General features: G+C 37.1%; 1 protein-coding gene, 1 long non-coding RNA gene and 1 pseudogene across 3 annotated transcripts; 1 reads left to right on the forward strand and 2 right to left on the reverse strand.

The window, feature by feature from the left end:
- Positions 1-23,452: 23,452 nt before the first annotated feature.
- On the reverse strand, positions 23,453-61,285 carry USP38 (ubiquitin specific peptidase 38). Of its 2 annotated transcripts, XM_021938823.2 has the most exons (10): positions 59,577-61,285; positions 57,750-57,885; positions 49,847-49,976; positions 47,753-47,854; positions 42,147-42,305; positions 39,485-39,678; positions 35,244-35,337; positions 32,492-32,598; positions 29,966-31,328; positions 23,453-24,672 (listed from the first exon to the last, which is right to left on the reverse strand). In XM_021938823.2, exons 1-10 carry the CDS (start codon positions 60,256-60,258, stop codon positions 24,511-24,513), a joined length of 3,129 nt encoding a protein of 1,042 aa, XP_021794515.1. In that variant the 5' UTR covers positions 60,259-61,285; the 3' UTR covers positions 23,453-24,510. The 2 variants fall into 2 exon arrangements, with proteins under 2 accessions (XP_021794515.1, XP_021794516.1); XM_021938824.2 differs by lacking the exon at positions 47,753-47,854.
- LOC116274141 lies at positions 61,101-133,004 on the forward strand. The gene is made up of 3 exons (XR_004182672.1): positions 61,101-61,169; positions 128,939-128,969; positions 131,084-133,004. It is a non-coding gene; the product is annotated as an uncharacterized LOC116274141 (long non-coding RNA).
- Positions 133,005-190,154: 57,150 nt separating this feature from the next.
- On the reverse strand, positions 190,155-213,547 carry LOC101011185 (annotated as a pseudogene).
- Between the last annotated feature and the right edge of the window lie 74,811 nt (positions 213,548-288,358).

The following is a 288,358-nucleotide window of genomic DNA, read 5'->3' on the forward strand; positions in this document are numbered from 1 at the left end:
CTTGATTCCTAAACCATGATTTCTAATATTATAGCTAATTTATTAGTCCTACAAAGGCAGCCTGGTCCCCAGGCAAGAAGAGGGCTTGTTGCAGGAAAGGGGTGTTATCATCTTTGTTTCAAAGTTAAACTATAAATTAAGTTCCTCCCAAAGTGAGTTTGGCCTACACCGAGGAATGAACAAGGACACCTTGGAGGTTAGAAACAGGATGGAGTTGGTTAGGTTAGATGTCTTTCAAGGTCATAATTTTCTCACTGTTAAAATTTCTGTAAAGGCAGTTTCAGTGGTAAAGCTAAAACTAAAAAATGCTAACAATTTTTTGGAGAAGAAGTAGCTAGTTAGTGAGCTAGATCCCTCCTTATTTACAAAGTAGGACCAATAGATACTTCAAAAGCTGACACATCAAGAAATAGAGTTGTAAGTATATTCTTTTGAATTGAAATCTCAAACAGTCATAAATAGGTGTTATTGAAGCCTCTGAAGAGAGCCAGTCCTCTTCCACATTCAGTTTCTGAACAAATCAAGGAATAAGGCAAGGAATAAGGTTGATGGAAGATTCAAATGTTTACTTTATTATTAATAAAATCTAAGTTCGAGAACATGACTTGCTGTGAGAGCTAAAAGGCATAATAAGTTCCTTTAGTAGAAGGAACTGTATCCAGGCAGTTATAAAAGTGCTGAACCAGGGCAGCCCTTCCCACATTTTGGGAAAAGTCTGCACCTGGAAAAGCAGCAAACATGTTCTCCCTCAGGATGCCAGCTCCCAGGTGAAAGAAAGGAAGGAACTGAGCCAGGAATGCACGGGTTTGGCTTTTTATTTTCCCTGAAGTTTGCTACTCAGATGAAGCCACATTTTAAAGTGAATTCCATTGTGGAATGGAGAAAGGCCAGGAATATCACATCTCCACGTGGAAGGAAACATTAAGACTAAGGAGTTTCCCCTTCCAACTTGCATGAGATGTGGGGTAGATAGGAGAATAATTTTACTTTTCATTTTATACCCCTTTGTCTCTTTATACCTGTGTGAAGCTTGTAATTATATTTTAAAAAAACTTGGGAAGAATATGAATAGAAGGTGGGAGGTGAATGAAGGTTTACTGTGTGCCTTACCTTTTCTTTGGCTTATTTTTGTTCTTATTCTACCTCACTTTCATTCCCCCTAGAAATTTAGTTTGAACCAAATAAGAAAGGGAGATTATGAAAAGAGTAAAGAAGAAAGGATTAAATGCCAGCCCAATACTGTAAGTCAGTTCTCCTAAATTTTATCTTCAAATGCGCATTGTCTCTAATGCAGCAGCCACATCTCAATCCACTCCTATAGCGTTATTTTTATTTTGCCCACCAAGATTTAGGCTTGAGATGACATCTCAGCCACCCTGTCCTGTTTTTCGGATTCTCAATACCTTTTTCTTTTCTTCTATGTGAATAAGTTCTAACAAGAGAGAGAATTTGGGAAGGATCTTAGGGCTCCCCAGACTCCTGCAAGTTACTCCAACAGCACTGATTTGATGCCCATGACTCCTCATTCCCTTTACTCTCCCTACTCCATTGCACTGGAGAAAAATTTCTCTAACTCACTCTAAATATCCCTTCTTCTTCCATTTGCCAGGTGATCAAGAACTTGGGATTCATGGTGTCTTGATCTGTGTGGTAGTTACACAGGTATATACATACGTGAAAATGTATTGAGTTGGATACTTAAGATGAGTGCCCTTTGTTCAATTTACTATATGTGTATTACCCATCAATTAAAAAAAAAAAGCTAACCTTTAATTTTTTGGCAGTTTCTACCTCTGCCTAAAACCTGCACAACAACAAGCAAGGCCTTTCCACTAACCTTTTATTCTGGCAACACCTTGAAAGTGGGGCTTTCAAACACTCCATAATCTACCAGTGTTTCTTGGTCTTTTAAATATTTCTTTTCCCCCAAACTTACTAAATATTTTCAGTGCACAATTAAATTTTATCTTCCCCAGACATTTCTAACTGTGACTGGAATCCAGATAATCTAGAATCCAGAAAAAAAGATTGTTACATTTTGCTGCATTACAAAACAACAACAACAACTTCTGCATGGCAAAAACACCATGGGTAAAATAGAAATATGCATGAAAGGTAAATAAAAATGGAGAAAAGTATTCACAATCCAAATCACAGGCAAAGGGTTCTGCCCCTAATATAGAATTCTAACCAGTTTATAAAGGAACAACAACCCAATAGAAAAATGGGCAAGGGATATGAATAAACAATCCCATGAAATATAGAGCCCCAAATACATAAACAGATGCTTATCCCCACTCACAAGAAGGTAAATGAAGGTGGAAACTACACTGAAATGTTATTTTTCAAGCTGTCGGACTGAATAAAATCCAAAGGTTACACACCACGTGGTGTTAGCAAGGCTGGAGGAAACAGACTCTACTATGCATTACTTGGGAAGGTACATTTTCTTGCTTTCATAGGGGACAGTTTAATAGTACCTATCAGTATTACAAATATGTATGCCTTTGACCCAGAAGTTCCATTCCTAGGAATTTAAGTGGCAAATACACTTTAGACAGGCAAAATTATGCTTATTCAAGGTAGCATCATTGTTTGTAATCGTAAAATATTATCAATTACTTAAATGTTTATGAAAGTGGTCTGGTTAAATAATGATACACATTAACAATAGAAAACTAGCTAGCTACAAAAAAAAGGGGAGGAAAGTTCTTTTTGTTTTAATATGAAAACCATCTAAGTTTTTGTTGAGTGAAAAAAAAAGATTAGTAGAACAATGTGCAAGGGTATGGTAATACTTGTGTAAAGAAAGAGGATAAAAGAGTATATGTGTATATCTATCTTAACCCATTTATGCCTGAGGTTGCAATTTTTTTGAATTTTTGCAATCAGACCTTGTCAATGACCTTGAGCAGTAGGATGTAAATAACTCCCACATGCTTAGTGTTCCAATAATGGAACACTAGGCATAAATGGGTTTTAATATGTGCATAAAATTACTCTGGAGGTATAATGAAGAAATGAAATAAAGGTATTACCCATGGGGGTATAAGGGAAAGACATTTCATTTAGTTTTTTAAAAAATATTTAAACCGTATGAATGTATTACCTATTCAAGACAAAAACAAAAACTATCTGGACACTTGTAACCCTCCTTTGTGGCCCATAATGGCTGAAATATGTGCACACTTATGTTAGGTTCTAATTGAAGTCTGAGAGGAGTTGGTAGGTGAGTGGCAGGTAGCTGGAAAAATGCTTGAGGAATCATAGACAATTTTGACAGGGCTTTACTCTCTCTCTGGGCACAAGTGAGCTATATGGACAGCATTAGCAGGGTAATTATACCTTTTACAGACAATAGTGACTCTGAGCCAACCACAAACCCACATGGGTGATCACCTAATGCACCTCACATGGCATGGTTACCTAGTGTGGGGGGTTGTGCGCCTGCACTCCAAACCCGCTGAGTCATGCTTTGCTGGAAAGCAGCCTTGGCCTACTCCTGACTAAAGCACAACTTAGTTTATCACCAGAAAGACCAGCCTGGCCAACATGCTGAAACACTGTCTCTACTAAAAATACAAAAATTATCTGGGTGTGGTGGCACATGCCTGTAATCCCAGTTACTTGGGAGGCAGAGGCAGGAAAATCACTTGAACCCAGGAGGCGGAGGTTGCAGTGAGCTGAGATTGCACTGCTGCACTCCAGCCTGGGTGTCAGAGTGAGACTCTGTCTCAAAAAAACCAAAAGCTAGTGCATCACAACAGACCATGCAATGCAAAAGCACTCAGCATGCCCGCTGTATTTATTATTGTTTGTTTTTGAACTGTGTAGTAGAAGGTGTGCTTTCCAATTTTCTCCTTGCAAATACTTATTCCTTGACTTAACCCACTACCACAATGACAGCTATCACTCACTGATTCACCAAAAATTGGGTAAATAATTATCTTCCTTTTAAAAGTAATGTTTCTTAAATGTATTTATAGCTCACATTGATTTCAATGTTTAATATTAGAAGTGTTTTGGATCTTTATTTAGAAGTTTGCTAGTTTTCCTTGGCAAGAAATATGCTGTAGGAACTTACCTCTTGTTTACATCAACTAACCTATGGCAAAATTGGTTTTATTATACATAATTTCCCTTAAAATTGCAGTTTCCGAGAACCTATCAAAAACATTAACTGAGAATTAACAGTACTACTGTGGAATGAGTTCCAGGGTATACGTTTAAAAAGGTAAAGTGGGTAAAATAATGTATAATGTGCTACCATGTATCTAAGGGAGGGCTATAATTACATATATACTTAAAACAAAAACAAAAACAAACCAAGAGAATTCCCTCTGGCCAAGAGAATCAACTACAAAATTAAACAAAATAGTTACTAATGGAGAAGGAATAGAAATTGGTTGTCTTTAAATATAACTTGTTTTGAAGTTTTTTACTTTGGATTCATGTATGTTTTATACAATTTTAAAATAAAAATTATATTAAAAAACAACTTCCGGCCGAGCACGGTGGCTCATGCCTGTAATCCTAGCACTCTGGGAGGCTGAATGTGCAGATCGCTTGAGCTCAGGAGTTTGAGACCAGCCTGGTCAATATGGCAAGACCTCATCTCTAGAAAAAATACAGAGATTAGCCAGGTATGGTGGTGCATGCCTGTAGTCCCAGCTACTCCGGAGGCCGAGATGGGAGGATTGCTTGAGTGCCGAGGTTGCAGTAAGCTGAGATTGCGCCACTGCACTCCAGCCTGGGTGACAAAGTGAGACCCTGTCTCAAACACACACACACACACACACACATATACATACACACACACACACACAGAACTCCTAAAAATAGAAATTAAGAAAAAAAAATGAATCTAACTCTGTATCAAATTAGAGGCATAACCATATATCAAGTAAGATTTTAAGTGTCTTACTAAGAGTCATCTGGTATAATCCCTACAGGATATATTCTACAGGAAACTGTAGAACAAGGAAACTGATTTCTTCAACAATTATGACAAAATTGTAAGAAAAATAAAACAGAGGCCGGGCACGGCAACTCAACGCCTGTAATACCAGCAGTTTGGGAGGCCAAGGAGGGTGGATCAGCTGATGTCAGGAGTTCAAGACCAGCCTGATCAATGTGGTGAAACTCCATGTCTACTAAAAATACAAAAATTAGTAGGGCGTGGTGGCAGGTGCCTGAAATTTCAGCTACTTGGAGGGCTGAGGCAGGAGAATCACTTGAACCCGGGAGGCAGAGGTTGCAGTGAGCCGAGATCACGCCATTGCACTCCAGCCTGGGCAACAAGAGTGAAACTCCATTTCAAAAAAAAAAAAAGAAGAAAGAAAGAGAGCAAGAGCCATAGACTTAAAGGGTCCAAGGAGGCATATCATTCTGTTGCAATATATGGACCATCCATATTTGGAGCCTGATACAAACAAACTCTATAACAATAAAACTGTCTAAAACAATTTTGGAAATCTGGATGTTAACTGAAAATTTGATGGTGTTAAGAAACTGCCATTAATTTTTTAGATGTGTTGATGTGCAAATGCATAACCTACTGAAAAGGACACAGTCCCTTGGAGATGTAAACTTCATTGGCATTTTGGAAAGTCTAAATTCTCTATGCTTTGAGATGTAAATTTGCTCTGCTCAGTAAGAGGTTTAACCATTTGAGGCAAATAAACTTAATTCATTCCATTTAAGAAGCACAATTTAATTCAACTGTCCTTTTAAAAGTGAGTTTTACTTGACTCTTGAATAAAATTTTAAAATCAAAGCTAGGAAATATTTATTTGTGTCTGTACATTTATGTGTACATGTCTGTGTTTGTATATTGTCTACATGGTATCAAATTGGCTTATAAACAAATGAGTGGTATAAATGAGTAAGCCCAACTATTTCCCAAGTTCGTATAACTTGAATAAATTTTTGCTAAATAAGACTAGTTCAATATTGTTGATTTAATAAAAACAACTACCTTCTGAGTTATCTGCAAAATAACATTATATTTAAGTTTCTTAAGTGAATACTTAATGTTCACAGATTATAAAAATGGCTAAAAGGAGTATATTTTGAAATGGTGACTAGCTTTGATAAATATCTCAGTTCCCATAAATAATCTAGGGAAACTGGTAAAAATTAATAGATTAGGTAAATGTAAATGAGATAAATGTCTGTAAATGGAGTTTTCCTGTAATTTAAAATCTTAAAGTTATGTTAAATAATAGATGCTCGTTAAATATCTGGGTCATTTCCAATTAAGACAAAAAATTATAAGAAAACATGTTTCTGAAAATTATAAAATGGTTCTTATTTATAAAATACTAAGATGTGACAGTTTAAAATTGCTTGCTAAAATGTAAGGTTACTAAGAGTTAAAAATTCTTTTTTTTTTGGTTCACTGCAACCTCCATCTCCTGGGTTCAAACAACTCTCCTGCCTCAGCCTCCCCAGTAGCTGGAATTATAGGCATGCACTACCACACTGGGCTAATTTTTGTAATTTTAGTGGAGACGGGTTTCATCGTGCGGCCTAAGCTGGTCTCAAGCTTTTGGCCTCAAGGGAGGTGCCTGCCTCAGCCTCCCAAAGTGTTGAGATTACAGGCATGAGCTACTGTTCGGCCTGAAAATTCTAATTTTTATATAATTTCATATGCAAAATGTGGCCAGAAAAGTAAGTTTTTTTTTTTTTGGAAAATAATTATAAGATGGCATTAAAATGTGGGCTTTATTGAGAAAAAAATAATTTTATGGAATTTGGAGGTTATTTAAAAGTTGCTTCAAAATATGGATTTAGGAAAGAAATAGAAACAAGATAGAAAGAAACCAGTAATAGGAAAGAGAGATGTAAAGAAATTTATGGATATGACACTATATGTTTGCTTAAAAAAGTGAAAAAGAGAGGAATAATTTTATAGGAAAATAAATCTTTTATGATAAATTTCTGTCTTAACTAAAATGAATGGCTACTGAAGAAAGAGGAAGCATAGCACAGAGCAGAAAGTCCAAGCATGTCATTGGTGCACTAAGTCATGATAAAGTTCATGGAAAAACTTTATGAAATAAATTTTGTGTGTGATCCAGTTGGCTTTAATTGAAAGGAAATTATTTATGTGTTCCTAAAGATTGAGTTTTGATATTAAAAGTACATTAATACGAGACTAGAAATTTTGGTCTCCTATGTTAGAACGGCAAGATTTTCTTAAATTATTGATTTGATCTTAAGAAAACTGCAAGAGGTTTTGATTTCTTTTCTTTCTTTTTTTTTTTTTGAGATGGAGTTTCACTCTTGTTGGCCAGGCTGGAATGCAGTGGTGTGATCTCGGCTCACTGCAACCTCCACTGTCCACCGGGTTCAAGTGATTCTCCTGCCTCAGCCTCCTGAGTAGCTGGGATTACAGATGCCCACCACCATGCCCTGCTAATTTTTGTAATGTTAGTAGAGACAGGGTTTCTCCATGTTGGTCAGCCTGGTCTCAAACTCCCGACCTCAGGTGATCCACCCACCTCAGCCTCCCAAAGTGTTGGGATTACAGACGTGAGCCCGGCCGATGTTTCAATTTCTAATTCTGAAATCTATTCCTTTCTGAAACTTGTTTTTATCAAGATAATTCCCACATTATCTGTGTTAGATTTTTGATTAGGAAAATGAAGCTTTAAAAGGATTGATTTTTACATCCATGCAACCTTTTGTATTGCTTCTGAAGTCTTCTGATTATCACTCTGATTAAATGAACAACTATTATTTAACAATAACTTGTGATTCTGTTATGGTCAACTGTTTTGAATCTTTTGACATCTTTGGCAGGTTTCCCCAGGATCAAAATCCTAAGTTAAGCCTTATTGGCTTAAACTTAATTTTAAGATTATCTAGTTGGGCCCCTGGAGAGTTTCAAAGAATATATCTCTCATCTTATAGAGAGAGCAAATGATTTGACTTATTTGGTAAATTGTATGGGAGGCATTGTCAAATGATAAATAATACCAAATTTTCTCAGTTACATTTATCAGTATGTTATTGATGTCAATGTTACAAAAGTATGCAGATTCATAGTAATATAATGTAATATTAGTAGTCATAATTGTGGTTTTGTTAAATCTTTTCTAAAGTTGTATGGCTATGTTATTAATGTGAATATTCAAGAGTATGTGAAACTTACTAAAATCTGATAGTCCTGATGTGATGTTACCAGTTATGATTCTGGTTATTATCTGAAAATGCCGTATGTAATAGAAATAACTGAATTTCCTTGTCAATTGGGAACTTTCACCAGATTTTAACCATGACTATTTTAGGTTTTTGTCACCCACAGTTATTGTTTTGAATTCTTATCTAAAAGCACTGGCGACCAACTACAGTCCAAAATTACTTTCGTGAAAAGACTGACAAGTGCTCTTGAATACAGGCTTCTGGTAACTTTGGAAATGATATCATTGAACTAGATAAAACCTTCCAGAACTCTAATAAAAAGAAAAATGACGTGTTCATGAAGATTGCTAACACGACACCAGGCAGAACAAGAAGTACACGGGACTGAACTGATGAGGGAATAAAGTGATTTTTATGACTTTTTCTTTGAAATATTGCTGATTCTTTTTATATTTTGTTTTTCAGAATCAAGAAAACTTGTCTTTTGACAATTTGTATCTTATAGTAATTGGTATTCTTTTGCAAGCAAAATTGAAAAATTTACCTTTCTCTCTCTACCTGAATTCTCCAGGATTTGGAAAGTATTCATAAGCATTCTTATTTTACTTCAATATAGTTACTTGAATAAGTTCAACAAGAAACTATTTTCTTTTGTTATAGGACACATTAGAAGCACTGGTTATTTTACCAAGGCTGTGACTGGAATATTATATTTCAAATATGGCAAGACTGCTTTGAAAGACTGAGATTGAAATTATAAAGGCAATATAAAGAGAAAGACTGGCCTGATACCTGTCTGCACAGTTCTCTTACAGGGTCCCTGACCTCATGGTAAGTAAAGAATGTCACTTTCTGGGTGGGCACAGTGGCTCACGCCTATAAGCCCAGTACTTTGGGAAGCTGAGGTAGGCGGATTATTTGAGCCCAGAGTTTGAGACCAATCTGGGCAACATGGTGAAACCCTATCTGTACCAAAAAAAGCTTAAAAATGAGCTGGGTATGGTGGTGCGTACTTGTAGACCCAGCTACCTAGGAGGCTGAGGTGGGAGGATCACCTGAGCATGGGAGGTTGAGGCTGCTGTGGGCTGTGACCACACCACTGCACTCCAGCCTGGGCAACAGAGTGAGACTCTGTCTTAAAAGAAAAAAATAAGGCCAACCACAGTGGCTCAAAGTGCTATAATCCCAGCACTTGGAGAGACTGACACTGGAGGATGGCTCGAGCCCAGGAGTTCAAGACCCGCTTGGGCAATGTGGTGAGACCATGTCTTTAAAAAAAAAAAAAAAATTAGCTGGGCGTGGTGGCATGCACCTGTAAGTCCCAGCTACTCTGGAGGCTAAGGTGGGAGGATAACTTGAGACTGGGAGGTCGAAGCTACTGTGAGCCATAATCATGCCCCTGCACTCCAGCCTGGGTAACAGAACAAGACCCTGTCTCACACACAAAAAAAGATGTCACTTTCTGGTAGGCCCAAGCATGTCAAGATATTTGGGGGACTTTAAAAAGGAAGGAATTCACCCCATTTGTACAGGTATTACATGCATATTCTCATGATGAATCCTTGATATGGCTTGCTAGCCTTGAGAGGCTTTTAAAAGTCTAATCCAAAATCCCTTATGAAAAAATTCCAGCAAAGCCAACTTAAAAAGGATCCTATGTGGGCAATGGCTATTCTTTTTATGCTTTATGCAAATAATCAGGCCAAGTATAATAAGACTAAAATGTATATTGAGAATAAATTGGTGTCGCTGTGATTTCTCTTTAATAGAAAGGGGGGACTGAAGAAAGAAAAATAATGTTTCAGCAGAAAACTATAGCACACCTGTTATTAGATTGTAGCCCTCACCATTGGTTTTGAGTTTTTTATTGCTTGCCTGCAATTTGAACTGAATACTAGATTATTTTTTGGCTATAAGAAATCTCGAAAGAGGAACCTGGATTTAGTTTTCTTCATGATGTTTTTAGTTGACTCCCTAGTGGAATCAGTTCTTTTTTTTTTTTTTTTTTTCATTTTGGCATACAAATTCTCTTTTTGATTATAATTCTTATGTGCAATATATTCCTACTATTCAAATTATTAATGCTGTGTATGTCTTGTTGTTTTACTTTCACAAGAAAACAAAAATCATGAAATTCCAAAGACTAAAGGTGATTCAACAAATGATAGCAGCTATAAATTGATGACTTGTTTAGTCATCCCTTGGGACTAAGTTCTATATTTTGTTCTGGTTTTCAAGTTCATATTATTAAAATCATAAACGTGGTTGTGATTTTTCTGGCTACTTCGTGTTATCTTTATGAGAAAGACCCCAGAAGGGTTTTCTCACTAGGTTATACTTAATAAACATAATGAACCCACCCTGAAAAATCATAGGCTTAACAGCCAACCAAACTAAACAGAGGTTACAAAAATGCATCATGCTAAGGCCAAAGAGTCCATGAAGTAAATAAATGCCAAAAGAAGTCCACAGGAATTTAAATATAACTAAAAGTGGCCAGGCACTGTGGCTCATGCATGTAATCCCAGCAGTTTGGGTGGGTGAGGTAGACTGATTGAGCCTAGGAGATTGAGGCCACTCTGGGCAACGTGGTGAAACCTGTCTCTATTTTTAAATAATAATAATAATAATATAATAATATAACTAAAATTGCTAAACAAAGGGAACCCTCCTCTATGGATTTTACCTCTGTACTGTAATTAGACTAAGGCACAGTTGAATCATATGTTTTCTCTAAAAAGCCTAGTGCCTATTCTTCCCAAATTGACATTTTTATACCTCGTTGTATTCTGCCATTTCCAAATGCTATAACCCTAAAAAATCCAATATATATATTTGAAATTATTTGCCACTTTGTAGGAATCATAGACTATTTGATCTGATAGAGATCTCTTTCCAGGGCTTTTATTTCAAAATTCAAGAAAATACATAAATTGTAATTTAAAAAATTACAGGGTTATCATTGGATTCTAAAAATGTCCCTGTCAAGAGCATACTCTGGACTCAAAAAATGTTTCCTGTCAAGAGCATACTCTGGGCTCAAAACATTTTTTTTTTTTTTCTGAAGGGAAGTATCCCAATATTTTGCTTTAGGACTCTGTCTTATTTGCACAAGTGCTGTATCTTGCTAAATTAATCTTTCTCCTGCCCATGCCCTCTATCATAAGGGTATATTAAGATGTCATAATAAGTCTGTTGTCTTTCTATTATGTGCAATTGTGTTTTGCAGCAATGGTATTGCCTGCAGCAGACTCTGAGGTGTCTCTAGGGCCAACATTTGGTGTTATAAGTTGATCTTGGATTTGTGTTTTCAGTGATTTCACATGGTAGGAAAGTTATCACTACGAATATATGATCTGAGAGAATCAATGCTTGGCATTTTGGTTAAGATGAAATTTCATTAAAACAAACTTTAGTGCTGGTTTACAAGGGAGAAGAAGACATAGAAGCGTATACCAGTTTTCTCTGTACTTAATCACATACCTGTGTCAATGGATATTGGTAGCTCTACCTACTCAACTTGGTGGAGGAAGGGATAGGTGGGAAAAGTGGGGTAAAGTGGTTTTCTAAGACAATTCCATGTATTTATATGATCCTTAGGTTTTTTTTTTTTTTCATTACCAGTTGTCACAGTTGCTGTTTCACTTTGGCCAATGTACTTTATTTCACCTAGCCTCAATTATGGTGTGTAAACTAGGAATAATGATACCTGTTAGAGTGATTGTATTGATAAAATTATAAATGTAAACCACCTAGCTGATTGGTTTAGTTGAAGTTATCTTAGTGCAAATATTAGAAACTCATTGAAATAACTTCAGAGGAAATAAAGGCTTATTAAGGAATACAAATATATGGGAACCAAGGAAGAATTAGACAACCAGGGAGGAGAGGAACTGGTTTGTCTCTAAGAATTAGCCCTTCTCTGTCTCTCTTTTCCTTTTTCTTTTTTTTTTTTTTTTTCTGCCCCTCTCTCCAGGTCTGCTTTTTGTCCTCCTTCTGTCAACCAGCTTCCTTATTTTACAAATTACTCCAATGGCTTAATCTCCAGCCTATATAGTCACCTGGAACTAGCACCCACCACTAACAGGTAATCCTCTATGTCTCTTTATTTTACTTGTAGAGATTCCTGATTGTCCAAATTCATCTTTTAGAGCAAAGAAAGAAGTCCTGGCTTGTTGATCATGCCCTGAATGGATTGTCTTTGAGGCCGGTATTTCCTGATTCAAAAGCAATGGAAGGGAGGTGCAGCGTCTGGTGGGATGCTTCCTATGGAATGGACTCTGGGTGGGGCAGACAGTGATAGATAACTGTATAGGGATGTTTATTTTTAGCACTCCATAAGTGTTGGCTCTCCTTATTGCCTTTCCTCTTCCCCATCTCCTGAGTCATTTTCTTCCTAACACCAAGGTCCTAAGGAGGGAATTATGGGCTCAGGATTACTGATGAAGGATGCCTGGGAGATAGGCCTCTGTGGAGTACATACTCCTCATTTTCTATGCCAGTGAAGGAGGCTCGTTGTGAAATGATAAGCAATACTCATGCACTTTTTGCTGCACTATAGCCAGAATGGATCTATCCTGTTGTAAGTAATTTTCTGCAATGTCATGGGCAGCAGGAGCTGTGATTAATAAATTGAAGAGAGACCATAAGTTCTATAATAGTTATCAAGTGACTATGACAAGATATCTCTTGAAATCTGGTGAAATATATAATGATTAGGCTTCTAGGACCCCTTTAGATATTTGCTCTTGCCATGTGTAAGCGTAGCACCTCATATTTCCCCTATGACTATAATTGCTGGTTTATTTCCCTTCCCTGCCAGACTCTGAGCTACAAAATAGAGGCTTGGGGCTGTGTCCACTTTGTTCAAGTTCAACTTCATAACCTTGCTACCCAGCATTGTACCTAGCACATAGTAGATGCTAAGAAATATGTTCTTAATGATAATAAACAAACTTACATGACAGACTTACAAATGCAGCTGGTTTCCCTGAGACAATCACTGAATCATTTATGTACTTACAAATTATGTTTTGCTCCATTAAAGCTAACAGTTATTATATTTACTTTCTTTAAACTTCAAGTAAACTCAGGTTGTCTCCTGAGCATCTTGTCTTTGAGAACTGCCCATTCAGGACAGTGGTTATACATTGTATAAGTTTTGCCCGAAAAAGGGCACCCAGATGATGGTGTTTGAAAAGGGGTTGAAATTCAGCCCTCAAGAAATAGTCTTGATTCGCATCAAGCCTCTTGGTATAGACTTCATTAGCTTAGAGCAAGAGATATTTATTTTTTTTCGATTGTCCAAATGGGGCTGGTGCCTTTTTCTAATTGTCATAGAGGCACTATATGCACTAGGACAGCCTGGCCTACTCCATCATGGTGAACTCTTGATAGCTGGATTGCCTGGAAAATGGAGATATGAATTGTTTAAGGCATTTATTCCGAGTCAACAGTAGATCTGGAAAGATAATTTATTTGCCAAATGGTAGCCAATTTATTATTTTGCCCCTAGTATTTAACACAAACTTAGCTCTTTATGTAAGTGCGTAACCGTGATGGCCTAATCATGATGTTTCAAAAAGGATAGTAGAATATGGAATAACTGTTCCAGACAATTGCTGGCCTGTTTATATTGGCAGCCTGAGTCCTTGCTGAAGATAGAATATTCTGGACAATCACTTTCCAAAGCCAGATTTTAAGGGTAGTTATAATGTTTTCTCTATGCTAAGGCAGTGAAGATTGAGAAGCAAGTTTTTATTATTATTATTCTTTTACTTTTAGTTTTGCGTTCATCTTAGCCATGAGTGAGGAAAGTAATAAACTTGTGTCTATTGGCTAATCTGCTTACGTAGTTGCTTCTGCTATTACTGAAAGCCAAGAAGGTGGAAATTACCCAATTCAAGAAATTATTCAGCAGAAACCTACAAAGGTGTATCATTGATTTGAACTGCAAATTATTTTTCCATGTTCTGAGCCTCAATTTCAGTATTTTCCTCATTAACACTAGACTATGGTTTGAGAACAAACTGCTCCATACAGAACCAAATTAAGGTCAAGCCTGTAATTCACATCTAAAAATGAAGTTCTCTGGAAATATAAACTGCTAAAAATACAGATAAGTAGTATTTATAAACATGTATCTTGGACTTAGCCAAGTATAGATCATCCTGGAGAAACTGAAAGTCAGCAGTGCTAGTGCTCTGTACTGAAATATTGTGATTTTGATATCAAGACCATAACAATCACAAGACAGGCATCCTGAAAAATATTCACCTCTATTATTGTGTGTTTCAAGAAACTAGGATCGGCCGAGCACAATGACTCATCATCCCTGTAATCCCAGTACTTTGGGAGGCCAGGTGGGTGGATCATGAGGGCAGGAGATCGAGAACATTCTGGCTAACACAGTGAAACCCCGTCTCTACTGAAAATACACAAAATTAGCTGGGCATGGTGGTCTGTCCCTGTAGTACCAGCTACTCAGGAGGCTGAGGCAGGAGGATTGCTTGAACCTGGGAGGTGGAGGTTGCCAGGAGCCGAGATCGTGCCACTGCACTCCAGTCTGGGTGACAGAGCAAAACTCTGTCGAAAAAAACCCCGAAAAACAAAAAACAAAAAATCCCAAAACCAAAAACAAAAAAACTAGGATCAGTGGTAGGAAGTGGAGGACTAAGTATAAACTAAGACCCAAGAAATAAACTTAAAAAGAGGACAAGATGTTCTAATAGGGTCTAGCAAGCAGACAGACTGGTTAATAAGTGGACAATAGCAGCAACTTAAAAAAATAAGTTTATTGGTCTGTTGTCTTAACAGTAGGGGAAACCATTAATAATATTGTAAGTTCTTCTTTCAGAAGTCACAGATGGTCTATTCTCTAAATGGAATTAAGCCTGAAGTTTCCAGGAAGATAGGTGCCCAGATTTTTTTCGTAGCATTTTCATTTATTTCAGTAATTAGATAACAAATGTGTTTAATTTTTAAAGGGTCCCCAAATAATGGACAGGATGGGAAGGAGGCATACAATGATCAAATGTAGTTTATCACCATTATGGCTTATCACTAGAGTTGTGCTGTTCATTATTGTGGCCATGAGCCTCATGGCTCATGAGCATGTAAAATGCGGCTAGTGCACCGGAGTAGCTGACATTTAAATTAAAAAATGGATACTCAATTTAGATATATACAAACAGTTCATGTCATCCTGTCCAATTTTCTGCAACTCTCTTGTTTTAGGCCCATCATCCATCACTGAGGCTCTTCCAACAGCTTAACTACTTTCCTTTTCTAATGAAACACTCTGGGAGGCTAGACTCAATAGAGCTGCCAGTTATAACTAAAAATTCATACTTTTTTTGAAGTAAAAAAGACATAGAGGAAAGCACAACATTATAAGTAGATAGTTCCACGTGTAATCACAAAATCAACACAACCTGGTAAACAAAGAACCAGGTAGAAAAAATGTAACATTAATCATACCACATAAGTCCCCTATTCATGATCTTTTCTGATTACTTCTCCCTCCCTTTCTCCAAAGGTAATATTATCTGTACTTCTAATACCACAAACTAGCTCTGCCTGTTTTATAGAATCATAAAAATGTGCATTCTTTTTTTTTAAAATTTTTTTTTGAGACGGAGTCTTGCTCTGTCTCCCAGGTTGGAGTGCAATGGCGCAGTCTAGGCTCACTACAACCTCCGCTTCTCAGGTTCAAGTGATTCTCCTGCCTCAGACTCCCAAGTAGCTGGGATTACAGGCACACACCACCACACCCGGCCATTTTTGTAGCTTTTGTAGAGACGGGGTTTCACCATGTTGGCCAGGCTGGTCTCAAACCCCTGACCTCATGATCCACCCACCTCGGTCTCCCAAAGTGCTGGGATTACAGGCTTGAGTCACCGCGCCTGGCTGCAACAGTGGGCATTCTTTTGCGTTTCCCTCAGTATTATGGTTGTGGAATTCAAATGTTGTGACGTGTATCTGGAGCTCATTCATCTTCCCTGCTGTGAAGGAATTTAATATATATGAATGTCCATCCATAATTTATATTTTTCTAAAAGCAGCAAGAAAAATGAATATCCACAGATTATCCATTCTGTTCTTGATGAATACTTTGGTTCTTTCAAGTTTTAGGCTACTGTGAATAATACGGCATTGAACATTTAAAACTGTTTCTGTGTACACATTTAAAATGTGCTTTATGCACACATTTTTGTAGTATCTCTCTTTAGCAGTGAAGTTACCAGATAATAATACGGTATGCACATGTTCAGTTTTAGAAGATAGTGCCAGTTTTCCAAAGTAGTTTTATCAATTTACACTCCTGTAAGTAGTATATGAGAATTAACTTTCTACATCCTCACCAATGTTTGATATTGCCAGTTTTTTTTAAGTTTATTCATTCTATGAGCATTAATGGTGTATTATTGAGGTTTGGTGATTAATGAAGTTCAGCAGGTTTCTGTATGTTTATTAGAAATTTCTTTTCTTTGGAAGTGCCTGCTAAAGTCTTTTGCTCATTTTTCTATGGGTTTTCTATGTTGATTTGCAGTTCTTTATACGTTCACTTATGATTTACACAGATGTACCACTTTGTAGCTTTGTATTTTGTTCTTATTTATTTTTAAATTAGAGACGATGTCTCACTAAATTGCCCGGGCTGGTCTTGAACTCCTGGGCTCGAGTGATCCTCCCATCTTGGCCTCCCAAAGTGTTGGGATTACAGGTGTGAGCCACCACACCTGGTCCATATTTTATTCTTAATGGAGTTTTTGATGAAAAGCTTTTCACCTTAATGTAATCCATTTTATCACTGTTTTCCTTCATGACTAAGGATTTTTTGGTCCTGTTTAAGAAATCTTAACCATACACCTAGATTTTGAAGATGTTCTAAGTAATCTCTTTGAAGTGTTATTTTCCCTTCCAGTTTACAGTTAAAATCCACTTGAAATGTGTTTTTTATATATAGTGTGCAGCAAGGGTTAAGATTCTTTTATTTTACATGATTACCCACTGTACCACTAAAATTTATGGAAAAGACCATCCTTTTCACATTGCTTTGAAGTGTCACCTTTGTCTAGGGGCCAAGTCATTGCAGTTTGCCTGGGACTTTCTTGGTTTTAGCTGAAATTTCTATGTCTTGGGAACAACCTCAGTCTCAAACAACCAGGATGGTCACATTATTTTTGTCATAAATCACATATACATGTAAGTATGGGCCTATTTCTGATAAGTCCCCTCATCTCAATTATTTTAGCCTTATAAGTTTTATCTTGTAAAGAAAGTCATTCTACCTTGTTCCTCATTTCCAAGAGTCTTGACAATTTTTGGAATTTTTCCCTTTACATTTCAGAATCAGCTCCTCAATACAAAATAGAATTCCCAGATTGGGATCACATTGATTCTATAGACTGGGAAAAGTTAACTATTTATTCTGAGGAAAAATTAAGTATTTATAAAATTGAGTCTTCCAAGCCATGATTTATTTAGGTCTTCTTTAATTTCCTAAATAATGTTTTGCGGTATTGTGTGGCAGTCTTATGCATCTTTTGTTTCTAAAAAACTGTTTCTAGATGTCTAAAAAATTGATTTTTTACATTATTGTCAATATTTTAAAATGTCTTATTCTAATACCTGTCACTGGTGTGTAAATATACCCTTGAACTTTGTATATTAACTCTGTAGTTAGGAGACTTGCTAAACTCAATTCTAGAAGTTTATGTGTAAGTTAAACATTCTTACTTTGGATTCGACATAAACAGGTGGCTGGGACAGAGGCTGTAGTTTGCCCACCTCTGTGTTAGTCCATGTTTATTCTTTTCCTAGGAGTCTTTGTCTGTACAGTGTGTGTTTGATGCACAGTGGATGCAGCAGGAGGTCCAAATTGCTGCTCATGGGCACAGTGTGTCTTGAGCTTCCCAAAACTGTCCCTGCTTTCTTCTTCTGTAAATTGAGTCAATGGTGCCCAATCCATTTCCAAATCTTCCTTCCTTTTTGTAGATCCCCATTTCCACCTGGTATGCTATCTTCAGCCTGAAGAACTTATCTTGTAGTGCAAATATTCGAGAAAAAATTCTCTCAGCTTTTGTCTAAAAATATCTACTTCACCTTCATGTTGAATGAATCTTCACTGGATATAGTGAGTATTCACTAAGTTGACTTTTTTTCCCTTCTGCACTTTTTAGATGCCATTCCACTATCCTTAGCTTTCATATTCGGATAAAATGACTGGTCTTTTGTTTCTCTATATCAAGGATCAGAATTTTTTTATGTACCATAGTAAATATTTTAGGCTCTGCAGGCTGTATGGTGATATGGTTACACCATATACAATCTCATCTTGGATTGTAATTTCCACGTGTTGAGGGAGGAACCTGATGGGAGGTGATTTGATCATGGGGGCGAGTTCCCTCATGCTGTTCTCAGGATAGTGAGTTCTTACGAGATGTGATGGTTTTGTAAGATAGTTTTCCCTGCTGTCTCTTGCCTGCCACCTTGTAATGCAAGCCTGCTTCACCTTCTGCCATGATTGTGTTTCCTGAAGCTTCCCAAGTCATGCAGAACTGCGAGTCAATTAATCCTCTTCTTTATAAATTACCCAGTCTCAGGCAGTTCTTTATAGCAGTATGAAAACAGACTAATATATATGGTCTCTGTCATAACTACTCAGCTCTACCATTGTAGTGTAAAAACAGCCATACACAATATGTCACAGGTATAGCAGTGCTTCAATAAAACTTTACTTATGAAAAAACAGGACGCAGGATAGACTTGACCTGTGGGCTGTGTATTGTTTCCTGACTTCATATTCTTTTCCTCTGGGTGCTTTTAATTTTCTCTTGGATAATGGACTCTTGGATCCTCCATTTTTCTCTTCACTGTGCTCATGATTTTCTACGTTCCTTTTAAGCTCCTACTTCGCAAATTCCTTTCTTTCCATAATTTCTGGATTTTTTTCCTTCTTTGAATGCCTCATACTTTTTGATCAGATGCTGGATATTGTGAATTTTACTTCACAATACCAATGCTGGGTATGTATACTGCATTTCCTTAAAGAGATTGCAATTTGTTCTGTATGCAGTTAAATTACTTAAAGAATTTAACCAGCATTAGAATTTGATCCTTTTAAGACCTACTTTTAATCTTTGTTGGGTGTAAACTTTACACTGTAAAGGATTAGCCTTTACTTCAGTGCTAATTTAGCCCCATTGCTAAGCCATGGCCTTCTCAAAGGGAAGCACAATACACACCTCAGGATAAAGGGGGAGACTAATCAGCTTGGGAGGTCAGTATGAGAAGATATGAACATATGGAGGTAGGAGGCAATTAATTAGTCCGCTGAAAGCTGGGAAGAGAAAGTAGCATAAGGTATGCTGTCCTGAGAACCTGAATGTGCAAAGGTCTCGAGATGGCAAGTATATGGTGCTGTGTGAAAAAACATGATGCAAGGTCCAATATGCATGAGAGAGGGCATAAAGGCAAGAATGGAAGAGATAAGCCTAGTAAAGCAAACAGAAACTAAGCAGGTATAACAAATGAGTTTAAGAACCACATTTCTCAACCCTTTAGATTATCACATATAGGTTTTAACAAAGTAGATCTTTTCTTTATTTTTTTTTCCTAAAGGAATCATGTTTGGAGTGCAAAAGGATACGGGAAACACTGATATTTCATTTTACAAAATTCATTGTTAAGCTTTTGTTAATATGTAATTTGCTTAAGTCCTGTGCTCCATTAGAATATTGACTTTGGAGCTCTGAAGACGGGTTAAAATCTCAGCTCTGATTTTTACTAGTTGCACGATGTTGAGCAAGTTCCTTAATCAGAGTCTTTATTTTCTTTGTCCATTAAGAGGTGAGGGAGGATATGGGTATGAGCCCACTTATAGGGCTGGTATAAATTAAAAAGACATAAATATCTGCCAGCACACGGTAGACTCTTGACATATGTTAATAATCCCCTTGAACGAAAGACCTATGGGGAAGAAATTCCTTTTATAGTCCAGTTCTCAACCCAGGTGGCACATTAAAATCACGTGAGGAACTTCAAAAAACATTGATGCCCAGTCTCCACATAATGTAATTGGTCTGGGATGAGGCTTGGGCATGGTATTATTTTTAAAAAGCTCTTCAAGTGATTTTAACATGAAATGCAAGGTTAAAAACTGATGATCTGGCCAGGAAAGGCTAAATTTTTCACCCTCTGAAATCAAGGGGTGTGTGTGTGTGTGTGTGTGCATGTGCGCGTGTCAACAACACAAGCAAAACATGAAAACATGAGCTCCATGAAGAGAAAAACAACTGCAGGTCGTAACAGACACTGACGAGAGCTGGCAATACACTTGGCTGACTTCTTAGATTCTATTTTTAATGTTAAGTCCACACTGGTTATGTAACAGTGGGGCTAATGGTTTTATATAATAAATTCTTTTGAATTTGTGAAACCTAGATTGCTGATTTTATGAAAATCTTGATTCTCATTTCTTTAAAAATTATTTCTATACAAATTTCTTCATATGGGAAAGCTTTTTTTTTTTTTAAAACAAGCTAGTTTTTATAAAGCAGTTTGTTTTTTTAATCCCCCATTCATTTTGTGGTTCGTTCACTTCTAAAAAAGGACTCTGTAAGAAAATTAACTTAGGCTAACACTGAAGATACGTAACAGTTTGATAAAACTTAAGAATATACATATGAAACAGCTTATATTTTAGAATTATTTGTTTTTTTGGGATAGCAACTTTTAATTCAAATTTCCTTACTGTTGAACTTTAACTTCTTAGTTACAGGTTTGCATTATCTAAGATTTAACCTTACTCCTCTGGGCGATGTTACTGAGTTGCTAACAACAACCAGTTAGCATTTCCTAGTATGTTTTCGTAAAATGTGAATTAACTTTTCTCTACCTCAGGAATATTTAGTTTCAGAAATCTAAACTCATTAGAAAAAATGTATGATGAAAGGATATATAAACTATCGAATTTGTATAAGAAAAAATACTATAAATGTACAGTATTTTTGAAATATTCATTTTAAAAGAGCTCTTTATATGGAATGTATCATGTGAAGTACACAATATAGGAAAAGACTGACTGAGAATTAAAGACCTGGAACAAAGTACAAAGCATCAAAATGAAGATTTCCAGTAACTGGAGAAACTATGCCAATTATTTTTTTCCTAAACTGTGCTGGGCACACAATAAGCATCCAATTCCACTTATTATAAGATGATAGCTTTAAAGAGGTAGTATGTGAAAAGAAGACAACTACTTTTGTAAATATTATCATACAAAGAACAGAACTGAAGAGAAAAAAATATAGATTTGAACTTAAGACTTAGCTTGAAAATTTTTATTCTTTCCAGATGTGCGTTATATGTAATAGGTTGTTTGAACCTTTCACATGGACCCCCCAATACCTCTAGACATCATGATGGATTTTTATCTCTACATCCAAAGGATCGATCAACAATTTAAGGTATGGAGATAAAAGTCAGGGATCTCCAGGCATATGCTGCCCTGCTTCTCTGATTATTTAGCTGGAAGAGAGGCAGTGGGAAGATGCTTGAATGGAGAATGAGCTAGAATCCTTCTTCCAATTTGAGACATGTTAATGCCATAAATCAGAGTTGCATAGGCACCTGCTTAGTGGATAGGTTATCAGAGCTTGTGTGACATCCTATATATTTCCTTCTTTGCATATCTCTAAACAAGTTTTTACTTTAATTGTGTCAATAAACATCTTTGAAAGAAACAGACTTAGATTTACAGTTTTTCATTTTTGCTAGCAGTGAAGCCTAATGCTTCTTAGCAGTAATAAGCAACTTCATTTAAACTGATTACTCTGGACTAAAGGAAAGACAAACAGCAATAGCACTCTACTCAGTCTTCAGAGTTAAATCTCACAAGAGTTGGAGCTAAGCACAAGGGTTAGGAATATGGGAGAAAGAAAAGACCTAATATGACAAATAAATCTGTAATTAAGTCACAGGGATCTGTCAGAATCAGAGCAGTCCTGAGTATTACCTTACTAAAAAAGTTCAGCTGCATAGGTTTTGAATGAAGTTTCTGATTATTCTGGTACCAAATATTTTGAATTCAACAAATCATGTAAAAGGTTACTATATTTTTAATGTTAAAAGGAAGTCTTCAAGTTTTTGGTACTGGTATGAAGTTATTTGAATACTCTCAGTGTTACTATATTCAGTCAGCTTTCCATATCCTCAGGCTCTGTATCCGTAGATTCAAACAACTTTGGATAGAAAATTTAAAAAACCAATAAATGTAATAAAAAATAGCACAAATGAAAAAACAATATAATATAACAAGTACATAGCACAATGTAAGTGCTATGCAATCATATCTCATCATGTAGAGATTAAAGTATATGGGAGGATGTGCATAGGTTATATGCAAATTCTGTGCTATTTTATATAAATAAGGGACTTGAGCATCTGTGGATTTTAATATTGGGGGATGGTGTTCTGGAACCAATCCACTGCAGATACTAAGGAAAGACTCTAACTAGAATTCATTTTATCATTTAAAAAAGTCAATACATATTATCTTGATACATAAAATCCTTGAGAGACCTGATTGATATTCATAGATAAAGCTGTGTAAGTCTAATTGCTTTTATGAAAGTTGCTAGAAGCATCTTAGCCCAATATCAATCTATCAAATATTAAATCACTTTACCAATTTCAATAAATGCCAAGACTGATATAATCTGATCATAAGTTGCTATCAAGTAAGTGGATAACTGAATACACAGGATAGCTCAGAAATTCACTATTGGGATAAGAAGACCACAGAAAAGCATGATAACTGGTTCACTCATTTATAAGGAGGAGAACCTTGATTAAATCTGCAAAGAATTTTCAGTTTTTAATCTAATCCGCCCTCCTAATCTTCCTGGTGACTGGAAACAGGTTAGGAATGGGAGGTAGTGGAATAAACATGAGGATTTCTGTTTTTTTAACCACTGCCATAAAAGCTTGGGAAAAAGATAAACCCCAAATCATCGAAGAACATTCTTTTCCTTAAAATGTTTTCAAAATAAATATGAGACCAATCTTGAGAACAATGAACAACTGTGGATAAGTTAAAACCTTTAGGAAGGGGGATAACTGGGATAACTCTTGAGTACTGTATAATCAAGAACCAGGAGAACTGACATGTTTCCAGTTTCCTGGCAAAAGAAAGTGTAGAAAGGTAGGGTTTGGCATTTTAACATTTTATCTAGAACTATGAAAATAGAAACAACGGTGCAAAACATATGACTGAAACAAACAAAAAACCCAAATGTACAACTCTAAAAATATGTGATCAATGTTTAATATTCTGAGGAATAAGTAACAAAATCAAGAAAGATTTTATACTTAGCTGGGTTCATTTCCTCTGAATTCTTCTAAGAGTTAAAAATGAACTATCACATTGATTTAGAACCATCAGATTTTACTTAAGGAAAATCTATTACCTTTCAAAAAGTTATAATTTTAATGTTAGCACAAAAATTACTTCCTAACATTTCATTTAAAAAAAAAAAAAAAACATTTCGCAGCCAAAGATTCCTATTTTTGAATTACAGTACTGCAAGGCACATACAGAACTCACCTCCTTGAAAACACACAGAAGATATACTCCCTGAAATAGAATTTTAAAATCCTTGAACAATTAGAAATACTACAAAGTTAGCATTTTTTAGGTAAAAATGTTGCTCCTACAGGATCATGCAACTTTCTTAAAATCAATTCAGCACATATGTATAAAGAATCCTTTTTAAAAACATTTGTACTTGAACTACAGATACAGTGATGCTGAAGACACTACACAAAAACTGAAAAGTACTATATCTTGATAAATTTTGTTATTGCCTTCCTTAGAGACTTTATCATCTCTAGTTGATTTTTAAAGACTTGAATTTAATAATGGGGTAATTACACAAGACATAAAGGATTTTTTAAAAACAAGTATTTTTTTTTTTTACCTCTAGCATCAATTCTTTTATAAAGAATGCTAAATAAATTACATTTTTTGTTCAGTAAAACTGAAGATAGACCATTTAAATGCTTCTACCAAATTTAATGCAGCTTAATTAGGGACCAGGTACATATTTTCTTCTGAACATTTTTGGTCAAGCATGTCTAACCATAAAAGCAAATGGAATTTTAAGAGGTAGATTTTTTTTCCATGATGCATTTTGTTAATAAATGTGTCAAGAAAATAAAAACAAGCACTGAATGTGTTCTCTTGAAGTATAAGGGTCTAATGAAAAATAAAAGATAGATATTTGTTATAGTCTGTGACATTTTAACAGTCATGGTATTAGATGTTTCGTGACCAGTGCATTTTGGACTCTCTCAGGATCAAAATACGAGTCTGCCAACTGTATTAAATCCTCCTCCACCCCCTCCACCAGTTGGTCCACAGCTTCCTGGTGGGTCATTGTCATCAAATCCATTGGGCCGAAATGAACATGAAGCAGATGCAGCTTGTAGGGCCCGGGCTCGAGCATTCAACTCTTGTTCCTAAAATTAAAAATAATTTTTATGAAATTAAAATGCTAAATACAATGGTTATATCATCTATAGAAATATTTTAAAACTACCTTAATCTGTATAAGCATTCTTCAAATCTCAATAACTTTGAAACTAAAGCACCTACGAAAAAAAAACTTCTCTAAGAAAATATTACAGTTCCTGCAACACTCTAAAACATATTGGAATAGATTCTTTCCTAATATATTTAACATAGAATTCAAAGATTATCACAATAGATTATCTATTCTCTAGCAATTGGGGCAATTTTGGAAGTGGGTGATTACAGTTAAACATATTAATAAAGGAAGAAGAATGAATTTTTTTTCTGCCCTTTCCATAGACTGTTTCTCAATAAATAATAAGACAGGTCTCAAAAAACACTGACAAGTAAAATGAAGCCTACCTCCTCACAGTAATATCTAAAACGTTTCCTTATCAGGAAAACTTTTATCAGAAATCAGTCATATTTATCTAGATGCCAGGCATATATTAGGTATTCAATAAATATTAATAATCTCAGATTAGAATTCTATTAGGTGGTTAGCTTCAAAGGGAGCAAATGTGAATAAATACTGGCAAATTCATTTGGCAAGGTATACAACTGGATCTAAAACTGGGACCCACAAACTCTTTGGAAAAATAGGCAAAATATTCTGGCATGTGCCTATTTTTCTGGAAGAGGATCTACAGATTTCAAATGGGGTTGGTAAAAATAAGGTCTAAAAGTTACTGGTCACAGCATACCTGAACTTGTTAGCATAATTATCCTGAAGGGCTTTCAAAATACAGTTAACATTAATAACAAAAACACTATTATTTCGATTTTTCATCTTAAGGCCTAGTGATTTTGCTCAATCTGGCAAGGTAATACTATTTTATAATTTCTAGCTAAAATGATTTAGTTTATTATTATTCCCTCTTCACAAAATGCTCAATTTTTCATTACGAAGAAAAGACCCAGGCATACCCTGACACCTATCTGTCACATTATGGATACTTTATTTTTCAGTAGCATACAGCATCTTCTGTTCAAGTCCCAGTACACAAAATGATCAAGAATCACCTATTTTTATGGCTGAAAGGGACCTTTGATAAATCCTTGTAACAAAATGGCTTAACTAACCAGTCTCTGATAGGGCTTTTAAAACTTAATTTGCAGGATATTTCTTAAAAACATTTTTGTGATTTACAGTGTCATTTACAACAATTGCTGGCTCTTTGGTATAATGTCTACCTACAGAGTATTTTTAAGGTGATATATATATTAATTTATCCTTGATCTATAAAATTAAAGTAGGAATTACAAATGTTTTACAGATTGAAATTAAGTGCCATAAGTAACATCAGAAACAGACACAAACCCACCCAGCCACAAATCCTCATTGTTCTAGCTCTATAACCTATTAAACTATCCAAACAAGCAATGAAACTATGACTCTGTATCTGAGAAACAATACACGGTTTCAGATACATAGATGATGTTCCCTAATGAATTAAAACTGAACAGACATGTAAGGTAGAGTTTAAGAAGTTCTTCTTGAACTTCTGCTACTAAAAGATATGGCAAATTTTGCATAGATGTTTTTGTACAGTGATTCCCTTAAAGAAACTATGTCGAATGACATAAAATATAAAATTAGTAACTCCATTGCATGTGTACCCATGAAACCTATATTGTATTTCAAGATATACAGCATCCCAAAAAAGTAATATTCTTTTTCTGCTTTATTATTTATAGAAATATATGGCTGACAGAAAAAAATGTGCGGTATTGTTTTCTGATGATAAGCTTAGACAATGGATAAAAATAGGAAAAACTGTCTTTCATTTTACTTAATATAGGTAAGAACATTTTGTACAATGTCAAAATTATGATTATCATAGAATGTGTAATTTATATCACAAATTTATATGAGTACTAAAGTTATTTCTAATTTCAGTAGTAGACTATAGATCTACTCACAGGAAAGTTACTGCTCCTTGAGACAAATAATTTGCAGTATATTTATATTTCTCATTCAAGTGAAACTGTTGACATTAATCCTTTTTTTTAAACTACACATACATATTGAATGTACTCTTCTGAATGTATGAAAAAGAAAAGAATTAAGAAGTTAAGAACTACTACCTCCTCCAAAGAAACAAAGGAAATAAACCAAGCAAGAAAAGATAGGAAGCGGGCTGTGGCTGATGCGGGACAGATGGGTGGGTAATCTTGACCATGCAAGGATGATGTATTACACAATCTCTCACTGTATCCTAACCAAAGGCTTAGTTTTTATATTCCAGACACTAAAACAATGGAGATGCTCCTAATGGAAGCTGGACTGAAGGGAAAGAAATATATGAAGAGAAAAGTCCTTTCAAAAATTTACTTCGAAATCCACAATTTGCATTGTTTTCCCAAATGTCAGGCTATGATACACAGAGTAGAAAATGGTTTGTCATAAAAGATTTTTTGCCTGGGTTTTTCAAAACCATGGATCTTGCCAATACTCAAAAGAGCAACATTTTCTAACACTTGTAAATCTGGTTGTGGCTAGATTTAAAATTGAAAAATGAAATCCTAAAATGTAAAAATGAAATCCTAAAAAAAGCTTCTTAAAATTATCACAAGGTGGGTTTCTAATGTGATTATGAAGTATTAAAATGAAAGCAGCTACCCTGATATGTACTAAAATGTTAAATTCATTAGCAATATTGTTCAAGAGCAGAGGAACTCAAAATGTTCACTTCACATCCTTCCTTTTACGATTTAAGTTTTTATAACTGTTTTATAAATAGGTATAATGCTATTTCTTAAAGCTATAGTCCAGACATAGTAATCTATTATAAAGCATGACATATAAGAATTATATCTGAAAAACGGATATAAAAACAAAATGATAGAATGAAAACACACATGTACATGCTCCAGGTGTTTAAAACTAAGAAGTGATAGCTGAAAACTGCTGTATACATAATCTCAACACTATAGTTTTCTATTGCCTGGTAATTGTAAGCATTCACATAACAGAATAAACAATGTAGTCTCTCAACATGTACTTAAAATACCAGAATGGTCTGATTAAATGGTATGAAAAATTTCACAATTTGAGCCTTTATCAATCACTGTATTTAAAAGTAAATAGGCTGGGCACAGTGGCTCATGCCTGTAAGCCTAGCACTTTGGGAGGCCAAGGTGGGCAGATCACTTGAGGCCAGGAGTTTGAGACCAGCCTGGCTAACATGACGAAACTTGTCTCTACTAAAAATACAAAAAAATTTACCAGGCATGGTGGCGAATGCCTGTAATCCCAGCTACTTGGGTATCTGAGACCTGAGATTTGCTTGAACCCAGGAGCGGAGGTTGCAGTGAGCTGAGATCAAGCCACTGCACTCCAGCCTGGGTGACAGAGTGAGACTCCGTGTCAATCAATCAATAAATAAATGTAAATAATCACAATCTAAATATAAGTTCCTAACTGAGTTGATTATTGGGCCACATGCAGTGGCCCAGCACTTTGGGAGGTCGAGGAGGGAGGACTGCTTGAGCCCTGGAGTTTGAGACTAGCCTGGGTAAAATGGCAAGACAATCTTTAAAAAAACTTTTTAAAAAAATTAGCCAGGCATGGTGACACATGCCTATAGTCCTTAGCTACTCAGGAAGCTGAGGCAGGAGGATCACTTGAGCCCAGGGGTTCAAGGCTTCAGTAAACCATGATCACGGCACTGAACTTCAGCCTGGGTGACAGAATGAGACAATCTCAAAAAAAAAAAAAAATTGAATACTTATTATTGTATTTTTGCTTTAAAAGGGTACTCTGATAATGAAACTCTGATTTACTACCTAGTCTTAATAAGGAAAATACCTTAATGTAAAATTTGGCGGTATCTTTTCTTGCATTAAACAACTTGTCAATATGAAACTTAAGACGGAATTTACAGCTGCATAAAACTGAAAAACTGAATTAACAAAATACAGAATGCTTTTTCTTTATATTAAAGTAACATACGAGTCTTAAAATAATAATGAAAAGAACAGTTCCTCACGCTCAAATATTGTATAATCAGAAAGTAATGGGGTAAATGGCAAGATAAACTGGAAAATCACTTGGAGCTAAGCTACAAACAAGTAGTTGCTATGGCTATACAAGCATTTGGGATTCTAATCACAGAAATGAGAGTAGTCTTTTATCTTTCAAAACCCGTATTTCTCCTTTGACTAATGTTTATATGATATCTAGTAAGAAGGACACAGTTGAATACAATCTATTTCTAGTATGTTGATTATAAGCCATCTGACTAGATGTTAGTCTTCAGTAGTTAATCAGTTCAAACAAATATTCTGATTTTCTATTTATTTCTGTAAAGTTCATTGTTTTTGTCACTCAAGAACATTGCTATATTTCTTTAAAAATGTATGAGTATTTTATAATGCAGTAAATTTGAAGGCTTTTGAGAAAATTTCCCTCTAAAAATCAGTACTATAGTGGTACATTTCTTATTCTATCTGTATCTTTCAGGAGTGACTTTCAAACACAAAATTTTTTAAATGTACTCATTCAAACTCAAAATCACTGAGACCACCCAATTAATATACCTAGAATTTCACCTGTAATTTACTGCTAGCCCTGTATGTTGAGAACAAACTGGCAAGTTTCAAAACAACAACAACAAAAAAATACTTTCAGCAAGAATGTTAACTTTTTATTAGCCTTTAAGTAATAAAATCACTAACTCCTTGAAAAAAGTATATTTATGAATAAATTTATCTCATATAAAACCATTCCTTGGCTTTGATTTACAATTGTTCTCTTATCTCCTTGGTTTTACTGCCCACATCCTCAAAGAAAATGAGTATCTTTTCTTTACGTAGTCTACCTTTTAGTGTTTTTTAATCTTATCCACCTAAGTATCAATAAATAGCCCTTAAAATATTTGCACAAAGGTCTGGCGGGCATAAACACCACATTTAGCAGTTGTTTCCTCTGGTGGGTGAGACTGAGGATATGTCCACTTTTGTAAACTTTCTGTATTTTGTATGGCATGATTTCATAATGAGCCATCTTTTGTAATGAACAAATAAAATCTTCCGCATTACACCTGATTGACACTTTTCATTTAAATTGTCACAATATTAGAAAGGCAATTTATACAGGTAGAGAATACTTCATATAAATCCAGACCTACATTTCAGAGTTTCATAAAAACTTGTAAGTTAGATTTCAAAATGAGGGTACTCACTTAACTATCTATCAATTGTTTAATATTTTCAACAAATAAAGTATTTCCAACTTACCTGTAAATATAGTTTATTGTCTTTTGTTATAGCATCCATAAGTTCTTTCTGCAGAGGTGGGTCTCCATTTATCCAGAGTCCACTGGTTGGGTTATTACCACTTAAACTATTAGTACTATGCTGTTTTTTATACAAAAGCACATAAGCTGTGTCCTTTGGAAACCTACTTGTAATTTTCTGGACTGACTGAAATGAAGTAAATGTCACTCTACTGTCATTAAATAAAAACCATTCTTTTGACATTTCCTTATTTTCCAAATCCTGTTCAAAAACTGCACTGGGACTCTCTCTCCCTAGTAAATGACGCTGGGAGGATGCTAATGCCAGAGCCTCAGACTGGTGGTATATCTGATATGAAGACTCTGTACCTGTGATATTTCTGGCATAAGAATAGTAATGCCCACTTTCAGAGGATATACCAGAGTGAACCACAACAGAACTTAATAGATAGGGCACCAATTTTGTGCAGGAAGCTTCATCAGTCCCTGAAGGCTTTAATTTTTTAGCAAGGTTCTCACTAAGATCAGTGAAGTCAACATCTACAGACCAACTTTCTGACAACGAAGAGAAAGAAGTAGTTCTTTTAACTGGCAACTCCAAAACCAGTGGCAGTGATACATTGTCTAAAATTTTCCTTCTCACATGATACTTCTGATCATACGAAAATCTCAGGAGAGTGAGAATAAGGTATTCAGGTTCCTCTGTGATTTGCATAGTTTTCTCAGCATTCTGCAGAGAGGCACAGTTTTCACAATAATATTGGTTATCACCAGTAAGAATCTCTGGAGCCAAAAAATAATTTAGTAAGTCAGTTACTGAAGGTGTGGTTTCACCTCCTGGTTTCTGAGGTACATCTTTATTAACAAGAATCCTGTTAGATTCGTTAGGGACAGAAGTGTTTTCAGAACAGTAAAACTCATTAGGAGGACTGCCTGTGGTTCTTTCATTCACAACTGAGTCACAGATGAAGGCAGCCGTTGTTGGATTATAAACTACTGGTTCTTCTGAAGGACTGGGTATAGTGGCTTGCATTAGACCACCATCTTGTGTACTGGGTGATGATGCTGGATCTTGGAAAGACATGTTTTCCAAAGAAGAGGAAGGACAAAAGGCAAGCGAAAGATCTGTAAAGGCTTCCACTTTTTGTGAGGTACTCCTGCAGTTCAAACAACATATGTGAGTTCGTAATTTTCCTCCAAACATTTTTTCTATTAAAGTCTTCTCACTGTCAGTTGTACGAGGGGTCTCTGTTAGTACTGCTGCTTTACTAGCTACTTCCTGTAAAGAAGTTTCACTGCATTCCAGAATTTCAGAAGGCTTGTGTGAGGACTGAACTTTCAAGATCTTTTCTTCTTCATGGAGCCTGCAGGAGAGGATATCATTATATAGCTACTTAAATTAACTTCAAATGTCATTTCTATTTAAAAATATTAGTGGCTTCTATAAACTATTTTAATCAAATTTAATGTTTAATGTAAACAAATCAAGTTTTCCTGTTTTAATTAAAAGAAAATTGAATAGCTTGAGAATGCAGGAAGAAAGCTGGGTGGCTATTACTACTCTATATTCTCATTACAGTTTCTTCATACTGCTACTTAAGAGCACGTATTACATTGCAGTTAATTATAAACGTCCCTTAACTGTCTTATATATCTCTGTCTTCCTGACATCTCATAGAAAGTCAGGCACAAATAAACTACTGAATAGATTCTTAGCTGAATGGAAGGAAGGCTGCACATACCGAGCCCAACTAACTTTACTAGTCATTCCACAGAGCAGAACAAAGACAGGGAGATACAGATGATAACAGGTTTTATTAATTAAGTGGTCAGGCGACAATAAAATATACCAAACCCATACAGTTATGAACTGGTCTAAAGGAGTGGCTCTCAAATTTTTTGGTGCCAGGACCCCTTTAACCTCTTAAAATAATTAAAAAACAAAGAGCTTTCCTTTATATGGGTTGTATCTATTGATATTTACTGTCAGAACTGAGAAAATAAAATATTAACATTTAACAAACAATAATAAACCCATTATTTAATATTAGTAACATTTTAAAAATGAAAAAGTTGTCTTTTCTAAAACCAAAAAAAAAAAAAAAGGAAGAATGGCAGTGTTTTACATTTTGCAAATACTTTAAGTATCTGGCTTAATAGAAGACAGCTGGAGCCTCATATCTTCTCTGCATTCTATTGTTATATGTTTTTTGGATGAAACATAGAAAGAAAATGTGGCCTCACACAGTTATGCTGTTGGGAAAGAGAAGACCTCACAGACTCCTGAAAGTGTTTTGGGAACCCGCAGGGGTCCCTGTATCACACTTTGAGAACAGCTGGTCTCAAGGAAGAAAATTCAAAAAAGGAAAACCAATTAAAAACAATATATAAAAAACATACAAGAAATGCAATAGTATTTTAAAAAGTAACATTCCAAATATGTTTTTAAAGGTAAAAGCAATATTAAGTAGAGTTAAACTGTTATGAAAGACAACACTCAAATCACAATTTTAAGAATACATTTTACCTGTCAAGGAGAAATCTGAGGTATTCAGAACAGTCTTGCTGTGATCTGGGAGTAAACCATGGAGGTCTGGAAGCCTCAAAGAATATCCGAGGTGCGTATGCTTCCCTCTTTTAATAGCAATTGAGAAAATATAAGGAAGTGATTCTTAGAGCATGAACCAAGTAACTGAAATCTTAATATACAGTGTTTAATAAAGATTATTTACAGTTAACATCGCATCAGCCAAAAGGGCCGGACATGGCAACTCAGGGACAAATAAAATTATTTAGAAATAAAGTTAGGTAATCTTTAGTCATAATTGCTCACTCTGCAGAGCAGAATTGAGAGCTAGAGACACATGTGACTTGTCCAGGGTCATACAGCTAAATGAGTGGCACAGGACATTAAGGTAGAACCCAAGTCTAACTCTCGATATAAAGCTCCTAGTATCATCCCTCTACGACAGTCACATGTTTGAGTCCACAATTTTTTGATAAAAATCAAATCTAAAAAAGATTAATGTATATTTTGTTAGTGTGTATTCTGAACAAAGTAATAAAGGAAATACTCTACAGTAGAGTCATGGATACCTACTTTAGGTGAAAATTTCCTTGAGTAGATACGTCAAAAAATGTGCAGATTGTGAGTACACTGATTAGAAACCCTTGCTAATTTTTTTTTTTTTTTAAGTATAGAAGCTGTTTAGTGATTAAATTGTGGACTCTAGAGCGATCCAGGTTCAAATCCTAGATTTTGCCATGACAAAAGAGAACTGAAAAGGCATCTCAAAGATGTGATTATAAGTTGAAACTTTGGAATTCTCTTGACATTGATTATTTGTGGCATAACTTCGTAACAATGAAGTTCTTAGTTAAGAAAAATTTTACCCAAATTAAGGGTTTACAGCATTCTGAAGGAAGTTTAGCCTATGTTAAACAGGGGCTTCAGAGCTGTTTGGTTCATATCTCAATCCTGCTGCTTGTTTGCATGACCCTGAACAGGTAATGTAAGCCTGTTTTCTTCATCTGTAAAATGGGGATATACCTTATTACATGATAGACTGTTTTTGATGATTAAGACATAAAAGATTTAGACCAGGGGCTAAAAAAATGTAAATGTTCAATAAGTTTGTTTTATTAATTATAAGATAAAAGGACTTTTCAATTATATGAGAAAATCTATCTGCCTAAAATAATCTGTCAGGCTGCTACCAGAGAGAGTCTCAACTGTGACAGAAATTTAATCAGGCTCTTTTTAATTTCTATTTTTCTTCTCTTGGGAGGAGCAGGGAAACCTCCCCTAAGATTTTAAGTTAATACAGTATATATCTGCCTACATATACATATAAACATATATATTTTATACATAATAAATACAGACTAGTGATAAAGAAAGCACAAAAATCAATTTATGAGGAAACAACAGGGAGTGAGGAAGGAGACAGTTTTCATTTCATTTCCCTTGGTCTTGATATGGTAAATTTAATTTGTGAACATACTTTCCCCAGATAAAGAATAATACAATTATCTGAGTATATAACTACTCATAGGCCATTACTATCATCTCATATTAATCCTGTCTAGATTCTTTCCATTTAAGAAGTTATATCTGTGATATTTCTCAGCTTGTAGAAAGAAAACAAAAGCATTCCCATCAACTGAATCCCACCAATTCTCAACCTATTGTTTCTTCTGGCCCTAACTACTACTCCTTTAGACCTCTGTGAGACAAAGGCAATGAAAGTAAAACCAGAAAAATAACATATATTATAAATAATGATATGTATATAATTCATGTGTATAGGCTCAAAATCTAAACTAAAAGTTCTTTGAACATAAAGACTCTTTTTTTTTTTCAGACAGGGGCTCGGTCTGTCAGCTAGGCTGGAGTGCAGTGGCATGATTTCGGTTCACTGCAAGCTCTGCCTCACGGGCTCAAGCAATTCTCCTATCTCAGCCTCCTGAGTAGCTGGGATTACAGGCATGTGCCACCATGCCCAGCTAAGTTTTGTATTTTTAGTAGAGATGGGGTTTCACCATGTTAGCCAGTCTGGTCTCAAACTCCTGACCTCAGGTAATCTGCCCGCCTCGGCCTCCAAGTGTTGAGATTACAGGTGTGAGCCACGGCGCCTGACCAAGACTCTTCCTTTAATGCTTACCATTGACTGCATATAGTGTCTCTTAATAAATGTGAATATTTACTATATATGACCACCTTGGTGCCATTAACATAAATTAATGACCCTGGATTAATGTGTGGACATAAAAGATCACCACAAAATTTTAAGCTCTAGAACTTAACAGATAAACAGAACTGCAGAGATCTTTAGTTATAATGAATGGGTATACATAAGAAAAGAGAAAAAAGCCCAGGCACCGCAATATTATTTTAGTTGCTCATTATTGTACAAATCTATTAATTTAGTATCAGGAAACAAAGATGCATTCAAAAATAATTCTTCATGAAGGAGCTTATTTATTGGATAGGAAATCATATTTTGTTTGTAAAAATTTCTAGATCAATGGGTCAGCATAATATTCAGCTACAATAATGGGAAGCAAGAGAAAAATATAAAAACTTAGGGCATATCCTGAAAATAGAAAAATATCTAGATATTTTAGGCAGTATCTCTTTAGCATTTCTAAGTGTATTTGTTGTACAGATGAGATATCTATTATATTATTTCATCAGTTAAAAAGGTTAGGTATAATGTAAAGTTTAATGAATATTACCACAGTTAACATAAACATACTATACACACAAACACACTCACCTGCGTATGAGCCAGAAAGGCAAAAAGATGTTGTAATTTTTTCATTAATGAATTGCACCCATTTAGATTTAAAGATAATACTTGTCTCCTGAAACTGAGAGAGAATATAATGATTTATGTATATGTGTGCACACACACACATGCATTTTTAAAAAGCTTTTTTAATTTTTTCTGAGACAGAGTCTCCTTTTGTTGTCCAGGCTGAAGGGCAGTGGTGCAGTCTCAGTTCACCGCAACCTCCACCTCCCAGGTTCAAGCGATTCTTGTGCCTCAGCCTCCTGAGTAGCTGGGACCACAGGTGCGTGCCAACGTGCCCAGCTAATTTTTGTATTTTTTGTAGAGACAGGGTTTCACTATGTTGGCCAGGCTGGTCTCGAACTCCTGGCCTCAAATGATCCGCCCACCTAGGCCTCCCAAAGTGCTGGAATTACAGCCATAAGCCACTGTGTCTGGCCATTTAAAAGCATTTCTTAAAAGCTAAAAGCAAGTTAGTTCAAGAATTTATTGTCCTAAGGCCGGGCGCGGTGGCTCAAGCCTGTAATCCCAGCACTTTGGGAGGCCGAGACGGGCGGATCATGAGGTCAGGAGATCGAGACCATCCTGCCTAACAGGGTGAAACCCCGTCTCTACTAAAAAATACAAAAAACTAGCCGGGCGACGTGGCGGGTGCCTGTAGTCCCAGCTACTCGGGAGGCTGAGGCCGGAGAATGGCATAAACCCAGGAGGCGGAGCTTGCAGTGAGCTGAGATCGGGCCACTGCACTCCAGCCTGGGCGGCAGAGCGAGACTCCGTCTCAAAAAAAAAAAAAAAGAATTTATTGTCTTTAAAGTAAAATTTCATTTACCTATGGCCCTTTTCCTGAGGAAGTTACCTATCTAACAGTAAAGAAGGAAGGGAAGAATGACAATAAATTAACACTTACTATAAAGTGTGCTAATGGACTATGTGCTATCATATGTTATTTCTATTTTCTGGATTAGCAAATAGAAATAGATTAAGCCATTAATTTATAACATAAGTAAACAACTTAAATTCTTTCAAATCGTCATGAAATAAAAAAATATGCTGTCATTAAAACACATAAAGTCATTCAGAGTACAGCAAGGGAAAATGATAAACTACTTAAAAAAAAAAAAAAGTAAAGGGACAACTGGGTATCCATCTGGTAAAAAATGAAGTTACATAAGATTATACACCATCACAGATACCACAGGACTAATGAGCTAGATATAAAATACAAAACTACTAAAGTACTTAAAATAAAGAAAGAAGAAATTTAGAGGATAAAGGCCTTCAAAAGTCCAGATGCTATAAATGAAAAGTAGAAGACTGGGACACATAAAACAAAAAAAGTATAAATAAAACACCCCACAAATTTGATTTGTGACTGGAAAAAAGCATGTAGCAAAGGATGATCATCCAGAGTATATATAAATCAACACGAAAACAAAAAAGACCCAACAAAAAGATGTACAAAGAAAAGAACAGGTTATTTGGAAGAGAAACACAAATGAATGAGGAAAAATAAGAGAGGGAAAAAACTCTGTAATTAGCAGCGATATGCAAGTTAAAAGAGGCATTTTTCTTCATATTGGCAAAAAATTAAAAAGGCTGATTTGCTGCTAAAGGTACATGGTCTAGGTACAATCTTATATTAGTATCATAGTTCAAAATGCTACAGCTTTTCTGGAGAGCAATTTGAAAGATATTCAAAGGATATTCAAAGATATGGAGGATATTCAAAGAAAAATCCTCTATATCTGTATAAGGGCAGACAGATGTTAATTATAAGCAAAACAACCTACTATTCATCAATAGGAGCATTATTAAAGGATTATTTATTAAATACCCATTTAATTTAATGAGTATTTAATAAATAAATGATGGCATACACATTTACTGGGAATGACACGGATCTGTATTGCCCCAACATGGGAGTATTTCAAATACAAATTATTAAATGATAAAAGCAAGTGGCTAGAATACATAAATAGGATTCTCTGCAAATTTTCTTTAAAAAAATGCATTTGTTTTCATATTAAATACAAACATGCAACTGTACCAAAAAAGGTCTGGAACAATGTAAACTGTTAACAAAATTACTTTTGGAAATGGGAATATCTGCTTTTTATTCTACATAAAATTTAATTATTTTTAAACTATGAAGAAGAATTCATATATTACTTAAGAAATAAAATGTGCTGTCTTCCTATTCAAAGATAATATTATTGGCCACTGTTCAGCAAAAGATAACCTTTTATTTGCTCTTGCTGTTGCAACTGCTTTGGTTTTCTGTTTTCTCTGTCATCTGTAAAAGGAGATGTCTGGACTAGATTACCTCTTATGGTAAGACGGGGATTCTTTTAGTCTTATGCCTAGTATCACTTGTGTCTAAAGATATATCTATTTTCTAAAAAAAAAAAAAAAAAAAAAAAAAATTCTCACAATTCCAAATATAAACAAACCAAAAAATTAAATGCTAAACGAAACCAAAAACACCTGAGTGCTGGTATTATAATCTGGGGCCCAACAATAAAATAAAGCGAATTCTACATTTCTTTCTTTCTTTTTTCGTGAGATGGAGTCTCGCTCTGTCACCCAGGCTGGAGGGCAGTGGCGCGATCTTGGCTCACTGCAACCTCTGCCTCCCGAGTTCAAGTGATTCTCCTGCCTCAGCTTCCTGAGTAGTTGGGATTACAGGCACACGCCACCATGCCCGGCTAATTTTTGTATTTTCAGTAGAGATGGGGTTTCACCATGTTGGTCAGGCCGGTCTCGAACTTCTGATCTCGTGATCCACCTGCCTCACTCTCCCAAAGTGCTGGGATTACAGGTGCAAGCCACCGCGCCTGGCCAAATTCGACATTTGATAGTTTAAGATTCCTCTGGGCAGGTGTAACAACTTGGAAAAGCTTAGAACTCAATTTGTAAACCTCTTTGGGCAAGTTCTGTGAATACTTTATTGGTATTCAGGAGAAAAATTCAGTCATGTTTTTGTCTTCAGGAAGAGTTTATCATTATTTTGTACCTTTGCAGATAGCATTCACATAACTAACAACTTCTGATTTCCTATTTGCTTAGGTGCAAAAGAAAACGGATTTGAAAGAAAATTCTTAAGAGGGGAAAGAAACATGTCTGTTTATACAGGTGTTCAGCAATTATTGCCCTAGGGTAGAGCAGAACTTAAACTTCTTAAACAGCAACAAAGTTGTTGATCTGACAACAAAATACCAACGGGCAGATAAAATTATATATGACTTCCCTCAAAACACATACAGATTAAAAAAATTTTAGTCTCACAGGATAATAAGAGTGAAGTACTCTAGCACACTTAAACTCTTTGGAATAGGTGCAATCAATCCTTCTTTTACACTGTTAAAAATCATCAGAGTAGCTGGGCGCGGTGGCTCATGCCTGTAATCCCAGCACTTTAGGAGGCCGAGGCAGGTGGATCACGAGGTCAGGAGATCCAGACCATCCTGGCTAACACGGTGAAACCCCGTCTCTACTAAAAATACAAAAAATTAGCTGGGCATGGTGGCGGGCACGTGTAGTCCCAGCTACTCAGGAGGCTGAGGCAGGAGAATGGGGTCAACCCGGAAGGTGGAGGTTGCAGTGGGCTGAGATCGCGCCACTGCACCCCACCCAGGGGAAAGGGTGAAAATTTATCCTAAAAAAAAAAAAAAAAAAAAAAAAAAAATCGTCAGAGTAATTTCTTTAACGTGACATTTAAATGCAATGAATAATAAGCAGAATTAATGTTACCTTTTCTTTTTTTGAGACTGAGTCTCAGTCTGTCACCCAGGCTGGAGTGCAATGGAACGATCTTGGCTCACTGCAACCTCTGCCTTCTGGGTTCAAGTAATTCTCCTGCCTCAGCCTCCCGAGTAGCCAGGATTACAGGCGCCCGCCATCACACCCAGCTAGTTTTTGTATTTTTAGTAGTGATGGGGTTTCGCCATGTCGGCCAGGCTGTTCTTGAACTCCTGACCTCAGGCGATCCACCGGCCTCGGCCTCCCAAAGTGCTGGGATTACAGGTGTGAACCACCACACCCAGCCTAATGTTAACATTTTCATAGTTTCTGAGCACTAATAGCAATTTCATTTCTGAATAAGGCAATAAAAGTTAACATTTATGCCATTTATATGGAATAATGTGTAGACAATTCTATCATCTTATATTTCATCAGCATGCATCAACCTCTACAGTTAAAATGAAAAGATTCAAATTTAAACTTACTCTGTGGCCATAAACAAGGCTTGTATAACACTGTTCATATAACATGTATTTCCTAGGTTAATAAGACCTGTTTTCCCAGTTTCAGATTTTCCAGAAAGTCTAGACAAGCAAGACGCCAAAGAATTGGATTGAGAAGTCCAGGCACTTTGATTGAGAATTAACTTAATCTTCTCTTCACTGGGTTTAGGAAAATCCTACAGGCCATACAGAAGAAAAACAGTTTAAAAGTAAAGTAAAAATTATTTTTGTTGTTTAATTAACAGCATTAAGATTCTTACACTGACATTTGAACTTTCTTTCCCCCCACTTAGTTTTGAAGTAACTGGTAGTACTTGGCTAGTCATCAAAATATCAAATTTAACTGTATGGCAAAAATAAATACTGTCTAATAACAGAGTTTATCAAGTTGAAAAATACTCAAAAGCTGTTAATTCAAGTCGCATTTGAACTATTTATGTTCTCTACATGCCAGCAAAATGTTTATAAAATAAAACTTTGGGGTCAGAGAATAAACTGCAGTGCTATTCAAAGGCAGTAGAATGAAGACTTAAATTTTAGCACACAGTTAAACATAAGCAAACAATTTGTTTTCAAATTTTGTAATAAAAATGTCTCCTTTTCATTAAATACTAATATTTACTCAGTATTAACCCTTAGAAATAAAATCGCAAAGTAATTAAGAAATGAGAAATGAAAGCATCTATGCACAATGACCTTTAACTTTAAGAAAAATAAAACTTAATCTCATGTTACCCATACAGAAAATTATTACAACATACGGGTTTTTCTTATCAACTTGGTGAAGTATGAGATAACATTTCAAGTGTAAATTATTTCAAGCATGAACAGAGCACTGGAGAGTTAAGAGAAGTTGGTAAAATCATTAGGGCTTATCCGGACTGCTATTAGCATCTGGCACTTAGACCTTAGCAAACAAATATTTTCTAAAGGAGTTTCAATCTTCTAATTTTTGTTGTTGTTGACAGCTAAGAGTGCTTTCTTTGGGCTTAGAGCGAGCCCCTTGTTTCTTCTGAGCCTATATGAGTTATGAGAATTTTCAACATGAAAAACTCTGATGAACTAAAGAATGGCAATCAATTAACAAGTGCAGCAACTATCATCTATGGATCCAGTGACAATGTAGAAAGAGATTAATATTACCATCAAATCCACTCCACAATGCTCCTGTACATAATTTACTTCTGAAGTGTCAAAGTGTCACACCAGCAATATACATTAATTGCTTAACAGTCTGTTTTCTGAGCTCAACCAAAATAAGTTTGATTTAGTTAATGATACAGTAAAAAGAACTGTTTTTAATCCATCTCAGATACAGAAGTAAAGATAAGACCTTTATATTGAAATTCAGATCTCAAAAAAAACAAAAAAACACCAATAGGATTGATTTCTAATAATTTCTGATTAAGTTTGGCTGAGTTCAGTTCTCTAATTCTTTTGCTATACACTGATTATGCAGTAAGTTTACTGAGAGGAAAGTATGTTTATTGTGATCCAGTCTTCAACACAAACAGAAGTGCTTTTTAGGCTAGGCACAGTGGCTCATGCCTGTAATCCCAGTACTTTGGGAGGACGAGGATCACTTGAGCCTAGGAATTCAAGACCAGCCTGAGCAACACAGTGAGGCCCCTTCTCTACAAAAAATAAAAAATTAGCCTGGCGTGGTGGTGTGCACCTGTAGTCCCAGCTACTTGGGAAGCTGAGGCAGGAGGGTCACTTGAGCTCAAGATGTAGAGGCTGCAGTGAGCCATGAGCATGCCATTGCACTTCAGCCTGGGCAACAAAGCACGACTGTCCAAAAAAAAAAAAGTGCTTTTTAGATCCATTTACATATAAAATTGAAACACAGTATAACTCCACAAATAATTCAAGTAAAGATTCTAAACATTGATGAACAGTCCACAGCAAAAATATAATTCAAAAAGAGGTCAGATGCAGTGGCTCACGCCTGTAATCCCAGCACTTTGGAAGGCCAAGGCAGGCGGATTACTTGAGGTCAGGAGTTTGAGACAAGCCTGGCCAACATGGTGAAACCCTGTCTCTACTAAAAATACAAAAATTAGCCAGGTGTAGTGGCAGGTGCCTGTAGTCCCAGCTACTCAGGAGGCTGAGGCAGAAGAATTGCTTGAATCCGGGAGGCAAAGGTTGAAGGGAGCAGAAATTGCACCACTGCACTCCAGCCTGGGTGACAGAGCGAGATTCGGTCTCAAAAAAAAAAAAAAAAAAAAGAATTAAAAAGGGGAAGAAATCAAAGTCAAATATTTTATTAAACTCCATTTCCTGTATTCTAAGACATACTCTACATATACTTTAACACTTCTAATATTGGGGTGCAAATCTGATGCACGCGTTAACGTAACATTCCTTTTTAAACAAATTTCCCAAAAAGCTATTATAAATTTAAAGATATGCCTTATAATTGATGACACTGCAGAAATGAAGAAATATGGTTATTAATTTAGAATGGTGACAGCAGCCAAGAAAGCAGTTACTCCCTAAACATAAATGAAACCTGATTCTAACTGCATTTTTCAAACAAAAAGCATATTACCATAAAATCGTAAATTGAGTAGCTGGTTATAAGAATGTTTCACCTTACTAATATAACACAACTCCACAAATACTGGTACAACTATCATCATACCTTTATTGCTTCCAGAATAGGTTCATAGAGATCTGGAAATCCAGAATAATGATACATCATACAGTGTATCAATTCTGTTAATTGTACTAAGAAGGCTGTACTGGAAGGCAGACCATCATTTTTGAAAGAATGAACCAAATTAACCACATGAGGAACAATCTGAAGAGAAAAAAAGGATAAACAGTGCTGACTTTATACAAATTGGTAACACATTCTCTAGCCTAGAAACAGAATACAAACAATATATGATCAGCAAATACTTTTCTGTATGTTCAGTCACAGAGTTTTTTTTTATTAAGTTAAACATTTCTAAAATATCAAATCTAGTTTTCGAAGTCACATATGACTGTAATCCCATATATGACCCCTCTCCTCATCCTTACACACCATCTAAAACATAAACTAAGGCATAAAATAGGAATCTTAGTCATTGCTGCCATTCTGAAAAACGCTGTAGGTTGAAATTGTTAGGGTTATTATATTTATCAGATCATTCAATGGGAATAAACGTTTAAAAAACAATCCTAGAATTAGCTAAAGAGCTCCATCTAGTGTGAATTTAAAATTTTTTACTTGAAAGAATTAAAAGTACACTGCACATTAAAGTCTACTTCAAGAAAATCTTTACATGTGTAACTAACATTGCAGCTCAGGTAATAAGATTACTTTTAGATAAGCACAGAGACCATGCCTTACGTTAGAGTGGCTATTCTTACTAACAAATCCCATTTTCCACCCTCCAAAAGATGAGATGGTTCTAAAAATAAAGGGCATCAGAAACTTCTGTTAGTTTTAAAGAACTGGGGCTAAAAATAAAAGTGAAATCTACAATGATCATTGCTCATAAACATATAGAATATTGTTAATATTGATCATCAGCACAACCATCTTCTTTCATTGTAAAATTAAACTAAAAAGTCAATCAATCCAGAGCCAATCATATCTTTAGGAGGTTATTAAAATGAAACAACTTCTATTTTACAGACATGGCTCTTTCCATTAGCCTGATACTATATTTTTTCAATTAATTTTTAATTATAATCTGATACTACATATGTACACTTCTTGTGGTAAAAGGTATTTTCTGTTCTATTTCTAGAACATTTTGGGGTTGCTAACTCATGGTAAAAAACAAAGTTATAACTCTATTAGGGTCATACCATCAAACAGAAATAACAGCAATTATAGTAATAATTCATCAATTCCCTTTCCTTCCCACAAAAAGAACAATCATAGTCTTACAACACAGTGCTATTTCCATTCTGCTCTGTCTTGCTTTACATTTGTGCTTAAATCACACTGTAGCTTTTGCACTACCTTCTTTTATCTTACCTCCATCACAGGCATTGATGTGACCATAAAACTACCAGTTCCTAGTGAGTTCATTCTATTGCTATCACCTTTACATTTCTAAGCAAATATGAATTACACTTCTGTCGCATAAAGCCACATTTCTCAGATATTCTCTTGCTAAAAGTCAGAAATCTAAATTATTTTGTTTTCTCAAAGGTGAAGGGAGACAGAAGAGGCAAAAATTTTAGAAGTGATTATTAAATTTATAATTTCAAATCTGTCAAATTAGATTAGGTCTTTGTAATCAGGTTATATGGTTGTCTATTAGCATATCCTAAATGGTCAACACTATCACGACATGGAAATAAGACTTGGTCTTTCACAGTTATACAAATAAACTTCCAAGCAGGCTATTATCTTCTAAATGTGTGAAAGTTGATTTTTTTGAATAAGTGAAACTAAATGTTTTTTGACATTATTATAATACTAAAGTTTTTGAGGAAATGTTTAAAACTTATTTAATTAGAAGCTTTGATTTTTTTTCTTTCTCCATTATTACTATCTGCCATAGTATCTGTTTAAAATAAATTTATTCCACTGGGTAAAATGCGTGAGAAAAGCAACCTGACCCATAACACCACATATTCTAACATCAACCTTGGTTTGCCCTAAGATATTCTCAATGTATAATGAACTATGATGCTGATTCCAGATTATTGCTCATACTTAGCAACTCCTAAGCCTAAGTTCTTTACTGAGTTATTTGGAGTTACAGGTGATCTAACTGCCACATTACCCACTACGAGATTAAGGAATGTCCTCAATGTGGGCAATAAACATTAGAATGAATGATAAAGTTATGTCAGAGAATCTCCTTCCTAGAAATTTGGAAAACATCTTGAGTTGATTTTTGTATATGGTGTAAGGAAGGGGTCCAGCTTCAATCTTCTTCATATGGCTAGCCAGTTGTCAAAGCACCATTTATTGAAGAGGAAGCCTTTTCCCCACTGCTTGTGTTGACAGCTTTTCAAGATCAGATGGTCATAGGTGTGCAGCCTTGTCTGTGAAGTCTCTCTTGTGTTCCATTAGTCTATGTGCCTGTTTTTGTACCAGTACCATGCTGTTTTAATATACTACTGTAGCCCTGTAGTATAATTTGAAGCTGGGTAATGTGATGGCTCCAGCTTTGTTCTTTTTGCTTAGGATTGCCGTGGCTACTCAGGTTCTTCTTTGGTTCTATATGATTTTAAAATAGTGTTTTTTTGGTTCTGTGAAGAATGTCGTTGGTAGTTTGATAGAAAGAGCACTGCATCTATAAATTGCTTTGGGCAGTACGGCCATTTTAATGATATTGGTTCTTCCTATCCATAAGCATGGGATGTTTTTCCATTTGTTTGTGTCTTCTTGATTTCTTTGAGCACTGTTTTGTATTTCTCATTGTAGAGATCTTTAACCTCCCTGCTTAGTTGTATTTCTAGGTATTTTATTCTTTTTGTGGCAGTTGTAAATGGGATTGCCTTCCTAATTTGGCTCTTAGCTTGGCTGCTGTTGGTGTATAGGAATGCTAGTGATTTTTGTACATTAACTTTGTATCCTGAGACTTTGCTGAAGTTGTTTATCAGCTGAAGGAGCTTTTGGGCTGAGACTTTGGGGTTTTCTAGATACAGAAACATATCATCTACAAATAGTTGCACTTCTTCTCTTCCTATATGGATGTCCCGTATTGCTTTCTCTTGCCTGACTGCTCTGGCTAGGACTTCCAGTACTATATTGATTAGGAGTGATGAGAGAGGGCATCCTTGTCTTGTGCTGGTTTTCAAGGGGAATGCTTCCAGCTTTTGCCCATTGAGTATAATGTTGGTTGTGGGTTTGTTACAGATGCCTCTTATTATTTTTAGACATGTTCCTCTAATACCTAGTTTATTGAGAGTATTTAACATGAAGGCAGGTTGAATTTATTGAAAGCTTTTTCTGCATCCATTGATATAACCATGTGGTTTTTGTCTTTATTTGTTTATGTGATTGATTTGTGTATGCTGAACCAACCTTGTATCCTAGAGATGAAGCCTACTTGATCATGATGGATTAGCTTTTTTGAAGTGCTGCTGGATTTGGTTTGCAAGTTGAGGATTTTTGTATCGATGTTCGTTACATCAAGGATAAGACTTAAATGTAAAACCCCAAACTATAAAAACCCTGGAAGACAACCTAGGCAAAACCATGCTGGACATAGGAATAGGCAAAGATTGCATGACAAAGACCCCAAAAGCAATTGCAACAAAAGCGAAAACTGACAAACGGGATCTAATTAAACTTAAGAGCTTCTGCACAGCAAAAGAAACTATCAACAGAGTGAACAGACAACCTATGGAATGGGAGAAAATACTTATAAACTATGCATCTGACAAGGTCTAATATCCAGCATCTATAAGGAACTTAAACAAATTTACAAGAGAAAAACCCAATTAAAAAGTGGGCAAAGGACATGAACAGATGCTTTTTAAAATAAGACATATATGCAGCCAACAAGCTTATGAAAAAAAGCTCAATATTACTGATCAGCAAAGAAATGCAAATCAAAACCACAATGAGCTACCATCTTCCTACCAGTCAGAATGGCTATCATTAAAAAGTCAAGGTTCAAAAAAAAGGGGAACACTTATACACTTGGTGGGAGTATAAATTCATTCAATCATTATGGAAAGTACTATGGTGATTCTTCAAAGAGCTAAAAGCAGAACTAGCATTTGACCCAGCATTCCTATTACGGGGTATATGCCGAGAGGAATATAAATCATTCTACCATAAAGATACATACACGTGAATTCACTGTAGCATTATTTACAATAGTAAAGACATGGAATCAATCTAAATGTCCACCAGTGACAGACTGGATAAAGAAAATGTGGTACATATACACCATGGAATGCTATGGAGCCGTAATAATGAGATCATGTCTTCTGCGGGAATATGGATGAAGGTGGAGGCTATTATCCTTAGCAAACTAACCCAGGAACAGAAAATCAAATACCCCATGTTTTCACTTGTAAGTGGGAGCAAAATGGTGAGAACTCATGAACACAAAAAAAGGGACAATAGACATTGAGGTCTACTTGAGCGGGGAGAGTGGGAGGAGATAGAGGAGCAGAAAAGATAACTATTGGGTACTTGGTTTAATAACTAGGTAATGCAATAATCTGTAAAACAAACCCATGTGACACGAGTTTACCTATGTAACAAACTTTCACGTTTCCTTGAATCTAAAAGTTAAAAAAAATGTGGAAAACAAAGCCTTTTCTCAAATGTCTTACACATGATTGTGCCTGAAGACAAGGACAAATAATTGATGTTTTTTTCTTGGAAGACTTTGCTAGTACACCCGCTATCTTAGTTCCAGTTTTGTTTTCTATTATACATATATATAAGGTTATTGCTTGATGATTAAACTCACCAAAATTAGGGCAATTAACTGCAGAAATCACTCATCCTAAGTGGTAATGTGTAATGTAATTACGTGCTAGTAAGGTTTACTTACTATAAAGCCTGTGGACTTTCCTTCAGTGGAAATGAGACATTGAGCAACCTATGTGAATATATTCTAGATAAATAAAAACAACTGGAATTCTGAACTTCATTAGTCTCCTCTGACGTTTGTTATGGTGAATCAGTATTCCTAAGATTTTTCCATTGTGGGTTTATTGACAATGACTTTCTAGTCCTATAAAACAGGATTAGACTTTGGAAGAATTAAGTAACCACACAAAGGCACTGTTTTCCTATGATGCCCTAGGGTGGTAAATGGACAGTTGACCAAAATTACAATTTGTCATTTCTCATCTGCAGTAACTGATAATCAAATAATTGAAATCAAATAAAAGCCAATGATTCAGCTGGCTTAAAATGGCAGGATTCTAGATGTATTTTAAAGGTCGGTCAACAGGATTTGTAGGATGTAGGCTGAGAGTGAATGAAAAGCTTGCAAAGACTGGTGTGTTTTCATACTTTCAAAATTCTAAAGCAGTGCTTTTCAATCATTTTAATCCTTCTATACTGTTCATTTGTGCAACAGACATCCATCAGTGACATCTTCCATGTGAACAGTTGTTGCAAGTGGAGTAGTTTGAATAAGACACGAAAATATATTCTTAGAGGGAAATCTCACAATCTCAGTTTTCTAGGAAATCATAAAGCTACATGAAAACAGATTTGGGACTAACTTGCAATATTTTTACTACATAAAAATGTGACTCAATATTAAACTACATTTTCAAAATGAGGCTTTTTCAAAGTAGAAAGCTTATGTCACAACTTACCAAATGGAACGCCTCTGGAGAATGCTGAAAGCTAAGCAGCATGTGAGAAAGAACTGCAAGAGCACCAGGTCTCACAAGAGGAAACCAAAGTCGATTAAAAACCTTCAAAATAAGACAAGACACCACCTTAAGAATTTGTAGGAAAATCATTAATCCAACAGTGGTTATTTTCTTAGAGCTACAAATTACTTATATGAATGTCCCCTTCCTGGAAAGTTCTAACAAAACTTACGTAATTAAACTTTGGGAGAAGGATGAAGTGAGGAAATAACAACATGACAGAGATCAAGGGTAATGTAATTGGCCTAACCCAATTGTTAAAACTCCCCAACGAAATAAAAATTTGTCAAATTATGTTTACAAGGCGATAGCTCCTGAGTCCACCATTCATTCAATTCACTCAACAAATATGTGTTAAGCACATACTATTACTTGTCCTAGTTCTAGGAACTAGTGCTACAACAGTGGATCGAAATAAAAAAAAAATCTCTATCATACAGGGTTTACCATCTAGAGGGTAGGTAGAAACAATAAAAAGTAACACATGGTGGTAAGTGTTATTAAGAAATTTAAAGCAGGATATGATGAATAGAGAACGTTGTGTAGCAAAAAAATCTGCTGTTTTACATAGTGTTCAATAAATGCCTCATGAAAGAAGTGATATCCAATTATAAAACTGAAGGAAGTGAATAAGCCTTGCAAATACCTGGGATAAGAGCATTATAGGCAGGGCAAACAGCATTGCGAAGGCCTTGAGGCCTTCAGGCTGGTGTGCTACAGATGAAGAAAAAAGGGCAGTGTAAGTGAAGCAAGAGACCGAGGCAATAACAGTGGGAGATGGGACTAGAGAAGAAGTGGGCCAGAATACATAGGACCTTGTGTGATAAGTACGGGGGGCCAAGAACAGGAGCACAAGGGCTGCTGCAATCTTGCAGCAAGGGATGATGATGTAGGATCAGGGTGGTAGGATTCTGTCTGGATATATACTAAAAGTGGTGTCAGTAGAATTTGTAGGATATGGGCTGAGAGAGAATAAAAAAAAAGATAAGAATAGCTTCAAGGTTTTTGGCTTGAGCAAGCGAAAGGACAGAGGAGCCTCTAGGTCTGGGAGGGAAAAATCTGGAGTAAAATTGTAGATAAAGTGAATCTGACATTCATGTAAAGACAGATGGATACATGAATATGGAGTTCAAGGAAGAAAAACGGACAAAAAATATAAATCTGGCAGTCATCAAATTAGAGATGTTATTTAAAGCCATAGAACACCTATGCTGTGAGTATGCACTGGGAAGAAAATGGACCAAAGACTGAACTGTAAGGCATTCTAAAAGTTAGAGTAAGTACAGGAGACTGATATGCCTGTGAAGGAGGACAAAAATCAGGAGAGTATAATGTCCTGGAAAAAACAGGGAGTGATTGACTGTGTCAAATATTGCTGACAGGTCAAATGAGAAGAGGCCTGAGAAATGACTTGTGAGTTTAGCAACACTGGAAAGCACTGGTGTCAAAGGTAATTTTGGTAGAGTAATGGTGGTAAAATCTTGATTAGGTGGACCCAAGAGATAATGGAAAGAATGTTTTTGTATTGGATATTTGAAAATGAAAAAATTATTTTAATTACTTATACTTTTTTTTTTTTTTTTTGAGACAGAGTCTTGCTCTGTCGTCCAGGTTGGAGTGCAGTGGTGCTATCTTGGCTCACTACAACCTCTGCCTCTCAGATTCAAGTGGTTCTTGTGCCTCAGCCTCCTGAGCAGCTAGGACTACAGGCATGAACCATCATGCCCAGCTAATTTTTATATTTTTACTAGAGACGGAGTTTTGCCATGTTGGCCAGGTTGGTCTTAAACTCCTGGCCTGAAGTGATCTGCCCGCCTTGTGCTGGGATTACAGGGGTCAGCAACCATGCCCAGCGTAATTACTTATATTTAAATGACATTTAAAACAATTTCTAAAGCCTATTCAAAACTGTTACTCCAAACAAACCAACAATAACATACTCAAAATTAGATGCTTTCAAGGATACCACCCAAAGATAAAAATATTGATTTTACGAGTCTATATATTCTAATAGATTTCCACACTCCCACTTACCAGTTCTATTTTCAGCAAAGTAACATCTATCAAAATAGTAAACTTCTGGACAGCTGCCAGTCCTTTCAGGAGTGCAATTACCCATGTATCCACATGCTGAGCCAATGGCCAGGATAGCCAGTCAATCATTCTGAAATTGAAGGAAAACGAAACAATCATTATTGAAAATATTTTCATTTAGTTAGAGATAACAAGAGTTACAGTAGATAACCACTCCCTTTGTTAATAAACATTTACTGAATTTGCGGGGGAAAAGCACTGACCAAGATGTAGAAGTGAATGTAACAGGTGCTTGTTCTCCTGGAGTTTCCAATCTTGTAAACTGATAGTTTCTCCTATTCAACATATTTCCATAAAAATAATTTCCGATAAATTGTTTTGCATAAATGCAAAACTTAAAATTTATGCTATATAGTGGCACAGGTTAGGTATTCCTTATCTGAAATGTTTGGAACCAGAAGTGCTTTGGATTTTCAATTATTTGCATTATATATTTACTTGTTGGGCATTTCAAATCCAAAAATTTGAAATCTGAAATGTCCCAATGAACATTTCCTTTGAGCATCATGTCAGCACTCAAAAAGTACTGGATTTTCAAACATTTCAAATTTGGGATGCTCAACCTGCATCAAGAATTTATTAGGCAAATTTACTCTAAAAAGAGCAGCCAAAATGTAATCTGAACTAAGATATATGAATATGAACCAAGATTCCTCCTTCCTGGTGAATATAGTCTAATACGAAATGTACTGTTTAAAAAGCCTATATTTTGAATTGTGAAAGAGGTATCTTTATCTTTTTCAAAATCCTACTATACAAAGACAACAAAAAGAAACTTCAAATATATAAAAGAGCACTAAGTCTGTAAATATTGTAAAGGCCTCATTTTGCACTAATGGGTGCTTTTCTTGAATACCAACCCAATTTAGTGGAAAAAAAAGAAAGTAATATGGGATCTAACAGAGACACTCCCCAAAGTTAGAGCTCTACCACAATGAAGATTGATACAACTCTTTCAGAAAGCAACTGAAGGATGGGCGCGGTGGCTCACGCCTGTAATCTCAGCACTCTGGGAGGCCAAGGTGGCTGGATCACCTGAGGTCAGAAGTTCAAGACCAGACTGGCCAACATGGTGAAATTCCATCTCTACTAAAAATACAAAATTTAGCCAGGCATGGCGGCACATGCCTATAATCCCAGCAACTCGGGAGGCTGAGGCAGGAGAATGGCTTGAACCCGGGAGGCGGAGGTTGCAGTGAGCTGAGATCATGCCATTGCACTCCAGCCTGGACAACAGAGCGAGATTCCGTCTCCAAAAAAAAAGAAAGAAACTGAAGCAAATGTTCATATAATTTGACCTAGTAGTCCTATTTTTGGGATTATATACTAAGAAAATAGAAGGGGGGAAAAATGAGTTTTTGAAGCCAAAGTGACTGGTTTAAAAATCTCAATTTGCCATTTATTAGCTAGGGGACCCTAAATACCTACATAGGTTATTTAACCTCTCTGTGTCTGTTTCCTCACCTGTAAATTATACATAAACATGTTTATTTTACAGCACTGTTGTGAAGATTAAATGAATTAATCTACAACACTGGAAATACTGTGAATGCCCCTTTTCCACCAAATGTTAATACACGTGGCAATAAATAAATACCTTGATTGTACAAAATGCAAATATAAATACTAAGGACATAAATACATTACTAAAATAACAACTACTATGTTAAAAAGACTAACATCTTTTTTCTTTTTGAGACACAGTCTCGCTCTGTTACCCAGACTGGAGTGCAGCAGCATTACTTCGGCTCACTGCAAAGTTCGTCTCCTAGGCTCAAGCGACCCTCTCTCCTCGGCCATCTGAGTAGCTAGGACTACACAGGTGTGCATCACCACAACTGGCTAATTTTTGTATTTTCTGAGCTGGGGTTTTGCCAAGGGGGTTGCCTGAGCTGGTCTTGAAATCCTAGCCTCAAGTGATTTGCCCACCTCAGCCTCCTAAAGTGTTAGGATTACAGGCGTGAGCCACTGTGCCTGGCCGAAGGACTGACATCTTCATTGATACGGTTATTTTCACAACAATTGTGTTATATAACTATCTACATTAACACTGGAATGTTATTTTTATTAAGGTTTTTGCTTTTAAGATTAAAATGTCCATTCGGATATTAAGAGTGGTCCCAGTCCAAATGCAGGTTAACTACAAGTTATGTGTATGTTCCCTCTATTCTCTACACAAATTCTATTTCTTTTCTTGTTTTTCTGGCCTTTCCAGCAATGACGGTTACAAGTCATTAACGTAGTCCTTGACAGCTATTCCATATCTTCCAATTATTGTTGGAGTGATTCTCATAAAATTTTGTGGCCATTCTACTTATACAGAGTAGCAAAGCAGAGACACACTTGCATTTGTGTAAAGAGGACATTCACTGTAGCACTGTTCATGGTATAGAAAAACTGCAAACAACCTAAATGATTGTCAATAAGGAAATGTTTAAAGATACTATGGTACTGATACTATGGAACACTATATAGAGCTTGAAATAATAAGATAGATGTACATGAATCTATCCATAAGGAATCTAAAATGGAAAGAGCTGAGAAATTGTTGAATTAAGATGGAAAAAACATACCAGTGCAGTTTTTTTAAAAAACAGTTTTAGTTTAAAAGAAAATCATGTGAATACATATACGTAAATATGGACATAAAAAAGATGAAATCTAGAGGCAGGGTATATGTGAGTACATCTTGGCTCTGTGGATTATTTGCATCATGAGAAGTCACACTGTCAGAGAAGAACCAGACAGGGCTCACCAGAATACAGGTCTCAAGGCCAGAACTCCCTTTGGCTCAGTCTAAAGAGAGTACTGAGAGAGGGTGAGAGCACAGAGAGTAGAAAATTCCACTTGGCCGTGGCTTTTCATTATCCTTCATTACTCAGCCAGCCTTTTTCTCATCCTTTCCATTTCTGCCTTTACATCTCAAAAGCTTCCATTCTTTACCTTCATGTATGCCAATCTCTGGACCACCTATAAATAAACTTCATATCAGATGTTATACAGATCAGAAGCTGCTGTGGTCTGAATGTTTGTGTCCCTCCAAAATTCATATGTTAAAATCTAATCCCCAATGTGTTGGTATTAAGAGGTGGGGCCTTTGTCAGGTGACTAGTGACTGGGATTAGAGGCTGAAGGGGGCACCCCTGCTCTTTCTGCCACGTGAGGACACACAGAAAGCTCCATCTAAAGGAAAAGGCCCTCACCACACACCAAATCTGCTTGACCAATTTAATGAAAAAAGAAAAAACAAAAAAGTAATATGGGATCTGATACAGACACTACCTAAAGTTAGAGCGCTACCACAATGAAGATTGGTACAACTTTCAGAAAGCAACTGAAGGCTGGGTGCCGTGGCTCACACATGTAATCTCAGCACTCTGGAAGGCCAAGGTGGCTGGATCACCTGAGGTCAGAAGTTCAAGACTAGCCTGGCCAACATGGTGAAACCCCATCTCTACTAAAAATACAAAAATTAGCCAGGCATGGTGACCTTGGATTTCCCAGCCTCCAGAACTGTGGGAAATAAATTTCTATTGTTCATAAATAACCCAATCTAAGGTATTTTTTTACAGTAGCCCAAACAGACTAAGTCAGAAAGCATTCATGAAATAAAGATTTGTGTATTATATAGCAGGTACTGTGTTTGGTGCTGAGAATATAACAATAAGGTATGGTTTCTGTCCTTAAAAAGGGAAGAAAAGTTAGGAAATTTGTCAACAAGCACACAATTATCAAATAATAGTACTGGCATTTAAACTAAGCTCTGCCAGGACAGAATGCCATGTTTTTTTTGCCACACTTTAATTATATTCCAGTTCTGTTTCAATTTGATTGGACTTGCACATGTCTGTTTCTTCTCTGGTACAGGCAGGCACTGCAGGATAAACTATTTTTATGGTTAACTACAGGAATCTTATCCACCATGTATCAGTGATTATCAATTTGAATTCTAAGGACACTTTCTTTTAACCCTGGTATACTGATTTAATATCTTACTATTTAAATAACATTTAACTATATACTTGTTATTTACGTACTCCACGACCTATCTCCTCCATTAGATTGTGAGCTTGACAGCAGTAATCTCTCATGTATCTTCGGATTCCCAGCACTTAATGCCTGGCACTGAGTAGGAACTCAAATTTATTAACTAAATGAAAGCATTTCTTTATATAGCTAAAGAAAAATACATGCAACTTTAAAATCGTAACAGTAAAACTGGCAAAATTATGAAAGACACCATAATTGTCTTGGTTTAATTGTAATTTATGGAGAATAACACCAATTTCCACTTTTACATGGCAGCTTGCGGGCTATAGGCAGCCTTCCCTTTTATTTGTCCCAATGTTTTAAACATTGGGAAATTTCACATAGAAAACTGGATTTCAGGCTTCTTTTGAAAAATCAAACAAGACTGGATTCCAATTTCCTTGTATCAACAGACAACTGGAGTTCATGATCAGTTTTCTCTTTTAGAAGGTACTTATGTATCCCATTTCCTATCATTTAACTTATACTTGGCCTATTTCATATTTTAATGTTACCTGTTTGGTCCTGGTATGGTATCTAGATTTACATTTGCATTTCTATGGATTATAGAAAATGACTGTAAACATGATCACTGCTATGTTTGGGAAAGTATAGTGCACGGGGAGGTATAAAGTGGGAGGAAGATGGTAAAAATAAATATCACTATCCCTTTCAGTTACATTTTCTATATAAGAGTAATTACTTCAGGTAGATTATGGGTAAATAGGATCACGCAGGCTATACTGGAAATGTAATATAAAAACTGGGTACAACTCCCCATAGAAACAAATAGGTAAAAATTAATTTCCAAATATATCTTGAAAAAAAATTCCTAAATTGGGTACTACAACTGTTTTTGAAGAGGCTTGAAAATTAAGAGGACTGAATGCCAAGAAGTAGAATATGAATTCATCTTAGTAGGTAGTGGAAGTCACTACAATGTCTTGATTGAAAGAGAAAAATCAGGAGTCCAGATGATTAAGATAAGAAAAGTAAGTCACTGCTAGCAAAAAGACGAACTAAAAAACTGTGCAACGAGGAAAGCCTGATTTCTTCAGGGCAGTGGGGATACAGTAAGCGTCATTTTAAGAAATGTCCTAAAGAAAAAATCCAATGGACTTATTCATTATGTTAATCAAAGGGAATGAAAGAAAGGATGGAGTTGAAAATTGCTTATAGGTTTGTGACCAGATATTTAGAATTAGTGTCAATTTAAGTAAAAAAAGAGAAAAAAATAAACACCAATATCAGGCCATGAAGATAAGTTCTGCCTCTAAGAGAGTGGCCCTACGTGAGAAACTTGACTACCCTGGTTTGTGTCTTCATGGGTGACTATCTCATAACCGGGAGCCAGATTTAAGTTCAAATACCGGATTCACTGTTTATTACCTGAATGAGCTTGGGTAAACAATTTAACCTCTCAGTTTCCTCAACTATGAGATGGGGCCAATAACAGTACCTATTTCAAAAGACTGTGGTGAGTATTAAATAGTTTATGTCATGTAAAGAAAATCTGCTACTATTACCCTATGCAATGAAAGTGATGGACCAACTAATTTCTAATTTCACTTCCAGCTGTAAAATCTATAATTCTCTGCATCTGTTTTACTAGGAGGAAATACAAGTTATAATACATTCATCACAAAGGGAAAGACACTTTAGTGCTGTTACAGTCACACTGACAAAAGTGTGCTGCTGCTAAATAGGGCACAGAAGGAGTTACATTATGAAGAGATGAATAAGGTAAGAGTTTCTTAAGAGTAAATGAACAACGAGAACTTTACATAAAGACTTGGAAGTCAGCCACATACAGATCAGAACTGATAGTGATGATAATAATGGGAAGGAAGAAAATAAAAAGAATAGATACAGAAAAAAATTCCTAACAGTATGGTGTCAGATAAGAATTTCAAGAACAATGAATACAAAGATATCAAGGAGATGAGAATAAAAATACAGATTATCAAACACAGCAAGGGGGATCATCATAAATTAAAAGCAATGGGGACAGAGGTCACACAACAGGAAAAACATTTACATAAGAGTTTTCTCATACATACAAAGCACTTTCACAAATTTCTGAAAGTCAAAGAGGAAATGAACACTATGAAACTGGAAGTAAAAGTTACAGATAAATTGATTCAATTATGTTTAAGAGCACAAGAAGAAAGGAGAAATGCTAGAAGAGGAAGACCTTTTTAAACAATGAAGTGAAAAGGGGGATAAGGTGGAGAAAATCAAAGTCCCTAGAGTTTGTGTTATAGAGAGTGAAGTTAGTACAAATGCAGCTGAGAACTCAATATGAATACCTCAGTTTATATGTTACCTTATAATAATAATTTTATAACAGAAGCACAGAAACCCTTTTGTCCAAATCCTTATATTGTATTTAAATGTGCTTAATATACATACACACACAGGAAAAGAATTAAAAAACAAAAAACAGTCAGGTATTAAATAAGAACAGGAAGACACAAAAAACTCAATTAGAAAAAAATAGTCATTGAAATAAAGAAACTCAGTAAGTAAGCTCTACAGATGAGCACCTTTGGAGAGAAAATTAGTGAACTATAAAACAGTATTGATATTCTTCCCCTCAGATATCCACAGGTTTGCTTCTTCACATCCTTCATGTCTTCACTTCATGGTTACCTTAGTGAAGACTTCTTAAGCCATCTTATTTAAAATTGCAAACCACTTCCCCACAATCTGTCCTCCTTCCTGTCTACTCCTATCCCTCTTTCTGTCTGCTTTTTTTCAAACATGTATCACTATCTAACGTACTAAATTATTTTACTTATTATATTTAATCAAAAACAAATTCAATTTTAAGATGCATAATTAGCTTATGTACCACCAAGGCAAGAAAAGTCATGCCAATTTAACTAGGACACGAATGACTGGGCATTTCTGCATTTAAACATCTTTGAAATTAGAAGACATGTTGGAATCAATGAAGTGTGTTATTAAATTACTGTCTGCCTCCCCAAGTAGAATGTAAGCCTATAAGGCAGATATTTTTATCAGTTTGTTTGAGGACATTTTGAACACTGCCTGGCATTCATGGTAAGTACTCAATAAGTGTGGTTTGAATAAATGAATGAATGACTGAATAAAAGTGCCAAAGTGCTGAGAAGGGCAAATAATATTAAGATTATACCTAGAAATGTAAGAATAAAATTATAGAACATTAAGGATAAAGAGAACATAAAAGTTTCCAGAAAAGCTGACTACTCACAAAGGAATGAGTCAGATTGACAGGTGACTTCCCACCGGCAACAATAGATGCCCAAAGGTAATACAGTATTATTTTTAAAATGCTAAGAGAAAACAGCTATCAAATTAGAATTCTGTATCTTGCCAAATCTGAGAAACTGATTTAAAACTGAGAAAGAAAAAAAATACAAACAGGCGAAGGCAAACAGTGTATTACACATTGAGCCTGGTTAAGAGAGAAAGTAAAGTATATACTTACTAAAGAAGAAAAAAAAAAACGAAGAAGAAAAATAGGTTGCAGGAAACAATGATAAGCAACGAAATTAGTGAAATACTGTATACTGATAATCCAATCAGCATCTGCATATATGTGTGTATATTTTGGGAATTAAAGTTGAATTGAAAATAGATTTGTGAATTATTGGGATGCCTGTCAACGCTGTAAGGTAAACAATTCCAATCTATTTGGAGAATATTTACATATGTCATTCCATGATTTTAGTTTTAAACATTCGTAAGTTTTTCATTACTCACAAAATACAAAGTATTTCCTCTTCCCCAATCTACAATTACCATTAATAGTGTCATGAAGAAGTACCTGCAAAGGGCTTGGGTCATACTTGCATCTTTTACATTTGGATCTGTAGTAAGGCTCCTGATGAGAACTGTAATCATCTGAAGAGGAATATGCTGCACAAGGCTTGCCAATGCTACAGAAGGTTCAAATGATGCATCTGTTTTTTTAATTAAAAAGAAAAGGAAACATGGCAAGTACGTTCAAGTATTTAAAAAGAACAACACTTTACAAAAAAAACAAAAATAATTGCAGCAAAGGTGTTAATTAGGAAGGATTATTATGCTACACCCTCATGCGTAGACTCTAATTTACAAGGAATGTTAAATTACAGGAATGAAAGATTAAGAGTGAACAGCAATGATCACTCATACTATAGACAGAATACTAAAATATATTGCTATGGTTAGTCCATAAGTTACTTTAATTTTTCATAATCTATCGACTTATTGTTGCACTGAAATATTAACCTGTAAATCACTAATCAGAAAGGAAATATAAAGAAACATAAAGTATCATTTCAACTTCTACTTCAGACCCTCCAAAATAACTTAAAACTTATTGATCATTACATCTTTCTAAGGAAGATTTTTAAAAAATCTCTTAAAGTAAAAATTAAGGTGACTTTTGGGGGCACTTAAGTATCATTTCAACTCCCGCTTCAGACCCTCCAGAGTAACTTAAAACTATTCATCATTACATTGCTCTAAGGAAGATTTTTAAAAATCTCTTAAAGTAGAAATTAAGGTGACTTTTGGGGAGACTTTGCTTAAACTGGATACAAATTAAGCAAATCCAAGACAAGCACCTTTATTGCTACGGTTGAAAAAATTTGGTAGGAACCTAACAGTTATGACAACACAGGCAATAGAAGTAAAATTACAAAAAGAAAAGAAAAACCAACTCAGATACTGCAAATACATCGTTTGTAATTCTTTCAAAAATATATTAAATTCATCAGAACATAGAACGCTTGATAAAACTCCACCTTTACTTCTGGTTCTTAAGATAAAAAGAGGACACGTCCCTCACAACTTCAATCTGAACAGCCAGACAGTCCCCGCTGGTGGTATAAATGAAGGAGAATGCTTGTACCAAGTAGAGCGGAAATGAACATGGTTTTGAATCTATTCAAACCTGAAAGGTCCAAGACAGAACAAGGAAGGTAGAGGTACTGGTAAAATTCCTGGGCGAGAAAGCATTTTCTAGGCAAGTATCATGTGACCCTTCTCTGCTTTCTGAGAATGCAGTTCATGGGCACTAAAACAAATATTTAAATCCTCGTACTCTTCTTCCTTCCCTCATTCTATCTGTATCCCTCCTTTGTCTACTAGATACTGTAGACAAAAAATGTCAGTATTTAAAAACTTCATAGTTAACTGGGATAATCCAGTAATAAATTGCACAATCCATTAATTCAAAAATGAGGAAATACAAAAATGGGGGAAAAACTCATTACAAAAGGAGAGAGACACGAACAACAAATACTATGGTAAACATCATGCTACCATTAGTCACTAATGAATGGAAGCTTTCTGCAGTAGCTGTCATCCTCAAAGCATTCCAAATAACTTGAGCAGAGGCTGGGTAATTAAGCAACTTGTTTAGTGCCAAAGGTCTTAGACCTGGACGTTCTCAACCTTTAAAATGGGAACGCTGCCTGTTTTTAAAGTACGAGGTGACGTCCTGAATAAGGTAGTGAATGTGAATAAATCTGGGATAAGGGTATTAGGATTTGCTCTCCCTTAAGAATGTTTTCAGGGCAGTAGGAAAACATAGTGTGAATGTGTGTGTTCAAGAGAGACATATACTGAATTTTTATGAGATGTTCTGAAAGATAATGACCCTTACCTGTGGAAGAGATGCTTGCAAAAACTTCCTGCAGAGAAGGCAACAGTGTGGTAGGCTCGGCCTTCCAGATGTTCTGCAGCAAGTTACTCACTTTTGTCACCTGGGAGACATATTCCCGCAACTCTCTCTCCTGAGTGGACACGCACTGGAAGTGGCCTATCGTTCGAACCAGCTGTTGACAGAACGTGATGGACAATTTCCCTTTGGGGATGCATTGCACGAAGTCGGTCAGAAGGTCGCTCAGTCGGGCACAGAGCTGCGGCTCCGGTCTCTCACACACCATCCGTAACACCTCTACCTGCAGGAGGCTGAAGAGATCCAGCACCGACGGACAGCTCATAATCAGCTTCAGGCCGTTGTGAATGTAGTCCAGGATGGCTACATCCTTCCTGTCCAGAGAGTGGTAGCCCTGATGAAGGAGGCCCAACACAAAGGTCTTGTTGAAGAAGGACTCGAACTCTGGCCGGTGGTATCGTGCGTAGGCCTCCAGCACCTGGTGCCCCACCTGCCGCTGGAAAGGGTCCTGGCCCTCCAGGATGAGCCGGGTCGTCAGGTCAAACATGGCCTCGCACTGCGCCTCGTCTAGCCAGTGCTCCGCCGATTCCACCACCTTCCGCACAATCACCCGCTTGAGGGGCAGGGGATGCGAAGAACTCACAAGGCCCTCCAGGATCTTGTCCATTGTCGCCACGCAGCAAGGCCAGGGCCAGAGGATAAGGAGCGGGTGGCGGCAGCCCCGAGGTGGGGCAGGAGAGCCCCGGGGCGGAGGTGAACTTGGAGCACCGCAGCAGCAGCGTGACGGGCCACCGCCACCGCCGCCTCAGCAGCCACATTTATGGGGCAGGGAGACCCATCCAAGCTGGGGCGAGAGCTGGCGAGCCTGGAGAGCGTAAGAACCGACACCTGCGGCTGGCCTAAGACGCCAGAGGCCCGTACTCCGCCGCCGCCCCGGGCCCTCGATCCCTCTCAGCATCAGCGCGGAGAGGCCTGTCGGGACCCCCGGCGGCGTCGGCGGGCGCTCAGGGTCCGGGGCTGCTAGCCGGTGGGTGGAGGAAGCGCGCCTCCGAGTTCCGGGTCAGGTGTGGGCGTCCAGGCTTCAGCAGATCGTGAGAAGAAGCCGGCTGTCGGCTGAGTCAGGAGGCGCTGTCACGGAGGGTGCTGGGATCAGCCGGGTAAAAGAGACCGAAGCGACACCCTTTGACCCGGATTTTGAAGTGCCGGCAAACAGGAAGTGAAGGACCTAGGACCCTCCGGCAAGGACCGCCCCTCCGCCCGTCTCTTCCTCTCTTCTTCCCTCTCTCCCTCCCTGCTTCCCCAGCTTCCGCCCGGAGTAGTAGACTCCCTTCCCCCGGCACTCGAGCCTACTTCCCGCCCCGCAGCGCAGGTGCGGCGACTACCGCGTCACTGGAGAGTGTGTCGAGTCACAGGCGGTCTTCCGCACGGAGCGTCCCCGGCTGACGCTGCGCAGCTGGCTGCGACCGTAGGATTCTCGCCGGCTAGTCTCCGTCGGTTCCGCCTGCGTCAGGTTACTCGTGAAAACTCGAGAAAGTGCTATTGATGTGAAATCCGAGGAAAAGAGCATTTGGGGGAAAAGTAAGGAAAACTCAAAACTCGGATTGAGAAGATTTTGCCTTGGCTCATTAATCAAGAGTTGCGCTTGCGCGCCTAAATGCCACTGCCTTTATCGTGCGATGTCGGTATTGAAGTAAGAGCAATACCGGCGGCATACCTAGCATTTAGCGGCCATCAGTATCAGTAGCAGGCCTGTAGCAAAAAACCAGTTAGTGAGCCTTTGTACCATATCGAAAATTATAAGCCGTCCAAAAAAGTGTGAGGAGAGTAAGGGAAAACGGCATATTAGAATTCAAGTATTTTTATTCCTGTGTCATACAAAAGAGTACTGTGAAAATAGAAAACCAGGTGGAAATACCACAAAACTCATTGTGTATGTTGACACTGAAGATGGTTTAAAGTAGGGAAGAACAGATGCAATCATGTTTGTTCTCTTTCATGCCAAATTCCAAAGATTCACAATAAGAGTTTGAACTTCAATCAGAGCTCTTTATATTGGAAAATATTGCCTAACTATATAGCGCCCTTCAGGCTTAGTTAATATAGTTGTGAAACTAGACATTAAGGCCCTGTAATACAGACAAAACTTTAAAGAAATAGGTCATTTAAAATGTCCCGTAGAAAAATGAACAAAATTCTGTTACTTCAGTTTGCTAAAGAGTGTTTTTTTTTGTTTTTTTTTTAACCAAGTTACAAACACGATTATACTAACATATTTAACACGTTGATTATGGTAGTCTTACGAAGAGTGGTTTAGAGGAGACAGGGGCTGGGTAAAAGGGAACTTAAGACCAAGTTGAGTTGTAGGAAGATACCGAAGATAAAAGAGAATTGAGGTAATTGATCTATCCATCATGCTAGAGACAGGAATGATTTTGGAACTTTCCTTTTTCCAATAGGCAGGAGGTGAAGGTACAGAGATATTTGTCTTTACTGGGAATAATGCCACAGTGGAAGACAAAAATAATATAGAAAATAAACTATTAAGAAGGAAGTATTAGGAAGGAGCGTGGATTTGAGGTGGAGTGGAGGAAATTTGGAATTAGTCTTTGTGCTCAGAAACTAACAGGATGAATATTGCTGAATGGTACCAGTGAAGTGATTATTCCAAAGTAGACAAGAAAAAAATATTGGTAAATTTAAAACTTGACAGATTACTTTGAATTGTCTATAACATTTTCTTCTTTCTGTTAATACTAGGTCTTGAAAAATTAAATATTACAAAATAAGATGTCTGAGAGAACATAATGCTATTAATTCATATAAATTACATAACGTCATAATATTAGACTTCCAAAAGCACCATGACTGTATTTTAAAAATACCTGTTGAATGATAGATGCATGAAATGAAATATTAGGTTTTTATACCAAGATATTCAAAACTTATTTCCTTCTTTTGCCATTAGTTAAAAAAATGTGTATAATACTCTCTTCTATAAGATTTCAATTGAAAGTGGCCAACTTTAAATTTATTTTATAGCATAACTAAAAATTCTGTAATAATACCATGGTCCTTTTTAACATTTTAAAATATTTTCAGAAGTCTGTGGAAGATTTTTTTTTGCAGTGAGTCATGCCACTAATCATTGAATCCAATGGGTGCTATCGTATGGGGCATTAAAATTTTGTATAAAGTTTTAGTCTAAGGCCTCAATTGCTAATTACAGGTTTTACAAATATGTTAGATCTGAGAATGGGAGCTGAGTGATGGGGATGAAAGAAGAAAAAGCACAGGATAGGGAGTGATTATTGAGCAACCTCTGTGTTCCTGGAACTCAATATATTATACTTTACCCTTGGTTCTCAAAACAGGGTTTTGGAAGTAGATGTTAATAGCTGCATTTTATAGATAAGATACTGAAACCAAAGGAGGTTAAAAAAATAATCACGTCTGACTCTAGAGTCTCTATTAATTTCCATCATACTATTAGATGAAAAGTGTGTGTGTTTATATTTGTGATAAGCAAAGAGAAAAGGCAGTTCCAAAAGCAGTAGTTAGAGTTGGCCAACTGCAATAACGTTATTGTGAGGTTAGTTTTCTCCTAGGAAATTTATATTATACCATCTTATAGAATCAAAAGCAAACTGATTTTATAGAGAGGACTGTGATAAATAAACCATCATATGAAATAATTACAAATAATCCCTGACTTTATGAAATTTATGTTCATATACGTTTTTTAAGTTGTAAAGAAAATAAGACAGGAAAGAAACACACCAACCACTTTGATATGGTTTTTGTTTTAATGATTTAAAATGGACACCAAGCTAATCTCATGACCCTATTTCATTTAATTTTTTAATTTTTAATTAATTCATTTAATTTTTTTCACAGTGCAAAGTGAAAGCAAGTTTATTAAGGAAGTAAATGAATAAAAGAAAATTAAAAATTAAAAATATACCATTGGCTACTTCATAGGCAGAGCAGCCTCACTACCCTATTTTAAATCTTCCAGTGCTTATCATCTTAAAATTCAAATGGCTACTGTTGACTTTAAGGCCCTCCATAAAGTTGCTCTTGTGTCTTTTCCTACCGTTCTCCTCATTTATTATATGTTTACAGCCTGATTCTGTCCTCTAGAATCTAAGCTTCATGAGGTCAAAAAACAAACCCCTTAATTTTCTTAGTTACCTCTATATCTAGCAGTTAGAACCTAAACAATCTAACAAGTGTGTGTGTATGTGTGTGTGTGTGTGTGTGTGTGTGTGTGAGAGATGGAGTCTCACTCTGTTGCCCAGGCTGGAGTACAGTGGTATGATCTCAGCTCACTGCAACCTCCTGGGTTCAAGTGATTCTCCTGTCTCAGCCTCCTGAGTAGCTAGGATTATAGGCACCCACCGCCACACCTGGCTAATTTTTGTATTTTTAGTAGAGATGGGGTTTCACCATGTTGGCCAGGCTGGTCTTGAACTCCTGACCACAAATGGTCTTCCCACCTCAGCATCCCAAAGTGCTGGGATTACAGGCGTGAGCCACCGTGCTCAGCTCAGTCTAACAATTTTTTGAGTGAATGAAGTTTTAAAAAATGAAATGAAAAACATGGTTAAGGCCGGGCGCGGTGGCTCAAGCCTGTAATCCCAGCACTTTGGGAGGCCGAGACAGGCGGATCACGAGGTCAGGAGATCGAGACCATCCTGGCTGACACGGTGAAACCCCGTCTCTACTAAAAAATACAAAAAACTAGCCGGGCGACGTGGCGGGCGCCTGTAGTCCCAGCTACTCGGGAGGCTGAGGCAGGAGAATGGCGTGAACCCGGGAGGCGGAGCTTGCAGTGAGGTGAGATCCGGCCACTGCACTCCAGCCTGGGCCACAGAGCGAGACTCTGTCTCAAAAAAAAAAAAAAAAAAAAAAAAAACGGTTAAAAAAAAGTCCTAAGGAATCTACACAATAATTTCTAGAACTAAAAAACTCAGCAGGGTTTCAGAACATAAGAGAATAGACAAAAATCAATTGTACTTTTATGTACTAGCAATGAACACATGGAAACCAAAATTAAAAATATAGCATTGATAATTGCTCAAAATAAAAACTATGTAGGTGTAAATCTGACAGTGCATGTACAGGACTCATGCTGAAAACAACAAAACACTGATGAAAGAAATCAAAGATCTAAATAAATGACCATGTACAAGGATTAGAAGACTCACCGTAGTGTAGATGTTAATGATCCCTAAATCGATATGCAGGTTTAATACAATTCCTATTAAAACTCCAGCAAGGTTTTTTTTTTCTTCTTCCTGTACAGGCAAGATTATTCTAAAATGTATTTGGAAAAACAAATCAGAGTAGCTACAACAATTCTGAAAAGGAGGAATTAAGTGAGAGGGACCATTTTACCTGTGTTACTTTGTTCTTATGCTGCTAATAAAGATGTATCTGAGACTAGGTAATTTATAAAGGAAAAGTTTAATTGACTCATAGTTCAGCATGGCTGGCAGGCCTCAGGAAACTTACACTTATGGTGGAAGGGGAAGCAAACATGTCCTTCACGTGGCAGCAGGAAGGAGAAGAATGAGAGCTAAGCTAAAGGGGGAAGCCTGTTATAAAATCAGATCTCGTGAGAACTTATATCATGAGAACAGGATGGGCGAACCTGCTCCCATGATTCAATTATTTCCACCTGTTTCTTCCCTCAACACATGGGGGTTATGGGCAGTACAATTCAAGATGAGATTTGGGTGGGGACACAGCCAAACCATAGCACTAATCAAATATAATACTCATTATATGCCAGGGTAATTAAGACAGTATGGTAATGGCAGAGAGATGGACACATAGTCAGTGAAATGGACAACAATAACCTAGACCTACACAAATATACCCAAGTGATTTTTGACAGAGATTCAAAAGCCATTCAGTGGAGGAAGGATAGTGTTTTCAACAAATGGTGCTGGAGTAATTGGATGTTCATAGGCAAAAAAGAAATGAGAAAACAACAGTACCACTGGACTGTTCTGCTACAAGGTTTCACAGAAGCCCCAAACTTATTTTGTCAAATCTTAGTCCTGGAGGAATTCAAACTTTCCAGGACCCAGTTGTTAGAATATGTGGATGAACTTTTAATTTCTGGCAAAAGGAAGGCCGAGGTATCAGAAACCACCATAATCTTGCCGTATTTTCTTTGAGAAAGGGGATTGTGAGTCTCTAAGAACAGATTGCAGTTTGTAGAAAAAGAAGTTAAATATTTAGGACACCTGATTAATGAAGGGAAGTGGATAATAAACCCAGAGAGAATATGGGGAATAGTGGGTTTGCCTTTGCCTAAGACAAAGAGAAAACTCCAAAAATTTTTAGGTTTAACTGGCTATTTAGGTTATGGATTGACTCATATGCTTAAAAGACAAAATTCTGTATCTCAAGTTACTAGAAGAGGAGCCCGATCCCTTGTAATGGCCCCCAGAGGAAATTCAGGCAGTGAAAGAGCTAAAGCAGGCCCTCACTACAGCCCTGGTCCTGGCCCTCCCATCTTTAGAGAAACCATTCCATCTGTTTGTAACAGTAGACCGGGGCGTGGCCCTTGGGGTGCTTACTCAAACCTGGGGAGGGAAGAGGCAACCTGTTGCTTTTGTCTCCAAGCTTCTCGATCCTGTCTCTCAGGGGTGATCTGAATGTGTGCAAGCAGTAGCTGTGACAGCCCAGATGGTAGAGGAGAGTTGAAAGCTACCCTTTGGTGGGGCCCTAATAGTAAACACCCCACACCAGGTCAGGAATATATTAAATCAAAAAGCTGGGAGATGGTTGTTGGATTCTCAGATTCTAAAATATGAAGTCATATTACTAGAAAAAGATTGTTTGGTTGTAACACCAGATACTTACCTGAATCCAGCCAGTTTCCTATGGAAAGGAGACAAGAACAAAGAGACATCAGACTGTAACTGCTTAGATATCATAGAATACCAAGCCAAAGTTAGACCAGACCTTAGGGAAGCTCCACTACGTGATGGGATTAGACTGTTTGAGGATGGGTCATCCGGAGTGATAGATGGCAAGAGACATAATGGTTATGCTGTCTTTGATGGAAATAAGCACTCATTATGTGAGAAAGGTAGATTACCTAATGGCTGGTCAGCCCAAACCTATGAATTACATGCTCTTGACCCCTAAAGCTCCTTGAAGGCCAAGAAGGGACTATATATACTGATTCTAAATGTGCCTATGGGGTGGTACACACTTTTGGAAAAATCTGGACAGAGCAGGGCCTAATAAATAGTAGGAGAAAATAATTGGTACATGGGGAACTGGTCAGACAGGTTTTAGAAAGTCTCCTGCTTCCAGCAGAGGTAGCCATAGTTCATGTAAATGATCATCAGAAAGAGAACACTATAGAAGCTATAGGAAACAGGTTTGCAGATGAAGCTGCTAGGCAAGCGTCCCTGGGAGAAGAAATTATAGACTATTTAGCCTGATACCAGACTTCCCTAAGGTAGTATTAAGGTCTCAGTTTACCAGAGAGGAGAAGGAAGAATTAGACAGGATGGGGGTCACTCAAAGTGAAGATGGGAAATGGGTACTTCCTGATGGGAGAGAAATGGTAAGTAAACCCCTGATGAGAGAACTGATGTCTGTATTACTCCCCAAAGGGAGTCATTGGGGACCCCAGAGTCTGCATGATGCAATACTTAAGAATTATGGGTGTATAGGGATTTATACCCTCGTTAAACAAGTATGTGGAAGTTGTGTAACTTGTCAAAGGATAAACAAAGAGGTGATTAGAAAACAGTTCACAGGAGGAAGACCTCCTGGACTAAGACCACTTCAGAGCATTCAAGTAGATTTCACATAAATACCCAAAGTAGGAAGACTGAAGTATTTATTTACTGGTGATCATGGATCACCTTTCCAGCTGGGTGGAAGCCTTTCCCCTTCCAACAGCCACCTCCAGGAACGTGGTCAAAATAATATTATAACAGACTTTACCTAGATTTGGCCTGGTGAAAAACATTGATTCAGACAATGGCAGCCACTTCACCTCCAGGGTGTCAAGGGGAATTATGGAAGGTTTACAAATTAGATGGGATTATTACACCCCTTGGCATCCCCCTTCCTCTGAAAAGGTAGAATGAATCAAACTCTCAAAAAGCACTTCACCAAACTAATAAACTAAAATGCCTTGGACCAAATGTCTCCCAATGGCACTCCTTAGGATTAGGACAGTCCCAAGAAAAGACTTGAGATTGTCCCCCTACAAGTTATTATATGGACTCCTGTATTCAGGCAGAGCTATGGATATTCCTACTATGGAAACCAAGGATCAATTCTTAAGAAATTATATACAGGCATTATCATCCACCCTGTAATCCCTTAGGTTAAAAGGACTTCTGACTCAAACTCTGCCTCTTGAGTTAGCAGTTCACTGCTTCCAGCCTGGCAACTAGGTGCTGATTAAGACTTGGAAAGAAGACAAGCTCCATCCAAGCTGAGAAGGTCCCTATCAAGTGCTGCTGACCCCTGAGATGGCCATGTGTACAGCTGAATGGGGGTGGACTCACTATACTTGTCAAGGGACTGGTAAAAGAGACCCTGGAAGGATGGGAAAAAGATCAGTGGAAAGTACATGGGTCACTTGAGGAACCCTTAAAGTTAACTCTGAGATGAATCTAAAAAGAAAACATGGGCTGGTCCCTTTTCTGGAAGCCAATATGGCTGGGATGGGCTACTATACGAAGAGAAGAAGGTCAAAGTAGAAACTGACAGGAGACTCCTGTCTACCCATTCAGGTTGGTAATTAATGTAACCAAGATGGTGGCACCCAAGACTATAAGATTTGATGACTGCCAGGTTTTACCTTGTGAGAATTTGGAAAATCAGAGACAACGCTTACATGTGGATAAATATCCACTTCATATGATCTGCTTGGAATAGTCAAATTAGAGGTTTCTAGGGCCTAGAGAGAAAATAAATGGGAAGTTATTGTTTAATAGGTACAGAGTTTCTGTTTCAAAGGATGAAAAGTTCTGTAAATGGATAGTGGTGATGATTGCACAACAGTGTGAATGTACTTAATGCCACTGAACTGTACACTTCAGAATGGTAAATTTTGGGTTATATTTTACCACAATAAAAAATTAAAATCAACAGTAAAAAAGTCAATCCAATTAAAAATGGGCAAAAGACTTCAAGATACGTTTCAATGAAGAGGATATACAGATGGCAAACAAATGAAAAATTGTTTAACATTACTAGCTAATAGGGAAATGCAAATTAAGACCCTGAGATATTATTACACACTTATTAGAGAACTGCTAAAATAAAAAATGGTGACAACATTAATGCTGGCAGAGATGCAGACAGACTGATATCTCATACATTGCAAGTGGAAATGCAAAATGGTTTAATCACTCTGGAGAATTGTTTGACAGTTTCTTAAAAATTAAACATGCAGCTATCATATGATCAAACTGTTGAACTACTGGGTATTTATTCCAGAGAAATGAAAATCTATGTTCACACAAATACATATAGGCAAATATCCAAAGCAGTGTTATTTGCAATAGCCAACAACCAAAAACATTCAAAATGGTCATCAGTAGGTGAATGGCTAAACAAACTGTGGTCATCAGTAGGTTGAATGGCTAAACAAACTGGTACGTTCTTACTGTGGAATATTACTTAGCAATAAAAAGAAACTATTGATGGATACAACTTGGATGGATTTCAAGGGCATTCTGCCAAGTGAAAAAAACTGATCTCAAAAGTCACATACTATGTGATTCCATTTGTATGACATTCTCAACATGAGGAAATTTTAGAGATGAAGAACAGATCAGTGGTTGCCAAGGGCTAGGTATAGATAGGAGAGGCAAAGGGATGAGTAGAACTTTTAATAAAGGGGTAGCATGAGGGTAATCCTTGTGGTGATAGAATAGTTGTGTACCTTGATTGTGACTGTTGCATGACTCCACACATGTAGTAAAATGGCATGGAACTATACATACTTTGTATCGATATCAATTTCCTGATTTTGATATTATGCTATAGTTATATAAGAGGTAACATTGAGGTGTAACTGAGTGAGGAGTACAGAGGATTTCTCTGTGTTATCTTTGCAACTTCCTGTGAATCTATAATGATTTCAAAATTAAAAAGTTTAAAACAAAACACCCCTTAAAAAACCAACCCTGGCCATGAGTGGCCTGTACTTTCACTTAGGTGACTTTAGTCTGCCCTGTTTGATCTTCCCCACCAAAACAAACCCCAAACTCCATAATATTTAGAAACTAAGAGATTAAAACTTCCAGGATCATATTATTTATTTATTTATTTATTTATTTATTTATTTATTTATTTTTGAGACAGCGTCTCACTCTGTCGCCCAGGCTGGAATGAAGTGGCATGATCTCGGTTCACTGCAACCTCCACCTCTTGGTGTCAATAAATTCTCCTCCCTCAGCCTCCCAAGTAGCTGGGATTACAGGCATGCACCACCATGCCTGGCTAATTTTTGTATTTTTAGTGGAGACAGGGTTTCAACAGGCTAGTCTTGAAGCTGGCCAGGTTGGCCTTGGAACTTCTGGCCTCAGGTGGTCCACCTGCATCAGCCTCCCAAAGTGTTGGGATTACAGGTGTGAGCCACTGTGCCCAGCCAGGATTATGTTTTAAGAGGCAAATGGATTCATGACTATGCATAGACAGTGGCCTGTGCAGCCTGTGAGGCCTACTACACGTTAATTCTTGCTCTTAATTAACTAGATGTAAATGGGAAACAAGTTACTAATAAATCATGGTTGCTAGAAATAAAGGTTTTAGTTCTAGTATTTATTAAATAAGATTAAAAAGTAAGGATTATTTATATATCTATTTGAATTCTGTGTAATAAAAATTCCAACATGGGCCCTCTATCAGCTGGAATTGCTATGACAGATTCTTTATGAAAAATAATCTAGAGAGTAATTATCTCAGTCTGCTCGGGCTGCCATAACAGCATACTGTAGACTGTGTGGCTTAAACAGCAGAAATTTACCTTCTAACTGTTCTGGAGGCTGGAAGTCCAAGATCAGGATGCCAGTAGTGTTGGTTTCTGGTGAGTGCTCTCTTCCTAAATTGCAGATGGCTGTCTTCTTGCTATGTTTTCACATGGCCTCTTCTCTGCATGAGAGAAGTGAGAAGGATCTCAGGTTTTTCTTTTTATAAGAACAGTGATTCTGATTTAACCTCAGTTACCTCCTTAAAGGTTCTATCTTCAAATGCCCATTGAGGCTTAGGGCTTCATTTTTTTGGTGGGGGGAGGGAGGAAAAAATTCAGTCCATAACAGAAACCAATTTTTTTTTTCCCTGTGGATTGCATTCTTGCTATTATCTAATAGACTTTAAGCTAGTTTTTCTCAATGAAACTCCTAAAATTGAGGTGACTTTTTTGAGTTGTTATCAGATCTATTAATTAAAATTTTAATTGGGGTAGGGCACAGAAATCTGTGTTGTTAGTAGACCCCAGTTGATTCTTCTGCATTACCACGTTTGAGTGTGTTAAGCAAACCCTCTCCCCACATTAAATTACGGGTGAGAAACTAGGTGGAGAAAAGTTAGACACACTGAATTTCTCAGTGTATAGTTTATTTCACTAAAGACTTTGGAGGGATGGTATGAAAAGAAACTTGCTTTGAGAGACTTAAATATTGAAGGCATCTTAGACTGCTGGCAAAAGCCAGAACTGAAGAAGCAAGGAGACTAGGATTTACATTCAAGCATTGTGAACCTCCGTGAGCCTCCATCTCTCTGATGCTAAATATTTCATCTTAACTAGATTAGTAACCTGAGACTTGATATTATAAGGAAGGGCATTTTAGGTAGTGATAATACTTACAAGATCTGCTTCAGATAGAGTTGTTCTAAACAAAGTTTGTTAGAATACTAAATTGTTTTTTAAATTAAAAAAATACAATTGTTGGTTGGCAATTTAATTCTCTGTGGGGACATGGAATTTACATTCAATATGATCCAAAGATGCATGATGAGTAAAACATATAGTGTGCTAGTTGGTATAAAGTGCTATGAGGAAAAGTAATTCAGGGAAGGGAGTGATAGTAATTACAGTTTTAAGTAGTATGATCAAGAAATGCTTGTTAAGAGTGGTGACATTTAAGCAAAGCTCCAAAGGACCCTGCAAACATTTGGGGGAAAGAGTAGTCCCACAGAAGAACCAGCCTGGAGTGATTTCAAGGGAAGGCTATTAGGAACGGAAGTCAAATAGCATAGGGTATTGCAAACACCTTGGCTTGTACTTCAAGTGAGGTAGAGAGACATTGGAGGGTTTTAAGCAGAGAGATGGCATGATTTGACTTGATGTTTTAAAATTATCAGTCTGCAATATTATAAAAGTCAATTATTTCATAAGTTATTAATTTTTTTTTTTGGAAATTTAATACAATCACAACTACAGTGCCACCAGGTAATTTTTTCATGAAGTTAAACCTATGTTCAATATATAATTTAATTGGAAAAATTAAATGTGTTTAAGTTAATTTAAATTTAAATTAAATAAAACCGTACAAGTACTAGAAAACCTAGGTGAATTAATTTTAATGTAGAAGTGAGGAAACCTTGCTATTACTTAAAATCCAGATAAAATAAGGAAAAAAATGGAGAAGTTTTATTATATAAAAATAATTGGTATGGGAGGAAAGAAGAAAAATAGAAGATAAATTACAAGTTAGGAAAAAACATTTGCAGGTTAGTCATAGGAAAGAAAGGAGTTCGATATGCCTGCTGTATAAAGAGCTCCTGAAAATAGATTGACAAAAGGCCAGCAACTCCATAGAAAAATGGGCTAGAACAGTTTACAAAGAGATGGCCACACACCATCTGAAGAGATACACATCACTTTTAATAAAATAAATGTAAATTAAAATTATGCTTAAATGTATTTCTCATGTATCAGACAAAAATTTCAAAGTTTGACCACATGCTTTGTTGCTGAGGCTGTGGAGAAACAGGCATTCTCATACAATTGCTGATGGGAATGTAAAATGATATAACTCATATAGAGGTGAATCTGGCAATAATAAAATTACATACATTTACCATGTGATCCAGCAATCTTACCTGAGGGAATCTATCCTTAAAATATACTGATAAAAATATGAAAACACATATACTATATGTGTGTAAGTCTTCTTATGATAGCAGTCTTTGTAGTAACCAAAGACTACTGTAAGTAAACAAAGTTTCCATGAGTAGGGGAATGGCCGATAAAGTAAATCTACACAATTGTGTCCCTTAAAAAAAAAAAAAAAGAGAGCGATCTTCAGAATATACTATTAATTTTAAAAAGTATGGTAGGAAAAGAAGCTCTATTGATGTTTATAAGAAACTATCTTTTATCTCCAAAGGCATGGGGGTGGAAATACACACACACACACACACACACACACACGTGTTTGCTTATTTTTTTAAATGAAAGAATGAGCCCTAAAAAGGATACACATAAGGGAAGAAAAACATATGACTTTCTTTGAAAATTTCTTGTTTTGCGTGTTTGATTTTAGGACCATGTAAATATTTTACGTAATTATAGAACACAATAAAGGAAAAAGAAGAAATCTCTAAAATATGAAATGAAATGAAACAAACTTACTTATGTAATATAGTACTTTGGTTCATACCACACAAAAAGGAAATATTCCTAGTGATTTTTTGTTTTGAGACAGTCTCACTCTCTTGCCTAGACTGAAGTGCGCTGGCATGGATCACTTGGCTCAGGGGAATTTCTGCCTCCTGGGTTCAAGCAATTCTCCTGCCTCAGCCTCCCAAGTAGCTGGGATTCCAGGTGCATGTCACCATGCCTGGCTAACTTTTGTATTTTAATAGAGATGAGGTTTTACCATGTTGACCAGGCTGGTCTCAAACTCCTGGCCTCAAGTGAGGTGGGAATATTGCTTGAGCCCAGCAGTTTGAGACTAGCCGGGGCAAGAGTGGAGCTCCATTTCCATTTAAAAAAATTTAAAAAGTAGCCAGGTGTGGTGGTACACACCTGTTGTCTCAGCTACAAGGGATGCTGACGCAGGAGTATCCTTTGAGCCAGGAGGTTGAGGCTGCAGTGAGCCATGTTCACACCAGTATTCTGTAGCCTGAGTGATAGAGTGAGTCTCAAAAACATAAAAAATCTAAACCAATCAAAATGTATAGACCTTATTTGAATCTCAATTTAAAACCACACAAAAATTAACATAAGACACTTGAGGAAAAGTGAACCCTGGATGGATATTTGATAATATAAAGGAATTTTTAAAAGTTTAATAATGGCATTGTGATTATGTTTTAAAAGAGTCCTTATCTTCTGGAGATACATACTGAAATATTCACAGATATTATATATTTGCTCCAGAATGATGTAGGAGTAGGGTTGTGGGTTTCACTGAGAAACAATTGCCCATGATAATTGTTGAAAATAAGTGATAGGTATAAAAAGTTAAAAAAAACCCACAAAGAATATTCTAGATATCTTTCTGAGAGGAGACTTAAGGAAGGCATGGAGGATTACAGTAGAAGCAGGGAGATTAGTTAAATCACTATTGGAGTAATCTAGGAGATATAGTCGGTTGTGGCTTGGACCAGGGCTATTAACAGTGGAGGTGGAGAGAAGTGTTATGATTCTGAATACAGTTTAAAGATAGCACTCTTAATATTTGTTAGACTGAATAAGGAGGGTGAGAGAAAAGAGAGGTCAAGAATGACTCCAAGGTTTTTCATCTGAGCATTTTGGAAGATGGAGTGACCAATAAGCAAGATGGTGAAGACTGCCAAAGAAGCAGGTTTAAGAAAGATGAACTTCATTTGGCTTATATTATATTTGAGATGTCTACTAAACCACTAAGTGAAGATGTTAATTAGTTGAATATATGAATCCTGAGTTTAGGGAAAGTTCTAAAGCTAGAGATAAAATTCAAGTTACACATGGTGGTATTTCAGGCATGATGTAATTGAGATCACTAAAGAAATTAGATAGCAGAAGAGAACTAGCTCTAAGTTAAGAACTCCAGCATTAAGATATTTGAAAGAAAAGGGGTGTCATAGTTCATCTGAGCTGCTATAACAAAATACCTTAGACTGAGTAATTTATAAACAATATAAATTTATTTCTCATTGTTCTGGAGGTGGGCAAATCCAAGATCAAGGCGTCAGCAGATTCGAAGTCTGGTGACAGCTCTCTTCTTTAATGTCAGTGCCTTATTGTGGAGTCCTCACATGGTGACATAGAAAGAGCTAGGGGCTCCCTTGAGCTGCTTTTATAGGAGCACTAATCCCATTCATGAGGACAGTGTTCTCATTACCTAGTCACCTCCCAAAGACCCCACCTTTTAATACCATCTTCTTGGAGTTAGGTTTCAACTGTAAATTTTCAGGAAGACACATACATTCAGACCATAGCAAGGAGGGAACAAAGGAAGCTTTGAAGGAGTAACCAGTGAGGTTGGAGGAAAACCAAGAGAGTGTGGTATCCTGGAAGCCATGTAAGGAAGATAATTAGCTGTGTCACCTATTGCTAAATAGTCTAATAAGGTGATTAGCTGTGTCACCTATTGCTAAATAGTCTAATGAGGATTGAGAATAGATCACTGAGTTTAACAACATAAAGGTTAACAGTTGGATGGAGTGGTGAGGGTTAAAGCCTAATGATAAGCTCAGGAGAAAATGGGAAAGTAGTGACAGCAAATGTAAACAATCATTTCAAGGAGACTTGCCAAAGGAAAGGAAAAAATGGGAGTGGTAGCTATAGAGTGAAGTAGGATCAAGCAAAAGTTTTATTTTAAGAATAGAGAAGAGGTATGTATGTTGGGCTAATGGATAAAAAACTTGGAAGAAAAATTACTGATACTAGAGAAAGAAAGAAAAGTTGCTGAGACAATGCCCTTGAGTAGGCAAGAAAGAATCTAGCATGCAAATGAAGTGGTTTTCCTTTGCTAGGAGGATTAACAAAACTCACTCACTGTAGGTGAGTGAATGTGCCAGTGGTGAGTGCTTCTATTTTCTCAGTATAATGAAAAGCAAGATCATAAGTTGAGAATGAGACTGACAGAGGAAGAGACGGAGATTTTAAGAGAGAGGTGAAGTGATAGTTGTTTAGGACACTGGAAATAAGTCCTAATAGTCGTTTGGGACACTGGAAATAAGTATAATTCCTAGCCAGCATTAAGGGCCCATTTGAAGTTAATGAGACCAGTCAATTTGTTCATTTTGTTTTCCTCCAGCCACATTCACATGTACAGGTGTAAGCATGGAATAGGTAGAGAGTTGGACAGAACCAGGGTTGTGTTTTAGCCAAGTACAAAGAAGCAAGACAAGGGCAGGAAAGTTAGGCTGTATGCAAGGGAGGGATTATGATGGACCATGGAATTTAAGCTGAATAAAAATGAAGTGAGTAAATAATATAAGGTGTGAGGGACAATAAAAAGATGTTAGGATCAATGAATTATAGGTTCTGGTAGGTCAGAGTGTTGTTGAAATTCTCTAAATTCCAACTAGAGGTAGTGAGCTGGAAAGATAGGAGTTGGTGCTCAGAAGACTGAATGCTTTAAATTGAAATGATAGAGAGGCTATAGTTATTGGGAATGACATTTAGTTATGACCATGAGAGTAAGTGGCTGGATGGAATAGGGTGGAGGGCAAAATCATTAAAGGAGATCAAGTCAAAGAACTGAGTGACAACATACTGGAAAGGTAATTTATGTGGACATTGAAGTGAACTGAGAATTATGACAGGAATAGGGTTTGAGATAGTATCAGTGAGTCAGGAGCTACAATCCTGAAGGGATGAGGTAGAGGGAGAGTGGCATGGGGATTGTTTGAGCACTGCAACAGGGAAAGGTTTTTAGTGCTATAGTTTGATGTAATAAAATCTAAATGGATATCTCTAGGGAGGAGAGAGACGGAATAGTCTGGAAGGAGTAACAAGTAGCAAGAATGTCACCTTCTTAATCTCTAGACCCAATAGCAGTAGAATTTGAGGGAAAGAACATCTACCTTTTGAGTAAGCTGCAGACAAGAGGGCTACAGGGTTGATCAAGTAAAAATTAAGTGAATGTTGAGGTGATTTTGCTGATGACTGTCTGAGTCTCAGCATAGTGGAAAGATTTCAGGAGTTGGGCAGAGATAAGAAATGGAGTTAAATAAGGGCACGTTCAGAGCCGTTTGGGAATTAGAGTCGCGAGGATGAGTTGATTTTGACTTTTCGTGGCAACTAAAATCAAAAGGCATAAAGGGCATAATAAAGTTAATCTTAATGAAAGTCTTTGATAAAAGCTTTAAATTCATAATTGAAGCTATAATGAAACAAACGTGCAACCTCAATGCAGATTCAAGGACAAGCTTGGGTTTAAATTAGTCATGAGTGAAATGCCTTTTGGCAAAATGTCTGCCATGTGAAGGCCACAAAGTAGTGTGTGAGGTTATGAAGACCTTGAAGATAATCAAGGCTTATCATTCATTATCTTAATTGACATCATGCAGCAATTATTGCTGCTATTTCAGAGATTTTCATGATCCTCTTACGGAACAAAATCTAGGCAAAAAGTTTCTAGCCTCTTGTCTGACAAGAGTTTGAAGCATCTTTTTGTTTTATACATATTTTACCTATTGTTTGTTACATTCAAATAAAATTTGAATTTTGAATTTTGAGTTTGAAAAATTTCGAAACACCAAAGCAGTCGTAACTTGCTGAACATGAATTCAGAATAAAGAAATGGTGGTCTGACTCCAAACCTAAAAAATGACATAAATGTTTATAGGCATGTAAAAACTGTAATGGTTCCCCCTATGCTGCCTAAAATTATCGATATGTGATACAGGAGAAAACAGTAGGTGAGAATATTACTTTTTGTTTCATTCTTGTTTTGATCAATCCACTTATCTCCTACCTGTAAGCCTGGACTTGTGTGTCTCCTGTTCACTTATTTATAACAGGAACTCAGAATTATCATATCTATTGCTGAATGTTGAGAGGCGAACAATTTTCTGGTTGGAGAAAATCAAGGCATTGACTGGCTGGGAGAGGAGAGTGTTACTTCAGTAATGTGGGTATAGAGCAAGAAAAGAGGTCACTATGGCATGGTTACAGTTTTAATTTTCATGTGATTAAGGTGTTTGCACAGTCTGAAAATTCATGTTTGCTAAAACAAAAGTAAGGGGCTGGAATGGATAATAGTGTAATGCTTATGTAGAGGTTTTGAAGATTTAAAGGGCAGGCAAGACAGAGAGTTTATATAATGTTTAGCTTATTTTCTTAAGTCTGCTGTGACAATTGGTGCACAAGACACTTTTTAGCACAGCAGATTATAGAGAGAATAAAACTAGGGTCTGTAAATAGCTACTTCCTTGAGTTGTTGTAAGAATAAATTACAGAAAAAACACAAGGTGCATAGCTCAATGCTTGGCTTACATTGCCTTTTCCTTCCTCAAAGTTTTTTTTGAGAAATTATCCTATTAGTTTTTGGAATGTCTTATAGAAATAAAGGAATCGCTTCTGGCTGCAATGAACCTCTCTAGCTATTTAGATAAATTCTTTAATGTTGTGCTAGCTACATGCATCTTTTTTTTTTCTTGCTTTAAAAATCACACTAGATATTTCCTGTCACAGTCCCTTTCTGGTAGCCTCACTAACACATGCTTTCAGGTCTCAGCTCAAATATCCCATCTTCAGGAGAAGCTTTACCTAACTTCACAAAATAGATCTTATTCTGCAAGTTATCCTTATACTATCCTTAATTTCTCTCTAGCACTTATCATAATTATATTTTTTCTGTAATTCTTAAATATCTTTATTCTGCACTAGGATATAAGTTCTTTGAGGACAGGGATAATGTGTATCATGCCTCCTGCTCCTCACCTAGAATCCAGTATGATATCTTATAGTACTTATAACTCAATAATTATGAAAAGTTTTAGAGATATATGTTCATTTGACATATATCTATATTTTAAGGAGAGATTTGACAGGCGGTAAGTTTTTTGTGTGTCATAAAGCCTTAGGAATTACACATTTTAACTTCCTTTATCATAATTGGATGCACACACATATATAGATATACACACATATACACATATGTTGAAGAGTTTTATTAAATTGATGTGAACATTGCCAACCAAATATTTCAAATAATATTTTGCTGCCTTGTTTCTGAGGCTTTGTACATATTCTTTCTCAAAGATGTATAACCAGGGATATTTATTTTTTAGATAAAACAGGATGTGTTTTACTTCCAATTACGTGGTCAATTTTAGAATAAGTGTGCTGTGGTGCTGAGAAGAATGTATATTCTGTTGATTTAGGGTGGAGAGTTCTGTAGATGTCTGTTAGGTCTGCTTGGTCAAGAGCTGTTAATTTTCTGTCTCATTGATCTGTGTCATATTGACAGTGGGGTGTTAAAGTCTCCCACTATTATTGTGTGGGGGTCTAAGTTATTTTGTTGTTCTCTAAGAACTTGCTTTACGAATCCGGGTGCTTCTGTATTAAATGCATATATATTTAGGATAGTTAGCTCTTCTTGTTGCATTGACCCCTTTACCATTGTGATGTGCCCTTCTTTGTCTTTTTTGATTTTTGTTGGTTTAAAGTCTGTTATATCAGAGACTAGGATTGCAACCCCTGCTTTTTTTTTGCTTTCCATTTGCTTGGTAAATATTCCTCCATCCCTTTATTTTGAGCCTATGTGTGTCTCTGCACATGAGATGGGTCTTCTGAATACAGCACATGGATAAGTCTTGACTCTTCATCCAATTTGCCAGTCTGTGTTTTTTAATTGGGGCATTTAGCCCATTTATATTTAAGGTTAATATTGTTATGTGTGAATTTGATCCTGTCATTATGATACTAGCTGGTTATTTTGCTCGTTAATGGGTCCATTTTCTTCATGGTGTTGATAGTCTTTACAATTTGGTAGGATTTTGCAGTGGCTGCTATCAGGTTTTCACTTCCATTTTAGTCCTTGTTTCAGGAGCTCTTGTAAGACCGGCCTGGTTGTGACAAAATCTCTCAGCATTTTCTTCTCTGTAAAGGATTTTATTTCTCCTTCTCTTATGAAGCTTAGTTTGGTGGGATATGAAATTCTCAGTTGAAAATTCTTTTCTTTAAGAATGTTGAATTGGTCCCCACTTTCTTTTGGCTTGTAGGGTTTCTGCAGAGAGATCTGCGGTTAGTGTAATGGGCTTCCCTTTGTGGGTAACCAACTTTCCTCTCTGGCTGCCCTTAACATTTTTTTTTTTTCATTTCAACCTTAGTGAATCTGATGATTATGTGTCTTGGGGTTGCTCTCCTTGAGGAATGTCTTTGTGGTGTTCTTTGTATTTCCTGAATTTGAATGTTGGCCTGTCTTGCTAAGTTGGTTAAATTCTCCTGGATAATATCCTGAAGAGTGTTTTCCAACTTGGTTCCATTCTCCCTGTCACTTTCAGGTATACTAGTCAAACATAGGTTTTGTCTTTTCACCTAGTTTCATATTTCTTGGAGACTTTGTTTGTTGCTTTTCATTCTTTTTTCTCTAATCTTCATGCATTATTTTATTAAGTTGATCTTTAATCTCTGATATCCTTCCTTCTGCTTGATCGATTTGGCTGTTGATACGTGTGTATGCTTCCTGAAGTTCTCGTGCTGTGTTTTTCAGCTCCATCAGGTCATTTATGTTCTACACTAAACTTGTTATTCTAGTTAGCAATTCCTCTAGCCTTTTATCAAGGTTCTTAGCTTCCTTGCATTGGGTTAGAACATGCTCCTTTAGCTTGGAGGAGTTTGTTATTACCCACCTTCTGAAGCCTACTTCTGTCAATTTGTCATACCCATTCTCCGTCCAGTTTTATTCCCTTGCTGGTGAGGAGTTGTAATCCTTTGGAGTAGAAGAAGCATTCTGGTTTTTGGAATTTTCAGCCTTTTTGTCCTGTTTTTTCCCCATCTTCTTGGATTTGTCTATCTTTGGTCTCTGATGGTGGTGACCTTTGGATGGGGTTTTTGTGTGGATGTCCTTTCTGTTGATGTTGATGCTATTCCTTTCTGTTTGTTAGTTTTCCTTTTAACAGGCCCCTCTACTGCATGTCTGCTGCAGTTTGGTGGAGGTCCACTTCAGACTCTGTTTGCCTGGATATCACCAGTGGAGGCTTGTTGCTTGTTCCTTCCTCTGGAAGCTTAGTCCCAGAGGGGCACCCGCCAGATGCCAGCCGGAGCTCTCCTGTATGAGATGTCTGTCGACCCCTTCTGAGAGGTTTCTCTCAGTCAGGAGGCATGGAAATCAGGACTTACTTGAGGAGGCAGGCTGTTCCTTAGCAGAGCTTGAGCACGTGCTGGGAGAACCACTGCTCTCTTCAGAGTCGGCAGGCCGGAACATGTAAGTTTGCTGAAACTGCGCCCACAGCCACCCCTTCTCCCAGGTGCTTTTTCTGAGGGAGTTGGGAGTTTTATCTATAAGCCCCTGACTGGGGCTGCTGCCTTTTTTTCAGAGGTGACCTGCCCAGAGAAGAGGAATCTAGAGAGGCGGTCTGCCTTTGTGATGCTGTGGTGGGGTCTGCGCAGTTCAAACTTTCTGATGACTTGTTTACACTGTGAGGGGAAAACCGCCTACTCAAGCCTCAGTAATGGCGGAACCCCCTCCCCCCACCAAGCTTGAGCATCCCAGGTTGACTTCAGACTGCTGTGCTGGCAGCAAGAATTTCAAGTCAGTGGATCTTAGCTTGCTGGGCTCCATGGGGATGTGATCTGCTGAACTAGACCACTTGGCTCTGGCTTAAGCCCCCTTTCCAAGGGAATGAATGGTCCTGTCTCACTGGCATTTCATGTACCACTGGGGTATGAAAAACAACTCCTGCAGCTAACTCGGTGTCTGCTCAAATGGCCACCTAGTTTTTTGCTTGAAACCCAGGGCCCTGGTGGTGTAGGTACCCGAGGGAATCTCCTGGTCTGTGGGTTGGGAAGAATGTGGGAAAAGCTTAGTGTCTGGGCTGGAATGCAGTTTTTCACAGCACAGTCCCTCACGGCTTCCCTTGGCTAGAGGAGGGAGTTCCCTGACCCCTAGCACTTCCCAGGTTAGGCGATGCCCCATCCTGCTTCAGCTTGCCCTCCATGGGCTACACCCACTGTCTAACCAGTCCCAATGAGATGAGCCAGGTACCTCAGTTGGAAGTGCAGAAATCAACTGCCTTCTGCACTGATCTCACTGGGAGCTGTGGACCGGAGATGTTTCTATTCAGCCACCTTGCCATCCACCTGAAGTATTCTTTTTAGCTCCAAAATGTAGGCGGTGGTGGTGGCAAACAAAGAACCCAAGAACTGGGAACAAAGCAGGCCAATTATCTTTCCGTTTTTGTACATGTTGTGTACTCTTTCATTTTTAGTTGCAGATTAGTAATCACCTTGATTTTTGATACAAACCAAACTGGACTGACTCTGCTTTCTCTTTTATCTGTGGTTCTGGGTCAGTTACATGGACCTCAGTCTACTCATCTGCAAAACAATGACAGTACTACCTTCTTTTTTTTTTTTTTTTGAGACGGAGTCTCGCTCTGCCGCCCAGGCTGGAGTGCAGTGGCCGGATCTCAGCTCACTGCAAGCTCCACCTCCCGGGTTTACGCCATTCTCCTGCCTCAGCCTCCCGAGTAGCTGGGACTACAGGCGCCCGCCACGTCGCCCGGCTAGTTTTTTGTATTTTTTAGTAGAGACGGGGTTTCACCGTGTTAGCCAGAATGGTCTGGATCTCCTGACCTCGTGATCCGCCCGTCTCGGCCTCCCAAAGTGCTGGGATTACAGGCTTGAGCCACCGCGCCCGGCCCTCAGAGATTTCTTTAGAGTAAAAACTCTAGTGTACATAATGTATATGATGCATAATGGGCACACAGCAATAATGTCTTTTTCATCTTTAATTAGTTGGTGGTTTTGCAAAGAAAAATGAGCAATGTAGGATTTTATTGAACCATATCCTTTGATACTTCAAACCCCTCTCTCCCTTCTTACCTTCTTTTTTCTTCCTTTGTGAAATGGTAAAGTTTGAAGTTTGGATTGTCATTTGTAATTACGAGGAAGTTCATCTGGGCATAAGGAGAATGGATGTTTAACTATCCATGTTTGCATCTTAGACTCGTTTAGAAAGCTCAGAAAACTTGTGATAAACACTAGGAACTGCTTTTCACATGAAAGTGCTTTATAGCTGAAGCTGACTTGAGCAGCATTTTTCTAAACTACTATTTTCCTTTACATTGGTGCTTTTAACAGACTATCACATCTGTTGTAAGAAACTTGTGGAGAGTTTCTTGGAAATAAAATTTCTAATGAACGCATTGAAGATACTAAAGCATTATTAAATTGAAGGTACTTATTGTTCTTGACTGAATAATGAAATTATAAGTGCTAATTACAGAATTTCTCTATTACAAAGGGGCCCAAGAGAAGAGAGTGGTGGGATTTGTGGAAAAGCTAAAAATTGGATTCTGTTTGTTTATTGGATTGTTTGAGAGAAAAAGATAATGAGACTTTTTTTAAAGGCTTGTGATGGAAACTTCAAATATAATCTACAAGTACATTGTTGCAAAGCTAAAGAAAGTCTGTCCTCTTTTAGTGGAACTTACAGGCAATGTCCGTACTATTTTTTTTGTCTAGTCAAAAAATTCTTCTGTCTTAATATATCTCATAATTAGGTTTCATATTGTGCTATTGATAAAGTCATCTGGAAGTGATAGATCTCAAGGATAAATTACTTTATTAATCTTAGCTTACTGAAGATGCATATTTTAGTTATTTAAATGACTGATTTGTTCTACTTCAAGTTTTTTTGATACTTACCAATGATATGTCTCACAGTAGCTTTAACTTCGTATAGATTATTATAAGATTAATAAAAGACCTTCTTAGACAAATAACAGAATTTCAACTAATTAGTAGTTAAAGGCCACAGACATTATCTAATTTGGTTAGATTTTTATAGTTCGATGACAGGTCAACCCTACATTTCAACTCTCCTACTTCGGTTCCCAGACTCTTCAAATTTTGTTAAGAATAAGTCTAAACAAGACTAAGTGGTTACACTGTTAATTCATGCTATCCAAACTCAGCTGTGCCCTCACTGCTATTAACAAAGTTTTATATTTATTTCTAAATATTTCATATTTCCCCAATGCCTAAGCATGCCACACCTGCCTCTATTTCTTTATAACAGCCTTCATTCTTACTTCATTGAAAAGATTGAGGATTGTAATAACAACTCTCTTAATTTGTCTCCTCTCCAATAGAAAAAAAAGGTTTTGTATAATGTTTTTCATCCTTTCCTTAATACTGATGCTTTTTTTTTTTTTACCTTCCATCCCTCCCCACCTTCTGTGATATCTTGATTCATCAATCATATCTTTGTATCAACAATCTCTCTCTACCATCCTGGCTTTCCCTCAACAGACAGACATCTTCCTTTCCTCAAACTTGTTATCATCTTATCTATTTGCCCTTTAGGAGTTCACAGTATTTTAAGAACAATTTATGTAGTGATACGTACCTTATACCACCTAAATAGCATGAAAAATAATGTTTACTTGCCTCTGATAGTTCAGGAGTCATGCCTTAGTGAGCCTCAGTGAAATTTTTAAATGCAATTTGTATTATTGTTGGAGACTTTTTTTTTGAAACAAATCAGTAAAAATTATTAAATGCTAGAAACAGATCATGTGAAATATGCTCTTTACCTCATGCTGTTTATTGTGGGTCGTGGGATCTTTATTATAGAGTCAGGCAGGGTTTGTCTGTTCTGGGATTTGATTTTACCATGCCCATAAGCTAAAATGTTAGCCTGTTACTGTTTCATCCATGCAGATGGAAGATATGTGTTTCCTGGGTCAGAGAGGAAGTACATTATTACTTACTATAGTAAGAAGCAGGAGCATCAGTATGTTTGCATTGGTTCGCCTTGTTTCTCATTCTCATACGGGCGACACAGAGGACCAGCTGGAAGCCATGTGGTGAGTCGTGTTACAAGACAGCAACACCGAACTTGGGGTTCCACAGCTCTTATAGCGAATAATAAGCAAGACTGCTCTTTTTCTGGGGTGGAGGCATTACTTTATCACTCAAGGTTGCTTACTACAATCTCATCCTTGAGAAATGGTCTGGGCCAGAAGTGGTCAGGGCCTTGCATTCTTGGTACACCCTATAAGAATGTGCAAAATGCTAAGGGCCAATGGCAGATGGCCCCTCTGAATAGATCCTTTCAGTTCTGGGATCTCTTTCTAACACTACTTAGGGAAAGAAATTCTTCACATCAGGATTTTTAAAAACAACAAACAAACATGTATTTTCATGTACAGTTATGTATAGATATATAAAATTAAATATAAGTTCTTCACAAATGAGATAATGATGTCAATTTCCATTTCTTCTTTAGCAAGTATTTATCTTCGTTCTGGTCCAATTTAGATTTCTTTTCTACCATGTCCTCCTAATATTCTACTGGAGGGTTCTTATCACTTCCAAATCTGCCATGGAATGGTGGTGTTTTATATCAAAGACCTTATTATTTCCAGAAATGTCATTACCTCTGCACACCTGTAGCCTTAGAACTGAAGTGTAGTATTTTTCTAATATGGCTGCTGTGCACTTGTTTTCTGCAATGGCAGAGGCTATCTACTCCCTTTGGCAGGAAAAATTGTTCATGATTGATATCTAGACTAAGAGCAATTATAATAGGCAGAAACATGGCCACTATAGTGCTTTCTGAGTAACATTATTAGATGATCTTCTTCCATTTGCCTGCATTACCTTCAGGGATATTGTTTAATATATAAGAGTCTCCCTCTGTTGCCCAGCCTGGAGTGCAGTGGTGTAAATCTCAGCTCATTGCAACCTCCACCTCCCTGGCTCAAGTGATTCTCCTGCCTCAGCCTCCTGAGTAGTTGGGATTTCAGACATGGGCCACCATGCCTGGCTAATTTTTGTATTTTTTGTAGAGATGGGGTTTCACCATGTTGGCCAGGCTGGTCTCGAACTCCTGACCTCAGGTGATCCACCTGCCTTGGCCTCCCAAAGTGCTGGGATTACAGGTATGAGTCACTGCACCCAGCCTGTTTAATCACTTTATTCTCAATATTATGTAGGTTGTAAAAATTCATGGGAATATTATTTAATATACAATCTATAGGTTTTTAAAATGATTTTTTAAATGAATAGAATAAGACTAATTTGAGTACCTATAACTTATAATGCTCATTTGTGTAATATGGGGGTGGGATGCCTATGTCACTCCTAAATATAATTTCAAATCAAATCAATCCTCTTTTACATTCCAAAATAATATTTTGGTCATATATGTTCATCTAATTAGTGCTGTTGGCAAAGTTTATACAGTTGCCTTGTACTTCTTTTCTCTTTGTTTATCCTTATTGTTATTTATAAGAAAACAAGGAGATTAAATAGCTTGCATAATCTGGGAGCCCAGAGAAAAAAGGAAACTCACCAAGCCTATTGATATTTTTCTGGAAACTTTAGTTTGATTTATTTAATTGTTTTATAACATAACAGTTTATATCCCTTTTTGGGGGAGCCTAGGGGGTTATGCTTAGTGGAGTATCAAAGGGTCATAACAGTCTGAGAAACAGAATAAAAATAATAGGTAGTTTTCTTTATTTCTCATTTCTCCTGACATTAGTAACTCTCTCGGTGGAAGTCCCATATATTTAGAAATTGCATTAACATATTAAGGTCATTGTGGTGCTAGTCAATAAATTATAGTTTCATCGTACTAAAATAGTACCTGAATGGCCATTCCAATGCACTTTCAGAGACAGGAGAGTATAGCATGGCAGTTTTACTTGGAATTAGGGAAAAGAGCTCTACTGGGGAGTTAGATTACCTGGGTTTAAAAGTTGATGCCAAAATCTACTATATGACCTTGGGAAAATTAAATATTCTATAGCTTCAGGCTTCTCATATATAAAATGGTAATAAAAATACAACATAGGGATTTTTGGATTATTAATGAGACAATCCATGGAAGCACTTAGCATAAATGCCTGTCACATGATATTCACTTTATAAGCTATAGCTCTTATTGTTCCTTAGCCAATGAGTTTGGCACTGTTTTAGGCTCTTTCCCAAATATTAAATAATTTAATCCCCATACAACCTTCTGAAGCAGTGATCTTAACATAATAAACCGTATTCTCAAATCAGACACGCAGAAGTTAAAAACTTTACCCTGCATCATTCTTCACTAATATTTATTACAAGGAATTACAAGATATACACTTAGCATTAAGAGTCCCAGGACCACTAACACTGCTCTTCATGTCATTTCTTGATGAATCAGGATTCACTCTAGCATAGATGAACGTATGAGGTCCTTAAAGACAATGCAGGTGGCTACATTACTTACACAAAAGGCAGTTATTTATAAAGCTGAATGTCACTTTTCCGTTTTATACTCAGATAGTTACTAGTTTACATGACACTTCCCAGGACGATGAAACATAAATCCCTATATTCCAGGTGTACTTATGGTAACCAATCAATACATACCAAGTAAATCCTGCTAATGGCATTCCACAGATGAGGACTATCTAGCCAATAAAATTAATGTACTTTCCAGGATGTTTGTCTTCAAGATGTTCATAAGAAGATTTAACTACGTCGCCTTTTTTCTTTCCTAAAGCACTCCCTCTAGTAAAGAGAGAGGATAGATTGCAGGCATATTCCTAAGTAGTTCTTCCTAGGCAGGTACTAACACAATTTCCATTTTAAGGTTGAAAACATTGGAGCACAGCACAGGAAGGTTAAGTTAGTTGCATAAAGAAAACTAAGTAGTAAATGATGGAGCAATATAAAAAATATTATAATTGCATATACATATATACAAGGCAGTAAATTGTGTAAAATATTCTCCAACTCATATTAATATCTCAATAACTTAAAATTTGAAAGAAGACATAAATACCTCAATATATTGAGAGATAATATTACACAATTATTCTTGTGTTCTGTTTTTCAGGAATAGCACCACTGTTTAGTTATGCAAACCAGAAATATAGGAGTTAGCCTAACACTTTGCTCTTCTTCACCCACATATCCAATACCTCCATAACAAATATTGTTGTTTCTACTTCCTAAATAACTCTGTAAGTGACTTATTTTGCTTCACTTTTCCCTTATCCCTTCATCTAAGTACTATATTATCTCTCCTGAGCTACTGAAATAATATATTTCCAGTTGAGAAAATACCCTAAATTAGCACACACTTAAAATTCAGTCTCCACAACACTCACAAAATCTTTTCAAAATGCCAGTTTGGGTCCTGGGCAAAGTAAGATGGTGGAATAGAAGGCTCCGCTGATTGTCGCCTCCATGAAGACACCAATTTAACAACTAAACACAAAAATCATCCTCATAAGAACCAAAAATCAGGTGAACACTCACAGTACCTGGTTTTAACTTCATATGGCTGAAATGGGTAAGAAGATGTGGGAACAAGTCTTGAATCAGCAATACCACCCTTTTCCATCTCCTGGCAGTGGTGATGTGGTGTGGAGAGCACTGCTGTGTGCTGTGAAGAGGGAGTCTGGGCAATTTTGGGTCATTGAACTGAGTGCTGCCCTATTATAGCAGAAAACAAAACTGGAAAAAACTCAGCTTATGCCCACCCAAGGAGGGGGTATTTAAACCAACCCTAGTCAGAAGGGAGTTTCCAAAGCCAGCAGTCTGAACTTGAGTTCCTGCAAGCCTCACCACCACTGGATAAAGTGCTCTGGGGCTCCAAATACACTTGAAGAGCAGTCTAGGCCACAAGGACTGCAACTCCTAGGGAAGTCCTAATGCTGAACTGGACCCAAAGACAGGGGAATGGAGGGACATGTGACCTACTGAAACACCAGGTTGGGTGACTAAAGGAGTGCTGGCATCATCTCTCCACTAACTCCAGGCTGCACAGCTCATAGCTCAAAAAGAGATCCCTTATCTCTACTTGAGGAGAGGAGAGGAAAGAACAGGGAGGACTTTTTCTTGCGTCTTGGATACTAGGTCAGCCATAGTAGGATAGGGCACTGTCAGAGTCTTGAGGTCCCCTTTCTAGGTTCTAGCTCATGGATGACATTTCTAGACATACCCAGGGTCAGAAGGGAATCCATTGCCTTGAAGGGAAGAATCCAGTTCTGGCAGAATTAATTACCTGCTAACTGAAGAGCCCTTGGGCCCTGAATAACCAGCAGTGATACCCAAGTACTACGTTACGGGCCTTGGGTGACACTCTGCGATGTGCTGGCTTCAGGTGAGACTCAGCACATTCCCAGCTGTGGTGGTTATGGGTCGAAACTCCTATTTGAGAAAATCAGAGGAAAAGTAAAGGAGACTTTGTCTTGCATCTTAGGTACCAGCACAGTCACGAGAGGGTGGAGCATCAAGTAGGCTTTTGGGGTCAACAATTCCAGGACTTGGTCCTTAGGTGGCATTCCTTAGGTGGCATGACTACTGCCCTGAAGGGGGAGTCCGAGGCCTGGTGGCATTCACTGCAAGCTGACTAGCCCTTGGGCCTTAAGAAAACATTGGTGGCAATGTGGAAGTACACCTCATGGGCTTGTGGTGGTGTTGGGCACAGGGTGAAGCTTATCTGCCTTTAGAAAGGGGAGGGACTACATCTTGTTGTTTGAGGGGCAGCCCAATTGCAATACAATAGAACACCAGATAGACATCTAAGATTTTTGACTGTAGTCCCTGGCTCCTGTATGGCACCTCTGGACATGCCCAGGGCCTGGGGGAACTCACCACCCGAAAAGGAAAGACAAGGGCCTGTCTGGCTTTGCCACCTGCTGATTGTAGAGCCCCAGGGCCTTGAGTGAACATAAGCCATAGTCAGGGAGTTGTTACTGCAAGACTTTGCCAAGACTCACTGCTGTGCTGGCTTTAGGGAAGAGAACAAAAGTCTGCCTGGTAATCCAGAGAATTTCCCTGGATTTTATCCAAGATCATTAAGGTGCTACTCCTATGAGTCTGCAAGAACCAGTGTTACTGGACTTGAAGTGCCCTCTAAAGCAGATACAGTTTAGATCACAACATCCAAGTTCTTTCAGCTATCTGAAAGTGTTCCCAAGAAGAATGAGTACAAACAAGCTCAGACTGAGAAGACTACAATAAATACCTAAGTCTTCAGTGCCCAGACACAGAAGAAAATCTACTTGCATCAACACCATCTAGGAAAACATAGCCTCACCAAATGAACAAAATAAGGCACCAGGAATCAATCCTGGAGAAACAGAGATATGTGCCCTTTCAGACAGATAATTCAAAATAGCCGTTTTGGGGAAACTAAAATTCAAGATAATACAGAAGAGGAATTCATAATTTTATCAGATAAATTTAACAAAGAGATTGAAATAATTAAAACGTCAAGCAGAAATTCTGGAGCTGAAAAATGCAACTGGCATGCTGAAGAATGCACTAGAGTCTTTTGATAGAATTGATCAAGCAGAAGAAGGAATGAGTGAGCTTGAAGACAGGGTATTTGAAAACACAGTCAGAGGAGACAAAAGAAAGAGAATAGGCCGGGCGCGGTGGCTCACACCTGTAATCCCAGCACTTTGGGAGGCCGAGGTGGGCAGATCATGAGGTCAGGAGATTGAGACCTTCCTGGCTAACACGGTGAACCCCGTCTCTACTAAGAAAAAATCCCCCCAAAAAATTAGCCAGGCGTGATGGCAGGTGCTTGTAGTCCCAGCTACTCGGGAGGCTGAGGCAGGAGAATGGCATGAACCCAGGAGGTGGAGCTTGCGGTGAGCCAAGTTTGGGCCACTGCACTCCAGCCTGGGTGACAGAGCAAGACTCCATCTCAAAAATAAAATATAAAAAAATCAAAAAATCAAAAAACATTTGAGCATGCCTATAGGATCTACAAAATAGCCTCAAAAGGGCAAAAATAAGAATTATTGGCTTTAAAGAGGAGGTAGAAAAAGAGAAAGGGATGTTAAGTTTATTCAGAGGAATAATAACAGAGGACTTCTCAAACCTAGAGAAAGAGATCAACATGCAAGTACAAGAAAGTTACAGAACGCTAAGGAGATTTAACCCAAAGAAGACTCCCTCAAGGCATTTAATAATCAAACTACCAAAAGTCAAGGATAAAGAAAGGATCCTAAACAGAGCAAGAGAAAAGAAACAATATACAATGGAGCTCCAATATGTCTGGCAGCAGACTTTTCAGTGGAAACCTTACAGGCCAGGAGAGAGTGGTGTGACATATTTAAAGTGCTGAAGAAAATAAACTTTTACTGTGAAATAATATGTCTAGTGAAAATGTCCTTCAAACTTGGAGAAAAAAATACTTTCCCAGACAAAGAAAAGCTGATGGATTTCATCAACACCAAACCTGTCTTACAAAAAAGGCTAAAGGAAGCATTTCAATCAGAAAGAAAAGGATGCTAATGAGCAATAAGAAATCATCTGAAGGTAAAAAGCAATAGTAAGGTAAATTAAAAGGTAATAGTAATTACACAGAAACACACTGAATAGTCTAACACTGTAACTGTGGTGTATAAACTATTTTTATTTTAAGTAGAAAGACTAAATTATGAACCAATAAAAAATAATAATGACAACTTTTCAAGATCTAGTGCAAAAAGATATAAGTAGAAACCACAAAAAGTTAAAAAGCAGGAAGATAAAGTTAAGGCATGGAGTCTTTATTAGTTGTCTTTTTGCTCATTTGTTTGTTTATGCAATCAGTGTTAAGTTGTTGTCAGCTTAAAGCAATGGGTTATAAGATAGTATTTGCAAGGCTCATGGTAACCTCAAACCAAAAACATATAATGGATACAAAAAAACTAAAAAGCAAGAAACTAAATTTATCACCAGAGAAAATCTCCTTCACTAAAAAGAAGATAGGAGGAGTATTAGTCTATTTTCTGATAAAGACATACCCCAGACTGGAAAGAAAAAGAGGATTGATAGACTTACAGTTCCACATGACTGGGAAGACCTCACAATCATGGCAGAGGGCAAGGAGGAGCAAATCATGTCTTACATGGATGATGACAGGCAAAGAGTGAGTTTGTGCAGGGGAACTCCTCTTTTTAAAACCATCAGATCTTGTGACACTTATTCACTATTGAGAGAACAGCACGAGAAAGATCTGCCCCCATGATTCAGTTACCTCCCACTGGGTCCCTCCCACAACATGTGGGAATTGTGGCAGTTACAATTCAAGATGAGATTTGGGTGGGGACATAGTCAAACCATGCCTGGAGGGAAAGAAGGAAGAGAAGACCACAAAACAACCAGAGAACAAATAACCAAATGGCAAGAATAAGTCCTTACTTATCAATAATAACATTGAATGTAAATGGACAAAACTCTTTAATCAAAAGACATAGAGAGGCTAAAAAAGAATAAGAAACCACGACTCAATGATCTATTGCCTACGAGAAACACACTTCACCTTTGAAGACACACAGACTGAAGATAAAGGGAAACACACTTCACCTTTGAAGACACACAGACTGAAAATAAGGGAATGAAAAAAGATACTCCATGCCAATGGAAACCCCCCCAAAAAAGAGCAGGAGTAGCTATGTTTATATCAGACAAAATAGATTTCAAGATGCAAACTGTAAGAAGAGACAAAGTCATGACATAAAGAGGATCTAATAATTTAAAATGTATATGCACCCAATACTCCAGCACCCAGATATATAAATCAAATATTATTAGAGTTAAAGAGAGAGATAGGCCCCAATACAAAAATAGCTGGAGACATCAACACCCTACTGTCAGCATTGGACAGATCTTTCAGACAGAAAATCAACATAGAAACATTGGACTTACTCTGCACTGTAGACCAAATTGACCTAATAGGTATTTACAGAACATTTAATCTAATGGCTTCAGAATATAGATTCCTCTTCTCAGCACATGGATCATTTTCAAGGGAATACTCTATGTTAGGTCCCAAAGCAAGTCTTAAAACTTTCAGAAAAATTGAAATCACATCAAGCATCTTCTCTGATCACAAATGAAGAAAAATAGAAATCAGTAACAGGAAGAATTTAAGAAACTGTATATATACATGGAAATTGAACAATATGCTCCTGAATGATCAGTGGGTCAATGAAGAAATTAAGAAGGAAATTGAAACATTTGTGGAAAAAAATGATAATGAAAACACAACATACCAAAACCTATGGGATACAGCACAAGTAATACTAACAGGGAAGGCTTATTGCTATAAATGCCTATAATGAAAAAGAAGAAAAACTTCAAGTAAACACCCTAATGATGCATCTTAAAGAACTAGAAAAACAAGAGCAAACCAAACTCAAAATTAGTAAAAAAATAAATAATAAAGATCAGAACAGATAAATAACATTGAAATGAAGAAAAGAACACAAAAGATCAATAAAAAAGTTGTTTTTTGAAAATTTAACCAAATTCACAAAGTTTTAGTCAGATTAACTAAAAAGTAAGAGAGAAGACCCAAATAAATCGGAGATGAAAAAGGACACATTACAACTGATACTGCAGAAATTCAAAGGATTATTAATAACTACTATGAGTAGTTAAATATTGTTAAAATCAGTGTTGTTAAAATGTGCATACTACCAAAATTATTTGAATAACTGTTTGCCAATAAATTGCCAAATCCAGAAGAAATGGTCAAATTCCTAGACACATACAACCTACAAATATAGAGCCATTAAAAAAAATCCCAAACCTGAACAGATCAATAACAATTAAGGAGATTGAAGCCATAATCAAAAATCTTCCAGTAAAGCAAAGCCGAGGTCAGATGGCTCCATTGCTGAATTCTACTAAATATTTAAAGAAGAGCTAATACCAATCCTACTCAAACTATTCCAAATAATAGAGAAGAAAATACATCCCCTCCCCCAAAAAAGCGAGAACTGCAGGCTAATATTGCTGATGTATATTGATGTAGAAATTCTCAATAAAATACTAGCTGACTGAATTCAACAATACATTAAAAAGATCATTCATCACGACCAAGTGGGATTTATCCCAGAGATGCAAGGATGGTTCAACATATGTAAATCAATCAGTGCAGTATATCAACAGAATGAAAGACAAAAGAGTATGATCATTTCAGTTGATGCTGAGAGGGCATTTGATAAAATTTAACATCTCTTCATGATAAAACCCCTCAAAAACTGGGTATAGAAGAAACATACCTCACCATAATAAAATAAGTATGTCATAATAAAAGCCATATATAACATATGTACAGCTAGTATTATACTGAATAGGCAAAATCTGAAAGCCTTTCCTCCAAGATCTGGAATATGGCAAGGATGCCCACTTTCATCACTGTTAATAAACATATTACTGGAAGTCCTAGCTACAGCAGTTAGACAAGAGAAAGAAAGGGCATCCAAATTGGAAAAGAAGAAGTCAAATTATCCTTGTTTGCAGATGACATGATTTTATATTTGGAAAAACCTAAAAACCACCAAAAATCGATTATAACTGATAAATTCAGTAAAGTTGCGGGATACAAAAATCAACATACATAAATCGTAGCATTTCTGTATGCCAACAATGAACAATCTGAAAAAGAAATTTAAAAAAATCTCATTTACAATAGCCACAAATAGAATAAAATACCTGGGAATTCACCAAAGAAGTGAAAGATCTCTACAATGAAAACCACAAAACTATGATGAAAGAAATTGAAGGGGACACCAAAAAATGAAAATATCCAAGTTCATGAATTGGAAGAATCACTATTGTTAAAATGTGCATACTACCAAAAGAAATCTACAGATTCAATGCAATCTTATCAAAATACAAATGACATTCTTCACAGGAATAGGAAAAACAGCTCTAAAATTTATATGGAAATAAAAAGGACCTAGAAGAACCAAAACCTTCCTAAGGAAAAAAACAAAACTGGAAGAATTACATTACCTTACTTCAAATCATACTACAGAGCTATAGTAACCAAAAGAGCATGGTACTGTCATAAAAATAGACATGTAGATCAATAAAGTGGAATAGAGAACACAGAAACAAATCTACACATCTACAGTGAACTCATTTTGACAAAGGTGCCAAGTACATACACTGGGGAAAAGCCAGTCTTTGCAACAAATAATGCTGGGAAAACTGGATATCCATATGTAGAAGAATGAAACTAGACCCCATCTCTCACCATCCAAAAAAATAAAATCAAAATGTATTAAATACTTAAATGTAATACCTGAAACTATCAAACTACTACAAGAAGACATTGAAGAAACTCTCCAGGACACTGGTCTGGGCAAAGATCTCTTCAGTAATACCTGATTAGCAAAGGCAACCAAAGCAAAAATGGACAAATGGAATCACATCCAGTTAAAAAGCTTCTGCACAGCAAAGGAAAAAATCAACAGAGTGAAGAGACAACCCACAGAATAGGAGAAAATATTTGCAAACTACCCATTTGACAAAGAATTAATAACCAGAATATATAAGGAGCTCAGACAGCTCTACAGGAAAAAAGCTAATAATCTGATTTTAAAAATGGGCAAAAACATTTCTCAAAAGAGGACATACAAATGACAAGCAGGCATATGAAAAAGTGCTCAATATCATTGAGCATCAGAGAAATACAAATCAAAACCATAATGAAATATCCTTTTACCCCATTTAAAATGGCTTTTATACAAAGACAGGCAATAACATACTGGTGATTATGTGGAGGAAAGGGAACCCTCATATACTGTTGGTGGGAATGTAAATTAGTGCAACCACTATAGAGAACAGTATAGAGGCTCCTCAAAAACCTAACAATAGAGCTACCATATGATCCAGCAATCCCACTGCTGGGTACATACCCAAAAGAAAAGAAATCAGTATATCAAAGAGATATCTGTACTCTCATGTTTGTTGCAACACTATTTACAATAGCCAAAAATTGGAAGCAACCTAAGGGTCTGTGAACAGATGAGTGGAGAAAGAAAATGTGGTACTTATACACAATGGAGTACTATTTAGTCATATTAAAGAATGACAATCTGTCATTTCCAGCAGCATGTATGGAACTGGAGGTCATTATGCTAAGTGAAATAAACCAGGTACAGAAAGATAAACATGACATGTTCTCACTTGTTTGTGGGATCTAAAAATCAGAAGAATTGAACTCATAAGATAGAAAGTAGAAGGATGGTTACCAGAGGCTGGAAAGGATAGTGGAAGGGTTGGGGGAAGGTGGGGATAGTTAATGGATAATAAATAAATAAATAAATAAGACCTAGTATTTGATAGCACAACAAAGTGACTATGGTCAATAATAATTTAATCATAGACTTAAAAATAACTAAAATAGTATAATTGGGTTGTTTGTAACACAAACGATGAATGCTTGACGGGGAGGGATACCCTGTTTTACATGATGACTGTGATGCATTGCATGCCCATATTGAAACACCTCATGTACCCTATAAATATATACACCTATTATGTACCCACAAAAATTAAAAAAAGACAAAATGCAAGTCTAATTATTTTATATCTTACTTGAAATATATTAAGAATTTCAATTCTTAAAATGAGAACAGCAGTCTTTATTATGGTCTATAAGGCACAGTATGGTCTAGCCCCTAACTTTATTTCTAGCCTCAATTCACACTATTCTCTGCCTTGTTCTCTGTACTTCAGCCATACTGGCCTTTTTGCAACCCCAGTAATGCCACTGCTTCCTCTCCAAGTGGCCTTTGCATATTTTCTTCTCTTTGCTTAGACGTTATTTCCTTTCTCTTTTGCCTGGTTTATTTATCCTTCTGACCTTAGTTCAGTTATTTTTTTTCCTCAGTGACGCCTTCTTTTATCTGTTTGACAAGGCCAAATACCCCAGTTGTAGGCTCTGAACACATTGGCTCTAGGTAATTTCACTGAGAAACAGTTAAGTGAAAGTTAATTCCGTAAATGACCAATTTGCTGAAAGAAAATTTGGCAGTAGACAATTTGTAGAAAATCCATTCATCATCCTAGTCTAGGATGGTTCTTTGCAACTGTCTTTCTGGCAGTGACAGGGATAAGCAGAAGCCTAATTCTGAAGACAGTAACTGTGAGAAGCCCACCATTTGCTTACATTGGAGTACTGGATCGCTGAGCATTAGCAAAGGGATTGGCATTTGAAATGTGAGAACATGGAATTGACATTCAGCCCAGACAGACAGTCAAATTCAGGGTTAAAGAGCTATTATGAAAAGATGCATTAAAACTTCTATGAAATTAAGACTTCAAAAAATCCTCAGTAATTCAGTGAATTGCTCATTTGGTGAAATGATGATTTGGCAGACTACTCTTTATCAAATTGATTTTCTGGAAATTGGCTTTTGGCAAACTAACTTTCAGTGAATTTTCCGTTAGGAATTCAGTGAATCAGTCATTTGGAAAACTGACTTTTGGCAAGTTGGCTTTCTGAAAATTGACTTTTGGTAAGTTGGTTTTCTTATAGTATCATGTGCCTCACCTTGTAGCATTTAGCATTTTTTATAGTTAATGTTTTCTGTTTATGATTATTGGATTTGTGGTCCTCTCTCCCACTGTATGCAAGCATTGCAAAAGGTTGGGTAATATTTGTTTTTGTTCACCGTTATATTCTCAACTCCTAGCACAATATCTGGCACATAGTAAGTAGTCAGTAAATATTTATAGAATGAATGATAAAATAACACTATACAACTGATCCAAATTGAGTAACAATGGATTTGGGGAACACCTAAATGGGACTTAATTACCAAATATCTAGAGGACTCGATGGTGAGGCAGTTGCTTATAGGAAAGTAGCCTGTGTAAATGCTGCATATGTATAAGATGATACCATTTAAACTTCAGCTATAGTAGGAAACCTTTGTATATCACTTAGTTTAGGCCAGTTATTAACTCATTTAATTTTTACACTAATACTTGGAGGTAGATTACTACTCTTATCCTCATTTTGTAACTGAAGAAGCAGAGCCACAAATGGGATAAAAGGAATTTGCCCAATGTCATGCAACTGCCTGAACACAGGCAGTCTGGCTCCAGCATTAACCAATATATGTGGCTCTCTTGATTAAAGAAAATTGCATTTTGGTCAAAATTAGTTGGTGGGGAATGAACAGTTTATAACTTGTAATTTCTCTTAGGGTAAACATTATGGAGGAAGAAATAGGTTATGAGGAAAGAAGGGTATCAATATAGATATTAACATAGTCTAAGAATGCAGTGTCACGGAGGATAATGATCAATGGCCTAAAAGATGGCTGGAGGTGATGGGAGAAGGGGGTTTTTAAGGTCCTTTATATCTTCATCAGCCTCCTGAAGAGCTATTTCCAAACAATACAATATATGTAAAAAAGGGGTATTTGCTTTGCAAGCACAGCATCAACACAAAAGTTCCTGTATTTATGAAGCAGGATATTTCTCTGACCCCTTCGTGTGTGGGAACTGAAGTGCGCGGGTGCTGGAACTAGCTGACTGCTTTGGTGCCAGCAGGGGTGGACTCTAATCCCTTGGTCCCGCTGCATTCCACCCCTCGCAGGAGCCGGAGCACAGGTGAGCAAGTGCAGGAGCTGGGGTGAGTGCTTTTGGGCTCTGGCAGGAGCAAAATTCCCTGTGGGCCTTGTGGAAGTGTCTGGGGCGGTGCGGGGGTGGGGGTGGGGGGCGGTGTCTGTGATCCCTGAAGTCACAAAAGCAGTGTTACGGTGGCCTTTTAGTTTTGCAATCCCTGGATGACTTAAGTGTTAACAGCTCAGTGGAGGATCAATGTGACAACCTTTTACCTCTGCAGTCATGGCACCCAAGTTCTTGTCCAGTGTCCGGGAGTAATGAGGTCACATGAATGAATTGGACATAGTAAGTGCAGGAGAATTTTATTATTATTATTATTTTTTTTAAGGCAGTCTCACTCTGTCGCCCAGGCTGGAGTGCAGTGGCCGGATCTCAGCTCACTGCAAGCTCCGCCTCCTGGGTTCACGCCATTCTCCTGCCTCAGCCTCCCGAGTAGCTGGGACTACAGGCGTCCGCCACCTCGCCCGGCTAGTTTTTTTTGTATTTTTAGTAGAGACGGGGTTTCACCGTGTTAGCCAGGATGGTCTCGATCTGCTGACCTTGTGATCTGCCTGTCTTGGCCTCCCAAAGTGCTGGGATTACAGGCTTGAGCCACCGCGCCCGGCCAGGAGATTTTTATTGTTGATGGAAGTGGCTCTCAGCAGGAAGGAAGGGGATCTGAAAAAGAGATGGAGCAGGAAGGTAATCTTCCTCTGGAGTCTGGCTGTCCCTGGCCAAACTCCTCTCTGAAGCCATGCCATCAAGCTGTCCCTCTGAAGTCAAGCCACTTCTCTCTGACATCCAACTGTAGTCTCTGACATCCAGTTTCTTCTTCTCTCTCCAGTCTGAGTTTTGGGGATTTTAAAGGCACAGGATGGGGGCAGGACAGGCCACTGATAATTTTGGAAAAGGCAATATTTGAGTGGGAAAACCAGGATGTATTTTCTCACTTGGGGCTGCAGTTCCAGGCTTTTCAGCTTGAGGTTGGGAACCCCCTCTCCTCTGCCCAGAATTTCCTTGCCTTCTGTCCCTATCATCTACAATAGAACTAAAAACAGCATCTCTGCTTTGCAAATTCAGCTTTACAATTCTTTCTTTCTTTCTTTCTTTCTTTTTTTCTTTCTTTCTTTTTTCTTTTCCTTTCTTTCTTTTCTGCCCCACTTTCTTTCTTTTCTTTCTTCTTTCTTTCCTTCCTTCCCTTCCCTTCAGCCTTCCTTTTACCTTCCTTCCTTCCTTCCCCTTCCTTCCTTCCTTCCTTCCTTCCTTCCTCCTTCCTTCCTTCCTTCCTTCCTTCCTTCCTTCCTTTCTTCCTTCCTTCCTTCCTTCCTTCCTTCCTTCCTTCCCTTCCCTCTTTCTTTCTCTCTCTCTTTTTTTAATTATACTTTAAGTTCTGGGATACACGTGCAGAACATGCAGGTTTGTTACATAGGTATGCATATGCTATGGTGGTTGGCTGCATCCATCAACCAATCATCTACATTAGGTATTTCTCCTAATGCTATCCCTCCCCTAGGCCTCCACCCCCTGACAGATCCCGGTGTGTGATGTTCCCCTCTCTTGTCCATGTGTTCTCATTGTTCAACTCCCACTTATGAGTGAGAACATGTGGTGTTTGGTTTTCTGTTCTTGTGTTAGTTTGCTGAGAATGAAGGATTCCAGCTTCCTCCATGTGCCTGCAGAGGGCATGAACCCATCCTTTTTTGTGGCTGTATAGTATTCCATGCTGTATATGTGCCACATTTTCTTAATCCAGTCTATCATTGATGGGCATTTGGGTTGGTTCCAAGTCTTTGCTATTGTGAACAGTGCTGCAGTAAACATATGTGTTTATATGTCTTTATAATAGAATGATTTGTAGTCCTTTGGGTATATACCCAGTAATGGGATTGCTGGGTCAAATGGTATTTCTGGTTCTAGATCCTTGAGAATCACCACACTGTCTTCCACAATGGTTGAACTAATTTATACTCCCACCAACAGTGTAAAAGCGTTCCTATTTCTCCAAATCCTCTCCAGCATCTGTTGTTTCCTGACTTTTTAATGACCACCTTTCTAACTGGCATGAGATGGTATCTCATTGTGGTTTTGATTTGCATTTCTCTAATGAGCAGTGATGATGACCTTTTTTTCATATGTTTGTTGGCCACATAAATGTCTTCTTTTGAGAAGTGCCTGTTCATATCTTTTGCCCACTTTTTGATTTTTTCTTGTAAATTTGTTTAAGTTCATTGTAGATTCTGGATATTAGCCCTTTGTCAGATGGATAGATTGCAAAACTTTTCTCCCATTATGTAGGTTATCTGTTCACTCTGATGACAGTTTCTTTTGCTGTGCAGAAGCTTTTTAGTTTAATTAGACCCCATTTGTTAATTTTGGCTTTTGTTGCCATTGCTTTTGGTGTTTTTGTCATGAAGTCTTTGCCCATGCGTATGTCCTGAATGGTATTGCCTAGGTTATCTTCTAGGGTTTTTATGGTTTTAGGTCTTACATTTAAGTTTTTAATCCATCTTGAGATCATTTTTGTATAAGGTGTAAGAAGGGGTCCAGTTTCAGTTTTCTGCATGTGGCTAGCCAGTTTTCCTAACACCCTATGTTAAATAGGGAATCCTTTCCCCATTGCTTGTTTTTGTCAGATTTGTCAATGATCATATGGTTTTAGATGTGTGGCATTATTTCTGAGGCCTCTGTTCTATTCCTTTGGTTTATATATCTATTTTGGTACCAGTATCATGCTGTTTTGGTTACTGTAGCCTTGTAGTATAGTTTGAAGGCAGGTAGTGTGATGCCTCCAGCTTTGTTCTTTTTGCTTAGGATTGTCTTGGCTCTAAGTGCTCCTTTTTGGTTCTATATGAAATTCAAACTAGTTTTTTTCTAATTCTGTGAAGAAAGTCAATGGTAGCTTGATGGGGATAGCACTGAATCTATAAATTATTTTGGGCAGTATGGCCATTTTCATGATATTGATTCTTCCTATCCATGAGCATGGAATGTTTTTCTATTTGTTTGTGTCCTCTCATTTCCTTGAGCAGTGGTTTGTAGTTCTCCTTGAAGAAGTCCTTCACATCCCTTGTAAGTTGTATTCCTAGGTATTTTATTCTCTTTGTAGCAATTGTGAATGGGGGTTCACTCATGATTTGGCTCTCTGTTTGTCTATTATTTATGTATAGGAATGCTTGTGATTTTTGCACATTGATTTTGTATCCTGAGCCTCTGCTGAAGTTGCTTATCAGCTTAAGGAGATTTTGGGCTGAGACGATGGGGTTCTCTAAATATGCAGTCATGTCATCTGCAAACAGAGACAATTTGACTTCCTCTCTTCCTATTTGAATACCCTTTATTTCATTCTCTTGCCTGATTGCCTCGGCCAGAACTTCCAATACTATGTTGAATGGGAGTGGCGTGAGAGGGCATCCTTGTCTTATGCTGGTTTTCAAAGGGAATGCTTCCAGGTTTTGCCCGTTTGGTATGATATTGACTGTGGGTTTGTCATAAATAGCTTTTATTATTTTGAGACATGTTCCATCGACACCTAGTTTATGGAGAGTTTTTAGCATGAAGTGGTGTTGAATGTTATCAGAGGCCTTTTTTTTGCATCTATTGAGATCATCATTTGTTTTTTGTCATTGGTTCTGCTTACGTGATGGATTACGTTTATTGATTTGCATATGTTGAATGAGTATTGCATCCCAGGGATGAAGCCGAGTTGATCATGGTGGATAAGCGTTTTTATGTGCTACTGGATTTGGTTTGCCAGTATTTTATTGAGGATTTTAATCTTCTAACAGTCAGGCCCCTCTGCTGTAGGTCTGCTGGAGTTTGCTGGAGGTCCACTTCAGACGCTATTTGCCTGGGTGTCACCAGCGGAGGCTGCAGAACAGCAAAGATTGCTGCCTGTTCCTTCCTCTGAAACTTAATCCCAGAGGGGTACCCACCAGATGCCAGCCGGAGTGCTCCTGTGTGTCTCTCGACCCCTGTTGGGAAGTGTCTCCCCATCAGGAGGCATGGGGGTCAGGAACCCAGTTGAGGAGATAGTCTGTCCCTTAGCAGAGCTCGAGTGCTGTGCTGGAAGATCCACTGCTGTCTTCAGAGCCAGCAGGCAGGAATGTTTCAGTTGCTGAAGCTGCATTCCCAGCCACCCCTTCTCCCAGGTGCTCTGTTCAAGGGAGATGGGAGTTTTATCTATAAGCCCCTGGTTGGGGCTGCTGTCTTTCTTTCAGAGATGCCTTTCCCAGAGAGAAGGAATCTAGAGAGGCAGTCTGGCTACAGTGGCTTTGCTGAGCTGCAGTGGGCTCTGCCTAGTTCAAACTTCCCCGTGGCTTTGTTTACACTGTGAGGGGAAAAACACCTATTCAAACCTCAGTAATGGTGGACGCCCCTCCCCCACAAAGCTCCAGTGTCTCAGATTGACTTCAGACTGCTGTGCTGGCAGTGAGAATTTTAAGCCAGTGGATCTTAGCTTGCTGGGCTCTGTAGGGTGGGATCCACTGAGCTAGACAACTTGGCTCCCTTGCTTCAGCCTCCTTTTCAGGGGAGTGAACGGTTCTGTCTTGTTGGTGTTCCAGGTGCCACAGGGGTATGAAAAACAACTCCTGCAGCTAGCTCAGTGTCTGCCCAAACAGCCACCCAGTTTTGTGCTTGAAACCCAGGGCTTTGATGGTGTAGGCACCCAAAGGAATCTCCTGGTCTGTGATTTGCAAAGACCATGGGAAAAACGTAGTATCTGGGCCGGAGTGCACCGTGTTTCACAGCACAGTCCCTCAGGGCTTCCCTGGGCTCAGGGAGGCAGTTCCCTGACCCCTTGCATTTCCCGGGTAACGCAGTGCCCCACTGCTTTGGCTTGCCCTCCATGGGCTGCACCCAGTGTCTAACCAGTCCCAATGAGATGAGCCAGGTGCATCAGTTGGAAATGCAGAAATCACCCAGCATCTCTGTTGATCTTGCTGGGAGCTGCAGAGGGGAGCTATTTGTATTCACCCATCTTGCCAGCCACCTACAGAAATATTTTTACTTAATTAAAAAAATTTGAGGTAAATGTTATGAAAAACAATATGGATGTAGTAGAAAAAAACTTAAACTAGTCTGGAAACATAAGGAAGGTTTCCCTGAGAATGCATCATTTAAGCTAAAGACAGAAGGTTGAGCAGGGTTAGGAAATTTAAGATTTCCAGGGAGCAGTCAAACAGCTTGTGCAAAGGTCCTAGATCAGGAAGGAGCATTCAAGGATCTGAATGAAAGAAAGCTCATGAACAGGTACAAAATGAGCAAGAAGGCAGGGGCTCAAAATTAGCAAGGTAAAGAAGCAAGACGTTGCTAATGCATCCAGCTTTACAATTTTCTGAATGTCTCCTCACCAGATTGTTGCTTCAAGTTAATTCTATACAGAAATTCTGTGCTGACACCAGTTCTCATAGGATCACCAGAAAGAGAATGAAAGCAAGAGAGTCAGGAAAAATATCAGCAATCACTATATTGAGTGGAGTATGAGATTAAATAGCTCATGGAGGACATGTTGGTATTATTAAAATAGTAATACAAAGCATGATTTTACTGTGTAGAAAGATAGCGCTCAGAGAGTGAAAATGAGAAGTTACTGCTTTATTGTAAGCCTTCGTATTTATCATTGGGTGGAGAGGAGGTACTTTCTGTGTGTACTACATCAATCTTCACAACAAATTTGCAAATTAGGTATTATTTTTCCTACTTTACAGGCAATGAAATGGACTCAGGGTGTGTAATTTCCCTAAGGTCATTTATATAGTAAGTTATTTTGTGTTTCTAACCAAGATTTGTCTTATTGCAAAGCCCATGTAACTTTTACTGCACTATACTGCTCTTGTTGGATATTTTAAGTGGTAGGGACAATAATGATAGTGTTGAAAACTGGATGTTTGATCTCAAGCACATATTGCACGGAATGTGAAGAGAAGCAAAGTTTGTGCTAAGAAATGAATGTTGGTGAATGATGCAAAAGGAAATAGTTACATGCCTCTGCTGAATAGAACCTGCTTAACTAGATGGAGTAATATGTTACCACAGTCATCTGCCAAAACATAACAGCAATATATTGGCAACAACAGGCATCTTTGGTTTGAAAGTAGGACTGACTGAGAGGCTGCCCTTGGGAATATCCCACTGAATTTTCCTCCAAAGATTCAACATATACTTGAAAGGGATTTAATATATCAAATGAAAGATAAACTACTGCTTCTTGCAAAGTTTCTTTCCTCGATAAGATGAAATGTTGATTATTGCTAAAAATTTTTCTAAAGAATGTAATAGATATAGACCAAATCTAAAAGATTTAAAAGGATTCAGGCAGTCTTTCAGAAAACTTCATCAGCAGTTCTTAATTGACCTTGTAGAGAATTTTTCTCTCTCTCTGTCTCTGTCTTGATAGATGTTTAAAAATAAAATTATAATGAGTTCACATTTATATTTCCAATCCAAATTCAGGACTACATAGTTACTTAATCTCATTGATCAGGAATCTGCTTGTCTCCTTTCAAAGATCCTAAAAATCTCTGTGATCAACAATATAAGCATAATTTCTTGTTTTACTTATCCTACAATACACATCAAATAATCCACCCATAAAATCTACTGAGATTTGGGCTCCAGGTATTGTACAGTGAATCCAATTATGTATGAACAAATTATTTTTGAAATAAGATTTTATTTTAGCAGGAGACAGAATTTTGAAAATTACCTTTCTTTTTAGAGTTGGCTCTAATCTTTCACCCTTAAAAAAATCTGAACAAGTTCCATTATGAACCTTTCAAATGCCTTCACACAATGACATAAATTTGTGACTAGAATTTATTGTATGATGATATGGAAACTGCCTTTTGGCCTACATCATTTTTTGGGGTGTGATAGCAGTAAAAGTTGTATATTTCCTTCTCTTTCTGTATGAATAATGATGCTTCATTGATTTTGTGGTTTCATCTGTGAAAAAACTAATCTTGATCTTCCAATGTCTATCTTCTATAGCTTTTTAATAACATAGTCCAAGATGAGATTATATGACAGATGACATTACTTCCAAAGAAAGCAGCAGTGAAGATATTAGTTATTCCATAATGTGTGTTGTACTGCAGATTCATTTCAGTGCAGATCTGATTCAACTATGAAAAATAAGGTGTTCTGACTATTTCCTCTAGTTCTTTTGCATTGATAATCAATAAAGTTATATTGCTTGTTTGTTTTTAAGGAATGAACAATATTAATTTTAGTGTGTATTTTTGACTAAAAGTGTGATTCAATTAATGACAGGGAAAATGCTGCTTTATGCAATTGTGTTTTTTTTTTTTTCCAGAACATGGTTAAATTGTTAACAGAAAATTTCCCAGCTCTTTGCACATTTTCAGGTTAATTCTTTTACTTGGTCAAACTAAGCCATACTTTTCTTGGGTAGTATTTTTCCAGTCTGAGTGATTTAGAGAGAGGCAGGTTGATCAAATTTCAATCAAGACAAGAAAAACTGTTACTGGCAGTAGAAAATCAAAAGGTAGGCTAATATCTAATAGATCAGTGTTTATGTAGATAAGTAAAATTGGTTTGTTCCAGACTATCTGGTTTAGAAGTATTCTTTCTCAACTCATGCTGCAAGTTTTCTTCCACTTTAGAATAGGAACATAAGATTCAGTGGTATAACTTTTCTTTTCAACAAGTTTTCCATAATATATCAAATGATAACTATTAATCAATATGGTTTAACCTTACTCAAACTTTTTATGCTTGAATTATTATGTTAAATTAATAAATTATCAACTAAATCTTTTCATGCTGCATTCCTTTCAGGACTCAAAGTTCTCCAGGTTGTTGACAATTCAGAATTTTAAATACACCTGTCAAAAATTAAGTAATTTCAGTAACACCTCTTCCCACCCCCTTATGAATAATCATGTAAGACTCCCACAAAAATTCGGTAATTTTTGATTACTGAAAGGAATAATACTGACTTCAGTAATAGACTTCCTTCAGTATTGAAGATAGTTATAAACATTAATTCTCCTTTATGTTGTGCATGATCAAAAAAGAATCAAGAACTGGCATCTTGTAATAAACGATCTTAACCACTTGCTTGCTTTGGTTAAGCCAAGCTGAATAGATATGAATAGCATTTGCTTGCCAATAGGTGGGAAATATGATTTTTGTCTGAAAGTTGATTCCAAGTCTTTGTTTTTACTATTAACCTGATACTAATTTTCGGATGGATCCAGCTTGTGGATAGTTTTCCCTCTATGTGTGATAAATTAAGAGTCTATACTGTTCACTTCAAGTTTGTTGCATTTCTATTTTATGGTAATGAGTTTCAGATCAGATTTTTGGGCAATAGTATGACTAATGGGCTCATGAAGATCAAGACTGAACACAAGCACACCAGTTAGAATGATAACTAAGAAAGAACAGAGGCTTGAACTAATATAATGTCAGTAGGGAAGATGTAAATGAAATAATCTGTATTTATTCAGTACTTACTATGTGTTAGACACAGTGATATTGAGGCAGAACAGGTAGTCAAGGAAGTAACCATGTTCTTGCAATGCAGCAACTACAGTGACCGTACAGTCACCACAATACGCCTCAGCATTTGCACTGTAATTGAGCTCAGTCAAACAAAGATATCTACAGCGGGGAATTTCCCCTCTACAGAGCACGGACGTTTGGATTTTACCTGTTCTTAGACTGACCCTTTGTTCATTATAGTAGTAAAAAAACACACCCATGGGTGGAGATTTAAGATGCTAATGAGACATGCAATGTATGAACAAGTATGTACAGCTACTGTGCGTGTGCACCCAGAAGACCACCCAGAACACGCTTACTAGTAATACCTCTTCCCACCCCCTTATGAATAATCATGTAAGACTCTCATAAACGGAGTATCCCTAGTTCCAGTCCTTGCCCTCTCACCCTTAAAAGCAGCCCACCCCGAATTCTCACAATCTCATGGCGTGCTGTCTGTTCTGCACCTAACTTTCAAAATATGCTTTTTCTTTTGCAATAAATTACTCTATGCTCCATCTTCTTTGCTATGTATCTCTTGTTTAAATTCTTTTAAACTAAGAAGAACCAAGGTATCACAACAGCCATCAACACTATGTTTATATGTGAATTGTTCCATTTAATACTCATCACATCCTGTAAACTGGGTTCATCCCTCATTTTACATAGGAGAACAATGAAGTCCAGAGAAGTTAAACAGCTTATGTTTAGTGTTATGTAGTCAGCAAGAAGTATAGCTGGATTTGGCTCCAAAGTCTGGCTACTCAACCATTACACAACAGGCAAAAATATTGAAGAGGTAGAATTTAGCACTTACCTAGAAGCAGGGATGTGAATGATGAAGAGCTCAGACATGACTCCTAGGATTCTGGATTGGGCACCCTGGTGCATGATAATGCTTGTCTCTGGGTCAGAGAATACAGAAGGAGGAACATGTTTGGAGGATGAGGGAGTGATAAATTTAGTTCTGGATATCTTAAATTTGAGGTACCTTTGAGGCACATGGATAGAGAAGTCAAATAGATTATGTGGATCTGGAGCTCCAGCAGGAGCCTGGGCCAGAGTGCTTGGCATGATGCCTGGCACAGAATAACTCAATGAATATTTGTTAGATAAAATAATAGATTGAGAGAAAGAAAGAAAGAGAAAGAGGACAGAATTGGTAATTGGGGTTAAGGGAGTAGATAAAATTTTCAGGGGCAATGTGCTAAATGAAAAAGAATGAGAACCAAGAATAATTCTCGGGTGCATTAAAATTCTCGGGGTCAGATAAAGGAAGAGGAACTTGAAGAGGCAATAGAGAAGTACAAGAAACCTTAAGATAATAATATCACAGAAGCCAAGGGAATTGAGGATTTCAAGGGAGACATTCTTAACAATATTAAATGTCATAGGAAGAGATCTAATAAAATGATAACATATAGCTAACACATATAGTACTTGACATATTTCAGGCAATGCTTTAAGTACTTTATATGTGTTAATTCTTCAAGATGAGTCTGTGATACGCGGTATTTTTATCACCGTGCTTTAGGGATAAGAAAACAGAGCTAAAATAATTTGTCTAAGGTAAGTGTCAGAGCGAGGATTGTGAACTCTGAGAGTGACTGCAAAGTTCATGCTCTTAAGTGACTATGGTATGCTTGCTCACAAAAACAAAGGCCAAATGTATTTATTACATGTGGCAGTGAAGAGGTTGTTTATGGCCCCGAGAGTGCAATTTCAGTGGGGTAGTGCAAGCTGAAGCAAAGCCCTGCAGCAGATGAGGAAGTCAAGAGTGTAGTAGGCTTCTCTTCCTAGAAGCTTGTTCATAAAGGACAGAAGAAAGGGTTTGCCAAAGGGATACCAGGGTGGAAGGAATGATTTGTAGCATGGGAAAGATTTTGGCATGTTTATATGTGATATAAGAAGTTCTTAGAGAGAGGTGGAAATTACTGGAGACTTGGTAAATGAAGAGATTGGCACATGTGAGGTCTAAGATGCATTAGGAGATACTCAGTCTGGACAGGAGAGGTGAGCACCTATTTTACAAAAGGAGAAGGGCTAATGGGTGGGTAGACATACATATGAGTTTTTTCATTGAATGAGTATTATGTTGATGGAGTTTATGCTTAATTTTCCTCTTTTCTCTGTAAAGATTACAGTCACTTAACAATGGGGATACATTTGAGAAATGCATTGTTAGGCAATTTCATCAGTGTGTGTGAACATTATAGAATGTACCTACACAAACCGAGATAGTATAGCCTATTACACACCTAAGCTATATGGCCTATTGTTCCTAAGCTACAAACCTATACAGCATGTCACTGGGCTGATTACTGTAGGTAGTTGTAACACAATGGTAAATATTTGTGTTTACCTAAACATATATAAACATAGAAAAGGTATAGTAAATTATGTAAAATCCAGAATCCAGAATCCTAGGAGTCATACCTGAGCTCTTCGTCATCCTCACCCCTGCTTCTAGTTAAGTGCTAAATTCTACCTCTTCAATTTTTTTTGCCTTTTGTGTAATGGTTGAGTGTCCAGACTCTGGAGCCAAATCTCAGCTATACCACTTGTTGACTACATAACATTAAACCTAAATTGTTTAATCTCTCTCTGGATCTAATTTTTCATGTATGTGAAATGAGAAGGGAACCCACAGATAGTAAAAATATGGTTTAAAAGATAAAAAAAAAAAAAAGGTACACCTGTATAGGGCACTTACCATCAATGGAGCTTTCAGTACTGGAAGTTTCTGTGGGTGAGTCAGTGAGTGAGTGTGAAGGCCTAGCACATTACTGTACACAACTGTAGACTTTATAAACACCCTACACGTAGGCTACACTAAATTTATAAAAAATATTTTTCTTTAATAATAAACCATTGCTTCCTGTACATTTTTACTTTATAAACCTTTAAATATTTTTAGCTTTTTAAAAACTCTTTTGCTAAGTAACACTTAGTTTAAAACACAAACACATTGTATAATCATACAAAAATATTTTCTTTATATCCTTATTCTATAAACTTTGTTCTATTTTAAAAATTATTTTTAGTTTTATCTTTCAAACTTTTGCTAAAAACTAAGACACAGACACCCACATTAGAAGAGGTCTACACAGGGTCAGGACCATCTATATTATTTCCTTTCATCTCCACATCTTGTCCCACTGGAAGCTGTTCAGGAGAAATAGAGTGCATGGAGCTATCATTATCTTCTTCTGAAGTACCTTCCTAAAAGATCTGCGAGAGGTTGTTTTACAGTTAAATTTTTTTTCCTATAAGTAGAAGGAATATACTCTAAAATAACAGTAAAAAGTATTATATAGTAAATACTAGGTGATAGGAATTTTTTAGCTTCATTATAATCTCCTTGGACTACTATTATATAAGTAGTTTGTCATTGACAAACATCATTATGTGGTACAAAACTGTACTTGTGTTTTTGTTTGTTTGTTTGTTTGTTTTTATCTGAGCAACTATCCTTTTGTTGGAGCTATTCCCACTGTACTTCACTCTTATATGAATTTTGAGGTTTTCTCTAATAATTAGATTTTGTTCCCTGTCCTCCATGTGACCAAAATGAATCCAACCAGTTCTTAGTATTTTAAACTTGTGTAGACACTTAGAGGCAAGAGGTGATTGGAGCTGAATCATTTGGTGGTAATGATGTTTTGAACTCATTGGGCTTTCACTCTTGCTAAGATTCTTCGTGTTCAGATTTTCCTTTAGTCCTATGAGTTCTAGTAAATCTTTTTCATTTCAATAATCTCTTTTGCTTAAATTGCTTGCAGCAACTGTTCTATCTGAAATAGTCTTTTGAGGGAACATGAGGAATGTGGCATGGAGTAAAGAGTTTAGAACTCTGAGTTACCCCTGATGGAAAAACAAAAACAAGACCCAAATAGAGACAGAGAAAATGATTGCCCACCAATATGGAGGCCCTACTGACCAGGAAATCATTGCCTTCGTTTGTAATTGCTTTTTCCCTCCTGTTGTTTCTATTATTCCCAGCTACTATACAACATGGAATGTAGGGAGTAAGGAGACAACTCTTCAAAAATAGTTATACAAACTTTTTTGAATTCTTTTTTTTTTTTGAAGCTGGGTCTGGCTGTGTTACTCAGGCTGGAGTGCAGTGGTGCAATCCTGGCTCACTGCAATCTCTACCTCCTGGGCTCAAGTGATTCTTCCACTTCAGCCTTCGAGTAACTGGGACTACAGGTGCTGTGCCACCATGCCTGGCTAATTTTTGTATTTTTAGTAGATACGGGATTTTGTCATGTTGGCCAGGCTGGTCTTGAACTCCTGGACTCGAGATCCACCCAACTCGGCCTCCCAAAATGCTGGGATTACAGGCATGAGCCACCATGTTGCTCTTTAGTTAGGTGGGAAAAGTAGTTTTTGAGGCAAGTTTCGTTGTATTTTTTTTATCGATCGATCGATCGACAGAGTCTTCCTCTGTCTGGAGTGTAGTGGTGGGATCTCAGCTCACTGCAACATCCGCCTCCTGGATTCAAGTTATTTTCCTGCCTCAGCCTCCCAAGTAGCTGGGATTACAGATGTGCACCACTACTTCCGGCCAATGTTTGTATTTTTAGTAGAGATGGGTTTCGCTGTGTTGGGCAGACTGGTCTCCAACTCCTGACCTCAAGCGATCTGGCCACCTCGCCCTCCCAAAGTGCTGGTATTACAGGCATGAGCCACCGCGCCTGACCCATTGTATTTATTTATTTTTTTAAAAAAGCCTTGTAAGAATTTTTAAGTTAAAGATTGTCAGAAGGCAAAATTAATGTTTGATTTATTTGGAGTTATTTAAATGCTAAATGAAGTCTTAATTCTCAGCTAGATTCTTCATCATAGATTGCTCACATTGCTCACATTATTAAGGACATTTCCCCAAGTAAATTTGTGAGTGCTAATGTGAGTGCTAAGAATTGTCCATAATTTCAGACTTAAATGATTAGCTTATCAAAAATAGAATCTGACCCCAGGACATGTTCTATTCAGATCAGATCATCAGTATGCAATTATCATTTGTTGTCTGACATGTCCCATAAATAATTTTTCATGATCTTGTATAGTTTTACAGCTCATGCATCCTTTTGTTGCTGCTAACTTTTCTTATATTGTGAGTTTGTAGTAAATCTTATGGTTGACAATAAATTATAGCACAGTTATAAATAAAAATGTGTCCATGGAATGAATACCAAAGAAAAATATGCTACTAAGAGATAGTTTAATGAGTAACTTTTGAAATTTCATTTTGGACAGGATTAAATTTCAGAAAAAGAAATTTATATTACACATTCAAACAAAAATTTTGACTCCTGGAATTGTATTTTTCATACTCAAGAAAAATTGAGTGTGTTCTTTGGTACTGTGTGGGAATAGAAACCACATGCATATCTTTGTACTGGCAGTGTGCTCTTGAGTAAGTTGTTTAACATTGTTTTCTAATCTGTAACATGGGAAAATGATACCTTATAGTGTTAACATAAATGTAATTCAAGTGACCCCCAATAAAACATTCATATAAAATCATTTAAGCTTTGTTATCAACAATGAGTGATCCAGTACTGTGTCCAGTATTCTAAGAAATTCCCACTGAGCTTTAAATTGTTTTCAAATACTTTTCCTGGACTCTTCAGAGGTGTTTCAGGGGTTCTGTGAACATGCAATTTGAATATTATTTTAAAGTTCAGTTCTTATTTATCACACACAAATGCACATGTACTACTGTAAGGCTTATAACACAAGCAGCAGTTCTGTCCTTCATCCTTCCTACCCCCAACCCTCTCCCAATCACTTTCAATTCTTTTTAGCTTGTTTCTTCTGTTATTTCTACTCTATTTCTATGTACTACCCTTTCTTGCTTTTTAAATTTTAGACTTCCTGTTGACTTCCTAATATGGAGGATGAGGCTACAGCTCTCTTGTCTCCACAGAAATACACATGGCCTTTCCCTCTATGCTTTCCATACACCTGAATCATAATTTTTGGTTCAATGAATAGTAATTGTATACATAGTTTTAAATATGTAAATATTGTTCATAGTTAAGCCATGTTTATATTTCCTTTTGTGTACAATTTTTGTTTTTCATGGAGTTAACAATTGCTTCATTTTAAAATTTGCTTTGTTTTCTATATTGATTTTATTAATTCATCCACCACCAAGTTTTCTACAGAAGCCGGAAATTCTTCTCAGGGTAGTCAATACATTGATAGTTTGTCAGTTTTAATGAAGACATCCCTCTCAGAGCCTGTGCTCTTCCCCAGTTGGGACTGATGCATCTCTAGGTCTGCAGGGACTCCCCGTCACCATCATATGGGAATCCTCTGTGACTCTACCCTGTGTGGATTCTTCTGTGCCCTGCTTTTCGTGACTTCCTCTTTCTTGGTTTATTCCCTTAATTTTGTGCAGCACGTTCTCCAGTAGCTACTTAAAAATGGTGAATTGGAGGTCAATTGTTGAGACCTTGCATGTCATAAAATACCTTTTCTACCCTCATTCTTTCATAATAGAGAGGTTAGTTTCAGCGTTTATGTAGAAAAAAAATTTTCCCTTAGTGTTTTGAAGGAATTACTTTTTGTCTTTTCAGTTCAATATGTATAATTTCCCTCCACAATTTTTTTTTTCTGAATTAATAATGAACCTAGATTTAGCCACATGCTTTCAAGGAGCTTCGAGTCTATAGGGGTAGACTTAGAAATAAAAAATTAGTATTTGATGTTTAACTTATGTCAGGCAATAGTACAATATATTACTGATTTAATTTTTCATGACATTTAATTTTATAGTAAAGCAACTGGGGCTCAGAAAAGTTAGGTAATTTGCTTATGATCACTTAGATAAGTAGAAATTTAGATACAAGCATAGTTGACACTAAAGCTCATATTTCTCCTGTTCTGTAAGGTTGCCTTGAAACTGTTTGGTTTAGTCATGCTTTGGGGCATGAATTTTTGTTTTATATCTGCCTCTTTCTGGCAAATTATGAATTAATATGTGTGAAGTGCTTAGAGAAGTATAGTAGGTGCTGTATAATGTTTGCTGTGTAATTATTAAAATTGATTTGGCTAGTCCTTTCTTTTGGGTTCTGCTCTTCCTCTTTCCCACCTTGTTTGCCTAGTTAACATCTCAGTTGTGAAGTTATCAGGTCCACTTTCACTCCTCCAGTAAAGCCGTTCCAACTAGACAAAACCTCATCCTGCCCTGAACTAGGTAAGTTTCTATCCACATCTCACACTGTAGATGCACGGGACTCAGTACTTTTTTTTCATATCACAGTTGGTACTTACATGTTTTTGTATTTGTTTCAAGTTTGTTTTCCCCACTAAAGTCTAATCTCCATGTTTGTTTTCTTCGCCTTTATACCCACAGAACCTAGCAAAGACTTGGAATATAGGTATTATGTAAATAATTGTTGAAATTTTGTTGAATAAATGAACATTGAGCACAGGAAAATCTAAATATATGTTTTCTTACTGCAGTAGAATATTTTAATAGAAAATTAATTAAAAAGCAAACAGCTGCTATCATCTTTTCAGCGTTTCTTATGTACTGCAGCTCGGAGAAAAGCCATTCTCCCTATATGCTTGCCTCAGAGAAGGTGCAGGTTGCAATTCATTAGTGGGTTATGAAGTCAATTTAGTGAATTTTGATCAGCTTTAAAAGTGGTATAAAACGGAAGAGAAAATGTCACAGTGCATCACATATAGTAAGAGGTATTATTTTATGAAACATTTGCTTCAGATTACATTATATAAAATATATATGATTATGTGAAGAGGGTCACATTACAAAGACTATTTTTTATTGTGGATATGGTCATAAAGTTTTGCCAAGCCAATATCTCTAGAGCAGGGGTTGGCAAATCTTTTCTGTAAAGAGCAACATAGTAAATATATTCCATTTTGCAGGCCATATGGTCTTTGTCACAACTGTTCAGCTCTGCCATTATAGCATGAAAGCAGCCACAGACAATAAGTAAACAAACGCACATGGCTATTTTCCCATACAACCATACAAAAACAGAAGGTTGGGAAGATTTGACCCAAAGGCTGTGTTTGCAGACCCCTTCCCTAGGGGAACAGGTTGGCAGGGAAGCTTTTATCCCTCTCCCTATTCTGTTTGTTGGAGAAGATAATGTAATTAATTTGGGATAATTTGATAATTCTGATTAATCTGACAGTTCTTGCTTAGTGGATGAGAAAATAGGGAAATAGGCCACTCCCTAAGTGAGGGTACTTTGGACTTTTATTCTTATCGTTTTTAGCACATTCTGTGGGTTAAAGGAAGTCAGAAGGCCAGCTCAGATTTAAGGGGTTGAGAAATAGACTTTACCTCTTGATGGGAGGAGCCAAAATAAATTAGTAGCCACATTTCATCTACTATAGTTCACTCCCTGGCCACAATTACAGTTGACCCATGAACAACATAGGCTTGAACTGCACGGGTCCACTTCTATGAGAATTTTCTTCCACCTCTGCTACCTCTGAGACAGCAAGACCAACCCTCCCCTTCCTCCTCTTCTTCCTTCTACTCAACGGGAAGATGATAAGGTTGAAGACCTTTATGATGATCCACTTCCACTTAATGAATAGTAAATATATTTTCTCCTAATTATGACTTTCTTAATAGCATTTTCTTTCTCTAGTTTACCTTAATCATGTATATAATTATATAATGCACACAAAATATGTGTTACTCAGCAGTTTATATTATTGGTAAGGCTTCCAGTCAACAGTAGGCTATTAATTGTTAAGTTTTGGGGAAGTAAAAATTATACATTTTTTTTGGCTCTGTACAGAGGGGAATTTTGCATCCCTAACCTCTGTGTTACCCATAGATCAACTGTAAGTGTATTTCTCCTACATGTAAATTATGTTTATCACTTCCCAAAACCCCCAAAGTCTTATTCAATTTTCATATCAAGTTTGACATATGAGTTTATGGTCTTCATCAAGCCTGAAAACAGATGTGGCTTCTTGAAGTAATTTTCTGGTTTCAGAGAAGAGTGAATTAAAAGTTGCAATTGTTACCGGTACATGAAATTGTGGAATCAAGCTAAGCACATGTTGTCAGGGTCTGTACTCAGATGTAGGAAATGTTGCTTGATTAGGGCCTAGTTTTGTCCATGGCAGTGGTTCCCTAAGCCATTTTTTTCTATGATTTTTGCCTCTACCCCCTGGGCTCTTGCTATAATCTAAGGGGTTCTTCCTTGTCTGTTATATAATAATGTATTTGACTAGCCTTTGTGCCTGGTGTCTTGGAAGGAGAATCTAAACTCTTGGAATTTCCCAAAGGATAGACATGTCTTTGTTGTTCATGAGCCCCTTGGATAATACCTGAATTTATGCTAATTAAGTGGCTCATGGGGGCCCCTAGATAACTTCAAGATGTGGACTACTCACTAGAAAGACCAATTACATGATCAGAGGGTTAGAACTTTGAGGCAGCCTAAACTCCAGGGAGTGGAGTGGGCTGGAGATTGAGTTTACCTACATGGCCATAATAGGGTAGGCCATTACCTACCCTATTAATCATGTCTGTGTAATGACACCCTATATAAAAACTCTGGACACTGAAGCTCAATGGAGTTTCCTGGTTGGTGATACACAGATGTACTAAGAATGTGACACAATCTGATTTCACAAGGAGAGGGCATGAACTCTGTGTGTCCAGAGCCATTCCAGACCTTGACCTATCTGTGTCTCCACTGGCTGTTTCTAAGTTGTATTCTTTATCATGAAACATAATTTTAAGTATAGTGCTTTCCTGAGTTGTGTGAATTGTTCCAGTGGATTATTGAACCTGAGGGGGATGTGGAAACCCCTAAATTTATAGCCAGTAAGTCAGAGGGATATGTTACCTGGGGACTTCCTGGACTTGTGGCTGGCATTTAAAGTGAGGACAATCTTGTGGAGGACTGAATCCTTAACTGTGGGATCTGTACTAACTCTGGGTGGTTAGAGCTAGATTTGAGTTGCAGTGTATGTAGTTTGAGTTGAAATGAAATAGTGGGCCTGGTGCAGTGGCTCATGCCTGTAATCCCAACACTTTGGAAGGCGGAGGAAGAAGGATCCCTCAAGCCCAGGAGTTTGAGACCAGCCTGAGCAACAGAGGGAGAAAGACCAGTTATGTGATCAGAGGGTTAGGACTTTGAGGTAGCCTAATCTCTAGGGAGGGGAGTGGGCTGGAGATAGAGTTTACTCACGTGGCTGATTACTCAATCAATGTCCTAATCCAGACCCCATCTCTCCAAAAAGTTTTTAAAAAATTAGCCAGGTGTGGTGGTGCATGCCTGTAGTTCCAGCTACTCAGGAGGCAGAAGTGGGAAGAGCTCTTGAGCCCAGGAGGTCGAGGCTACAGTGAGCCATGATAATCCGGCTGCACTCTAGCCTGAGTGACAGAATGAGACACTGTCTCAAAAACAAAAGACAAACCAAAAAAGAAATGGAATACTGTCCATAATATAGAACCTGTGCTTGCAGATAAATAGCTTTCTCAACCTAGAGGCTGATTCCTGTCTGCCTCTAGGTTGGCTTTCATAGGCAATGGACTCCTTGATGGAGATTATTGTGTAGGATGTTTATTAGGGAGTGCTCACGGGACCAACACTTGTTGAAGGGAAGGGAAGAGAGTAGGACTGGGTAGGGGAGAAATTGAGCTGTGATGCAGTCTTAATAGAAGACTCCACTGTCCCTACAGAGTATTCTAAAGATGAGATGACTCCTCAAAACTGTTTAAGATGGGGCAAGAGGCCTGAACCTTTAAACCATAGTGTTTTTTTTTTTTTTTTTGAGATGGAGTCTCGCTCTGTCGCCCAGACTGGAGTGCAGTGGCCGGATCTCAGCTCACTGCAAGCTCCGCCTCCCGGGTTTACGCCATTCTCCCGCCTCAGCCTCCCGAGTAGCTGGGACTACAGGCGCCCGCCACCTCGCCCGGCTAGTTTTTTGTATTTTTAGTAGAGACGGGGTTTCACCGTATTAGCCAGGATGGTCTCGATCTCCTGACCTCGTGATCCACCCGTCTCGGCCTCCCAAAGTGCTGGGATTACAGGCTTGAGCCACCGCGCCCGGCCAAACCATAGTGTTGATCAATCATTGTGTGTAGGCCACTCTAGGAAGGGGTATGCCTTTGGATGAGTTGGTTCTCTTCAGATGTAGCAATCTAAGGAGGTTGAGAGCTGAAGACTGTCTATCAGCAGCACTCTCAGAGGCTAGAATAATAAATTATTTATTCCTGGAGGGGAATCTGGGTGGTGAATCACAGGATCCACCATAGTCCACTCCTTACATTGCTCATATCTACTTCTCCCTAAAAGTTTTGGAAATAACTTCACCAGCATTCTGGTGGGTCGAACTTAGAAGATAAAGATTATTGGAATGAACTACAACCCCTATTACTACAACTGGTCTTGCAATTGATTCTCATTCTCTACCTCTTTTATTATTCATTTTATATTGCTTTGACCCTCAGTTAGAACCTGTGGTCTCAGTCTCAGTGGCTTAGTTGGTAGCATGGTCCAACAAGACTCTCATTCCTGAGGGGTTTGAGCCCCTGACCACCATGCCCTTCTTGGGTCAGAGTCACTGCACTTATCTATTTACCATCAAAATTGAGCAAAGGAGTGTAACAATATACCCAAGTGTATCACCTGTTATCACATATGTTATTCCTGTCCCTATTGTGTAATAGCACTCCTACCTCTCCCTATTAATCAGGAACAATTATCTTTGCCAAAATTATGACTTGTTGCTTACTGGTCCTTTAATACAGTTGACTGAAATACCCAGACACTCATATTTTATAGTTCAATGGGACTTTTGCTGTAAACTCTAGTATAAGCTTTCTCCCTTGGGAAACAGTACCTCTAAATCCACAAAGCCTAGACTTGAAGGTATGAGAAGTATACATTCCTGAGATGGATCACTGGGAAGAATAGGAAGCAAGAGCACCTTGGTTTCCCAAGAAAAATATTCTTTCTACTAGGGACCTGGCACCAGAAAAAAACTTTCTGATTTGAAGTGTGCACTGTGTCCTGGAGCTCTACATTCAAAAAGAATCTCATTCAAACATGCTTCAGCTATGCCTTCAGCAGGCTATCCCATTGCTTTATTAAACTAGTCGCTTCAGGATGGTGTAATATGTGATATGACCAGTGGATCTCATTGTCATATACCTGTACTCACACCTTGTTTGCTGGAAAGTGTGTCCTTTAGTCTGATGCAATATTATATGTAATCACATGCTGGTAGATCATTCAGTCAACGCTTTGGGAGAGATGCAGATTAAGGTGCTGAAGGCAGAAAAGAAAAACCAATATCGAGAATTTGTTTTCATTCTCATCTAAAAGGTAACAGTGGTCCACTGGGTAAAAGTGGTCTAATGCTGTCAACTTGCCAGCTTAAGGCAGGTTGGCCTCTTCAAGAGATGGTACTATGTGGAAGAGTCAGCACTGGTTTTTATTATTGGCAGGTTGGACATTCAGAAGTGGTAGTAGCTAGATAAGCCTTGGTAAATGGGAGTTTATGCTACTGCACTCATGTATGTCCTTCATCCCTGACACCAAAGCTACTCTGTTCAGGTGTCCATTGTACCAGCACTAGATGGCGGATGACAGAATAGTTGCCATCACGTTAGCGAATCACTTTGTTTACCTGATTGCTTATTGACTCTTCTGTGATGCTTGCTTTGCAGTAGGCAATTGACATGTAAAACAAAGACTTTCTCATTTCATGACTACTTTTATATATGTACATTCACATACCTCTACTTTCGTTTTCCCCACTCTTGGTACCAAATTTTGCAGGTTGGGTTCTCCAGAAAGTAGAATCTTAGGTGGAAATTAGTGTGTGGGAGGCTTGTTAGGAATGCTTGTTGGATCAATGCCTGTGGAGAGGTAGGGATTAAAAGAAAAGCCAGATTGGGCAGAAGGAAATGATAAGCTGCTATAATGAAGTCTGAATGGAGAACTCAGCTACCTGTATGGGTAGTTATAATGCTGGATTGAGTTGGGGAGAAAGGGCTGGGCCTTTATACACACAAAATTGTCAGTTATTGGATATAGGACTCTTAAGAGAGGCGTGACTTTGGTCAAAGTACTCTCTTTAGTTATGGCAATTCCCAAAGGGGGCTGTAGCAAAGGACTGTCTGCCAGAGACATTTCAAATATTAAATGATAAATCCTTTATTCCTGAAGTGGGATCTGGATGATGCAATACAGTGTCCATCACTGTAGAAAATTGAAGTCCTTTTTTCAATTTGAATAATCTTAGTTACTTTTAGTTCAAATCCATGATTTGGTTTGAAACAGAGCTCTATCAGAATGAAGCAACAGATAGTGGAGAAAAACAGCCTTACAATTCTTGGTAAGCATTTCTAATTGAGAGAGCCTACTAGGCAGAATCTTAAATCTTTCTGAGGTCTTAGCTAACACCCTTGAGTCTTACAGACACACTCTTGAGATAATCTTTACTCTAAGGAAGGTCATTTCTTGCTTTAAGAATTTTTTTGCTGAAGAGGGTTGGCATAGGGAGCAATTTTATATGCTAAGTCATTAAGTTCTGGGCCCTCTAAGTTTTCTATATATTCTATTTTCAAACTGAAAAACTCATTCTTTATATAATCTCTTATGTCTCATACCTTATTATGGATAGCCCAAAGAAGAGAATTGACAGTTTCAATATTCTGTATAACAACCCATTAGCTGGATCCCACAATTCATTAGGTACATGATGCAGCTTTCAAGTTATTTCAGGTAGCAGTTTCACCAATTATACCCTCACTACATACCATGAGTTTCATTTGTCTAGACTCCAATAAAAAAAAAATCACTGCCTCACAGAACCTCTACTAACAGTTTGTTCACCACTTCTCCAGTCATTCTTGCTGCGTTTTTGGCCACCGCTCACAACTTGGTACAAAATCCAATGATGCCTATTTTATATTTTGTTAAGTCAGCATCCCAATTCTGTGTACAAATTTCTGTATCAATTATTTTGCTGCATAACAAAGCACCCCCAGACATGGCTTAAAACAACAACCCATTTACTTATGATTATGCAGTTTGGTTGGGTTCATCTGTGTTCTTCTACTGATTTTTCTTGGGGTCACTTATGTGGCTGCAATAATCTGGCTACTCCACTGGTTGTTAACTGGGGCTGTTGACTGGATACTTTTGCTTATCTACAGGTCATCTCTTGCAGGATAATTTGGGTTTCTTTTGCTGTATTAGTTCATTTTGACAGTGCTATAAGAAATACCTGAGACCGGGTAATTTATTTTATTTTATTTTTTATTTTTTATTTTTTTATTTTTATTTTTATTTTTTTTTAAGACGGAGTCTCGCTGTGTCTCCCAGGCTGGAGTGCAGTGGCCGGATCTCAGCTCACTGCAAGCTCCGCCTCGAGACCGGGTAATTTATAAAGAAAGGAGATTTAATTGACTCACAGGTCTGCATGTCTAGAGAGGCCTCAGGAAACTTACAATCATGGCAGGAAGTGAAGGGGAAGCAAGCACCTTCTTCACAAGGTGGTAGGAGAAAGAAGAACAAAGGAGGAATTTCCAAACACTTATGAAACCATCAGATCTTGTGAGAGCTCACTCACTATCGAGAGAATAGCATGGAGGAAACCGCCCTCGTGATCCAATCACCTCCCTCCCTTGACACGTGGGGGTGACAATTTGAGATGAGATTTGGGTGGGGACATAGTGACAAACCATATCATATGCAGTGGTGGCAGGAGTTCAAGGATGAGAATAGAATTCTAAAGGTTGAGACCAACACTTATAAATCACTTAGCATTAATTTGGCAAATTCTGTTGGTCAAAGTAAGTCACAATCCAGCCCCCTGACTCAAGTGGTTGGAAAATAGACTTTACTTCTTGATGAGAGATTTAAAATAATCTGTGGCCAAATTTAACCTTTGCATTTAAAAATACGAAATACAAGTTCTCTTTTGGTTAACTCTCTTTTGATATCTTCTCTAGACAATGTCTCTCATATTCATCCATTCTTTTTCTCTTTCTTTCTTTCTTTCTTTCTTTCTTTCTTTCTTTCTTTCTTTCTTTCTTTCCTTCTTTCCTTCTTTCCTTCTTTCCTTCTTTCCTTCTTTCCTTCCTTCCTTCCTTCCTTCCTTCCTTCCTTCCTTCCTTCCTTCCTTCCTTTCTGTCTTTCTTGTCTTTCTTTCTTTTCTTTCTTTAGACAGAGTCTTGCTCTGTTGCCCAGGCTGGAGTGCAGTGGCATGATCTCAACTCACTGCAACCCCTGCCTCCCAGGTTCAAGAGGTTCTCCTGTCTCAGCCTCCTGAGTAGCAGGGATTACAGGTTCATGCCGCCATGCCTGGCTGATTTTTGTATTTTTAGTGGAGACAGGGTTTCACCATGTTGGCCAGGCTGGTCTCGAACTCCTGACCTCAGGTGATCCACCCACCTTGGCCTCCCAAAGTGCTGAGATTACAGGCTTGAACTACTGCACCTGGCCTCCTTCATTCATTTCTTTACTTATTCAATTAAATTCAACAAATATTTATGGGGTACCTAATATGCGTCAGGCATTGTGACAACCTTTGGAGATGCAAAGATCCATACTTTGGAAATTGATAACATTATAAAGTTATTCTAAAATTACAAAATTCTGAGCGCTCCATAGGGTTTTTACTTTCTTGAGTTTAAAAAGCTTTATCATTGTGAAAAGCTTATAACTTATGATTCAATCAAGCGAATAAAACTGAATGAAATGTCAAGATGAACAATGCTTTCCTGTGAATGAATTTTTCTAACTTCATTTTTAGAATTGCTTGGTTTCAGATCATATGTATTAATAAAGAGAAAACAAAGATTTTTCTCAAAACAAAAAAGGGCTTTGGGTTTGTTTGCTTTGTTTCAGGGGGTGAGATTAAAAAAAAAATGTTGTATCAATCAAAAGGGCTCCAGGTTCATCTCAAACGTAATTTCCTTCAAAGGATTCCCTGACCATCCCCTCCCCTTTGTCAAGAGTTAGTTGCTCTCTCTTTGTGGACCACAACTGGCATAGAGCTCTGATATGGCATGGACAGCATGTTGGGAAGTATTTGTTTGGAAAATATAACTTCATTCAACTATGGTCTTCTAAAGAGCAGGGGCCTATCTTTCCATTCTCTGGATCTAACACAGTGCCTCACACATAGTAGACATTTAATATTTTTGTTAATTACATGAATAAATGATGTGATAGTGTGGCATACATGAATTATGATAAAGTTAGAAATTATTCCAATTGTTTTGTAAACTGCTGAAATGTCAGACCTACTTATTAAAGTCATAGAAATTAAAAGTTAGAGGAGACCATTGAGTTAATCATATCAATTTTTTTTTTTTTTTTCTGTTTTAAATAGTTGAGCGAACAGGCTCAGGGGGCTTAAGGGACTGTCGAAGGTGACACAGTTTATAGGTTTGTTTTCATTATGACTGAACTTTGTCTTTTCACCCACACTGGTCATAATGGGAGCCTTTTTTCAGTCTTTTCTCAGAGTTGTGTCCAGGTCAGAAAAGAAGAATGAGAAAAGCAAAGAATATGTATATGTTTGAGGAATGGGGAATGTGTTTGGGGCTACAGAAGCTCATGGAGAAAGACCAAAAATTTTGAATATGTGAGTTAGATACTTTTTCTTATTCCCTTTTTTCTTTTATTTTTTCCTTATTAGGGGTCAAGAGACATAGAGAGAGGAAGGGCTTTTAATGGATTATAGTGAGCATTCCTGTTTCCTGACCCATTGGACTCAACACCCCAGGAAATAGAATGTGTGTTTCTTTGTGATCACATGCCTGTGCATAGGTTTTAATCTTGAATAAATCATTCCATGGAGAGTATGAAAGGAGAGGCTGACTTTCTCTGCTCTCACATCTTCCCTTTTTTCTATCCTCTATTATAGGCCTGGAGCTGCCCTTCAAATGCCCTGTGTTTTGAGCCACCTTTTTGCTTCCCAAGTGCATAATTCATGAAAATAACATATAAAAGATATATTTAAGATTTTTCACTTATTTAAAAAATAGGAATTACTGGTTTTAAGCAGATTCTTCAGTTGGCGAAGGGCTTTACCATTAGATTACGATAACCATAAAGTCTACTGTAAGCATAAAGTCTCACAGTGTACTTAAAATATAATATTAAAACTTCTATTTTTACTCTGAATTTTCAAAAGATGACATAGAATACATAAGGGTTGGCAACTGATTCTCTCAGTGGCATGTCACCAGCTGGAATCATCTCTCAGTAGTTCTAATCACATTCAGTTTTGCTGGTCCAAAAACTGAATTTGATTTATTTACCTGGAGGTGATAAGTCTCACACTGACCCAGCTTACAAGAGATTTATTTCTCCACTACATCACTGAAACTGCTTTTACTGATGTCAACCACTACCTCCCTTTTGCCAAATCTAATGTTAATTTTCTCTTCTTATGTTATTCACATTCTCAGCAATATCTGACTCAGCTGATTGCCCACTTCTTGAAACTTACCGTACTTGGCTTTCGGGGCACTACATTCCCCTGGTTTTCTTCAGAGCTCCCTGGTTTCTCTTCAGGCTGCTTCACTTACATGCATTCTTTGCTCGATCTATATATTTTGGGGTGTTAGGGGTTCATTCCCCAGCCTGGTTTTCTTCTCTGTTTATGCTCTGCTTAGGCAATCTAATCCAGTCCCATCACTTTCAATGTTATCTATATGTTAACAACTTCCAAATTTTTACCTACATTGCTGCCCTCTCCATGAACTACAGACTTGTGTATCCAACTGCCTGCTTGTTGCCTCAGATTGGATGTCAAATGAGCATCTCAAATTTAACAAGTCCAGAACTGAATACTTAATTTCCAGCATCTACCACCCCTTGCCAACTGGCTCTTCCCATCCTCTTCCCCATCTCAACGAATTCTTGATTCTTTTCTTCTCCTCATCTCCCAAATCTAGTCCATCAGCAAGTCTCATCAGCTCTACCTTCAAAATATGTCCTAAATTCAAGTGGTTCTTTGTTCCTAACAGCTTGGCTACCACCTATATCTGAGGATGTTAGGTACATTGACATTTATGATAAATGTATCTTTTATCACTCTTTTTTCAGCATATTATATCCTTCTTTCCTTATTATGTAGGTGTATATTCATACTGGGTATATGTAGGCATATATATAATACACACATGTATTATATATGTACATACATATACATCAATATATTTGTATATACATATACATCAATATATTCATATATACGTATGTTTTGCCTAAATTATATTTGTCACTAAAGGCAAAATACATGTTTCTGTACTAACAGTACTTGTGACACCAAATGTGTGGGATTTTCACACACTGCAATTTTCTAGTTCTCTGTGGACACCAACTGAGTGTTCTACAATTTAACTTTAATTAATTCTGACACTAACTTCCTAGAGTTAGTGCAGACCCCATAGGTTAAAGGATCAGTCTTACCAGACTGCCTTCCACTTCAGATGCCAACTGCAAGTAGTGGATCCCTAGCTTCCCACACTTCTGTTCAACTTGACTACAAATCAGAGGTTTCCATAACCCTTACACCTGTTCAAGACATGCTGTTCAGTTTCTCCACGGATGTCTCCTGTGGCTTTTGTAATTGCTGTTAATACCTAAAACCTGTGTTTCCCGCTTGCTTTTACAGTTTCTCCAGGGTTGATTTGAGGTGAGAGAGCCAGCAGCCCATGCTAATTTGTCATATTGAAAAGTGTAATTTAAATTTAATGGGGTCAAAACCCACTTACTCTTATACAAATCTTGAATAACCAGTCATTCTTTTTTTTTTTAAGTGAGCTTTTATAATGCTTCTGTCTTTGACCTAGGAAATAGTTATCTATGAGACATAAAGACCCAGTGAAGTTTAAGGTTTAGAAAAAAAAAATTGTTCACCCACCTGTGAAACACTACATCCTCTCTGTTTCTTAGCTCTTATGAGGACAAATGTAGGGCTTTTAAAAATCATTACAACTCTATATAGTGGATAGGTAATTAGAAAACCAGGTTTAATGTCTAATGCTGTGAATTTCTAGCTGTTTAAATTTGAACAGCTCTCATACATTTCTAGAAGATCTTATTTATGAATTGGAAGAGTTGGGGTCCATGGTCCATTAAGTTCCTTTCTGCTCTGTAATTTTACAACTATAATTGTCTGGTATTTGCAATAATTTATTTTACCTGCATTTAAAAAAAATCTCACTGTGTGAAATCATTGCTTATCATTAATGAAAAGTCTTATAAAATCTCTAAATAGTATGTAGTGTTAATAAAAGCAAACTGCTATCCTGTCAGATTAGCTCTTGGCATACAAATTCATGCAATCTACTACAAAATCACTGCTATCTGGCAGGATAGTAGTTTTAGCAAATAGCATTCAATTTTATGTGTACATGGGAATCATAGGGAGTCTGAAAAAAAGTGAATTTGAAAAATATATTGCTGCCTCGGCCCCATTTAAAATAATTAAAGCAGAATCTCTAGGCATAGGGACTAGGCATAGATATTTTTCGAAAGCTCCACTGGTTTTTCTAATTTGCAAGAAAGTTTGAAAGTAATTAAAGGCTAACAAGCTAAAAATAATTGAAGTGGCAAAAGTCAAAGGATTCAGTTCAAACAAGTTCAAAATATAAACACAATTTGGAAGCAAATATATAACAAATTTAATAATCCAACTGAATTCTAGAAATACATAATTTAATTTTTCAAAAAGAAAATTACTGCTAAAACACATATTAAAGCACCCTTTCCAGTTAAAGTGTTGACGTATTAAAGGTATTGGATATAATCCACATAATGATTTTTGTTTCTCTTCGGATTTGTTGGGTAATAAAATTAAACATCCTATTAGGTCTTGGGCATTTTGTCATTTGATCTCTGAGATGATTTTATTTCTAAATATAAGTAAATGCACTCAAGTAGAGCTTCAGAAGGCAAAATGATTATTTGACTGAAGTATATGTAACAGGGCCTCATCATCTAAGGACTAGTAATGATTAATAACAGGTGCATTAGATTCCTAGGACTACTCTAACAGATTACCACAAACCTGGCGGCTTAAAACAACATAAATGTGTTCTCTCACTGTTCTGAAGGGTAGCTGTTAGCAGGGTCATTCTCCCCCCAGAATCTGTAGGGGAGAATCCTTCCTTACCTCTTCCAGTTTCTGACAGCTCCTGGCATTCCTTGGTTTGTGGCTGCATCACTTCAATCTCTGTCTCTGTCTTAATACGGCTTTCTTTCCTGTACCTCTGGATGTCCTTTTCTGTCTTTTATAAGGACACTTTTATTGGCTTTAGAGCCCACCCTAATCCAGTATGATCTCATCTCCATCCTTTTAATTACATCAGCAAATATCCTATTTCCAAATAAGGTCACACACATTCTGAGGTTCTGGGTGGACATGAATTTTAGGGGGCACTATTCAATCCATTAAACCAGGTAAACACCATGTATGATGAGTCTGTTAAATGTGGGGAGTACATTTTTATGGTAAAGAATATATATTTGTGTGGGAGAAGGAGACATTTATGGAGCATTTTCCTGAGAAGTGAAATGAAAAATAATCCTATGCGATATGGGTTATAATGACAAATTATAGTGTATAATTGCTAATTCATAGTGTTAGATAATAAGATATAACATCTTTTGCCTTATGTTTTAGTTCTTCAGAAAAATCACAAGGAACCTCATATTTACAAAAATACTCACTGGTAGACTTCATTTATTTTACATAAGTCCTCTTTTTAGAATTTTATTTCAGTAGTTTTTGGGGAACAGGTAGTTTTTGGTTACACCAAATGTGTAACCAAATCTGTGTGGATAGGTTTTATTTTATTTTTCTTTAAGTTCCAGGATACAGGTGCATAACGTACAGGTTTGTTACATAGGTACACATGTGCCATTGTGGTTTGCTCCACCTATCAACCCGTCATCTAGGCTGTAAGCCCTGTGTTCATTAGGTATTTGTCCTAATGCCCTCCCTCCACTTGTCCCCCACCCCCCAACAGGCCCTGGTGTGTGATGTTCCCCTCCCTGTGTCCATGTGCTCTCACTGTTCAGCTTCCGCTTATGAGTGAGAACATGTGGTGTTTGGTTTTCTGTTCTGGTGTTAGTTTGCTGAGAATGATGATTTCCAGCTTCATCCATGTCCCTGCAAAGGACATGAACTCATTCTTTTTTATGGCTGCATAGTATTCCCTGGTGTATTTGTTCCACATTTTCTTTATCTAGTCTATCATTGATGGGCATTTGGGTTTGTTCCAAGTCTTTGCTATTGTAAATAGTGCTGCAGTAAACCTAAGTGTGCACGTGTCTCTGACTTCATTTTTAATAATTGGTAATCATGAAAACAAGTCCTGGAAATCCTGACTGAGTCGACTTGTAGCTGTCTAAGCAACATCAACCCAGAAACTTGTACTTAAAAGAGTCAATTCTTTGAAGTGTCAGTAGTTTAAAGTACCTGTTAGAGTCTTTTCATGAGCCTCTGAGACTCGTCTTTTTTGTCAAAGAAGACCTGTAGCTTTTTTTTCTTGTTGTTGTTGTTGTTTCCTTTCCTCTTAAATAATCAGAGACACAATAAAGCCAAAATAAAGCACAGAAAATTATTCTGGTAGGAGAAGTCTAGCACATTTAAAATATGCAAAGTTCAGTTTCCTTATTTTCTCAGGATATTAGAAATATTTGATTTATCTAAGTGCTTATTTATCTCTATAAGCTAATCAAAGCAGAGATCCTTTACGAGACTTTAAAATCTGATTTCTTTATACTCTCCGGAGATACAATCACTGAATGAGGAGTAAAATCCTTTGACCCAAGTAAAGTCTCATGCCTTTCAACTTAACAATCACAAATCTAAAATCAATTGTACACTTTTTATTAGAATCACAAAGCCAATGTTACATTCTCCAATGCACTAATTTCATTTAAACATTAATTTCAGAACTTTATTCATTATATCCAAAGTATTAATGCTATGATTTCATTTGCTTCATTATTTCTTTCTTCTAAAACCATTTTGGGGTATAAAAGTCACTTCCCACTAAGAGAACAATTTTGTCATCTCAAACAGGTTTAGGTTACATCATCAATTCATGTTCATGCTATTGTGACTATTTTAGGCCAGACATTTGAGGGTGGAACATGAAATCTGCTTTTGCAGATGTACGTGTGTCTCCCTTAGCAACAGCTACATTATCTTGTATGAAAACAGGGCCGTCTGAGTCCACACATTTTAGATGTCACAAACTATTATTCCTGCGCCAAAGTTATACCCTTATTCAATTCTTTTTTTTTTTTTTTTATTTGAAAAGGGAGAAGTCAGCACACCTACCAAGGATGCAGGTAACTTCTTTTATATCTTGATGGGATTGTGCATTTCTTGAACTATCATATATGATTTTAATGTATTAAATTATTTTAATGTGTTAAATTGTTTTATGATACTTTGAGTGTAATTACCTCAGATACTTTTGACTGAGATGATTCTGTCGTCATCCAATGATATCTCAATCTAGCATAATCTAACATCTTAGTGCTTACAAAAACAAAAGCAAACAGCAAAACCAAACCAAACCAACCCTACCAACCAACCAACCCACCGACCAACCGAACGACCAACCAACTGACCAACCAACCGAACAACAACAACAACAACAAACTGATTACAACCATTTATTCTTAAATGAACACGTCCTTTGTGGGTCTCATCTCTCTCTCCAATCTGCTTTTCACAATATCTATATAAGACTTGTTGAACCAGCTATGAAGAGAATATAATTTTATGTATTTCGTTACATGGAGAAGAATTTTATTGCTTCTACATATTACTAAAATTACCAAGTAATTCTACTGAAAATGATACTCATTCCAAGCATAAACTTTTAAATGAGAAAACTCAGAATAAAAACACATTATCTATAGCTGAAATCTGTACCTTCATCATTCTTATTTTCCACATTCTCCACTCTAATCAGAAAATAACCCTGCTTCTCTGCATTGACCCATTTTCTTTGTGTTTCTCGAACATACAAAGTCTATTCAAATTCCATTTCTACCTCCACTCATTTTCTCAGGAACATTTTCCTTGCCCAGAATTTCCTATAGTCCCTCGTCAGGTTTTCTAGCTATCCTTTCAGGCTCAGCTTGAGTCCTTGTATAAGACTTTTTGGATTATTCCATCCATCACTGACCTCTCTGTCTCTCTCTTTGAAATCTTATGTCATGAACAGTCTGTTTCAGCAGAGTTATCAGTAGTATGAAGAATATTTATTTCCATTTCCCCATCAACAGTCAAATTTCTTTAGGTAAAGAACCTGGCATATCACTAGTACAGATTACCAGCAGGGCTTAGTATAGAGCTGAGGACATAAAAGGATATTAAAGGAGCCAAATTAGAGTCAAAGCTTCTTTGGGGCAGGGACTGCATCTTTTATCATTTTATTCCCCACCTCTAGTACCTGGCTTTACACTCATTAAGCATTAGTTGAACAAAACAAATGGTTCTCAGTAAATACTTCCTAATCTAAAGATTGTTCTAGCCAGTTCTTAAGTAAAAATATAAAGTGCTGTTGAAATAGTTTGTTTTTCATATTGTGAGTGGATAGGATTGGAAAAACAGTTATCTTAATTACTAGGGATTACCAAGAATTAATGTTACTGCAAGCTGTTGAACAAACATGAAATTACTGTGCATTTGCCAGCTACTGTTTTTACTCTAATACCTTTCTATAAAAATACACCTGGCTTGCTATGGCAACAAAATATTTTGTTTTGTTTTACCTACACCCCATAATTTTATTTTGGTTACAATCTGATCACCTAATTTATTCAAACTTGAAATACTGTGTTCAGTAAAGCTAAACATGAACTAGGCTTTAAAGTAAACTTCCTGTAAAAAGTAAAATCCCAAGAATTTATCTTGGGATTTTAAATTTTATATAGGTAACATTCACTTTTTGCATGTTTCCTTCCATCGTAGTAAGTAGCAAAACTCAATCACCCTTTCAGGCAAGTCTTCGGTGTAATACAAAATGCTTTCTTACAGATATTGAGTATGCAAGCTATATATAGATAGGCAATCATAAGTTCATAATATATGTTTGGCTAGCAGGTATTAAGTGTGACTAGTCACGCATGCATAAATCTTACAATACCTACTGAAAAAAATAACATCAGTGATATTTAGGTATTAGTACACATTCAGTGAAAAACAGGAATACTTCTCTGTATTCGTTATCTATTGTTGTATAACAAATTACCTCAAACTTAGCAGTTTAAAAGAACACCCATTTATCTCACAATTTCTTGGGCCAAGAATCTGGGCAGGGCTTAGCAGGCTTCTTTTGTTAGGCTCTCAGAGGGCTATAATCCAGTAGTCTCTCTTTTAAATCAAAGGTTCAAGTGCATAATTATATTTTTTAATTTTAATTTAACAATTTTTATTTTTTATTTTTTAGGGTCTTACTATGTTTCCCAGGCTGGACTCAAACTCCTGGGCTCAAGTGGTCATCCCACCTCAGCCTCCTGAGTAGCTGGGACTATAGATGCATGCCGCCATGCCCTGCCAAAATCATATTTTTGAAGGTCAGTTACTGAAATATTAACTCAGTCTTTCTCTTTCCATTCTTTCTACAATAAATTCTTATATACTCCAGGAAATCAGATAGCTAGCTGGAGTAAATATTGTGAGCTCTGGAAAACGTTTAAAATATGCCATGATTGCGACCCATTCAGTTAGCTATTATAGAAATATTATTATTATCTTGTTCATTTGTGTATTCCCAGTGCTGGGAATATGGCGCATAGTAGGCTCTGTTAATAAATGTAAGGTGAATAAATAGATGAGTGTACTTATGTGTGAATGAATGGGTGAGGTAGTGAAAGTCTTCTCAGGAAACTTGTTTTGCATCATTACACTCTGAACACTTCTTCCTGTCTTTTACTCTCCAAGCTCCTGTTTGTTCAGATCCCTGAGAAATCTTTATTATTTCCCAGGTTTTCTTTTAGCTTGTATTCACTCTCTATTATCTTCTGAAAGCTTTATGCCTCTTTTAGTTAAGCTACAATCCTCAAAGTACATCTCAACTTTTACTGAATTGAAAACTCTTTTTTTGATGAAACTGAGTCTTATTTCTTACGAGAAAATTAGAATTTAATCTGACATGTGAGTCTTTAAGAACTACTTGCTTTTTTGTAGAGAAAGTAGAGATTATCTGTTCAACCTATCATTTTGGTTTCATGGTATTAAGTGAGGTAGAATGAGGAAAATAAATAATAATAACTTCAATTTAAATAATAATAGCTAACACTTACAAAATGTTTATTTTGGGCTTGATGCTGTGTTAAACTCCCTTTACTCACATAACCGTATTTAAGTTTCATAACAACCCAGGGATACATACTAGAATTTCTCTCATTCATTGGTGAGAAAATTGAGCCTCAGGCTACAGGTTAAATGACAATCACTTGCTGAAGACCTACAGCTAGAGATTAGTGAAGCTGGAGTGAACTGATGTCTGAGAGATTCCAGAGTCTGTATTCTTTATATTCTGATGTATTTCCCTAGAACCATAACCATCATATTTTTCTAAGAAAATCTTGAAAATAACTCAAAAACAATTTAAAGAAAATTTAAATGAAATGCTGAACACGGAAAACTTGAGAACAACATGGTTTAATTTAAACAAACAAATATGTAAATATAAGCATGTGAGTTAAGATTTTCATGGAATAACATTAAGAAAAAAACTGTTGTCGAGGGGAACAATGGAATGCTTCAGAATTATTTAACACAAAAAAGCAGAGGTTATTTTATATCATACTAACAGAGCCAAGTATGGTTAAGAAAACATCTGGTGACTGAGAGGTACACAGCCAACAAAGTCACTCAGAGAACTTGAATTAGAAAGTAGAATTGATTTCCAGAAATTTTAAGTGGAGGCTAAAACAAGGTCATGGCACCATAAAAGTCTGGAAGAAACTTTTGAAATCACCAAGAGGCCAAGTTTCTTGTCCAAGACAACATAGCTCATCAGCAGCTCAGCCAGGAGGAAAAACAGAATAATACAACAACAGGGTAACAATCTGTTATGCTCTTTATTCTATATCTTATTTACTCAGAACTGGAAGTAGATGCTTAGAAAGCATTTATATATTTGCGTTCTCAAACCACACACATATTACGCATGCATTTACAAGGACCAGAGTTGAATGTGAGGGGCAGACATTTGGGAATCTGGCAATTATTTGCCAGCCAAATAAGAATGTTCTTAAAATATGTTACTCAGGGCCGGTGGCTCACGCCTGTAATCCCAGCACTTTGCAAGGCCGAGGCAGGCAGATTACCTGAGGTCAGGAGTTTGAGACCAATCTGGCCAATAGGATGAAACCCCATCTCATCTAAAAATACAAAAAAATTAGCCGGGTGTGGTGGCGTGCACCTGAAATCCCAGCTATTCAGGAGACTGAGGCAGGGGAATTGCTTAAACCAGGGAGGCTGCAGTGAGCCGAGATTGAGCCACTGCACTCCAGCCTGAGCGACAGAGCAAGACTCTGTCTCAAAAAAAAAAAAAAAAAAAAAAAAAAAGAAAAAAGAAAAAATTACTCAGACTTCTATCAGCTTGGAATTATGTCTTACTTTATAAGGTTATCCTATGAATATTTCAACTTGTTTTTCTTAGACTATCCCAAGTGAAAAGGTAATACCAAAACCCAAACAAAACAATCTCTCTCTCACACACACACACATACACACACACACACACACCCCCATCACACATCCAGTATCCACACTATTAGAGTTCTAAATTTCTAAATTATTATATTCAATTAAATGTAATAATTGACAATATTTTAATACTCCCTGTTCATCTTCCACTTTTAGTCCTTCATTTCCCCAATCATCCTTTAAATCAATCTTTGTGCAAATCTCTAGATATTTCATAATGACAAATTTCTAAAACCTAGTATATTAGGCATTGATTTATTCTATCTCTGTGGAAACTACCAGGAAACCAAGTAACACTGAAATTGGCCAAAATTAATCTTCATTTCTCAATTATATTTCTTCCCTAAATTAGGTTCTGATTAAGCCTTCCTATATTGGGAGACAGTAATTCTCTTGGCTTTTATCTTAAAGAAGTCTGACCATAAAATTGACTCTATCACTTCATGCATTTAACAACTTTAATAAAGATCAGAGACTTAAGCTCTGATAATAAAGATGTACGTGTGTGTGTGTGTGTGTGTGTGTGTGTATTGATGTTTGGTAGGGCAAGAAAGAGGAAGGAGGTGGAATGCATAGAAGCAGAGACAGATATGTGGTGAAGCTAATTGAGAGTAGAATAGGAAATATATAATTAGTTTATCTTTAGTGCATAATATTTATGTGGTTTGTAGTCATTTCTGTATGGTTATTATTAGCTATTAGCTATCCTAGTGTAGCAACGGGTTCTAGGAATAGCTCTGTCACCTGCTGTGTCAGTTAACCCATTGTTATGATATGAAGGTACAGGACCAGAGGTCTTTTTGGAATATAAATGTGTCTCATGGGACCAGGAATAGAAGTAAGTGATTAGTGGATGAGAAGCAGGGATTAAAATGTCTGGAGTCAGAGGCTAGTCTGTGGGAAAATTTCCCAAATCTTTCCTTTAAAATGAAAGAAACTTGATGATAAAGATTTAAAAAATTTGACAAAAATTGTAAAAACTTACAAGGCATTTCTTATAATGAGTTGTAGAGATAAAAGACACTTTCCTAAACTAACAATAGTTAAAAAACCAAATTCCTTTTAATCATGCTAGAGGAAATAATAATTATTTTTTATTCTATCTATAGAAAATATTGTAAAATTTTTGCCATATGAAAAGATGATCAAAGAGAATGCAACCAAAAAATACAGAAAAAATATAAATGAGTGCTAGGCAGTTAATAAACATATTATTATTCTGGTCTTTGTCAACCTTTTAAGATTTATGACTTGTGATTTTTCTCATTCAAAATAATACCCATTAATAAGACTTGCTTTTAATATGCAATTTTGGATTCTTTTTCTAGAAGTGAGCACCTCAAATTGTACAAGCTTCAGGTCTCTGCAAAACCTTGTTATACCTTTGGATAGGAGTTCATACTATTTAGAATGGTCACATGTCCAGCTTTGTCAAATATCATTATAAGAGAATCCTATAGTTGCACAAGTCCTTACCTCCATCGCTCCACTGTAGAGGAAATGTGTTTCTTTCCCTTCAGAGTAGTCTCTACATCACCACTGCATCCATTCTCTCAAATCTCGCCAGATTCTTGGTCTGTTGCTTATATCAGTGTGTGCATTTATAATGTCTATTTAGAACTTACAGAATAAATAACCTTCTAGGTTTAAATTAGATCAGTTTTGAGGGATGTACTCAATGTCACTAAGCCATGTTGGCAGTATGAAGCATGGATTTGTTTATTTATGCATTCAGTAAATAATTAGCATGTATGCATTGATTTTCTATTGCTGTGTAATAAACTATCCCAAAATTTGGCTTAAAATAAAAACAATGATTTATTATGCTCATGAATCTATATTTTGGAAGGGCTCAATGGGGATAGTTCATCTTTGCGCCACATAATTTTAGCTGGGGTGGCTTCACTGGGAGCTGGAGAATCCACTTTAAAGATAATTCACCCACATGGCTGGTAAGCTGGTGTTGACTGGGAGTTCAGTCAAGGCTCTGGGCCAGGTACTTTGGTACCTCTCCACACAGACTGCTCAATTGACTGCTTGGGCTTCCACACAACATGTGAATAGATATCAAGAGCCAAGATCCCAATAGAACAATGCAAAAGTGGATGACATGTTTATGACCTAGCTTCAGAAGTCATATGACATCATTTCCTTTGTAGTGGTTGAGACAATAATAAACATTCACTCAGGTTCAAGGGGAGAAGATCCTCCTGCTTGATGGACTGAGTGCCAAGGTCACATTTGAAGTAGAACATGTGGGATGCTATATTAGTTTCCTAGGACTGTTGTAACAAAGTACCACACAATGGGTAACTTAAAACAATGGAAAGTTTTATTCTCACAGTTCTAGAGGCTGGAAGTCTGAAATCAAGGTGTTGCAGGGCCATGCCCTTTGAATAGCTCAAGAAACTGTTTGACACCTTTCTCTTAGCTTCTGCTGTTGACAGCAATCCTTGGCTTGTAGCTGCATAACTTCAATCTCTGCCTCCATTGTCACATGACATCCTCTTGCTGTCTGTCTCTTTCTCCTTTTCTTCTGAGGACACCAGTCACATTGCATTAAAGGCCCATCCTAATCCAGTGTGGCCTCTTCTGAACTAATCACATCTGTAATGACCCTATTTCCAAGTTTGGTAACGTTCTGAGGTACTGGAAATTAGGAATTCATTATGTCTTTTGCTGGGTCACAATTCAACTCCTAACATGGGAAATGTTATGCCTTATTTGGGAAATACAATCAGCCACACTGTACTAAGTAGTAGTCTCTAGTTACATATAAGTAATTAATTAGTGACCTTTGGAATGTAGGCTCTATGAAAACAAAATTTTATCTAGTGTGTGGAACACTGCTGATATAGTATAAGCACACTCTTGAAGTCATTATACAAAAAGATTCCTGCACATGCATGTTTGTAGCAGCACAATTTGCAATTGCAAAAATATGGAACCAGTCCAAATGCCCACCAATCAATGAGTAAAGAGATATATATATCTGTATATACATAGTTGAATATAAATATATAATGGAATACAAGTCAATCATAAAAAGGAATGAATTAATGGCATTCACAGCAATCTGGATGGAATTGGAGACTATTATTCTAAGTGAAGTAACTCAAGAATGAAAAACCAAACATCTTATGTTCTCACTCATAAGTGGGAGCTAAGCTATGAGGATGCAAAGGCATAAGAATGACACAATGGACTTTGGGGACTTGAGGGGAAAGGGTGGGAAGGGGGTGAGGGATAAAGGGCTACAAATTGCATTCAGTGTATACTGCTTGGGTGATGGGTGCACCAAAACCTCACAAATGACCACTGATCATGTAACCGAATACCACCTAGCCCCCAAAACCTATGGAAAGTGTATATATATGCATTCTTTCTATATAAATAAAGGGATAAAAACAGATAAAGACTCTGAGTTAGAGTTACAGTTTTGACTAAAACAGACTTCAATTAAATTATCACACAATAATATAAGTACAAACTAAATACATGCTATGCATTCAAATTTAGCAAACAGTTACTAAGCACTAATTGCCTGCTAGGCATTGCTCTAAGTGGGGACATAGAGCAGTGAACTAAACAGTTTTAATCCTTGTGCAATGTCAGAGAACAGATAAACCAATATACAGATACTAAGTTAAACATTCATAAGTACTATAGAGAAAAATCAAGAAAGAGAAAGGAGATAGGGAGCGATACTGCTGATGATATTTTACGTAGAATGCTCCTTAAGTCAGTATCACAGAGAAGTTAACATTTCTGCAGAGATCTGAAAGAAATAAAAGAATGAGTCATACATATATCGGGCAATGTGCTCCAGGAAGAGGGAAGGTCAAGAGCAAAGGCCTTGATAAGAAAAAAGGTTTGGCACGTTTGAGAACTGCAAGGAAGCTCGAGTGGAACACGCAAAGGGGAAAGAGGGAGGAGTGGAGGTCAGGGCCTTCTAAGCAAGCAAGTGTAAAGACTTTGATTTTTGCTCCAAGTGAAATGGCGCCCATGGAGGGTTGTGAGGAGGGACTGGTGTGATTGGACATATGCAGGATCTCAGCTCCCATGTGACTTCTGCTTTTGGCTCCTCTGTCATTCCCAAAATAAAAGGTTTAGATGATTATGAGAATATGTAGCAGGGGGATGTAATCTAGTGTGTATGTTGGGATTTGAAAGGATATCCTGGAGGTGTTTCTTATGGGACTAAAAGAGTGCCTGGCTCTTAGCTGATTATCTCCTGAATCTGGAGATGATAATTATTGAATTGTATTTCAACTTGATTTTCAACAGATACAAAAGTTCCATTCTATAGCTTTCTCATATTGCATGTCAAAATATCTCTAGTATTTCAAATACCTATATGAAAAGAAAAAAACATTTAGTGATGATTTTATTCAAATGGAATTTTTACTTAGGAGTGATAAGGATAATCCACATCAGCACAAGGGAAACCGAAGCTCTCTGTATTATCCTGTCATGTAGAAAATAATGCTCAGCGTGAATGATCGGAGCTAAAATATGTCACTTGTTAAAGGTGAGAGAATAAAAATTTAGTTTTATATATTATGAACATGCCGTAATTATAAAGTCAATGTAACAGTTTTTAATAACACAATGATCTAAAATTACTTCTTTACCATATACTACCTTAAAATGAAGAAACGATTTTTAAAATTCCAAAGTGAAAGTTGTGAACTCAGCAAATCTGAGACAGGTCTCAGTTAATTCAGAAAGTTTATTTTGCCAAAGTTGAAGATGCACCTGTGTCACAGTTTTAGGAGGTCCTGATGACATGTGCCCAAGGTGGTCAGGGCACATCTTGGTTTTATACATTTAGGGAGACATGAGACATCAACCAATATATGTCAGATGTACATTGGTTCAGTCTGGAAAGGCAGGACAACTTGAGGCAAAGGCAGAAAGACTGGGAGTGGGGAGGGAGCTTCCAGGTCACAGATAGATGATACAGAAATGGTTACATTCTTTTGAGTTTCTGGTTAGCCTTTCCAAAGGAAGCAAATAAGATGTGCCTCTATCTCAATGAGCAGAGGAGTGACTTTGAATAGAATGGGAGGCAGGTTTGCCCTAAGCAGTTTCCAGCTTGAGTTTTCCTTAGTGATTTTGGGGGCCCAAGATATTTTCCTTTCACATTTCCCCCCTTTTCTTTTTTCAAATATTTTGCAGACAGCATTTTACAAGAAAATGAGTCTCTGGCCTCAGGTTTCATCTGCTGTCTCATGGCTAGGACAGTTTATTCCTAGATGGGTAGGTCCAAAAAGCCCATTTTTAGCAGGTCATGAAGTCTCAGTCCTATGAAGAGAAAATAGAGGAGAGGAAGGGAGAAAAAACAACAACAAAATAACAACCCTGGAAAAATTGATATAGGCCTCATTACTCTGAAGTCCATACATTAGTAGGCAGGTATGAAAGTGGCTTATGTACATAAATAGGTGAAGTTTAGGTTGTCTGACTTCAGTTCTCAGGGTTTTAAGAAATCACCACTTAGTTTTCAGTGACTCCAAAGTAGGAAAAATAAAAAAGAGAAGGAAAAAAATTGAAAACATTATTTTGAAGACTTGTAGCCACGAAAAATAAGAATTCAGTCCAAATTGAAGAAAATATTAACAATTGGAAAAAAAAAATTGGTCACGACTGGAATCTAACAACAGGTTGTTCACTGAAAGACTCAAACTCTAAAATATTTGAAGAGATTTATTCTGAGCCAAATATGAGTGACCATGGCCCATGACACAGCCCACAGGAGGTCCTAAAAACATGCACCCAAGGTGGATGGGGTACAGCGTGATTTTATGTATTTTAGGGAGGCATGAGATATCCATCAAATACATTTAAGAAATACATTGTTTGCCTGTAATCCCAGCACTTTGGGAGGCTGAGATGGGCGGATCACGAGGTCAGGAGATCGAGACCATCCTGGCTAACACAGTGAAACCCCGTCTCTACTTAAAAAAATACAAAAAACTAGCCGGGTGAGGTGGCGGGCGCCTGTAGTCCCAGCTACTCGGGAGGCTGAGGCAGGAGAATGGCGTGAACCCAGGAGGCGGAGCTTGCAGTGAGCTGAGATCCGGCCACTGCACTCCAGCCTGGGCGATAGAGCGAGACTCCGTCTCAAAAAAAAAAAAAAAAAAAAAAAAAAAGGAATACATTGTTTTGGTTCAGAAAAGTAGGACAGCTCAAAGGGGGGCTTCCAGGCTATGGGTAGATTTAAACATTTTCTGGTTGACAGTTGGTGGTTTTTCTGAAGACCTGGGATCAATGGAAAGGAATGTTCAGGTTAAGATAAAGAATTGTGGGCTGGGCGTGGTGGTTCAGGCCTGTAATCTCAGCACTTTGGGAGGCCGAGGCGGGCGGATCATGAGGTCAGGAGATCAAGACCACGGCAAAACCCCGTCTCTACTAAAAATACAAAAAAATTAGCCAGGCGCAGTGGCAGGCACCTGTAGTCCCAGCTACTCGGGAGGCTAAGGCAGGAGAATGGCGGGAACCTGGGAGGCGGAGCTTGCAGTGAGCTGAGATAGCACCACTGCACTCCAGCTTGGGTGACAAAGTGGTAGAATTGCAGGCCTAAAAAAAAAAAAAAAAAAAAAAAAAGATAAAGAATTGTGGAGACCAAGTTTTATTGTGCAGAGAAATCTCTCAGATAGCAGACTTCAGAGAGAGAGCAGGGTGTAAAATATTTCTTATGGGACTAAAAGAGTGCCTGGCTCTTAGCTGATTATCTCCTGAATCTGGAAAGAAAGGAAGAAAAACAAAGGGGAGGGGTATTCTCTACAGGATGTTGATTTTTCCCACAAAAGACTTTGAAGGGCAATTTCAAGGTATGGCAAGTAAATATATTTTGGGGTTAAGTAATTTTTCCTTGTCTCATAATGTTATGCCAGAGTCATATTGAAAAGTAAGTCATGATATATAGGGTCAAAGAAAACCCATATGATGAGAATTTATGGTTTGTAGGGCATGACTCCCTAGACCCCTTAGGTAGGAATTTGGGCAAGATAAAAAATCAAAGCCTAGTCCTCAAGGTGTACTACCATTTTGAAACATAATTTTTTTTTCTCTCTCCAGTTTTCCATTTTACTAAAGACAAATCATGGTAGGATGGGTTTGCTTATTATGCTTGGCCTAAATATTTGTATACAGTGCAGTAAGAATAATTATTTTTTACACAGGCTTTTAAATTGGCTTTGATGAAACTTTGTTCCATAAGAGGAATCTCAGATAAGACTTTTTAAAGCCCAGCCCAGTCACAGATTGTGCCATCAAATACCCATGAGTTGGGTGAAATTTCCTCTCCTCTTGAGGTTCCAGATAAGCCTGGGGCTTCTGTGCCTGTCAGAAAGTGATATTCTTTTTTTTTACCACAGGTCAGAAACGCTGTACAGGGACTGTGTACACAAAATATGAGGCCAGTTTTGCCAAGGGCTTTATTGGCTCCATAAGTCAAGTTTGATTCCTTAAAGGAAAGCTCACCATTCTAGACAAAGCCTTGGTAGAATAACCAGTTTCTCCAACTGTGTCCTGTTATAAGTGAAAGCAGATTATTATTGCACTTATGCAAATAACTGTATTGCTGTAAGTTAATACTCACAAGTAGTTTCCAATTCTGGTGAAATCAGGTAGAGAGAAGCAAATATGCTCCAAATTTTGTTCATAGGAGTATACTAAATTGTTAAAAGCTGTCAGTAGCTCAAAGAAAACTTTTAAGACTCTGAAAAACAAACAAACAAAAAGGATCAGCAAACATATTAAGCAAAAAGTCAAAAAGATTGGTTCAGTCCATGCAGTTAATTCCTGTTCTGCTTGATACTCATGGTCATTTTAGCTGTCCATGAGTCCTGAAAGTTTTTCCTCTATTCTCATGTCACAGCCTCCAAAGTTATTGGAAATCTGCATTCAAGAACACCTGTTGGAGATTTGTAGCTGATTATAAAACCATCTTTTAAAGAGGACTGCAAAAGACAACAATTGTCCATGGATGATAATAAGTTTTAAGGCAGCCATAGTTAAAAGGCACAATTGACAAGGAAATTTGTTACATCTGTGCTACACAATAACTTTAGCATAGCAATTATGATTATTACTGATAATGTACACTAAGTTATATCAGAATTGCAGGAGTTTCCCATAATTTTGGAACACATACCAATAATGTATTTATACAAATACAGCCCAAAGAAACCCAAACACCATTTCATATTTGACAATGCTTCCTGTATAATTTTTTATACCAAATAGGCCAAATTACACCAGTTTTGAACTTTAGAGAATCTAATGTCTTAAAGGATAAATTAGGTTAGAGAAAGACATAATTCATAATTTGATTTCAGAAAGTCTGTCAAATATAAAAAGTTTAAGACACTTGATATTACAAAATAGGATTACAAGTCATTGTAAAGTAATTTGTTTAACAAAAGTGATCATTCAAGGATTCCAAAAAAAGCAATAATCCTCATTGAGAGAGGAGACTTAATTTTCTAAACAAGAAGCCCTAATAAAAACAGCATGAAATCAATTACATTTGTTTTTCAAAATTTTGTAAATGATCTATAAAATAATCTTGATTATAAAATATAACTTCCATAAGCCTTTTATAACCTTTAGTAAGGAGTTGGTTAATGCTTCAAGAAAACCTTGTTAATATTTTTTTAAGTGAAGACATTTCTGACTCAGGGTTCCATATATTGGTTTTGCATCAGCATGCTTTTGATGTTAATAATTAATTTATAGAAAAACTGAACTTATTTTATCTTTCAAAGTCAGCCCTTACAATCTTACACTCCCATTTTTTCTGCAATAGTTCCTGGGCCTTGAGGAGATGAATAGCTTTAATTTCTTGCCCTGTGTTTCAGGAAAGCAGTTTATTTTGATTGGCATCTTCTATGAGGCCTGAAGATGAGGCTTTAATTGCTCTCAGTGTTTAAAATTTAGCAGGATTTAGTGTCCTTTTTAGTCCCAGGTAAAGCCCTGTAACACAATGTACAAGGACTTCTAAAGCACATATAGGAAAATACATGGATGTAATAACCTTAATTTAAAATTTTCTCAGCTTTTTTTTCCTAACCAACCAAAACTTCACAATAATATGACAACCTGATTACATTAAAGTTTTTGGTTTTATATTTTAATATATATAAATCCTCTTATTGTGACTTACACGGACCATTCATGACTTTCTGGTTTGTTGTGAACATCCCTCCTTTTTAAATAACCTCAAAAAAACTTCTTTAATTTTATAACTTCCTTTACATATTGTTTTATTTCCTGGTTCCTTTTGCCTTATTTTATACATAACCTTTAAATAAGCTTTGAATTAGACAAACATTTTTCACCTTTTTTTTTTTTGAAAAAAAGACACACTTCAATATTTTTCTTTTCTTTCTTTTTTTTAGAAGAATGTTTTCCTACAATATGTATTTATTGGAAAATACCCAAATAATGAAATATCTATTATTTAATTTAACTTTATATTCTAAATTATGACCAATTTGCCTACAAGTGTTTATCCCGTTACATTTACCTAATTATTTTATTTTAATTGTTTACCTAGATTATTTATGAAAGCTGTGATAGTCATGATTTAAAGTTCTGAAACCACCATTGCAAAATTATAGCTGAGACAGTGCATAAAAGAGTTGACCTAACTGACCCCATCTTGCTTATAACCTCCAAGCCGTCCTTGTTCATTCCTGGGCATAGACTGAACTAACTTTGGGAGAAATTTAGTTTTATAGTTTAATTTTGAAGCAAAGGTGATAACAGTCCTTTCCCCAAAGAAACCTCCTTATTGTCTGTGGACTAGACTGCCTAAAGCCGCAGGATTAGAAGTTATGATAATCTTACTAAATTCAAGATGCAGCTATTTTCATTAAACCCATATCAATGTCTTATTTACGTGAGCAAAGATCATTCTGATTTGGGATGGGTTTATAGTTTTGTAACCCCTATGGCAAATTTTGACACCTTATAGTATTTGGCAGGGATAAGTATGAAATTGCTTGATTAACATATTCAAACTAAAATGTATGCTGGGCAATTCTTAAGACATTTCTAATATTACTTTACCAATAATTTTTTTTTTTTTTTTTTTTTTTTTTGAGACAGAGTCTTGCTCTGTCGCCCAGGCTGGAGTGCAGTGGTACAATCTCAGCTCACTGCAAGCTCCACCTCCTGGGTTCACACCATTCTCCTGCCTCAGCCTCCTGAGTCGCTGGGATTACAGGCACCCACCATCACGCCTGGCTAATTTTTTTGTATTTTTAGTAGAGATGGGGTTTCACTGTGTTAGCCAGGATGGTCTTGATCTTCTGACCTCGTGATCCTCCCGCCTTGGCCTCCCAAAGTGCTAGGATTACAGGCATGAGCCACTGCGGCTGGCCACTTTACTAATAATTTTAAAGTTAACTTGTTTATTAGAAATTTTACTTAAGTTATATAAACTTGAAAAAGCATTTGACTAGTCTTTTCTTTTTTAGTATCTAATTTAAGCACTTTTATTTTTTTAAGCCAATTAATTAGAGCTCTTTTATGTATTTTTAGTAGTAAAACATTCTGTATGCAACACATAAATACATATAAAATTGTATTAGGCATGCCGTGGAAGTACATTTTATAGACTTATAAAGACACTCCTCCCCCTGTTTTTTTCTATCTTAGACTTTCAGATTCTTAATAATCTGTTTCACAACCCTAAGCAGTTGTCGGCTAAATAGCCTTAAATTTTCACATTAAAGGAAACAGCTGAGGTGAAAATCGAATAGCAAAGTTTACATCATAAGGTACAGAACAAAAGTCTGGTGATGCTAGAGGGAGATGCTTTTAAAGTGCACTTAAAATTTTTTTTTAGGCAAAGACATTTCTGAGTGTCTAAACTATGTTCTTCCTTAAAAACCCAAGAGTAGCCTCTGTTGCAATACTATTTTAGTCAAAAAAATCCGGTGAAAACAGAATTCAGTCAACTGAGGAGAAAAAAAGAACTTTTGCTCAAAAAAAAAAAAAAAAAAAAAAAAGGCAAGGTCTTAGGAGAGAAAAACAAAAAAACCCCCAAAACATGAAGGCCTTTAAAATACACACATGCATACATACATGCACACATCTTGGATGTTAGCCTTTAAATTAAGCTGACTTTTAACTATTGAGCTCCTTTAACAACAACAAAACATCTTTTTAAATTGCATTACCATATTTTAGCTAAGACAAAATGCTACTAAATTAACAATGATCACATAAATTATACAATTTCTGAGAGTTCTAAGTGTAAGCAGAAATTAACACCAGCTGGTTGTTAATGCTAACTTTAGTTGTTTAAAAAGAATTTGGAAGACAGAATCCCAAACCATTTTTTTACCTTGTGATGGGCCTCAGGCTGTAGATTGCTCTCTACCATCCTAGAGGTAGGAAAAAAAACTCAACTTCCCTCTTGTAAGCGAGCTCAAACTCCATAAAGGAGTTATCTGCCTTCTATCATCATGGAAGCAGGAAAACTTGCCTTCCTGTTGGAAGCAAGTAAAACTCCAAAAATAGGGAAGTTGTACAGCAAAATAAACTTTAGATCTCGCCCAAATTTTTGGAGCTCAGGGATTCTCTGGAGGGGCTGCTCTCATACCTCAGCAAATTGTCCTATTGGTTTGAGCCATAAAGTTAGCTCATGCTGGTACCAAGCACTGTTAGGAGATTTGTCAAAAGCCAGGGGTATCTTCACTTAGAATCCCTTCATGATTACCAAAATATGAACCCAGAAAATCTGAGACAAGTCTCAGTTAATTTAGAAAGTTTACTTTGCCAAGGTTGAGGATGTGCCTGTGATACAGCCTCAGGAAATCCTGACCACATGTGCCCAAGGTGGTCAGGGCACAGCTTGGTTTTATACATTTAGGGAGACATTGTAGCAGGACCAGCTGCAGACAAAACTCCTCAGACACCGAGTGAAAGAAGGAAGGAGCTCTATTCAGCCGGGAGCTTTGGCAGACTTGCGACTCAAAAAGCTGAGCTCCCCAGGTGAGCAATTCTGTTGTTTTTAAGGGCTTACAATGCTAAGGGGGTCTGCATGAGAAGGTCATGATCAATTGAGCAAGCAGGGGGTACATGACTGGGGGCTGCATGCTCCAGTAATCAGAATGCAACAGAGCAGAACAGGGATTTTCACAATGCTTTTCCATACAATGTCTGTAATCTATAGATAACATAATCGGTTAGGTCAGGGGTCGATCTTTAACAACCAGGCCGAGTATGGTGCTGGGCTGTCTACCTGTGGATTTCATTTCTGCTTTTTAGTTTTTTCTTCTTCTTTCTTTGGAGGCAGAAATTGGGCATAAGACAATACGAGGGGTGGTCTCCTCCCTTAACATGAGGCATCAATCAATATATGTAAGTACATTGGTTCAGTCTGGAAAGGCTGGACAACTTGAAGCAAAGGCAGGAAGACTGGAAGTAGGGAGGGAGCTTCCAGGTCACAGATAGGTGATACAGAAATGGTTACATTCTTTTGAGTTTCTGGTTAGCCTTTCCAAAGGAGGCAAATAAGATATGCCTCTATCTCAGTGAGCAGAGGAGTGACTTTGAATAGAATGGGAGGCAGATTTGCCCTAATCTGTTTCCAGCTTGAGTTTTCCTTAGTGATTTTGTAGGCCCAAGATATTTTCCCTTCACAAAGTATATCCAGGGGTATGGAAACGTTACACAGTGTTGGGATGTGCTGGGAAACATAACTCTAGGTCAGAGTTTGGCAAAGTTGAACCTGTGGGCCAAATCCTGCCCATTGTCTATTTTTATAAATAAAGTTTGATTGGAACAGAGCCACACCCATTTATTTAAATTTTTTTTACAGCTGCTTTTTGCCACAGTGGCTGAATTGTGTAGTGGTGACAAAGACTGTATGATATTCGAAGTCAAAAATATTTATTATCTGGCCCTTTACAGAAAAAGTTTTTTGCCTCTGCTGAAGTGAGATGAAAGGGTAGGTGCAGAGACAGTAGTCCCTAACTCTCTCCAAATCTTGGAAAGGTAAAGTGATTATTATTAGTAAGGAGGAATTTGTAAAAATGACCTTTTTCACAATCAAAGTATTTACTGATGAATAAATAAACCTAGAGCCATTATGTATAACTGTTATAAATGCATTTAGAAATTGCTCACAAAACTGTTTCTATACCTCTTTTTCATATTGGTCAATGTCATCACCCAATTTCTAAGCCAGAAATCTAGCTAATGTCCTAAACTCTTCTTTCTCTTTCCCTACTTCATCACCAACTCACGTACCTCTCTCCATTCTTACTATCATAACCCTGGGCCAGGCCCCCTGGAATTCCAGACTTGCTTGATATTCAACCAACATTTCCTAACAGCCTTTCCCACCTCCACACATTCTTCTGTATTCAATTTCTATCCTACAGTGTGACCTTTTAAAAGGTCCAAATCCCCTATTTATATCCTTCAATGGTTTTTTATTGCCTTTAGAAAAAAATCCAAACTCTGGAGCATAATTTATAGAGAGTCCTTCACAAATGGCCTTTATTTGACTAACTTCTCTTTACCCTTCAGGTCCCAGTTTATCTATTAATTCCTCCAGGGATCCTTCTCTGGCGCTCAAGTCTGGGTTGTCACCCTCAAATGTTCTCCTAAGGTGCTTTGCAGTTTCTTGTTTTAGAACAAAACACATTGCATTGTAATTGTTTGTTTAATTGTCTGTCTAAGCAGTCTAACACTGCCAGGGCAAGGACCATGTCTTCATTAACTGGGAACACACTGGGAGGGAAACAGACATAGTCCCTATTGTAGACACTTGTAGCATGGTGAGAGAAACTGATATTTTCCAAGTAATTACTCAAATTTAAGCAGAAGAATCCTTTTTGTTGATTTTTAAACTGAGGTTCTCTATTCCTCTTTACTGAAATCATTCTTGTCATCTTAGGGTTCTTCTCTCATTCATTGATTTAGGAAGAAGGCAAAGACTGGCTAGAATAATGAGATCACTGATAAGTTTTGAATGTAATTGTTCATAGTAAGACAGTATTCTTGAAGGCCAAGTTTCAGTTGCAAGAGCTAGTCACCCCAAGGAGAGAAGGAATTCTTGAATTCTAAAAGCTTCCCTTTAACTCATTTCCCATTTAGAAAAAAAAGGTGCAGCTCACTGCCAGGGCTCACTTAATTTTACATAAACATGCTCTTTGAGGCCGAAGAAAATCTGACTGATTTTCTATGTGAAAATTAAATATAAAAACTGTTCATGGTGTTATTTCTAAACAGAATGTGTCTCTAATCCTAATGTAACAGAAATGTATATGATGTTACATTAGGATTAGAGATAAGCACTCTCAGGGCAAACAGGAAATGGGTTAATAATCAATACTCAAAGCTTGTGGGACTAAGGTAGAATTTTACTCAAACCTCTAGGGTAGGGAGGGTGAAGAATAAGTTACACAGGGAGAAGACAAAAGCCCTCTTTGGTACAAATAGAGGATCCTGAAACATGAGGGAGAGAACAGCAAAAGAGTTTTCCTTCCTTGCTTTCCTTTCCATAACTCAGGGAAGCCTCTTAAGGAAACCGTGAGTTCATCATGATGCTGGAGAAACATGGTACCTTGGAGGTTGACAGCAATGGTGGAGGCTGGTAATTAGGTGAATGGGCTTGATACAAGCATAGACATCTAGAATTCCAGAGTCTTTTAGAGAGAGAGGATCGGTGGGAAAAAAACATGCTGTAGGAACTGACAAAAAGTCTTATTTATAATTGTATCTCAAGCATCTACTACAGTTTACTGGCACATAGTAGCAATTAATACATATTTAGTGAATAAATTGAATGAGGAGTAGAAGAACAGGAAAGAAATTGAGTTTTTATTTATTTAAAAGGAATTTGTAAAGAAAATTGTCATGTTGACCCCTGACATACAGTCTCTTAACCGAGGAATTGATAATAATTCTTTAATTTCAGGAGAGCAACCTTATGATTGAGTGATCTGAAGGAACTAACAAAATCCTTATGCTCTTCTTATGTTCTTGGTTAATCTATGTGGCTCCAGAATGTGACAGATTACTTGATCTAAACCTTCTGCAATGTATTTCATTTCTTATATTAATTTCTGGTATAACTGTTCCTGTCTAGTGCCTAGCACAGTGTGTTGTACCTAGTCAACACTCAACACATATTTGTTGACTCGATTACTAAAGAATTCATTTAGGCTAGGCAAGGTGGCTCACCCCTGTAATCCCAGAACTTTGGGAGGCCAAGAGGGGTGGATCACTTAAGTCCAGGAGTTCGAGATCAGCCTGGGCAACATGGCGAAACCCTGTCTGTATTGAAAGTCCGAAAACTAACTGGGCGTGGTGGTGGCGTGTGCCTGTAGTCCCAGTTACTCAGTGGGTTGAGGCAGGAGGATCACCTTAACCTTGAGAGGTTGAGGCTGCAGTGAGCCATGATCTTGTCACTTCACTCCAGCCCTGGGAAACAGAATGAGACCATGTGTCAAAAAAAAAAAAAAAAATCATCTAATCTCCAGATCTGAATCCCTTCTCTCTTAAATCATATTTGTGTGAATTATCTGCTAAGCATCTGGTCTAAAGTAGGTTCTCCAAAATATCTGTTGAAGAAATTAAATGAATAAGGAGGGAAAGAAGGGGAAGAAAAAGTTTGGCTCACCTTGCATACTTCTGCCACAGAGATCTTTCTAAATAACTTATGTCAAGCTTAAAATCTGTTCTCTCTCCATTACCTTCAATATTACTTTAAAATTTGCTTTTGCCATGAGACCCTATTTTCAATCTCATGATCATATAAACATTATTAAAGGATATATTTTTAAAAGAATTAGCTTTTTTCCTTCTTTTATGCATTTTAAGAAGAATGGATTCCTTTCTTTTGCTGAATGAGCTATGTGAGGCATGAGTTGTAAAAGCAAGTGAAGGTGGTAGTCTATACATAAGAGATAGAGAAATGTAGGCATCGGGATATATGGTTGTAAACTACATGGCCTCCTTAGGTGTAGATTGTCTACTGTCTACTGAAGGATGTTTGATCTGTTCTAATTCTTGCTTTCTACTAGGGTTCACTGCAGACTTCTCTGCCGGGTAAACTTATGCATTCCTCTTTCTCAGCTTGGACAAGATGTGATTCAGATTTCCCCTTCCTGATAACTTGGCCTCTCTTTAGCCCTTGATAGTTCTGAGACACTTTTGAGTCTTTTTCACACCCTCCATTTGCCCTTGGCCAAGAAAGTTCGCCCTGCAACGGAAGCAATAGCTTTGCCTCTGCTATGGCAGATCCCACAATTGGCCCATGGGTTCTCATCCCAGCATCTCTGTTACACAGGAATAGAGGGGCAGCCCTCTATCTCTGTGGTTGACCATGCCTCTCCACTGTCTCCCCTGTACTACATGTGGTCACTTGTTGGTCAGAGGCCACTCTGCAGAATGATGTCCTCTAATAGCTTCAAATAGGGAATGCTCTTCCCAACTTGTTACAACCTCCTTATCTCACGAAGCCTTGAAGCCAGCAGGTTGGGGCACAGATCTGATTGCTAATATTCCTGACTTCTATCCCTGTTTTCTCCCCCAAACCATCAGGTTGGAAAGAATGGGCTTTCTCTTTCTTTTCCTACATGATGAAAATTTCTATTTTATATCCTTCGCTTCCTCAAGATATTTTTGCCTTTCTATTTTCTTAAAGCTATGATTTGAGTGGGCCTAGGGAAATAGAAAACCTGTTTACCAATAGGGAACACACATAAGAAGCTATTGAAAATATTTTTGTCCTTGATGTGCTCTGAGAATTAGAGATTTAGATGAGAACTAGGTGTACTCAGGTTTCTGTGGGTTCAGTAGGTTAATAAAATTTGTAACACTTTCTTATAAAGTGGCAGACTGGAAATTAATATTTAACCCAGGCTCTAAGGAGGCAGGATTTCTTTAGTGATCAGAGTTATTCCTGGAAGTGGGGATATAGCAGTTTCATCTGAGTTCTGGGAACACTTAACTCTTGTGTAGTAACTAAAGTTTATACCCTTGTACAATTGCACTTAACTATTATTCTACTGTAATATCTCTGCTCAAAAGTCTGTCACCTTTAGATTTATATGATTTTACAGCAGGGACCTTATCTTTTTTTTTTTCTTTTTCCTTTCCTATCATTGTATCTCCAGCAGTCAGCAGCATAATATCTGGCATGCAGTAAGTGCTCAAAAGTTATTTGTTGAATAAAAGGCACCATTTAAACCTATGGTTAACAAGTAGTATTTCACTTTAAAAGTGGCAATATTATAAAAGGCCACAAGATGGGCTCATTACACTGTGAAAGTTTGTGAAATATTCCTGAATTATGATGTTAACCTTTATTAGGAAAAAAATGAGGGAGACTTTATATATGTTTCTGAACCTTAAGGAGGAATTAAAATACTTTTGGTGACAAATCCTAGCAACCTTTAGCCATTTCCTTATGTATCTAAAAATTGCATTAAAAGAAAAATCACGGTGTTATTTAATTATCATTTCCTCCTGCAGCTTTGAAAAACAACAAGGTTTTATCTTTATTGCTCTTACCATATTTTCCTCATAAGGAAACTGAAACATGTGTCTTGCTATTTATGGGATAATAAATTATATTTCTTGTTCTTAGTCTTCAAAATGTTGTTTGTCACTTTTTTCCATTCAAAAGAGTAAACTTCACCAAAGTGAATAGCCCTTTTTCCTAAACCAATGTGTTTTGAAAATTGACCCTATATTAGGAGATTCTAAATTGTTATCTCATTTGATATTTATTAACCAGATGAGGAAACTGAGGCTCAGAGAGTATAAACTTTGCCCAAGTCATCTATTATATAGCAAAGATATATAAGCTCAGTTTAAGCTCAGTTTTGTTGACTATAGGTCTCAACAATTTCATTCCTTCAACCAGACATTTAATGGGTGCCCTGCTGGTGACCGTCACATGCCAGGGGTTTGAGACATGGAACTGAATAAAGCATTGTTTCTTTCCTGGAGGGCCTCTAGGTCTGTGGCAAAACTCTTCAGCATTCCAGAGAATGCCAGATGGTGTGTGTTGCTCCAGAAAGGGACGACAGAGTGCAGGTAGGGGTTGTGGGGAGGAAAGGAGAAAGGACTAACTAATTTGTCTCCTGTCCTCTGTTTGTCTACTGGATCTGCAGTCCCAAGCCTTGCTCAGGTATTTTAACATTGTCTATCGAATGGGTCCCATGAACTTATCTTTGACATGTTTTATTCATTTATTCAACAGTATTTATTAAGCATATACTGTGAACATATACTGTGTTCTAGCAGCCGGGTATATAGAGGTGAAGAAGGAGGAAAAGAGCTAAATTTTAGTGGGAAGACAGATAATAAACAAAAATAAAAACAAAAGCAAAAGCAAAATCCAAACCAAAGAAACAAGGGAATATAAGCTGGTGATAAAACGAGGTGAGATGATAAAGAGTAACTGAGGAGCAACTCCAGATGGGATAGCCTCTTTCAGTAGGTGGCATTCCAGCTAAGCCAAGAATGGTAAGGAGGAGCCAGGTTGGCAAATTCTAGGGGAGGGCATTCCAAGCAGAGAGAACAGCTGGTACAAAGGCCTGAGGGGGAAAAAGGTTATTACTCTTTCAGTTTTGGAAGAAGGAGACAGAGCTGTGTGGCACTAAAAGATTCATCCAGTATCACTAGCTTGTTATTTAAGCAGCTGACATTAGACATCTAATGTCCGGGCTTCCCCTGGAGATAGGCAGCTATTGGTGTGTGTCTTTATAACAGCTGCAGGAGTTGCTGCTCATTTTAAGTGACTGGCATGCACTGTCAGGCAAAAGGAAGAACTGCTCTGGAATTGGCTGTTCTTCAGCTGAGGAAATTTAGGATTGTGTCCTCTTAGGATGGTTCCAAGCCAAACAGGACATCCTGGTATCTGAAGTCACAATGCAACTGGAATGCTTTTCATATATTCAGTATGCTCATATTAACTATCCACTGCCAGACACTGAGTCTAAAGTCGGGAACAAATAAAGGCTGTGCCTTCAAGGAGCTTGTATCTGACGACATTAAGGCCAGGTGTTGCAGAATGGCTCATGTAATTTACACATGGTTTGCTTAGGTTGTCTTTAGTTTATACGTTATTTGACTACATTTAGAACTCTTGTATTTGTTGGGCATTTGAACAAAGAGGGAAGTGACACCAATTTTCAGGATTTCAATTCTCCCACCACAATACCAGCTGAGTTCTTTTTATAGTGGGAATTCTTCTCTTGAAGATACATGTGGTTTCAATTATTCTTGCCTATAAAGATCTTGAGCATTACCGCTGGCATCATTGAAATCTGCCAGACAGAATGTCTTATTTCTACAGTTCTGTTCTATAATGTAGATTCAGACTCACCTAGTGCATTCTCACCCCTACTTAGCTTCTGTCTCTCAGGTCAGGGTCATTTCTACGTGGTTCCTGGCCCCATAGTTTGTTATATGAGAAACAGAAACATATCACTCAATGGTCCAAATCTCCTAAAGCCAATTGAAATCTTTCCATAATTTAGGCTAGCTAGAAGAAAAAGTCAGGGGAGAAAAAACCCAAACTACATTTTACACTAACCTTTTGACACAAGGGGTGACATCACCTGTGTGAATATATAATTCACAGGGTATAATTTCTGCCCTCACATCTTACTAACTCATTGGAAAATCCTCCTAATAGAACTTGAAACCCCCATAGAACAGCTACTTTACAATTTTTTTCTTGTCTTCAGAAGCAAATATTAACAGGCTCTGCGTATGGTCTATTGTTCTTAATCAAAGTTTTGTAAACAGTTTCCTATAGCCTTTTGTTAGTTGTCTGTTGCTGCAATAGCAAATTACCACCAAAGAACTGTTATAAAGCAACACACATATATTATCTTAAAGCTCTGTAGGCCAGAAGTCTGACAACTGGTCTCACTGGGCTAAAGTTAAGGTATCAACAGGTTCAGTTACTTTCTGAAGGCTCTAGGGAAGAATTTGCTTCCTTGCCTTTCCTGCTTCTAGAGGTCATCTGTACTATTTGACTCCTGGTCCTCTTCCTCCATCTTCAAAGTCAGCAACATTGCATCTCCATGACTTTTTTTAACCCTCACCAAGTCTCTCTTTAACCAAAGCCAGGAGAGGATCTCCATTGTTAATTATTCATGTGATTGGATTGGGCCTACTTGGATAATACAGGCAATCTTTTCTTCTCAGTGTCTGCAACCTTTATCACATTTTCAAAGTCCCCTTTGCTTTGCAATGTAAGGCAACATATTCATGTGTTCTGAGGATGAGAATGTAGACATGTTTAGGGCCATCGTTTTGCCCATCATACCTTTCTCTAAAAAAAAAAATAATAATAAAATGCACTGAAAACTGGATTCACGTAACTCTTATAAATACCCTGTATAGAAATCCCCATTTCCAGTGTCTATATATATGTATGTTTCTCTAAATAAAGGGAGGAAAAAGTCTTCACTTTCTATCACAAATAAAGTGAGGAAAAGTTTTGATTAAGTCATTTTGACTTTAAAACTCCCCTCCCTTCCCCTCTCGTCCCCTCCCTTTCTCTTCCTTTCCCTCCTGAATGTCGGTGGAAGAAAAGTGAGAGGAATATCTGTGCTTTTGGCTACTCAGCTTCTCTTGTCTTCTTGTAACAAAAATGCCCTCTTAGCCTTTGTTGGGGGAAGTGGGGGTTCTATTTTTTAATTCATATCGTGATATTCAGGTAGAGTTTCCAATCATAATACTCCTCTAGCTCCTTGTCTCAGGGCTGTGCATATGATCCAATTCTGTCCAATTAGATTATCATATTCCCCTGGATATTGTGATTGGCTCAGTAGCAGACATTTAACTTAAGCTGAGCCAACCAGAATACTTCCCTGAGATTTGTTTCCTAAGTACTTCTCTGGGGGAAATTTTCTCTTTCTTTATTGCAAGAAACCTGAAGGTGTACGATTTAGAGTTGCTGGTTCTATGTCTCCCACACTTGGGGAAACAAGTCTGATGAGAGATGATCCTGGGGAGTTACTCCTTGAGGTCTTCAAAGCTTCTTTGCTTCCTCTTTGAGTCTATGATTAAACAAGTGTGTTACTAATTAATCTCCTTTTTGTTTAACCTTGTTTGTGTTGAGAGTTGTTTCTTGCGAGTAAAAAATGTCCCAATCAGTAGAGGTGGTTTTCCCTCTCCTAATGCCTATTTTCTTTGACTTTGCTACTTATCCTGCTAATTCATTGGGTTTCAGAGCCAAATCTAAAGTTGAGGATGTCTCTTATGGGAAAAAAGATTAAGAAATAATCAGAGGAGATTCTGAAATGAGTCCAGATGATATTGCTTATGCTAATTCTTAGGTTACATTCTGGAAAACTTCACCCCCTATTTTATAATCCATTTTAGACTGTATAACTCAGCTAATTAGAGAGAATTATGTACAGATGCCAGTAATCCTATTAATACAATTCAGTAATATGAAAGTTTGAAATCTGAACACTTTCTGTTTCCTTTCTGTTTCAATTAGCAAGGTTCCACAGTGAAATTAAAATCCTTAAAAATAAAATCTCCCCTCTCATTTCTTTTTATTTTGCTTCTGGAACTAATATATTCCCAATAAAAACTTCAAAGGCAAATTATTCCGAACTCAGATCTCTCATGCATCCCATTTTCCGAAGTTCAGTAAGTTATATAAGAACATTTTTATTGCAACCCCATATCTAGAACATTCTGACCCAAATATAGGAAGTGCCAATTTTCCTATGTAACTTTGATTTTCCCAAGAGCATAATTCTGAGACTCAAAAATGGTTGTCCCTTGGTGTATGTTCTCAACATACAAGCAGAGGTCCAGCATGTACTTTTTAATGCATTGCAAAATGCAATTCCAGAACGAATTGGTAGTTAGAAGAATGGCCCAACAACGATATGAAGTCAAGCTACTCACTTCACATTAAATCACAGAATGACCTCTAAGTGGAGGTACTTAATTACATTTACTGAATAGGACATCTCTTCTATATTCTTTTGAAGTATGGAAATAATTCCTCATCTCTAACCTGGGAGATCACCATCACAAAACAAATTTAGCTTTGTGCTCAAAATGATGTAGTAGTACTTGTACTAGCTACTGAATTGAGGGTTTGTCTCAGTTCCCCAGGACAAGAGACACATTTCATGCAGTGAATCAGAACCAGAACTGCCTAGTCCTCTTGGTGAATGGAAATAGTTCATTTCGGCACAGGTACTTTAATTAATTTATTTATGTAGTTGCTCACCATGTATTTTCTGAACATAAGTTAGGCACTTGATATATAAGGTGGATAAAACAGACCTGATTTCTGCTCTCATTGAGCTCCTAGCCTAATTGGAAATGCAGACACCAAACAAATAACAAGTAAAAGTATAATTAAACATTTTCCTGTGTATTACAAGAAAAAGGTCAGAATTCGGTGAGAGAGAATAGTGGTAGGGGCACACTTTAAGTTGGGTAGCTAGGAAGACTTCTAGAAGAAGATGGTATTTCATCTGAGATCTGAATTTGAAGGATGAAAAACAACTAGTCAAGGGAGGACTATAAGGAAGAGGGTCCTAGGCGTAGAAGGAGCATTCAATGGAAAATTAATAGCAATTTTAGAGGGTTATGGTTAAGCAAATAAATTGCAGTTCTTAAAGAACCTTATGTGCACTGTGATCTAGAGCTGGTGAGTGATAGAGTAGTAAGAGTATACAGAATATACGTTCTGTGTTTGAAGGATGGGTTGGGAAGGCAGACAATTATATAATGCTTAGTTCATCTTAAATCAGGTTAAGAGTTGTAAGTTTTTTTCCATGAATGTGAAGTTATTGAAATATTTTGAAAATAAGAGAGTCATTATCTCATTTACATTTCAGAGGAATCATTTGTGCTCCTGTTTGGAGAATGGACTGCAGGGCAATCTTAGTCAAAGCAGGGAGACTTCTTAGGAGATGATTATACTACACTATACAGGAGATAAAGTGACTTCGACTAGAGTAAGGCCAACGAAGATGGGAACAATCAAATGTATTTGAGATATATATTTGAAGAGAGCATCAACAGATTTTAGTGATGGGTTGGATATGGGGAATGATGTCAATAAATCTACTTTGAGTGGCTGGATGGGTAGTGGTGGAATTTAGTGATCTGGAAAAGACTTGAAAGAAGAGATTTTGAAGCTAGGGCAAGAGTTCAGTTTTAGAAATGTTAAGCTTTTAAGCTTGAAAATGCCTATGGTATATCTCAGTGGAGATATCAATTAGGCAGCTGTGTATACTAGTTCAGAAGTGAGTTTTGGGCTAGAGATTTGCGATCAAAGGCACATAAATTCTGTTTTTTATCTTTTATTTTGAAATAATTTTAGACACACAAAATTGAAAAATAGTATAAAAATCCTGTATGTATCCAGATTCCCCAAATGTTAACATCTTACATTACCATAGTATAATGATAAAACCAGGACATTACCATCAATACAGTGCTATCTAACCTATGAACTTTATTCAAATTTTACCAATTATTCTTTTTGTCATCTGGAATCTAAATTTAGGATATTCTTATGTCCTTTTTGTCATCTAGAATCTAAATGTAGGATCACACATTGCTTTCAGTTGTAATGTCTCCTCAGTCTGCTTTAATCTGGAATAATTCCTTCGTCTTTCATGACCATGACATTTTTGAAGAGTATTGGCCAGATATATTGCTGATGTTCCTCAGTTTGGGCTTGTCTGAATGAATCTATATGCCTAAGTTCAAAGCATACATTTTTGATAAGCAAAATGTTTCAGAAGCAAAGAGAAGAGTGAACTGCTTGTGCTACTGAAAGAGTGGGAAGATGTGATGTGCAACTAACATCACTTGCTTAAAAGAAAACTGGTTTCCTTGGATGTACTCCATTTCCTCCTCCTCTTCCCTGTGAGTTGGAATGCAGGCAAGGTGATGACCACTTGGAGCATAAAAAATGAGGACAAAACTCTTGAGGTGAGGAGCAATTAGAAGAAACCTGGGTCTTGGAATAACCTCATGGAACCAAGCTGTCTCATTAGCCTAGATCACTTGTCTATCTCTGTGAGGGACAATAAACTTTTGTTTTGTCATTGTATTTTAAGTATTCTTTTTCATAGCACCACAGACTGCATCTTAACTAATATAATAAATAAAAGACTAATCTTTGAGCACCATTACTAGCAGAGGAAGGCCTTCCTGCATCTTACCATTATTTTTGGCTACCAAGCTAGTGGGGAGGGGCAGAAGTGACAGGGTTAGGAATAAAGAGGAAACTCACCACATGTCACTTTTGTCTTTTCTTCCCTTTTCTTTTTTCTTTCTTTTTTTTTTTTTAGATGAGGTCTCACTCTGTCACCCAGGTGGGAGCGCAATAGCATAATCATAGCTCACTGCAACCTCTAACTCCTGAGTTCAAGAGATTCTCTCACTTTCAGTCTCACTCAGTCTCCAGAGTAGCTGGAACTACAGACATGTACCCCCCATGCCTGGCTCCCATACCTCTCTTTTGCACAGCAGAATTCTTTTCTGAAGCACCTCAACTGGGAATGAGTATAATCTTTGACTTTTAATGAATTTCAGAGTTTTGACTATTACATAAGTCCCACCATTTTAATTACTGAAATCAGATTAGTCTTGAGACAGAAACCAGAAGATGCTTATTATTTGAGATGGTGGAAAAAGTTATCAGTCCAGTGGTAGAATGTCCTCAAAGGACAAGAAAGAACAAACCTAATAAAATTTCAACAGGCAACAGTGGGGAGGTGCAATTATTTTGTTTGTACTTCATTTGGTTTCTTCTTTAAACATAATAGTTCCATACAAATTTGAAGACAAAAAGATTGAAAAATAATAAGCTAAGTATTCAACTAAATATTAAAAATAACAATAATAGAGTAAACCCAAACAATATAAAAGAAAGAAAATAATAATGATAAGAACATAAGTTAAGAAAATGAAAATCAAACAATATAAAATTAAATAAACCAAAAACTAATTATTGGAAATGATTACAAAATAGATTAACTTGGTCCAACATTGAACAAGATAAGCTAAGAGAAGTCATAAATAAACAATAGTAGTAATTAAATAGTAGGCATAATTTTGGGTGAAGTAAAAGTAAAACGGTGAAAAAAATAGAAGATTACTATAAACAGATTTATGTTACTGGATTAAAAAAGAGCTGGGACAAACACTTTTCTGGAAAAATGTAAATCATTAAAATTTATTAAAAAATAATTACAAAACCTAAAAAGACTTATAAGCACTAAAAATTTGAACAAACATTTAAATATCGACACACAACAGTGATACTGATCTCTGAACCTTTTAAGGATGAGTTTTGTGAAGGTTTTAAGGAAAAAAATCTCAATCTTATAAAATACGTCTATACAATAGTAAAAGAGGATATATTCTTAATTTCCTTTCATAAGTCCAAAAACCTTGATACCCCAAACAGATAAGATACTATGAGGAAGAAAAATTAAAGGTCAGTCTCATTTATGAAGATAGTTATTATAATACTGAAGAAAATATTTTCAAATTATATTTACTACTGAATAATAAAAATAAGACATCTTAACCAAGCAAGGGTCACGTCAAGAATATAAGGATGGTTTATTTGTGCTACTGAAAGAGTGAGAAGATGTGATGTGCAACTTCCATCATGTAGAACTAAAATTCTATAAAGCAATTTATTATAATCACAGACTAAAGATGGTCAAAACATAATACAATAGCCCGTTTATCCTGTATTGCTGCTGTAAAGAAATCACCACACATTTATGAGCTGAAAACAACACAAATATATTATCTTAAAGTCTGCAGGTCAGAAGTCCAAAATCAGTCTCAGTGTGCTAAAATCAAGGTGTTGGCAGAGCTGCATTCCTTCTGGAGGCTTAAGGGGAAACCTTGTTTCCTTTTTCTAGCTTCTAAAAGCAGTCCACATTCCTTAGCTATGGACCTATCCTATACCTTCAAAACCAGCAGCGTTGTATGGTCCAGTCTTGTTCTCTCTGACTCTGACTCTCCTGACTTCTTCTTACAAGGATCCATGATTACACTTAACTTATAGACAATTCAGGATATTCCTCCTATCACAAAATTATTAAATACATTTGCAAAGATCTTTTGCCATATAAGACAACATATTCACAGGCTGTTGGGATTAGGACTCAGACTTCTATGAGAGCTGTTATTTTGCCTACTACATCTTAGAAAAAGAAACCGATAAACTATAACATGTATTCAAAATTTAAAAATAAACAGCAACAAGAAAACTTAGCATTAGGAATAGAAAGGTATTTCTGTAGTCCAGTGAATGATATCTTTAGGAACATTTTATTTTAAAGTCAGGAGCTACACAAGAATTCTTATTGTCACTGCTTCCATGCAACGTTGTGCTGGAGCTCTTATCCAATGTAATAGATGAATAGAGATGAAATGATAAAGCACCAGACAGGAAGAAAAATAAATTTAGGCAGTGATTTTTCACATAGAAAATCAAAGAAAATCTACAAACAAATATTAGAACTAATACGAAAGATCAGCAAGGCTACTAAACACAAGATAAATTTATTGACATTGATGTTGTTCCCATATACCAGCCACAAACAAATAGAAAAGGCAAAATGTAATTTTTACTTTTATTCAATCCCTACCTTATGCCATACACAAACATCAATTCCATGTAGATTAAGGACTTAAATGTTTAAACCAAAACTATGAAAATTTTAGAATTTTTATACTTTGAAGGCAATGTAAGAAGTTAACTTTATAACATGAAGTAGGAAAGAAGTTCCTAAATGTTATTTTAAAAATGAGACCCATACAGAAAAGACTAAATTTGGCCACTTTAAAATAATGAACATCTCTCTCAAGAAACACATAAAGAGAGTGAAAAGACATCACAATGGGAAGATATTTTACAACAAATGTAATTGAAATAGGATTAATATTCAAAATACATAATGATCTACAAATAAACAAAAGAGAGACTCAATAGAGAAATGGAGAAAAAGTTTGAATATGCACTTTACAAAAGAGGAGATTAAACTGACTAGTAGAAATACAAAAATGTACTCAAATCATTAAAATTAGAAAAATAGAAATTAAAACCACAATGAGATACCACTCTATACCCAACATATGGGACAAAATGCAAAAGCATTTTATTTTTGGGATGCAAGGATGTTTCAACATAAATAAATCCAGAAATGTGATACACCACATTAACATAATGAAGGACAAAAGCTATATGGTTATCTCAAAAGATGTAGAAAAACATTTGACAAAATTCAACATACTTTCATGATAAAAACTCTCAACAAATTAGGTGTAGAAAAAATGTATCTCAACACAATAAAGGTCATATATGACAAGCCCATAGCTAACACCATATTAAATGGTGAAAAGTTCAATGGGGTAAAGCTTTTTCTCTAAGATTAGGAATAATACAAGAACACTCACTTTTGCCACTTTAACCAACATAATACTGGACATACTAGGCAAAGCAATTGAAAGAAATAAAAGGCATTCAAATTGGAAAGGAAGAAGTAAAATTGTCTCTGTTTGAAGACAACATAATCATATACATAGACTCCACAAAAAAACTGTTAGAGCGAATAAATGAATTCAGTAAAGCTTCAAGATAAAAAATCAACATCTAAAACTTAGTAGCATTTGTATATACTAACAACAAACTATTTGAAAAAATTTAAGAAAAAGAATCCCCTTTATAATGGCTACCAAAAAAATCGGAATGAATTTAACCAAGGAGGTGAAATATCTGTATAATGAAAACTGTAAAATGCTAATGAAAGAAATTGAACAAGACACAAATAAATAGAAAAATATCCCATGTTATAGATTGGAATAATTAATATTGTTGAATAAAATGCAAAGTGATCTACAGATTCAATGCAATTCTTATCAAAATTTAAATGAGATTTTTTACAGAACTAGGAAAAGCAATTTTAACATTTGTCTGGGACCAGACTAGAACCTGGATAGCCAAAGCAATTTTAAGCCAAAAGAACAAAGCTGGAGACATCACACTACTTGATTTGAAAATATGCTATAAAGCCATAGTAATCAAAACAATATGGAACTGGCAAAAAAACAGACACATAATCAATGGAGCAGATTAGAGAGCCCAGAAATAAGTCTATACATTTATGGTCAATGGATTTTGACAAAGATGTCAATAACACACAGTGGGTAAAGGACAGTTTCTTCAAGAATTGGTGCTGGGAAAACTAGATATCCATATGAAGAACAATAAAATTAGACCCTCATCTCTTATTATATACAAACATCAACTCAAAATGGATTCAATACTTAAATATAAGTCCTGAAACTATAATACTACTACAAGAAAACATAGAGGAAAAGCTCTATGACAGTGGTTTTGGCAATGATTTTTTTGGATGCAACCCCAAAAGTACAGGCAATGAAAGCAAAATAGACAAATAGGATTACATCAAACTAAAAAGCTTCTTCACAGCAAAGGAAACATTAAACCTAGTGAAGAAACAGCCTACAGAATGGAAGAAAATATTTGCAAACCACACATCTAATAAGTGATTAATATCTGAAATATATAAGAAACTCAAACAACTGAGTATTAAGAAAACAGATTTTTTAAATGGGCAAAGGACCCGAATAGACATTTCTCAATAGAAGACATACAAATGGTAATCATCAGGGAGATGCAAATCAAAACCACTAGAGACTGATATCGTTTGGCTCTGTGTCCCCACCCAAATCTCATCTTGTAGCTCCCATAATTCCCATGTGTTGTGGGAGGGACAAGTGGGAGATGATTGAATCATGGGGGTGGGTCTTTCTGTGCTGTTCTCATGATGTGAATGAGTTTCACAAGATTTGATGGTTTTAAAAATGGGAGTTGCCCTGCATAAACTCTCTTTTTGCCTGTAAGAAGTGACTTGCTCCTCTTTTCCTTCCACCATGATTGTGAGGCCTCCCCAGCCATGTGGAACCATAAATTCAATAAACCTCTTTCTTTTGTAAATTACCCAGTCTTGGATATGTGTTTATCAGCAGTGTGGAAACAGACTAATACAGAGATATAATGTCACACTCATTCGGATGGGTATTATAAAAAGATGAAACATAAGAAATGTTGTCTAGGATGTGGAGAAAATGGAACTCTGCTAGAGAGTGAGAATATAAGTTATTATAGCCATTACAGAAATCTGTATGGAGGCACCTCAAAAAATTAAAAACAGAACAATAATATGATCTGATAATCCTAATATTGGGTGCATATCCAAACAATATTAAAACAGTATGTCAAAGAGATTTGCACTCTTGTGTTTACTGCAGCATTATTCACAATAGCAAAGATATAATATAAGCAAGGTGTTTGGAAACAGAAGAATGGATAAAGAAAATGTAGTGCATATATACACAATGGAATACTGTTCATCCTAAAAAAGGAAGAAAATCCTGTCATTTGTCACAACATGGATGAACCTGTAGGATATTATGCTAAATGGAATAAATCAGGCACAGAAAGACAAATACTGCATGATGTTACTTACATGTGAAATCTAAAAATATAGAACTCATAGAAGCAGAGAATAGAATGTTGGTTTCCAGAGGCTGGGGGTTGAGGGGACTGGGGAGATGTCAGTCAAAGACACAAAATTTTAATTTGGCAGAAGGAATAATTTCAAGATGTCTATTGTCTAAGTCTGTTATGGTGACTACAATTAATCATTATATTTCATATTTGAAAATTGCTAAGACAGGAGATTTTAGATGTTCTCACTACATGCACAAAATAGGTGTTAACCACACAATGGGTGGGTTCGATCACTTGGTGGATGACAGTCCAATGACCACAACCAAGGATAATTTAACACAGGGATTTTATTACATGCAACAAGTAAAGAGGACACCTGGGATATTTCCCAAAGCAGTGCCTCTCCAAATAAAGGTGAAAACATCTTGTATTGGACTGGTTAACTTTATGGATGTAGAGATGGAGTAAAGGCAGTGCAAGCACAATCACTGATCATGCTTCTATATATGTCACATGTATAGAAAATGGTGAAAAAGCTCCTCCGTAGGCGGGATCTTAGAATAGTAATGAGGAGAGTTTGCCAAAGTTCATCTCCAACTCAGGCCTTTCTGAATCTAACGGTTTTTGTTTTTCTGGGGCTGAACTTCTTCCTGGAAGTGTTTTGAAACAATAATAACTCAAGGTACAAGTTACAAGTGGGTATTTTTTCACAGTACATACCCCCAAGCCCAGGGACTCTGGGTTACATAAGCATGTGATGTTATGCATGTGTTAAAGAACTTGATTTAGCCATTCCACAATGTATACATATTTCAAAAAATCATACTGTATACTCTAAATATGTACAACTTTTACTTTTAATTTAAAAAATAAAACTTTGTGGATATATAGAATTCACCATCAACTCAAACAACTCAACAACAACAACAACAACAACAACAAAAAACAAATAACCAAAAGCGGGCAGAAGAAGATGGAAAGAGCAGATTTGCTGAGTCTTCTGGCCTTCATCTTTCTCTTGTGCAGGATGCTTACTGCCCTTGAACATTGGACTCATGTTCTCCAGCTTTTGGACTGTCAGACTTACACCAGTGGTTTGCCAAGGCTCTCAGCCCTTCAGCCACAGACTGAAAACTGCACTGTCAGCTTCCCTACTTTTGAGATTTTGGGACTCAGACCGGCTTTCTTGTACCTCAGCTTGCAGATGGCCTATTGTGGGACTTCATCTTGTGATCATCTTTACTTTTTCTCTGGATTGACTAAAAAGGGAAGGCCAAGACCAGACCAGAAACAGCTGTGGTAGAGGCTCCCACTGAGAACAAAAACAGCAAGTGAATCCTGTACCAGCAACTGAGATATCCAGGTTCTCTCACTGGGACTGACTAGGCAGTTGACACAACCCTTGGAGAGTGAGGAAAAGCAGGGTGCAGCAATGGCCTACTGGGAAGTACACAGGGCAAAGGGATCCCCCACCCCCAGCCATGGGATGCAGTGAGTGATTGTGCTACCCTACCCAGGAAACCATGCTTTTTCCATGGATCTGTGCAACCTGTGGATCAGGATATTGCCTTATGAGCCTGTGTCACCAGGTCCTTAGGTTCTTAACTGCTCAGCTGGAGACTGCCTAAGGCTACTGAATTCCTGGAGGGAAAGCCGGCTACCATCACTGCAGCTGCCTGCTGCCTAAGATGACTGAGTTTCTTGGCGAAGGGATGGCAGCCATTACTGCAACTTTGGTCGTCCATTTTCCCCTGCGGGTGCTGGGGAGACTAGGCAGTTTGGACCCAGGAGGAATTTCCCACAGCACAGCACAGCACAGCAGCTGTGACAGATCATGGTATGACTGTCTCTTTAGGCCGGACCCGGGCCCATCCCTCCTCACCGGGTGGGGCATCCCTGTGGGAATTTTAGCAACTTCAGTCAGAAGTTTACAAACAGAACTCTGATCTCCATGTGATGGAGTCCCTGTGGGGAGGGGTGCATGCAGCCTCCATAGATGAGTGGACTTAGTCTTTTTCCCTGCAGGCTCTGCAGGGAAATCCAGGCAGTCTAGAGGAGTGAGATTCCCCTCAGCACACCACAATCCCTCCACCAAGAGGCAGCAAGAGTACTTTGTTAAAAGGGTCCGTGATCCCATGCCTCCTGACTCGGTAAGACCGCCCTAACAGGGGTTGCTAGAGACCTTATACAGGAACGTTCTCGCTGGCATCAGGTCGGTGCCCCTCTGGAACAGAGCTCCCAGGGGAAGGAGAAGGCAGCCATCTTTGCTGTTCTGCATCCTCTGCTCATGACACTTCCAGGTGTGGGAAGGACCCAGGCAAATAGGGTCTGGAGTGGATCCCCAGTAAACCACGGCAGCCCTGCAGAAGACAGGCCTGACTGTTAAAAGAAAGACAAAGTAACAGAAAGCAACAGCAATAAAAGCATCTTCAAAAATGTCCTCACAAAAACTCCATCCAAAGGTCAGTAGCCTCAAAGATCAAAGCTAGATAAACTCATGAAGATGAAGAAAAAAAAATCAATAAAAAAATGCTGAAAACTAAAGAAAGCCAGAATGCACCCTCTCCTCCAAATGATTGCACCATCTCTCCAGCAAGGGCACAGAACTGGGCTGAGGCTGAGACGAATGAACTGATAGAAGCAGGCTTCAGCAGGTGGGTAATAACGAACTTCACCGAGCTAAAGGAGCATCTTCTAACCCAAATCAAAGAGGCTAAGAACCATGACAAAACATTATAGGAGCTGTTAACCAGAATAACCAGTTTAGAGGGGAACATAAATGACCTGATGGAGCTGAAAAACACAACATGAGAACTTCATAATGCAACCTCAAGTTTTAACAGCTAAATAGACCAAGTGGAGGACAGAATATCAGAGCCTGAAGACTATCTTGCTGAAATAAAACAGGTAGACCAGATTAGAGAATAAAGAATAAAAAGGAATGAACAAAATCTCCCAGAACTATGGCAATGTGTAAAAAGATTGAACCTATGACTGATTGGGGTACTTTAAAGAGACGGGGAGACAGACCTAGTTTGAAAACATACTTCAGGATATCATCCAGGAGAACCTCCCCAACTTAGCTAGACAGGCAAACATTCAAATTCAGGAAATCTGTAAAACCCTAGTAAGATATTCCATGAGAAGATCAACCCCAAGACACATAATCTTCAGATTCTCCAGGGTCAAAATGAAGGAAAAAATGTTAAGGGAAGCCAGAGAGAAAGGTCAGGTCACCTACAAAGGGAAGCCCATCAGACTAACAGTGGATCTCTCAGCAGAAATCCTACAAGCAGGAATAGATTGTGGGCCAATATTTAATATTTGTAAAGAAAAGAATTTCCAACCTAGAATTTCCTATCTAGCCTAACTAAGCTTCATAAGCAAAGGAGAAATACAACCTTTTCAGACAAGCAAATGCTGAGAGAATTCAGCACCACCAGGCCTGCCTTGCAAGAGCTCCTGAAGGAAGCACTAAATATGGAAAGGAAAAACCATTGCCAGTCACTAGAAAAACACACTGAAGTACAAAGACCAATGACATTATGAAGCAACTACATCAAGAAGTCTGCAAAATAACCAGCTAGCATCAAGATGACAGGATCAAATTCACACATAACAAGATTAACCTTAAATGAAAATGGCTAAATGCTCCAATTAAAAGACACAAAATGACAAGCTGGATAAAGAATAAAGACCAATTGGTGTGGTGTGTTCAAGAGACCTGTCTCATGTGCAAAGACACACATAGGCTCAAAATAAAGAAATGGAGAAAAATTTACCAAGCAAATGGAAAACAGAGGAAAAGTAGGGGTTGCAATCATAGTTTCTGACAAAACAGACTTTAATTCAACAAAGATCAAAAAAGACAAAGAACAGCTTTACACAGCAGTAAAGGGTTCAATTCAAGAAGATGAGCTAACTCTCCTAAATATATATACACCCAATACAGGAACACCCAGATTTATAAAACAAGTTCTTTTATTTATTTATTTATTTATTTATTTATTTATTTATTATTATACTTTAAGTTGTAGGGTACATGTGCATAACGTGCAGGTTTGTTACATATGTATACTTGTGCCATGTTGGTGTGCTGCACCCATCAACTCGTCATTTACATCAGGTATAACTCCCAATGCAATCCCTCCCCCCTCCCCCCTCCCCATGATAGGCCCCGGTGTGTGATGTTCCCCTTCCTGAGTCCAAGTGATCTCATTGAAAACAAGTTCTTAGAGAACTACAAAGAGACTTAGATCTCAAACAATAATAGTGGGAGACTTTAACACCCCACTGTCAATATTAGACAGATCATTGAGACAGAAAATTAGCAAAGGTATTCAGGACTTCAACAACCCAACTCTGGATCATGTGGACCTGATATATATCTACAGAACTCTCCACCCCAAAACAACAGAATATACATTTTTCTCAGTGCCTCATGGCACTTACTCTGAAATCGATCACATAACTGGAAGTAAAGCACTCCTCAGCATATGCAAAAGAACTGAAATCATAACAGTCTCTCACTTTACAGTGCAATCAAACTAGAACTCAAGATTAAAAACTAAAAACCACACAACTACATGGAAATTGAACAACCTACTCCTGAATGACTCCTGGGTAATTAATGAAATTAAGACAGAAATCAAGAAGTTTCTTTGAAACCAATGAGAACAAAGAGACAGCGTACCAGAATCTCTGGGATGCAGCTAAAGCAGTGTTAAGAGGGAAGCTTACAGCATTAAATGACCATATCAAAAAGCTAGAAAGATTTCAAATCAACACCCTAACCAACATCACACTAAAAGAACTACAGAACCAGGAGCAAACAAACCCCAAAGAAGACAAGAAATAACAAAGATCAGAGCAGAAATGAAGAAGATAGAGACATAAAAAACCCTTCAAAAATTGAACAAAATCAGGAGCTGGTTTTTGGAAAAAACTAATAAAATAGACAGACCTCTAATTAGACTAATAAAGAAGAAAAGAAAGAAGGATCAAATAGACACAATAAAAAATGATGAAGAGGATATTACCACTGACCTCACAGAAATACAACCCTCAGAGAATACTATAAACATCTCTATGCAAGTTAACTAGAAAATCTTGAAGAAAAGGATAAATTCCTGAGCAATACACCCTTCCAAGACTGAACCAGGAAGAAATTGAATCTCTAAATAAACCAATAACAAGTTCTGAAATTGAGGTAGTAATAAATAGCCTACCAACCAAAAAAAGTCCAGGACCAGATGGATTTATAGCTGAACTCCACCAGAGGTATAAAGAGAAGCTGGTACCATTTCTTCCGAAACTATTGCAAACAATTAAAAAGGAGGGACTTCTCCCTAACTTATTTTATGAGACCAGCATCATCCTGATACCAGAACCTGGCAGAGATACAAGAACAACAACAGAAAACTTCAGACCAATATCCCTGATGAACATCGATGCAGAAATCCTCAATAAAATACTGGCAAACTGAATCCAGCAGCACATCAAAAAACTCATCCACCACAATCAAGTTGGCCTCATCCCTGGGATGCAAGGCTGGTTCAACATACAAAAATTAATAAACAATTAATCACATAAACAGAACTAAAAACAAGCACCACATGATTATCTCAATAGACACAGAAAAGACCTTCAATAAAATTTAATATTCCTTCATGTTAAAAACTCTCAATAAACTAGCTATTGATGGAACATATCTCAAAATAATAAGAGCCTTTTATGATAAACCCACAACCAATATCACACTGAATGGGCAAAAGCAAAAAATATCACACTGAATGGGCAAAAACCAGTATCACACTGAATGGGCAAAAAAAAAAAAAAAAAAAAAAAATCACACTAAAAGGGAAGCATTCACCTTGAAAATCAGCACAAGACAAGGATGCCCTCTCTCACCTCTCCTATTCAACACAGTGTTGGAAGTTCTTGCGAGGGCAATCAGGCAAGAGAAAGAAAGAAAGGAATTCAAGTAGGAAGAGAGGGAGTCAAATTGTCTCTGTAGATGACATGATTCTGTATATAGAAAACTCCATTGTCTCAGCCAAAAAACTTCTTAAGCTGATAAGCAACTTCAGCAAATTCTCGGGATACAAAATCAATGTGCAAAAATCACAAGGATTCCTATACACCAAAAATAGACAAGCAGAGAGTCAAATCATGAATGAACTCCCATTCACACTTGCTGCAAAGAGAATAATATACCTAGGAATACAGCTAACAAGGGAAGTGAAGAACTTCTTCAAGGAGAACTACAAACCACTGCTCAAGGAAATCAGAGTGGACATAAACAAATGGAAGAATATTCCATCCTCATGGATAGGAAGAATCAATATTGTGAAAATGGCTATACTGCTCAAAGTAATTTATAGATTCAATGCTATTTCCATTAAAGTACCATGGACATTCTTCACATAATTAGAACAAATGACTTCAAGATTCATACGAAACCAAAGAGCCCAAATAGCCAAGACAATCCTAAGCAAAAGGAACGAAGTTGGAGGCATTATGCTACCTGACTTCAAACTATACTACAAGGATACAGTAACCAAAACAGCATGGTACTAGTACAAAAACAGACACATACACCAATGGAACAGAATAGAGAACTCAGAAATAAGACCGCACATCTACAACCATCTGATCTTTGACAAACCTGACAAAAACAAGCAATGGGAAAAGGATTCCCTATTTAATAAATGGTGTTGAAAGAACTGGGTAGCCATTTGCAGATAATTGAAACCAGACCCCTTTTACAAAAATTAACTCAATATGGATTAAAGAATTAAATGTAAAACTCAAAATTATAAAAACCCTAGAAGAAAATCTAGGCAATACCATTGAGGACATAGGCATGAGCAAAGATTTCATGACAAACACTTAAAAAGCAATTGCAACAAAAGCAAAAATTGACAAATAGAATCTAATTAAACTAAAGAGCTTCTGAATAGCAAAAGTAATGATCATCAGAGTGAACAGACAGCCTACAGAATGGGAGAAAATTTTTGCAGTCAATCCATCTAACTAATATCCAGAATTTACAAGGAACTTGTAACAAATTTACAAGAAAAAAATCATTTTAAAGTGGGAAAAGGACATGGACAGACACTTCTCAAAAGAAGACATTTATGCAGCCAACAAACACATATAAAAAGGCTAACCATCACCAATCATCAGAAAAATGCAAATCAAAACCACAATGAGATGCCATGTCATGCCAGTCGGAATGGCTATTATTAAAAAGTCAAGAAACAACAGATGCTGGTGAGGCTGTGGAGAAATAGGAACACTTTACACTGTTGGTGGGAATACAAATTAGTTCAACCACTGTGGAAGACAGTGTGGAGATTCCTCAAAGACGTAAAAACAGAAATACCATTTGACCCAGCAATCTCAATACTAGGTATATACCCAAAGGAATATAAATCATTTTATTACAAAGATACATGCACTCATATCTTCATTGCAGCACTATTCACAATAGCAAAGACATGGAATCAACCCAAATGCCCATCACTGATGGATTGGATAAAGAAAATGTGGTACATATACACCATAGAATACTATGCAGCCATAAAAAGGAATGAGATCATGTCCTTTGCAGGGATACAGATGGAGCTGGAAGCCATTATCCGCAGCAAACGAACGCAGAAACAGAAAACCAAACACTAGATGTTCTCAGTTATAAGTGGGAACTGAAAGATGAGAACACATGGACACAGGGAGGGGAATAACGCACCCTGGGGCCTGTTGGCGGGTACAACAGGAGAGACAGCATCAGGAAAAATAGCTAATGCATGCTCGGCTTAATATCTAGGTGATGGGTTGATAGGTGCAGCAAACCACCATGGCACGCATTTTTCCATGTAACAAACCTGCACATCCTGCACATATATCCTGGAATTTAAAATAAAAATAAAAAAGCAAAACAAAACAAATAACCACATCAAAAAGTGGACAAAGGACATGAATAGACATTTTTCAAAAGAAGACATAAAAATGGCCAATAAGCATATGAAAAAAATGCTCAACATCACTAATCATCAGATAAATGGAAATTAAAACTACAAAAATGTATACTTTAACCGTATCAGAATGCTATTATTAAAAAAACAAAAAATAACAAATGCTGGTGAGGGTGCAGAGAGAAGGGAAGGCTTACACACTGCTGGAGGGAATATAAATTAGTACAACCTCTATGGAAAAAAGTATGGAGATTTCTCAAAGGACTAAAAGTAGAACTACCATTTGATCCAGCAATCCCACTACTGAGTATCTACCCAAAGAAAAATAAATAATTACACTAAAAAGATACTTGCAGTTGTATGCTTATCATAGCACTATTCACAGTAGCAAAGACATGGAATCACCGAAAGTGTCCATCGGTAGATGAGTGGATAGAGAAGTTGTGGTATATGTATACAACGGAATAATATTCAACCATAAGAAATAAAGAAATTATGTCTTTTGCAGCAACATGGAAGAAACTTGAAACCATTATCTTAAGTGAAATGACTCAGAAACAGAAAGTCAAACACTGTATGCTTTCACTTATAAATGGGAGCTAGGTGAAATATACACTTGGAAAAAAAAGCTTGTGAATATAAAACACAATTAGCCTTATACCAACTTTTTCATAATATGGAGCAACAGAAACTCTCAGACAGTGTTGGAGTGTAATTTGGTGTATCACTTTGAAAAACAACCTTAAATTTGAACATAAGCAGACACTATGATTCAGCATTTTCACTCACAGCCATAGACCTTTGAAAAACTGGTACATTCGCCGGAAGATACTGCCTAGCATTGTTCATAGGAGCATTACTTGTTTTAGTCCTGAAATGAAAATAACCCAAATAGTTATCTACAGTAGAACAGATAAAATTTGGCATGTTCATACTATGAAATGTACCACCCAGTGAAAATGATAGAATAACCATCACATGCATTAATGTGGCTGAATTGCAAAAACGTGATTTTATTTATAGAGTTGAAAACCATCAAAACCTAATCAGTGCTTTGTTTGTGGGGACACACGTAGGTAAAAATACTGTAAGGAGACGTACTGGAATGTTTAACACAAAATTTATGATAGCGGTTATAAGTGTGGAGGAGGGAGGCTAATAAGATCAGAGAGGAACACATAAGGTTCTGTTAAGTCCTGTTTCTTGTGGGGAAGGAAGCAGACGGGTGTTTTATATTGCTGTTTTTAAAATCATGATGTTTCATATATCTTCTCTTTGTATAATGTATTTCTTCCTCTGTTTCATTCACACTCACACCCACACTCATGAAATTCCATTCAGGTTAGCAATAAAAACTAAAAGTTACTTAAGAATCAATCTATAAAAACCACACATAACTTTTATGAAGAAAAATTCTGAAAGTTTCTTGAAGGGCATAGAGTGAGAAAATTATGTACAACCATTGCCCTGGGACTCAATATGGGTGAGTGAACTCAATATTGGAAAAGTGACAATTCTCCTCAAATTGTCCTTATAATTTAGTGCAATTTTTTTTTTTATGGATCTTGATAAGCTGACCATACATTCTGTGGAAAGGTAAGGGTCAAATTTAGCCAAGATGAATTCGAGGTAAAAGAATAAAGAAGGAAAGATCATCCAACACGTATCAAGACATTTTATTTCCTTAAAAAACAAAAAAGACTTTGGGAAATGAAGAAATAGACATAACGTTTGTAGGCAACTCTTTCAAGAAGTTTGGCTGTGCAGAGGAGCAAGAACACAATTTGTAAATTTTTTTTCTGATACACAGAAACATTTCACCTTATAGATCAGCTGCTTCCTGTGAAATTGAGATGTAGCTCAGGACGCAGATAATGTAGCTCATGAAACAGATATATCTAGCTTAGGTTTTCCCTAACTTCCTAAGAATTGCCCAGGGTACCTGTCACAGCAGATTCTTTTGTCACATCCTAGACCAATTGCATCAGATTATCCAAGGGTGGGGCCTGGGGATCTTTATTTCCAATAAGCTGTCAGATGTTTCTTATGTTTTGACAAGGTCATGTAGCACTGACCGCCACTGCCCCCGACACACACTTTTTAAACCTTAAGTTCTGTGATACATGTGCTGAATGTGCAGGTTTGTTACATAGGCATAAATGTGCCATGGTGGTTTGCTGCACCTGTCAACCCGTCATCTAGGTTTTAAGCTCTGCATGCATTAGGTATTTGTCCCAATGCTCTCCCTCCCTTTTTCCCTCACCACCCCCCACAGGCCCTGGTGTGTGATGTTCCCCTCCCTGTGTCCACGTGTTCTCATTGTTCCTCTCCCACTTATGAGTGTGAACATGCAGTGTTTTGTTTTCTGTTCCTGTGTTAGTTTGCTGAGGATGATGGTTTCCATCTTCATCCATGTCACTGCAAAGGACGTGAACTCATTCTTTTTTATGGCTGCATAGTATTCCATGGTCTATATGTGCACATTTTCTTTATCCAGTCTATCATTCATGGGCATTTGAGTTGGTTCCAGGTCCTTGCTATTGTAAACAGTGTTGCAGTAAATATATGTGTGCATGTGTCTTTATAATAGAATGATTTAGAATCTTTTGGGTATATACACAGTAATGCGATTGCTGAGCCAAATAGTATTTCTGGTTCTATATCCTTGAGGAATCACCACACTGTCTTCCACAGTGGTTGAACTAATTTACACTCCCACCATTAGTGTAAAAAGAATAATTGTTGTTAGAAATAAATGGTTGATAAAACATGTCTTGTGAAAGTTTAAATATAACTTTAAAATAAAAATGATCATTTAGAAAAATATATATTTTCCATGGATGGAAATTATTTCCACAGAATTTGGAGTCTGCTTTAGTTACCAAGGGACTCTTCAGTAAAATTCATTATAAACGTGTCTAACTTGCCAAATTAAAAAGGAAACTTAAATTTATTTATAAGAGTTATAAATATTTGTTAATTGGTGTAGACATGCTTTTCTTTTCTATATATTTTTATAGAAGAGGGAGATATAGTACAAATATTAGTTTGTGGTTTTATCCAACAAGATTTGTGATTCATGTGTTTGTATTTGTTACATTCAAGAGAGAAGCAGGTTTAGGATGTGGCAGAATAATTATAAAGTTTTCTGTCTCTTCTGAATTCTTACAGCCCTCAATTTGTATTTTTTGTTAAAGAGTGCTTTGATGGTATTTTTTCAATTACACAAATAATGTATGAATAGATTCTCATTGTAACTGATTAAAACAATTCCAAACATTAATAATGACTAACAGATGAGTTCTATGTGCCTACTTGGAGTATTTTGTCGTGGATTACCTAATTTAATTCTCAGAATTCTCAGAATTTTGTGAACTGTGCCCCATAATTATTTTACAAAAGGAGAATTCCAGGTTTCTGCATCTGGAAAATAGTAGAACTAGATTTTGAACCCACATAATTTGACTCCAAAGACCATATATATTCTGAATCTCTTTCTAACGTGATCACCAACCATACATGGAAAGAAGCTTCAAAAACTCCCTTCATCCCCACTTTCTCTCCCCGTCACAGAGATTAGCAGTCTCAGCAACTTTGCTGTGACCCCTTCTCGTTCCCCTTGTATGCATTTATGTATATAGCTATACCTATGCATGTGTGCCTTTTATTAAACGTAAGTGGGATTTATACCACAGATTGTTTCATGATTTTATTTTCTGCAAAATAACTCGTAGAGTTTTAAATTTCATTACATATAATCTACTACGTTTTTTAAAGGTGGCTAAATATTCCATAGTACGTATGTAGCAAACCTTTTTAAATGGTTGCCATGGGAATAGACAGACCCTTTCCAATTTTTCCCAATTATAAATGATGCTCTAATGACCATCCTTGTGCAAGGTATGAATATCTGTAGGATAGACTCAATCAAACAGAATTGCTCATAAAAAATCATATGAATAATTAAAATTCCAATATATACTGTCAATCTGGACTTCAAAAGGCTGTGCAAATTTACACTCCCTGTCATCAGTAGGTTCATTTTCCCACATCCCCCCAGCACTTGATATTATCAATCTCTAAATTTTTGCCAATCTAATGAGCAAATTAGATTTGCTACTTTATTTCTTAATTTCCTTTTTGTATCTTCTGTTTAATGCTGTATGTGTGCACCTGCTAAGGCAGTGCCTGACGCATAGTAACACTCAATAAATAATTGTTGAATGAATCGAAGAATAAATATATTGGTCATTCGTATTTTTTTGGTAATTCATCAGCTCGTATATTTTTTCCCATTTTTATTTTGAGCTATGTCTTTTTCTCATGCTTCATAAGAAACTTATACATTCTTGATGAGTGGTCATTGTCTGTTACATACGCTGCAAATATTTTTTTTCTACTCTATTGCTTGATTTAACTTTATGAAACATTTTTATTCAGAGGGTTTTAAAAAAATCATTATTATTATTGTTTTGAGATGGAGTCTTACTGTGTCGCCCAGACTGGAGTGCAGTGGCACAATCTCGGCTCACTGCAAGCTCCACCTCCCGGGTTCACACCATTCTCCTCAGCCTCCTGAGTGGCTAGGACTACAGGTGCCAGTCACCATGCCTGGCTAATTTTTTTATTTTTAGTAGAGACAGGGTTTCACCATGTTAGCCAGGATGGTCTTGATCTCCTGACCTCGTGATTTGCCTGCCTCGGCCTCCCAAGAGGGTTTTATTTTTTAAACATTAAATTTGAGTATATTTCTCTTTTTGCATAGAAAGGCGTTTCCTAGAACCAAAGGTTATAAAAATATTCTAGTAGAATTTATTCTAATACTTGTGTAAATTTGTTTATAGTTCTTAGATTTATCTGATGTGTGTATGTCTGTGTGTGTTCAAATTAAGTGTAGTTTTATATTTTCCTAAATAATGCCAATAGCATTAAATTCTTCTACATTCATGGTATTGTTTCTTCATTTGTTCCTTGGTTGGTTAAGGGATGAAGTATCTGTTAAATTAGAGAGAGGTCTACTGGTTGATTAGAAAAGCCTTAAAAAGCTTGCCATGTGCCTGAACTTCTGTCCCCTATGCTAGGGTACTATTTTCAGAAGACCCTGTTCAATCTATATTTGTTATTTGGCAAATACAATGTGTCACCATCTTTTTGGGAAAAGCAGACTCTACCATTTCTGTCACCACAGGAACATCTAAAGCTACTTTGTGATTAAGAGTTTGAGTCTCTATCCTTACTTTCTTTCTCAGCAGGCACACATTATTTAGTAAATCTGGTAAACTTGGGCCAAATTTTGCAGTAGACTTCTCCCTTGGATACTACCACTATGGGATTTGAATACTTCATGGGTCACTAGCCATAAAAGGTCAGCCCTGCTTTTACTCCCTGTATGGTTCCTTTACTGCAGAATATCCCCAGCATGACTATCTGAAAGCAATCTTTCAGAAACTCAGCCAAAAAGACCTTGCCACAGATGGTGAAGACACAAAAGGAAGGAAAGCATACATTCAGAATAGAGTCAGAGAACCTCTAATATGACTTTTTAAAAATTTCATTTTTTCCATTTGTCGATTTTTACTTTTGTTACAATTGCTATTGGTGTCTTCGTCATGAAATCTTTGCCCATGCCTATTTCCTGAATAGTATTGCCTAGGTTTTCTTCCATGGTTTTTATAATTTTGGATTTTATGTTTAAGTTTTTAATCCATTGAGCTAATTTTTGTATAAGGTGTGAGGAAGGGGTCCAGTTTAAACTAAAGAGCTTCTGAACAGCAAAAGAAACTATTAACAGAGTAAACAGACAACCTACAGAATGGGAGAAAATTTTTGCCAACTATGCATCTGACAATGGTCTAATATCTATAAGGAACTTAAACACATTTACAAAAACAAAAACAAAAACAAAAAACAACTCTATAGAAAAGTGGGCAAAGGACATGAATAGACACTTCTCAAAAGGAGACATTTATGTGACCAAAGATCATATGAAAACAAGCTCAGCATCACTGACCTTTAGAGAAATGCAAGTCAAAACCAAAATGAGATACCATCTTACACCAGTCAGAATGGCAAATATTAAAAAGTCAAAAAATAACAGATGCTGGCAAAGTTATGAAGAGGAAGGAATGGTTATACACTGTTGGTGGGAGCATAAATTAGTTCAACCGTTGTGGAAGAAAGTGTGGAAGACAGAGATTCCTCAAAGACCTAAAGACAGAAATACCCTTCAACCCAGCAATCCCATGACTAGGTATATACCCAAAAGAATATAAATCATTGTATTATAAAGACACATACACATGTATGTTCATTGCAGGACTATTTATAATAGCAAAAACATGGAATAAACCTAAATGCCCATCAATGACCGATAGGATAAAGAAAATGTGGTACATATACACCGTGGAATACTATGCAGCCATAAAAAAGAATGAGATCATGTCCTTTGCAGGGACATGGATGGAGCTGGAGGCCATTATCCATAGTAAACTAACACAGGAATAGAAAACCAGTAAGTCTCACTTATACGTGGGAGCTAAGTGATGAGAACATGTGGACACAGGAAAGGGAACAACACACACTGGTGCCTATAAGAGGATAGAGATTGGGAGGAGGGAGAGAATCAGGAAAAATAACTAATGGGTACTATGGTAGTACCCATTTAAGTTTACCTATGTAACAAACTTGCACATGTACACATGAACTTAAAAGAAAAGTTAAAATTTCATTCGTTTTTCTATCTGTGTGAATACTTTTGCCTAGGTCCTTCGAAATTTACATTTTTTAAACTGCTCCCCATTGTGTCTTCTCTTAGAAGTGAAAAAGCTGAAGTTTTGCTAGTGAAGTCTGTGTCCTGAGTTGCAAACTGCTTTTCTTCATCTCATCTCAATCTGAGCTTCCCTTTTCCCCAGTTAAAGGAGAATCTGTCCTCCCTGACTTCTAGCTTTTATTGAATCAAATTTTTTCCTCTTTTTTTTTTGGCCTGGGTTTTCCTTTAATTACACCTTACACCATGGCCTCTCAAACTGGAGCCTATTTTCTTCCTTGGGAGAAGCAGAGGAGTATGAAGTTTATCAATCCTACTTATGATTTCATCCTTCTGTTATAGCTTCTCAGGTTGTGAGTTGTGATTTCATCCTTGTGCTACAACTTCTCAGGTTGTGAGTTGTGATTTCATTCATGTGTTACAGCTTTTCAGGTGGTGAGCGTGTGCCAAAGTTTTATTTCAAACTTAAAATAGGGAAGAGGCTTCTAAGAAAGCCAGTTCAAAGATCTCCTCTTAGTAGAGGTATCTTATGGGGAAATGCATGGTTATGTAATCATTATTAGATTATATATTTTTAAAAAGCATTTATAGTTTAAGATCATTAAGCCTATTACAAGATGACTACAAGCTGGTGTTGTTACTCTAATTTCTCAAAAGGAGTTTTTTTTTTTTTTTTTTTTTTATGACAAGATCTCACTCTGTTGCCCAAGCTGGAATGCAGTGGTGTAATCATAGCTCGCTGCAGCCTTGATCTCAGGGGCTCAAGTGATCCCCCTACCTCAGCCTCCCTAGTTGCTGGGACTACAGGCATGTACCACCATGCCCAGCTAATTTTGTTTTGTTTATAAAAAAATTCCAGAACAGACAATGTCTTTCTATGTTCCTCAGGCTGGCCTCAAACTCCTGAGCTTAAGTGATCCTCTCGCCTCGACCTCCCAAAGTGCTGAAATTAGAGGCATGAACCCCTGAGCCTGGACTCAAAAGGAGTTTGAATCTTGTGAGAGTTTATTAGAAAATTGCTTCAGCATTTTATTACGAATAATAGATATTTTCCATAAGGTCCTGCTAATTATATAACTCAGAGTTCTACCTCAGCTCAGATATGGGCAATTATCTCTCTCTGTCTCTCCTTTTTGTTTTTTTGATGGAGTAATTTTTTAAAGAACCATCTTGATCAAGAAAAAATTAGTCTTATTGCATTCTATCCTAAGTGTATTAATGGAGTTTGATGCTTAGTCACTTTTTACATCTTTCACAAGTGGTGGAAATTAGACATAGATTTAATTTGCACCATTACAATTGGCAGCAATATTTTTATCCACATTGCTAGTAGGCCATTAAGCTATTTTCTAGTTAAAATTTTTAAAATCAATATATGTCTTACAACTGAATATATATACACTCCCATGCATACACCCACAGCCACCCTCCCCACTACACCCAGTAGAGCCATTGTTGTATTGAAGGTAGGTTTTAAATAAACTTAAAAAGTACATATAGCATTATACAAAGTGGCCCATGTTGCTTTTCATTGTTAGTTTCCTGAAAGTAGGCTGCTTTTTGGGTTTCTTCATTGTTTAATCTCTTTCTTGTGCCTCAACTCTCAGCAGGGCAAGATAATATAGTCTAGTCTCCATCTAGTGAGAAGCTCTCACTATTCGTTGATTGGAGTGAGAAAGGGGAAGGGAGGATTTTTTTCCTCCTTGGGTGGAGAAACAGGAGTGGCTGCGGCGCTGTACTCCAGATGGTATCCCTTCCTCTCAAACTGGTGATTCCTGGTTGCTTGGGAGCCTCTTCTCATGATGGAGATTCCCCCCATCCCTGTCTTAGGTTTGCAGTAGTTAATAACTCTATTCTCTCTTTCTTTGAGCGAGGCTACCTGAGTGTGTTTTTAATCCATGAGTGTGGAGGAAGGGAAATTGCCTTCATTAGTTCAGCCTTGTGGTAAAAACAAAACATAACAAAACAAGACCCTCCCCCCAGCCTCCCCCTAATCCTCTCCCCCACAAAAAAACTATAGAAAAAAATCAAGTTTTACCCTGCCAAGGTGATTGGTTCTTTTGTTCTGTTAAAGGTGTCTTTATCTCTTTTTTCTATCTGAATTATATTATAAAAAGTCTCCTTCTGGCTGGGGGTGGTGGCGCACACCTGTAATCCTAGAACTTTGGGAGGCTGAGGCAGGTGGATCATGAGGTCAAGAAATGGAGACCATCCTGGCCAACATGGTGAAACCCCATCTCTACTAAGAATACAAAAATTAGCCTGGCGTGGTGGTGCATGCCTGTAGTCCCAGCTAGTCGGGAGGCTGAGGCAGGAGAATTGCTTGAACCCCGGAAGGTGGAGGTTACAGTGAGCCGAAATCACACCACTGCACTCCAGCCTGGTGAGAGAGGTCCCCTTCTGCAATCCCTCAATGACAGACCAGGCTCCTGAAGGAAAGTCATGAAGGCTGACTAAAACCCCTGGAGTGCTGCATATTGTATGCCTCATGGGATTGGGTGTGGTGCTTGGCTCACACTTAGCAATGGCATCACATTTCGCTAGTGGTGGGTGCGTGTGGCAAGGACTGGTGGCAGACAGGGCTTCTTATCAATATCACCACTGCGAGGAACTACTATTCCTCAATCTTGCTATTCTAGAAATGAGATTTTCTCAGTATAGGGGATAATTTGCTGCTCCATTGATGACTCATACTGACAAAATTCCCATGATTTTGATAGATATACATGAATGCTAATTAATTTATAATGGAGCACACCTGTTTGTAGTAACAAGAATACTCATAATCCTCTCTCCAAGACACCCTTCTTTCTAGTTATCCAGAAATCTGAAAAACTGAACTATTAATTGTAGAGTAGCATGTATGCCAGGCATCGGAACAAAAGTATAGAGTCAATATTTGGGGAAAATATTTTATCTAAGCTTTAGGAAATAAAAATGAAATCTCACTAGCCTATTTCTTTAGCAAAAGTTGTTTTACTGATTGCAGTTGATTAAGATAATTAGTGCCCAAGAGAAAACTGGAATTAGGAAGCAGATAAAAAGGGGAGGGAGCTTACTACTGCAAGAAAAATCATGACATGACCATCTTATTGGTGATTAAAATCCAGACACCCAAGGATTTTCCAAGAGCCCCAAACTAAATAATTGTCAGCTAGAAATAGACAAAACAATCTTGCCTGGGCCTCAGATTTAAAATACAAAATAATCCTCAAGGAAGTAACTGTGAATAGAAGTAAAACATTACAAGAAACTACCTGAATATTAGAAATGTAATGAATTTTAAAAAGTGGTATAACTGAAAAAAATGACAAAACCCATTTTTTCTTTTCTTTTTCTTTCTTTCTTTTATTTTTTTTTCTTTTTTACAGAAAGAGAGACTATTTTGAATAGTCTGTGCCAAGTTTGTTTAAAATGCCTACTTAAACAAGTGGGGATGTCAGAGTGTCTGTAATTACTATTTCTGAATTTCCTGTGAAGCCTATTTTGCAATACTGTGTTTAGGAGTCTTTTACCCCAGTTTGTGAGGAGATGAGGAATCAAAGGAAATAAGCAGGCATGAAAAAAGAAAAGAATTAAAAATATAAGAATAAGAGATCTGAGCTGTACAAACATCTGAGATTATTAACATATATAACAGATCTGTGTCATAAGAAAGTAATGTCTGAGTAGATAAATAATGCAATTCATTTGATTTTTTTGGTCTGAGAATTAAATAATCAGTGAATTTAATGAAAGGTAGACATTTAGACAAATTGTTTGGATGAAAAAGGAGGGAGGAAAAGCAAGGCTTTAAAGGAAAAAAGAAATCCAACTAGGCATCATAATCTTGGGAAAGAGAAATTATATAAACATTAACAAATTTGGATCTGCTATTGCATTTTATCTTTTACATGTTAGTTATTTTGAAAGAAATGTCAAGTTATCTTTTGTTCCTTGCCTATAAAAATGGGAAAAAATATACTCTTGGAATGGAGATTGTGTCATGCTTCATGCTGTATCCTCAGCACCTAGAACAGCATGTAGCCTCAAGCAGGGCATCCAGGAATAATTTTTAACTAAATGAATAAAACAAGCAGTGAGTCCCACCTGACATCTTCAGGAGGATGTCAGGATCATCATGCTACATATGGTCAGAATGATGTACAATCATCAAAATTGTGTGAAGGAACTTCAAATCTGTAAACAACAGGTAAATGAGGATCTCTGTTAGAGATGAAGCCACAGCTCAGTGGGAAGGGAAGTTGTCAATGCAGGTTGAGACTGGGCAGATCAGGACCTGACTGTGTAAAAAATGGTCACCTTCAATAATCGTTGGAGAAATGTAAATCCAAACCACAATGAGATGCCGTCTCACACCAGTCAGAATGGCTATTACTAAAATAATAATAATAAAAAAAATACTAGCAAGGTTGCAGAGAAAAGAGAATGCTTATACACTGCTGGTGGGAGTATAAATTAGTTCAAGCATTATGGAAAGCAGTGTGGTTATTACTCAAATACCTAAAGACAAAAATACCATTAAACCTAGCAATCCCATTACTGGGTATATATCCAAAGGAGTATAAATCATTCTACTATAAAGACACATACACTTGTATGTTTATTGCAGCACTATTCACAATAACAAAGACATGGAATCAACCTAAATGCCCATCAATGACAGACTGGATAAAGAAAATATGGTACATACAAAACCCCATCTCTACTAAAAATACAAAAAATTAGCCTGGCATGGTGGCAGGTGCCTGTAGTCCCAGCTACTCGGGAAGCTGAGGCAGGAGAATGGTGTGAACCCAGGAGGCAGAGCTTGCAGTGAGCCAAGATCATTCAACTGCACTCCAGCCTGGGTGACAGAGTGAGACTCCATCTCAAAAAAAAAAAAAAAAAAAGAAAAGAAAAGTAAAAGAAAACCTGGTACATATATACCATGGAATACTATGCAGCCATAAAAAGAACAAGATTATGTCCTTTGCAGCAACATGAATGGAGCTAGAGGCCATTATCCTTAGAAAACTAATGCAGGAACAGAAAACCAAATACTGCATGTTCTCACAAGTAGGAGTTAAATAACAAGAACATATGGACACATAGAGAGAAACAACACACACTGGGGTTGGCTGGATGGTGGAGGGTGTGAGGAGGGAGAGGATCATAAAAAAATACCTACCGGGTACCAAGCTTATTGCCTGAATAATGAAATAATCTGTACACTAAACCCTGTGACATGAGTTTACCAATATAACAACCTGTACGTGTACTCCTGAACCTAACAAAAATTGGAAGAAAAAATGTCTAGGCAGACGAGTCATTGGAAAGCTCTTCATAAACAAGTTTTAGGAGAACTAAATTTATGTTTATACTGATTATAAGAACATGAAAATGATTTTTGTTTTTCTAGGAACAGAAACAAACAATCACTATTTAAAAAAGCAAACAAACACCACCTCTGGATTGATGGTTGTCAAAGAGAAACCTGCATATATTAAAATACTTGTGTTATTTTCACTGCTATCATACTGACAGACCTCACCACTTGTACTGACTTTGAAATAGCAATGAAGCAAGAGCAAAATGGTTTTATTTATTCATTTTTGGATGGGTGCTAAGGATATTTTTATCCATAGTCAAGAACTAATTTAAAAGCATATTATTTGGTATGGAGGTGGCATGAAATAAAAAGAATACTAAAAGTTTCTATTTGTTCAGTTAAAAATTGGGAACAGGCAAAGTAAATAACATATGTACCACAGTTACAGGTTATGGAAATTTAAGGAGAAAATAAATACCTAGGGAAAAGAAAGGAATCAACTCCATGAGAGAAAAAAGAAAAGGGATAAGAATGCTTGTAGGGGAGCAAACTTTCATCCTGAATGGGCCTGGCAGATGGTATCGGTGCTAACTGGCTGGATAGAGACTGAGGGGATGGAGACTTGTTCTGTCTGGAAGTACAGAAGTGACTCAGTGCTAGCTCTTTGCTCCTATGGGACTAGGACCTTGTGTTGCCAGATCTTGTGTGTTTTTAAGAGGCATCTGAAATATGGAATGTTTTCAACATTCATATTTTATTTAAGTGTTGACACCAATTATAGAGTTTGAGAAACAGGGAGGACTCCATACAAAAGTATATATTTGAGGGTTAGATTCTTTAAGGCAAAGAGAGAATGATGGAAAAAGGCATAGGAATTTTGAGGCAAGAGGGAAAAGTGGAAGGCAGCCAGGCAAGGAAAAGCAGAAGTGAGAAAGAGAGAGAGTAATTGAAATATAAAGGCCTTTATCTCTTGCTCACCCTACCTCGTCTCCATCTCCACACACCTGCTCATAAAGACAGGAAACACCCTTTCCAAAGCCTCAGCTCCTTAAATCAGCTCAAGCGTCTGCTCATTTGAGGCAGCATCATTTTCCTCTTCCTCACCAAGTTCTTGGGTGAAAATGTACACGATAACCTTTAAGTGGCGCCACCAGTTCCACAGGGAGCATCCACAAATTCTACTGATGGTTTTGGACATTCTTTCAAAAGCTCCATACATTAGCCAGGACTGGTAGCATGGGACTGTAGACCCAGCCACTAAGGAGGCTGAGACAGGAGGATCCCTTGAGCCAGAGGTTGAAGGCTGCAGTGAGCCTTGATTGTGCCACTGCACTCTAGACTGGGTGACAGAGTGAGAACCTATCTAAAAAAAAAAAAAAAATTTAAAATGTCCCTCAAAATTCTTTTTTAACTGGCCTAATAAAATTTGGTTGGTATATGACCTGGCATTCTTTCTGGGCTTTCCAGTTCTTTCTAGTTGAGCTAGCTTTCTAGTCTTCGAAAGGTTCTTTCCTCTTATTTATCTCTCTCTTTATTTTCCCAATTTTTCCCCTCACTCCTTTCCTCCTTTCCTTTCTCCCTCCCTCCCTCCCCACTTTCCCTTCCCTTCCCTTCCTTCTCTCCTTTCTCCCTTTTTCCCTTCTCTACTTTAAAAAAATTCTTTCTCAAATAGCTCTCTTAAATGGAAAAATCTGCTTTCACATTCCCTTAGCCTTGCTGCATACGCAGACACACAGGCTTGGCATTTAAAATCTGACATACATTTATCTTGGGTTTACAATGAACTCTTCACAAATGTTTTTCAGCTTCCTGTGGGTTATTGAATTTTTAAATGCTATTATGCAATTTTTCCCCTGACTAATCTTTACAGATTTTTCATGTTCTTCTTCTATAATTAAATAACTAGGATGGACATTTTTTTCAGTTTGCTTTCTCTCTTTCACTGGTTTGCTCAATTTAGGTGGCATCATCACGAATATGTATCTAGGCCTCACACCATAATGCACTGTGTAAGGTGATGGTGATCTAGGGAACACTATGATACTGTTCTTGTTCTCAAGTTGTCTGTAATCAATTTGGGATTCATCAAGATGGGGAGACAAGATACACATGAAAAGATAAATGATGATAGAGACTATTATATGCCAGAGTGCTAAATTTAAAAAATTAATAAATAAAAAATTATTTTGCCTGGGATAATCAGAGGAGGAAGGATAGAAGCAAACACTCATTGAGCGTTTACTATGTGCTAGGCATTTCCCATGTGCCATTTTTCTTTTCTGTGGTGTTTTTTTTTTTTTTTCTTCGACAGTTTCACCCTTGTTGCCCATGCTGGAGTGCAGTGGCATGGTCTCTGCTCATTGCAACCTCCACCTCCCAGGTTCAAGCAATTCTCCTGCCTCATTCTCCCAGGTAGCTGGGATTACCAGGTGCCTGCCACCATGCCCGGCTAATTTTTTTTATTTTTAGTAGAGATGGGGTGTTACCATGGTGGCCAGGCTGGCCATTTTTCATTACTTAACTTTTTCAAAAAACTGGTGTAGTTTATAATGTTTTTCAAAATGATGAATCTAAGACTCAGAGAGATCAAAGTGACTTTTCCAAGAACACAGAGTTAGTAAATTGAAGATCCAGGATCTGAAAGAGTCATGACATGTTTGGGAGTCTGAGAGAGGAAGAGGATCCTTATGGGGTCTAGGAGAGAGAAAAGTTTCAGTGATAAAAAGTGGATTGTACAATGCTTGGAATGCCAACTTCTTAGTGTATACTTAGTGTGCACTAGAAGATGGTTCTATTCTGGTGAAATGCTGTGCTACTTTACACAGGTAACATATCTACTACAATATTCCTATTTCAAATAGGAGTTTAGAAAATACATTCTACACATCTTTTTGTCTATCAGTTACTGGTCTAGATATCTATCCTGCAGAAATACTGGCATAGTGCACATATAAGGGGTTTATTATAGCATTGCTTATAATAGTGAAAAAAGCAGAATTAACCTATGTGGCAGAGACTGGCTAGATGCATCTAAAGCCTGTTTCCACTTCCTGGCACGAACTCAACCACATTTCTCAGCCCTTTTGGTGGTCTGTATGACTATGACCAGATCTTGCCAAAAGAACTTGAGTAGGAGAGATAAATCACTTCCAGTCCAAGCAAGGCACGGAAGAGTGGGTGTGGCTTCACCTTTTCTCTTTCTTCCTGTCTGCTGGGTAAGGAAGGAGCCTGAGGCTTGAAGGGCCATGGTAAAAAGAACATGCCCTGTGACACTTGGGATGGTGATGTGAGTTCCACCATAAACTTTACTACTCAAAATTTCAGCATTGTTTGTTTTAGGTGTTAGCCTATCATAATTAATAAAAGCTGATATACATCTAGAGGAATGACTTAATAACTTACGCTTACTTCCATATTATGGACGACTATGTGGCAGGTTGCAAGCACTGGGCAGATTTTTGATCCTGTCATAGAAATATCTCCAAGATATGTTGGTAAGCATTAAAAGCATTTCACAAAATAGTATGTATAGAATCCCACTTACAAACACCTGCCTTCTCAAACTGTGTGTATGTGTATGAGAACGCATACATAGAAAAATAGTTAAAAGAATACTGGACTTGAACAAAGGGGACCTTCACATTTTGCTTTATCTACTGTATTATTGGAATTTTTAACAATAAAAATGTATGTATTATTTTTTAAATATAAAAGACAAAAAATTGTCCAGACATTTTTACAGCCTTGTTGTAAGGCTCAATTAATATAATAATTATAAAAATTATTAGGAGAAGTGCTAAATATATACCAGATATTTTTATTATGACAAACCTTTTCAAATATCTCTTGCTAAGATGTCTACTTAGATTTCTAACCAAGCTATAATTTTTTGTACCATAGGAACATTTTTCAAAGTTTCAGGTTGCTAGGCTATCTCAGCTGCTTATTAAAGAATCACTGTGGTTACAATTTGAGATGCCTCCTATCCTCTCATGCTTTTTGCCTCACTCATTTTCCTCTCCCACTCAGTTCTTCTAGAGAGCAAATATTATTAGGGGTAGGGAAAGAGTTCTCGTTCCTCTGAGAGTGGCATAGAAACTTTTTCCCAATTAAATAAAAAAGATGCATAAATGGGGTTAAGAGGTGCTCACGTGACAGGAGTTTTCAATTGTCTGCTTTGGAGAGAGAGGTGGTAAATAATGAGGATGTAACAATGTCAGAAGGAACAGCAGATAATTCTAATTGATTGGGAGACTTGAAGGCAAATGGAAGTTATTCCTCTAATTAGTTTAAATAGCAGTTAATTCAAAGGCAATTGGTAAGTAGACCAGAGCATAGGTGTAAATGAAAGTCCCCAATAAGAAGAAACTAGAGGAAGCAGCATGGACATGCATCTGAACTGGCCTGGGTTTGAATCTTGATTTAGTTAACTACATCATGTGCAATTTGGCAGGATAAAATGTTTTTCAAATACTTAAGACTGTGTTTGATACCCATGAGGCACTCCATCAGTGTTTTTAAAAATGGGTTTTTAATAACTGATTTTAATGAGTATTACACTTAAAAATTATTGTTTATGTCACTATTCTGCTAAACAACTTTCTGTTTGTGAGGGTCATTCTCTTTATATGCATCTAGCCAGTCTCTGCCACATAGGTTAATTCCGCTCAAATTCCCAGACTCAGGAGATCTCCTCACCTCAGCCTCCCGAGTATCTGGAACTACAGGGATGTGCCACCACACCCAGCTAATTTTTTTTGGTAGAGACAGGGTTTTGCCATGTTGCCCAGGCAGGTCTCAAACTCCTAAGTTGAAGGCATCTGCCTGCTTCCACATCCCAAAGTGGTGGGATTACAGGTGTGAGCCACCACACCCAGCCTCGCCAATTTTAGTTAGTAGGAAATCTTAGGACCTGAGAGGAGGAGAAGGAGGAAGGGAGATTGAGAAGAACAATGAAAGGATGAGGAGGAGTTGAAGGAAAGAAGAGGATAAAATGGAGAAGGGTATTAGGAGGAAGAATGGGAGAGGAAGGGGACAGAATAAAGTGAAGGAGAAGGAGGAGAAATAAATGTCATTAAAGTCACTTTTATTTGTGTGTCTAGATCACAAAACTGTTTTTTGTTCAATAGATAATAGGATAAAATTATTTCTCTTTTTAATGTAAAGTTTTTATGACAACTTTTACTTTTACATTGTCTGATTAGTTGGCAACTTACTCCCAGAAGTAATCTATCAGTGGTATTATTATTTGTACTGCTACCTATTTTATTAAAATTTAAATTTTCTTTGACTGTCCTGGCATTAATTTGCTAATCACATAAAAATATCTATGTATCAATATTTTCTGCTAGAAAGTTTAGAAAAGGTATGGTTCAAATGTATTGACATATTGATAAAAAGAAAAATTATTAAAAGATTACATTTATAGTTTTTTTATTTTTTCATAGAAGAAATTATTTCATTCCACTTGAGGAAAGTAAAGGATACATTCATTCTTTGCCTGGAAAAAGTGATTTTTCCCATGGGACTCCAGGCCCTGCCTGGCGAAGTTCTGGTGGCAGATGTTAGAGGAAGCTGTGGCCCTTAATGGCCCAGAGATCACAGATATTTGGCTGGAAAAGCACTTACATGATTAACACATTTCCTGTAGCAAAAGTTCAGAAGTTCTTTTTATCCTGAAGATCATTCTGGTGTCTAAGAAAACATTTATCATTGAAGATAATTTGAATTTGCTAATTGAGCCCTAGGCCAATTGTTTTTTTTCACACAACTGAGATGAGAGAAATTGGAAGCCAATCTCAAGTACTCCTTGGCCACACTCCCATCCTCGTACATGGTGAGATCTTTTAAAATTCTCTCCAGGCCTGATGTGTCAAAGGCCATAACTATCCCTAAGCCCAGCATTTGTGCAGTGGTTTTTCCTCCTGTCCATATCCCTAGGAGGCTGGGCCACCAGCCACCTCCACCCCTCCCCGTCCCTCTGTGCTACAGGCCGCTGACTCCAAGGCAGCAGCAGGCTCTCACCTCCAGCCCATCCACAGCACTGCTGTTGCCTTGGCAGGGAGGAGGACCAGGTAAACTGCAGGCTTCTTCCCTCAGGTATCAGGCCCCATGTTTTGATGGCCTTTCAATGGCAAGGGTCACCTCTAGCCCCTCCATGAAGCATTTGGTCCTTAACATTACGAGCTACAGTGTATATAGAGTGTTATTTTAGGGACACACTCTCGTGCTGTGACACTACAGTTCCTAAGAACTGAGTTAAGGAAGCAGCAGGGAACACCCTGTGCCAAATAGTACAGGAGCTGCTACTCTCAGCAGCGCTGGCCTGGCGACTGAGCAGCTTCAGATAGATATTCATGCTGGTGCCTCAGCAACAGGCACCCATCCTCCTCTGCAGATGCTGGCCAGCAAGCGCTCCTTCCAAGGAGGCCACCTGGGAGAATCTAGGGAGCCTCTGCGGAACTGGGCAACGGCTCTGTGTGCGTATGCTTGGCTTGAGACGTGCCTGCGTGTCAGACTAAACAGCTCTAAAAGGACAGGGGCAGAACTGCCCTTTATTCAACAGTGCACAGTTTGGACTTGGGGCTTTTTCAATTCTAGAAGTGGGATTGCCTCAAAAAAACTAACTGATGAGGCAAATATGAAGTAGGGCTTGTTGCAATTGTAATTTGTCATTCTCTAAAACAGGGATCACATGCCAAGACTGTTCCACAGCACCTTTGCCAGGGAGACAGAGAAAAACCCTTCTCAGAGCCAGTCCCTGCTCCCCAGCGAGTAGGGAAACTGCAACAACCAGGCGACCCACACCAATAACAGGGGCTCCCACACTACAGGTCCCTTGGTCGAGGCCATTCCTTTCTCTCCAAGCATATCCACCTTGGGGACCCACACAGTGCTGCTGTGAAGACATGGCCAGTCCGCTAAATGTCTACAAGAAATAACCATCTGTCACATGTAAATGCCTTGCTGCTGATCCTCTCTGGATAGAAGAGGCTAAGGGTGCTGGTGTTTTTGATCCTGGAGGCTTGGGTTGGGTGAGGCCATTCCTCAGGGTCACTGCAATTGAGAACACTGTGGTGACTTCTGAAATGTGTCCATCCTTTCCATGACATAAAATGCAGCACCTCTAGGATGTGGCCAGTGACAGCTGATGCACTTCAAGAGCCAATTGCAAAAGCTGGGCCGGTTCTTTAAAAACAAAGCTTAGTTCCCTGGCTGGGTGGTCTGACTGAACTGGCTGTCTGAAGAGGTTGTGGTTGTCTCTGGAATCACTCACCTGGGGATTTGCCCTGGCATTGTACTCATTGCCACGGAACCACTGGGGACAGAAGCTGTGTTCATGCTATTAGGTGTCTTGCCAGTAGCCTGTATTTTAAAATAGACCAAATGAAAGATGGGTAAAACAATCCCAGCTAGAAGCATGATAAAAAAGACATTCCATCACTGAATTCCACAGTCTGCACCATTTGTTGGCATCTTTGGAGGAGCTGGGAGCAATTGCTGATAGGAGAGTCTCTATGCAGTAACTTTCCCATAAAAAGATTTGTGACTGCAATGCACGCTCAATATTCTGGTCAATCTCCTTAAAGAAATCCATCAGTTGACTGGCCTGGGCATCAGTGTCTGTGGCTGCTGTCTGGATTTGGCAGTTCTATGGTCACTTCGGTCTCTGCAAATGGGCTCAGAAGGGGTTTTAGTTATTTGTGGGTCTCTGTTAGGATCCCGTTGTTTTTCACTGGAATCGTAATGGTGTGTAAGTCTGAAAGGTCAACAACTCTCATGAAGTTGTTGACCTTGATATCTGCGACTTTGCAGCTGTACTGCAAAGCCAGCTTGTTGAGGCTGTCCTCCTGGGCCAGCCCCTGTTGCAGTAGCACTAGCACCTGCTCCTGGCTGGTGGGGCTGGTAGATACTGCTCTTCCGGGCTCCTTGTCCAGGGCCGCAGAACTACAGGGTGTGAGGGTGAGTCTTCCTCAGAGGAGGCCCCATTGGCATTCTTTTTTTGTTTTGTTTTTTGAGATGGAGTCTCGCTCTGTTGCCCAGGTTGGAATGCAGTAGCATGATGTTGGCTCACTGCAACCTCTGCCTTCTGAGTTCAAGCGATTCTCCTGCCTTAGCCTCCCCAGTAGCTGAGACTACAGGCATGTGCCACCACACTTGGCTAATTTTTGTATTTTTAATAGAGACAGGGTTTCACCATATTGGTCAGGCTGGCCCCTTCTGTGAAAGGAGGGGATTCCTAAATGGAAGCTCACACAAAAACGCATGTGGAGCAGTCAACCCCAAGGCTTGTAAGGGTGGGGCCCCAACATTCCACAAAGGCAGGACCTCAGCCACGGGGGGCCAGCCCTGGACAGTCAGGGTCACCACCCATCCAGCTGCAGAAGGGTCACCCAGGAGCCCGGGGAATGGCGGCCTGGCCCCAAACCAAGGAGTGAGGCAGGCTGGGAGACTGAGACCACACAGACCCCCAGCCAGGACTGTGGACCTCTCCTCCAGGCCCGGTACCTCAGCCAAATTTAAATTTATATTGTTGGAACTGTTAGTGACAGAATATACAGGTCTCATATAGGTTGGTGCAAAAGTAATTGCGGTTTTTGCCATTACTTTTAATAGAACTCCTTGAGATGCCATGGTTTGTGATTCATTGGTCGCATTGATTATTTCTCTTGTTTTCTCAATTCCCCATGCCACACAAGAACTATTTTATATGTGTTTGTATCTTAATATTAACTGTACCGTTTACCATTGCTACTTTATGTGTTTAGGTTTGTTGATTAAATGTTCAAAAAATTTCTGTATGCTGCCCAACTTGATCTTGCAAGTGATTACTGGTAGGTAGTGAAAGTCTGACTGTATAACTTTTCAGTCCTTTTCACATTTGTAAGAGAAGTTTACACAATTATTTCTCATTAATATAAAGTTAGAAATATTAAGAATTCTCATATTTGAAGATAACATAAATAAAGTACAATTTGAAGAACTAAACTTGTAAGTTCACTTGGGTACTACTATTAGTGACCTTCACTATCACACCATTTGATGTGGAAGTTAAATTGCTACCTTAGAGTCAAAAAATTTCCTTGATTAGAATGCATCTGCTGGAATACAACTCAGCGTCTTTGGGCCAACAGCACATTGTAGAATGAATAAAGTAAAGGCAAATGTAAATTAAGGGTAACAATATCAGCCATATGAGCACAAAATGTTATGGTGAAACTCAAGTAAGAAAATAGGCCGGGCGTGGTGGCTCATGCCTATAATCCGAGCACTTTGGGAGGCCGAGGCGGGAGGAGCACTGTCTCTACAAAAACTACAAAAACTACAAAAATTAGCTGGCTGTGGAGGTGTGTACCTGAAATTCCAGCTGCTCTGGAGGCTGAGGCATGAGAATGACTTGAACCCAGGAGGTGGAGAGGTTGCAGTGAGCCGAGATCTCGCCACTGCACTCCAGCCTGGGTGATGGAGTGAGACTCTGTCCCCCCCCCCCCAAAAAAAAAAAGTGTGTGAAAGTATTTTGCAAATACAACGCATGTAAGTCTTGATAAACAGGGGTGATGGAAGATATTTCTGATGGCCTATAGGCAACTCAGAGGCATTTTCTTTCTTCTAGAATCTTTCCTGTTTAGTGGAAATTGGATGCCTGGAAACAAAATTTTCAGAATCCTGGCCAGCAGAATTCTGGGTTAGATTCTATCATTGAGAAGCGTCTGTATGTTATTTGAAAGACTAAAGACTGCTTCAGCAGCAGTGGATAGATTCATGAGGAGCAATCTGAGACAGGCCTTTTTGTAGAGGTCTCTGGGCATTTACTTGAATATCACCTACCATGGGGCAAGAGCACCTATGTTCATTGCCAGCTATATCTTGCAATGCTTGTAACCTTTGAAGTTTCTGAAAGCCACTGGTGACCCCGAGAGTTAGTGCTGGCTTTTTCTGACCTTCATTCCACCAGTCCTTCCACTGATTTTGTAATCATCGAAATTACTGGATGTAACATCCTGTTGCTTGAAACAGGTAAAATGAATTTTGCTTTTCTGAATGAATCCTGGCTGATTTGGGAAATAAGTTTTACAATCAAATACATGACTATTTATTTTCTTTTTATTGATGTATTTATTTATAATATATTTAAGGCATACAAGTGCAGATTTCTTACATGCATATATTGCATAGTGGTGAAGTCTGGGCTTTTAGTGTACCCATCAACCAAATAGTGAACATCGTACCCAATAGGTAATTTTTAAGCCCTCACCTCCTTCCCATCCTTCCACATTTTGTAGTCTCCAGTGTCTGTAATTCCACTTTGTATGTCCATGTGTACCCATTGTTTAGCTCCTACTTGTAAGTAAGAACATGCAGTGTAGCTTATTTCCCTTAAGACAATGGCCTTCAGTTCGATCTGTGTTGCTGCAAAAGACATAATTTCATTCTTTTTATGGTTGAGTAGTATTTCATAGTGTGTGTGTGTATAAATAAAACATTTTCTTTGTCTAAAATATAAAAACATTTTCTTTATTCAGTCCCCTTTTAATAGATACTTTGGTTGATTCCATATCTTTGATATTGTGAATAGTGCTGCGATAAACATATGGGTGCAGGTATCTTTTTTTTTTTTTTTTTTTGGTGACAGAGTTTCACTCTTGTTGCCCAGGCTGGAGTGCAGTGGTGCAATTTTGGCTCACCACAACCTCCGCCTCCCAGGTTCAAGTGATTCTCCTGCCTCAGCCTCCCTAGTAGCTGGGATTACAGGCATGCGCGACCATGCCTGGCTAATTTTGTATTTTTAGTAGAGATGGGGTTTCTCCATGTTGGTCAGGCTGGTCTTGAACTCCTGACCTCAGGTTATCTGCCTGCCTTGGCCTCCCAGAATGTTGGGATTATAGGCGTGAGTCACCATGCCCCGTCTCAGGTATCTTTTTGATATAATGACTTCTTTTCCTTTGGGCATATACCCAATAGTGGAAATGCTGGATTGAATGGTAGTTCTCATTTTAGCTCTTTGAGAACTCTCCATACTGTTTCCATAAATGTTGTACTAATTTACATCCCACTGACAGTGTATAAGCATTTCCTTTTCTCCACATCCTCACCAATACCTGGTTTATTTTTGACCTTTTAATAATGGCCATTCTGATTGGTGTAAGATAATATCTTATTGTGGTTTTAATTTGCATTTCCCTGATGATTAGTGATGCTGATTTTTTCATATGCTTGTTCACCATTTGTATATCTTCTTTGAAAAATGTTCATTTCCTTTGCCCATTTTTTAAATGGGGTTATTTGTTTTATTTTCTTATTGATTTGTGTGAGTTGCCTGTAGATCCTGGATATTAGCCCTTTGTCAGATACATAGTTTGCAAATATTTTTTCTCATTCTGTAGGTTTTCTGTTTACTCTATTGATTGTTTCTTTTGCTGTGCAGAAGCCTTTTAGTTTAAGTCCCATTTGTCTATTTTTGTTTTTGTTGCATTTGCTTTTGAGGACTTAGTCATAACAACTTTGCATGGCCATTGTTCAGAAGAGTTTTTCCTAGGTTTTCTTTGAGGGATTTTTATAGTTTCAGGTATTATGTTTAAGTCTTTAATTTTACCCTAAGTTAATTTTTGTGTGTGGTGAAAGGTGTAGGTCCAGTTTCATTTTTCTGCATATGATTACCCAATTTTGCCAACACCATTTATTGAATAGAGTGTCCTTCCCTATGCATATTTTTGTGGACTTTGTAGAAGATCAGTTGATCATATGAATGTGGCTTTATTTCTGGGTCCTTTATTCTGTTCCATTGAGATCTGATTGTTTATTTTATTTTATTTTTACCAGCATGGCTATAGTAACCATACTGTTTTGGTTACCATAGCCTTGCCGTATAATTTGAAGTCAGGTAGCATGATGCCTCCAGCTGTGTTCTTTTCGCTTATGATTGCTTTGGCTATTCAGGTTCTTTTTTGGTTCCATATAAATTTTAGAATTGTTTTTTCTAATTCAGTAAGAAATGACATTGGTAATTTGATAGGGATTGCATTACATCTGTAGATTGCTTTGGGCAGTTTAGTCATTTTAACAATAATGATTCTTCTAATCCATGAGCATGGGATGTTTTTTCCATTTGTTTGTATAACCTATGATTTCTTTCATCAGGGTTTTGTAGTTCTTGTAGAGATTTTTCGCCTTCCTGGTTAAATATACTCCTAGTTATTTTATTTTTTATTTGTAGCTACTGTAAGATTGCATTTTTGACTTGTTCCTCAGCTACATCATTATTGGTGTACAGAATCCTACTGATTTTTGCATGCTGATTTTTTTATCCTGAAGCTTTACTGAATTCATTTGTCAATCTAAGTTTTTTGGTGGAGTCTTTAGGGTTTCCTAGATATAAGATCATACCATCAGTAAACAGGAAGAGTTTGACTTCCTCTTTTCATTTTGGGTGACTTTTATTTTTTTTCTCTTGCCTGATTACTCTGGCGAGGACTTCAAGTACTATGTTGAATAATAGTGGTGAAATTGGGCATCATTTCCTTATTTCTACTCCTTAGAGGGAATGCTTTCAACTTTTTCCTGTTAAATATGTTATCTGTGGGTTTGTTGCATGTTGCCTTTATTATGTTGAGGTATGTTCCTTCTATGCCTAGTTTGTTGAGGATTTTTATCATAAAGGGATGCTAAATTTTATTGAATGCTTTTCCTGCATCTATGAGATCATCATATGATTATTGTCCTTAACTCCGTTTATGTGATATATCACATTGATTTGCAAATGTTGAACAGTCCTTGTGTCCCTGGGATAAATTCCACCTGATCTTGGTGTATTATCCTTTTGATGTCTATCAGATTGATTTGTTAGTATTTTTTGATGATTTTTGCATCTATGTTCATCAGTGATATTGGTCTGTAGTTTTCTTTTTTTGTTGTGACCTTGTCTGGTTTTGGTATCAGGGTGATATTGGCCTTGAATAATTAATTGGGGAGAATTTCTTTCTCCTGGATTTTTTGAAATACTTTCAGAAGGATTGGCATAAGTTCTTTTTTATAGGTTTGGTAGAATTTGGCTGTGAACTCATCTGGTCCTGGGCTTTTCTTTTGATAGGAGATTTTAAAATACTGATTCAGTCTTGCTACTCATTATTGGTCTGTTCAGGAGTTTTATTTCTTCCTGGTTCAATCTCCGGAGGTTGTATGTTCCAAAGAATGTATCCAATAAAAAGCCATTTAATCACATTCTCTTAGGCTCTGTTTCAAATTATAATGCCCACAAACACCTATCTATCTTCTATCTTCCAACATCACCATATCAGCATAAGGCAGGCAAAATGAAGTTGACCCACAGTCAGGCTTTATTAATATGATCTAGTTACTGTTTCTTCCTTTCCAAAGGTAACTGTCTTCCCCTTTGTACCTGGGGTGATTGACAGTGAAGACATCAAATTATAACATTTTCTTTTATATTTGGGAAATTGGGAGAGTATTTGGGATATTTTACATTTGTCTACTTGAGAATAGACAAAGTGGCTAGCACTCAAAAATTCTCATGATGTTGTGAAAGTATCATCAATTTAAATTTTCTCCTGTTAATTTTAACATGTTTATTATATCTAGGACTATTTCTATTGATTTCTTTTTTCTCCTGGTTATGAGCCAAATTACATCTAGTAATTTTTTACTGTATGCTACACGTTATAAAAATCATGTTGAGAGTCTAAGTTATGTTGTTTTTCTTTACAAAGAGTCAATTTTTATTTTGGCAGAAAGTTGATTTATAGATTTGGTGATTCTTTTGAGTGATTGTTTTCAGCTTTGTTTGTGTGAGTCTACAGAGGCCCTGCATTATGACTAAGATATGCCCTATTCCTAAGTTATGGCTTTTCTGATGTCACATAAAAAATAGGTTTAAAAGATATTGATGCTTAGAAAGCTGTATGAAGTCTATGAGTGGTCAGAATCTCAGCATTGTATGTTCTCTGGAATCTTTATTCAGCTTAAAGACTTCCAGTAGTTGATCCCCATCAAGCCTTGCAGAATTTCACCCTGTGCATACACAACTAAGGATCTGACCAAAGACTCAAGATAATTTCTAATATATTTATGTATTTCCTTCTTTGCATAATCTCTTCCTCTCTGGCACCCTGTTTAGCCAATTCTTACTGTTTCAGCAATCCTTAACTCTAATGTTAATATTATACATTCAGCAAGACTGATTCAGGTTATACCTCTATCTGAGGCAGTTTGAAAATGTGCATAGGCCGGGCGCGGTGGCTCACGCCTGTAATCCCAGCACTTTGGGAGGCCGAAGCGGGCGGATCACAAGGTCAGGAGATCGAGACCACAGTGAAACCCCGTCTCTACTAAAAATACAAAAAATTAGCCAGGCGCGGTGGTGGGCGCCTGTAGTCCCAGCTACTCAGGAGGCTGAGGCAGGAGAATGGCGTGAACCCGGGAGGCGGAGCTTGCAGTGAGCCGAGATCGCGCCACTGCACTCCAGCCTGGGCCACAGCGCGAGACTCCATCTCAAAAAAAAAAAAAAAAAAAAAAAGAAAGTGTGCATAGAACAAAAAAAGGAGTAAAAGTAGAACTTGTGTTATGTGTTTTTCTTCTCCCAAAGATCACTGTCCCATACTTTCTTTTGTCTAATGCTTGAAAACATCCACCTCATATATTTGCTCTGCTTTGTTGCTATTTACTGCAGGAGGGTAAACCTGATACCTATTAACCTATTATGGCTGAATTTCCAGATAACTTCTAGAAGTAAATCATAACTTTACCTTGTGCCATTCTCATGTGTAAATGTGATACAAGGAAGTTCTGTATCTTGTTAATAGCATGGAGATGAATCTAAAATCTGAAAGAGATCAAGACCAAAATAAATTGAGCCCAAAATACTAGATCAAGCCAACCTTGATGAACACCCTGTTTCTGAATTTCTAGTTATAGGGCAATATAAATGTTTCCATTGTTAAATTCAATTTGAATTACATTTTCTGTTACTTGTAGGCAAATAATTTTAATTCATATAAGCCCACACATACATTTTTCAAATTATAAGTTAAATCATATTCTAATGAACTGTGAAAAATATTCAGATTTTTTTTATACTGAGTTTTTAATGTGTCAAACATTATATGAAATAAATGCTCCATTGGTTGGGGCTGAATACAATAGAGACTTTTCATAAAGTCACATTTATGCTAATTAAATCCTCAATGCTCAACATTACACAAATATTTACATAACACTCTGCTAAACAATGACAAAAAAACAAAAGCATGAGTTTATGTCTGTGAGCACTTACACATATATATATGTCTAGAGAAAGTTCTATAAAGACTAAAAGAAAATGCCAAAAGAAGTTGCTATGGGTGGTAGGATTACAGGCTCTTTTTACTTTTTTAAAGTAAAAGTAAAATTTACCTTTAAAATTTATTAGTAAAAGTCAAATTTACTAATAATTTACTATACCGTTTGAATTTTTTAAAAAATCTTATGCTTATAATATGATACTATGTTTCCAGCACTGTGATAAATGACACATATTAATTTTCTCTTTAATTTTCACAACAAAAGATAGGATTATATTATTCTCAATTTACTGATGAAGAAATTGAAGCTTTTATTTTAAGTAAATTATTCAAGATGAAACAATGGAGGAGGTATTACATTTGTAATTAAACATAGCAAGAAAGTTAATTCTTAAAAAATATAATGAGGCTGGGCACGGTGGCTCATGCCTGTAATCCCCAGCACTTTGGGAGGCCAAGGTGGACAGATCACAAGGTCAGGAGACCAAGACCATCCTGGCTAACACGGTGAAACCCTGTCTCTACTAAAAAATACAAAAAATTGGCCGGGCGTGGTGGTGTGTGCCTGTAGCCTCAGCTACTTGGGAGGCTGGGGCAGGAGAATGGCGTGAACCTGGGAGGCGGAGCTTGCAGTGAGCCGAGATCATGCCATTGAACTCCAGCCTGGGCGACAGAGTGAGACTCTGTCTCAAAAATAAATAAATAAATAAATAAATAAATAAATAAAATAATAATAATAATAATACAGGGATACATTTAATGAATGGAAAGATGCTTCTGATATGTTAAGTGACAAAAAGCCAGTTGAAATGCAACTGTCTCAGAAGACCCTCATACCATCCTGGTTATAGACTGGCGAGGTTTTTAACATAGAACATGTGACAATCTTTCTTCTCCTGGAGGAAAAATGGGACCAATGAATTAACATTAGCTTTCCTAATACGCTCAGTACCATAACGGTTTAAGAGAAGATAGAGGGTCTAAAAGATCTGTATTACATACAGCCCTATCTTCTAGAGTTTTGGTTTATAGTTCTTTTAATGATTTTATTAGGGAACAAAAAAATTGTTCTTCAGTGCTTCAATGAAGCCAAGAAAAAGAAGGTACAATTAGATGGGAATATTATTCTGCTTTGAAGAAATTTACAGATTGTACCCACAAAGTTTGACTATAAAGCCCCCCTTTTTGTCCTAATATTTTTCCTGGAAAAGGTCTAGATGACTTGCATGTTTGAAAGAGAGTCTCACTAGCAGATGGTTGAGAAGCAGTTTAGGTAATATCTGACCCAAACATCTGACCCGTCCTTAGGTCATGACCCAAGTCATGACCTTGGGTACAAAATAGACAAACAAATCTGACTGAGCTCTCTCAGTATTCTGAAACCTCTGTTTCATTGTTTTGAAAATAAATCGTCAAAGAAGATAACCTTGGTTTTGGCAAGAATCACATGTTGCTTCTGCTAATCTGTGTTTATACTTTGTTCTCTAATGAATGCATATTATTTATGTAATAAGGCAATGTATTATTTAAGAGTTTTAGGATTGTAGTGAGTCTTAGCTATTATCTAGTTCAAATTCATTTTCCTCCTTTACAGTAGAGTAGCCTGAGGTCTATTGAGAGCAAATATCTGTCTCACATGGAATTAGTAGTGCTACTGCTTAGTAGTGCTTTGCTAAAGATTTTGACTGACACACTCTCTAAAATTTATTTATTTGTTACATAATACATTTTTTTGCACCCTTATCTGAGAGCTTCTTCAGATTTTTTTTAAATAAAGGAGAAATCTGAACAATTGTCATGTGAGTTTGAAATCTGTAGGCTCTATTAAAGCATTTTCTTTTTTTTTTTTTTCTAATTGTATGGAGATTTCAGTGTCAGATATTTAGCGTGAATATTTTGTATCATTTTCTTCTTGCCGTTTAAAAACATTTCTGCTCTAATCTCTAGCCCATCCAAAGACATATTTTGCGTCTTTTTCATTCTTAGAGGTTGCACTGAAGTGATATTTTTGTTTTCTTTCGTGAATGAGATCTTCCAATATAAGGACTGTTTCTTTTGAATGGGGATTTATCTCAGTGGTTTACAAACTCTTAAAAACTTTGCAGATTCTGGCTTTTGAAGGTCAAGTACTCTTTGTACAAATAGCATTTCACTGAATGAGATCTTTGTTAACTTTATTTAGTATTTTTTCACCTTTAACTTCTCTTGGCAGCTTTATTATGATACATGACAGTTATTTTCTTAGAGGGACCTAAATCACAGCATTCACATACAGTTTTTTTTTTTCTTCATGAAGATTTTCTAAATTTAAAAAGTTTTTGTTTCACTGTCCACTTTTGCATCTTTTATATATGTACTATTCAGGATTTTGTTTGATTGCAAGAGACAAAAATCCTGGTCAAGAGTTGCTTAAAGTATGGGGGTTTCTTTTTGTTACACAGAAGAAATACAATGTGTATAAGTTAAGTTACTCAAGCATGTCATCAAATACTATGGCTTTTCCTATATTTCCACTTGACCAACATTTATTGGTTGCTTTTTCCTCATGGTTACAGAATAATTGCTGAATAAATTCTATCTAAAACTGAGTGAAGTTTTTCGATTTTGGGTTTGTTTCTCCTTTAAGGAAAGAATGAACATTCAGTAAAGTGGGGGATAGATTTCAGAGGAGGTGTCTTGAAAAGGTGTTTGAGAGGGTGTAGAGATTGGTGAGAACTGTCTTCTTTTTTCCATCCACCTTTTAACTTTTTCTTTCAATCCAAGCCTGACCTTTGGTACCCAGCTCCCTATCAGAAACAGGAAGCTAATCTCTGGAATATTGATGTCTACTGAAAAGTTGGAAACGCAAGGTTGGATCTTAATCAATCATTAAATAGGGACCTTTTGGGTCCAGACTAGGTAATCATGAATGATAAATGTGTCTCACAAAATCCTGTAATATTGATGTTATCTAGAGCCCCATACCATTTGAAGATCTGGTTCAACATGTCCTGAACCACCAGTTTACAGCTTGTGAGAATCTTCTCCTGATTTCTGTGAATTCCTGTGAATTCTTAATCTTACTTCTTGTTTCCTCTTTGCCTTTTTGCACTTGAGTTTATACTTCTGCACTTTTTCTTTTAAACCTCAAATTTAAAGATGAAGCCAAATCTCCACGGTTTTTCAGAAAACTCCAATTCAATGTTTTATGAGCTCAATGTTGATATAGCTTGGATATTTGTCCCCACCAAATCTTATGTTGAAATTTATCCTCAGTGTTGGAGGTGGGGTCTGGTGGGATGTGTTTGGGTCATGGAGGTGGATCCCTCGTGAGTGGGCTGGTGCCGTCCCAGTGGTAATAAGTGAGTTCTTGCTCTATTAGCTGACATGAGAGCTGATTCTTTAAAAGAGCATGACACCCCTCCCCTCTTTCTTGTTCCTGCTATCGTCATGTGACATGTTGACTCCTACTCCCCTTCCATCGTAATTTGAAGCTTCCTGAGATCCTCACAAGAAGCAAATGCTGGTGTCATGCTTCTTGTATAGCCCTGGTGAACTATGAGCCAAATAAACCTCTTTTCCTTATAAGTTATGAAATATCAGCCTCAGATATTTCTTTATAGCAACACAAAAACAGACTGACTATTTACTATAGGTCTTAGGGACTTTAATATCTATGATTTAGCCTTATATCATTTTCTGGCCTCATGCCTGATACTGCACGGTCCTCTACAAGTCCTCAATCAAACTGGGAGAGTAATTCAGGCTCCTACCTCAGCTGCTTTTGTGGGGAACAGTCTCACCAGGCAAGCCCTTTTCCCAGATTTCCACAAATTTTTGAAAATAAATCATTCTGTAAATTGATAAATCTATTAGCTAGAGATATTTTTGTTGATTTTGATAGAAGCCAAACTCAAAGTAATTAGGGAAAAATGGGACTTTATTAACTCATAACACTGAAATATCTAGATACAACATTGCCTTAGTCAGAGTTTGAGACAAATCAGAAAAAAAAAATATATTCTTGATACGGCCATGAGAGTTCCTTTTCCTAGTATTGCTTCACTCGCAGATAGGCTATATTTTTGTTTGTTTTTTGTTTGTTTCATATGGTTTTATTTTAAAATTATATTTCTTGAAATTGTTTACATTTGTTGGATTTTATGATAGTTGGGAATCTTACAAGTTTTCTACCACAGATCATTTAGCCCCAGGACCTGCTATTGACCAACTGTGTGGTCTGGATCAAGTCACTTAACCATATCTGTTAAATGGGAATAATATTACTGGTCTCAGAGGATTTTTAAAAGATTAAATGAGTTGATTCATGTCCTAGTTTTCTTAAAGTTTTTAATTTTAATTTTTTAATGGATATACAGTAGGTATATATGTATTTATGGGGTACCTGAGATATTTTGATATAGGCAAACAATGTGTAATAATCACATCAAGGTAGATATGGTATCCATCACCTCAAGCATTTATCATTTCTTCATGTTATAAATATCCCAATTATACTCTGTTATTTTAAAATGTAGAATAGATTACTGTTGACTGTGGTGACCCTGTTGTGCTCTTAAATATTAGACCTTATTCATTCTATCTAACTATATTGTTTGTGCCCATTAACCATCCCCACTTCCTCCCCATCTATCTATCCTTCCCAATCTCTGGTAGCTATCATTCTACTGTCTATCTCCATGAGTTCAACTGTTTTAATTTTTAGCTCTCATGTATAAATGAGAACATGCAAAGTTTGTCTTTCTGTACCTGGCTTATTTCACTTAATATGAAGACTTTCAGTTCCATGCCTGTTGTTGCAAATAACAAGATCTCATTTTTTTAAATGACTGAATAGTACTCTATTGTGTATATGTACCACAAATTTCTTTAACCATTTGTTTGTTGATGGATACTTAGGTTGCTTCCAAATCTTGGCTATTGTGAATAGTGCTGCAATAGACATGGGGATGCAGATATCTTTGTTATACTTATTTCCTTTCTTTTGGGTATATACCTAGCAGTGGGATTGCTAGATCATATGATAGTTCTTATTTTAGATTTTTGAGGAACCTCTATACTGTTCTCCAGTGACTGTACTACTAGGTTACATTCCCACCAACAGTGTGTGAGGCTTTCCCTTTCTCCATATCCTCACTAATATTTGTTATTGCCTGTCTTTTGGATCAAAGCCATTTTAACTGGAGGGAGCTGATATCTCATCGTAGTTGTGATTTGCATTTCTCAGATGCTCAATGATGTTGAGCACTTTTTGAAAATACCTGTTGCCATTTGTATGTCTTCTTTTGTGAAATCAAATTTTAAAATCAGATTATTAGATATTTTTTCCTATGGAGTTGCTTGAGCTCCTTATATATTCTGGTAATTAATCCCTTGTCAGATGGACAATTTGCAAATACGTTTTTCCACTCTGTGGGTTGCTGTTGATTGTTTCCTTTGCTTTACAGAAGCTTTTTAACTTGATGTGATCCCATTTGTCCATTTTTACTTTGATTTCCTCTGCTTATGGGGTATAACTCAAGAAATCTTTGCTTTAACCAATGTCCTTGAGAGTTTCCCTAATGTTTCTTTTAGTAGTTTCATAGCTTAAGGTCTTAGATTTAAGTATTTAGTCTATTTTGATTTTGTTTTCGTATATGGTGAGATATAAGGGTCTAGTTTCATTCTTCTGTGTATGGCTATCCAGTTTTTCCAGCACCATTTATTGAAGAGGCCACCATTTCCCTAAGGTCCTTGGCATCTTTGTTAAAAATAAGTTCACTATAACTATATGGATTTATTTCTGGTTTCTCTAGTCTCTTCCATTTGTCAGTGTGCCTGTTTTTATGCAAGTATCATGTGGTTTTGGTTACCATAATTCTGTAGCATAATTTGAAGTCAGGGAATGTGATTCCTCCAGTTTTGTTCTTTTTGCTGAGGATGGCTTTGGCTATACTGGGTCTTTCGTGGTTCCATACAAATTTTAAGATTATTTTTTCTATTCCTGTGAAGAATGCCATTAGTATTTTGATAGGAATTGCATCAAATATGCATATTGTTTTGGGTAGTATGGACATTTGAACAATATTAATTCTTCCAACCCATGAATATGAGATATGTTTCCATTTTTTTGTGTCCGCTTCAATTTCTTTCATCAGTGTTTTATAGTTTCTATTATACAGATTTTTCACTTCTTTGAATAAGTTTATTGCTAGGTATTTTAATCTTATTTTTAGCTATTGTGAATTAAATTACTTTATTCATTTCATATTCAGATGATTCACTGTTGGCACATAAAAATGCTACTGATTTTTGTGTGTTGATTTTGTATCCTTCAACTTTACTGAATTTGTTTAACAATTTTAACAGTTTTTCTTTTTTCTGGTGGAGTCTTTAGGATTTTCCAAATATGAGATCATCTCATCTGCAAACAAAGGTAATTTGATGTCTTCCTTTCCAATTTGGGTACCCTTTATTTCTTTCTCTTTTCTGATCACCCTAGCCAGGACTTCCAGTACTACGTTCAATTATAGTGGTGAAAGTGGGCATCCTTCTCTTGTTCCAAATGTTAGAGGAAAGGCTTTCAGTTTTTCTTCATTCAGTATAATACTAGCTGTAGGCATATTGTATACGGCTTTTATTATGTTGAGGTATGTTCCTTCTATACCCAGTTTTTGAGGGATTTTTAGTATGAAGGGATGTTAAATTTTATCAAATGCCCTTTCAACATTAATTGAAATGATCATGTGGTTTTTGTCCTTCATTCTGTTGATATGATGTATCACATCGATTGATTTGCATACGTTGAACTATCCTTGCATCCCTGGAGTAAATCCCTCTTGGTCATGATCGATGATCTTCATAATGAGTTCTTGAATTCAGTTTGCTAGTATTTTGTTGAGGATTTTTACATAAATGCTCATCAGGGATATTGGCCTGTAGTTTCTTTTTCTGATGTGTCATTATCATGTTTTGGTATCAGGGTAATACTGGCCTCATAGAATGAGTTTTGAAGTATTCCCTTTTCCTCTAGTTTTTGAAATAACTTGAGTAGGAGTGGTATTAGTTCTTATTTAAATGTTTATTAAAATTCAGCAGTGAAGCTATTGAGTTCTGGGCTTTTCTTTGTTGGGAGACTTTTTATTATGACTTTGATTTCATTACTTGTTATTGGTCTATTCAGGTTTTAGACTTCCTCATGATTCAATCTTGGTAGGTGGTATGTGTCTAAGAATTTATCCATTTCTTCTAGGTTTCTCAGTCCTCCAGGGGAATGATTCCAGCTTTTGTTCATTCAGTATGACGTTGGCTGTGGGTTTGTTATAGACGGCTCAATATTCAAGTATAAGAAGGTTATGTAAGCAGAGTCATCCCAAAGACATTTAATAAGCAAACTTATTAAATCTCAAGACATTTAATAAGCAAACTCCCAAAGATCAAGGATAAAGAAAGGATAATAAAATCTGTAGGAAAAAGAAACAAATAACATAGAAAGGAACTCTAATATGTCTGGCAGCAGACTTCTCAGTGGAAATCTTACAAGCCAAGAGAGAGTGACATGACATATTTAAAGTGCTGAAAAAAAAGAAGTTTTATCATAGAAAAATATATCCAGTAAAATTATTCTTCAAACATGAAGGAGATGTTGGATTTTTATCAAAGGCTTTTTCTGTATCTACTGAGATGATCATAGGGTTTTTGTTTTTAATTATTTTAATGTGGTGAGTCATATTGATTTATGTGGAATCAACCTTGCATCCCAGAGTTAAAGCCTGCTTGATTGTGGTGGATTGACTTTTTGATGTTTTGTTGGATCCAGTTCCCTAGCACTTTGTTGAGGATTTTTGTGTCCATGTTGAGGAATTCAGCCATTTCCTCTAGATTTTCTAAAATGTGTGCATAGAGGTGTTCATAATAGTCTCTGGGGATCTTTTAATTTCTGTGAGATCAGTTGTGATGCCATCTTCGTTGTTTCTGATTGTTCTTATTTGGATCTTCTTTTTGTTTGTTAGTCTAGCTAATCAGCTATCAATATTGCTTATTCTTTTGAAAAATCAACTCTTAATCTCATCGATCTTTTGCATGGATTTCTGTGTCTCAGTTTCATTCAGTTCATCTCTGATTTTAGCTATTTATTTTCTTCTACTAGCTTTGGGGTTGAATTATTCATTTTCTTCTAATTCCTCTACTTGTGATGTTAAGTCGTCATCACGTCTTGATGTGAAGGCATTTTAGTACTATACATTTTCCTCTTAGCACTGCTTCAGCTGCATCCCAAAGGTTTTGGCAGGTTGCATCTCTATTTTCATTAATTATGTATGTATATTTTTGATTCTATCTTAATTTTATTGTTCATTCAAGAGTTATTCAGAAGCAAGTTGTTTAAGTTCCATGGTTTTGTGTAGGTTTGAGAGACCTTCTTGGTACTGATTTCCATTTTTATTGCACTATGGTCTGAGTATATGCTTGTTATGATTTTGAATTTTTTGAAAGAGAGAGCTTGTGCAGAGGAACTCCCATTTTTAAAACCATTAGATCTCACGAGACCCATTCACTGTCATGAAAACATCATGGAAAAGACCTGCTCTCATGATTTAATCATCTCCCACTGGGTCCGTCCCACAACATGTGGGAATTATGGGAGCTACAAGATGAGATTTGGGTGGGGACACAGAGCCAAACCATATCAGTTCCCAAAGTCCATTGTGTCATTCTTAGGCTTTTACGTCCTCATAGCCTAGCTCCCACTTATGAGTGAGAACATATGACGCTTGATTTTCCATTCATGAGTTACTTCACTTAGAACAATAATCTCCAATTCCATCCAGGTTGCTGTGAATGCCATTAATTCTTTCCTTTTTATGGCTGAGTAGTTTTCCATTGTGTGTGTATATTTTTTTCATTTAGCTGGGACTTAATTAAACTGAAGAGCTTTTGCACGCGAAAGGAACAGTCAGCAAAGTAAACAAGCCACAGAATGGGAGAAAATCTTCACAATCTATGTGTCTGACAAAGGACTAATATCCAGAATCTATAATGAGCTCAAGCAAATTGGCAAGAAGAAAACAAACAATTACACCAAAAACTGGGTTAAGGACATAAATAGACAATTCTCAAAAGAAGATATACAAATGGCCAATACACATATGGAAAAAAGCTCAACATCACTAATGTTTCTATGTTTTTGCACTCCCTTAAAGACCTTTCATAATGGTGGTCTGGTGGTAATAAATTCCCTTAGTGCTTGCTTGTTTGAGGATTTTATTTCTCCTTCACTTATGAAGTTCGGTTTCACAGGATATAATATCTTTGGCTAAACTTTCTTTCTTTCTTCTTTTTTTTTTTTAAGAATGCTGAAATAGGTGCCCAATCTCTTCTTGTCTGTGGAATTTGTGGAGTTTCTTCTGAGACTTCTGCTTCTAGCCTGATGGGGTTCTTTTTGTAAGTGAACTGAAGTTTTCTACTGCTGCCTTTAAGGTTTTTTCTTCTGCACTGACCTTAGTAAATCTGATGACTATGTGCCTTGGGTACAGTTGTCTTATGTCGTAGCTTAAAGAATCTGTTCTATTTCTTGAATCTGTACGACCTCATCTTTAGCAAGTTTAGGGAAATTTTCACAGACTATATCCTCAAATATATTTTCCAAGTTGCTTATCCTCTCTTTTCCTCTCATTCAAGAATGCCAATGAGTCACATCTGTAAGCCCAGCACTTTGGGAGGCCGAGGAGGGCAGATCATGAGGTCAGGAGATCGAGACCATCCTAGCCAATGTGGTGAAACCCCATCTCTACTAAAAATACAAGGAAAATTAGCTGGGCATGGTGGCATGTGCCTGTAATCCCAGCTACTTGGGAGGCTGAGGCAGGAGAATCGCTTGACCCAAGAGTCAGAAGTTGAAGTGAGCCCAGACTATACCACAGCACTCCAGTCTGGTGACAGAGTGAGACTCCATCTCAAAAAAAAAAAAAAAAAAAAAAGGTCTCTTTACATAATCTCATTTCTTGGAAGTTTTGTTTATTTTTAAAATTCTTTTTTCATTACTTTTGTCTAAGTTGATTCGAAGAACTGGTCTTCAAGCTCTGAGATTCTTCTTTTCAACTTGAACTATTCTGCTGTTGACACTTCTGATTGTATTGTGAAATTCTTGAAGTGATTTTCTTTTCAATTCCAGAAGTTCACAGTTTGATTCTTTTTAAAAATGACTATTTCATCTTTCAGTTTCTAGGTTGTTTAACTAAGTTCCTTGGATTGGGTATCAACTTTCTCCTTTATCCCAATGAGCTTCTATGCCATTCCGTTTTGAAATCTATGTCTGTCATTTCATTCATCTCAATCTTGCCAAGAATCATTTCTGGGGGACTAGTGTGTTTGATGATAAGGGGGCACACCAGCCTTTTGAGTTGCCAGGGTTCTTATGTTGGTACTCTCTCATGTGTGAGGGCTGGTCTTCCTTTAACTGTGATGTAAATTGAGTATAGTCAGTAGGCTTCAATCTGGGTGTTTCCAGAATGCTAGAACTTTGTGTAGAATCTTTATTTGTGGCTGGATCTTTGCTTTGGTGCTCAGGAGTGTTGGCTGACAGATAGGCTCCTACTCAGCTGCATGGCTGTTTTGTTTTGGCTTAGTTGGCAGTAATGCTCTGTGGTGTGGGAGGAGCAAGATGACACCTTCAGCTGATTCATTCCTGGGCCTTGGAGGAGCCCTTTCCAATCATTGACTCCATCCCCAAGTTTCTTTTGTTAGGTGTTCTGGAAGATGGGACTCCCTTAGGCAGGGCCTGCAGTTGGCAGACAGACTGTACCCTTCCCAGACCAGCCATGTGGAGGGAGACACACCCTGCTTTTCTACTGGCCTGCAAACCTAGGAATCTCACCCCTCTTTGTGGTCTAAGAGTGAGAGCTCACCACTGCTTGGACACTGCCCAAGCTAGCAAGTCTCACCTAGGAGCAGTGTTAATGTGTGAAGTCACCTGACCCACCACTTGCGGGCTCTAGCATGCGTGGTCTGCTTGGTTATAAGTGGTGGGTGTGGGTGGAGTCACCCATCTTGCCATCTGGATGTTTGCTGGGGGAATAGGAGACTGAGCCTACTGGCAGAATTCAGGTGGAAGTGGGACTACTGGGCTGGAAGCTCTAGCAGGTAACTTGCCTGGCTACACATGGTAGAGGTGGGTTGAGTTGCCTACCTTGCTGCCTGACTGTTTCCTGGGGGAACACAGGGCTGTGCCTGGCCACAAAGTTCAGACAGAAGCAGGACTGCTTTCTGGAAGCTCTAGCAGACATGACTTACCTGGTTTTGAGCACCCAGGGTGGGTGGAGTTGCCTGACCTGGCATCCAGATATTTCCCAGGGGAACAGAAGGCTGCACCTACCTACAGAATTCAGGCAGAAGCAGGGCTTCTGTGTGGAGACTGGCTTTGAGCCTTGTCTGGTGAGGGATGTGAAGCAAGCTTACTGCTCCTGGGCACAATGATTGCAGTCTCTGTTGGAGCTATTGCATTGGTGCTGGTCTGTTCCAGGGTCCAAGGCTTGTAGAGGTCCCCGTGGACTTGAGTGTTGCCTTTGCAAAAATTCCGGGTGGCTCTTTGCTGCAGTTTAGAGGCCCAGGGTTGGGGGTCGGAGGGATTCTCATGTTCCTAGACTTGCACAGGTTCCTGTGGGAAGTGTGAATTTTCCAGAGGCTCTCACTCACTCACCTTTTCCCCATGTTAAGAAGGTTCTCTTGGTTCTACACTGATCCCAGATGGGCTGCTGGCCAGCTTTGCTCCTTTCTGCTCTGTCTGTCCCCTCACTGTGTTTATGGATCCTGATGTGGTTTCTTAGACAATCAACTTGCAAGGTCAGTGTTCACTAGCCACTCTGTCCGCTCCCTGTGAGAGAGGCACACATGAGCTGTTTCTAGTCTGCCATGTTGACCCTCTCCCTTGTGGAATGGACTTGATGTTTGTGAGTATTTGTTGATTTCTGGGCATTGGAGAGTTAGGTATTTATTGTGGTCTTTGCAGTCTGGGCTTGTTTGTACCCATCCTTCTTGGGGAGATTTTCCAAGGATTCAAAAGGAATTCTGTTGTGATCTATGTCCTTGATCGCTGCAGCCATATCTACATTAGGGGGCACTCCAAGGCCAGTAATGCTGTGACTCTTGCAGACTAGTAGAGGTACTGCCTTGAGGTTTTAGGTAAGAGCCCAAAGAATTCTATGAATTATTAGGCTGGTGCAAAAGTAATTGTGGTTTTTGCCATTGAAAGTAATGGCAAAATCTGCAATTATTTTTGCACCAACCTTACCTTTCTCCAAACAGACTCTCTCTCTCTCTCTCTCTCTCTCTCTCTCTCTCTCTCTCTCTTCATGCCCTGCTACCTGCAGCTAGGGGAGGGATGACTTAGCACCCCTGTGGCCACCACCACTGGGTCTATGCTGAGTCAGACCTGAAGCCAGTACAGTACTGGGCCTTGCTGAAGGCTTATGGTGACTATTGCCTGGCTACTGCTGATATTTATTCAAGGTCCAAGGGTATTTTAGTTAGAAAGTGGTGAATCAAGCCAGGCTTGTCTCTTTCCCTTTAGGGTAATAAGTTTCCTTCTGGTCCAGGGTGGGTCTAGAAATGCTGTCCAGGAGCTAGGGCCTGGAGTTGTGAACATCAGGACTCCACTTGTTGTTACTGTGACTGAGATGGTACCCAAGTTGCAAGACTAAGTTCTTTTTACTCTTCCTTCACCTTTCCTTAAGCAGGAGTCTCTCCCTGTGACCACCACAGCTGACAATGTGCTGAGTCATGCCTGAAGTGAGTACTGCACCATAGGGACTGAAGATTGTGGACTGCAGTACACAGAGTAGAGTCAAGAAGCAACTAGCAGGGTTGGAGGTGAGCTGGAGTACAGGATGCAGAGCAGTGGTTGCTGGGCAGACAGATTCCAAGGCAAGGTCTGGCCTGAACACACATGTTTACATGAATCAGGTAGCCTCCACTCACGACCTTCTGAAAGGAAATAGGAAGACTTTTATTTCCCTAAGAGGAAATTGATCTACTAAAAGTAATAATGTTTTCCACATACAAGTCAAAGCACAACTTTTGTTTTGATTCAAAACTTTCATTGTGGTAGGGAGAGGGTGCTATTTAAAAGTTCCCTATATAAAAATATTAGAGGAAATGAAAAATTACTTTATTAGATGAATTCTGACTTCTATTTTGTGGTAGAGAAAGGGAGGAATTAGGAAATACAGCAGAAGAGAGAGAAACATGTAAAAGGAAAACTGGCAGAGATGGAAATTCTTCCGTTAAGAAGAAAGGGAGTGTAGATTAGTAGGTACAAACTATTCTTATTACACTTCAGATTTTACTTGAACTTCGGGGTTAGGCATTTCCATTTTTTCCCTTGGAATTCTTTGATTAGGATCAGTAAATATGAGACATTTAAGTTGCGATTACCCCCTTTCTGAACGCATGGTCGACATTGCTAACACATCTATTCTTCCAAGTCTGCATGTAGCCTTAAAATGTCCTTAACAGGCTGCTTAAGGCAGCCTCCACCAGTTAATCGAGTTGACACGCAAAATTAAACCTATTTGTTATCCTGGTATTAGATGTACATTCTGACAGATATATAGGATCATGTCTTGGAATATATTGGCAGTACCTAGTGCAGTATTATGACCTTGAGAACTGGATAAAGTGGATTTAGATTGGGTCCAGCCCATACACTGGGGATTCCTCTTATGAGATATACAACTGTAAAACATATACTGAACTGACTTGGAGCAGTTAGATTATTTCATTCCTAATTATGTTCGGAAGTTAATGGGACAACCAGCATGTCTTACCTTTCCCCAGTCAACTGAATAGAACTCAACTGTGTGATTCTGGGAACTGCACAGTGGTTACTGGAATCTCCTGATTCTGAACTAAATGAATGCTAAATTTGGATTAATTTGAAATCAGTAGAAAGAGGATGTTAGAGAAATTTTGTGTTATTTTTGTAAATACATTGATTAAATTTTGTAGAAGACATTTTCATTTGGAATTGCAAAAGCAGCCACAAAAATAGTAGGCTGAATATCTGTAAGTTAAAAATTATTTAATTGGAGAACAGAAAAAAGTGAGGCCCAAAAAGAAGACATAATTACTTAAATAGTAAAAAGAATAAAACTTGAAAAATTGCTAGAGGTACATAATGATTCTATGTTTTATCATCTTTCTACCCTTACTTAAATGGTACTTTGCACCTCAAGTCATTAATACTCCATTTCCTCTAAATTATACTTATTAGATAATGTATCAAAGATATTAATTTTATTCTATTACATAAAAGTTCATTTACTTTAGGAAAATTAATATAAAAGAGCATTCCAGTATTCCATTAAAAGTATATGACAAGCAACAGATAGTATTAAAAACTTCAGTCAAATTTTCCTGGGTATCTGTAAAAATATGTAAAAAATTAAAGTGCTGTTTCTTTAATTTACCAGTTTAGTTTGGAAATTGTCAATTACAATTATCAAGTAGCTTTCAGGAGTATAGCCTCTGTCATGCTCAGTAGTGGAAATACTAAAAATATAAACTAACACAAAATAAGCTAAATGTTTATACCAGTGGTCAAAGAATAGGCTTACACTAATAACGAAACTGGAAGGAGAGATCCTTTTCTTGCAGCTTCCTTTTTATGAAAGCATGGGTTTGACTGAAGTGTATGTGTGTAACTTAGAAATTAAAGATGGCTTATAATAATAGAAAATTAGACCTTATATTTTTTATATATTTTCTTTTAAATTTTAGAGACATGATCCTGCTCTGTCTCCCAGGCTGAAGTGCCATGGCATGATTATAGCTCACTGTAAACTTGAACTCCTTAACTCATGCAGTTCTCTTGCCGCAGCCTTCCTAGTAGCTGGGTGATGACACCCAGCTAATTTTTTAATATTTTTGTGGAGACAGAAGTGTCACTATTTTGCCTAGCTTGACCTCAAATGATCCTCCCACCTCAACCTCCCAAAACACTGGGATTAAGGAGTGAACCACCGTGTCTGGCCTGGTGTGCATGTTCTTGATTCCTTTTTCTAGTAGCTTGGTTTTCTGAGACTCATAGCATTGTTTGTTTAGTGTTCATAGAAAGCTTCTACAGCCAGCATCTGGAGAACTAAACCCGTTCCAATTCTGTGCCTTTAGCTCGAGCTGATCCATTCACACATTATGTGTCCAATGCACAATAATTGTCCTGGAACTTTGCTTCTTTACTGCATCCTGCTACGTTCTGTGCTTACCTGACCCCTGAACTCTTGGCTTCACATCCTGTTTCTTTTGTTGTGCTTGATCTTGGACATCATGCATGATTTAGTTTCTTTCTGAGACTCTCAACACAGCATTCTGCTTGTTTTATTTAAGTTAGCCGCAGAGTCTTTTAATTTCCAATTGTCCCTAATAATCTGAGCCCAGAGGATCCAGCTGAGCTACCAACAGATGCTATTGCCAGATATATAACTAGTATTGTCATGTGCATAACTCCCTGCCCCCTCAGGCCAGAGCTGAAGCTGCACACCCCCTCCTAGGGAAATAGTACTTTGGCAGAACCTCTCCATCTACCTCTCTCAGTCATGGCTGCGCCTCACCCCTAGGGGCCTGAGCTGAAGCTGTGCACCACTCCCTGGAAAAATGGTTAATCGGTAGAACTCCATCTGCTCTTCCCAGTCACTGGTGCATTGTGCTCCTAAGGGCTCTGAGCTGAAGCTATGGACTTCCTCCTGAGAAAACAGTGCCTTGGCAGAGCCATTCCGTAGACTTCTCCCATCACTGCTGTGCCCTACCCCCTTGAGGGAGTTGAAGCTGTACACTACCACTGGAGGAAATCATGCCTGGGCAGAGCTGCTGCATCTACTCCTCACAGCCACTGTTGCTGTACCATGTACCGGGGGAATGGAGCTGAAGCAGTACACTACCTTCTCAGGGAAACAGTGGCTTGGTGGAGTTGTTCCATATGCCCTTCTGAGTCACTGTCATTCCCCACCCCTAGAGCCCTGTGCTAAAGCTACACACTGCCTCCAAAGGAAATGGTAGCTCAGCAGAGCTCCTCAACATACCTCTCCAGGTTGCTAAAGCATTCTGAACCCCCTGTCAGATTTGAAGCAGTGCCAGGCATCCCAAGGAAATAGTGCCTTGGCCACCCAGAGCAGTCACACTCCTCTGTGTCTGAGCTGAAATGGTACCCTGTCCTCTGGGAAAACAGTACCTTGACCTACCAGAGCAGCTATGCTGCCCTTCCAGAAGATGGTGTCTTGGCTTCCTAGAGCAGTCACACATCACGATACCTAAGCCGAAGCAAGACACTGCATCTTAGGGAAATGATGCCTGGGCCAGAATAGTCACATACCCTAAGTCTGAGTTGAAGAGGCATATTGCCTCCCAGGGAAGTGGTGCCTTGGCCAAGCTGAGTAGCTACACATTCCAGGGTTAAGTTGACATAATTGCCACATCCTAGGGAAATAGAGTGGTGGCTGAGCTGAGACACCTTTTCCTACAGGCAAAACAACTCTAGTAGCCCGCTTACCTGAAGCTGCACTAGCTCTCTAAAGCCTGAACTTCTGACATGCTCCTCTCCCTGGGGAGTGGAGTCATTAGTATGCTGCTCCCTGCCCACCAGAGCCCAAATGACAGCTGTGCTCTACCATGCCACCACTGCACCTGGTCTCAGTGAGTTTATGGTATAGCCACACCTCACCATCCCAGAGTCTAGTGTCATCATTCTACGGTGCCTTGTCCTCTGGGACCTGAGTTGCTACTGAACCCTATTGGCTCAGATTCTCAAATTACAGCCATAACTTCTTCCCTGGACTCAAAACTTCAGAGCACTCCTTTTTCTCTGGAGTCAGACAAGGGTTGTTTACTCCCTGGGAGTAAAATCAGAGTTACATCCCAGTTCCTGGGCGCACACTTTTATGGGTGCCTCAGAGTAACAGACCCTGGCTCTGTGGGCAACCAACATCTGATCCTGCCATAGAAACAAACCTGCAGCTCATCCTTGTAGGGACATGGATGCAGCTGGAAACCATCATTCTCAGCAAACTATTGCAAGAACAGAAAACCAAACACCGCATGTTCTCACTCATAGGTGGGAACTGAACAATGAGATCACTTGGACTCGGGAAGGGGAACATCACACACCGGGGCCTATTATGGGGAGGGGGTAGGGGGAGGGATTGCATTGGGAGTTATACCTGATGTAAATGACAAGTTGATGGGTGCTGACGAGTTGATGGGTGCAGCACACCAACATGGGACAAGTATACATATGTAACAAACCTGCACATTGTGCACATGTACCCTAGAACTTAAAGTATAATTAAAAAAAAAAAAAAAGAAACAAACCTGCAACTCAATATGCAGGTGCCACAATAGGTTCATGAGACCTTAAGCCTAGGTCCTGGGCCCCACAGCTGCTCCAAGTACCTGCACATGGAACCCAGCACAGCTGCAGCTGCTTATAGGCCATGTTAGACCTGATACAGGGATCCCTTCAGTTATGTCTCTTCATTTTGGATAAAATGAGAATAGGAGGACCCCATAGCCTTTGTCACTGAAGACCTTAACAACCTATTAATCTGCTGCCACTGCCACAAACTTTTACAACCTAGGCCATGGAGACACCCTCAGTTGTTATTATTGAACACAACTGAAGAAGCTGCACAAAAACTATACCACTGTATCTACCAGAAACAGAGTCACTATACCCTTTCCAACTGGTACACTAAGATATAATGGTAGGTGGAAGTCTTTCTGTGAAAGCCACTCTAGAAAATTTGAAAGAGGAAGTTGTTCTACCAGATGCATAGACATTAGTGCAGGGATAAAAGAAACATGAAAAAGCAAGAGAATATAATGCAACCAGGGGAGCAGAATAAATCTCTAATAATAAACCCCAATGAAAAGGAAATCTACAAATTGTCAGAAAAGGAGTTTATAATAATAATATTAAGGAAATTCAATGACATACAAGAAAATACAGATACACAATTTAATACAAACAAAAAACCTACAATATGAATAAGAAATATTGTTAGTCCTCTAATGTCCAAGTCCTATGAAAAAGAAACTTAACAGATATCATAAAAAGTAACCAAACAGAAATCATATAGTTGAAGGATTCAATTAATAAAATTAAAATAAACAGTAGAGAGCTTCAACAGCAGACTTTATTAAGCAGAAGGAAGAATCTTTGAACTTAAAGATAAGTCATTTGAAGTTGCCTCATCAGAGGAAAAAAAATAAAAATAAAAAAGAGTAAAGAAAGCCTTCATATTATGGGAGTCCCAGAAAGGGAAAGGATGGGAAAAACATAGAAAATCAATTTAATTAAACAATAGTTGAAAACCTCACAAGTCTTTGGAGAGATAGTCCAAATTCAAGAAGCTCAAAGATTCCTAAATAGATCCAACCCACAAATGTCCCAACTGAAGTACATTACAGTCAAATCTTCAAAAGAAAAACATCAAGTCCCATATAAAGAACTCCCTTTAGATTAACTGCATATTTTTTCAGCAGAAACCTTATAGGCCAGGAAAGAATGGGATGATATATTTAAAGTGCTGGTAGAAAAACAATTATCAGTTAAGGATACTATATCCAACAAAGCTATCTTTCAGAAATGGGGTAGAAATAAAGTTTTTCCCAGACAAGCAAAAACTAACAATTCATCACTATTAGATTAGCCTCACAAGAAACAGTCAAGGAATTCCTAGAAGTTAAATATAATAATTGTCATTATAAAAACACACAAAAGTGTAAAACTCACTGGCAAAGCATATACAGAAGCAAGAGAGAGAAAAGAATCAAACTTCACTACTACAGAGAATGACCAAGCTACAATAATAATCAATAAGAGAAAAAAGAAATGCATGGCACACCAACAAATAAATAAATAGCCACCAGAAAACAATGAACAAAATGACAGGATTAAGTCCTCAGCTGTCAAGGTTAGCTTTGAATATAAATAGACTGAATTTCTTACTTAAAAGATATAGACTAGCTGAATAGATAACCAAACATGATCCAACTATTTGCTGCCTGCCAGAAACTCACTTCACTTGTAAAGATACACGTAGACTGAAAGTGAAAGGATGGAAAAGGTATTCCATGCAAATGGAAACCAAAAGTGAGGACTAATTATATTTTTATTAGATAAACAGAGCTTAACTAAAGTGTTGTAAGGAGAGAGAAAGAAGGTCACTATATAGTGATACAAGGATAAATTCAGCAAGAGAATATAATACATATAATATATATGCATCCAACACTAGAGCACCCAGACATATAAAGCAAATATTTCTAGATCTAAAGGGAGAGATAAACTCTAATAAAATCATAGTTGGAGACTTGAATACCTGACTTTCACAACTAAAAAGATAATCTAGACAGAAATTCAATAAAGAATCTTTGGATTTAAACTGTACTTTAGACCAAATATACCTAATAGACATTTACAGGACTTTTTGTCTCAAAGCTATAGAATACATGTTTTTTTTTTTTTTTTGAAACAGGGTCTCACTCTGTCACCCAGGCTAGAGTGCAGTGGAGCAATCACAGCTAATTGCAGCCTTGAACTCCTGGGCTCAAATAATCCTCCCACCTCAGCCTCTTGAGTAGCTGAGATTACAGGAACATGCCACCATGCCTGAGACATTTTTTTCCTTTTTTCTTTTTTGTTTTTTGAGATGGAGGCTCACTCTGTTGCCAAGACTGGAGTGTAGTGGTGTGATCTAGGCTCACTGCAACCTCTGCCTCCCAGGTTCAAGTAATTCTCTGCCTCAGCCTCCCGGGTAGCTGGGATTACAGGCACCTGCAACCATGCCCAGCTAATTTTTGTATTTTTAGTAGAGACAGAGTTTCATCATCTTAGCCAGGCTGGTCTCGAACTCCTGACCTCATGATCCACCCTCCTCGACACCCCAAAGTGCTGGGATTACAGGCGTGAGCCACCACACCCCGCCTTTCCTGAGTAGTATTTTGTATTGTTTTTGTAGAGACAGGGCTTTATCATGTTGCCAAGCTAGTCTCAAATTCTTGGGCTCAAGCAATCTTCCTACCTCAGCTTCCCAAAGTGCTGAGATTACAGACATGAGCCCACGTGCTTGGCTACACATTCTGTTCATCAGCACATAAAACATTCTCCAGGATAAGCTACATGTTAGGCCATAAAACAAGTCTCAACAAATTTAAAAAAAAACTGACATCATATCAAGTATCCTTTTTGACCACAATGGAATAACACTGTCTATTAATAACAAGAGAAACTTTTGAAACTATATAAACACATGGGAAATTGAACAACATGTTCCTAAATGACCAATGGATCAATAAATAAATTAAGAAGAAAATTTTTGGAACAAATAAAATAGAAACACAACATACTAAAACCTATAGGATACAACAAAACCAGTAGTAAGAGGGAAGTTTATAGGAATAAACACTGACATTAAAAACGCAGAAAGATCTCAAGTAAACAACCAAATGATACATGACAAAAAACTAGAAAATCAAGAACAAACCAAATCCCAAATTAGTATAAGGAAATAAATAATAAAAATCAAAGCACGAATAAAATAGAGATAAAAATTACAAAACACGAATTTAAAAAAGGTGTTTTTTAAAAAAGATAAGCAAATTCAACAAATCATTTGCTAGACTAACCAAGAAAAGACCCAAATAAATAAAATGAGAGATGAAAAAGAAGAATTTACAACTCATGCCACAAAAAACCCCGAAGGATTATTAGAGAGTATTATAAGCAACTACATGTCAAAAAGTTTAAGAATGTAGTAAAAATTGATACGGTTTGGCTATCTCCTCACCCAGAGCTCCTCCTGAATTGTAGTTCTCATAATCCCCACGTGTTGTGGAAGGGACCATGTGGAGATAATTGAATCATGGAGGTGGTTTCCCCATCCTCTTCTCAATATAATGAGTTAGTTCTCATTAGATCTGATGGTTTTATAAGGGGCATCCCCCTTCACTGGGCACTCATTCTTCTTCATGCCACCCGTAAAGAAGGTGTCTTGCTTCCCCTTTGCCTTCTGCCATGATTGTAAATTACCTAAGCCCTCCCCAGCCATGTTGAACTGTGTATCAATTGAATCCTTTTTCTTTATAAATTACTCAGTCTCAGGTATATCTTTATTGGCAACATGAGAATGGACTAATACAGGAATAGATAAATTCCTAGACACATACAATCTACCAAGACCGAACTGAGAAGAAAGAGAAGACATGAATAGACCATATGATTAATGAGAGGGAATAAATAACAAAAAGTGTCCCAACAAAGAAAAGTCCAGAACTAGATGGCTTCACTGCTGAATTCACTTAACCTTTGAAGAATAATTAATATCAATTATTCTCAGACTATTCGAAAAAATTGAAGCAGAGAGAATTCTTCAAACTCACTTTACAAGGCCTGGGTAACCCTTGTACCAACAACAACAACAACAACAAGGACACAAGAAAAAAGGAAACTACCAGCCAATATATCTGATGAAGTTAGATACAAAAAATTTCAACAAAATACTAGCAAACTGTATCCAACAACACATCAAAAACATAATACAAACAATCAAGTAGGATTTATCTCAGGAATGTAAGGATGGTTCACCATAGGCAAATCAATAAACATGATACACCACGTCAACAGAATGAAGAACAAAAAATATGTGATTGTCTCAATAGATGCAGAAAAAACATTTCTAAGCTTCAACATATCTTTTTCATAGTAACTGTAAATAAATTAAGTAGAGAAATAATGCACCTCAACACAATAAAGTCCATATATGACAAACCCACAGCTAATATCATAGTAAATGGAAAAAAGCAGAAAACTTTTTCTCTAAGAACTGGAACAAAACAATGATGTCCACTCTAGCCACTCTTATTTAATTTAGTACTGCAAGTACTAGGCAGAGCAATTAGGCAAGAGAAAGAAATAAAGGGCACCCAAATTGGAAAGGAGAAAGTCAAATTGTTCCTGTTTGCAGATCCAGATGATCTTATATAAAGAAAAATGTAAACTCTACCAAAATACTCCTAAAGCTGATAAACAAATTCAGTAGTTACAGGATACAAAATCAACATACAAAAAATTAGTAGCATTTCTTTTTTTTTTTTCTTTTTTTTTTTGAGACCGAGTCTCGCTGTCGCCCAGGCAAACAATGAAGTAGCCAAAAAGAAATCAAGAGGGGAATCTTATTTATAGTAGCTGCAAAAAATTAAAATACTGAAGAATAAAATTAACCAAGAAAGTGAAAGATCTCTACTAGTAAAAATTACAAAAAATGGATGAAAGAAATTGAAAATACAAAGAAATTAAAAAAATCTCATGCTCATGGATAAGAAGAATTAATATGGTTAAAATGACCTTACTACCCAAAACAATCTACAAATTCAGATTCAATGCAATCTCTATCAAAATACTAACAACACATTTCACAAATAGAAAACAATTCTCAAATGTGTGTGGAGCCACAAAATACCCTGAATAGCTAAAGCAATCCTTAGCAAAAAGAGCAAAGCTGGAGACATCACACTACCAGACTTCAAAATATGCTACAAAGCTTTAGTAACCAAATCAGCATGATACTGGCATAAAACCAGAAACAGAGCAATAAAACAGAATAGAGGACCCAGAAATTAATCCATGTATCTACAGCTAACAGATTTTTGATTAAGGCACATAAAATATATGTTAGGGAGAAGAGAATCTCTTCAATAAGCGGTGCTGAGAAAACTGGATATTCATATGCAGAAGAATGAAACTAGACCTCCATCTGTCACTCTATAAAAATCAACTAAAAATGGATCAAATACCTAAATGTAATATACAATACTGTAAAACCACTAGAATAAAATAAGCAAAATGCTTCAGGACATTTGTCTGGGAAAAGATATTTTGTTTGTGTGTAAGACCTCAAAAACACAGGAAACAAAAGCAAAAATAAACACATGGAATTGTTTTAAACTAAAAAGCTTCTGCACAGCAAAGGAAATAGTTATCAGAGTAAAGAGACAATCTAAAGAACTGGATAAAATATTTGGAAACTATTCATCTGACAAGGGATTCATATCCAGAATATGTAAGAAACTCAAACAACTCAATGGCAAAAAAAAAGGACAATAAATAATACGATTTAAAAATAGGCAAATGTGCTGAGTAGCCATCTCTCAAAAGAAGATATACAAATGGCGAACGGGGATATGAAAAATATTCAGTATCACTAATGATCAGTGAAATGCAAATTATTGGTTGGTGCAAAAGTAATTGCGGTTTTGCATTGTTGGAATTTGCTGTTTGATATTGAAATATATTCTTAAATAAATGTGGTTATGTTATACATCATTGTAATGAGCCTTTCTTGCTTTATTTTGCTAATGAATTATTACTTGCTATTCATTTTATGTTATTTTAGACTATGGAAATGATGTTAGCCAAAAAGAAAATTCCAGTTATTTTCCTATTCAAATTCAAAATGGGTCATAAAGCAGTGGAGACAACTCACACCAACAGTGCATTTGGCCCAGGAACTGCTAATGAATGTACAGTGCAGTGGTGTTCAAGAAGTTTTGCAGAGATGAGAGCCTTGAAGATGAGGAGTTAGTGGCTGGCCATCAGGAGTTGACAACGACCAATTGAGAGCAATCATTGAAGCTGACCCTCTTACAACTACACGAGAATTTGAGGGAACTCAATATTGACCATTCTGTGGTTGTTCGGCATTTGAAGCAAGTTGGAAAAGTGAAAAAACTTGGTAAGTGGATGCCTCATGAGCTGACAGAAAAATTTAAAAAAGTCGTCATTTCAAAATGTCATCTTCTTTTATTGCATGTAACAACAGCGAACTGTTTCTAGATCAGATTGTGACATGTGACAAAAAGTGGATTTTATATGACAACCAGCAATGACTAGTTCAGTGGTTGAACTGAGAAGAAGCTCCAACGCATTTCAGAAAGCCAAACTTGCACCAAAAAAGTCATAGTCACTGTTTGGCCGTCTGCTGCCAGTTTGATCCACTACAGCTTTGTGAATTACAGCAAAACCATTACATCTGAGAATTATGCTCAGCAAATCAATGAGATGCACTGAAAACTGCAGTGACTGCAGCAGGCATTCGTTAAGAGAAAAGACCCAATTCTTCTCCATGACAATGCCTGATCACATGTCACAAAACCAATGCTTCAAAAGTTTAATGAACCAGGTTATGAAGTTTTGCCTCATCCACCATGTTCACCTGACTTCTCACCAACCGACTACCACTTCTTCAAGCATCTCGACAGCTTTTTGCAGGAAAAATGCTTCTTTCTCTTGCTCTCCCTTGCCATGTGATACACCTGCTCCCCCTTTGTCTTCTGTTATGACAGTAAGCTTCCTGAGGCCCTCACCAGGAGCAGGTGCCAGCATCATTCTTCTTGTACAGTCTGCAGAACTTTGAGCCATATAAGCCTCTTTTCTTATAAATTACCCAGTATCTGGTATTCCTTTATAGCAATGCAAAATGGACCAAAATAGAAAATTGGTACTGAGGAGTGGGGCATTGCTATAAAGACACTTGAAAATGTGATAGCAGCTTTGGAACTTCTCTGTCCTCAAACTCTTCCAAAAGAACTGGTTGATTCTTTTAGAAGAATTTCGAGGGCTCCGAAGACAGGAGTATGAGGGAAAGTTTGCAACTTCTTAGAGACTGGTAAGTGGTTGTTACCAAAGCGCTGATAGAAATACGGACAGTGAAGTCCAGGCTGATGAGGTCTCAGACAGAAGTAGCATTTGATATTTTCAATATGTTTTATTTTCACCATTCTTATAAGTGTGTAGTAATGTCTACTTGTCTGTGTTTTTATTCTGAATTTTTCCAATGGCAAATTAAGTTGAACATTATTTCATGTGCTTACTTGCCTTCTGTATATCTTTGGCACTGAAACATCTGTTCAAGCCTTACCCTTCTTCTAATTGAACTGGTTCTTTCTTTTTCACTCCTGAGTTTTGTTCATTCTTTATATATTTTAGATAACAGTTATTTGTCAGATATGTGGTTTGAAACTATTTTCTTTCATTCTTTAGCTATCTCTTACCAGCTTAATAAAATATCTTGCAGAGAAAATGCTTTGAATCTTAATGAGGTCCAATTGATCAATTTTGCTTTATGGATGATGCTTTTGTGTCAAGTCCAAAAATTCTTTGTCTATACCTTAATTCTAAAATGTTTTCCTATGTTTTTTACACACGTTTTATAATTTTACATTTAATTCTATGACCCATTTTTAGTTATCTTTTTAAAACACAAGTTGTGATTGTTAGGTCTTTTCTGTCTCTCTCTCTCTCTGTCTTTCTCTCTTTCTCTCTCTCCCTTTTTTCCCTTTCTTTTTTTTTTTGTTATTGTTTGTAGATGCTCAATTGTTGTAGCATGATTTGTTGCAAAGGATATCTTTTAGCCTTGGAATTGCTTTTGCATTGTTGTAAAAAAGTCATTTGCATGTATATTTCTGGGTTCTATATTATGCTCCACTGATCTATGTGTCTATCCTTCTGGTAATATCATAATAGCTTGATTTTTATAGCTATATAGTAAGCCTTAATATGGAGTAAAATGACTCCTTTTATTTTGTCTTTCTTTTTCAAGATGATTTTAATAACTCTGAGGACTGTGCCTTTCCACATAAATTTTAACATAAGTTTTTTTATCTATTAAAAATTGATCTGGAATTTTGATAGGAATTATATTAAACTGATATATCAATTTAAAGATAATTAATATCTTTACTATGTTGAGTTTTCCAATCCATGAATATAGTATGTCTCTCAATTTATTTAGGTTATCTTGGATTTTTATATCAGTATTTTGTAATTTTTCACTATATATTTTATGTACAGATTTTGCTAAATATATATCTGTATTTTTTATTACTTTGGAATGATTTTATTTCTTTGGCATGTGTTTTAATTTTAGCTTTTACATAGTCATTGTTAGTATATAGAATGTAATTGTGTGTGCGTTGATTTTGTATATCATGACCTTTTAGGACTATACATTGGATTTTTTAAAAAATAGTCTTTCTACCCAGCAATCTTATTCTCTTCAAATAAGAACAAGTTTTATTTCTCTTTAACCTTGATTAATTGTATTACTTTTGCTTGCTTTATTTCAGCATCTAGGACATCCAGTACTGTATTAAATAAGTGTGGTGAAAGTGGACATCCTTGCCTTATTTCTGATCTTAGGGTAAACATTTAGTCTTTCACCACAAAGTATACTATTATTTTAGTGTGCTATAGGTTTTCTTGTTATGGCTCTTCACTATGTTAAAATAGTTTCCCTCTGTTCTTAACATCGTGACAGTTGTTAAATGACCAAGTATTCAATCTTATCAATATGTGTTTTGTGCATATATTGATGAGATAATATGATTTTTCCTCTTTATCTTGCTGATATGGTGAATTGCATTGATGAATTTTCAAATATTCAATCAGTCTTTCATATGTGGAATATGTAGAATTCATTTTATTTATTGTGGGATTCAATTTGCTAATATTTTGTTGAGGAAATTTTGTCTAAGTTCATGGGAAATATTGGTATGTAATTTTCTTTTATGTATTTATTTATTTTTGTTACTGTCTTAGTCTGATTTTGGTATCAAGACAATATTAGCCTCAATAAATACATTTGCAAGTGTTTCCTCTTTTTCTATTTTAAGCTGATAGCAACTTAACTTTAATTGCATGAAATAACTCTGCACTTTAACTCTACTGCCGACACACATTTTATGTTTTTGATGTCAGAATTTACATCTTTTTATATTGTGTATTCCTAAACAAATTATTGTGGCTGTTGTTATTTTTAATAGTTTTGATTTTAATATTCATATTGAAGACATAAGTGATTTACACACCACCATCACAGTATTAGATTATTCTGCATATTACCTCAAACTTACTTTTGCCAGCGAGTTTTACAGTTTTATATGCTTTTATGTTATTAATTAGCCTCTTTCTCTTTCAACGTTAAAAATTTCCTTTGATATTTTTTGTAAGGCAGTTATGTTGATGGTGAACTTCCTTGGCTTTTGTTTGTCTGGAAAAGTCTTTATCTCTCCCTCCTTTCTGGAGGAAAGATTTGCCAGGTAAAGTTTTCCTGATTGGCAGTTTGTTATTTCAATACTTTGAATACATCATCTCACTGTATCCCTGCCTCCAAGCTTTTTGCAGATAATCCTACTGATAATCTTATCAGGGTTCTCTTGTAGGTGATGAGCTTCTTTTCTATTATTGATTTTAAAGTTCTCCGTTTGTATTAGCCATTTTCACATTGCTATAAAAAACTACCTGAGACTGGGTAATTTATGAAGAAACGAATTTAATTGACTCACAATTCTGCAGGCTATACAGAAAGCATGGCTGGAGAGACCTAAACTTATAATCATGATGGAAGGGGAAGGAGAAGCCAGCATATCTTACAATGGTGGAGAAGGAGAGAGAGAATAAAGGGGGAAGTGCTATACACTTTTAAACAACCAGATCTCGTGAGAACTCACTCACTATCATGAGACCAGGCAAGGGGAAATCAACTCTCATGATCCAGTCACCTTCCACCAGGTCCCTCCCCTAAAATTAGGAATTTAGGAATTACCATTTGACATGAGATTTGGGTGAGACTACAGAGCCAAACTGTATTATCATTTGTCTTTGATTTTTGACAGTTTAAATGTAACCTCAGTTTAAATGTATACCTCAGGGAAAACTTTATCGGGTTGAATATGTTTGGGACTTTTTTCTGAGATGGGAACTTGCTGCATTGCCCAGACTGGTCTTGAACTCCTGGCTTTAAGCAATTCCCTGCCTCAGCCTCCCAAGCAACTGGAACTATAGGCATCTCTAACTATGACCAGCTTATTTGGGGGATGTCTGGGCTCTCAGTACCTGAATGTTTCTATTTCTCCTCAGGCTTGGAAAGTTTTTAGTCATTATTTTTTAAAGTGGACTTTCTGCCCTTTTCTCTCTCTTCTTTTTGAAACTTCCATAATGTTAATGCTAACATTCTTATTTTTGTTTTGTTTTTGAGACAAAGTCTCACTCCATTGCTCAGGCTGGGGTGCAATGGTGCAATCTCGGCTCACTGCAACCTCCACATCCAGGGTCCAAGCAGTTCTCCTGCCTCGGCCTCCCAAGAAGCTGGGATTACAGGCACGTGCAACCACACTCAGCTAATTTTTTTTTTTTTTTTTTGGGTATTTTTAGTAGAGTTGGAGTTTTGTCATGTTGGCCAGCTTCAGCTGATCCACCCACCTCGGCCTCCCAAAATGTTGGGATTACAGATGTGAGCCACCACGCCTGGCCAATGCTAGCATTCTTTTAATGGTGTATCATAAATTCTTTAGGTTTTCTTTATTCTTTTTATTTTATTTTTCTTTTTCTCCTATGATTAGATTATTTCAAATGATCTGTCTTTCAGTTTGCTAACTCTTCTCCTTTATCAAAATTATTGTTGAAGTTCTTAATCCATTTTTTTTAGCTCAACTGTTGTATTCTTCAGCTCCCAAATTTTTGTTAGTTTTTAAATTACCTTTTTCTATCATGTTGAAGTTCTGAGTTTGTTCTTTTATTGTTTTTCTAATTTTGTTAAGTTCTTTTTCTGTGTTTGATTGTAGCTCTCTGAGTTTTAGAGCAATTATTTTAAGTTCTTTGTCAGGAAATCTGTGTGTCTTCATTTTTCGGGGGGTCAGTAACGGGAAGTTTATTGTGTTCCTTTGGTGGTGTCGTTTTCCTGATTCTTCATAATCCTTGTCGCTTTGCATGGATGTCAGCACATTTGAAGCAGGCACAACTTCGAGACTTCATGGGCTGGCTTTTGTAAGGAAAAGCTTTCATCTGTAGGGGAGTATATTATGCTAGGTAAACTGTTGTGAGGGATTGTGCAGTGGCTCTGGGTCTTGGGGGCAATGTTGTCTCATTGACTCAGGCAGTTAAGGTCTGTAAAGTTGGTAACCACATGGCCTTTGTGTAAGAGGTCTATAAGAGATCTGCAGTGGGTGTAAGGGCTATTGTGGTTCTCAGTGGCACCTCCAAGTCCAGTCGGGGGAACCTGGGCCAGTCAGTTGTGGTAGGGTTTAGGGCTAGTTATATGTATGTGCATGAAAGTAGGAGCCATGTTACAGTGCTGGAAGTGGGCAGAAAGATTGAGGTTGGCTATGCTTATGCACACAGCTGTGGCATCAGCTTCATACCATATTGGGACCCAGGGCTGGTAACAGGAGCCGTAGTTGCAGGTGGGCATGTGAACAGTGGCTTCTGTGGCTCCTGGGGACAGGGTACCTATGTAGTAGCTGACGAGGGTGCTGCTACTTCAGCAGTGAAGCTTGTGAGGGCAAAAATTTTGTCTCTCCATAGCAAAAGTGTGTTGGAGGGTGAAGTGGCCACAAGGGCTATTGAGGTCCTCATTAGTGAAGGCCACTGGGATCCTCTGCAGAGCAAGCCACAGGAAACCATGCTGAATATTGCTGCATCGTTGACGTTGAAAACCCCTGCCTTTCTTCTTTGTTCCTAGCTGTCTTCAGATGTCTCAGCTTTGTTGGTCTCCCCAGTGATCTGGGTGGAGTGAAGCCAAAGTGAGTTCTTCAGGCAATGCCCCCAAAGGCAGGGAAAACTGGTTGTTCACTCTGTTCTCCTTTTCCCTGAGAGGAACTGGTGGGCTGGAGACTCTCAGCACTGAGCAGTGCCATCCTAGGGGATGGGATGATACAGGCAAAAGGAAACTGTTCTTCCTATCTTTTCTGTGTACTTATTCTCAGGTTTTTTTGCTCCACTGTGTTGCTGCAGCTTTTTAAATGGACATCAGAGTGCTCTAGGCTATTTTTGTTTGTGGATAATTGGCTAATTGTTATTTTTTGTGGGAAAACAAATGCTGGGGTCTCTTACTCTTGTTATCTTGTTGACATTACTCAGTTTTCCCTTGTGCCAGTTGTTGCTTAACAGGTGACAATGAACTCTTCAACTTTTTATCAATGTATAATTATTTTGCTAACTTACTGTGGTGATTATACATTAGATAGATATTTGAATTGAGTGGGTCCTTTGACACCATGCAGACTGAGTTAAAAGCTATTATATAGTTAGTAAATATAAGGCATATTATAATATTATCATATGGTTCTTATTTCAAACCATGCCTATGAAAGATTGGTAGTTTACTCTGATGTGTGAGCATTTTGCCTCATGGATAACCAAGAAAGTATGGTCAGGGCAAAAAAAAAAAAAAAATCTATCAAATGACAACTAAAGAGTTAGATAACCAAAGAAGCTTAAAATATCCATGTGATAAAATATGACAGTTGTAACTAGAAAGGAAGTCCACTATGAAGGTAATACGTATATAAAATGTATTTAGTTAGGTGCTTTATTGTTATTTATGCTTGAGAATAATCAGCACATAACAGAAGTACAATAAAACAGGATGCATTAAATTAGTTGATTTAAGACACCTATGTCTTGGTCAATAAGCTATGTGGAGATACAAGAGATAAGTGGAAGAACTCGTCGAATGTTGCATCTTTTGATCACAGAAATTAGGTGAGGGAAAAAAATTGGGGGATGAAGCAAAATAAACTGCATAGAACTAAACTGTGCTGACATCACTACTATCCACCCTGGATATGGGAAGCTCTTGCCTCCATCCCATTCATCAATAATAAAAAAAGCCACATGCAATGGCAAAAACCCATAAAAGCAGAGCAACATGTGGTCTTCAGAGCTTTACCTTGAAGGCGATGAGAATGCTTTGGGAGTTTGGGAGAGTTTGGAGCACAGGACAAAGAATGAAATCTTTTGGGGGAAATATAGGCAGTAAAAAAAGATTTATTGAGTCTGCCAAGAGTATCCTGGATACAGTGTCTGTCATTTCTTTTGCTGGTATGGTTGGCTAGAATGTTTACCTCTCTGTTACCATGACAGTATGGAAGGAAATCCTAGGCAGTGGAGTAGAGATGCCAACTAGAGGAGTGATTATGTTATTGCTGACATGATAGAGTTGATTTGAGTCTTTTAACCTCTTCCAAACAACAACCTCCCAGAAGTTCTAATTCAAAAGAGTGTTATAAATTAAAAATTTTGAGAAGCATTGCTGACTGGACTTCAAAGATTTGTGTCCAATTTTCTTCCCAACTGACTTGTAGGTATTGATCAATTGGATGTTAGCTCAGCATAGGGAATTTGGTGAGTTCTGCAATAGTGTAATGGAGACAGAGCGAATTAACTTCTAAGGAGGAAGAGCTCTGAAGTTGTAGAGAAGCTGAAAGCCCTGGTTTTCAAATACAAAGAAGATTTGGCTTAGAAGCAAAGCCAAGGACAAATAAATAGCACCAATGTCCTCATGCAGGTCTCCTAATCTGTAGTCCTAGACAAGAGAGCAGTATATCCTGGTATCAAGTTTGGAGAAGTGAGCAATCAAGATAATAAATGGGAAATATAACCATGTTTGTGAGTTTGGTTTTGGACTCAAGAGGGTTTTCAGAGCCGACTAGGCAGTTGTAGTCATTTAACGTTAGGTTTCTGTAGCTGTGTGTGGCGGTGCCCCTTGCGACAGAAATGCCAACAGAAAGGAGAAGTCACCTTGAAGCATGGTGTGCTCCAGGTTGGAAGAACTCTGAAGCCCAGCTTGTTGGACAACTTGAAGACAAACGCAAGGATTGGTGTTTGGAAAATAAAATAAAGAGAAGGCTATGAAGTAGAAGGAAGCACAAAAATAAATGGAGTACCGGGGGATAGAAAAGAAGATGTGTAAATAATATAACCTGAAAGTTCTGCTGGGCAGGAAAAATGTTTGAGTAGGATTCTTTAGGGTTTGTTTAGCTGTGAAAACTAAATGACAATTATGGCCATGCTTAGTTTGATTATTCAGGTAAAAAAGTTTTTTTTGGTCTCAATTATCCAAACCATTGAGGAAATGTCTAATGATATTAATGTCTAATGAAATACTGTGATTCACCCTTCATTTTATTAATATTTCGTGTTAGGAAACTAAGGCAGAATGTTGAGTAGGAAGATTTTCATATTTTCAGTCCCTAAATCTATTGGTAAAATTGGTTCTGCCTTTTTAATTTCTGATAATTGAAAACATTGCAGTGCATAGTTCTCATTTGTTATTTGTTAAAAGAATTTGCTTTTGTTGTCTTTTAAAACATTCCAGAACATATCCAAGATCTCTTTCTATTCTTCTTAGTAAAGGAATCTTAACCAATTGTTCTAAATTTGCATAAATTTAAGCATTATTTTGCATTAAGTAGGGAAATGTGTCTTTTCCTACTTTTTCTAAAAATACAAAATTTAATGAGAGCAGAATTGAAATATAGTGACTATTAATTTCAAACATTATTACAATATTAAACAACTGGTAATTGTAAAATTTGGCCATCCATCCTGTGTTACACAATATCTTGGCTTCAAAGATGATAGCATTTCTCCCTCAAAAATTGCCATTACAGTTAATAAGTAATGTCAAAAGAATCATTGAGAAAATTTAGAAGATAACATTGCGTAGAAATGAAGATATTATTTATTGTAAAATTGGTTGCTTATTGTTTATGTTCATACTTTAATTATGAGGCAGTACTAACCTCTCAGATTAATATAATCCCTTGAAATTTAAATGAGTCATGAAATAAACTGTCAAATTAATGTGTTAATTTTTTTCTTAAAGTAATTTATTTATTTACTTGAAGATATAATATTCATTGCAGATATAAGATGCTAGAGGCTCATCTTGTATATTTTCTGCACCAGGCCTGGATTCAATTATTTTTCCAAGGGCCCTTATTCCTTTTATTGGAGAATGGTATTACAAACTAAATCTGGGTACTAGATGTGTTCATTGGTATTCAGGTGCTGTCCTTCTAGTCTCCTGCCCTTCCTAATCTTTCACTCCAACACTGAGAAATTGGCTTTTTCAACCTGGCATCTAGTTAATTAATTTCATTATACATGGATAGCCGTATCAGAATGATTACTCTGTACTTCTTTGGCAAACAACATTATCAACTAGAGTACAATGCTTACAGTTTCTTTTGGCTTTCATTTTACAGACACCAATAATTTCCAAAGTTACTTAGGTCAACGCATCCCACCTGCCCAACTTCTTTAGTGAGATTGTTTCATATATCATAATACAGCTAGATGGTTTTGTCACATTCTGTATTTTATTGTGAGACTCCACCGACCTCCTAAGATTTTTAAAATTTGCATGTATAAGGTCTATTATTTGTGTTACAATTATATATATATATATATGTTTGTTTTTTTTTTTGAGAAAGCCCAGGCTGGAGTGCAGTGGCATGATCTCGGCTCATGACAACCTCTGCCTCCTGGACTCAAGCAATTCTACTGCCTCAGCCTCCCGAGTAGCTGGAATTACAGGCTTGAGCCACCACTCCAGGATAATTTTTGTATTTTTAGTAGAGACGGGTTTCACCATATTGGCCACGCTGGTCTAGAACTCCTGACCTCAAGTAATCTGCCTGCCTCAGCCTCCTAAAGTGCTGGGATTACAGGTGTGAGCCACCGTGTCCAGTCTTATCAGGGTTTTGACAAATGTAGAGTGTCATGTATCTACCACATACAGAGTTTCACTACCCCCCAAAATTCCTTGTACTTCACCTATTTAAATCTTCTCTTTCTCCAAACACCTGGAAAACATCTAATCATTTAATTTTAATTATAAATTTCTGAGTCTGAACAAGATGCAATCAAAATGTAAAAGACTTGCTAACAAAAAGTTCCATGTATTTTTAAGACATTTAAAACTTAATTTAACAACGTTTCCAAAAGCTTAAATATTTTGTGAGAGGTAGCAAAGAGGAAATGCATATCACCATTTGGAAACTCTTTTTTTTTCTTTTTGCCGTTGCTTTATTTTTATGTTGGTTTTATTACAAAATTTTGTAGTAAACATAAAATATTCATAAATTTTTAAAATTTCTCCTTTTCTTAACTGGTAGAATATCATGACGCATTTAAATGCAGTTATAAATGATGAGTGCAACACAATCAGTTCTAAGCACATTTCCATGTCATAGGTTTTTATTACAGCAGGAGCATTGTTTTTACCGTGATGATGGCCTCTGTCAGAATTTTTATATGTATATATTAGAGACGGGATCTTGCTCTGTCACCCAATCTGGAATGCAGTAGCACAATCATAGCTTACTTGGTAACCTCAAACTCCTGGACTCAAGGGACCCTTCCATTTTAGCGTCCCGAGTAAAAGGGGTTACAGATATGAGCCACTGTGCTCAGCTCAAAATTTGTATAGGTATTGTTACTGGAAAAACAAACACTTTTTTTCAGTGGCACTCATCATAATGTGAGATGTTTGACCTTCAATGGAATGGATTTCCTAAAGTCTCATTTTGATTCCATAAGTTTTATGAAAAATATCAAATGATTATTAGCATTAACTCATTTTCCACTTGAAGGATCTGATGACACAGATATGAAACTGGCAAAATGAGTTCTTTTCGTGTTCTGCTTCTGCTAATGGAGCCAACCTATTAACAGCTATCACTTCGTTTTTCATACAAATACAAGAAAATGTGTAATGGAAAAACAAGCTAATTTAATATGGAAACAGTGTTATTCGATTAAAAAAATAAACTAAGCCTGTTCTGGAGAAACCAGAATATATGGTCACCTCACTTATCTTCTCAGAATCTCAAAATTTATTTGTATTATTTTGCCAATGTCCTCCTTCATCTCCCAACTTACCATTCTCAGGGACTATTACGTTACATTTTTCAATGTAAAAAGTTTTCTTTTTGGAATTTACTTCTCCATTTTTAAATATGTGCAAACTATTCTCATGTTTTTTTAAAAATGTTTAGACACTGTCTATTGACTTCTTGTTATAGTAGAGAAGAATTTTCTCTTTATCTTTTTTCTACTCTAATGTAGTTAATGTTATGGTTTTTGGTTAAACCAGTTTTCAATGTTTCCCTTATAAATGTGTGTGTGCATATAGTTTTCTTTCTTTCTTTCTTTCTTTTTCTCTACTGCTGAACTCAAGCATTGTAGCGTGATTACAGTTTCCAGTCAGATCTTTTCTCTTTGAATTTGATAATTGCCTCCCTTCCACCATTGACCTGGTCGTCTTTAACTCAACAACTATTCTTTCTACCCCTTCTAAAAGCTCTAGAGAATATCTCTGAATATAATTTTGAAAGCAGTAAAATTTTTCAGATAATCTGCTAGTAACTGTATCACCACTTTTATTTATTTATTAATAAAAGCATCCTTTTAGGAAACTTGCATCTTTCTGTGCCATGATGGTTTTCAGTGTAGACTTTCTGCATGACTCTCAACTTAGGACTTCTTTTTGACAAGTTTGTTCAAATTTCTTTTACCACTTTTCTCTGTTGAGTCTTCTGTCTCCTGGATTCCTAGTCTTTGTCTTCCTTTATGACTTCATTTTAGCATGGCATACTTTTCAGTGGCTTCCTCAGAAAAAGTGCCTGAAAAGTTAAATTTTTGAGGCATTTGATTTTTCCTCTCAACTGTAATACATTGCATCATTTTTTCTAACACCCAGTGTTGTTATTGTGAATTCAATGCCATTCATATTCCTGGACTGGTGAAAATTACTAGTAAGAAACACCCTAATAACTACTGAACATGTATATACTAATATGTGTGTAGTCTAGGTACTGCCTGGGTAGTGTTATAAGTAAAAAAAGAAACTAGCTCTTCTGTTTTTATCATAGACAATAGTTTTATTTTTTTTCAGGAGGCCCAATAGTATGTATATGTGCCATCTTTACATGCATGTTTTTGATCAAAATGTCCTGAAACATACCCAATATACTTAAATCATCACATGACATTTCATTTCATGATCATCATGCTTATCACTTTGTAGAAAGAGATATACCTAATGTAAATGACAAGTTAATGGGTGCAAGCACACCAACATGGCACATGTATACATATGTAACAAACCTGCACGTTGTGCACATGTACCCTAGAACTTAAAGTATAATAATAATAATAATAATAATAAAAGAAAGGATCTTTTGCTTTCATTGACTGTTTGTATTGTCAGCTGAGTTAGAATTTTTCCAAGTAGAACATATATACTAGCAATGATCACTAAGAAATACATTGCTTGTGTCAATTTTATAATTGTAATATCTTTCAATCCAGAGCAAGAGTAAAATAATTAAATATGACAAAATAGTAACAAAATTTCACATAATTTAAGTGGTATTGTAGTAGTAAGAGTGAGCTATAATAATTAAAATAATGAAAAGTACATTGCAATGATATAAAGGCTTATAGTTGAAATACAATTAAAGGGAATGAACATTTTGTCTTCACATCAGGTTGGCAGAGATAAGCTTTCCATATCATTTTAAGTTATTAATATTAAATCAATATTATTTCAAAGAGCCTTAAATCAAGAAAGCTTACAGTAAGAAGAAATAACAGTCAGAATACAATTCTTCAAAACTTGAGCTGGAAAATAATTTGTCCCCAAATATCTCCTTGTGCCTTGTGATGAATGTAACTTCAGTGACATGGCAAGAATATCTGAATGCTAATTAATATACTGGTTGTTAAGACACTTTATCCTCATAATAACAGAAATTGAGCTTACATATTTTAAAACAATGAAAGGTTTTGAAATAGCATAATCTTTTAAATTACAGAGAGAGGTTTCACAGAGCAAGTGGCATAGAGAATACTGGGTTCTAGCAAATACCTCATATAGGATAATGAGTACAAATATAGATATAAAATATTGGCTTAAGTACATGTATATTGTGGCAGGAACATTAAGCATTCCTGTATTCATATTAATGTATCATGAATAGTGAGAAAAAGAAAACTGATGACAATTTGTGCTCTTTGAAGTAGCAAAGGACTTAGAATTTGAAGCAGCATGAGAAATCTGTTTGAATTTGGTTGTTTTTAATATAGGCAGGTAATTTTGTATAAGATTATTAAGGGTAAGGGAATAAGGTCATTTCATTTCACAAAGGAATGTCATACGTAACTATTGGAGTCCCACTGCTGAATGCTACTCCTGGGAAGTAAGTACTGGTTAGATTCTAAAAGAAATTACATTGGTTTTACATAACAACCTCTAGCTACTACAGACTGTTAAACGATATTTCTTTCCTACTTGGTTTTCCACAGTAATCTATTCATTATAATTATACTTTGCAGGGAGTGATATTGCAGGGAGTAACACTTATTTTCTGATTGTTAATGAATTTTGGATGCTTTCTCATTTGTAAGTGTAATGCCAGTGTAAAAATCCTATTTGTTCATTCATTATAAGAAATATCAGGTCACTGAAAATACTAAGTTATTCTCATTCAAATTTATAAAGTGTTTTCAGTACTTTTCTGCTTGGAACAGAAGATACATTTACTTTGTGGAGTTCATGGTATTTTGCATTCTGGCGATCTGTTCTGTACCCAATTCTCCAAATGGAAGCAAAGAGACACCGTATCAGACAACATTATACCCCACTTTGTTTGCGTATTTGTTGATTTAGCTAAGAATATCCAAGTATCTCATTTTCTTTTCTTTACTGTTGATTTGCATGGGCTGAATGTTTCAGTGTTTTTTCCCCCCGTAATAACAGTCACATCTTTTTCCTGTTTGCTACATGATAGTCCCAGCTAGTATGTGTTTGCTAGCTTGATTTCTTGTTTCTGGACTAATCATTTTACAAAGCACACTGGCAAATAGAACAAACTGTTAGTCTAAACATTTATAGGTTCTATTACCTTCTCTTTCTATTTCACCAATGACAAACACAACATTTACACATCAACAACAACAACAACAAAAGTCTACTAGAAGCTGTCAAATTATATTGCATATTTTCATGCTTGAAGCATTTCAAACTATCTTTATGTTAGCTCTTTATTCTTTGTAGTGAAAACTCATGGTATTACTTGCTCCACAATTCATTTTGGCATATTCATGACTCCTCTAAACTCAATATTTATGGTTATAGTGATAACAGTCATGTTAGTACAACAGCAGTGGTTTCTTCAAAGCTGCTCTAAGAATTTGAAATTAAGTTGTTAAGTTTTGGTCTTTTTCTGGCCTTTTGAATTTTGAATTATGAACTCTAGAGTTATTGTTGGCCATTTTTCTACTGTATGAATTAGACAAGAAGAGAAAGCCTTACTGCAAGGATGTAAAGAGACTGGAGCTGACTTTTACTAATACACAGTGGTAAAAGATGGAGAAGGAGTCACGAAGGCATTTGAACTCCACTGGTCCAGGAGTCCAGCTGCAGCTGTATTTTTGAAATTCTCTATATTCTCTATAAATATCCCTTTAAGAAATCTATGCTACCATGGTTTGGGTTTTGTTACTTGTTAATAAAAGAGTTCTAACAAATATATTTCTGAAAACCCAAGATATTTTACATTAACATTGTGTGTACTTTTCTATGTCATTATATAACAAAACAAAAACTAAAAACATTGATACCTCTCTTCTATCTTTCAATAAAGAAAAGTTTTCTGGATTTTGGTCCTTTTTAGATAATATCAGACAGTAGATCAAACTCCTAGAATTTGATAACTGGGTGTCATCTAGGTGATGGCCTATCAATGTTTTTCTTATATTTATCAAAGATAACCCTTTTTTGGCCAGGCACAGTGCCTCACATGTGTAATCTCAGACCTTTAAGAGGCTGAGGTGGGAGGATTGCTTGAGGCCAGGAGTTCAAGACCAGCCCGAGGAACTTAGTAAGACTGCATCTGTAAAAAATTAAAAAATAAAAAAGTTAGCCAGGCATAGTGGTACACACTTGTAGTCCTAGCTACTTGGGAGGCTGAGGCAGGAGGATTGCTTAAGCTCAGGAGGTCAAGGCTATAGTGAGCTATGGTGTTACCACTGTACTCTAGCCTGGATGACAGAGGGAGACCTCATCTCTATAAAACAAAAACAAAGAAAATCCTTTTCTATTATATAGTAAGCAACATATTTCATTTATTTCTGAAAGACAATATTCATATAGGATTGTATTTTTGTTTTCAAAAATATTTTGGCTATTTATTATCAAAAGAAAAGAGTAGCTTTATTGCTTAGTGTGTGTGTCTACACATATATACACGTATCATTTATAGATGTGTGTATATATCTATATAAAAAGTACATGTATCTGTGTAAATATATATTTATATGTAGTACATATATATAAATTTATGTAGATATAATAAAATGTTGTGACTATAAAACTGACATTTGTTACATTTACTTAATTTTCTGCGTTTACCCTCATAAAGATAATACTCAAATAGTCTTAATTCAGATTAAAAGGCGCATATAAATTAAATGTAGCAAAATATTTTAATTGTATTGTGATCCTCTCTTTACAAGTCATGGAAATTTAGGCAGCCTTATTAATTATTTTCCTCTGCTTTTTATTAAGAAGAATTATAATTAAACAGCTACATTACAATACTTTACCAAAGATTTTCAGGAAATGTAAGCCTTACTGGATTTGTAATAAAAAGGAAGATTCTGGGTGACACCACCAAAATGGCAAATTAGGAAGCCCCCGAACCTCCTTCCACTACAGAGGCAATGATTCAACAACAGAGGCACTGAAGAACCAATTTGTGAGAAATCTAGAAACAAGTTAAGTAGCTCCTGCACTCCAGATGAATGCAAAACCACCTGCGTTAAATACAGTAGAAAAAATCTGTGGCACTCTCATATGGTTTGGATCTGTGTCCTTACCCATATCTCATGTTGAATTTTAATCCCCATGTTGGAGGTGGGGTCTGGTGGCAGGTGATTGGATCATGAGGGTGGTTTTCTCCTGAAGGGCTTAGCACCATCCCCTTGGTGCTGTTCTTGTGATAGTGAATGAGTTCTTGTGAGATCCGGTTCTTTAAGTGTGTAGCACTTCTCCTGTAGCTCTCTCTCTTGTTCTTGCTCAGGCCATAGGACAGTGCCTGCTCCTCCTTTGCCTTCTGCCACGATTGTAAGTTTCCTTAGGTTCCTCAGAAGCCAATCAGATGCCAGTATTATGCTTCCTGTACAGCCTGCTGAGCTGTGAGACAATTGAATGACTTTTCTTTATAAATTACAGATACTTCTTTATAGCAATGCAAGAATGAATTAACACATACTCATTGGCCATAGTTCATCACAGTGTGGCACAATTAGGGGAAAAGCATCCATCTCCTGGCTTCTTTCTGAGGAGGGAAAAAGAAGACTAAAACATATTTTCAAGGTTTAGACATTTTAGGTGGCTACCCATAGGACTGGTTTCTGTCTTGCCTGAATCTAAATGCTGACAAGAAAGAGCATCAGACTAAGGCTTCTGAGAACTAAGGCAATGGTTTGCACTACTGTACACTCACTTGCCATAATTCTTCACTCCACTTAGCATGAAATGAACTGGAGAAAATTCCACTGCCTGGCTGCTTTCAGAACCACAACAACAAATAAGAATGCTTCCAATGTTCTGACATTTCAGGAGCCTTCCTGAAGTACTAGTTTCTGTCTCACCTACCTCTAGAGTACTGAGGGAACCTGACATAGTCTAGAAGCCTACAGGCTTCTGAGACCAAAAGAAGACTGGACAGCTTGTAGCAGGTTAGAGAACTTACAAAACCACACACAGACACCAGAATGAGAAGACATTATAAGCTTCTGAAAAAAGAAACTGGCCAATCCTTCCAATTAGGAATTTACATGCAGAAATCCAGAGAAGATACATACACAGATAGGGTTTGAGAAGCTTTCAGAATCTCTAGCCAGGATGACTGGAAAAAGTCCTTCTTTGTACAAAAGCCAACCATAAACACTGAAAAAGTGGCTGTTTTTTTCAGATACACAGATCCCAACTCAAAGTTACAAAGCACACAAAGAAATAGGGAAATGTGGTCTAATCAAAAAGCAACACAAATCTCTAGAAAGTCATCTGAAATAAATGGAGGTATATATGTATTACCTGACCAATAATTCAAAATAGCATGTTAAAGTTGCTAAATGAGACCAGGAAAACGAGGCATGAACAAAATGAGAGTATCAACATAGAGATGGAAAATATAGAAAAGAGCCAAGCAGAAATCTTACAGCCAAATAATGTAATAACTGCACTAAAAAATGAGCTAGAGAGGATCAACAACAGACTTGATTGAGCAGAAGAAAGAATCACCTATCTTGAAGGCAGATCATTTGTAAGTATTTAGTCAGAGGAGGAAAAAGAAAAAAGGAATAAAAAGAAAAAGAGTAAGGAAAGCCTAAGGTACCTATGAGATGAACATCAAATAGGCCTATATATATTATTGGTGTTATAGAAAAAGAAGAGAGAGAGAAAAAGGAAAAAAACTTATTTGAAGAAATAATGACTAAAAACCTTTCAAATATGGGGATGAAGTTGGACGTCCAGATTCTGGATACCAGTGCATTTCAACTAGAATAAACCCAAAGAAGTCTACACTGAGACACATTATAATCAAATTGCCAAAAGTCAAAGACAAAGAGGGAATTCTGAAAGCAGCAAGAAAAAAGGGGATCATCACATGCAAGGTATCCTCCATAAGACCATTAGCAAATTTCTCAGCCAACCCAACATAGGCCAGGAGGGAGTAGACTAAGACATTCAAATTGCTGAAGAAAACACTGCCAACCAAGAATGTTATACTGGTTGAAATGGTGCTTCAAAAATGAAGGCGAGATAAAGATGTTTCCAGGCAAACAAAAGTTCAGAGAATTTATCACTGCTCTAGATCTGCCTTATAAGAAATGCTATGAGAGTCCTTTGAATTGAAACAGAAGGATGCTGGACATCAACACAAAAATATATAAAAGTACAAAGCTCACTGGTAAAGGTAAATATATAGATAAACATAGAATAATTCTGTAATAGTGGTGCATTAAGCACTTTTAATTCTGGTATAGAAGTTAAAAGACAAAATTATTTAGAAAACTGTAATTATGAAAATATTTTAATGGATATGCAATATAAAAAGATGTAATTGTGACATCAATAACATAAAATGTGTGGAGGAATAGAAGTAAAAAAGTAAAGTTTTGTATGCAATTGAGGTTAACTTTTTATCAGGACAAAGTAGATTGTTATAATTACAAGGTATTTTATTTAAGTCTGATAATTGTAAAGAAAATTCTAATTGAAGATACACAAAAGAAAATGAGAAATAAATCAAAGTAGGTCATTACTCAAAAAAAACCACTGCAAAAGAGGACAAGAAAGGAAAAGAAGGATGAAAAAGCTACAAGATATACAGTAAATACTAGACAAAATGGCTGTGGTAAGTACTTCCCTATCAGTCATTAGTTTGAGTATAAACGGATTAAATTCCTCAATCAATAGCCATAGAGTGCCTGAGTAGATAAAAAATAAGATCCAACCATATACTGTCTACAAGAGACTTACTATAGATATAAGAACACACAGAGGCTGAAATTGGAAGGATGGAAAAAATATTCAAAGGAAATGGTAACCAAAGGAGAGCATGGTAGCCATACTTATATCAGAAAAAATAAACTAAATTAAAAACTATAAATAACAAAGATGGACATTATACAATGATAAAAAGTCAAATCACCAAGAATTTATAAGAATTATAAATGTGTATGCACCCAACATTAGAATACCCAAATATATGAAGCAAACATGCCAGAACTGAAAGGAAAAATAGCGACACAATTGTAGTAGGAGATTTCCCATTTTCAAACTGAAAGGAAAAATAGCAACACAATTGTAGTGGGAGATTTCCCATTTTCAATCATGGATAGAACATCCAGAGAGAAGATTAATAAGGAAAAAAAGACTTCAACAACAATAGAGACCAACTCAACAGCAGCAGAATACACATTCTCCTCAAGAATACAGGGAACATTCTCCAGAATTGATTGTGTTAGGTCAAAATACAACTCTTAACAAATTTAAAAGGATTTATGTAATACCAAGTGCATTTACTCACCACAATGGAATGAAACTAGAAATTAATAGAAAAAGGAAAACTGGAAAATTCAAAAATTTGTGTAAATTAAACAATACAACCTTGAAAACCAATGGGTCAAAGGGTAACTCCTAAGATAAATTAGAAACATATTGAGATATAAATGAAAACACAGCATATCAAAACATGGAGTGCAGTAAAAGCAGTACTGAGTTATAAATGCCTACACTGAAAGAAAACAAAGATCTCAAATACACAGTCTAATTTTATACTTTACTACCATTTGACCCAGCAATCCCATTACTGGGTATATACCCAGAGGAATATAAGTCATTCTACCATAAAGACACATATACACAAATATTCATTGAAACACTATTCACAATAGCAAAGACATAGAATCAACCTAAATGCCCATCATTGACAGATTGGGTAAACAAAATATAGTACATATACACCATGGAATACTATGCAGCCATAAAAAAGAATGAGATCATGTCTTTTATGGGAACATGGATGGAGCTGGAAGTTATTATCATTAGCAAACTAATGCAGGAACAGAAAACTACTGTATGTTCTCACTTATAAGTGGGAGCTAAATGATAAGAACCCATAAACACCAAGAATGAAACAACAGATACTGGTGTCTACTTAAGGAGGGAGTTTCGGAGGAGTGAGAGGGGTAGAAAAGATAACTATTGGGTACTTGGCTTAATACCTGGGTGATAAAATAGCCGGTACAACAAACCCCCCATGACAGGTGTTTACCTTTGTAACAAACCTTCACATGTACCCCAAACCTAAAATAAAAGTTAAAAAAATCTAGAAAAGGACAAACAAAATATAAAGTTGGCAGAAGGAAGAAAACAATAAAGATTAGAGCAAAAATGAAATACAGAATAGTAAAACAATTGAAAAAATGAATGAAACAAGTTGGTAAAAAAGACCAAGATTGACAATTCTTTGGGTTAATTAATTAAAAAAAAAAGAGAAGATTCAAGTAAATAAAATCGGAAGTGGAGACATTACTATTAATACCACAAAAATAGAAAGGATTATAAGAGACCAGTATGAATAATTAGATGCCAACAAACTGAATATCCTAGAAGAAATAGATAAATTTCTAGACTCTTAACCACCTTCCATGACAGAATCATGAAGAAATAGAAATTCTGAACATACCTGTAAGTGGTAAGTGATTGAATCAGTAATCAAACATTCCCTACAAAGAAAAGCCCCAAAATCAAATGGCTTCACTAGTGAATTCTACCAAACATTTAAAAAGAATTAATGCTGATCCTTCTATAACTTTTCCAGAAAGTTGAAGAAGAGGGAACACTCCCAACGTCATGAGGCCAACATTACCCTGATACCAAACTCATACAAAGGCACCATAAGGTGATCAAATCCCCATAAAATACTAGCAAACCAAGAAATATCATACACCATGTCAAATGGTATTAATGCCTGTGACATAAGGATGGTTCAGCATATGAAAATCAATCAACATGATACAATATATTACCAGAACAAAGGATAGAAATCACATGATCATCTCAACAGATGCAGAAATGCATTTAATATAAATGAATACTGTTTAATGATTTAAAAAAAAAAACTCAACAAACTAGGGAATAGAAAAAAAAATACCTCGCCATAATACAGGGCAGAAGTGAAAGGCTCACAGTTACTCACCAATGAAAAACTGAAAACTTTTCCTCTAAGGTCATGAAAGAAGCAGTTATGTCCACTCTTGCCACTTCTATTCAACATAGTATTGGAAATCCCAGCCAGAGAAATTAGGGCAGGAAAAACAGAGGCATCCAAGTCAGAAAGGAAGAAGTAAAATTATCTGTTTATAGATTACGTAATATAATTTGTAGAAAATCTCTTAACCCCTTATCAGATATATAGTTTGCAAATATTTTCTTCCACTCCATAAGTTGTCTTTTCAATGTTTTTTTGAGTTTGTTGATTCTTTCTTCTCCTTCGTCTTGTCTTCTGGTGAATCCTTCTAGTGAATTTTTCAGTGTATTGTATTCTTTTACTCAAAGATTTCTGTTTGGCACTTTAAAAACACTTTCTAGTTCTATGTTGAAATTCTCACTGTGCGTATACATTTTTCTCCTGAGCTCATTGAGGATGTTTATGTGGTTAATTTGAATTATCTGTTAGATAAATCATACATCTCTGTTTTATTAGAGTTGATTTCTGATGTGTTATCTTGTTCCTTTTTTCTGGCTGTATTTTCTTGTTTCTTCATTTTCCTTGACTTTTTGTGTTGGCAACTGTGTATTAGGAAAAATAGACATTCCTACCCGTCTTCACAGACTGGCCTTGTATGGGAGAAGACCCTCACCAGTCAGTCCAGCCAGAGATACTGGGGGCCTCTCAAACGTCTCTGTATACATTTTATCTGAAGTTGTGTTACCCAAATTAGCTGGATTTGCCAGCTTTTTTTTTTTTTTTTTTTTCCCCTCAGGAGTTTGTAATCTCTTGCTCTCTCTGGTGTCTCTGTGCTGTATGGGTCTTCTGGGGCAGCAGCACGCCCCAAACTCTTTTTCTGTGGTGGTTCTCAACAGTCCTTTCCTCAGGCATCTAGAGTATACTGGGTCCTGTGGGTATTCTGAGACAGGTGAGAAAAACAAACAAACAAACAAACAAACAAAAAACAGTCCCTCGCGCAGTCTCTGGAAAATTTGGAATGATGAATGAACAATTCAACTCTTTCTCTCTCCAGGGACAAGTTGGGATTTGAGGGTTTTGTCCCACTCACTCAGCACTGAGCCAGAGGGAGGGCATATGGAAAGTGTGTGCAGGCAAGTTCAACCTGCTGCCTTTGTTCTCAGTGGCTTCCAACTGGGGACCTTTCGTGACAATATTCAGATTCAGCCAGGCAGAAAGGCAGCACCCAGAAAAGTCATAACTTTTGAATTATGGTCCGGTCCTTTTCTTATCTCCCCAGGTAGAAAATTGGGAACTGGTTTTGTTATTGTTGTTGTTGTTGTTGATCATGTGGCTGAGAGGAGGGAACCTTGAATTTTTCCACCATCTTCAGTTAGGCTTGTGTTGCTCTTGCCTGTGGTTTAGGGGCCCCTCAATTGGTTTCTGGACTTCTCATACAGGGGACTGGTCCAGGTACTGTTATTGTTGAATTTGTGTGTCCATGGAAAGGAGGAAGAGAAAATGCTTCATCTTTCCCTGTCTTTCTGATGTCCCTCCTTTTTGCCTTTAATTTAATATTATTTATTAATTTGCTACTGTGTGCTGGGATTGCACTGAACTCTGGAGACTCTGAGCTTAAGTTTCATTATACAACTTCCATGGTGTTTTATTCTTGTACTTCTGAGTTATTCTCTTTATTATTGGTTTTCAGGATAATTATTTGTTTCTTTAGCATCTTCCTATGGTAAACATTGGCGCCCTTTCCTTTTTTTTGTTGTTAAAGCATCAAATATTTTAACATATTAAATACATTTCAAATTATTACAGTCAATATTCCTATCAATGCTCAATTTATTTCATTTGTGAGCTGTGGTACCCCTTTGAAGTTAGCTCCTGAATCCTTTTTATTGATATAATCCTAGAAAGCAGCAAGAGCCAAGACAAGGTCTGTTATTTCACTGCCCTTCTCCCGTTTGTTCTCCTCTTCTCTGTCTATCTGCTGAAGAGGCTCCCACAGGGATGGGATGGGGTGCTTGAGGGACTTCAGGAGAGTAACAAAAGTTTTACCACTTAACTATTGTTGTCACTGATGCCTTTGTGGACCGCAGGCTTCAGATGTTAATTCTTTGGAGCGCCACAGAGACTTCTTCGCCATCCTGGCAGTATATCTGAGGCCCCTAATAGTGAGGTCCTCTGGTTGTTCTCTTGCGGGGCACCTTCAAGACCACAACACCTTTCTAAAATACTTGTAGTGAAGGCCCTCTTCTGCTGCCCTCTCTCCTTGTTCCTGCTTTTGACACCTGCTCAAGTCAGCTACAAGGAAAATGTGTCAGGTTCTCCCAAGAGCTCTCTTACCACAGTCTCCTCTGCACCTGGCAGGGCCAAGGTCCGTATATTCTACTCTAATCAGACAGAGAAGGGAATGTCAATCGCCTCTTCCTTTAGGCACTCCTGATCTCTATAACTGGTTCTCTTGGACTCTCTCCTTCATTAGACTGAAGTGAGGAAATGGAGGGGGAAACCCATTACACTCTTCTCTCTCGGCTGACAGCTTACACCTCAGTTCAGTTCTGTAGTACATTAACTTGCTTTAGCATTGCTTTCTTTTAAAATAAGCTGGACGTGGGTAAATGGGGGTGAAGGGATCAGGTCTGATTCTGATTTCTTTTAATAAACCCCACAGTGGATATTTGGCAGGTCCTTGGTATTCTCTTTAAAGCAAAGTTTCTTTGAACATTTATCCCAAATTCCCAGACCACAGAAATGTCTAACTCAAAATCCTATTTCCTAAATTTTAAATTTTTTCTGTATTTCTTAAAATACTTATTTTCTTAGAAAAATTGTATGTCATCTTGAGTTTTCGCTTCATAAGCATTTTATGGAGTTATTTAGTGGGCGTAGTATATTTTTGTTTCAGCTCTTCACAATTGGCTCCTAATAGTCATGACATAAGGAACTTAAAATTTTGCTGAGGTAAGAATTTGGACTGAACAAACCTGGGTCTGGGTGCAAAGCCGCTTTTATCTCATTGTGGCTTTGTTGTTCTCTACGTGTCAACAGTAACTCTGTAAGTGATGAAATGTGTGTTTCTTTGAGCAAAATGGCCATTAAGTGAGAGAAAACTTTAGCACAGTTTGAAAAGGCAGCAAAATTGTTGGGAAAGAATGTGCTGGGAATCACAGGGCTTTTTACTGAGGTGTGATTTAGAGGAAAGCTGAGCTAATAGCTCAGTATTTATCATTCTGGAGAATAATGAATGCCTCACAATATAACCAGAACAAAAGTCAATGCACTAACTATGCTATATCATATATATGTTTAGTTTTTAAGTCTCTTTTATGTTTGTTGTTATAGTCTTTTATATTTGTGTGTGCATGCTTTCTTTTTTATTTCTTAGTATTATTTTTCAGAGGTATACATAATTTTTCCTAGGAATCAGCTCTCAGTTTACTGATTTACCAATTTCTGCATTTTTCATCAAATTCTTCCAGACGTTTGCTTGTTTTGCTCACTTCTGTCTTTCAAATCGCTTTTCAAATGTCACCTGTTCAGATAAACCCCTGTGACTATTTTATCTAAAATAGCTATTTCCTCCTATCCTATTTCTATCTCTGACTCCTTATCCTACTATATGTTTCTTTATAGCATTGATCTCTATATAATTGTTATATAATAACTTGTTTACTTTTTACTTATGTTTACTTATTTACTGATTTATTGCTTACTAAAATGTAAGTTCCCTATATCCTCAGTGCCTAAACCAATATCTGGAACCTTATAGGCTTTGTCACAATATTTGCTGAATAAATAATTGAATAAAGAGTAAATGATTTTACTCATCCTGTTTTTTAAAATGTTTTCCCCTTAACCATTTGGGGTTGGATTATGAGTTCATTTACTTCCATTTTTATTTAATAACCAGACATTTAATTTAAAAAATATTTTATGATTGCAGTTTTTATTTTTCTGTTCATCCTAGAGTTATTGAGCAAGGCAGTTTTACATTTACAAGCGATATGGGAATTTTTGTTTAAAATTGTTGTTGTTGATTACCAGTTTTCATTTTCAGTCAGAGAATGTGAGCTGTAAAATATATTGTTTCTTGGCATTTATTGAGATTAACTTCATGAACAACTGCATAATAACATTTTCAAAATGTTTTCTGTAAAGTTTACTTTGTCTAATAAAAAACCTTATTAATTGTACTATTGAAATCCTTGTAAGACCTTGGTCAGTCTTTGTTCTGTAAAAGAGAGTTTTAAATTCTCACAACAAAAATAATTTTTCTATCAGTGTTGGCTTTCTACTGCCAGCAAATAAGTTCATGACTGATTTATCTTCATTGTAATTTAAATTGCTTATCAACAGAAAAGACTATCTTTTTAATAGTTTACTAAATTCAATTTTACTTTGTTTGAAATTAATCTTACTAGTTGCTTTCCTTTCATCTGATTTACCCTAGGAAACCTTTCTGTTTCCTTTTGTTTTTAGCATTTGGGTGTCCTTGTGTTACATGTGAGTTTTGAAGATGAATATTGTTAAATTTTGTTTTAATAGGAGAGTTCAGTTATTTTATATTTTGTCCAAACTCTTTTGAGTGATCTTATTTCTTTCATCTTTCTTTTTTTTATTTAAAATGTTTCTTTGCTGTTGCATTTTTTTTTCTCTGCTTCTCCTTTCACTTTTTCTAGTGATTGAAAGATAAACATCTTGTTTTATCTTCTTCAAATGGAAATTACTTTGATGTTAAAACTAAATTTTTCTAGCTTAATATATTTAAAAATAAGAATTTTTGAGTCTAAATAAAATGAATATTTTGGCATATATTTTTTTCATTACCTTTTCTTGATTCTTCAAAGTAATCTAGATTTCTGAATGTTAATTATTATTTTTATTTCGTTACAGATTTCAACTTTGTTTCTTTTTCGTGCCTCAGTTTTGCTTTTAATTTGGGCATATATTAAAATTTAATTCTAATTTTAATTTATTAAAATTTAATTTTAATATATGGCAAAGACAGTAGTTAGCAAATTGAACATCAGTATTTGTTATCCTCAGCTCTTTAAAAAAATATGCCTCTCCTTCATACATACAAATACATTCCGAGTTTTAATTGGTCATGTGTCCACTCAATTAGAGACTGTAGTTTCTAATCTCCCTGCAGCTAGGTGAGATCATATGACTAAGTGTTGCTCCATTGGATGTGAGCAAAGCAATGTGTGCAATTTCCAGATCAATTTTATATAAAGAAATTGATTGTTTTTCACCCCCTCTTTTTCCCAGTTTCCATGGCCTAGAATATGGACATGATTGTTCATGCAAGCTCTCACCATATTCATGAGGATAACACTCTAAGAGATGGCAGAGCAATTTTATAGAAGGAATTGGGGTTTCCATATGACCTAATGGATTGTCTGCCTCCCACCAGGAACTGGTTTCCTACCTCTAAACTCTTGTAGGAGAAAGTAAGCTTCAGTCTTGTTTCAGCCCCTGTATTTTGCAGCCTTTTGTTTTAGCTTCTTAACCTGTTCTCTAACTAATACATCATATTTGCAGATATTTAATATTTTTAATTGCTTGACATAGTCCTTTTATACTTCTAGTTTCTCACTGGTACTTTTGGTTTTGCTTTCAATATTCTGATAACAAATTTTGTTTAAGTTTTCAGATAGATATACTTGGGGAGTTTTATTTCCTGAGCCATTTGGCCATGTTATCTTGTCTGGGTATAAAATAAGTACCACATCTTTTATCTCCCCAATTCTGAATACAATTCTGGTATTCTGGGTTGAATAAGACAGGCCTGACTTTTTTTGATTCTCCAAAACTATTTTTGTTGTCTTCCTGAATTTTTACAAAATCTTATGTCAGACTTGTAACATTTTATACAGTTTATATTTAATTTAGCCTACTTTATATTAATTTTGTCTAGAATTTGGTAACCCTTTTTGATATATCAATGTCTATGCTTTAATTTTTTCCCTTAGGACATTATATTTTTTCTTTCTAATATCTCTTTGAAGATTGCTTCTCTATTCTTATTTCTTTCTCAGTGTGATTATTCACATGTTGAATTTCCTCTTTCACTGTATGTATGATTTTCTTAGAGTACTGCTCTAGGTTGTTAATGATTACATTATTTGTAGTCTTAGTTCTATCCTTTACATGTTCCAATGCAGATTGTAATTATTCTATATTTTATTGTGCTGCTTTGAGATTTCTCTGTATTTTTACTTTTTTATGCCAGATCAATTTTCATCTTATGTTTTATCTTTGACTTCACTGAGTCCTTGATTATTTATATTTCATTGATATAATAAAACCAAAGAGAAAATAAGCTTTTATTTTACTTCTTGGATAAATATTATTTAGAGATAGATATCTCTCTATATTTTCAGGGCAATAGCTATGTTATTTCTCACATATCACAGAGAGTTTTTTTTTAATTTTAAAGGTCCAGTTTTCCCCATTTCTGTATGATTTATCAAACTTGAACAAGAAGTTATTTTTCTGGTCCTGGTATTTGTCAAGTAATGCGATAGTTTAATTCTCTTTCAGTTTATATAATATCTATATCTTTATTGCTAGAATTCCCTTACGAACTGTTAAGTTTGTAACCAACTTTGTGAGCACAACCTCTAACAAATTTCTGGTATATAGCAGATATTCATTTAGGACAGCTTTATTATACAGAGTGAGAATTTTCTTTTCTCTCAGTTTTTGGTTCTTAAAGTGTGAAGAAATAAATTTATTTTTGGATATTTTGAAATTTGAATAATATGTTAGAGATAGTTCATTACCAGTACAATCTCTAGAGTGCCTGCTTCACTCTGCTCTTACCGAAAGCTGAACTTGCCATCAAGTCCTCTATGCACCACTACCTATCCTCTACTTAGTATTCAGCACTAGAAGTTGTTGCTTCCTTAATGAATGGATGTAGAGAGGTAAAGACGAATGTAATGAAACAATCTGCATTATTAAGTACCTAAGTGATGTGTTATGACCTTTTCAATTCTTTCCCATAAAACTGAATTGCTATTTCAGAGGTCTTGTCAATGATTAAACCTTCGCAAAGCATAATTGGGGGTAGACGATTGATTAATAATTGTTTTTTTACAAGTTTCTATTGCTTTTATCATTTTTCTCTTTCTTCTTTTTCTATTTCTTGGCAGATCAGAAAATATGTGTCCGTTTCAGTTAGTTAGCATCATTGTAACCTAAATGTTCTAATATTTCTCCTGAATTTTGTTTTAAGCCTTCTGTGCTTTAGGGAGACTAGTTCTTATTTATTGGAACAAAAAAAAAATGAATAGATTTGAAATTCAAGCTCAAAACCATGTAGAACTGTCATTGACTTTTCCTAAGGTGTTTAGTTGCCTGTGGGAAAGACTTGTTTGGTTTGAAAATTATCTGAGTGTTCATGAAAATTCATAGTGGTCAATTTTGCATGTCACTCGGAGTAGTGGGACTGCTTCTTAGGCCTCCCCAGAAGTAAGTAATGTGTGGAAATGGTCACTTAGAATTGTCTTTAAACAAATATTCCTACAACAGCAAAAATGCATTCAAAGATTGTGGAAAATACAAACATTTCTAACAGTTTAAGGCATAACCATTTTCTACCTCAAACTTTAAAATACTTCTGTCACAAACGTTTTCAGGCATAACCTCTTACAGGATTTATGGAAGGATTCCCAGGAACTGAGAGGGCGTATTTACCCTGGCTTTGAATGTCACATCTAACCAGATTAACACATGTAGCCTTTGGTTTTAGGTCCTAGGCTATCACATTATGGAACTGGTTTTTATTCTAGAAGGAAGTGGCCAAGCTGTATTTCCTGCTCTTGTTCTAGTTCACTACTCCTCGTCTTTGTCTCTCAAATTCTCACAGCTCCTGGTCTCAATGTGCTGACTTGTCTTAATCTTTGGCAACTGCATTATCTATAATCCCTGATTAAATACATAGCTTTTGGCCTCTAATTCCAACGTTGTTATCAGTTTCTAGCCGCCTTCAGTACCTGACCTCTAACTTTTATCCAAGCCATACATTTGGTTGTCTGAATTTGGTTCTACTCTTAATACTGTGATCTTCACTGCTGAAAGTCTTGAAATAACAAAACCATTGGCAAATTAATATTCAGCATATCTATGTGTTTATGTGTATGAATGTGATTATACCACAATTTAACAAAATATTGATATTGCAGAATTTCCAAAACAGCATCTATAACTGTCATTGAAATAAAAAAACTAACAAAACAAAACAGTAGTACTTTTTGAACATGCACTCCTCTCTGTGACTTCCAAAAACTTAGTAAATTTTTTAAAGACATCAGCATTGCAGAGACAGAAGATTCTCCGTGTACAACTCTTTGGATTGCCTCAGGATCTAACCCAAGACCACATAGTTATGCACCATGCACCTCCTTCTTCAAGTCAGGGATTACTAAAGAATATTTTGTGTTATATTATTAGCCCCCCACTACACACACACATTGCCTGAGAAGTAATAAAATTACCAAATTAAAAGTATTACTAAGTAGAAGGAAAAGAGATAGAAAGAAGAGGATTGGTAGGTATTCTATTTATCCTTGGGAAACTAATGTATTCAAAAAATTATGTTCTTATCTTTATAAACCTATTCCACCTTTTAAAATAAGGAAGTTAATTTAGCTTAGATAGTCTCTAGGGATCAATGACAGGGTCTTTTTTTTAAGATAACTTACTAATAATTCATATCCTCATAACATTTTTCACCTCTATGAATATGTAGAATCATATTGTTTTTGTATAATCTATTTCATTTTTGAAATGTTGATAATCTAGGAAGCAAATGAGTCATGAGGGTGCAGGTGTATGACATTTAAGAATTGGTGAACTTAATTTAGCACAGTCAGCATTTACTCCATAAGGGAAAAAAGCTAGAGTAGAGACCCATAACACAGGCAGTAGTAATAGTGAGTAGAGACTAATGATGAGTCTGTTATAAAGGATAACCTCCTGTGATTTTAATTTAAATATATCTTAGCATATTTATAAGGTAATTTTTAAAATGTTCTGTATTTTGCTTTAAATAAAATTTAAAATTTCCTTTCTTTGTGTATATTAAAGTTTTTTTTTGTTTTGTTTTGTTTTTTAATGCAGTTTTACTCTGTTGCCCAGGCTGGAGTGCAGTGGCACAATTGCAGCTCACTGCAACCTCCGCCTTCCGAGTTCAAGTGATTCTTGTGTCTCAGCCTCTGGAGTAGCTGGGATTACAGGCATATGCCACAACGACTGGCTAATTTTTGTACTTTTAGTAGAGACAGCGTTTCACTGTGTTGGCTAGGCTGGTCTCAAACTCCTGACCTCAAGTAATTCACCCACCTCAGCTTCCCAAAGTGCAGGGATTACAGGCATGAGTCACCACACCAGGTCAGCCAACATGCCTGGTCAAAACATTTCTTTATTTTACATAAATATTATTCTTCTTGGTTTTTGTTTGGAATTATTTTGGTAAGTTTGCTACTTTCTGTTAAATCAACTTTTAACAATTTTCATTATAAGATTATCATTCTTGCTTTAGGGTTTTTTTCATCTTGCTTTTGCTTAGTTCGCCTTTTTAGTTTTTCAGTCATTGTGATTTTATCTTTTTGTCTCTTATCTTTTCTCAGTTATTGCGATTTTATTCATTTGAATTAATTTATCATTGATCTCCTCTTGACTTTACTATTGTCATTCGTTATTAACATAGTGCTGGAAATGACGTTTGTATTCTATACGGTTGTTAAATACAAATCAGTTGGGTCATTGATTGAGGTAGAGCTTTCTACCTCAGAATATGACATTTCCGTAGTACTTGTGACACCTGAATAGCTGTGAAAGTTATTAAATATCAAAAGTAAAAGTCTCTTATGGTGGAGAGCAAGTATGATAAGGTTGCAAAGTACTCACCTCATGCCATGCTGACAAGAATACCAAGCCTAATATTTACTCATTATGGAGAAGAAGTGATGTACTCACTAATCTCTTAAAGTTTTATGTTAGTGTGCAACATTGGGCACAGGGAAATATATTTATAAACTTATATAGGTTCTCACCAATTAATAGGGTGATCAAAATAAAAATCTTTATAACTGAAAACTCCAGGGGCAGCTAATAAGAGAAACATAGTATTCAATTTGCAGAAAGCTTCCAAGCCTGCTTCTGTGTACAGTAAAATGTTTTACTCAGCAAAGTAAATCAATAAGGATTAAGAAACGTAACATATAATGGAATACATATACTTAAAATTCTTTCTTTTCACATGTGGTTTATTGGCTGGTTAAGATATTATTCAGTATGCAACAGGATCAGACAAAACCAAAATGATATAATTTGTATTACTCTTTATAATTTGCTTTAAAAAGTTAACAATTCAAATTTTAGTTGAGAATTGAATTGTGGTATCTATACCTGGCTGCAGTCTCAGGATTTTCCTGAGAGAGCAAATAAAGTCACAAAATAAGCCCACTGAGTTATCATACAGCCAAGCTGTTGCCAAGCAATTTGGCTGAGATCTTCACCTTCCTTAAGTAGCTGAAACTGTTATAATTTTAAATCCAAGATTCAAAAACACATTTTGGAGCTCTTCCTACTGTGTGAACTTTCTTGATTCTTCCCCCCATTATCTCTGCCCAATAATCCCGTAGAGTTTGCTACAGTAACCTTGGGGCATGGAAAGAGGAAGCCATTAAATCAAGCCCTAATCCTCCTTTTGTAATGAAGGCTGGTCCAACAATCAGCTCATGACTAAAAGATCACCATATTAACATAATAACCAATGATTTTTTGTTTCATTCTCAGCCTAACGGGTTTTAAATTTAATATATTCAACTCATAGTTTCATTAGGGGCTGTTAGTACAACAAGGATGTTTGTGGAGCATAATTAAACTATGATTTAATCATAATATACTGTAATGCATACATTAAGGGGTTAGGCATGTCAAGTGGTTTCAAGAACAAGAAGAGAGATGCAAAGAACCTTTAATTCTATAAATTTAGGCTCTACTTTTCTTTTGAAAAAGTTTTGAATTAATTCATTAATTTCTTAAATGGGAAGTAAACCACCTTCTAGTTTCAGGCTCCAAGAGGCCCAGCTCTGTTCTGAACCAGTGGTTTGTGAGGATTGTTTGGCTTTTCCTGAGCAGTGCAGAGGCTGCTCATGGATGCAGTTCTTTCCTAGGGTACTGGTATGGTCCACTTCACCAGCTTGGAGTATAAAGGAGTTCATATCTATTTTTCTTTTTCAAGTTGACACTGGCTTGGTTATTCATATGCACAAATTACTAGAAAGTCCAGTATCTGATTCAAAAATTTTCTTCTTTTCCAGCAAATTAAAAATTACTTGTAATCCTTCAGGGGCTCACTCAGTCAAAAGGATAGCCACAGTTCTAAACTGTCACGGGAAAGAGGACATCATTGTATTTTGCTGATTTTGTTTCTGTTGCTTTCACATGTTGCTGCTAAAAATGGAAAGTCTTACAATTTTCTCTGGCATTAAATTCACTGTTGCAATGCCACCACTGAAGATCTAGTAGTTTTCCAGTGTAGGAAGGGGATGTTTTATAGGTTTCTCCCTACACTGTTAAGCCCAGCTGGGTTCCCACTACTTATAATGATTTTAACATAAAGGATGGGGCAGAATTTGAGAGACTGTAGAGGTACTTCTAGAGAAGATGATCTCACTCCCTCATTGTGACACTTTGCAAAGGTGCTTCAGACTTGGGCTGCCAAGTTCAGCTTTAGTTCATACTCACATGCTCAGCTATTATACTCCAAATATGGGCACCTATCAGGGAGCAGGCTCAGCAAGGAAGTCCATTCACAGATGCTGCTATGCTGCAATTAGCCCTTCTACCATGAATTACTGGTCCTGGCTCTGAGCTAGTCCAGTCCAGATGCCTTTCCCATAATGGTAATGTCATCCTTGGGGACTATTTTAAGTCGTTCTTACTAGTGATACCATATTGATCAACAAGAAAGTTTCTAATAACAACAATCTCAAAGAAGAATCAATATCTCAATGTCTATGCTCCCTGGGGCTCTTCAACCTTACTCCTATGCAATTGTGTGCTTGCATCCTCCATAGAGAACAGCTCTCTATTCTAAAAGGTATTAGTAGCAGTGGCTGTCATCTGATCACACAAATGCCATGCTCTACCATTCCCCCAAGGCATGGGGTGCCTACCTGCATTGCATCAACATTACTAAGAAGTTCACTCAATAAAGAAGATAGGTTCTAAGTCTGTTTATATGTTTATTAAAAAGGAAATCCATGCACTGGATTCACCATTCCAAAAGTCCAAAAGGGCTTATTTTAAACAGCAAATATTATTCTGTCCCTTGATCATCTAGTTCCCTTTTCCAGAGGCAGGATATAATATCCACATGGTATCATTACATAATATAAGGATTATTTAATTAATGATATATATATCATTATATATATAATGATACATATATAATGATGGATGGAATGAATATAATATATATAATGATTATACATAATGATATATATAATTAATAATATAAATCATATTATTTAATACCATATAATTAATCATTATATTATTTAATGATACCATATAGATATTATATCCATATATACACACACATATATACATGTTTAAATACATGCAACTAACCTATATAGGTTCTACATTTTGATTCTACACTTTGATTTCCGCACTTTAAAATATCAAGTTCGTGTTAGTATATGTTAAAAAGTTGTGGTGGAGCTCTACCTGTCTTGCAGAGATCTACTTCTCTCGTAGCCACCCAAGACCACACTTCTGCCCATCTTCAGAGAGAAAACACTGAGAGTCAATTAAGAGGTGAAGTAGATGCCAAGGCTGAAGAGGGAGGAAGCTGGGAGCCCTGCGTGGAGTTGCTGAGTGCCAGGATGACTTCCTGGTTATGAACAGCTCCTAGGGAATGGGAGTTTTGAATGCTCTGAAATACAAAACAGTTGTGTCATATTCAGTATTGCTCTGGACCAAATTGTGTTCCCTCAAAATGCATATGTTGGAGCCTTAACCCTTAGTGTGATGATATTTGGAGACTGGGCCTTTGGGAGGTAATTAGGTTGAGATGAGTTCATGAGGGTGGGGTTTTCATGATGGGATTAGTGCTCTGACAAGAAGAGACACCAGAGAGTTTACCCTGTCTTTCTGTTCACTACGTGATGCCACAGAAAGAAAGCACTGTCTGTAAGCCAATAAGAGAGCCTTCACGAGAATCTACTCTGCTGGCACCCTGATCTCAGACTTCCAGCCTCCAGAACTGTGAGAAAGTACATTTCTATTGTTTAACCCACTCAGTTTATGGTGTTTTGTTATGCAGCCCAAAAAGACAAATATAAAAGTTGATTAGAAATTAAACAGACCTCCTGAATGCTGCTCTGGAGTAGACCCTTGTTATCTCCTGACACAAATTAACTATTTATCCTGCCAAGGCTAAAGATTATACCGGCCTCTGAGTGGGCAATGGAAAACCACTGCTTATACGATGAGCTAATTGAACTCTTCTGAATACATTTTAATTGCTCTTTTGATAGTGAAGGTAACACTTCAGATCTTGAAAAGTTTTATGATTATGGGAGTTTTAATATTTATGGTTTTCAGGGCCCGAGTTACATTAGAGGTTGAATATTAGAACATATTAAGTAAAGAGTCATCTAATTCCCCTTAATTTATAGACACATCCCTGAATAGGAAAAAATGGGAGAGCTACAGTGGAAGATACAATAGAATGTATACTTTGGAGCTGTAAAGAACTAAAGCACCCATGTCCTTCATATTTGAGAAATACTGGATACTTTTTATGGTAAAAATACTTGTGGACCCCCAGTGTTGACGTAAATTACTATTTGTATAATCTCACATTGCTAAGTACACACGTTTTATTTTTATCAAAATCAAAATCAAAAAGTTTAAAAATCTCTTAGAAAATCATTAGACTCGTAGGAATATGCTCCTTTATCCTCTGAGGTCTATGGACTCCTATTTGAGAAATACTGGTTTAAAACAGAGCACTTGAATAACCTTTTATCAAGTTACATTTCACTTACTAAAACTTTGGCTTATTAGTTATTTTTTCTTAAAAAATGAATAATAGCCAAATTTGCCATGGTGCTACTCTCCTTAAATTTCCTCAGACTTGCCACCTTAGAATAATTTTTGATGTTTTTTTCCTCCTTTCACTCTGCCCTCCTTCTAACCTTTGAATTCCTTCTCTCTCTCCTTCTGTCCTTTCTCCCTTCCTTCCTTCCTCTTAGGTGCTATGTACCAGACACTATTTCAAGTGCCTTAACTGAGCTTTCATATTAATGAGGTGATTTTGACAATAAACATGCAAATAGATAATGTGTCAAGTGGTCATAAACAATGAAGGAATTTAAAGCAGGGTAAAGGGAGATAGGGAGTGCTGGGTTATTATTTTATAACTTATTTTATATGTGATGATCTAAGAAGACTCTTGGATAAGTTAACATTAGACAGAGAAGCAACTAAAGAAAATGAGCATAATAGATAGCTGGGAGATATTCCAATGGTTAGTCAAGGTAGGAGCATACATGGCATTTTAAGAAACAGTAATGATGATAGCATGGCTGCAGCTGAGTGGCTGAGAGTGACAGTGGTAGGAGATGAGCTCTAATAGAGAGCAGAGGATAACACCACATAGGACCTTGCAAGCCTTTACAGTGAATTTGGCTTTTACTATCAATGAAGTGGAAAACCATTAGAGGACTTTAAGGAGAAAAGTAATTGTTGGGACAAAATTTTCCAGGAGTCTTTCACATTTCTGTACATCTTCAAAGACATTAATAGACAATTTGCTTTGAACTGTCTGTTTAACTGTGTTTACACAGCAAGTAACCTAGGAAGATGGAGTTTTTTGTTTGTTTGTTTGTTTTTTGTTTTTCTGGAGCAGATTTGTTTATATTGCGGGTAATAAAGAAAGAGATATCTCCATCTGGAAAGGAGGAAAGGCAGTTTTGTCAGCAGCTACTCATATAACACCAGGACTTCCTAACATTTGTGCCCCTATCTTATAACAGACCTCACTCCATGTGCTGTCAATACCTGGCCCTACATCATTCTGTGAGAAATGGGATTTAGTGAATCGGTATAACAACGTTAGACTGACTATTATTAATGTGAGCAATAAATTATCTTTTGTCTCTGACCCAGTAGTTTTGTGTCTTCTCCAATTATTATGAAACTGCAGCAGACTAACTTATTAGCTCACAACCCTCAAACTTCCTGTTCTGATTGTGATCTGATCTGACTTACATTTGAAGGCACCATCCTGGCTTATGTGTGAAACATATGATGTAGAAGGCCAATGGTAGAAGCAAGGAGATTGGTTGGTAGGCTTTTATAATAATTTTGGAGAGACATAATGGTGGCTTGAAAAAAAGGGTTTGGTAAAAAATTGTATGAATGGCCTGAGAGAAAGAGAAGCATCAAGGATGATTCCAAGGTTCTTGGTGGGAGCAACTAGGAAGAATGAATGGAGAAGACTATAGAAATCTTAGGGTAGAGATGGGGGAATTAAGAAATCTATTTTAATTATGTTATTTTTAAAATAATGAGCATCCCATTAAAATGTAAATATACCATGTTTACTTACTGTTAATCCCATAACAGATATGCAATAAGGAATTATGACATATGGTTGTTGGACATGTAGGGTTGGAGTTCGGAGAAAAGATCTGGGAAAAGAAGATATATTTGGTAGTTATCCATGTATAGATGATTTTTTAAAGCTATGAGACTCGATTTCATCACTTTTGTAAGACTGTAGATAAAAGAGGGAAGGCATCTGACGACTAAGCCCTGAGTCATTATAATATTTATAGGCTGGAATGAATAAAAGGAAAAAGATACCAGAAGAGACCCACAGTGAAGTGGGAGGAGAAACAAGAAGAAGGGATATTCTGGAAGCCTTGTAAAGAAAATGTTTCCAAGGGGGAGTGATCAATTGTATCAAATGCTGATGATAGTCAAATGAGATGAAAACTAAGAATTTATCATTGCACATACAATAGTGTGACAACTGGTGACCTGATAAACATAGTTTCATTTAAGTAAAGACAAAAGCCTGTATGAAGTAGGTTAAGATAAGAATAACGTTCAGGACAGAATATTAAGTTTACCTATAAAGTAACATAGAGATATGAGGCAATAACTAAAGAAGAATATGAAAATAAGGCAACATTTTTAAGCTGTTATGTTTGTATGCTAATGATAATCTAGGAAGAGTAGAAATTATAATGAAAAGGAGGAAGAAGGATAGATATTGGGGTGATGCCTTTGACTAGGTGTAAGAGGGGATCAGATGTAGAGCACAATAGAAGGGGTTAAATTTAGATAAGAGCATGTTGTGATTTCTAGTAACAAGAAGAAAGTCAGATATAAAGATAGATATGGCAATAGGACTGTGAAGATTTCTCTTTTGATATCACTGTGTTTTCAGAGAAATAGAAAACAAGATCATCAGTTGAGGGGAGATAGTATTGGAGATTTGAGGACAGAAAAGACATGAAATAATTTTCTATGCAACTGGGAGAGTGAATGAGCCAGGAACGCAGCATGATTGCTGAGTGAGAGCCCTCTTGAGTATAGAGATTATGAAATCAAAGGGAGAGAGTTGTGCATGGTTGTGTGTTTTTCTTCAGCTCCATTCAGTTGTTTAGGTGCAAGGGTGAAGTGGGTGATGATTTGAGCTTAGGGAACAATAGTATTTAGCCAGGTAAATACATTGGAAGGAGAGGGGGATAGGCCACTGGGGGCATGTGAAAGAGAGTGATTATAATGGTGATCTATGGAATGTAATTTGTGTAGGCAGAGAAGTGAGGACATAATGGAGATGAAGGATATAAAAGGGACCCAAAACTCACTAAAGCCAGAGGGAAAAGTTAAGCTGGGAACTGGGTCATGCAAACCTGCCTCCCATTTTGTTCCTAAAAAGATAGCTACGAAGATTTAAAAAAAAAAAAAAAAAAAAAGCCCCACATACTTTCCTCACGATTTGCCTGCAAAGAAATTCCCCATGATCTTTATCTTAAAACAGTTCTGTTGAATTTCACCCTGGCCATGTAAATTGATAGCTTATCTTCATAGGTACGGGACAAAGGATAGAACCTAAAGTGATCCTTCTGCTCACCTGAGACAAATGCTTATCTGGTTGCTTTCTCTACCCTATGTTTATTTTATCTTACGTGAAAATGAAGATTCACTGAGCTAGATGATGGTATAAATGGCTATTTCTCTATCCCCTTCTCTCATGTACATTGTGTAATCAGTGAAAAGCTAATCAAAGACTCAAAAGAATGCTTAACTTGCCTCTTATCTACTCATATCTTTTAAAAAATTTCATCCTCTTTCCCCAATACTCACTCTTTTTCCTTTAAATATTGTAGTTCCCAGACCCTCTTCAGAAAAACAATGGACCACAATTTTTCCTGTAGATCTATAGTCTTTCCTGGGTGTGTCCTTAATCTTGGCAAATTAACCTAAAATGATTGAGACTTGTCTCTGTCGTTTTCTTTGATTTACAGGAACAATAAAAAAGTTGTTGGGATCAATGGATTTAAGGCAGAGGATTGATGGAATATCCTCTTGAGAGTGGGAGAACAAAAGACTGGAGGTTTTGGTTGAAGAGTTTATGGAAGGAATGTAGATCTGACTGCAGGGCTGTTCTACTTAATCCATTTTGAATCCTATGTCCTGGTGTTTTTATACTCATAGCCCAGTCTCTATACTCAGTTGCCTCGTGCTTGAATCATTTTTTTTTTTTTTTTTTAGATGGAGTCTTGCTCTGTAGCCCAGGCTGGAGTGCAGTGGTACGATCTTGGCTCACTGCAAGCTCCGCCTCCCAGGTTCACGACTTTCTCCTGCCTCAGCCTCCTGAATACCTGGGACTACAGGTGCCTGCCACCACGCCTGGCTAATTTTTTGTATTTTTAGTAGAGATGGGGTTTCACCGTGTTAGCCAGGGTGGTCTCAATCTCCTGACCTCGTGATCCACCCACCTCGGCCTCCCAAAGTGTTGAATTCTTTTTATTGCCTTCTCTGTTCTGTAAAAACTCTAAAAAGCCAGTTTGATCTACAAATTTTTGTAGAAGTCTGTAATGATTCTGATCCATTTTCAAATTAAATTTTATTATTCTTTACAAATAATATCCCCTCTAACTTCTTCTTACTATGGCCCTTTCGACTCCATTATAATTTTTTTCCATTTTGTACTTATAAATACAGCATGTTTCCCAGGAGCTTTCTAAATTAAAAAAAAAATAGTTTTCTCCTTTTATCTCCCTTCCAACTATATTGTTTCAAGAGAAAGCAGAAGCTTAGTCCTAAGGTTTCTTTTTTGCTATTCTGTGGCTCCTTGTGGTATCTTTTCACCACCTCTCCAGAGTAATGGCAACACAATCTCAGACCTTTATCTCTAAATTTTGATTTATTCTTTTGTGTGATATCTCATAGGCTTAAAGTGGAGAGACTCAGGTTGTTTTTTACCCAAACACGTGGTAAGATTCAGTAGGGAAGGCTTCACACATGGAATGGGCTTTGTCCTTTCCACTCCCTCTGGCATCTGTGTGCTGGTGATTCCTTTTGATGTGTTATCAAGTAGTTCCAGACGGATACTTCACTCTTGTTTGCTTTCATTACTGTACATTGCTCCAGGTTCAGTGCTCTAATTGGTGTCTCTCTTTTTAAGGAGACATGGATTAGGACCTTGAGCTATTTCTTTTTTCTACCAATTGGTTATTTGAAGTGATTAGTTCTCACTTTCATTTGACCTCTACTGTAGAACCTTGGGACTAACAGTACTTGGATAATTTTTCACATAGTTAAATTTAAAGATACTTTTATCTCATGTCCACTCCCATTGGTTTTCCAGGATTTTCAGATAAACCATACTCTGTTTACAATGAGAGTTTAAGAAATATTTTTCCTGGTATTTCCAAAGAGGGGTGCAGGCTCAACAAAGCTAAGTTCTGGCAGAAAATGATACTTCTGATTTTTGATTTATTCTTAAGATGTCTAATATAGGAAGCATTCAATAATTACAGGATTTACATCCCTTGTTCCTTTTGGGGGGTGTATTAGTTTCCTAGGGCTGCTGAAACAAAGCACCACAAACTGGGTGACTTAAAACATGAACGTTTCTTCCCTCACAGTTCTGGAGGCCAGAAGTCCAAAATCAAGGTGTTGGCAGGGCCATGCTCCCTTGGAAGCCTGTAGGGAAAGATTGTTCTTGGTCTCTGATTCTGAGGCCTCCCCAGTCCAGACTCTAAGTCCAATTAAACCTCTTTTTATTCACAGTCTCAGGTATGTCTTTATCAGCAGGGTGAAAACAGACTTCTTTAGTAAAATGGTCCCAATAATTTGGGGCATTGCTGAAAAGATACCTGAAAATATGGAAGTGACTTTGGAACTGGGTAACAGGTAGAGGTTAGAACAGTTTGGAAGGTTCAGAAGAAGACGAGAAAATGTGTGAAAGTTTGGAACTTCCTAGAGACTTGCTGAATGACTTTGCCCAAAATGCTGATAGCATTATGTATAATAAGGTCCAGGCAGAGGTGGTCTCAGATGGAGATGAGGAACTTGTTGGGAACTGGAGCAAATGTGACTCTTGTTATGTTTTAGCAAAGGGACTGGCAGCTTTTTGCCCCTGCCCTAGAAATTTGTGGAACTTTGAACTTGAGAAGGATAATTTAGGATATCTGGCAGAAAAAGTTTCTAAGAAGCAAAACATTCAAGAAGTGACTTGGGTACTGTTAAAGGCATTCAACTTTACAAGGGAAGCAGAGCATAAAAGTTTGGAAAATTTGCGGTTTGACTATGGGATAGAAAAGAAATACCCATTTGATGGGGAGAAATTCAAGCTGGCTGCAGAAATTTGCCTAAGTAGCAAGGAGCCTAATGTTAATCCCAAAGACCATGGGGAAAATGTCTCCAGGCCATGTCAGAGACCTTCATGGCAGCCCCTCCCATCACAGGCCCAGAGGCCCAGGAGGAAAAAGTGGTTTCATGGGCTGGGCCCAGGGTCCCTGTACTGTGTGCAGCCTAGGGGCTTGGTGCCCTGTGTCCCAGCCACTCCAGCTATGGCTGAAAGGGGCCAACGTACAGCTTGGGCTGTGGCTTCAGAGGGTGGAAGCCCCAAGCCTTGGCAGCTTCCACATGGTGTTGAGCCTGTGGGTTCACAGAAGTCAAGAACTGAGGTTTGAGATCCTCCACCTAGATTTAGCTTTATGGAAACTCCTGGATGCCCAATCAGAAGTTTGCTGCAGGGACAGGGCCCTCATGGAGAACCCCTTCCAGGGCAGTGCAGAAGGGAAATGTGGGGTTGGAGCCCTCACACAGAATCCCTACTGGGGCACTGCCTAGTGGAGCTGTGAGAAGAGGGCCACCATCCTCCAGACCCCATAATGGTAGATCCACCTACAACTTGCACTATGTGCCTGGAAAAGCCACAGACACTCAATGCTAGCCTGTGAAAGCAGCTGGGAAGGAGACTGTACCCTGCAAAGCCACAGCGGTGGAGCTGCCCAATACCATGGGAACACATCTCTTGCATCAGCATTGAGAGGTGACAATATGCTAGCAGCCCTCACTCTCAGCACCTCCTCGGCCTCGGAGTCCACTCTGGCAGCGCTTGAGGAGCCCTTTAGCCTGCCACGGCACCGTAGGAGCCCCTCTCTGGGCTAACTGAGGCCGGAGCTGCCTCCCTCTGCTTGCAGAGAGGTGTGGAGGGAGAAGCGTGGGTGGGAACCAGGGCTGTGCATGGCGCTTGCGGGCCAGTGCGAGTTCCCGTGGGCATGGGCTCGGGGGGCCCTGCACAGCGTAGCCGACTGGCACCGCTGGCCCAGGGCAGTGAGGGGCTTATCATCCGGGCCAGCAGCTGTGGAGGTTGTGTGGGGTCCCCCAGCGGGGCTGCACTCAAATCTCACAGGGTTTAGCTGCCTCCCCACAGGGCACGGCTCGGGACCTGCAGCCCACCATGACTGAGCTCCCCACCTGAGGTGGGCTTCCGCACGGCCCCAGCCTCCCTGAGAGGCGCTGCCCCCTGCTCTGTGGTGTCTGATCCCATCGACAACCCAAGGGCTGAGGAGTGCAGGCGCAGCTCGGGACTGGCAGGCAGCTCCGGACTGGCAGGCAGCTCCCCCTGCAGCCCCAGTGCAGGATCCACTAGGTGAAGCCAGCTGGGCTCCTGAGCCAGATGTGGACTTGGAGAACTTTTATATCTAGTTGGAGGATTGTATGTGCACCAATCAGCACTCTGTATCTAGCTAACCTAGTGGAGACTTGGAGGAGTAGCATGCTGACTCTGTGTCTAGCTCAAGGATTGTAAATACACCAATCAGCACTCTGTGTGTAGCTCAGGGTTTGTAAATACACCAATCAGTACTCTGTGTCTAGCTCAAGGTTTGTAAATACACCAATTGGTACTCTGTATCTAGCTGACTCTGTGTCTAGCTAACCTAGTGGGGACTTGGAGAACTTCTCTAGCACTCTGTGTCTAGCTCAAGGATTGTAAATACACCAATCAGGACTCTGTCAAAATGGACCAATCAGCTCTCTGTAAAATAGACCAATCAGCAGGATGTGGGTGAAGTCAGATAAGGGAATAAAAGCAGGCTGTCCCAGTCAGCCAGCGGCAACCCTCTGGGGTCTCCTTCCACACTGTGGAAGCTATGTTCTTTCCCTCTTTGCAATAAATCTTGCTGCTGCTCACTCTTTGGGTACAGGCTGCCTATATGAGCTGTAACACTCACCGTGAAGGTCTGCAGCTTCACTCCAGAAACCAGCTAGACCACGAACCCACCAGAAAGAATGAACAACTCCAGATGCGCTGCCTTTAAGAGCTGTAACACTCACCCCAAAGGTCTGCAGCTTCACTTCTGACAGCGAGACCACCCACCAGAAGGAAGAAACTCCGGACACATCTGAACATCTGAAGGAACAAACTCTGGGTACACCATCTTTAAGAACTGTAACACTCACCACGAGGGTCAGTGGCTTCATTCTTGAAGTCAATGAGACCAAGAACCCACCAATTACGGACACAGCATGACCTGGGTGTGAGACCTGCAGTCAAAGGAGATAATTCTGGAGCTTTAAAATTTGACTACCTCACTGGATTTTGGATTTGCATGGCCCTGTAATCCCTTTGTTTTGGCCTATTTCTCCCATTTGGAATGGCTGTATTTACCCAAGACCTGTACTCCCATTGTATCTAGGAAGTAACTAGCTTGCTTTTTATTTTGCAGCCTCAGACGCAGAAGGCACTTGCCTTGTCTCAGATGAGACTTCAGACTGTGGACTTTTGGGTTAATGCTGAAATAAGTTAAGACTTTGGGGGACTGTTGGGAAGACATTACTGGTTTTGAAATGTGAGTACATGAGATTTGGAGGGGCCAGGGGTGGAATGATATGATTCGGTTGTGTCCCCATGCAAATCTCAATTTGAATTGTAGCTCCCAGAATTCCCACGTGTTGTGAGAGGGACCTAGGGAGAGGCAATTGAATCATGGGGGCTGGTCTTTCCCGTGATAGTAAATGAGTATCATGAGATCTGATGGGTTTATCAGGGATTTCTGCTTTTGTTTGTTCCTCATTTTCTCTTGTTGCCACCATGTAAGAAGTGCCTTTGCCTCCCACCATGATTCTGAGGCCTCCCCAGCCATGTGGAACTGTAAGTCCGATTAAACCTCTTTTTCTTTCCAGTCTTGGGTATGTCTTTATAAGCAGCATGAAAACAGACTAATACAGCCTCTTCCAGCTTCTGAAAGCCCCAGACATCCCTTGGTTTGTGATAATGTAACTTCAGTTTCTGCCTGTGTTTTTCTTCTGTGTCCAATTTTCTCTCTTCATTACCAGTCCTATTGGATCAGGGATCACCCTAATGCAGTATGGCTTCATTTTAACTGCATACATCTGCAAATACCTAATTTCCAAACAAGGACACATTCTAAGGCTGCAGGGTGAAATGCATTTTGCAGGGACACCATTCAACCCAATACAGGGGTTGTAGAAAAGAGATCTATAAAAATTGTATTATAATCATTCTGTAGGAAGGTGAATACTTCAGAGTGATGCTGTGCAATTTGGAACTCCCTTCACCACTCCCATCACCATCACTTTTTTTCATAGAGTTGACCTTAAGGAGTGGACTAATTTCAGTTGCTTAAGATGCTTTTCTCTGAAAACTTTCTCCAAATACTAGGAAAATGAGTGCTTTGAGGAGAAAAATGGCTTTGATAAAATATTATTAAGGTGAAAACTTGAAGAATGTCCTTTACTGGGTAAATGCCCTTTACCTGTGGAAGAAAAAATAAACTGTGAACATATTTTCAAAGCTTTAATTTGATCCACTTCACTTCCCCTTAGTAGATGACCTAACCTATTACTTTACTAAAAAGCCAGCTTAAGTGAGCTCTGTCATCATGTGGCATTGCCTTTAGGGCCTTCAGTTTTTCATCCACAGCTCTGACCTCCTCCTCATTTCTCTCATGCCCTGCTGTGAGGAAGTGCCTGTCTCCTCCTAGCAGAGGCTGACCTTTCCACTCATGCTCTTAATCTAGACCCCTTTGCTTTCTCTGAGATCTTATTTCTTCGATTTTTCTCCTTTTTCTTTGTAAATTTAATCTTCCTCTCACACTAGCTATTTCCTGTATGCCAATAAACACATTTAGGTCTCCGTCTTCTGACAGACCACACTTTTTGACTCTGCCGCTAACATTTTCCTCGGGTCTCAAATTTCTGTATACTCTAAGCAGCGTTTGACATCTTAACCATCTCCTCTATGATCTTTCTTTTCCTCATCTCTCATTTCTTTTTACTTTACTAATTTTCCTCCTCTCTCTCCTTCACGGAGTCCCCGCTCTCCTACTGTGTCTTAAAATGGAAGTAATCCAAGATTTTCTCCTCAAAACTTAAAAAAAAAATTTTCTTTGACGATTTCTTCCTCTCTCACATCTTCAATTAATATCTTCCAAACCTAAACGTTTTACTCCCAATTTTTCATAATGCCCAGAAAACACAATAGCTGTATCAATAACAACAGTATTAGTTACTGTTTAATGAGTATCTGAGATGTGCTATCCATAGTGCTTTTCCTTTTCTTTTTAAAAAATATTATCTTATTTAATTCCCCTGTAAAGTCTATAAGTTGGATGTTATTATTCACATTTTTTCAGGGAAGAAAACAGGCTTGAGACATTAAGTTTATTTTCTCAAAGCCACTTAGTAAAAAAGCAAAAGTTCTCTGCATGGACTCTAGAAATATCTTAATACGACCACTGCATCTGCCTTACTTCCTATTTTTTGTTAATTACAACACTTGACTCCTTATTTTAATTTCCGGGCTCAGGTTCTAAATGTTAGGGTTTTCCTCTATCTTCTTCATAGGACTCTTCACACTGTCACATAGTTACTTGCCAAGTTGTTCTTAATGTCTTGAATCTAGCCCTTCTTCTTCAGTTTGAACATTGCCACACTGTTTCAATCCTACCTTGTGTCTTATCTATTACAGAGTACCTTTATTGTTATTACTCCCTTTTGCATCCTGTACTTAATGCTCTTACATGATTAACTTTCCGGAAGCCCAGCTGGAGAGTGTCATTCAGTTTCTTGTGGTTCTTCAACATTTTCTGCTTAATTAGATACTGATGCCTCAGACTAGAGGCAATATGTAACAAATTAGAGTTTATTCCGATGATAAAACGAGAAAGTACACATAAAGTATCTAGCATCATGCTTGCATATAGAAAGGGCTTCATAAATATTTTATAATTATAATAACTTGGTGCTCTTCACAATGTGATCTAAACTTACTCTTCCAGCTTATGTGTTCCAAAGCGCTCCCACTATACCTTCTATTCTAACAGAACAAAATAAAATGTATCAATTTTTCTGCTGTAGTGCTTTTATTTATGTTGCTTTCTTTCCTGAAGTGTTGCCCTCCTTTCTTTTCATTGTTTATTTCTGCCTTGGAAATCCTATAGATTACAGGTCCTTCTCAAAGGCCATCTTCATGAAAGTTTATTTTCCTGAGTGAGTAATTTCTGGTCTAAACTGATAGAACTTTTTCCTTCTATAATACCATAATGTCTTGTCTATAACTCTCAGATGACAAGCAATGTAGAATGGATGGTAATATAATTATTTGGGAACTTCTCACATTATTTTCTGGATTATAAAGCTTCTGAGGGCAGAATTTGCTTCTAATTAATTCTGCATCTTTGTAGAGCCAAACACAGTAAATTACTCAATACTTGCACTTGAAATAAGTTTGGATTTAATTTCCCTCATCTTCTCCAAATGTGCTAAGATAATGATAGGCTGCTACAACAAAAAGACCTGGCTCCAATGAGATAGAAGTTAATGGCCTTGAGGGAGGCATGGGTCCAGGGGAGGCAGAGCACTCTGCTCCCTCCACAAGCTGACCCGGGATGCTGTGTGCTCTGTCTTTGTTTTTCAGTCATTTCTTTGGTTGCTGCCTCATCTGTTTGGTTGAAGTTAGCTTATCTGCTTCTTGTTTTCTATACGACTTGTGGGGAGAGGAAGAGGAAGTGGAAGAAAAGCAATTCCCTTGTAAGGAAGCACCATAGATGTTACACAAAAGACTTTTATTCACATTTCTGTAATGAGGGTTTTGTCACATGGCTACATTGAGCTACAAGGAAGTCTAGGGCATGCGGTTTCCAGATGAGCATGTAGCCATCTCCCTAAATACACGGGACATTTCTATTTCCCAAAAGAAGACTTGGAGAGTGAAAATTCAGGGACAATTAGCAGTCTTTGCCATACCTTCTTGTGAAATGATTTGCCATGTTAATATGTTATTTTTACTTTCATTATCTTCTTATAAAAACAGCACTTAAAGATTGAATCAGTTTGAATAACTGGGTTTTTTTTTTTTTTGATAGCTGAATAGGTATTCATTAAGGCACAAACACTTTTTACTTGGCTCTTCTCAACAGAAATTGTTCAAAATGTATTGCCTCTTCAGTTAAATCATTGAAAATAATAATTTAACTTTTAAAATAATTTCTTGGATATTCAGGATCCTCTTTATAAACATTAACTATTTTACTGAGCTGAAGTGATGTCCTTGGACATGATGCTTTAAGTTCCTCTTTATAAACTTTCACTACTCTATTGCGATGTAATAAACTGATGCCCTTGGACACTCAGCAGGCATTTGTTCCTATACTCAGTGTCTCCAGTTCTTGTGCCTATTTTTAAACAAAACCTCTCCTGCCTCCGTGAAACTTTTAGTGAAAACTTTTAGTGGCTGGTGTCAGTGCAATTTGCCTACAGAAACCCTTCTCTGTCTTTTTTCTTGCCTTTTATAACGTTTTATGAGCTTAGAAATGAAACAAACGCCATGTGCATGGCTCAGTTCTAGGTGTTTTACATATTTTAACTCATTTCACTGTTATAACAACCCTATATAATTATTATTATTTTTCTCATCTCATGAGTGATGTAATAGAGCACTGAGTTTAAATAACTTGCCCAAAGTCACAGAGTTTGTAAATAGCAGAGTCAGCATTCAACTCAGTCGAACTTAAATTCTGAAAGAGAGTGAGGGACATTCTTATATAAATAACACTTTTGACCTTCCAAGCATTTTCTCCTTGCTCTATTGCACACAGATTGATTCACAAGATAGACAAGTTTCATGTAGGTGAGGTGTTTTGGCCACTTTGGTTGTTTGGGCAGTTATGGTAGAAAGTGCTGAGAGTTTGTTCTATGCTATGAAAAGAAGACAAATTATAAAGCAGGTGTTCAAAGGTAAAATCAAGTATTTCTTTTTTTCTACATTTGTTGTCACTGTCATTGGAAACCTATTTATTCTTTTTCTCACAGTGGCCAAACAGCAGTTTGCTTAATGGCTTCTGATTTGAAATCCACAGACTACTGTTTCACATATTTGTTGTTTGCATCATCAGGAGAGAAAGTTTCAGGGGAAGAAAAAAAAAGTCTAGGGACTGTCACCAGTGTTTTTCTTTGCTGCTATACTATAGCAACCAGTTTCCAAACATGACTGATTCAAAGGAAAAAGGATTGTCTCTTGGTCAAGGAAATAGGTGTCTGCCTAATGTGCAAAGTTGGTACTTTGGAAGGAAATATGCATTTGAAAAATGCAATGTAAATTATCTGGCAATGCGTCTAACCTGAAGTAAAATGTGGCACAGAGCATCTTAGAGTAAGAACATACTAAGATTGTTATAACTTCCACAAGATTGATATTTTTCAAATGGCTTCAAGGCTTTGCTAGGTTATTTTGATAACTAACATCAGGTTTTGGAGTGTGTCTTGGGTGCTTACTTACTTTTCTGCTTTAAAAACAACCCAGAGCGTTTTCTTTATAGCAGAGGTGAATTGATTTCACTGATTGAAAAATTAAGAATTCTCATCTCTTAGCTACTGCTGCCAATGGTTTTATTATGAGACAGCAGCACATTTTGGAGGTCCACAATTCGGTTTATTACAAAACAAGTATGATGGTAGAACTCCTGCACCTCATTAGCCTGTCAAAATGAGTAGTTACATTCATTTTTTTATATAACAACACATATAATTATGGGTTGTAAAACTTGGACTGAAGCATATAAAGGAAATAAAGTAGCCTATATGGCATCAAAATGAGATGAAGGGTATAGCAGTCTACTGGTAAGAAATTTTATATTTTAGAACTTGGTATCGTCAGACATGAATATTTTTACTTCAAACCATTAGCCATCCCTGTCTCCTTCTATTGCTTCCCACCTCACTCAGCTATGAGAACACAAGTGTACCTTGATTAACACAGAGTCTCTCGAAAAGAAAAAGGACAGTATTGAAGTTAACTGCTAGCCTATTGCCAAAGTGCCTTTCAGTTAATACAGATTTTTTTTATATATATATTCATGCAATATGTGCCAGTGCCTATTTTCAAGGCTGGGCTAGTAGCTTCAGAGTATTTAAACCTATTTTAGAGATTACATCACTATTTTTAATGGGTGTAAGAAGAGATCGACCAAGATCAAAGTCAAATTGTTAGCATTCTTATTAGAATTTTAAGTTGGTTTATTTAGCAATGTATATTGCACAATCTTGAGCACTCGATTTTATAACTTTGGTTTGATCTTTCGGATGGGATCATTGTTCCTTTGATCTGGTCATCTGTATCAAATTACCTGGCAGAGGATGAGGTCATGCTTCAGCTGCTACCTTCCTTTACAGGAAGGCTAAGTACTTTCATTACAATATGTGATCGTGAATATAAACCCAGATGCCAGCTGTTGCCTTGTGCTCTGGCTTTTGCATTCATGAGTTTTGTCTCAGTTTTCACCCCATGTAAGCCTAGATTTTAAAATCCATAATTTCACTGCATTGCAAGAACAAAAGTACCTACTTACAACAAACTTTAATAAATTTCCTAGAACTGATTGAAAATTTTGGAGTCACAGAGGTGAGTGCATTGTCATGGTCCTGCTTGTTTCATTTTATCTTTATTTCTTTCTGTGTCTCACTCTTTTTCTTTTATTTTGCCTTGGAAATATCCAAACTCTGTCTCTCTATTACGGAGAATATTTTCCCCTCTCCTTCCAATCTTTCACTGGCTGATGTCTAGGTCCTGGGGAGTTTTAACTTTTACTCCAAGGACTCCTCATAATATTTTTCCAGCAAAGAGAGCTTTTGTCCTTAGAAGAATGACAGGGTCAGCCGTTACAACTTTTAAACATTCTCTTATGGGTTCAGTAACTTTATTAATTTCTTTCTTCCTTACATCTCTCTTTTCCCATTTCTTCTTCTTCCCTTTTCCTTTCATTATGACCCTCTCTGCCTCTATTCCCTTCTTTCTTTTTTCTTTTTTTTTTCTTCCTACTTTGTGCACCTAATATATACTAGTTATTCTTCTAGGCATAGAGATAAGGAGGATGTATAAGACATGTCTTTACTTTCAAGAAGCATCAGCATAGAAGAGGAGATGAAAAATATACAATGTGGGAGGCAGAGAGGGAGGAGGAGGATCCAAAAGTCATTTTCATGGTTGCTAAAGGTCATTTCAGGATTGCTTTGATGGAGATTCTATCAAGAGAAAACATGAGAGAAGGAGAAAGATTTAGGCAGAAACGATAAATTTGGTTTTCAACATGATAAAAGTTGTATGTACCTTCAAGACAACTAAGAGAGAAAATTAGTTTGGAGCTCAGGAAAGAGAATAAAGGTAGATTATACTTTTAGGAGTCACCAGTATATGTAGGTGAGATGCCCAGGAAGGAAAAAATAATAATAAAAGGAAAAAGGTACCCGAAAGGATAGAATCTTAAATAACACAATAGTTTATAGGTGGTCAGAAGAAGCAAAGGCACTAAAATTAAAAGTAAACAGTAAAAGTTAAAAAATTATGTGGAAACTAACCCAGAATGTTTCTAAACTCTTGCCTTCCTCATATGAACTTGAGACCATGGGTACCATGGATGCAAAGGGAGTGATTTGCAAGGTAGGATGAGAACAGAGAGTTGTACCTTAGAGGACAGACAAGGTTGTTCAAGAAGGAGGGAATAATTGACAGTGTACAATGTTTCAGAATATTGAGTTCACTGAAGACTGAAAAGGGGCCACTGAGTAAGCCTTAGCTCTTATTTCACCTATCGTTGTTGTAGACCATTTCTTCTTTCATTTCCAGTGGAGATGGAAGGCAGATGGTTACTATCTCTTGGTTTTCTTGCCTATGATTTCTTCATTGTTTCCTATTCAGTTTCATTCTTTAAGTTTTGTGAGCCTTCTCAGAAATATACTCGCTGTTTACTTCTCTGAAATCCCCATTGAATCTTTATCTCAAAAGAGTCTCACTAGTTGAATTAAACCTAAGGCTCCATTTAACCTCTCTATGCTTTTATTAATTCATTTCTAAATAGCATTTGCTTAGAAGTATGCTGAACTCCTGGATTATACTCAACTTTTGGTGCCCTGTGATCTCTATGATCTTTTGTGTACATTTCTACATAGGCCTCAATGTTAGTATAACATAAGAACAACTGGTTTCAAATAATATATTACAGAAAACATTAATTTTTTTGTTTTGTTTTATTTTGGCTGGCATGTGGGGGGATAGAGACTGAGTAAATATAGTTGAAAAGACAAGATAAAGACAATTATTAAAAAGATTTTTCAGTTAGCAGAACTACACTGAACGGTTCTAAAAGCATAATCAGTAATCAGTAGTCCTTTCAAATTGGTCATCATAAATTGGCTTTCCAGTCCTGCAAGGGCACAAGAAGCTGAAGAGATTAAATGCTTACAGAGAGCAGAATATTGTTTTATCTTAAGTGATAAATTTCTTTGCATCTGACATCTTACAAAAAGTGATTTTATTCTTCTATTTTCTATAAAATATGTGATTGGTTTTATGATCATTTTACATTATTTTATTGCTTTTATAAGGATCCTTGCAATAAATTTCAGTGTATTTTTTTACAAGGAGAACAAAAAGATAAAATTGCAATGGAGCTGAAATAATTCTTCTTACATCTAAACCTTCGTGTATATGAGTTTATGTAAAACTTTGTGAGCACAACTCTAAAGATTTATTTATTTATTCCATCTTTTTTTTTTTGGAATAAGGAAGGAATATATAGTATATTCCATATTCTTGTTAAAGTTGGATGCTAAGGTTTCTATGACCAAGACTCCAGTCCAACTCTTAAACAAGTCAGCAGTGTTGGAGAAGAAGCTGCTGGGTATCCTGGCCCCAAGTCTTCAGGACCTTGAAGTTTTCCTTCAGACCCACCCATCTGGAGAAGATGCAATTGGTGGTAAGTCTTTAATCCAGAAGAGTTTTTCAGGCAGGGTAGGTATGAGATGCTGGGTTTTAAAAAAATCATTTTATTATGATATTTTTCAAATATACAGCACAGTTAAAAGGACTTTACATTGAAAAAAATATATAACCATAGCATAATTCTATCCTTTATATTGTCCTATAGGTGCTTTATCACTTAGGTGTCTATGTATTCCCTTATTCATTCATCCATTTTATCTTTTTGATGCATGTCAGTGTAAGTTTCAGATGTCAGTGCACATCCCCCTAAATATTTCAGTATGCATATAATTCACTAGAATTCAATATTGAGTTGTTGTTTTTCTTTTTAATTTCCTTTCTTTTTCAAGAAATCGAGATGGCGTCTCACTCTGTTGCTCAGGCTGGAGTACAGTGGTACAATCATGGCTCACTGCAATCTTCACTTCCCTGGATCAGGTGATCTTCCCGGCTCTACCTGCGAAGCAGGTGGGACCACAGACGTGCACCACCATGCCTGGCTAATTTTTTGTATTATTGGTAGCGACAAGGTTCCACCATGTTGCCCAGGCTGGTCCCAAACTCCTGAGCTCAAGTAATCCACCTTCCTCATCCTCCCAAAGTGCTGGGATTATAGGCATGAGTCTCTGCACCCAGCCTGTTTTTCTTTATTACACAAAATATATAACTAAAATGTACAAATATTACCAACACCGTTACCAAGTTTTGACCAATCCATACACTTGTTGAAAGCAAACCCATATCAAGATATAGAACATTACCACACCCAAGAAAATTTCCTCAGGACCCTCTCCAAGCAGACCCTACCTCCATCCCCAGAAGAAAATAATCTTTAATTTTTTTCTATAGATTAGTTTTTCCTATTTTAGAATATCATATAAATGTAGTACAAAAATATATAGTCTTTTGTGTCTGGCTTTTTCCCACTTAGTACTATATAATGCTTTTGAGATCCATCAAACGTGTTGCATGTATCTGTAGTTTATTCCTTTTCATTAATGGATAATATTCCATTATAGGGATATACCACAGGTTTCTTATTCATTCTTCTATTGATGGGCCCTGGACTTTTACAGTTTGGGGTCATTATGAATAAGATTTCTATGAATGTTATTGTACAAGTCTTTGTGTGTATAGAGAAATGGCATTCTCAGAGCTGACGAGGGTTGAAGTCACAACCTGACTTGAAGACCAGGTTGCCGGGAATATCTCGTGAGTGTCACAGTTCCTTAGAAAGGATGAATTTAGTAATGCAGGGTATTGGGGATAGGGTGGGAAGAAGATTTGATATGCTGCTATTGATGTTTTGATATTATCAGTGACTCATGTTTCACTGTTTTGATATTATCAGTGACTCAGGCTTCTGCAGGGGCTGAGATTGCTGCAAGAACAGTATGATAATTAATATGACAATGTTCTTTTATGTTGGCTGAATTGAGAGTGAAATAACATATTCAGAAGAAAATCTTTTTACATTGAGTTGGAGTGTGTGTGTGTGTGTGTGTGTGTGTATGAGATACTGGTATTTCATGTGGGAGGGTGTTTAAATTTTAGAGTTAGATCTGATTATACCTAAATTTGAGCATGAGTAGAACCTTCCCTATGGCTGTTGGCACAAGAATTTTGGGTGTAGTACAGATGGAAGGGGACAAAACAGAAGCTACAATGGGAAAAGGACAGCTCGTGATTCTATTGGGGAAAGACTATAGTGTGTTTGTGTCTGACTCAGTAGTTGGTGTGTGTTTCCTAATCCTGTACAACTGTTATTCTGTTTATGGCGAATGGATTTGCAATTGTGATTTATCTTTGCCCCTTGAAATTCTACTTTTTGAAGTTTTGTCTCTGTCTTTTAAAAGCACCTTTTCTTGCTTCAGTTATATCTAGTGGCTTATCTCAGTGAATATTTGCCCAACTGTCTCTGAAGAATTATTGTAACTCTACTCAAGGACAAAAGTTTCCCAGAAAACAAACAATAATGAACCTGACTAGGTATTATGTTAAGGGCTCCTTTAGAAGTAATGGGCTAGACAATCTCAGAGGTATAATATTTAGAAGACCATGAGTCAATAGAAATTAAAAAGTGTTTAAAATAATAAATATTTTATGTCTAAGACAAATTGGATTTTAAAAGTCATCTAGACTATAGAATTGAAATAAATAGTAAGATAGTTCACTCTTTGCTAGGAGAGTACAAGAGTAACATGAAGATTTCAGGAAAAATGAAATAGGTAGACAGGAAAAATTGCTCGTCAGCGTTAACTCTTCCTGAATTGTAGTTATAGGAATTAATTAATAATTAAGATGATCAAGCCAATAGGAACATACACTTAAAGCAATTTTATAGGTATGTATTTAATTTACCACAAATTTAGGAGTTTAAAAGTATGATATTATTTTCCTACAACAGAAATTAATTTCTGCCCTGTCCATTCTGCCTACTGGCACAAATTTAACCATTGTCACTTTAAGATAAACTTAGTCATTTCAAGAACTTCTGAAACCATACAGGATTTTCCCCTTTCCATTCTCCCCAAGAAGGTGTGTGTGTATACATATACATATACATATGGTTTATTTGTCCATCCTGGTACCAAAATCACACTGACCTAACTCTAACTCTTCAATCCTCTTCTGATTTGAAACTTTTTGATTGTCCTATTTATTTTTATAGCCTTTGTCAATTTTTATTGATGTATAGCATACATATAGAAAAGTGTACTCTCTATATATATATATGTATATAATATTTACACACACACACACACACACACACACACACACACACGGAGCTTCCTCCAGTGCTTAGTGCCAGAGGGGCAGGGCATCTACTCCTCAACCATCAACTGTCCTTGCTGGCATCTATTGTCACACCTTCCATCAGCTGATTTAGTTGTTGATACCCATTCTCATGCAAAAGCTAAAATCTAACTTTTCTGTGCTTTAAAAACTTTGTAATTCCTCTAGTGATGCAAAGGATGTTACTGACTTAGTATGAAGAATGTCTTGGTATAACAAGGAAATGATGGGGTATGATAGCATGTCTCTAAGAAGGCTGGCATCACTCCCATTCTTCCCTGAATGCTTTTTCTTCTATAAGTGATAGTCTATTTCACACTTCTGCCCTTAAATCTGGGTTGGCTTAGTTGACTTGCTGGACCAAAAGAAAGGGGAATAGTGGTGTTATAAGACTTCCAAGGCCAGATCATAGGAAGTATTGCAGCTTTTGTGTGGATCTCTAGGAATGCTCACTTCTGGAACACTGGGAATACTGAGCTGCCGTATAAGGAGTCCAGATACTCTGAGACTGCCATTCTGGAGAGGCCACGGGGGGTTATCCTGAACCCAGTCAGCCTTGGAGCCCAGCAGCTGAACCCAGCCAGCCTTGCAGCTGTTCCAGCCGAGGCATTAGACATGTAAGTGAAGCTTTCTTGGGCCCCATAGATAAATCCATTCACAAACTATGTAACATCAAGTTACAGATACTAACACTGCGGAGCATGAAGAATGCTCAGCTTAGCCTGCCCAGATTCCTGGCCCACAAAATCATAAGAGATAGTAAATTAGTTGTTTTAATCCTCTAAACTTTAGGGGCAGTTTGTTATGTGCAAAAAATATCTAATTTAATTTAATAATTTAATTTACATCTCACATTTTAATTCTACTACCTAGTCAGTACAGTCAAGTTGATGATGTAGCATTGATTTCACATTCTTTTGAGGATTGTGACCCATTGTTAGGGAAGTGGTCTTTTCCCCAGAGAACAAGGTTTGCTCTGTAACTCTGTACTTACCATTGCCTGCTGCTTTCATGTGTCACCACCTGTAGACTTTCCAGAAAGCCTTTCTTAGGAAACCTTCACCAGAGTTCTTCTTGAGTGAGTATCCATTATCTCTGCTTTGCATCCACTTCCTCAGTTCTTCTGTATGTTTTGATTATTGTGCCTAGTATTTTTATCTCTTTTCTTCTGTTTGTTTGGGCTCTGAAGTTTTGCAAGTCATGGACTAGTATCATAAATCAAATGACCCTACAAGTGTGCTTCCAATATTGGACACTGTATTCTGTTTCATTGTTTTTTTGTCCATCCTGGTACCAAAATCACACTGAACTAACTCTAACTCTACAATCCTCTTCTGATTTGAAACTTTTTGATTAACCTACTTATTTGTATAGTCTTTGTCAATTTTTACTGACATATAGAATACATTTAGAAAGGTGCACAAATCTTAAGTGTATAGCTCTATAAATTTTCAAAATAAACACACTTTTGTAACTACCTTACAGATTAAAAATAGAATATTTAATAGTACCTAGAAAACTTCCTTTTGCCAAACTTCCACTCAGTACCTCACTGTATTTAGCATTTTGACTTTTATAACCATAAATCAGTTTTGACTCCTCTGAACCTTATGTTTATTATATAAATAAACTCATGCAGTATGTATTCTTTTATGTTTGGATTCTTCCACTCATTTTTCTGTTTGTGATATTTGTCTGTGTCGTACATGTGGTAATTATTCATTTCTTTTAATTGTTGTATAGCATCCCTTTGCATGAATATATTGCAATTGTTAATCCATACCATTATTAACAAACATTTGAATCCTTTACAGGTCTTGACTATTAAGTATAGCCAAATATGAATACTCAAGAATATAAATAATCTAGTACATGATATTTGTACACATTTTTGTCTGATATGTATTTTGATGTAGAATTGAAAGACCATAGGATATGTGTACATTCATCTTTGGTAGACACTCTAAAGCCATTTTCAATTTTCAGAAGAAGTTGTGCAATTTACACACTTACCACCAGAGTATGAGCGATTTTATTGTATCATACTCTGGCCACTGTTTGGTTTAGTTTTTTTTTTTTTAAACTGTTAGCTACTCTGGTGTATTTGTAGCGATTTTTAAATTTTGACTTTAACATTTATTTTACTGAAAGAATAATGATGCTAAATACCTGTTCATAAAAACAAACCATTTGATATCTTTTCTGTGAAGTGCCCGTTTTTTTTGAATCTTTTTTCCATTAAAAATTGAGTTGTCTATATGTTTTTTATTGATTTATAGGAGTTCCTCATATATTACGGAGTGGAGTTCATTCTTTGGATATATGGTTGCACATATACTCTCACACTTTACAGCTTGCTTTTTTACTCTCTTGATGGTAATTTTGGTGAGCAGAAGCTCTTAATTTTAATGAAGTTAATTTATCAATCTTTTTCTTTATAGTTAGCGCTTTTATGCATCCTATCCAAAAAATCTTTGCCTAGGGTAAAGTCATTGTGTTAGTTTTCTATTGTTGCTAGATAAACTCAGCAGCTTAAATAATATGATCTCACTGTCTCTATGTGTCAGAGTCTGAGGATGAATTAGCTGCTCAGGGCCTCACACAGCTGAAATTAAGGTATTGACTGGGCTGTATTCTCATCTGGAGACCTGACTGGGAAGAATCTACTTCTAAGTTAATTCAGGTTTTGGCAGAATTAATTTTTCTGTGACTGTATGAATGAGGGCTGTGGATTTTTGCTGACTTTTGGCTGGTGGCTAACTTCAAGTGATGGAGGCCACTTGTAATTCTGGAGGCAGCTTGCAGTTCTTTATCATGGAGGCTTCTTCAACCAATCTTCTTACTTCATCAAGTCAAAAAGGAAAGTCCCTTTTTTGAGGAGGTTCCAGTCCTTCTTTTAAAGACCTCCCCTTGAGTAAGTCAGACCATATGGGATAATCTCTTTTGATAATAACTCCAAGTAAGTTATTATTTGAGGCTTTAATTACATTTGAAATTTCTTCACCTTTGCCATATTCTATTAGTTAGAAGCAAATCACAGCAAAGGGGATGGCACTATATATGATGTGAACACCAGCAAACAGGAATTGATGGGGTCTGTAAGAGTCATGTCCACAGTCTAGAAGATTTTTGAAATGTTTTAGAAGTTTTACTGTTTTACATTTCACATTCAGTCTTACAATATATTTGGAGTTGATTTTTATGTGAGATAGGAATTGAGACTCATTTTTATATCGTGTAGATTAACAAAAGACTCAGTAAAATTTATATGTCATACATCAAGTAAATATTTATGCTTGCTTCTTTTTCTGGATCCTGGTTTTTGTTCATTGGTCTGTTTATATCTCCTGCATGAAAACCATGATTTCTTATTACTGAGGTTTATAATATGTCTTGATATCTGGGTAGTGCAAACACTCCAAATTTATTCTTTAAGTTGTCTTTATTCTTTGTTTTTAGGATTTCCACATAAATCATAGAATAAGTTTGTCAAGTTCTATAAAAATTTCTTGTGAATTTTTTTGCTATTCCATTAAATTTACAGATCAATCTGAAAGGAATTGTTAACTTTCAAAATTGAACCTTTCAATTTTTGGAAGCATTCTCTCTCTCTCTCTCTCTCTCTCTCTCTCTCTCTCTCTCTCTTATCTTTTAAAATTTATATTAGTAATGTTTTATTGTTTTCTGTATAGAAGCCTTACTTATTTTTCATTAGGTTTATTTCTCTAGGAAGTTAACCAGTGGTTCTCTATGAGATTGGAGCTTTTCATCGCTCTCAGAAGAGCACATTTTTGAAGCATGAGGTAGTATTGAAAAAAAAGCACAGCTTTACTACATTCTTTAGTCAGAACCTTAAAATATAATCTCATTAATATAAATTGTGAATGCTCAGAAAACTCCAATATTCACATATATGCAGACTCAATTCCAAACCAAATCTAATAGCAATGACACTGACAATAAGATATATATTTCTATGTATTTTATTTTAAATTCTGTTTATGTGGTGAAACACATTTACTGATTTTCATGTGTTGAACCAACCTTGCATCCCCAGAATGAAGCCTAATTTATTGTGGGGAATTAACTTTTTGATGTGCTGTTGGATTTGGTTTGCCAGTATTTTGCTGAGGATTTTTGTGTCTATGTTCATCAGGTATATTGGCCGGTATATTTTGTGTGTGTGTGTGTGTGTGTGTGTGTCTGTGTGTGTGTGTCTTTGCCAGATATTTTTATCAAGATGATGCTGGCTTCATGGGATCAGTTAGTAGGGCATCGCTTCTAGATATTTTTTGGAATATTCTTGGTAAGATTGGTATCAGCTCTTCTTTGCATGTCTGGTAGATTTTGGCTGTGAATTTATCTGTTCCGGGGCTTTATTTGGTTAGTAGGTTGTTTTATTAGTGACTTAATTTTGAAACATTTTACTGGTCCATTCAGGGTTTCAATTTCTTCCTAATTCAGTCTTGGAAGGTTGTGTGTTTCCAGGAATTTAGCCATTTTCTCTAGATCATCTAGTTTGTGTGCAAAGGGGTGTCATTAATAGTCTCCGAGGATTATTTGCTTTTCTGTGGGATTAGCTGTAATGCCACCTTTGTCATTTCTAATTATGCTTATTTGGATATTCTCTCTCTTTTTCTTTGTTAATCTAGCTATCCTGTTCACCGTTTCAAAGGATACTTTTCATTTTATTGATTATTTGCATGAAGCTTTGATCTCAATTTCATTTAGATCTGCTTTGATTTTAGTTATTTCTTTTCCTCTGCTAGCTTTTGGGTTAGTTTGTTCTTGTTTTTCTAGTTCCTCTAGTTGAGATATCAGATTGTTAATTTGAGATCTTTCTAACTTCTTGATGTGTTTAGCACTCTAAACTTTCCTCTTAGCACTGTTTTTGCTGCATCCCAGAGGTTTTGGTATATTCTATCTCTTCCTTCATTTATTTTAAAGAGTATTTGATTTCTGCCTTAATTTTGTTTACCCAATGATCATTCAGGAGCAAGTTGTTTGGTTTTTATGTAATTGTGTGATTTTGCGAGAACTTCTTGGTATTAATTTCTATTTTTATTCCATGAGGTGTGAGAATATGCTTGATATGATTTCTATTTTTTAAATTTATTAAGACTTGCTTTATAGCTGAGCATGTGGTTGAACTTAGAGTATATTCCATGTGCAGATGAGAAGAGCTTACATTCTGTAGTTGTTGGGTGGAGTGTCCTGTAGATGTCTATTAGGTCCCGTTGGTCAAGTGTCAAATTTAAGTTCAGAATTTCTTTGTTAGTTTTCCACCTGGATGATCTGTCTAACACTGTCAGTGGGGTGCTGAAGACTCCCACTAGTGTTATGTGGTTTTCTAAGTCTTTCCATAGGTCTACAAGTACTTGTTTTATGAATCTTGTTGCTCCAATATTGAATACATGTATATTTAGGATAGTTAAGTCTTATTTTTGGACTGAACCTTCTATCATTATGCAGTAACCTTCTTTTTCCTTTTTTGCTGTTGTTGGTTTAAAGTCTGATTTATATGATGTAAGAATAATGACACTCGCCTTTTTTTCTTTTTTGTGTGTGTGATAGATCTTTTTCCATTCCTTTACTTTGAGCTTATGGGTTTATTACATTTGAGATTGGTCTGTTGAAGATAGCAGAAGGTCGGGTCTTAATCGAACTTGCCACTCTGTGCCTTTTAAGTGGGATGTTTAGGTCTTTCACTTTCAAGATTAATATTAATTTGTGAGGTTTTGATCCTTCCATGGTATTGCTAGCTGGTTGCTTTGCAGTCTTGATTGTATAGTTTTTTATAGGGTCTATGGGTTCTGTTCTTTGCTGTTTTTTTGTTTTTTTGTTGTTGTTGTTGTTGTTTTTTCCTTTTTGGAGATGGAGTCTCACTCTGTCACCCAGGCTGGAGTGCAATGGTGTGATCTTGGCTCACTGCAACCTCCGCCTCACAGGTTCAAGCAATTCTCCTGCCTCAGAATTCCCAAGTAGCTGGTATTACAGGTGTCTGCTACCACATTTGTCTAGTTTTTTGTATTTTTAGTAGAGACTAGGTTTCACCATGTTAGCCAGGCTGGTCTTGAACTCCTGACCCCAGGTGATCCACCTGTGTTGTCCTCTAAAAATGTTGGAATTACAAGCGTGAGCCACCATGCCCGGCCAGCTATGTTCTTTTGTATGGTTTTATGGTAGCAGCTATTGCTGTTTTATGTCCATTGTTTGGAATTCCGTGAAGGATTTCTTGTAAGGCTGGTCTAGTGGTAATGAATTCCCTTAAAGATTGCTTATCTGAAAAATGTTTTATTTCTCCTTCACTTATGAAGCTTAGCTTGTTGGGACATTAAATTCTTAGTTGGAATTTCTTTTTTGGTAAGAATGCTAACAATAAGCCCTCAATGCTTTCTGGCTTGTAGAGTCTCTGCCAAGAAGTTCACTGTTTGACTGAGGAGGTTTTTCTTTCTTTATTATTTTTTAAAAAGTGATTTGGCCCTTTTCTCTAGCCGCCATTAGGAATTTTTCTTTTACATTGACATTGGAAAGTCTGATGACTATTTGTCTTGGGGAAGATCATCTTGTAAAGTATCTTGTAGAAGTTCTCTGAATTTCTTGAATTTGCATGTAAACCTCTAGTAATATTGGGGAAATTTTTGTGGATTAAATCCTCAGATATGTTTTCCAAGTTGGTTACTCTCTCTCTCTTTCTCTCTCAGAATACTAATGAGATGTAAGTTTGGTCCCTCTACATAATTCCATATTTCTCACAGATTTGTTCATTGTTAAGAATGTTTTTTCTTTACCTTTGTCTAACTGGATTGATTTGGAGGTCTGGTCTTCGAGCTCTAAAATCCTTTTTCAGCTTGGCCTAACTTGTTATTAAGGCTTCCGATTGTATTTTGAAATTCCTGTAATGAAATTTTCAATTCCAGAAGTTCAGTTTGGTTCTTATGGTGTATTTCAACTGTTGGATTGTTTTCATGGCTTCCTTGGATTGTATTTCAACTTCCTCTTGAATCTCATTGAGCTTTCTTGCCATTTAGATTCTGAATTCCATGTCTATCATTGCAGACATTTCAATCTGTTTAGGACCCATTGCTGGAGAGCTAGTGTAATCCTTTGGCGGTAAAGAAACACTCTGACTTTTTGAATTGCTGGAGTTCTTGTGCTGATTCTTTCTTATCTGAAGGAGCTGACATTCCTTTTTATTTTTGAAATTGCTGTCATTTGGAGAGGGATTTTTGTTTTTATATTCTTTTTTTTTCCTCCTTCAGGGTTTGGCTGTGGTGTATGTTGTGTATAGTTGGTTGGCAAATTTTCTGGGTGCTTTCAGAGGGCCAAGGCTCTGTTCAGGTCTCTTATCTGTGGATAGTTTCCTGCATTGCATTTCACAGTAATTGCAGGTTGAAGGAATTTACTTTTGTTTGGTGGTAGAATTCAGACTGTGATCCAGTAGATGGGCCAGAAGATAGGCTTTTACTCAGGCATGCACCTCTTTTCCATTTCAGTGTGTTTGCAACAGTGCTGTGCACAGAGGAGATGAGGATGGAGACAGTGACTTCCTCACCAAGTCTGTTCCTGGGTCTTGGGGTATCCCTTTTCAATTACTGGCTCTGCATCCACATTTCTTAAATGGGCTGCACCCCCTTTTCCCTTAGGGGTGATGTGAGTCCAAGGTTAAGTCACCACGAGACCTGAAGTACTCTGGGGACCTGCTGGGCCTCTGAGCTTCGCAGAGTCAGAGTGGGTTGTGGGTTTTGTCTGTTGTTGGTCTGGTGATGCAGTGGGTCAGCAGGGAGGATCCCCAGGCAGGGTGTTTGCGCTGCAGGTGTGCAGCTGTGTGGTGCCCATGGTTTAAAGCTTTTAGCCCAGCAGATGACTGTGGTCCCTACATGGCTCACACTCCCCTGACCAGGTCTTCTTCCATTATCTGTCCCTGGAGCAGGCCTGACCGGCTAAACTTGTCCAAAGCGTTCTCTGCCCATATTGTTGGACTGCTCCAGGTGTTTCAGGCCTTGGGGAACCCTGGGACAGAAGCTGCAGCTGGCTAACCAGCTATACCCTTCCTGGACCAGGCTTATTAAGGGAGGGATGCCCAGCTCCTGTGTCAGCACATGACCCTGACCCACACTCTTCTCAGTGTTCTGAGAGTGGTGGTTCCTCCTCTGCTCAAGTTCAGACCACACATCTCAGCTTGAGACCCCTGTGTGGTGTGTTCGAATCCTGAGGTGTTGGGACTGGGCATGTGGTTTTGTCCTCTGGTCCCTCAGGGTTGAGCGCCAGCTGTGCTGGGGGACCAAATTTCTCTCAGATTTGCTAGTCAAACACTCAACCAGGACAGTGGAGATTTTGCTGTGGGCACTCCTGCAGGAGTGACCAGGTAGGCAGTCTTGGTTGAGGGGCCAGTGGACAAGGGGGTGCACGGATCAGATGTGCCCTGATCCTGTGGGACAGGTAGCCTTGTTATCTTCCAGCCTGGCAGTAGTAGGGGCAGCAGACACCAGACCAAGGTAGAGAGCCTTGGGGGATGGGCTTCTATGGTTGCATTTTATTGCAGGGGCTCCGCGCACCATGAAACCTCAGTTCTGCACAGGTTTGAGCTTTGACTCTGCCTGATATCTGGGCAGTTCCCCCTTCCAATTCAAATGTCTATAGGGATCATGGGATCTCTTGTAGCTAGCATCCCAGAGGTCCATGGTGGGAGTTTGGTGCTGTGGAGTTCCTTCACTCACTCCTTCCTTAGGATCTGTTTAGGACCAGGAGCTGGTCCTAGTGCTCAGCAGCTACATGCAGCCTTCCCAGCTTCCTCCCTCTTCAGTTGCAGTGTCTGCATTGTCTATCTATTGACTTTCAGTGTTTTCTCTCAAAAGATCTGTTTGAAGTGTAATAGTTTACTCAATATTTTAGTGGTGAGGTGGTTCCCAGCTGCATCTAGTCTACCATCTCAGTTTCTCCTCAAACGTTCTTTGTAAAGGCAAGCTAGTAAATATTTTAGGCTTTCTTGGCCATAAAGGAAATTTTATTGCAAGTCCTCATTGTAGCATGAAAATAATCATCAACAATATTTAAAATGAACAGGTATGACTGTGTTTCAATAAAACTATACTCACAAAACAGGTACTGGCTGGATTTGACCAAAGGGCTATAGTTTGCTAGCCTCTTCTTCTTAGACATTGTTTAGAAAATACTGAAATCTGATTGCAGTCCATCTAATTATAGGTATAGAGTGACTAAATGGTAAACTTTCCAAGCCTCTGCAACTAGGGAGTATGCTTAATGCCATTCTAAAAGTATAAATATATCCACATCTCTGCTCAATTGTGTGATCTGATTCCTGACCTGTAGTGTTTGCAGTCTACTGTAAAGGGAAAAAAATCTGGGTCAGAACAGAGGTCTTTCCTTTTTTTGTATTTTTAAATTCGTATATCATAGTTGTACATATTTTGGGTGCATGTGATATTTTGATACATACATACAACATATAATGATCAAATTAGGGTAATTGGGATATTCATCATATTCATCACCTTAAACAGTTATCTTTTCTTTGTGTTTAGAACGTTGCAATTCTAGAACAGATATATTTCTTGGCCATATTCCACTAAGGATTTTCACTGATTTTTTTAATGATAAGGGAAAGGAAAAGGAGATACCTAATATATGTATAGATTCACATGTAAATGTATATTAACACACATACTTGTGCTTGAATTAATATACAATAAAAATTCCCCTACATATTACATATACTTTTATTTCATTTGTGTAAACTTTTCTAGAGCTAGTTCTTCTCTTTGAGTATAAATCTATAATGTACTTATTATATGTAATTTGACTTATTTGTGAATATAGACACTATTAATCAGTCTAAATAATTTGAATTATAGGAATTTTGCTACACAATTTTTGGTGTGCAGTGTTTTAGTATAAATACATCCAGAGATACCAAGTTCTGAACTCAAAAGCTATTGATGGGAGGATGGGTGCGGTGCCTCACAGCTGTCATCCCAGCACTTTGGGAGGCCGAGGGGGGCAGATCTCCTGAGGTCAGGAGTTCCATACCAGGCTGGCCAACATGGTGAAGCCCTGTCTTTACTAAAGTACAAAAATTAGCTGGGCATGGTGGTGCATGCTTGTAATCCCAGCTACTTGGGAGGCTGGGGCAGGAGAATTGCTTGAACCCAGGAAGTGGAGGTTACATTGAGCTGAGATCATGTCACTGCACTCCATCCTGGGTGACAGAACGAAGCTCTGTCTCAAAAAAAAAAAAAATCATTTAAAACAGTATATATGTTTTAACTACAGATCATAAAAGATGAGTAATAGTGGTAGAGAAAATACTCCCTGAAGCTCAGATACACCCTTGGTAAATAGGATGCAAATTTGAATATCTGGGATACATATTGAGATAAATAGGCTATTATTTCCTAAGAATTTCTAAAACTTTTGACTATCATTTTTGTCCTAGGAAACACATGGTGCAGCCTATGTATGGTCTAGGTTTATTTAGTGAGCTAAGGAATCAGGGGGGCAATTTGTAATTTCTATTTTTGGGTCTCATTATTTTAACTTAAGCCCCTTCCTTGACATACTGATAAGAATTTGGCAAAACATGGGCCATTAATAACTACCATGGAAAAGAGGATTTGTAATCAAATCAATGTATCGTTCTTTTGATACTATTTCCCTTGGGTTGAGACTCACCATGTTCATGAATATGTTAAGGGTTTCAAGAAGTCTGGAAGTTAAGAAATACTTTCATGTTTAGCCAAGGTTTCTTTCAAACTTTTTGGATGATGAAGTAGTTTTTTTTCCCCTATAGAATAGAATACTTATATACTGAAGTGCTAGTGTTGCAAAGAAGAAAACAAAAAAAAACCCTTGGGAAACAGATTTTGTTTGTTTGTTTGTTTGTTTTGTTTTGTTTTGTTTGAGATGGAGTCTTGCTCTGTTGCCTAGGCTGGAGTGCAGTGGCGTGATCTTGGCTCACTGCAACCTCTGCCTCCCAGGTTCAAGCAATTCCTCCTGCCTCAGCTTCCTGAGTAGCTGGGACTACAGGTGCCCACCACCATGCCCGTCTAATTTTTGTACTTTTAGTAGAGACAGGGTTTCACCATGTTGACCAGGCTGGTCTCGAACTCCTGACTTCAAGTGATTCGCCCACCTTGGCATCCCAAAGTACTGGGATTACAGGCGTGAGTCACCACGCCTGGTCAGAAGCAGCTGTTTTAATCCATAATTTATTGTCCTGTTGTTTTTCAAAACTTTCTTTTCTTGTTTCTGACATTTCCAATCAAGATAGCCATATTTTTTTTCCTATCATTTCTAATAGATTTCTGTAGTTGGTCATCTTTCTGAATAACTTGGAGAGATAAATTTCTTCTTCTGTATATGTTTACTCTTCCTTAGTTGAAAACATTATAGAAAAGTCATATTTTGTGTTTTTATCAGCAATATTAAAAAGTGTTTTGACAGATAAATTTATTCCAATAAGTATATTGATTAGTAGTGACTTAGTTGAGTACTGTATAGTACTTTTTATGTCTATGGTTTAAAAATTTATGCAAATAATCTGTGGCAATATTCTCATTACTAAAAAATAAAATAACTAAGACATTTTTAGAATAAATATAAATTTTCCACTCACTAAAGATGATCTCTGTTATCAGTTTGCATTCTTTGGGGCCTTATAAAATGCATTTAAAATATTTACTTCATGGCTTTTGAGTTTTATGGTGTAGTAGAAATGTTTCCCTCTTCCTATGGTTTTAAATAAAATAATCGTATACTTTGTTCTTAAACAAGGTTATCAGAAAGTCTGGAAACACAAGTAAATATGCATAATAAAAGGATTATTGATATTGTGT

This window comes from Papio anubis, chromosome 3, assembly GCF_008728515.1.
Source record: "Papio anubis isolate 15944 chromosome 3, Panubis1.0, whole genome shotgun sequence".
NCBI lineage: Eukaryota > Metazoa > Chordata > Mammalia > Primates > Cercopithecidae > Papio > Papio anubis.

What these genes read in the sequence shown, in the direction of transcription:
- USP38 (XM_021938823.2), bottom strand. Translation starts at nt 60,258, where the DNA reads ATGGACAAGATCCTGGAGGGCCTTGTGAGTTCTTCGCATCCCCTGCCC. An exon ending in CTTTGCTGAAAATAGAACTG is followed by an intron (nt 47,855 to 49,846) that starts GTAAGTGGGAGT and finishes CTTATTTTGAAG; the next exon opens with GTTTTTAATCGACTTTGGTT. An exon ending in CTCCAGAGGCGTTCCATTTG is followed by an intron (nt 42,306 to 47,752) that starts GTAAGTTGTGAC and finishes TTTTCTCTTCAG; the next exon opens with ATTGTTCCTCATGTGGTTAA.